The 269,516-nt window shown below is 41.7% G+C and overlaps 1 protein-coding gene and 1 long non-coding RNA gene across 2 annotated transcripts; both read right to left on the reverse strand.

Annotated features, from left to right (window-relative positions):
- Nucleotides 1–35,392: 35,392 nt before the first annotated feature.
- LOC119562641 lies at nt 35,393–39,361 on the reverse strand. The gene is made up of 2 exons (XR_005221919.1): nt 39,316–39,361; nt 35,393–35,707 (listed from the first exon to the last, which is right to left on the reverse strand). It is a non-coding gene; the product is annotated as an uncharacterized LOC119562641 (long non-coding RNA).
- Nucleotides 39,362–55,916: 16,555 nt separating this feature from the next.
- Nucleotides 55,917–242,764, reverse strand: LOC119562640 (dnaJ homolog subfamily C member 16-like). Its single transcript, XM_037875867.1, has 5 exons — nt 242,516–242,764; nt 242,236–242,461; nt 168,596–168,978; nt 58,935–59,149; nt 55,917–56,146 (listed from the first exon to the last, which is right to left on the reverse strand). The coding sequence occupies exons 1-5, from the start codon at nt 242,657–242,659 to the stop codon at nt 56,131–56,133; spliced, it is 984 nt and encodes a 327-aa protein (XP_037731795.1). The 5' UTR covers nt 242,660–242,764; the 3' UTR covers nt 55,917–56,130.
- Between the last annotated feature and the right edge of the window lie 26,752 nt (nt 242,765–269,516).

Raw genomic sequence — 269,516 nt, forward strand, 5'->3', positions numbered from 1 at the left:
CTTCCCAGCTTCTTACGAACTCTTGACTTTACAAAAGAAGGTCCGAATTTGGCAGTGTATCCTGTGTGGAAGCAGCTTTGTTTAAATTTCCGGCGATACACCTCTTGTCCTTCCGCGAATGAGACGTTTCGATAACGAAGGTTATAGCGCTTCTCGTTTTCGGCGTGCTGTTCCAGCATACGCTTACATGCTTTTTACGAACAATCTGAAATGAGTCCTGGCGATTGAATTTCAGTGGACTATCATCAAGTAAATTTAATTTCCTTAAAAGTGGGTACGTACGTATGAATGTTATCATATGCTGTCCAAAAACCATGTAATATGGAGAAGTTCCCAAGCTAGCATGAACGGAGGACCTCAATGAACAACATATCCTGTTTAGGTATTCGTCCCAGTCCTTCTGGTCTGGCCACAAATATGCTCGCATTGCAGCAATCACGGAGCGATTAACGCGTTCGGAAGCATTAGCTTGCGGAAAATGTACCGCCGTTAATGTATGTGTAACGCCATACTGCTGCATTAATTTTCGAAAAGCGTGAGACCGAAATTGTGAACCGTTGTCTGACACCACGGTTTCCGAAGCTCCATATGCCATGATCAGTTTCCCTTCAAAGTATTTTATGACCCCACTGGTATCAATCTTCCTAACTGGTTAAAGGAATACATATTTGGAAAATTGGTGTAGAACGATAAAAATTCCAACGTTTCCGCTTCTTGATCTAGAGTATGGTCCAAGGAAGCCTACGAACAATCTTTGGAAAAACCGTTGACTTTCCGGCGCTTTTCCTAATGGCGGTCGCTGTACATAATTCGACGCTTTTGTCGTTTTGCACACTTCGCAAGCATTAATGTATGCCTTTACATCTGGCACCAGGCCAGGCCAAAAATAATAACGCCTCCCTCTTCCGATGGTCTTATGTATGCCACCGTGGCAAGACATAGAACCATTGTGTGCTCTCTTAAGGATTTCAGGCACCAGTATCTTCGATATCCAGATTTTCCACGCGTACTCAACGTGGATTTGTTCTCCTGCCGAATGCTCAGATTTCCGATACACGTAGCCATTGTCTGCTTTGAGGTCAGAAAAGTTTGCTTGATTTTCTTTTACCTTTTTTTCCACTAGATCCACATATTCTGCTTTCTTAAACTCTTCAAAATCCATATCCTCCATGTATTACGTCTTCGTTGACGCGAGACAACGAATCGGGAACAAAGTTAAGTGAGCCTTTGCGATGCTCAATCTTGAAATAATACATTTGCAAAGCCAACTCCCATCGTGCCAATCGTAAATTTAGGTCATGATTGGACATTAACCACATCAATGGGGCGTGATCCGTTATGATTGCGAATTCCATTCCTTCAACATATGCGCTGAAACTTTTGAGAGCTACGATGGCCGCTAAACATTTTTCCTCGGTCACGGTATAGTTGCGTTGGGCCTTGTTTAGCTTCTTGGAGATGAAAGCAATCGGACGTTCATCCCTTTTTTCGGATATTTATACAAAACAGCTCCTCGAAGACTTTTATAGCTTCGTCAGTTAGACTAAACTTCGGTTTTGTCGTCATTAAATCGGTCAAAGGCGTAGCGAGTGAAGCATAATTTGGCCGAAACTTTCGATACCACCCACACAAGCCCATGAAACTTCTCAAACTTCGTAGACTGTTAGGTACCGGAAAATTTTTAATTGCTGCCACCTTTACGGGATCCGTCCGGATTCCATCGTCGCCTATGATGTGCCCTAAATATCGAACGCGTAGCATAGAGTCAAAGCTGCACGCTTTATTTGCAAGGCCAATTCTCTAAGTACTTCGAGGTGCCGTTCAAATGTGGACGAAAATACTTATAAATCGTCAAGATAAATACACACCTCATTGCAGAGACGGGCTGATACCACTTTATCCATGCCACATAAAGCTTTATGGTATTTTGTTGCCGTATTCTATTTCGACTGGGTCAGTATCTGCTGCGATCTTCTATCTGCCGTGGTAGCATGGCCTTTTATCTTTTTATAATCACCGCTAGCTTTTATCTCCTCGGCTAACATCCCACCAACACAACTAATCGAAGCTCCAGAGTCTAATAAGCCATAGACAGTACGATTTAACACTTGATCTGGTAAAAATGGTCGAGGATCCTTCTGCCCCGCCGGAAGGGAATTAATGTACTGGACCCCAATGTTGCTTATCCTTATGATCTCCCAATACCCCTTTATCCGACGGGAACTTCGAGGTTGACGTCTGTTTAATTGATTGAAAGTTGCATCCCGAGATATCTAACTTCATTAAGTCAGGTATTCTACTATGAAGTAAAGAATTATTAGCCGGTCTTTGTTCGTCTGGGTTGGGGAGTGCTGCAACCATAGCTGCATCCCCTATTCGTCGGACATCGTTGCTTGGCTCCGAACGGCATTCGAGGGTTTCTGTTTGACAAGCGACCTCGACGTGCCGTGTTTTGAGTTTTTTGAGCACTTCCTACAACTATTCTAATAACAAAATATTCTTCTTTCGGACACGCAGTTCTGATACCTGTGTCCTTCTTTGCGGCAATTCCAACATGTCAGTGCAAGCGCAGAGATATCCCCTTAATTTTCAGATTCCGTTTCATGAAGACTTTCAAATAAACTTCGCGCCTTCGACAAGTTTCTCTCAAGTCTGAAACTGTTTTAATGTATAGATTCAGGAGCTCATGCCTTATTTCAGTACGTAAATTGTTCTTAAGGACTCTAAAGAGCTTGTTTGGCGCCCACGGCTGCTCTAGCTGATCGACTAAATCAGATATATTGTCGTACAAGCAATCGAAAGTTTTATTCGGCTTTTGTTTTGTATTCCTGATTAACTCCTCAATATCCCCATCGTCTCTATTTTGTCTAAACTGCAGACGTAGAGCTGAACAGAAATGATCCCAACGGACTTCACCGTGTGCTTTATGATAACGCCAATAGAACTCGTTGGCTTTTCCTTCAAACAGAACAGATGCGTTAGTACAGAGCACGGAACAATTATTTCCTAACGTTTCCCTAGTCAGTGCTTTAACTCGGTAAATAAAATTATCAACTGGCACTCCTCCTCCGGAATATTTAATCTTCCGTCCATTCAGAGTATGGACCACTTTATCAGGGCGGCTCAATAAATCGGACGTGGAACTTTGTCACGATGCAGTTGAAACCGTAGTCATTCTGACTTCCCCTACGTTATCATCAGTTCCTCTACTCGCGTTGGCCCTATTATTATTATTTCTAATAGTCTGTTGAGAAGACTTCTCACCCTGGCTATTATTGGCCATAGGGCTTTGAGTTGCTCTCATCCTGGTTATGATATCAGATAAAAAACTTTGGATTAATTCCGCCAACCTTTCTGATAGAGTCGCTAGTAATCTGCGTTCCATTGCCAATAAGGTGATGGCATTAGCATTAATAATATTTGTATTGCTGTTGTCGCTGCTGCTGGTACTTGCATTAAGTCCTGACTTAGAAGCTTTGTTGTCCGTAACTTCTCTTTCAATATTTTCGACGAGTGGACGGTTCCTTGATTGACTGCCGCTCCGCATTATCGGTGGCCTTTTTTGGACTGTAGGCCTATAGGAACTTTTGCACACCGGACACTGTATACTTTTCTTCCAGCGACTCTCTATGCATCTCTTATGAAACTCATGTTGACACGCTGTTCTATAAACATCGACATCGCTAATTTTGCATAATTGCATATAGGACAGAGTTAATTTAAGCTGTTCTCAGCGTCCCTTTCCAGGGATCGGTCTAACCCCATTTCTAGCGAGACTATTGACCTTGTCCGAAAAAAATTACCCAACCAATAATCCGACCACAGTTAACCAACCGCAGTAAAAGATTGACAACGAGAGAAAATAAAACGATCGTAATATGCGATAGGAAAAAAAATTAAATTTAATTACTGAACTGGTTGCTTGATGTCACACGAATCGAAGGGTATTTAATATTTTGTTGAACGTTGATGCACTAAGAGCAGTACAAACAAGTGGCCCAAACGACACCAAGCACGTGCTTGTTACGCGCGGGCCCATATAGGTACAAAGGTACATAGAACAAACAAGGACAGGACAAAACATAGATCAACAAGACTAAAGCAAATGAGCTAAGATTTTAGTTTTTAATACAGGGATAGAGGTTGAGGAACAAATTAAATGATATAGGTTGTTATAATTATTACAAAGAACGCGAAAAGGCTCATGCTGACTAAAATTAGATGAACATCGTGGCAAGTTTATAGGATAGTAGTTTCGCATTAGTCTAACAGGAACATTGAAAGTAAGGCGGCTTACCAAATCTACAGAATCAATATCGCCTCTGATAAGATTATTCATAAAAATAGTACCAAGCATAGTTCTACGGCTTACTAGACTAGGCAAATTAATTAAAAGCAATCTACTCGAGTAAGAAGGCAACCTGACGTTTTGATCCCAGTTCAAACCACGTAAGGCAAAAAGAAGAAATTGTTTCTGTACGGACTCTATACGGTCAATGTGCACTTGACACTGAGGACTCCAAACGGAAGAACAGTATTCCAAATTAGGACGGACAAGGGAGGTAAATAATAATTTGGTAGTGTATGGATCATCAAATTCTTTAGACCAACGCTTTATAGACCCAAGAACACTCATAGCTTTATTTACAGTAGAGGTTATGTGGGAGTCAAATTTAAGTTTAGGATCTAGGAGAACACCTAAATCGTTTACTGAGTATATTCGGTCCAGAAACATGTTCTGAAGAGAGTAACTTATGAACGTTGGCGTACCCCTATAAAAAGTCATAACGTTGCATTTAAGATAGTTTAAATTCAAAAGGTTGTACTGACACCATTCCTGGAATCTATTAATGTCTGACTGCAAGCAGAAACCAGACTCAATATTATTATATGAAAAACAAAGCTTAACATCATCAACATACATTAGTACACGAGAGTGAGTTACTATAGAGGGAAGATCATTTATAAACAGAGTAAACAGCAAAGGGCCTAAATGACTGCCCTGAGGCACTCCAGATGTCACGTTGATCATCTTGGAAACAGCGTTTTTGAATAAAACCCTCTGAGATCTACCATTCAAATAACTTGAAATCCAAGTTAACAGATTATTCGGAAACCCGAGCTGGTCTAATTTGAATAAAAGAAGAGAGTCGCTTACAGAGTCAAAGGCTTTACTAAAATACACTTGTTACCATCCTTAGAAATAAAAAAAGATATAGAAATTTGAGAAAAAAAAATGTTCCCAGGCGCAATGACCTGGAGCCGCTAATTTACTTTATTTCCGTATCGGACAGTGGCTTTTCGGAAAACATCCCACGTGTATTCCAGATCCCGATTAAAAGTATAGTGCCCCCTGTAAAAAAATAATAATTGTCACAAACAACTTCTGGATGTGACGCTTCTCTTAAGTAACGCCAGCATTTTCCGATTAGTTTAGTTTGTGATTTTATTTACCTTTACATTTTTATACCCGTTACTCGTAGAGTAAAAGGGTATACTAGATTTGTCGGAAAGTATGGAACAGGCAGAAGGAAGCGTTTCCGACCCCATGAAGTATATATATTCTTGATCAGGATTACTAGCCGAGTCGATCTAGCCATGTCCGTCTGTCCGTCTGTCCGTATGAACGCTGAGATATCGGAAACTATAAGAGCTACAATACTGGGATTAGGCATGCAGATTCCTGAGATTCCTGCGCAGCGCAAGTTTGTTTCATCAGAGTGCCACGCCCACTTAAACGCCCACAAACCGCCCACAAACTTCAAAAAATCGTAAGTATGAACGTGGATATCTCGGACTCTATCAAAGATAGAGAATCGCGATCTCAGATTTAGATTCCGTAGCTTTGTACGCACCGCAATTTTGTTACGCGAATATGCCACGCCCACAAACCGCCCACACCTGTGGCGCCCACAATTTTCATGCTAGATACAAAATTTTAACTGAAATGTATTGGTCTCGTCAATACCTATCGATTGATCCAAAAAAATGTTGCCACGCCCACTCTAACGCCCACTCTACCGCCGGTAGGTGGCGCATTTCAATCTCGCTTTGCTGCTTGCATATCTCCATTTATCTTTGGTCCCTTTAGCTGAGTAATGGGTATCTGATAGTCGAGGTACTCGACTATAGCGTTCTATAGCGTCCGTTTTAGTAATGGAATTTCAAACCGGGACAGAAATCGACCTAAGTTCGTGTTTGTTTTCCTTTCCAGCTTGTTAAGAACCATGTCACCTCTGCTAAATTTAGGAATGTTTCATTGCTAGTTCTTGATATTCGGTCAAAACAACAAATAATACTAATAATTACACAGTTTTGATTTCCAAGAAAATTTAAAATTTACAAAAAAACTTTTGAGATTAGGAGAGCTAAATTTGAAGGAAATTGAAAAGGAAACAAGAGTCGAATTGGTTTATCCATGAGTCTTAATGAGTGAACTCACTAAGGCCCTAACGTTGGGCGCCATCTTAGATATTAATAAAACCAAGGAAGAACGCTATAGTCGAGTACCTCGACTATCAGATACCCGTTACTCAGCTAAAGGGACCAAAGGAAAATGGAGATATGCAAGCAGCAAAGCGAGATTTAAATGCGCCACCTACCGGCTTTTCCTAATGGCGGTCGCTGTACATAATTCGACGCTTTTGTCGTTTTGCACACTTCGCAAGCATTAATGTATGCCTTTACATCTGGCACCAGGCCAGGCCAAAAATAATAACGCCTCCCTCTTCCGATGGTCTTATGTATGCCACCGTGGCAAGACATAGAACCATTGTGTGCTCTCTTAAGGATTTCAGGCACCAGTATCTTCGATATCCAGATTTTCCACGCGTACTCAACGTGGATTTGTTCTCCTGCCGAATGCTCAGATTTCCGATACACGTAGCCATTGTCTGCTTTGAGGTCAGAAAAGTTTGCTTGATTTTCTTTTACCTTTTTTTTTCCACTAGATCCACATATTCTGCTTTCTTAAACTCTTAAAAATCCATATCCTCCATGTATTACGTCTTCGTTGACGCGAGACAAAGAATCGGGAACAACGTTAAGTGAGCCTTTGCGTTGCTCAATCTTGAAATGATACATTTGCAAAGCCAATTCCCATGCCAATCGTAAATTTAGGTCATGATTGGACATTAACCACATCAATGGGGCGTGATCCGTTATGATTGCGAATTCTATTACTTCAACATATGCGCTGAAACTTTTGAGAGCTACGATGGCCGTTAAACATTTTTCCTCGGTCACGGTATAGTTGCGTTGGGCCTTGTTTAGCTTCTTGGAGATGAAAGCAATCGGACGTTCATCCCTTTTTTCGGATATTTATACAAAACAGCTCCTCGAAGACTTTTATAGCTTCGTCAGTTAGACTAAACTTCGGTTTTGTCGTCATTAAATCGGTCAAAGGCGTAGCGAGTGAAGCAAAATTTGGCCAAAACTTTCGATACCACCCACACAAGCCCATGAAACTTCTCAAGCTTCGTAGACTGTTAGGTACCGGAAAATTTTTAATTGCTGCCACCTTTACGGGATCCGTCCGGATTCCATCGTCGCCTATGATGTGCCCTAAATATCGAACGCGTAGCATAGAGTCAAAGCTGCACGCTTTATTTGCAAGGCCAATTCTCTAAGTACTTCGAGGTGCCGTTCAAATGTGGACGAAAATACTTATAAATCGTCAAGATAAATACACACCTCATTGCAGAGACGGGCTGATACCACTTTATCCATGCCACATAAAGCTTTATGGTATTTTGTTGCCGTATTCTATTTCGACTGGGTCAGTATCTGCTGCGATCTTCTATCTGCCGTGGTAGCATGGCCTTTTATCTTTTTATAATCACCGCTAGCTTTTATCTCCTCGGCTAACATCCCACCAACACAACTAATCGAAGCTCCAGAGTCTAATAAGCCATAGACAGTACGATTTAACACTTTGTCTGGTAAAAATGGTCGAGGATCCTTCTGCCCCGCCGGAAGGGAATTAATGTACTGGACCCCAATGTTGCTTATCCTTATGATCTCCCAATACCCCTTTATCCGACGGGAACTTCGAGGTTGACGTCTGTTTAATTGATTGAAAGTTGCATTCCGAGATATCTAACTTCATTAAGTCAGGTATTCTACTATGAAGTAAAGAATTATTAGCCGGTCTTTGTTCGTCTGGGTTGGGGAGTGCTGCAAACATAGCTGCATCCCCTATTGGTCGGACATCGTTGCTTGGCTCCGAACGGCATTCGAGGGTTTCTGTTTGACAAGCGACCTCGACGTGCCGTGTCTTGAGTTTTTTGAGCACTTCCTACAACTATTCTAATAACAAAATATTCTTCTTTCGGACACGCAGTTCTGATACCTGTGTCCTTCTTTGCGGCAATTCCAACATGTCAGTGCAAGCGCAGAGATATCCCCTTAATTTTCAGATTCCGTTTCATGAAGACTTTCAAATAAACTTCGCGCCTTCGACAAGTTTCTCTCAAGTCTGAAACTGTTTTAATGTATAGATTCAGGAGCTCATGCCTTATTTCAGTACGTGAATTGTTCTTAAGGACTCTAAAGAGCTTGTTTGGCGCCCACGGCTGCTCTAGCTGATCGACTAAATCAGATATATTGTCGTACAAGCAATCGAAAGTTTTATTCGGCTTTTGTTTTGTATTCCTGATTAACTCCTCAATATCCCCATCGTCTCTATTTTGTCTAAACTGCAGACGTAGAGCTGAACAGAAATGATCCCAATGGACTTCACCGTGTACTTTATGATAACGCCAATAGAACTCGTTGGCTTTTCCTTCAAACAGAACAGATGCGTTATTACAGAGCACAGAACAATTATTTCCTAACGTTTCCCTAGTCAGTGCTTTAACTCGGTAAATAAAATTATCAACTGGCAGTCCTCCTCCGAAATATTTAATCTTCCGTCCATTCAGAGTATGGACCACTTTATCAGGGCGGCTCAATAAATCGGACGTGGAACTTTGTCACGATGCAGTTGAAACCGTAGTCATTCTGACATCCCCTACGTTATCATCAGTTCCTCTACTCGCGTTGGCCCTATTATTATTATCTCTAATAGTCTGTTGAGAAGACTTCTCACCCTGGCTATTATTGGCCATAGGGCTTTGAGTTGCTCTCATCCTGGTTATGATATCAGATAAAAAACTTTGGATTAATTCCACCAACCTTTCTGATAGAGTCGCTAGTAATCTGCGTTCCATTGCCAATAAGGTGATGGCATTAGCATTAATAATATTTGTATTGCTGTTGTCGCTGCTGCTGGTACTTGCATTAAGTCCTGACTTAGAAGCTTTGTTGTCCGTAACTTCTCTTTCAATATTTTCGACGAGTGGACGGTTCCTTGATTGACTGCCGCTCCACATTATCGGTGGCCTTTTGGACTGTAGGCCTATAGGAACTTTTGCACACCGGACACTGTATACTTTTCTTTCAGCGACTCTCTATGCATCTCTTATGAAACTCATGTTGACACGCTGTTCTATAAACATCGACATCGCTAATTTTGCATAATTGCATATAGGACAGAGTTAATTTAAGCTGTTCTCAGCGTCCCTTTCCAGAGATCGGTCTAACCCCATTTCTAGCGAGACTATTGACCTTGTCCGAAAAAAATTACCCAACCAATAATCCGACCACAGTTAACCAACCGCAGTAAAAGATTGACAACGAGAAAAAAAAACGATCGTAATATGCGATAGGAACAAAAATTAAATTTAATTACTGAACTGGTTGCTTGATGTCACACGAATCGAAGGGTATTTAATATTTTGTTGAACGTTGATGCACTAAGAGCAGTACAAACAAGTGGCCCAAACGACACCAAGCACGTGCTTGTTACGCGCGGGCCCATTTTTATTTCGGGCAAATACGGTTCGCGAGGAAGGTACATAGAACAAGCAAGGACAGGACAAAACATAGATCAACAAGACTAAAGCAAATGAGCTAAGATTTTAGTTTTTAATACAGGGATAGAGGTTGAGGATCAAATTAAATGATATAGGTTGTTATAATTATTACAAAGAACGCGAAAAGGCTCATGCTGACTAAAATTAGATGAACATCGTGGCAAGTTTATAGGATAGTAGTTTCGCATTAGTCTAACAGGAACATTGAAAGTAAGGCGGCTTACCAAATCTACAGAATCAATATCGCCTCTGATAAGATTATTCATAAAAATAGTACCAAGCATAGTTCTACGGCTTACTAGACTAGGCAAATTAATTAAAAGCAATCTACTCGAGTAAGAAGGCAACCTGACGTTTTGATCCCAGTTCAAACCACGTAAGGCAAAAAGAAGAAATAGTTTCTGTACGGACTCTATACGGTCAATGTGCACTTGATACTGAGGACTCCAAACGGAAGAACAGTATTCCAAGTTAGGACGGACAAGGGAGGTAAATAATAATTTGGTAGTGTATGGATCTTCAAATTCTTTAGACCAACGCTTTATAAACCCAAGAACACTCATAGCTTTATTTACAGTAGAGGTTATGTGGGAGTCAAATTTAAGTTTAGGATCTAGGAGAACACCTAAATCGTTTACTGCGTATATTCGGTCCAGGGACATGTTCTGAAGAGAGTAACTTATGAACGTTGGCGTACCCCTATAAAAAGTCATAACGTTGCATTTAAGATAGTTTAAATTCAAAAGGTTGTACTGACACCATTCCTGGAATCTATTAATGTCTGACTGCAAGCAGAAACCAGACTCAATATTATTATATGAAAAACAAAGCTTAATATCATCAGCATACATTAGTACACGAGAGTGAGTTACTATAGAGGGAAGATCATTTATAAACAGAGTAAACAGCAAAGGGCCCAAATGACTGCCCTGAGGCACTCCAGATGTCACGTTGATCATCTTGGAAACAGCGTTTTTGAATAAAACCCTCTGAGATCTACCATTCAAATAACTTGAAATCCAAGTTAACAGATTATTCGGAAACCCGAGCTGGTCTAATTTGAATAAAAGAAGAGAGTGGTTTACAGAGTCAAAGGCTTTACTAAAATACACTTTTTACCATCCTTAGAAATGAGAAAAGATATAGAAATTTGAGAAAAAAAAATTTTCCCAGGCGCAATGACCTGGAGCCGCTAATTAACTTTATTTCGGTATCGGACAGTGGCTTTTCGGAAAACATCCCACGTGTATTCCAGATCCCGATTAAAAGTATAGTGCCCCCTGTGAAAGAATAATAATTGTCACAAACAACTTCTGGATGTGACGCTTCTCTTAAGTAACGCCAGCATTTTCCGATTAGTTTAGTTTGTGATTTTATTTACCTTTACATTTTTATACCCGTTACTCGTAGAGTAAAAGGGTATACTAGATTTGTCGGAAAGTATGGAACAGGCAGAAGGAAGCGTTTCCGACCCCATGAAGTATATATATTCTTGATCAGGATTACTAGCCGAGTCGATCTAGCCATGTCCGTCTGTCCGTCTGTCCGTATGAATGCTGAGATATCGGAAACTATAAGAGCTACAATACTGGGATTAGGCATGCAGATTCCTGAGATTCCTGCGCAGCGCAAGTTTGTTTCATCAGAGTGCCACGCCGACTTAAACGCCCACAAACCGCCCACAAACTTCAAAAAATCGTAAGTATGAACGTGGATATCTCGCAAACTATCAAAGATAGAGAATCGCGATCTCAGATTTAGATTGCGTAGCTTTGTACGCAGCGCAATTTTGTTACGCGAATATGCCACGCCCACAAACCGCCCACACCTGTGGCGCCCACAATTTTCATGCTAGATACAAAATTTTAACTGAAATGTATTGGTCTCGCCAATACCTATCGATTGATCCAAAAAAATGTTGCCACGCCCACTCTAACGCCCACTCTACCGCCGGTAGGTGGCGCATTTCAATCTCGCTTTGCTGCTTGCATATCTCCATTTATCTTTGGTCCCTTTAGCTGAGTAACGGGTATCTGATAGTCGAGGTACTCGACTATAGCGTTCTATAGCGTCCGTTTTAGTAATGGAATTTCAAACCGGGACAGAAATCGACCTAAGTTCGTGTTTGTTTTCCTTTCCAGCTTGTTAAGAACCATGTCACCTCTGCTAAATTTAGGAATGTTTCATTGGGTAGTTCTTGATATTCGGTCAAAACAACAAATAATACTAATAATTACACAGTTTTGATTTCCAAGAAAATTTAAAATTTACAAAAAAACTTTTGAGATTAGGAGAGCTAAATTTGAAGGAAATTGAAAAGGAAACAAGAGTCGAATTGGTTTATCCATGAGTCTTAATGAGTGAACTCACTAAGGCCCTAACGTTGGGCGCCATCTTAGATATTAATAAAACCAAGGAAGAACGCTATAGTCGAGTACCTCGACTATCAGATACCCGTTACTCAGCTAAAGGGACCAAAGGAAAATGGAGATATGCAAGCAGCAAAGCGAGATTTAAATGCGCCACCTACCGGCTTTTCCTAATGGCGGTCGCTGTACATAATTCGACGCTTTTGTCGTTTTGCACACTTCGCAAGCATTAATGTATGCCTTTACATCTGGCACCAGGCCAGGCCAAAAATAATAACGCCTCCCTCTTCCGATGGTCTTATGTATGCCACCGTGGCAAGACATAGAACCATTGTGTGCTCTCTTAAGGATTTCAGGCACCAGTATCTTCGATATCCAGATTTTCCACGCGTACTCAACGTGGATTTGGTCTCCTGCCGAATGCTCAGATTTCCGATACACGTAGCCATTGTCTGCTTTGAGGTCAGAAAAGTTTGCTTGATTTTCTTTTACCTTTTTTTTCCACTAGATCCACATATTCTGCTTTCTTAAACTCTTCAAAATCCATATCCTCCATGTATTACGTCTTCGTTGACGCGAGACAACGAATCGGGAACAACGTTAAGTGAGCCTTTGCGATGCTCAATCTTAAAATGATACAGTTGCAAAGCCAATTCCCATCGTGCCAATCGTAAATTTAGGTCATGATTGGACATTAACCACATCAATGGGGCGTGATCCGTTATGATTGCGAATTCTATTCCTTCAACATATGCGCTGAAACTTTTGAGAGCTACGATGGCCGCTAAACATTTTTCCTCGGTCACGGTATAGTTGCGTTGGGCCTTGTTTAGCTTCTTGGTGATGAAAGCAATCGGACGTTCATCCCTTTTTTCGGATATTTATACAAAACAGCTCCTCGAAGACTTTTATAGCTTCGTCAGTTAGACTAAACTTCGGTTTTGTCGTCATTAAATCAATCAAAGGCGTAGCGAGTGAAGCAAAATTTGGCCGAAACTTTCGATACCACCCACACAAGCCCATGAAACTTCTCAAGCTTCGTAGACTGTTAGGTACCGGAAAATTTTAATTGCTGCCACCTTTTCGGGATCCGTCCGGATTCCACCGTCGCCTATGATGTGCCCTAAATATCGAACGCGTAGCATAGAGTCAAAGCTGCACGCTTTATTTGCAAGGCCAATTCTCTAAGTACTTCGAGGTGCCGTTCAAATGTGGACGAAAATACTTATAAATTGTCAAGATAAATACACACCTCATTGCAGAGACGGGCTGATACCACTTTATCCATGCCACATAAAGCTTTATGGTATTTTGTTGCCGTATTCTATTTCGACTGGGTCAGTATCTGCTGCGATCTTCTATCTGCCGTGGTAGCATGGCCTTTTATCTTTTTATAATCACCGCTAGCTTTTATCTCCTCGGCTAACATCCCACCAACACAACTAATCGAAGCTCCAGAGTCTAATAAGCCATAGACAGTACGATTTAACACTTTGTCTGGTAAAAATGTTCGAGGATCATTCTGCCCCGCCGGAAGGGAATTAATGTACTGGACCCCAATGTTGCTTATCCTTATGATCTCCCAATACCCCTTTATCCGACGGGAACTTCGAGGTTGACGTCTGTTTAATTGATTTAAAGTTGCATTCCGAGATATCTAACTTCATTAAGTCAGGTATTCTACTATGAAGTAAAGAATTATTAGCCGGTCTTTGTTCGTCTGGGTTGGGGAGTGCTGCAATCATAGCTGCATCCCCTATTGGTCGGACATCGTTGCTTGGTTCCGAACGGCATTCGAGGGTTTCTGTTTGACAAGCGACCTCGACGTGCCGTGTTTTGAGTTTTTTGAGCACTTCCTACAACTATTCTAATAACAAAATATTCTTCTTTCGGACACGCAGTTCTGATACCTGTGTCCTTCTTTGCGGCAATTCCAACATGTCAGTGCAAGCGCAGAGATATCCCCTTAATTTTCAGATTCCGTTTCATGAAGACTTTCAAATAAACTTCGCGCCTTCGACAAGTTTCTCTCAAGTCTGAAACTGTTTTAATGTATAGATTCAGGAGCTCATGCCTTATTTCAGTACGTAAATTGTTCTTAAGGACTCTAAAGAGCTTGTTTGGCGCTCACGGCTGCTCTAGCTGATCGACTAAATCAGATATATTGTCGTACAAGCAATCGAAAGTTTTATTCGGCTTTTGTTTTGTATTCCTGATTAACTCCTCAATATCCCCATCGTCTCTATTTTGTCTAAACTGCAGACGTAGAGCTGAACAGAAATGATCCCAACGGACTTCACCTTGTGCTTTATGATAACGCCAATAGAACTCGTTGGCTTTTCCTTCAAACAGAACAGATGCTTTAGTACAGAGCACGGAACAATTATTTCCTAACGTTTCCCTAGTCAGTGCTTTAACTCGGTAAATAAAATTATCAACTGGCACTCCTCCTCCGGAATATTTAATCTTCCGTCCATTCAGAGTATGGACCACTTTATCAGGGCGGCTCAATAAATCGGACGTGGAACTTTGTCACGATGCAGTTGAAACCGTAGTCATTCTGACTTCCCCTAAGTTATCATCAGTTCCTCTACTCGCGTTGGCCCTATTATTATTATCTCTAATAGTCTGTTGAGAAGACTTCTCACCCTGGCTATTATTGGCCATAGGGCTTTGAGTTGCTCTCATCCTGGTTATGATATCAGATAAAAAACTTTGGATTAATTCCGCCAACCTTTCTGATAGAGTCGCTAGTAATCTGCGTTCCATTGCCAATAAGGTGATGGCATTAGCATTAATAATATTTGTATTGCTGTTGTCGCTGCTGCTGGTACTTGCATTAAGTCCTGACTTAGAAGCTTTGTCGTCCGTAACTTCTCTTTCAATATTTTCGACGAGTGGACGGTTCCTTGATTGACTGCCGCTCCGCATTATCGGTGGCCTTTTGGACTGTAGGCCTATAGGAACTTTTGCACACCGGACACTGTATACTTTTCTTTCAGCGACTCTCTATGCATCTCTTATGAAACTCATGTTGACACGCTGTTCTATAAACATCGACATCGCTAATTTTGCATAATTGCATATAGGACAGAGTTAATTTAAGCTGTTCTCAGCGTCCCTTTCCAGAGATCGGTCTAACCCCATTTCTAGCGAGACTATTGACCTTGTCCGAAAAAAATTAGCCAACCAATAATCCGACCACAGTTAACCAACCGCAGTAAAAGATTGACAACGAGAAAAAATAAAACGATCGTAATATGCGATAGGAAAAAAAATTAAATTTAATTACTGAACTGGTTGTTTGATGTCACACGAATCGAAGGGTATTTAATATTTTGTTGAACGTTGATGCACTAAGAGCAGTACAAACAAGTGGCCCAAACGACACCAAGCACGTGCTTGTTACGCACGGGCCCATTTTTATTTCGGGCAAATACGGTTCGCGAGGAAGGTACATAGAACAAACAAGGACAGGACAAAACATAGATCAACAAGACTAAAGCAAATGAGCTAAGATTTTAGTTTTTAATACAGGGATAGAGGTTGAGGATCAAATTAAATGATATAGGTTGTTATAATTATTACAAAGAACGCGAAAAGGCTCATGCTGACTAAAATTAGATGAACATCGTGGCAAGTTTATAGGATAGTAGTTTCGGATTAGTCTAACAGGAACATTAAAAGTAAGGCGGCTTACCAAATCTACAGAATCAATATCGTCTCTGATAAGATTATTCATAAAAAAAGTACCAAGCACAGTTCTACGGCTTACTAGACTAGGCAAATTAATTAAAAGCAATCTACTCGAGTAAGAAGGCAACCTGACGTTTTGATCCCAGTTCAAACCACGTAAGGCAAAAAGAAGAAATTGTTTCTGTACGGACTCTATACGGTCAATGTGCACTTGACACTGAGGACTCCAAACGGAAGAACAGTATTCCAAATTAGGACGGACAAGGGAGGTAAATAATAATTTGGTAGTGTATGGATCATCAAATTCTTTAGACCAACGCTTTATAGACCCAAGAACACTCATAGCTTTATTTACAGTAGAGGTTATGTGGGAGTCAAATTTAAGTTTAGGATCTAGGAGAACACCTAAATCGTTTACTGAGTATATTCGGTCCAGAAACATGTTCTGAAGAGAGTAACTTATGAACGTTGGCGTACCCCTATAAAAAGTCATAACGTTGCATTTAAGATAGTTTAAATTCAAAAGGTTGTACTGACACCATTCCTGGAATCTATTAATGTCTGACTGCAAGCAGAAACCAGACTCAATATTATTATATGAAAAACAAAGCTTAACATCATCAACATACATTAGTACACGAGAGTGAGTTACTATAGAGGGAAGATCATTTATAAACAGAGTAAACAGCAAAGGGCCTAAATGACTGCCCTGAGGCACTAAGTTTTTTTAAAAAATAAATTTTAAAAATGGAGCGACAAAATTAATTCTTTCACGAATAATTTACGGATAAATAACGGCATAATATCAGTTAAAAACATTTTGGAAAAGTTCAAGTTTAAGGAGTTGTTCTGCTAACTTGATATCAACTTAGCAGAACAACTAAGTTTTTTTAAAAAATAAATTTTAAAAATGGAGCGACAAAATTAATTCTTTCACGAATAATTTACGGATAAATAACGGCAAAATACCAGTTAAAAACATTTTCGAAAAGTTCAAGTTTAAGGAGTTGTTCTGCTAACTTGATATCAACTTAGCAGAACAACTAAGTTTTTTTAAAAAATAAATTTTAAAAATGGAGCGACAAAATTAATTCTTTCACGAATAATTTACGGATAAATAACGGCAAAATACCAGTTAAAAACATTTTCGAAAAGTTCAAGTTTAAGGAGTTGTTCTGCTAACTTGATATCAACTTAGCAGAACACCTTATAATTTTTAAAAAATTAAGCGGCAAATTTATTTCTTTCACGAATAATTTACGGATAATTAACGGCAAATTGTCAATAGGAAAAAAGTTTGGATATCAAAAGTTGTTCTGCTAACTTGATGCGTATCTGTTACATACTTTCCGACGAATTTAGTATACCCTTTTACTCTACGAGTAACGGGTATACAAATATGTTCAGGTATAGGTAATGTTCGTACCCAAAGGTACTCAACATGACCACACCCAACAAATCAAGCAGTAGCCAAATTGGGAACAGTACCAGGCGCTCAGTAGCACTCACTGCAGATGAGAATTGCTGGTCAGCATATTATATCATATGTCTCACTAACTCACCATCTCACCATCTCACCGTCACAACGATACGCTGACCCGCCAATGCAGTCAGCACATTTACGGTGTCAGCCGAGCCAACTACGCAACTGCTACATAATTCCCTGACCTACTTTAGAATATAGCTTCTTTCACTAACCATTACACTAAGCTTCCGTGTTCTAAGTAGAATATAAGCAGGTATCAAATGAAGAATAAATCAGTTATCAACACACCTCATAACTCCGCGGTTCTACTTCCTACCTCTAGGAATAGGGCTCGTAATACACTATCTCAACTAGCAGCTAACCACGTTAGCTCAACCTCAGCGCAGTTCAGCATCGCCTGTGGTCCGGCATTGCAGTAACCATCGTTACCATTGCCGCGACGCGATCGTCCTGCAGGTGTCTACTTTCGGTTAGGCACAAACATTGGTGACCCCGACGTGATCCTTTAACAACAAAGGATCACACTCAAGCAACCCCCTTCCCACTAAAGGAACTTCAGCTTAATCCAGCTTCACAGGATTCGCTTCTTCTTCCAGCGTCACAGGAACTTCAGCTTAATCCAGCTTCACAGGATTCGCTTCTTCTTCTAGCGTCACAGGAACTTCAGCTTAATCCAGCTTCACAGGATACGCTTCTTCTTCCAGCGTCACAGGAACTTCAGCTTAATCCAGCTTCACAGGATACGCTTCGTCTTCCAGCGTCACAGGAACTTCAGCTTCATCCAGCTTCACAGGATACGCTTCTTCTTCCAGCGTCACAGGAACTCGGCTTAATCCAGCTTCACAGGATTCGCTTCTTCTTCCAGCGTCACAGGAACTTCAGCTTCATCCAGCTTCACAGGATACGCTTCTTCTTCCAGCGTCACAGGAACTTCAGCTTCATCCAGCTTAACAGGATACTCAGCTTCATCCAGCTTCACAGGATACTCAGCTTCATCCAGCTTCACAAGATTCTTTGTTTCCAAGACACACAATATGTCTACTTCATTCATTGAGGAAACAAGTCACACAAGAATCGATTTACACAATCGATTACTAGACACCCAAAACGAGCTGCAAGGGAAAATCCAACAGCTCATTAAGAATTATGGCAAGGATTCTGCCGACCGCCGCCACCGAGACGGATATTATTCCGGTAAGCTAACTCAGTTAAACGATCTCTGGCAGCAGTTTTGCGACCTAGATGAAGAAGTCCAGCAAGCGGCACTACCCACTGGAAGTGAGTACTCTTCACGACTAGCAGCACTTAAAGAGCTGGTCGAAAAATATCAGAATATCTTTCTGGACAACATGCCGACTGGAAGCGGGCTTCCGAAGGCCCCCAGACGAACTTCGGCCAACATCAAGATCACAACAAGAGATCAAGTCAAAGGAGATTCCCCAATTGACACGGTGATCCGACAGTTGCAGAGAAGATGCAACGAATTGGAGTCATCATTAACATTAGCCTCGAACGCCCCAACTGTCACCCCAGCCCTACAAAGGCACCTGGATCTCCATTGGGCGTTACTAAGGCAAGCCCACGACGAATTGGATAGCACACCTGGGGCCGCAGCTCTGGCAGAAGCGGAGCTAGCCCAATTCCACACATTATACGAGGAATACGAAATGAACCTGCTACGAGAAAACGACGCGCCAATGAGCCTAAACTTGGCACTTCCGCCAATTAGCATTCCGGAGTTCAACGGCGAGTATCTAGACTGGCCACGGTTCCATGATCTCTTTGTGGAATTGGTACATAACAAACCATATTCGGCCAGTCAAAAACTACATATTCTACAGAGTTCGCTTCGTGGTGAAGCGAGAAACGTCTTGACAGACACAGCCTTCTCACAGGGTGGCTATGACGACACCTGGTTGCGTTTAAAGGCCAGGTACCAGAACGGAAAAATACTAGTATTCGCCGCCATTGCAAAAATTATTGACCATAAGCCTATAGACGGCTCCTCGCGCCAACTAAGGGCCTTGCATGACACTATAAAAAATTCAATGAGTACTCTTAAAAACCTTGATATCAGCACAAAATCCTGGGATCCAATCCTGTGTTTTCTTATCAGAAGAAAACTAGACCAGCAGTCTCTAGCTGCTCTCGAAAATTCAGCGGATGCACCAACGGAAATTCCAACGTTATGGAGTGTACTGACGTTTATTGAGCGGCGCGCTTGCATGCTGGAGACGATAAGCGCTCAACCTACAGCAACACTCCGCCATCAGTCAGTTCACAACGAAGAAAGCTGTAAGATTTGTCACCTAGGACAACATAATCTTAGAGCATGTAGCCGTATCCAGCAAATGGACCCCAGAGCACGGCGCCAAGCCATTATTCAAGTAGGAGCATGCACAAATTGTTTGTCTACAGCTCATAAGGTTGAAAACTGTGGATCACCGACCACTTGTCGAGTCTGCCAGCAACGGCATCATTCACTGTTACACCAAGGACCGACTAGCAATCCAGTGGCCGGCGCAGTAACCGTTGCAGGCTACGACCACGTAGGAGGATATACTTTGCTCGCGACCGCCAAGGTCTCATTACAAGGGCCAAACGGTCAAATACAAACATGTCGCGCTGTAATAGATGGTGGATCACAGGTGAATCTTATTTCAAGGAGAATGGCAGATCTGCTATCTCTTAAACAAAGGTCACCGATTGAAATATCTGGAATCGGAGGAAAGATATCAACAGCAATTAGATCAACACTAAAGCTCTCATCCTGTACATCAGGGTTTGAAAAACTATTAGAGGTATTTATTATGCCCACAGTCATTACAGACCAACCGTCAGTACCGATTACAACCGATCTTAATATTCCCGAGGGACTGCCGTTAGCAGATCCTGACTTTCGGCAACCAGGACCCATTGACCTAACTTTAGGGGTTGAAGTATTTTCTCGTGTAATTACCGGTGAACTTCTTGAACTAGGACCTAATAAACCTTTGGCACAAGGCACAAGGCTTGGTTATGTAATCACAGGTTATCTCAATAAAGAAACCTCTTCTGATACGGAAATCAACCCCAATCTAATAGAAAACAGAGATGATTTTGCAGGACCGAACGCTGCTTATAAGCCAACGAAAGATAAAAATCCGATGAATATAGAACCGACGTCTCATCAATTCAAAACCTACAAGAAGACTGACTTTGGTTCAACATTTCTAAACTTAACCAAGAAAGATCTTAGTTTTGTTGCAGAACGTCCACATACCATAGACGTGCCAAATGATCAAATTCTACGAGGGCACAATTTCAGTCCCCACGGTAATGTAAATTTTATCGCAAAGGGGAGTGTTCAGCAGCATCAAGAAGATGTGAAGGACCTGAATCACAAACAGGAACCGCCGCAGTTGAAGATCCCCCGTGGTCAATGATTTGTTAGGTGCTTTCTATACAATTCGGCCAAGGGCTGACCAACATCACGCCTTTAATTGAGGGTACCCCTCAATGGGGGGGAGAATGTTCGTACCCAAAGGTACTCAACATGACCACACCCAACAAATCAAGCAGTAGCCAAATTGGGAACAGTACCAGGCGCTCAGTAGCACTCACTGCAGATGAGAATTGCTGGTCAGCATATTATATCATATGTCTCACTAACTCACCATCTCACCATCTCACCATCTCACCGTCACAACGATACGCTGACCCGCCAATGCAGTCAGCACATTTACGGTGTCAGCCGAGCCAACTACGCAACTGCTACATAATTCCCTGACCTACTTTAGAATATAGCTTCTTTCACTAACCATTACACTAAGCTTCCGTGTTCTAAGTAGAATATAAGCAGGTATCAAATGAAGAATAAATCAGTTATCAACACACCTCATAACTCCGCGGTTCTACTTCCTACCTCTAGGAATAGGGCTCGTAATACACTATCTCAACTAGCAGCTAGCCACGTTAGCTCAACCTCAGCGCAGTTCAGCATCGCCTGTGGTCCGGCATTGCAGTAACCATCGTTACCATTGCCGCGACGCGATCGTCCTGCAGGTGTCTACTTCGGTTAGGCACAAACAGGTAATAATTCGTATATATAATTTTGGTAAGCGTATTTAAAACCCAGGGAAATGATTATGGTATTAATTTCATTATCGGTTTTTTTCATGTATAATCAATTTTCTCCTAGAGGCTTTAGGTTAAGGTGTAATTAGTTCAGTTTAAATGACCTGAGTTAGTTTCTTCTCAAGGTATAGAATTTACGAAATCCGAGCATTAATTTAATATTGAAATTTCTAGTAAAATATGTTATTATTATTATTGTTTTTTTTTTTTTATTCTTCTTGTAATTGGTGTCTGTTAAATCTCGCCAAAGACTAAACAAAAGTTTCAACCATAGATTCGGATACCACACGAATGCGAATGTAAATTAAAACCAAACAACTAAGACAACTCACTCAGATTTCCATCGGCGAAAGATCGATCTTCCGTTCAACGTACATGCTGGAAGAAAATAGGCGTTGCATGCCGCCCCATGGGTTAAAATACTTTCACCTTTCTTGGCGAGTATAAACGATTGGAAAAAAATGTATTGCTTAGAATTTTCCCGCTCATAAACATTCGGTTATCTGTCGGCGGTCGCTCCTCCGCTTCCCTAGTTATCTGGGGCTAGCCGAACGTCCGTGGCACCAATGGGTTAAGCCCAAGGCCGGGTCGCAGCTCCGGCAATCATGATGAAAACTGGGGAATCAAACCGGCTCCTCTGACGGCTGAGCGTACGGTATTTCTCGAGTGATTCGCGCCCCTCAGGCGGCGGTCCTCTTCTGGGCACTTCTTCGGCGGGTGCTTCCCCGATGTGGCTGCTTCTCCGGCAGGGCTTGTTCTACTGCGGGGCTACTCCGCTCTTCGGCAGGGCGCTCCTCTGGCGGGTGCTCCTCCGATACGATTGCTCCTCCTGCTGGGCTGCTCCGGCATGCGCTCTTCGGCAGGGCGCTCCTCTGGCGGATGCTTTTCCAATGCGGCTGCTCCTTCGGCAGCGCCTCCAGCGTGCGCTCTTCGGGAAGGGCGCTCCTCTGGCGGATGCTCCTCCGATACGGTTGCTTCTCCGATACGGCTGCTCCTCCGGCAGGGCTACTTCGGCGTGCGCTCTTCGGGCTGGGTGCTCCTCTGGCGGATGCTTCTCCTGTGCGACTAAAGCGGCTACTCCTCCGGCGTGCGCTCTGCGGGCAGGGCTTCCTCTGCGGCAGGCCTACTCCGGCGTGCGCTCTTCAGCAAGGCGCTCCTCTGGCGGATGTTCCTCTAGCAGGGCTTCCTCTAAGGCAGCGCTACTCCGGCGTGTGCTTTTTGGACAGGGTGCTCCTATGGTGGATGCTCCTCTGCAGCTCTGCGAAATGTTTATGGCTACTATAAATTTCTAAGTGAGTGAGAGCAAGCACAAGGTTTACCCACCTGGTGGATTTGGGGCTCTTATGCCCAAACAAAATGGCCCACAGATTTAAGAAAAATTTATTCACGATCGGATCTATGGCCCTATCTCCGGGTTTTTCCTGTATTTCCCACGTGTATTACACGTGGGATGTTATCAAATTAATTTGATTAGGGAGTAAGTGCATCTGAACTCAATGACGGCTTGATTTGAAAAGACCGAATCTAAGAAAGCGTAGCGTAACTGGGGCCATCGGCGGAAATATTTCACAGCTGAGTCGAGCTTTCCAAAGATTCCCTGCGCCGGCTGACCTTCCATGAATTGCCATTCTCATTGGTATTACCCCGATAACATTGCACCAAAATGTCGGATATGCAACGAAGCTCGGCTTACAGATACTGAAGAGGAGCATACTTCTAGGATGAAATAAAACGGCCTATTCAGTCGCCACTACAAAGCCCCACTAAACAATCAGGCTAGGGTATACTATCTGTTTGTGCCTAACCGAAGTAGACACTTGCAGGACAATCGCGTCGCGGCAATGGTAACGATGCACTATGGGGAATTTGACCACTTTTTTTGGCCAAAACCCATTTTTTAAAAGTCGTTAAAAATAGGTTTTGTTTATCAGAATGCATCAGGATAACATCAATATCTAATCTTATTAACAGAAAAGTTTAACAGTGCGCACCACTGTTAAGTTATCAGCTGTTAAAGCCTGTTATTATTTTAACGAGGTGGCAGCGCTGGTAAAGCGCCTATTATTCTTAATAGTTTAAATTGTCAAAAAGTGTAAAACTAAACATAGCTCTGAGATTTTTGAAATACCATCCAATCAGAGGGACTTGTAACTAGTGTTTGTGACCTTAATATTGTATTTATTGATTGTGGTGCTCGTATATTCGTGTTCTAGTTCTAACCTCAAAAAAAAACAAAATCTTTAAGTTAATTTGTATTTTTAAATAGAGCTACAAAGTGATTCCATTTGTTTCCACCTCTGAAACCTTTTTTATATTGTAGAGTATTTAATTCTCATTGAGCTCGGTTAGTAAAAAAGTGCACTTTTGCGCACTTTCTCTAAAATTTAGCTTTAAAGACCTCTACCTAATATGGTATATTTCTCCCATTTTTGTCTGGTAAATGCCAGTTTCGATGTTATCTTAAGAGAAACAGTGTTCAACTCTATTTTTTTATTAAATAAAGTTTATTTTAAAATTATTTTACAACATCATTTCAATTACTTAACGTTGATATATAGGATTTTAGTATTTTTGTTAAGAATTATAGTGATAACAATACAAAAAATTAAAAATTCACTAAAAAAAATGGGAAATAAAAAACGCCAAAATCTTTTTTATTTAAAATGAAGAAAAAAATTTTTTTTATATGATTGACAAGAAAAAAAATTTTTTTTTTTAAAAACCACGCCTTTCTTTTTTTAATTTACTTCCTTTAAATTTTATATACTTGATTCTAAAAACAAAACTTTTAAATGTTGCTTCGTTTTTAAATTATTAATTAATGCCACAAAAAGTGGGCAAATTCCCCATAGTGCGATGGTTACAGTAATGCCGGACCACAGGCGATGCGGGAACTGCGATGAGGTTGAGCTAACGTGGTTAGCTGCTAGTTGAGATAGTGTATTACGAGCCCTATTCCTAGATGTAGGAAGTAGAACCGCGGAGTTATGAGGTGTGTTGATAACTGATTTATTGTTCACTTGAGACATTATTATATACTACTTGGAACACGGAAGTTTAGTGTAATGGTTAGTGAAAGAAGCTATATTCTAAAGTAGGTCAGGGAATTATGATTATGGTAGCAGTTGCGTAGTTGGCTCGGCTGACACCGCAAATGTGCTGACTGCATTGGCGGGTCAGCGTATCGTTGTGACGGTGAGATGGTGAGTTAGTGAGACATATAATATGCTGACCAGCAATTCTCATCTGCAGTGAGTGCTACTGAGCGCCTGGTACTGTTCCCAACTTGGCTACTGCTTGATTTGTTGGGTGTGGTCATGTTGAGTACCTTTGGGTACGAACATTCTCCCCCCATTGAGGGGTACCCTTAATTAAAGGCGTGATGTCGGTCAGCCCTTGGCCGAATTGTATAGAAAGCACCTAACAAATCATTGACCAAGGAGGATCTTTCCTTCAACTGCGGCGGTTCCTGTTTGTGATTCAGGTCCTTCACATCTTCTTGATGCTGCTTAGCACTCCCCCTTGCGATAAAATTTACATTACCGTGGGGACTGAAATTGTGCCCTCGTAGAACTGGATCATTTGGCACGTCTATGGTATGTGGACCTTCTGCAACAAACCTAAGATATTTCTTGGCTAAGTTTAGAAATGTTAAACAAAAGTCAGACTTCTTGTAGGTTTTAAATTGATGAGAAGTCGGTTCTATATTAAGTGGTTTTTCTCTTGCAGTGTAAAGTTCAGTCAGCTGCAATGAACCATTATATGTATCGGTTGATTCTCGATCGGACGAGTCAGTGTCGCTAGTTTTTAATTGGCTACATATATCTTCAGGCTCTTTTATTTTATGATCCATCAATGCTACGTTCGTTGAATGAAGCCCTTCATCATCGAGTGAAATCTCACCTTGCCGTTTGCTTTCTTCTATATCAAATTGATTATTATTCATCGGATTTTTCTCTTTCGTTTGCTCATTAGCAGCGTTCAGTCCTGCAAGATCATCTCTGTCTTCTACCAGAATAGGGTTGATTTCTGTATCAGATGAGGTTTCTTTATTGAGATAACCTGTGATTACATAACCAAGCCTTGTGCCTTGTGCCAAAGGCTTATTAGGTCCTAGTTCAAGAAGTTCACCGGTTGTTACACGAGAATAAACCTCAATCCCTAAAGTTAGGTCAATGGGTCCAGGTTGCCGAAAGTCACGGTCTGCTAACGGCAGTCCCTCGGGAATATTAAGATCGATATCAATCGGTACTGACGGTTGGTCTGTAATGACTGCGGGAATAATAAATACCTCTATTAGTGTTTCAAACCCTGATGTAACTGATGAGAGCTTTAGTGCTGATCTGATTACTGTTGATATTTTTCCTCCGATTCCAGATATTCCAATCGGTGACATTTCCTTAAGAGATAGCAAATCAGCCATCCTCCTTGAGATAAGATTCACCTGTGATCCACCATCTATTACAGCGCGACATGTTTGTAGTTGGCCGTTTGGCCCTTGTAATAAAACCTTGGCGGTCGCGAGCAGCGTATATCCTCCTAAGTGGTCGTAGCCTGAAATGGTTACTGCTCCGGCCACTAGATTGCTAGTCGGTACTTGGTGTAACAGTGAATGATGCCGTTGCTGGCAGCCTCGACAAGTGCCTGGTGATCCACAGTTTTCAATCTTATGAGCTGTAGACAAACAATTTGTGCATGCTCCTACATGTTTGTAGTTGGCCGTTTGGCCCTTGTAATAAAACCTTGGCGGTCGCGAGCAGCGTATATCCTCCTAAGTGGTCGTAGCCTGAAATGGTTACTGCTCCGGCCACTAGATTGCTAGTCGGTACTTGGTGTAACAGTGAATGATGCCGTTGCTGGCAGCCTCGACAAGTGCCTGGTGATCCACAGTTTTCAATCTTATGAGCTGTAGACAAACAATTTGTGCATGCTCCTACTTGAATAATGGCTTGGCGCCGCGTTTTGGGGTCAATTTCCTGGAAGCGGCTACATGCTCTAAAATTATGTGGTCCTAGGTGACAAATCTTACAGCTCTCTTCGTTGTGAACTGACTGATGGCTGAATGTTGCTGTAGGTTGAGCGCTTATTGTCTCCAGCATGCAAGCGCGCCGCTCAATAAACGTCAGTACACTTTTTAACGTTGGGATTTCCGTTGGCGCATCCGCTGAATTCTCTAGAGCAGCTAGAGACTGCTGGTCTAGTTTTCTTCTGATAATAAAACCTAGGAGTGGATCCCAGGATTTCGTGCTGACATCGAGGTTTTTAAGAGTACTCATTGAGTTTTTGATAGTGTCATGTAAGGCCCTTAGTTGGCGCGAGGAGCCGTATACAGGCTTATAGTCAACCATTTTTGCTATAGCGGCGAATACTATTATCTTTCCGTTCTGGTACCTGGCCTTCAATCGCAACCAGGTGTCGTCATAGCCACCCTGTGAGAAGGCTGTGTCTGTCAAGACGTTCCTCGCTTCACCACGAAGCGAGCTCTGTAGAATATGTAGTTTTTGAATGGCCGAATATGGTTTGTTATGTACCAATTCCACAAAGAGATCATGGAACCGTGGCCAGTCTAGATACTCGCCGTTGAACTCCGGAATGCTAATTGGCGGAAGTTCCAAGTTTAGGCTCATGGCGCGTCGTTTTCTCGAAGCAGGTTCATTTCGTATTCCTCGTATAATGTGTGGAATTGAGCTAGCTCTGCTACTGCCAGAGCTGCGGCCCCAGGTGTGCTGTCTAATTCGTCGTGGGCTTGCCTCAGTAACGCCCAAAGGAGATCCAAGTGCCTTTGTAGGGCTGGGGTGACGGTTGGGGCGTTCAAGGCTAATGTTAATGATGAATCCAATTCGTTGCATCTTCTCTGCAACTGTCGGATCACCGTGTCAATTGGGGAATCTCCTTTGACTTGATCTCTTGTTGTGATCTTGATGTTGGCCGAAGTTCGTCTGGGGGCCTTCGGAAGCCCGCTTCCAGTCGGCATGTTGTCCAGAAGGATATTCTGATATTTTTCGACCAGCTCCTTAAGTGCTACTAGTCGTGAAGAGTACTCACTTCCAGTGGGTAATGCCGCTTGTTGGACTTCTTCATCTAGGTCGCAAAACTGCTGCCAGAGATCGTTTAACTGAGTTAGCTTACCGGAATAATAGCCGTCGACAGAATCCTTGCCATAATTCTTAATGAGCTGTTGGATTTTCCCTTGCAGCTCGTTTTGGGTGTCTAGTAATCGATTGTGTAAATCGATTCTTGTGTGACTTGTTTCCTCTATGAATGAAGTAGACATGTTGTGTGTCTGGGAAACAAAGAATCGTGTGAAGCCGGATAAAGCTGTGTGTCCTGTGAAGCTGGATGAAGCTGAGTATCCTGTGAAGCTGAATGAAGCTGAGTATCCTGTGAAGCTGGATTAAGCTGAGTTCCTGTGACGCTGGAAGAAGAAGCGTTTCCTGTGAAGCTGGATAAAGCTTACGATCCTGTGACTCTGGATGACGACGCGTATCCTGTGAAGCTGGATTAAGCTGAGTTCCTGTGACGCTGGAAGAAGAAGCGTATCCTGTGAAGCTGGATTAAGCTGAGTTCCTGTGACGCTGGAAGAAGAAGCGTATCCTGTGAAGCTGGACTAAGCTGAGTTCCTGTGACGCTGGAAGAAAAAGCGTATCCTGTGAAGCTGGATAAAGCTGACGATCCTGTGACGCTGGATGACGGAGCGTATCCTGTGAAGCTGGATGAGCTAGGGTTTCCAGGGCGGGTGGATGTAGTGAACTTAACGGGTCTTCTCACCAGTCAGAGGTTCAGCTTTTGGTAGGAAGGAGGTTGCTGAAGTGTGATCCTTTGTTGGTAAAGGATCACGTCGGGGTCACCAATGTTTGTGCCTAACCGAAGTAGACACTTGCAGGACGATCGCGTCGCGGCAATGGTAACGATGGTTACAGTAATGCCGGACCACAGGCGATGCGGGGACTGCGATGAGGTTGAACTAACGTGGTTCCTAGAGGTAGGAAGTAGAACCGCGGAGTTATGAGGTGTGTTGATAACTGATTTATTGTTCACTTGAGACATTATTATATACTACTTGGAACACGGAAGTTTAGTGTAATGGTTAGTGAAAGAAGCTATATTCTAAAGTAGGTCAGGGAACTATGATTATGGTAGCAGTTGCGTAGTTGGCTCGGCTGACACCGCAAATGTGCTGACTGCATTGGCGGGTCAGCGTATCGTTGTGACGGTGAGATGGTGAGTTAGTGAGACATATAATATGCTGACCAGCAATTCTCATCTGCAGTGAGTGCTACTGAGCGCCTGGTACTGTTCCCAACTTGGCTACTGCTTGATTTGTTGGGTGTGGTCATGTTGAGTACCTTTGGGTACGAACACTATCTCTGGTACCCTAGTCTGATACCGACGGAAGAGGCATTACTGCCGAATATCCTTGGCATGATAGGTACAAGTCGTCCTTGTAAGTCTTGTAAGCGATACACCTCTTGTCCTTCCGCGAATCAGACTTTTCGAGACCGAAGGTTATAGCGCTTCTCGTTTTCGGCATGCTGTTCCAGCATACGTTTACATGCTTTTTTCGAACAATATCAAATGAGTCCTGGCGATTGAATTTCAGTGAACGAACATCAAGTAAATTTAATTTTCTTAAAAATGAGTACGTAGAAACGCATGTTATCATATGTTGTCAAAAAACCATGTAATATGGAGAAGTTCCCAAACTAGCATGAACGGAGGACCTCAATGCACAACATATCCTGTTTAGGTATTCGTCCCAGTCCTTCTGGTCTGGCCGCAAATATGCTCGGATTGCAGCAATCACGGAGCGATTAACGCGTTCGGAAGCATAAGCTTGCGGTGAATGCACCGCCGTTAACGTATGTGTGCCGCCATACTGCTGTATTAATTTCCGAAAAGCGTGAGACCGAAATTGTGAACCGTTGTCTGACACCACGGTTTCCGGAGCTTCATATGCCATGATCAGTTTCCCTGCCAAGTATTTTATGACCCCACTGGTATCAATCTTCCTAACTGGTTTAAGGAATACAAATTGGAACAAGGAAGAACGCTATAGTAGAGTACCTCGACTATCAGATACCCGTTACTCAGCTAAAGGGACCAAAGGAAAATGGAGATATGCAAGCAGCAAAGCGAGATTGAAATGCGCCACCTACCGACGGTAGACAGATTTAAGCGTTGTGGGCGTTAGAGTGGGCGTGGCAAAGTTTTTTTTGAAACAATCGATAGGTATTGACAAGACCAATACATTTCAGTTAAAATTTTGCATCTAACATGAAAATTGTGGGCGCCACAGGCTTGGGCGGTTTGTGGGCGTTAGAGTGGGCGTGGCATATTCGCGTAACAAACTTGCGCTGCGCTTAAGCCTCCGGAATCTAAATCTGAAATCCCATTTCTCTATCTTTGATATTTTCCAAGATATCCGCGTTCATATTTACGATTTTTTGAAGTTTGAGGGCGGTTTGTGGGCGTTCAAGTAGGCGTGGCAAACTTTTTTTGGGTCAATCGATAGGTATTGATGAGAACAATACATTTCAGTTAAAATTTTTATTCTAGCATAAAAACTGTAGGAGCCACAGTTTTGGGCGGCTTGTGGGCGTTAGAGTGGGCGTGGCACTCTGCTGAAACAAACTTGCGCTGCGTAAGAAGCTCAGGAATCAGCACGCCTAATCTCAATAGCCTAGCTCTTCCGAGATCTCAGCGTTCATCCGGACGGACAGACAGACGGACAGACGGACATGGCTAGATCGACTCGGCTAGTGATCCTGATCAAGAATATATACTCGTATACTTTATGGGGTCGGAAACGCTTCCTTCTGCCTGTTACATACTTTCCGACGAATCTAGTATACCCTTTTACTCTACTAGTAACGGGTATAAAAATGGTCTAGAACGATTAAAATTCCAACGTTCCTGCTTCTTGATCTAGGGTATGGTTCAATGAAGTATACGAACAATCTTTGACTTTCCGGCGCTTTTCCTAATTGCGGTCGCTGTACATAATTCGACGCTTTTGTCGTTTTGCACACTTCGCAAGCGTTAATGTATGCCTCTACATCTGGCAACAGGCCAGGCTAAAAATAATAACGCCTCCCTTTTTCGATGGTCTTATGTATGCCACCGTGCTCTCTTAAGGATTTCAGGCACCAGTTCCTTTTGGCCCAAACTTTCGACACCACCCACACAAGCCCATAAAACTTCTCAAGCTTCATAGACTGTAAGGTATCGTAAAATTTTTAATTGCTGCCACCTTTTCGGGATCCGTCCGGATTCCACCGTCGCCTATGATGTGCCCTAAATATCGAACGCGTAGCATACAGAAATGACTTTTACCAATATTTAGAGTCAAACCGGCACGCTTTATTTGCAAGGCCAATTCTCGAAGTACTTCGAGGTGCCGTTAAAATGTGGAGGAAACTACTAATAAATCGTGAATATAAATAAACACCTCATTGCTGAGACGGGCTGGTACCACTTTATACATTAGTCGGGACATTGTGCTTCTGGCGTTACAAAGCCCGAACGGCATGACCTTAAATTGGTAGAGAGGTCTGCCTGGGACCGTGAAAGCTGTTTTGTCGCGGAATGATTCTCTAAAGGCACCTGCCAATAAGCGTTCTTTAGATCCTCACTTGAGATATACTCAGCTCTTGGCAACCGACTTAGGATCCCTCTGATTTGAGGAAGTGGGTAAGAATCTTTCTCTGTGAAACTGTTCACCTTCCTACAGTCCAAACAAATCCTTACTTTGCCAGGTTTGGTTACCATTACGAAGGGGATGACCATAAACTTTTGGATTCTTCTATTACTCCCAATGCTAGCATTCGGTCGATTTCGGCGTACATGGACTTTTCGACCCACATCAATCGAATGCGATATCAGGTTGGTCCTACCGATCCCTTCTTGCTTGAATGACGGAAACAATTTATTACATTCGCTAGCTTGGTTCGATCGCTCTCAGAAAATTAATGCTGATCAACTTCCGGTTTAGCGTTACTTTTCGACGATTCTAATTCAGAAACGCATAAACTTTAAGGAAGCAAACCATACAGTCTCCAGAAATCTATACCCAGATATAAATCCTGCTTCAGCGAGGGTACCACATGAAGCTTTACGGTATTTTTTTTTGTTGCCGTATGCTATTTCGACTTTCAAATGGGCCAGTATCTGCTGCCATCTTCCAGCTGCCGTGGTAGCATGACCTTTTATCTTTTTATAATCACCGCTAGCTTTTATCTCCTCGGCTAACATCCCACCAACACAACTAATCGAAGCTCCAGAGTCTAATAAGCCATAGACAGTAGATCGAGGATCCTTCTGCCCCGCCGGATGTGATTAATGTACTGGACCCCAATGTTGCGTATCCTTATGATCTCCCAATACGCCTTTATCCGACGGGAACTTCGGGATTGACGTCTCTTTAAGTCTTATTGAAAGTTGCATTCCTTCAACTTCATTAAGTCAGGTATTTTACTATGAGGTAAAGACTTAATAGCAGGGTTTGTTCGTCTGGTTTGGGGAGTGCTGCAACCATAGCTGCCTCCTCTATTGGTCGGACATCGTTGCTTGGCTCCGAACGGCATTCGAGGGTTTCTGTTTGACAAGCGACCTGCGACGTGCCGGGTTTTGAGTTTTTTGAGGACTTGCTATAATTAGGTTTATAGGTACTGGTACCTCTGTCCTTCTTTGCGGTAATTCCAACATGTCAGTGCAAGCGCAGAGATATCCCCTTCATTTTCAGATTTCGTTTCACGAAGACTTTCTGGGGTTTCAGCAAACTCTGAAACGTCGCGCTTAAATGGCGTGTCTCGAATGTAACCCTGGCATCGCTTAGCATCAGCCAAAAAAACTTCGCGCCTTCGACAACTTTCTCTCAAGTCTGAAACTGTTTTAATGTACAGATTCAGGAGCTCATGCCTTATTTTAGTACGTAAATTGTTCTTAAGGACTCTACCAGCTTGTTCGGCGCCCACGGTTGCTCTAGCTGATCGACTAAAGGCGTCTGTCTCGAAGTTATCTTTTCCCTTTAGATACCGACTGTGAAGTCATATTCATCTAATTCGAGCCGCATGCGTGTGAGTTTTGAACTAGGACTGACCATTTAAAATAGGTATGTTAGCGGTCTGTGATTAGTTTTAACTGTAAAATGTTTGCCATAAATATATGGTCGAAATTGTTTAATTGCCCAATGAATTGCTGTTAGTTCCTGTTCTGTAGTGCTTTTATTGCTTTCAGCTTTTGTAAATGAAAGTGATGCATATGCCATCGGGAGTTGGAGTCCGTTATGGTTTTAAGTTAACACCGCTCTACATGCTTGTTTCAGGATATTGTTCTATAAGTTTATCTTTTAAATATTGGAATGAATTTTTGCATTCGGATGACCATTCAAATGAAACATTCTTTTTACATAATCTAGTTATGTGCCGTGAATAGTCGGCGAAGTTTTTAATGAAACGTCTATAATAATTGCAAAATGCTAGCGCTATCTGCATAATGTGGGACTGGATAGTTTCTTATGACGTTATTGCTTGTCATCCGGTAAGATTACTTTGTCTACCCATTTATGACCGAGGAAAGTCACTTCATGCATAAAAAATGAACATTTTTGTGGATATTGTTATATCCGTTACTCGTAGAGTAAAAGGGTATACTAGATTCGTCGGAAAGTATGTAACAGGCAGAAGGAAGCGTTTCCGACCCCATAAAGTATATATATTCTTGATCAGGATCACTAGCCGAGTCGATCTAGCCATGTCCGCATGTCCGTCCGTCCGGATGATCGCTGCGATCTCGGAAACTATAATAGCTAGGCTATTGGGATTTGGCATGCAGATTCCTGAGCTTCTTACGCAGCGCAAGTTTGTTTCAGCAAAGTCCCACCTCAACGCCCACAAACCAACTTGGATATTGCGTGATTTGTTGGGTGCCGGTTTTGTTAGGTAACATTGGTTCAGAAAACCATAGTAGTAAAGACTTAGAAATGCAGTAGTCTTTCGCACAGTGGCACCGTGAAGCATTATCGGAGTGTCTTCAGGAATCTTACTCATGACCAACTTGTAAGACATAGTAAGACCACGACCGCCACCATCTCCGAGTAACAAATTGCAAGGAGATATCTCAGCCGCAGAGCAAATTCATAACGCTGGCGATCAACAGTTCACTAGGCCCGCAGGCACTAAGGGAGAAAGGGGTTGAGGAAACGGACACTGAAAAGAGATTAATAGTGTGCTACGTTCTGACCTCCGTCCTTTTAACACATTTAGCAACAATGCAGCTAGGCAACAGTACAAAATCTAATTCCTAGACCAGGTCCATAGGAAATACCAAGCCAGCGGTGTAAGCAACAGGTCGAACGTTGCATTGGATCTGGTTTGAGGCCGCTCGAGATGGTCTTCACACCGAAGAATTCCTCTATCAAATTTTGTCTTAAGCGCAACCGAATCTGAACGCAGATCAGAACATTTTAAGTGATCATCTGGCCACTGAATGGTATTGGAAGTTTCATAGGGCGAGTTCCAACTTCATCCGGTCAAAGTTTTGCGAAGAGTTTCTTAAGAAATTTGAAGACATTGACACGGACATGGTTATCTGGGAATCGATTAATAGCAAGCGGCAAGGCAGCAAAAAACTGTTTTTCGCGGTTACGAGAAGAGTAACGAACAATTTTGTAAACATGTCAAAGTGCAGTAGTTTTGGGTCTAGACCATTCGTATCCCAGTTAGATAAAGAGGTGGAGGAGATGCAGACTGATGATGTCGCCTCAATACAGCGGAAGCCACGTAAATTCTGGAATTGTGAGGGTCCAGGTTTCCGATACAGGGAATGTCTTTAGAGCCAGCGGTACAACTTTTGTTATAGATGAGGTGCCATTAGTGTTTTTGGGCCAAAGTGACAAACTTGTAGTCCGGAAATACGGTTTTCAACGACCGACCAGAAAGCACTACCGAGCACTTGCTATTCTAGGACCGACTTGCTCGATACACTTAAGCGAGGAATCGGATATTTGGGGATGTGCACACCTATGGCTATGACGGTAGAACTCGAAGATCATCGAGACGAGCCAGAATTCTTTGGAAGCAAGTTAGCGGCAGCCGCAAAAGACTAATTTCACCCATATTTATCAGGTTCAGGTGCTACAGTCAATTGTATTAGCGGCGACGCTGCGACAGCATTTAACAATCACCCTCAAAAGCTTAACTGTTTAGGGTACATAGGAACACCAAATAGTTCAGAGTGTTACAGGACGAATCGTCATGAAGATCAAGTATCGTGGACAGACGAACCTAACAAGTTCTTCATCACCTTTATCTAAAACAGGACGTTTATTTAGGTATAGATTATTGCATGAAATTTGGGGTAGTCGAAAAAATCACGGATGACTAAAGATCAGTTACAGTATTAGATGTAGGTCGCAAAGAGTGTCATGACTCAACCAAGAAGCAATCAGCCTATTGGAACAATTCTATATATGATTTTGTGAAGTCGGAAACTTTCGCTGTGTCGGCAGAATGCTAATGTTTTGACATACTGACAGTCTGGATCCAAAATGTATTGACGGAAAGTGCTGTGATATATAATTCTTTGTTTTACTATTGTTAATGCGATAATAATTGTATTATGTTGGTGAATGCGCCTAAATATACTTGGGAAGAGTTATTTGTTAAATAAATAATACTTGGGAAGAAATTATCCAAAGTGACTAAGCGTACCAAGTACACTTCCCGCACAGTGGCTGAATTGAGAATCTGTCATAATATTCCAACCCTAATGAGTGATACATCAATCGATTTCTAAATGAATACATTATGTAGTGTGGTTCACGTACAATTTAAGCGACCGATTTATTTTTTGACTTTAAATGTGCTTCAGTTATAAACATTTATTTTACATAGGTACTTTTAGGCTTATTACTTTGTAGTAAAGTCTGGCCAATAATTTATGTAGTATTTTTGTGTTCTTCCATCAAACAATCTTTCAAGCCAATAGTCCAGGCTATTAAGTATATTATCCTCCAAAAGAATATTTGATTCTGTATCGGATTCTTCAGAGTATCCTCCTTCAAGGAACGTCCCGACCTCAGGATCCTCCTTTGTGTTCACAAGTATTTTTGTTATTTTAAGTATTCTCTGAAATTGAAAAGAGTTACCATAGATTAAAACTCGATCATCTTTATACGTAAATATTAACAAATATGTACTAAGGACCATAGAAATCTTGTTCAACCCAATTCCAACGTAATCTGTGCGGACTCCTTTTTTTAATTTTTTAACAATAAACTTTAGATCAATGGTCAAAAGGTACGCCTGTAACACTTAGATAACTATCGAACTATTGTACTTGTTAAAAAATATGTAACAGGTTGAAGTTAGTGTTTTAACCCTACAAAGTAGACTAAAAGAGTAAATGTCGACCTAGCCATGTCTGCCTGTCTGTTCGACCTTATAAACTGAGATTTCGGAAACTGTAAGAACTAAAACGCCCAGAAACCGAAATTGAAAAGATATACAGATATTGTAAAAGTTTGTTCAACCTGCTGCTTGTTAAATTTCTTATGCTGCCAATTTTCTGTATGAACTTATCTCCATTCCTCTCGCACTCTATTGAGTTTGCTAATTATTTATTACAGTTTGGTTTTAATTTTTTAATGAATGGATCGATTAGAATAATTTTTGGCATGTTGATTGGTATTGATAATAAAAATAACAACTCATTTAAATTCTAACAACATTTTTGAAAAAGGTGGGCTCTAAACGAGTTTTAGCGGTTTTGGCGGGTGTGGGAGTAACAGAGGGCTTGGCACCCTGCTGAATCAAACTTTCGCTGCGCAGGAAGCCCAAGAATCTACATGTCAAGTACCAAAATTCTAGCTCTTACAGTTTCCGAGATCACAGCGTTCAATGGGCGGACGGACAGACGGACATGACTATATCAAATCGGGTAGTGATGCTGATTAAGAATTTATATACTTTATGGGGTCGGAAACGCTTCCTTCTACTTGTTACATACTTTCCGACTAATCTAGTATACCCTTTTCCTGTAGGAGTAAAAAGTATAATAATAATTTTTCTTGTCTCTTTTCCACGTTTTCTCTTTACTCAGTTGAGTTTTAGTCCCTTTCCCCAATCGCCTTTGCTCCTTTGAAATATTACCCTTATGTCACCTTGACCAGTTCCCAGCTTTTTCTCGTTAGCGAATCGTCGTTATCCAAACGATTTAAATTAAATTATTATTGACGGAGACCGGTCTGAGAAAAGCCGTGAACCGCATTTAGGGTAAGAGTAAAGTTGAGCGGGGTCCATAGTCCAGTAACTTCAGCTATAGGAAAACCTCAACCAATCGAATCAAGGAAATTACTCTGCCCAATAAGCAGAATATTGTAATGGTGACGATCCAAATTTAATATTATTAATTAAAATAACAGTTCAGACATATTGGTATTGTTTGTGTCTAACCGAAGTAGACACTTCTGGGTCACGCCGCGGCACAAGGGGGTAGTAAGCACTTGAGATAGTGTAGTATTACGAGCCGTATTCCCGAAAGTAGGAAGTTATAATTGCGATGTTATAAGTTGCGTTGATAGTTTTAATAAAATAAGTTTAAATTTATAAAAATTATATGCTCATATACTATTCGGAACACGGAAGTTTAGAATAATGAAAAGTGTCACGAGTTTTATTTTATAATAGTTCAGGTTTACAGTTTGCGTAGTGTACTTGGCGGGTGAATGTACCGCCCAGTTTGCATAGTTGGCTCAGCTGACACTGCAGAATGTGTTGCCAATGTGTGTGAATGTGTGCCGTAGAGTCGAGTCATGCGTTGACACTAAATTTAATATGCTGATCAGAACTTCTCATCTGAAGTGGGTGCCACTGGGCGCCTGGTACTATTTCCAACTTGGCTATTGCGTGATTTGTTGGGTGCCGGTTTTGTTAGGTAACATTGGTTCAGAAAACCATAGTAGTAAAGACTTAGAAGCTATATTCTTAGAAATATAACTAGCCGTTAAATGCAGTAGACTTTCGAACAGTGGCACCGTGTAAGCATTATCGGAGTGTCTTCAGGAATCTTACTCATGACCAACATAGACATAGTGTGACCACGACCGCCACCATCTCCGAATAACAAATTGCAAGGAGATATCTCAGCCGCAGAGCAAATTCATAACGCTGGCGATCAACAGTTCACTAGGACCTCAGGCACTAGGAGAGAAAGGGGTTGAGGAAACGGACAATGAAAAGAGATTACTAGGGCGAGTTCCAACTTCATCCGGTCAAAGTTTTGCGAAGAGTTTCTTAAGAAATTTGAAGACATTGACACGGACATGGTTATCTGGGAATCGATTAATAGCAAGCGTCAAAGCAGGAAAGAACTGTTTTTCGCGGTTACGAGAAGAGTAACGAACAATTTTGTAAACAAGTCAAAGTGCAGTACTTTTGGGTCTAGACCATTCGTATCCCAGTTAGATAAAGAGGTGGAGGAGATGCAGACCGATGGTCGCCTCAATACAGCGGAAGCCACGTAAATTCTGGAATTGTGAGGGTCCAGGTTTCCGATACAGAGAATGTTTTTAGAGCCAGCGGCACATCTTTTGTTATAGATGCGGTGCCATGAGTGTTTTTGGGCCAAAGTGACAAGCTTGTAGTCCGGAAATACGGCTGCCCGCACCCAGCGGACACCTTGCTGCCGCATCCAAAACAGTAGGGATACATCGCGCTACCCAAACTGAGTCGGTTTTCAACGACCGACCAGAAAGCACTACCGAGCACTTGCTATTCTAGGACCGACTTGCTCGATACACGTAAGCGAGGAATCGGATATTTGGGGATGTGCACACCTATGGCTATGACGGTAGAACTCGAAGATCATCGAGACGAGCCAGAATTCTTTGGAAGCAAGTTAGCGGCAGCCGCAAAAGACTAATTTCACCAATATTTATCAGATTCAGGTGCTACAGTCACTTGTATTAGCGGCGACGCTGCGACAGCATTTAACAATCACCGTCAAAAGCTTAACTGTTTAGGGTACATAGGAACAGCAAATAATTCAGAGTGTTACAGGACGAATCGTCATGAAGATCAAGTATCGTGGACAGACGAACCTAACAAGTTCTTCATCACCTTTATCTAAAACAGGACGTTTATTTAGGTATAGATTATTGGATGAAATTTGGGGTAGTCGAAAAAATCACGCATGACTAAAGATCAGTTACAGTGTTAGATGTAGGTCGCAAAGAGTGTCATGGCTCAACCAAGAAGCAATCAGCCTATTGGAAATATTCTATATATGATTTTGTGAAGTAGGAAACTTTCGCTGCGTCGGCAGAATGCTAATGTTTTGAAATACTGACAGTCTGGATCCAAAATGTATTGACGGAAAGTGCTGTGATATATAATTCTTTGTTTTACTATTGTTAATGCGATAATAATTGTATTATGTTGGTGAATGCGCCTAAATATACTTGGGAAGAGTTATTTGTTAAATAAATAAATAATACTTGGGAAGAAATTATCCAAAGTGACTAAGCGTACCAAGTACACTTCCCGCACAGTGGCTGAATTGAGAATCTGTCATAATATTCCAACCCTAATGAGTGATACACCAATCGATTTCTAAATGAATACATTATGTAGTGTGGTTCACGTACAATTTAAGCGACCGATTTATTTTTTGACTTTAAATGTGCTTCAGTTATAAACATTTAATTTACATATGTAGGTACTTTTAGGCTTATTACTTTGTAGTAAAGTCTGGCCAATAATTTATGTAGTATTTTTGTGTTCATCCATCAAACAATCTTTCAAGCCAATAGTCCAGGCTATTAAGTATATTATCCTCCAAAAGAATATTTGATTCTGTATCGGATTCTTCAGAGTATCCTCCTTCAAGGAACGTCCCGACCTCAGGATCCTCCTTTGTGTTCACAAGTATTTTTGTTATTTTAAGTATTCTCTGAAATTGAAAAGAGTTACCATAGATTAAATCTCGATCATCTTTATACGTAAATATTAACAAATATGTACTAAGGACCATAGAAATCTTGTTCAACCCAAATCCAACGTAATCTGTGCGGACTCCTTTTTTTAATTTTTAACAATAAACTTTAGATCAATGGTCAAAAGGTAAGCCTGTAACACTTAGATAACTATCGAACTATTGTACTTGTTAAAAAATATGTAACAGGTTGAAGTTAGTGTTTTAACCCTACAAAGTAGACTAAAAGAGTAAATGTCGACCTAGCCATGTCTGCCTGTCTGTTCGACCTTATAAACTGAGATTTCGGAAACTGTAAGAACTAAAACGCCCAGAAACCGATATTGAAAAGATATACAGATATTGTAAAAGTTTGTTCAACCTTCTGCTTGTGAAATTTCTTATGCTGCCGATTTTCTGTATGAATTTATCTCCATTCCTCTCGCACTCTATTGAGTTTGCTAATTATTTATTGCAGTTTGGTTTTAATTTTTTAATGAATGGATCGATTAGAATAATTTTTGGCATGTTGATTGGTATTGATAATAAAAATAACAACTCATTTAAATTCTAACCACATTTTTGAAAAAGGTGGGCTCTAAACGAGTTTAAGCGGTTTTGGCGAATGTGGGAGTAACAGAGGGCTTGGCACCCTGCTGAATCAAACTTTCGCTGCGCAGGAAGCCCAAGAATCTACATGTCAAGTACCAAAATTCTAGCTCTTACAGTTTCCGAGATCACAGCGTTCATATGGGCGGACGGACAGACGGACATGACTATATCGAATCGGGTAGTGATGCTGATTAAGAATTTATATACTTTATGGGGTCGGAAACGCTTCCTTCTACTTGTTACATACTTTCCGACTTATATAGTATACCCTTTTACTGTAGGAGTAAAAAGTATAATAATAATTTTTCTTGTCTCTTTTCCACGTTTTCTCTTTACTCAGTTGAGTTTTAGTCCCTTTCCCCAATCGCCTTTGCTCCTTTGCAATATTACCCTTATGTCACCTTGACCAGTTCCCAGCTTTTTCTCGTTAGCGAATCGTCGTTATCCAAACGAAATTAAATTATTATTGACGGAGACAGGTCTGAGGAAAGCCGTGAACCGCATTTAGGGTAAGAGCTAAAGTTGAGCGGGCTCCATAGTCCAGTAACTTCAGCTTTGGGAAAACCACAACCAATCGAATCAAGGAAATTACTCTGCCCAATATGCAGAATGTTGTAATGGTGACGATCCAAATTTAATATTATTAATTAAAATAACAGTTCAGACATATTTGTATTGTTTGTGTTTAACCGAAGTAGACACTTCTGGATCACGCCGCGGCACAAGGGGGTAGTAAGCACTTGAGATAGTGTAGTATTACGAGCCGTATTCCCGGAAGTAGGAAGTTATAATTGCGATGTTATAAGTTGCGTTGATAGTTTTAATAAAATAAATTTAAATTTATAAAAATTATATGCTCATATACTATTCGGAGCACGGAAGTTTAGTATAATGAAAAGTGCCACGAGTTTTATTTTATAATAGTTGAGGTTTACAGTTTGCGTAGTGTACTTGGCGGGTGAATGTACTGTCGAGTTTACGTAATTGGCTCGGGTGACACTGCAGAATGTGTTGACCGCTTGGCGGGTGAATGTACCGCCCCGTTTGCATAGTTGGCTTAGCTGACACTGCAGAATGTGTTGACCGCTTGGCGGGTGCCGTAGAGTCGAGTCATGCGTTGACACTAAATTTAATATGCTGATCAGAACTTCTCATCTGAAGTGGTTGCCACTGGGCGCCTGGTACTATTTCCAACTTGGCTATTGCGTGATTTGTTGGGTGCCGGTTTTGTTAGGTAACATTGGTTCAGAAAACCATAGTAGTAAAGACTTAGAAGCTATATTCTTAGAAATATAACTAGCCGTTAAATGCAGTAGACTTTCGAACAGTGGCACCGTGTAAGCATTATCGGAGTGTCTTCAGGAATCTTACTCATGACCAACATAGACATAGTGTGACCACGACCGCCACCATCTCCGAGTAACAAATTGCAAGGAGATATCTCAGCCGCAGAGCAAATTCAGGTGCTACAGTCACTTGCATTAGCGGCGACGCTGTGACAGCACTTAACAATCACCCTCAAAAGCTTAACTGTTTAGGGTACATAGGAACAGCAAATAATTCAGAGTGTTACAGGACGAATCGTCATGAAGATCAAGTATCGTGGACAGCCGAACCTAGTAGAGTTCTTCATCACCTTTATCTAAAACAGGACGTTAAAATAGGTATAGATTATTGGATGAAATTTGGGGTAGTCGAAAAAATCACGGATGACTAAAGATCAGTTACAGTATTAGATGTAGTTCGCAAAGAGTGTCATGACTCAACCAAGAAGCAATCAGCCAATTGGAACAATTCTATATATGATTTTGTGAAGTCGGAAACTTTCGCTACGTCGGCAGAATGCTAATGTTTTGGCATACTGACTGTCTGGATCCAAAATGTTTTGACGGAAAGTGCTGTGATATATAATGCTATGTTTTACTATTGTTAATGCGATAATAATTGTATTATGTTGGTGTATGCGCCTAAATATACTTGGGAAGAATTTATCCATAGTGACTAAGCGTACCAAGTACACTTCCCGTACAGTGGCTGAATGAATACATTATGTAGTGTGGTTCACGTACAATTTAAGCGACCGATTTATTTTTTGACTTTAAATGTGCTTCAGTTATAAACATTTATTTTACATAGGTACTTTTAGGCTTATTACTTTGTAGTAAAGTCTGGACAATAATTTATGTAGTATTTTTGTGTTCTCCCATCAAACAATCTTTCAAGCCAATAGTCCAGGCTATTAAGTAAATTATCCTCCAAAAGAATATTTGATTCTGTATCAGATTCTTCAGAGTATCCTCCTTCAAGGAACGTCCCGACCTCAGGATCCTCCTTTGTGTTCACAAGTATTTTTGTTATTTTAAGTATTCTCTGAAATTGAAAAAGAGTTACCATAGATTAAAAATCGTTCATCTTTATACGTAAATATTAGAAAATATGTACTAAGGACCATAGAAATCTTGTTCAACCTAATTCCAACGTAATCTGTGCCTTGTTTTAATTTTTTAACAATAAAATTTAGATCAAAGGTCAAAAGGTAATCTTACTCATGACCAACATAGACATAGTGTGACCACGACCGCCACCATCTCCGAGTAACAAATTGCAAGGAGATATCTCAGCCGCAGAGCAAATTCATAACGCTGTCGATCAACAGTTCACTAGGACAGGGGTTGAGGAAACGGACAATGAAAAGAGATTAATAGTGTGCTACGTTCTGACCTCCGTCCTTTTAACACAGTTAGCAACAATGCAGCTAGGCAACAGTACAAAATCTAATTCCTAGACCAGGTCCTAGGAAATACCAAGCCAGCGGTGTAAGCAACAGGTCGAACGTTGCAGTGGATCTGGTTTGAAGCCGCTCGATATGGTCTTCACACCGGAGAATTCCTCTATCAAATTTTGTCTTAAGCGCAACCGAATCTGAACGCAGATCAGAACATTTTAAGTGATCATCTGGCCACTGAATGGTATTGGAAGTTTCATAGGGCGAGTTCCAACTTCATCCGGTCAAAGTTTTGCGAAGAGTTTCTTAAGAAATTTGAAGACATTGACACGGACATGGGAATCGATTAATAGCAAGCGGCAAGGCAGCAAAGAACTGTTTTTCGCGGTTACGAGAAGAGTAACGAACAATTTTGTAAACAAGTCAAAGTGCAGTAGTTTTGGGTCTAGACCATTCGTATCCCAGTTAGATAAAGAGGTGGAGGAGATGCAGACCGATGATGTCGCCTCAATACAGCGGAAGCCACGTAAATTCTGGAATTGTGAGGGTCCAGGTTTCCGATACAGGGAATGTCTTTAGAGCCAGCGGCACATCTTTTGTTTTAGATGCGGTGCCATGAGTGTTTTGGGCTAAAGTGACAAACTTGTAGTCCGGAAATACGGCTGCCCGCACCCAGCGGACACCCTGCTGCCGCATCCAAAACAGTGGGTCGCGCTACCCAAACTGAGTCGGTTTTCAACGACCGACCAGAAAGCACTACCGAGCACTTGCCATTCTAGTACCGACTTGCTCGATATACGTAAGCGAGGAATCGGATATTTGGGGATGTGCACAGCTATGGCTATGACGGTAGAACTCGAAGATCATCGACACGAGTCAGAATTCTTTGGAAGCGAGTTAGCGGCAGCTGCAAAAGACTAATTTCACCCATATTTATCAGATTCAGGTGCTACAGTCACTTGTATTAGCGGCGACGCTGCGACAGCATTTAACAATCACCCTCAAAAGCTTAACTGTTTAGGGTACATAGGAACAGCAAATAATTCAGAGTGTTACAGGACGAATCTTCATTAATATCAAGTATCGTGGACAGTCGAACCTTATAGAGTTCTTCATCACCTTTATCTAAAAAAGGACGTTAATTTAGGTATATATTATTGGATGAAATTTGGGGTAGTCGAAAAAATCACGGATGACTAAAGATCAGTTACAGTATTAGATGTAGGTCCCAAAGAGTGTCATGACTCAACCAAAAAGCAATCAGCCTATTGGAACAATTCTATTGTACGAGAAAGAATGCTTAGGGCGTCTCCTTTTGATAGATCCCATATAGATGTGCAATTCTCGTCCGGTGAAGCAGAGGCATTGGCCAGTTTCGCCAAAGAAAGAAAGGGTTTTGTTTGCCGAAATCGAGAACATGCTGGCAATGGATTGTTACGATGAGTGTAGGAGTCCATGGAGTAGTAAATGCGGTCTTGTCTAGCGAGGAGAAAAAACTCGGCTTTATACCTTCTTTAGGTGTATGGAATTCTTACCAGGCTGCCTCCAGCTACCGGTCAAGACATCAAGCACGCTTTATGGCAGATAGTAGTAGTCTCGCCCGACCTTTCTGTTCTCTCTGACGACTTTGAGTCGCATAATGCAACAGACAAAATATCGGCGCTCAGAGATTTTTCGAAGCCTGTCACGACCAAAGAACTCTGATGATTTCTAGGTCCCACCTAATGGATATGTTAGCGGAGAACTACTCATGCATATTTTGAGCTTTAACCTATTTATTGAAGAAGAGCAGCGAGAACAGTCTAACGACTTCGCCAGTCTTACGTATGTCTGATTTCTCGAAACAACTTTTTCTTCTTTGCGACACCGGTCTGCACGGCATCGTCTGTGTGTTAACACAAGCAGATGAAGAACGAACCGAGTTTCCTATCGCTTATAGGTCCGAGAAACTCTCGAAAGCCCAGGAAAACTATTCGGTAACTGAATTGGAATCGAGGGGCAAGACTTCGTAGTAGTTACCGACCATGCTCTGCTGCAGTGGCTAATGAAACAGAAAGATTTATCTGGGATGTTTTCTTTCGAGATTAAATACAGAAAAGGGATTCAGAATGTCATAGCCAACATGTTCTATAGGATAGTCGTCCTAGTAGTCAGTAAGAGCAAGATCTTGGCCCTATAATCGATTAGATTTGTTTAAGTAAGTACAAGACAGCCAGTCGAGACTACCAACTTGCGGGTGGATAAGGGGTATGTCTATAAGCGAGTAGAAGGCTCGGAAGGCAGTTATCAATAGTATTATTTATAGTGATCCCCTGACATAGGCAGGGTACGAATGGCGCAGAAGCTTAAGCATTTTTTTTGGTCGGATATGTAAGTCCACAAATGGTGCTAACTTTATATAAAGACCTCACAATGACGTCAGACAGACTATTTAAAAAGTTGTTTATGGATCTATTAGGCCGATATCCGAGGTCTATGGACGGATATATCGGGTTATTGATTATAGGTGACCACATGTCAATCTTCCGTTGTAATGAACAACTGAGCTTGATAAGCGGGTAATTGTGGGCAAACTTCCATCGCAGCGCAGGTTGCTCCTCTTACTACCATTGCTTCGGTCAGAACATGATGCTAAACGTTAAAAATTACGACCTTTTTCGTAAGCCGGACTTATCGCAAGTTGATGTGGCGTTATACTATGAATTCCTTCAAAGTTCGAAAGTTCAACTTACGAAGTCGAAGCAAATAGCTGAGAGTTGGTAAATCGGTTTTTGCTGAACATTTTGCTTGAACCAATGTGGTCAAGAAATTCAATAGCAAATTCTTTATTGCAAATATTCTATACCGCTCGCACGGCATGCATCACACAGCAGCGTCGTTAGTTTTCGTCTCTGCACTTTCTACTTAGATTGCTGAAAGCAAGGGCAGCCATGTAGGCAAAACTCTGCGTGCAGCTCGCTCAATTGATTTTTTCTCGCTTAGGCCAACAGACGTGCGCCGAAGACCCAGACAAGTTTATTTCTAACAAGTCCAAGCGTTATAACAGTGTGACGAATCCCAATGAAATTTCGTGAAGTATTGTCCAGAAGTAAGCGCTGTGAAACCATATCCTGAGGTGAATTTTGTTGTTATTTCTCAAGAACTGATCGGCTAATTTCCGATATGATTTTCGGAATCCACCCCCAATCGATCTTCCACTCGACGCAACGCCATGGGCGTGCTCATTACTTCGCTGCCAACATAGCTTGGTCGGCGGTAACATTTTGTAGTTTTTTGTATACTCTTACAGAGGGTATAATGATTTCAGTCAGAAGTTCGCAACGCAGTAAAGGAGACGTTTCCGACTCATACGTATTCTTAATTTCTATTCAATGTAAAAATATTATAACTTTGGTGTTTTATGACATATTAACTTCAACTCTTTGGATTATAACTCGTTTAATATTTCAGAATTTCGAATAAAACTAAATTTTAAAAAATCAGTCATCAAATAGCTGCCGTAGAAAGGATCCTTTAAATTTGGTTTATTTATGATAGTTCAATTTAATGGAACAATATCTTTACATTTCTGTAATTTGGTTTTAATTTTCCTAAGATCGGAAAGCTTTGTACATACAATGTAGAACGACCTGCGATGGTATATAAACTTCGGCTCATGAAGTTAGCTTCCTTTCTTGTTTTATTTAACTTTCTTACTGTTAAAATAGTAGCTCTAAGTTCGCTCAAAAAGGTGGAAAGCTACCTCTACAAGCGGGGAGTGCGTTGAGCTAAATTTGTTAAATAAATGAAAATTATTCTGTCTATACCGCAACGAAAGGATAGTTCCTTGTAGTTCCTTTTGTTTAATGGATCGTAACGTGAGCAACAGATCGCTAAAGGGGTATTAAAAAGAAACAGAAATTAGATAACGAAATGTAAAAGTTACCCACTCTGTACGGAATAGGGAGCAAGCAACATCTAAGTCTCCCTAGTCCTAGTCCAAGTCTCTTTTGGTTGTCTGCTCTTTTTTTGTAGCGTTAACTAAACAGCGAATTACAAAATCTTTAGGTACATTTTGTTTGGGTTTTTTGCGCGACGGGCATAGATGTTTATTCGTACACTTGGAAATAAGAACACCTTAAGCCTAACTTAACTTAAGCGCTCCAGAGCGGAGCGGAGACTTAGGGGAGAGATGGAGAGGGAGAGCGGACGGCAGTGCGAGCGCGCGAGATGAAGACACCTGGATAAAAACTGCCGCTCGACACTGCCTCCTGAAATTAAACGCCCTTTTTGACGTGAACATAAAAACTGTAGGAGCCACAGTTTTGGGCGGCTTGTGGGCGTTAGAGTGGGCGTGGCACTCTGCTGAAAGAAACTTGCGCTGCGTAAGAAGCTCAGGAATCAGCACGCCTAATCTCAATAGCCTAGCTCTTCCGAGATCTCAGCGTTCATCCGGACGGACAGACAGACGGACAGACGGACATGGCTAGATCGACTCGGCTAGTGATCCTGATCAAGAATATATACTCGTATACTTTATGGGGTCGGAAACGCTTCCTTCTGCCTGTTACATACTTTCCGACGAATCTAGTATACCCTTTTACTCTACTAGTAACGGGTATAAAAATGGTCTAGAACGATAAAAATTCCAACGTTCCTGCTTCTTGATCTAGGGTATGGTTCAATGAAGTCTACGAACAATCTTTGACTTTCCGGCGCTTTTCCTAATTGCGGTCGCTGTACATAATTCGACGCTTTTGTCGTTTTGCACACTTCGCAAGCGTTAATGTATGCCTCTACATCTGGCACCAGGCCAGGCTAAAAATAATAACGCCTCCCTTTTTCGATGGTCTTATGTATGCCACCGTGCTCTCTTAAGGATTTCAGGCACCAGTTCCTTTTGGCCCAAACTTTCGACACCACCCACACAAGCCCATAAAACTTCTCAAGCTTCATAGACTGTAAGGTATCGTAAAATTTTTAATTGCTGCCACCTTTTCGGGATCCGTCCGGATTCCACCGTCGCCTATGATGTGCCCTAAATATCGAACGCGTAGCATACAGAAATGACTTTTACCAATATTTAGAGTCAAACCGGCACGCTTTATTTGCAAGGCCAATTCTCGAAGTACTTCGAGGTGCCGTTAAAATGTGGAGGAAACTACTAATAAATCGTGAATATAAATAAACACCTCATTGCTGAGACGGGCTGGTACCACTTTATACATTAGTCGGGACATTGTGCTTCTGGCGTTACAAAGCCCGAACGGCATGACCTTAAATTGGTAGAGAGGTCTGCCTGGGACCGTGAAAGCTGTTTTGTCGCGGAATGATTCTCTAAAGGCACCTGCCAATAAGCGTTCTTTAGATCCTAACTTGAGATATACTCAGCTCTTGGCAACCGACTTAGGATCCCACTGATTTGAGGAAGTGGGTAAGAATCTTTCTCTGTGAAACTGTTCACCTTCCTACAGTCCAAACAAATCCTTACTTTGCCAGGTTTGGTTACCATTACGAAGGGGATGACCATAAACTTTTGGATTCTTCTATTACTCCCAATGCTAGCATTCGGTCGATTTCGGCGTACATGGCCTTTTCGACCCACATCAATCGAATGCGATATCAGGTTGGTCCTACCGATCCCTTCTTGCTTGAATGACGGAAACAATTTATTACATTCGCTAGCTTGGTTCGATCGCTCTCAGAAAATTAATGCTGATCAACTTCCGGTTTAGCGTTACTTTTCGATGATTCTAATTCAGAAACGCATAAACTTTAAGGAAGCAAACCATACAGTCTCCAGAAATCTATACCCAGATATAAATCCTGCTTCAGCGAGGGTACCACATGAAGCTTTACGGTATTTTTTTTTGTTGCCGTATGCTATTTCGACTTTCAAATGGGCCAGTATCTGCTGCCATCTTCCAGCTGCCGTGGTAGCATGACCTTTTATCTTTTTATAATCACCGCTAGCTTTTATCTCCTCGGCTAACATCCCACCAACACAACTAATCGAAGCTCCAGAGTCTAATAAGCCATAGACAGTAGATCGAGGATCCTTCTGCCCCGCCGGAAGTGATTAATGTACTGGACCCCAATGTTGCGTATCCTTATGATCTCCCAATACGCCTTTATCCGACGGGAACTTCGGGATTGACGTCTCTTTAAGTCTTATTGAAAGTTGAATTCCTTCAACTTCATTAAGTCAGGTATTTTACTATGACGTAAAGACTTAATAGCAGGGTTTGTTCGTCTGGTTTGGGGAGTGCTGCAACCATAGCTGCCTCCTCTATTGGTCGGACATCGTTGCTTGGCTCCGAACGGCATTCGAGGGTTTCTGTTTGACAAGCGACCTCCGACGTGCCGGGTTTTGAGTTTTTTGAGGACTTGCTATAATTAGGTTTATAGGTACTGGTACCTCTGTCCTTCTTTGCGGTAATTCCAACATGTCAGTGCAAGCGCAGAGATATCCCCTTCATTTTCAGATTTCGTTTCACGAAGACTTTCTGGGGTTTCAGCAAACTCTGAAACGTCGCGCTTAAATGGCGTGTCTCGAATGTACCCCTGGCATCGCTTAGCATCAGCCAAAAAAACTTCGCGCCTTCGACAAATTTCTCTCAAGTCTGAAACTGTTTTAATGTACAGATTCAGGAGCTCATGCCTTATTTTAGTACGTAAATTGTTCTTAAGGACTCTACCAGCTTGTTCGGCGCCCACGGTTGCTCTAGCTGATCGACTAAAGGCGTCTGTCTCGAAGTTATCTTTTCCCTTTAGATACCGACTGTGATGGTCGAAATGTTTAATTGCCCAATGAATTGCTGTTAGTTCCTGTTCTGTAGTGCTTTTATTGCTTTCAGCTTTTGTAAATGAAAGTGATGCATATGCCATCGGGAGTTGGAGTCCGTTATGGTTTTAAGTTAACACCGCTCTACATGCTTGTTTCAGGATATTGTTCTATAAGTTTATCTTTTAAATATTGGAATGAATTTTTGCATTCGGATGACCATTCAAATGAAACATTCTTTTTACATAATCTAGTTATGTGCCGTGAATAGTCGGCGAAGTTTTTAATGAAACGTCTATAATAATTGCAAAATGCTAGCGCTATCTGCATAATGTGGGACTGGATAGTTTCTTATGACGTTATTGCTTGTCATCCGGTAAGATTACTTTGTCTACCCATTTATGACCGAGGAAAGTCACTTCATGCATAAAAAATGAACATTTTTGTGGATATTGTTATATCCGTTACTCGTAGAGTAAAAGGGTATACTAGATTCGTCGGAAAGTATGTAACAGGCAGAAGGAAGCGTTTCCGACCCCATAAAGTATATATATTCTTGATCAGGATCACTAGCCGAGTCGATCTAGCCATGTCCGCATGTCCGTCCGTCCGGATGATCGCTGCGATCTCGGAAACTATAATAGCTAGGCTATTGGGATTTGGCATGCAGATTCCTGAGCTTCTTACGCAGCGCAAGTTTGTTTCAGCAAAGTCCCACCTCAACGCCTACAAACCAACTTGGATATTGCGTGATTTGTTGGGTGCCGGTTTTGTTAGGTAACATTGGTTCAGAAAACCATAGTAGTAAAGACTTAGAAATGCAGTAGTCTTTCGCACAGTGGCACCGTGAAGCATTATCGGAGTGTCTTCAGGAATCTTACTCATGACCAACTTGTAAGACATAGTAAGACCACGACCGCCACCATCTCCGAGTAAAAAATTGCAAGGAGATATCTCAGCCGCAGAGCAAATTCATAACGCTGGCGATCAACAGTTCACTAGGCCCGCAGGCACTAAGGGAGAAAGGGGTTGAGGAAACGGACACTGAAAAGAGATTAATAGTGTGCTACGTTCTGACCTCCGTCCTTTTAACACATTTAGCAACAATGCAGCTAGGCAACAGTACAAAATCTAATTCCTAGACCAGGTCCATAGGAAATACCAAGCCAGCGGTGTAAGCAACAGGTCGAACGTTGCATTGGATCTGGTTTGAGGCCGCTCGAGATGGTCTTCACACCGAAGAATTCCTCTATCAAATTTTGTCTTAAGCGCAACCGAATCTGAACGCAGATCAGAACATTTTAAGTGATCATCTGGCCACTGAATGGTATTGGAAGTTTCATAGGGCGAGTTCCAACTTCATCCGGTCAAAGTTTTGCGAAGAGTTTCTTAAGAAATTTGAAGACATTGACACGGACATGGGAATCGATTAATAGCAAGCGGCAAGGCAGCAAAGAACTGTTTTTCGCGGTTACGAGAAGAGTAACGAACAATTTTGTAAACAAGTCAAAGTGCAGTAGTTTTGGGTCTAGACCATTCGTATCCCAGTTAGATAAAGAGGTGGACGAGATGCAGACTGATGATGTCGCCTCAATACAGCGGAAGCCACGTAAATTCTGGAATTGTGAGGGTCCAGGTTTCCGATACAGGGAATGTCTTTAGAGCCAGCGGTACATCTTTTGTTATAGATGAGGTGCCATTAGTGTTTTTGGGCCAAAGTGACAAACTTGTAGTCCGGAAATACGGTTTTCAACGACCGACCAGAAAGCACTACCGAGCACTTGCTATTCTAGGACCGACTTGCTCGATACACTTAAGCGAGGAATCGGATATTTGGGGATGTGCACACCTATGGCTATGACGGTAGAACTCGAAGATCATCGAGACGACCCAGAATTCTTTGGAAGCAAGTTAGCGGCAGCCGCAAAAGACTAATTTCACCCATATTTATCAGGTTCAGGTGCTACAGTCAATTGTATTAGCGGCGACGCTGCGACAGCATTTAACAATCACCCTCAAAAGCTTAACTGTTTAGGGTACATAGGAACACCAAATAGTTCAGAGTGTTACAGGACGAATCGTCATGAAGATCAAGTATCGTGGACAGACGAACCTAACAAGTTCTTCATCACCTTTATCTAAAACAGGACGTTTATTTAGGTATAGATTATTGCATGAAATTTGGGGTAGTCGAAAAAATCACGGATGACTAAAGATCAGTTACAGTATTAGATGTAGGTCGCAAAGAGTGTCATGACTCAACCAAGAAGCAATCAGCCTATTGGAACAATTCTATATATGATTTTGTGAAGTCGGAAACTTTCGCTGTGTCGGCAGAATGCTAATGTTTTGACATACTGACAGTCTGGATCCAAAATGTATTGACGGAAAGTGCTGTGATATATAATTCTTTGTTTTACTATTGTTAATGCGATAATAATTGTATTATGTTGGTGAATGCGCCTAAATATACTTGGGAAGAGTTATTTGTTAAATAAATAAATAATACTTGGGAAGAAATTATCCAAAGTGACTAAGCGTACCAAGTACACTTCCCGCACAGTGGCTGAATTGAGAATCTGTCATAATATTCCAACCCTAATGAGTGATACATCAATCGATTTCTAAATGAATACATTATGTAGTGTGGTTCACGTACAATTTAAGCGACCGATTTATTTTTTGACTTTAAATGTGCTTCAGTTATAAACATTTAATTTACATAGGTACTTTTAGGCTTATTACTTTGTAGTAAAGTCTGGCCAATAATTTATGTAGTATTTTTGTGTTCTTCCATCAAACAATCTTTCAAGCCAATAGTCCAGGCTATTAAGTATATTATCCTCCAAAAGAATATTTGATTCTGTATCGGATTCTTCAGAGTATCCTCCTTCAAGGAACGTCCCGACCTCAGGATCCTCCTTTGTGTTCACAAGTATTTTTGTTATTTTAAGTATTCTCTGAAATTGAAAAGAGTTACCATAGATTAAAACTCGATCATCTTTATACGTAAATATTAACAAATATGTACTAAGGACCATAGAAATCTTGTTCAACCCAATTCCAACGTAATCTGTGCGGACTTCTTTTTTTAATTTTTTAACAATAAACTTTAGATCAATGGTCAAAAGGTACGCCTGTAACACTTAGATAACTATCGAACTATTGTACTTGTTAAAAAATATGTAACAGGTTGAAGTTAGTGTTTTAACCCTACAAAGTAGACTAAAAGAGTAAATGTCGACCTAGCCATGTCTGCCTGTCTGTTCGACCTTATAAACTGAGATTTCGGAAACTGTAAGAACTAAAACGCCCAGAAACCGAAATTGAAAAGATATACAGATATTGTAAAAGTTTGTTCAACCTGCTGCTTGTTAAATTTCTTATGCTGCCAATTTTCTGTATGAACTTATCTCCATTCCTCTCGCACTCTATTGAGTTTGCTAATTATTTATTACAGTTTGGTTTTAATTTTTTAATGAATGGATCGATTAGAATAATTTTTGGCATGTTGATTGGTATTGATAATAAAAATAACAACTCATTTAAATTCTAACAACATTTGTGTGAAGGTGTGGGAGTAACAGAGGGCTTGGCACCCTGCTGAATCAAACTTTCGCTGCGCAGGAAGCCCAAGAATCTACATGTCAAGTACCAAAATTCTAGCTCTTACAGTTTCCGAGATCACAGCGTTCATATGGGCGGACGGACAGACGGACATGACTATATCGAATCGGGTAGTGATGCTGATTAAGAATTTATATACTTTATGGGGTCGGAAACGCTTCCTTCTACTTGTTACATACTTTCCGACTAATCTAGTATACCCTTTTCCTGTAGGAGTAAAAAGTATAATAATAATTTTTCTTGTCTCTTTTCCACGTTTTTTCTTTACTCAGTTGAGTTTTAGTCCCTTTCCCCAATCGCCTTTGCTCCTTTGCAATATTACCCTTATGTCACCTTGACCAGTTCCCAGCTTTTTCTCGTTAGCGAATCGTCGTTATCCAAACGATTTAAATTAAATTATTATTGACGGAGACCGGTCTGAGAAAAGCCGTGAACCGCATTTAGGGTAAGAGCTAAAGTTGAGCGGGGTCCATAGTCCAGTAACTTCAGCTATAGGAAAACCTCAACCAATCGAATCAAGGAAATTACTCTGCCCAATAAGCAGAATATTGTAATGGTGACGATCCAAATTTAATATTATTTATTAAAATAACAGTTCAGACATATTGGTATTGTTTGTGTCTAACCGAAGTAGACACTTCTGGGTCACGCCGCGGCACAAGGGGGTAGTAAGCACTTGAGATAGTGTAGTATTACGAGCCGTATTCCCGAAAGTAGGAAGTTATAATTGCGATGTTATAAGTTGCGTTGATAGTTTTAATAAAATAAATTTAAATTTATAAAAATTATATGCTCATATACTATTCGGAACACGGAAGTTTAGAATAATGAAAAGTGTCACGAGTTTTATTTTATAATAGTTCAGGTTTACAGTTTGCGTAGTGTACTTGGCGGGTGAATGTACCGCCCAGTTTGCATAGTTGGCTCAGCTGACACTGCAGAATGTGTTGCCAATGTGTGTGAATGTGTGCCGTAGAGTCGAGTCATGCGTTGACATTAAATTTAATATGCTGATCAGAACTTCTCATCTGAAGTGGGTGCCACTGGGCGATATCAAGGAGATATCTCAGCCGCAGAGCAAATTCATAACGCTGGCGATCAACAGTTCACTAGGACCTCAGGCACTAGGGGAGAAAGGGGTTGAGGAAACGGACAATGAAAAGAGATTACTAGGGCGAGTTCCAACTTCATCCGGTCAAAGTTTTGCGAAGAGTTTCTTAAGAAATTTGAAGACATTGACACGGACATGGTTATCTGGGAATCGATTAATAGCAAGCGGCAAAGCAGCAAAGAACTGTTTTTCGCGGTTACGAGAAGAGTAACGAACAATTTTGTAAACAAGTCAAAGTGCAGTACTTTTGGGTCTAGACCATTCGTATCCCAGTTAGATAAAGAGGTGGAGGAGATGCAGACCGATGGTCGCCTCAATACAGCGGAAGCCACGTAAATTCTGGAATTGTGAGGGTCCAGGTTTCCGATACAGAGAATGTCTTTAGAGCCAGCGGCACATCTTTTGTTATAGATGCGGTGCCATGAGTGTTTTTGGGCCAAAGTGACAAGCTTGTAGTCCGGAAATACGGCTGCCCGCACCCAGCGGACACCTTGCTGCCGCATCCAAAACAGTAGGGATACATCGCGCTACCCAAACTGAGTCGGTTTTCAACGACCGACCAGAAAGCACTACCGAGCACTTGCTATTCTAGGACCGACTTGCTCGATACACGTAAGCGAGGAATCGGATATTTGGGGATGTGCACACCTATGGCTATGACGGTAGAACTCGAAGATCATCGAGACGAGCCAGAATTCTTTGGAAGCAAGTTAGCGGCAGCCGCAAAAGACTAATTTCACCAATATTTATCAGATTCAGGTGCTACAGTCACTTGTATTAGCGGCGACGCTGCGACAGCATTTAACAATCACCGTCAAAAGCTTAACTGTTTAGGGTACATAGGAACAGCAAATAATTCAGAGTGTTACAGGACGAATCGTCATGAAGATCAAGTATCGTGGACAGACGAACCTAACAAGTTCTTCATCACCTTTATCTAAAACAGGACGTTTATTTAGGTATAGATTATTGGATGAAATTTGGGGTAGTCGAAAAAATCACGCATGACTAAAGATCAGTTACAGATGTAGGTCGCAAAGAGTGTCATGGCTCAACCAAGAAGCAATCAGCCTATTGGAACAATTCTATATATGATTTTGTGAAGTAGGAAACTTTCGCTGCGTCGGCAGAATGCTAATGTTTTGAAATACTGACAGTCTGGATCCAAAATGTATTGACGGAAAGTGCTGTGATATATAATTCTTTGTTTTACTATTGTTAATGCGATAATAATTGTATTATGTTGGTGAATGCGCCTAAATATACTTGGGAAGAGTTATTTGTTAAATAAATAAATAATACTTGGGAAGAAATTATCCAAAGTGACTAAGCGTACCAAGTACACTTCCCGCACAGTGGCTGAATTGAGAATCTGTCATAATATTCCAACCCTAATGAGTGATACACCAATCGATTTCTAAATGAATACATTATGTAGTGTGGTTCACGTACAATTTAAGCGACCGATTTATTTTTTGACTTTAAATGTGCTTCAGTTATAAACATTTAATTTACATATGTAGGTACTTTTAGGCTTATTACTTTGTAGTAAAGTCTGGCCAATAATTTATGTAGTATTTTTGTGTTCTTCCATCAAACAATCTTTCAAGCCAATAGTCCAGGCTATTAAGTATATTATCCTCCAAAAGAATATTTGATTCTGTATCGGATTCTTCAGAGTATCCTCCTTCAAGGAACGTCCCGACCTCAGGATCCTCCTTTGTGTTCACAAGTATTTTTGTTATTTTAAGTATTCTCTGAAATTGAAAAGAGTTACCATAGATTAAATCTCGATCATCTTTATACGTAAATATTAACAAATATGTACTAAGGACCATAGAAATCTTGTTCAACCCAAATCCAACGTAATCTGTGCGGACTCCTTTTTTTAATTTTTAACAATAAACTTTAGATCAATGGTCAAAAGGTAAGCCTGTAACACTTAGATAACTATCGAACTATTGTACTTGTTAAAAAATATGTAACAGGTTGAAGTTAGTGTTTTAACCCTACAAAGTAGACTAAAAGACTAAATGTCGACCAAGCCATGTCTGCCTGTCTGTTCGACCTTATAAACTGAGATTTCGGAAACTGTAAGAACTAAAACGCCCAGAAACCGATATTGAAAAGATATACAGATATTGTAAAAGTTTGTTCAACCTTCTGCTTGTGAAATTTCTTATGCTGCCGATTTTCTGTATGAATTTATCTCCATTCCTCTCGCACTCTATTGAGTTTGCTAATTATTTATTACAGTTTGGTTTTAATTTTTTAATGAATGGATCGATTAGAATAATTTTTGGCATGTTGATTGGTATTGATAATAAAAATAACAACTCATTTAAATTCTAACCACATTTTTGAAAAAGGTGGGCTCTAAACGAGTTTAAGCGGTTTTGGCGAATGTGGGAGTAACAGAGGGCTTGGCACCCTGCTGAATCAAACTTTCGCTGCGCAGGAAGCCCAAGAATCTACATGTCAAGTACCAAAATTCTAGCTCTTACAGTTTCCAAGATCACAGCGTTCATATGGGCGGACGGACAGACGGACATGACTATATCGAATCGGGTAGTGATGCTGATTAAGAATTTATATACTTTATGGGGTCGGAAACGCTTCCTTCTACTTGTTACATACTTTCCGACTTATATAGTATACCCTTTTACTGTAGGAGTAAAAAGTATAATAATAATTTTTCTTGTCTCTTTTCCACGTTTTCTCTTTACTCAGTTGAGTTTTAGTCCCTTTCCCCAATCGCCTTTGCTCCTTTGCAATATTACCCTTATGTCACCTTGACCAGTTCCCAGCTTTTTCTCGTTAGCGAATCGTCGTTATCCAAACGAAATTAAATTATTATTGACGGAGACAGGTCTGAGGAAAGCCGTGAACCGCATTTAGGGTAAGAGCTAAAGTTGAGCGGGCTCCATAGTCCAGTAACTTCAGCTTTGGGAAAACCACAACCAATCGAATCAAGGAAATTACTCTGCCCAATATGCAGAATGTTGTAATGGTGACGATCCAAATTTAATATTATTAATTAAAATAACAGTTCAGACATATTTGTATTGTTTGTGTTTAACCGAAGTAGACACTTCTGGATCACGCCGCGGCACAAGGGGGTAGTAAGCACTTGAGATAGTGTAGTATTACGAGCCGTATTCCCGGAAGTAGGAAGTTATAATTGCGATGTTATAAGTTGCGTTGATAGTTTTAATAAAATAAATTTAAATTTATAAAAATTATATGCTCATATACTATTCGGAGCACGGAAGTTTAGTATAATGAAAAGTGCCACGAGTTTTATTTTATAATAGTTGAGGTTTACAGTTTGCGTAGTGTACTTGGCGGGTGAATGTACTGTCGAGTTTACGTAATTGGCTCGGGTGACACTGCAGAATGTGTTGACCGCTTGGCGGGTGAATGTACCGCCCCGTTTGCATAGTTGGCTTAGCTGACACTGCAGAATGTGTTGACCGCTTGGCGGGTGCCGTAGAGTCGAGTCATGCGTTGACACTAAATTTAATATGCTGATCAGAACTTCTCATCTGAAGTGGTTGCCACTGGGCGCCTGGTACTATTTCCAACTTGGCTATTGCGTGATTTGTTGGGTGCCGGTTTTGTTAGGTAACATTGGTTCAGAAAACCATAGTAGTAAAGACTTAGAAGCTATATTCTTAGAAATATAACTAGCCGTTAAATGCAGTAGACTTTCGAACAGTGGCACCGTGTAAGCATTATCGGAGTGTCTTCAGGAATCTTACTCATGACCAACATAGACATAGTGTGACCACGACCGCCACCATCTCCGAGTAACAAATTGCAAGGAGATATCTCAGCCGCAGAGCAAATTCAGGTGCTACAGTCACTTGCATTAGCGGCGACGCTGTGACAGCACTTAACAATCACCCTCAAAAGCTTAACTGTTTAGGGTACATAGGAACAGCAAATAATTCAGAGTGTTACAGGACGAATCGTCATGAAGATCAAGTATCGTGGACAGCCGAACCTAGTAGAGTTCTTCATCACCTTTATCTAAAACAGGACGTTAAAATAGGTATAGATTATTGGATGAAATTTGGGGTAGTCGAAAAAATCACGGATGACTAAAGATCAGTTACAGTATTAGATGTAGTTCGCAAAGAGTGTCATGACTCAACCAAGAAGCAATCAGCCAATTGGAACAATTCTATATATGATTTTGTGAAGTCGGAAACTTTCGCTACGTCGGCAGAATGCTAATGTTTTGGCATACTGACTGTCTGGATCCAAAATGTTTTGACGGAAAGTGCTGTGATATATAATGCTATGTTTTACTATTGTTAATGCGATAATAATTGCATTATGTTGGTGTATGCGCCTAAATATACTTGGGAAGAAATTATCCATAGTGACTAAGCGTACCAAGTACACTTCCCGTACAGTGGCTGAATGAATACATTATGTAGTGTGGTTCACGTACAATTTAAGCGACCGATTTATTTTTTGACTTTAAATGTGCTTCAGTTATAAACATTTATTTTACATAGGTACTTTTAGGCTTATTACTTTGTAGTAAAGTCTGGCCAATAATTTATGTAGTATTTTTGTGTTCTCCCATCAAACAATCTTTCAAGCCAATAGTCCAGGCTATTAAGTAAATTATCCTCCAAAAGAATATTTGATTCTGTATCAGATTCTTCAGAGTATCCTCCTTCAAGGAACGTCCCGACCTCAGGATCCTCCTTTGTGTTCACAAGTATTTTTGTTATTTTAAGTATTCTCTGAAATTGAAAAAGAGTTACCATAGATTAAAAATCGTTCATCTTTATACGTAAATATTAGAAAATATGTACTAAGGACCATAGAAATCTTGTTCAACCCAATTCCAACGTAATCTGTGCGGACTGCTTGTTTTAATTTTTTAACAATAAAATTTATATCAAAGGTCAAAAGGTAATCTTACTCATGACCAACATAGACATAGTGTGACCACGACCGCCACCATCTCCGAGTAACAAATTGCAAGGAGATATCTCAGCCGCAGAGCAAATTCATAACGCTGTCGATCAACAGTTCACTAGGACAGGGGTTGAGGAAACGGACAATGAAAAGAGATTAATAGTGTGCTACGTTCTGACCTCCGTCCTTTTAACACAGTTAGCAACAATGCAGCTAGGCAACAGTACAAAATCTAATTCCTAGACCAGGTCCTAGGAAATACCAAGCCAGCGGTGTAAGCAACAGGTCGAACGTTGCAGTGGATCTGGTTTGAAGCCGCTCGATATGGTCTTCACACCGGAGAATTCCTCTATCAAATTTTGTCTTAAGCGCAACCGAATCTGAACGCAGATCAGAACATTTTAAGTGATCATCTGGCCACTGAATGGTATTGGAAGTTTCATAGGGCGAGTTCCAACTTCATCCGGTCAAAGTTTTGCGAAGAGTTTCTTAAGAAATTTGAAGACATTGACACGGACATGGGAATCGATTAATAGCAAGCGGCAAGGCAGCAAAGAACTGTTTTTCGCGGTTACGAGAAGAGTAACGAACAATTTTGTAAACAAGTCAAAGTGCAGTAGTTTTGGGTCTAGACCATTCGTATCCCAGTTAGATAAAGAGGTGGACGAGATGCAGACCGATGATGTCGCCTCAATACAGCGGAAGCCACGTAAATTCTGGAATTGTGAGGGTCCAGGTTTCCCATACAGGGAATGTCTTTAGAGCCAGCGGCACATCTTTTGTTTTAGATGCGGTGCCATGAGTGTTTTGGGCCAAAGTGACAAACTTGTAGTCCGGAAATACGGCTGCCCGCACCCAGCGGACACCCTGCTGCCGCATCCAAAACAGTAGGGATACATCGCGCTACCCAAACTGAGTCGGTTTTCAACGACCGACCAGAAAGCACTACCGAGCACTTGCCATTCTAGTACCGACTTGCTCGATATACGTAAGCGAGGAATCGGATATTTGGGGATGTGCACAGCTATGGCTATGACGGTAGAACTCGAAGATCATCGCCACGAGTCAGAATTCTTTGGAAGCGAGTTAGCGGCAGCTGCAAAAGACTAATTTCACCCATATTTATCAGATTCAGGTGCTACAGTCACTTGTATTAGCGGCGACGCTGCGACAGCATTTAACAATCACCCTCAAAAGCTTAACTGTTTAGGGTACATAGGAACAGCAAATAATTCAGAGTGTTACAGGACGAATCTTCATTAATATCAAGTATCGTGGACAGTCGAACCTTATAGAGTTCTTCATCACCTTTATCTAAAAAAGGACGTTAATTTAGGTATATATTATTGGATGAAATTTGGGGTAGTCGAAAAAATCACGGATGACTAAAGATCAGTTACAGTATTAGATGTAGGTCCCAAAGAGTGTCATGACTCAACCAAAAAGCAATCAGCCTATTGGAACAATTCTATTGTACGAGAAAGAATGCTTAGGGCGTCTCCTTTTGATAGATCCCATATAGATGTGCAATTCTCGTCCGGTGAAGCAGAGGCATTGGCCAGTTTCGCCAAAGAAAGAAAGGGTTTTGTTTGCCGAAATCGAGAACATGTTGGCAATGGATTGTTACGATGAGTGTAGGAGTCCATGGAGTAGTAAATGCGGTCTTGTCTAGCGAGGAGAAAAAACTCGGCTTTATACCTTCTTTAGGTGTATGGAATTCTTACCAGGCTGCCTCCAGCTTTCGGTCTAGACATCAAGCACGCTTTATGGCAGATAGTAGTAGTCTCGCCCGACCTTTCTGTTCTCTCTGACGACTTTGAGTCGCATAATGCAACAGACAAAATATCGGCGCTCAGAGATTTTTCGAAGCCTGTCACGACCAAAGAACTCTGATGATTTCTAGGTCCCACCTAATGGATATGTTAGCGGAGAACTACTCATGCATATTTTGAGCTTTAACCTATTTATTGAAGAAGAGCAGCGAGAACAGTCTAACGACTTCGCCAGTCTTACGTATGTCTGATTTCTCGAAACAACTTTTTCTTCTTTGTGACACCGGTCTGCACGGCATCGTCTGTGTGTTAACAGTGTGAAGAACGAACCGAGTTTCCTATCGCTTATAGGTCCGAGAAACTCTCGAAAGCCCAGGAAAACTATTCGGTAACTGAATTGGAATCGAGGGGCAAGACTTCGTAGTAGTTACCGACCATGCTCTGCTGCAGTGGCTAATGAAACAGAAAGATTTATCTGGGATGTTTTCTTTCGAGATTAAATACAGAAAAGGGATTCAGAATGTCATAGCCAACATGTTCTATAGGATAGTCGTCCTAGTAGTCAGTAAGAGCAAGATCTTGGCCCTATAATCGATTAGATTTGTTTAAGTAAGTACAAGACAGCCAGTCGAGACTACCAACTTGCGGGTGGATAAGGGGTATGTCTATAAGCGAGTAGAAGGCTCGGAAGGCAGTTATCAATAGTATTATTTATAGTGATCCCCTGACATAGGCAGGGTACGAATGGCGCAGAAGCTTAAGCATTTTTTTTGGTCGGATATGTAAGTCCACAAAAGGTGCTAACTTTATACAAAGACCTCACAATGACGTCAGACAGACTATTTAAAAAGTTGTTTATGGATCTATTAGGCCGATATCCGAGGTCTATGGACGGATATATCGGGTTATTGATTATAGGTGACCACATGTCAATCTTCCGTTGTAATGAACAACTGAGCTTGATAAGCGGGTAATTGTGGGCAAACTTCCATCGCAGCGCAGGTTGCTCCTCTTACTACCATTGCTTCGGTCAGAACATGATGCTAAACGTTAAAGATTACGACCTTTTTCGTAAGCCGGACTTATCGCAAGTTGATGTGGCGTTATACTATGAATTCCTTCAAAGTTCGAAAGTTCAACTTACGAAGTCGAAGCAAATAGCTGAGAGTTGGTAAATCGGTTTTTGCTGAACATTTTGCTTGAACCAATGTGGTCAAGAAATTCAATAGCAAATTCTTTATTGCAAATATTCTATACCGCTCGCACGGTATGCATCACACAGCAGCGTCGTTAGTTTTCGTCTCTGCACTTTCTACTTAGATTGCTGAAAGCAAGGGCAGCCATGTAGGCAAAACTCTGCGTGCAGCTCGCTCAATTGATTTTTTCTCGCTTAGGCCAACAGACGTGCGCCGAAGACCCAGACAAGTTTATTTCTAACAAGTCCAAGCGTTATAACAGTGTGACGAATCCCAATGAAATTTCGTGAAGTATTGTCCAGAAGTAAGCGCTGTGAAACCATATCCTGAGGTGAATTTTGTTGTTATTTCTCAAGAACTGATCGGCTAATTTCCGATATGATTTTCGGAATCCACCCCCAATCGATCTTCCACTCGACGCAACGCCATGGGCGTGCTCATTACTTCGCTGCCAACATAGCTTGGTCGGCGGTAACATTTTGTAGTTTTTTGTATACTCTTACAGAGGGTATAATGATTTCAGTCAGAAGTTCGCAACGCAGTAAAGGAGACGTTTCCGACTCATACGTATTCTTAATTTCTATTCAATGTAAAAATATTATAACTTTGGTGTTTTATGACATATTAACTTCAACTCTTTGGATTATAACTCGTTTAATATTTCAGAATTTCGAATAAAACTAAATTTTAAAAAATCAGTCATCAAATAGCTGCCATAGAAAGGATCCTTTAAATTTGGTTTATTTATGATAGTTCAATTTAATGGAACAATATCTTTACATTTCTGTAATTTGGTTTTAATTTTCCTAAGATCGGAAAGCTTTGTACATACAATGTAGAACGACCTGCGATGGTATATAAACTTCGGCTAATGAAGTTAGCTTCCTTTCTTGTTTTATTTAACTTTCTTACTGTTAAAATAGTAGCTCTAAGTTCGCTCAAAAAGGTGGAAAGCTACCTCTACAAGCGGGGAGTGCGTTGAGCTAAATTTGTTAAATAAATGAAAATTATTCTGTCTATACCGCAACGAAAGGATAGTTCCTTGTAGTTCCTTTTGTTTAATGGATCGTAACGTGAGCAACAGATCGCTAAAGGGGTATTAAAAAGAAACAGAAATTAGATAACGAAATGTAAAAGTTACCCACTCTGTACGGAATAGGGAGCAAGCAACATCTAAGTCTCCCTAGTCCTAGTCCAAGTCTCTTTTAGTTGTCTGCTCTTTTTTTGTAGCGTTAACTTAACAGCGAATTACAAAATCTTTAGGTACATTTTGTTTGGGTTTTTTGCGCGACGGGCATAGATGTTTATTCGTACACTTGGAAATAAGAACTCCTTAAGCCTAACTTAACTTAAGCGCTCCAGAGCGGAGCGGAGACTTAGGGGAGAGATGGAGAGGGAGAGCGGACGGCAGTGCGAGCGCGCGAGATGAAGACACCTGGATAAAAACTGCCGCTCGACACTGCCTCCTGAAATTAAACGCTCTTTTTGACGTGAACATTCTCCCCCCCCCCCCCCCCCCCCCCCCTTGCGAGGACATCCGTAGCAAGAACCTCAGGATGACGGCTCAGGAATATGTTGGGAGTTAAGATCGGTCGTCTGCATGTAGAAGAGTGTGGTGGTCCTTTCCACACTTGTGGCAGTGATGACCACTGCGGCAGGAGTCCTTGGAATGATTGTGAGCCAAGCAATTGGAGCAGTACTTCTGGATATGTACTTCCTGGAGCCGATTCTGGGGGCTTAGCCGTAGAAAGTTCCGTTGAGGATGGATATTTTGGCAGACTCGGCATTGGTAGGATTTAATACCTCGAGTACGTCTGCCATCCAAGGCGGAGTATGGGACCCAATATTCGGATGGAGTATTTTTAGGAGGGACTTTTTGTACGGAAACTTGCGTTGAATAGGACGAAATGGTGTGTGGAACTGAGGCGGATACTGGCCTTGGAGGGTCGGATGGAATCGGCAGAGTAGTAGGACCGCTGTTTCGATGCAGCAATGTGTGATGCCGACCTTGGCAAGTAAGACAGTTGTGAGCGCTTGTGCAATCCCGGAATTGATGACTACTTGCAAAGCAATTGGAGCACAACTGCTTCCTTTGAATATAGGCTAGGCGATCGTTTACCGTCATTTGTAGGAAGCGTGCACATATACGCACGGGATGGTTCTTCTTCGAACACAGATCGCAGCCTTTGCGTATCGGAACTAACCTTGTGTTGAAGGAATTTATTTTTGAATATTCTGCCACTCGATTTGTGTCTTTGGACTGGACATGGATGAAATTGGCAGATCGGAAACTATCGACGGCCTAAAGAGTTCGATGGCGCTCCGTCAAATAGGAATCAAGCTCAAGCAACGTAGGAATTTCGGCTTTATTTTGGATGGGTTGCTCCCATAATGAGAGAGTGAGCTTTGGAAGTTTTGTCGAGCACATATATACCAGGATAGGATCCCAATTCTCAATATTAACACCGGAAAGTTTTAAGAAAGTTAAGCAACCTTGAAAAGTGCGTTGAAGTTCCTTTAAGGCTGCCCCCGACTCCTGTGCTATGGATTGCACATTGAAAAGTGTTTTCAGGTGACTGTTCACCTGCAATCGCTTATTTTCGAAACGCTCAGTTAGGTTTTTCCAGGCTGAGCGAAAGCCATAATTGGTGAGTGGGGATCTCGAAACTATGGAATGAGCTTCGCCACTTGTTTTTGAATTTAAGTGGAATAATTTTTCAACGGGCGTTAGACTCGGATTGTCTATGTATATTGCCGTGAAAAGGTCCCGAAAAGTCGGCCAGCGAAGAAGTTCGCCAGAGAAAACCCCTGTGTCGATAGGAGGGAGCCGGCAGCCATAAGACGTGGAATTTTGGGACTGAGCTACTGGAGCTTGAGGTATTTGGGAGGAGCCTTTTTGGATTTCTTCCATGAGCTGCGCGGCAAACATTTCATAGGTGGAGTACGTTTGGTTATACTTGGATTTTAGCATGGATTTCGAGTCTGCGGCGCCCTCGCCTGCAGCTATAATGCAGTCGGAGCATATGTCGTATGCTGCCTTTACCGTTTGCCACAAGGAATCGAAGTGATCGCGACGGATTTTACAGGCGGATAACGTTGGGGTAGGAGCACCTGGAGCGTTCACAGTCGCCTCAAAGTGGATCAGACAGTCAGCTGTGGCCATAAATAGGGTTAAAGCGGATTTGACTGATGTTGCCATGACGTAAGAATAATTTAAAATTTTTAATTCAGAAGTAAAGAATTGGAATTTAGGAACCAATCAAGATTGTAAATATATACGGTCACACTGTCGGATAGGCAAAGTCAATAAATATTTATTATATCGGATGGTCGGACTTATGTAAAGAATTACGGACTTTAATGTTGTTTTTTTGGAAGGAACATTTATTATGAGCCCTTGAACCACTGTACCACTGTGGGAATTGTAAAGACTTCGCTTATGTTTGTTTGTCGGTGCGTTTGTTTGTCACCTGCACAACTAAGTTGCAGACGATTTGCTGGAGTAAATTTGTGGATATTGTAACTTTGTTTTTAGTTTTAGAAATAATTTAACGGTATTTTTATGTCAAGAATAGATTGGAGTGGACTGTATTAGAAAAAGTAGTTAGAGTGGACTGTATTAGAAAGAGTATTTATGTAAATATACACACGCAGCTGGAACACAGTAAAAAACAAGGAAGAACGCTATAGTCGAGTACCTCGACTATTAGATACCCGTTACTCAGCTAAAGGGACCAAAGGGAAATGGAGATATGCAAGCAGCAAAGCGAGATTGAAATGCGCCACCTATCGGCGGTAGACAGATTTAAGCGTTATGGGCGTTAGAGTGGGCGTGGCAAATTTTTTTTGGGTCGATCTATAGGTATTGACGAGACCAATACAGTTCAGTTAAAATTTTGTATCTAGCATGAAAATTGTGGGCGCCACAGGCTTGGGCGGTTTGTGGGCGTTAGAGTGGGCGTGGCATATTTGCGTAACAAACTTGCGCTGCGCACAAGGCTACGAAATCTAAATCTGAGATCCCAATTCTCTATCCTTGATAGTTTCACGTTCATATTTACGATTTCTTGAAGTTTGTGGGCGGTTTGTGGGCGTAAAAGTGGGCGTGGCAAATACATTTCAGTTAAAATTTTTATTCTAGCATCAAAACTGTAGGAGCCACAGTTTTGGGCGGTTTGTGGGCGTTAGAGTGGGCGTGGCACTCTACTGAAACAAACTTGCGCTGCGTAAGAAGCTCAGAAATCTACACGCCAAATCTCAATAGCCTAGCTCTCATAGTTTCCGAGATCTCAGCGTTCATCCGGTCAGACAGACGGACAGACGGACATGGCTAGATCGACTCGGCTAGTGATCCTGATCAAGAATATATATACTTTATGGGGTCGGAAACGCTTCCTTCTGCCTGTTACATACTTTCCGACGAATCTAGTATACCCTTTTACTCTACGAGTAACGGGTATAATAAGGAGTGCAAGTCTTAAGGAAAAATTGTATAATCGGGAATTTTTTACTGTGGCTGGGCTATATTTTACACACACTTGGAATTGAAAATATATTTGAGAAATATTTAAGTTGAATAGTAGCACTGAAATATCGACTGGAATTGTTTCAAGTGTACAATTATGGGCAAAGGAAACTGGAATATTGTCGGGCAAAAATAACGGAATTGAAAAACATATATATATTGCCGTTGCGTCGGATTAATCACTTTTGGATTTAGACAATATATCAAACAGAAAGTTAGTCGAAATAGGGTTCGAAAAACTGGCTGTATGACCGGCAAAATATAGTAAGTGGAACTTATCTGGAGCGGTTCAAGCCTGCTGGGAAAAATCAAAGGAAACTCCAGAAGAGGAAAATCCAAAGATTTTAAAATCCGGCTTCGACTGGACCAAAATGTTGGGGCGGGGTGGCTTGATCGCTGAAATAGATGAAGTCCCAGGAACGGAGGGTACGCAAAAAAACACGGGTGTAGTTTGGGTTTTTGCGCGACGGGCATAGATGTTTATTCGTACACTTGGAAATAAGAACTCCTTAAGCCTAACTTAACTTAAGCGCTCCAGAGCGGAGCGGAGACTTAGGGGAGAGATGGAGAGGGAGAGCGGACGGCAGTGCGAGCGCGCGAGATGAAGACATCTGGATAAAAACTGCCGCTCGACACTGCCTCCTGAAATTAAACGCCCTTTTTGACGTGAACACTAAGAGAAAAAAAGCCAGACGTCAATAATATAATACTTATTTTTATTGGGCTGGTATCTCTATCAGCTGATAATAAGTAAATGGATTTGTTCGACTACGTCGCATAATACAGCCTAGTTTGAATTCACGCATTGAAGATATGATTAAACCTTTAAGTAGTTATACCCGCTACTCGTAGAAGGAAGCGTTTCCGACCCCATAAAGTAAATATATTTTTGATCAGGATCCCTAACCGGAAGATTAAGCCATGTCCGTCGTTTCGTCTGTCTGTTAACCTGTCTGTCTAAAGCTGGAAAGTTGGGTCTTGGCATATAGTTTCTAGAGCTTCTTGCTCAGCGCAAGCTTATTTCAGCAGTTATTTTAGTTAAAAATTGAGCCAAGGGAACGGGAAACACTCGACTATAGCGTTTCTTCATGTTTTTCGAATTATTTTTCGTGAAGTGGCCAATGCAAGTGTGAAGAGCGCGTACTCAATGAGGGAGAACATATCACAAGAGCTTGGCAATAATGCCGACATCCGTGCCATCACAGAGGACTTTAAGGTAACGGTCTTCAAAATCTAAGGTCTCGACGCGCTAGTAAGGGAGCTGGTGCTTTACGGTGCTGTCGTAAATCAGTATGGACTAGATGCGAGAAAGGTGAATGTAAGTGTTATTCGCCAAGCTACTCTGGGACACAGACGGCCGTGTTCAGCTTACCAGTTCCCCAAGGAATAATGGTTACGGCTGGTCCTTATGCTGGATCTGCCTATCGAAAGGGGTGGGAACTGCTTCAAGTGTGGAGAGCTGGGTCACAAGGCCTTAGGATGCTCCGAGGATGGTTCAGTTGCTGGTAAAAAGGTAACGAGGCATCAGGCAGGCAGCAAAAAATGTCCCTCCGGATGCAGTGGTGCTGGCCCAACATCGATCTCGTGCAATTGATTCAGCTAAATATGAATTATTGCAAGGCGGTACAGGACCTGCTCACGTAGACTGTGCGCGATCAGAGGTGGCGATACTAAATGAACCATACAAGGTCGGAAATGACCGCGGTTGGGCCGTAGCTAAAACCATTAAAGCAGCATTATGGCTTTGCGTCGGAGAAGTGCGCGAGATGACCAACATCAAGAGATTATCAACATCGTTAGGAGACCTCCTCCAAGCATCTCCCTGGAGTCCTTCAATCGGGTCATGAACGACCTTTGCAGCGACAACCGAGGATGGGCCAAGGTGGGGGTTGGAGGGGACTTCAATGCCTTGACCGAGGAATGGGGGTCGCCTTTTACGAATTTCAGGGGATATGAGGGCTCCCAGCACACCGGTGCTGGATCCATCATCGACCTTCCGTTCGTGAGCAGCTCCATTGCCAGCCGCACATTGTGGCGGATTGGCGATGTGTATACTGCCAGTGATCACGAAGACATACTTCTGACAGTTGGTGTTACACGGAGCAATAGCCTGCCGTCGGCTGGGCAAAGGAAGGCCTACCGCCAGGACAGCTTCAGGAAGGTCACATTTTGGTCAGTGCACTGGAAAGTTTGGCTGTTTCGGAGGGCTGTTCACTGCAAGCACCAGTGAAAGGCGTTCCGCAAACACCATTCTCCGGTGTACTGGTGAACCGTGGAAATTGCAAGACTGCGTAAGTCCTGCCTTCGAGCACAGAGGTTGGCACAAAGATAGAGAACATAGATGCATTCAAAGAGAGGTTCGGGGCTACAAAGAAGGCACTGAAGCTAACGACACAGAACAGCAAGAGTAAATGCTCTGCGACGAACTGGAAAACGATCGTGGGGAAGAGCGGACAAGATGGTAATGAATCGCATAGGCCGGCTCTGGAAGGCGCGTCAGAAGCCATAACAGGAACGAGGGGTGAAGGTCACTCTCGACATTTGAAACATTAAACACGGCTGACTGGAAAAGGTCGCTGGAGGCACTAAGTTCCTAAAACACTCCTGGGTACCTTAGACATAGTCCACAGCTACCTCAGCAAGAGGGAGCTGTCCGTAGACACGACGACAAGATCCAGGATACACGGCATCACAGCCGAAGTACCACAGGGATCGGTACTGGGGCCTCTGCTGTGGAACACCATGTATAACGTTGTTTTGAAGCTCCCACTACCGAACAACACCAACATAGTCGGTTTCGTCGACGACGTGGCGCTGGTTGTGGTGTCCAAGGAGGTGGCTTCAACTGAAGCGGCTGAGAAGAGGACGATCTAAATGGTGGAAGCGATGACGTGGCGCTGGTAGTGGTGTTCAAGGAGGTGGCTACAATTGAACGACTGCAATCAGGGCGACTCAAGCGGTGAAGGCGTGTCTTTCATTGGCAGGTCGAAGATTGTCGGGCCTCGAATTGGCGGGTCTGGAACTGGCCGCACTTAAAACAGAAGCTATTCTGATATCAAGCAGAACATTGGTGTATTCGGCCCAGATCGATATCGGCGGGACCAAAATTCTGTCTGAACGGGCTTGAAACTATCTGGGAACTGTGCTGGACACACGACTTTCGTACCACGAGCATCTAGAGTACACAAGCAAGATGGGGAGTGAGAACACAGGATCGCTCTGCAGGATTCTGCTGAACACTGAACACAGAAGAAGGCTCCTTGCAAATGTAGTAAGACGCAATTGCACCGGTGTAGGCGGAGTTCACGGCTGTAAATAGCTAAATGCGAGGCATCAACTTGACGTACCGCCTGTGCGCTGTAAGGATAGCATGCGCCTTCAGGAATATCTTCGGTCAAGAGACTGGTACGGAAAGCCAAGGAGACAAATAGGTAGAACCAAGGCCAAGGCCGAGGAAAGGTCCCCTGCCAAAAAGCAGAGCGTCGACAACTGTCAGGAAGCATGGGATAACTCAAGCAAAAGGCGTTGGTCCCACAAGCTTGCGTCGAGTCGTGGGTAAACCGCAAGCATGATTTAGAAATTAGGTTTCTAACTTACGCAAGTGTAAAGTGGGCACGGCTGTTTCCGAAGCTAACTTAAGCGCTTCGGCCACAATACGGAGGATGAATGCCCAGATTACGGAAGCGGGATTGTGGAGGATGCTCAGCATATCCTGTTCGGGTGTCACCGTTTCACCCACGAGCGCCAGGTGCTGAAGAGGATAGCCAACCTTGTACCCCTTATGCTAAGGGGAGATCGCTGGAAAGGGAAAGAAGAGAATCAGCCACTTGGTGGCCATTTATTGCGCTACGCTACTCCTTGCGGTGGTACCGTGCGATAAGGCCCCTTATTAACGCCCCGCTAAATAATTTTATGTTGTTAGTTCTCGTAGGACTTTTATATATACAATTATATGTATACAAAAATGTATACAAAAGGAAAACAAGCTTATGCTTGACCCCAAATAAGGTTAAATTCGAACCTGCATGTTAGCCAAAAGACATCTTAGTATATTTCTGATTACACCGCAGTAAGCCTGGAGCTGCAAAGTGGCTCCATAAGGATACTATCGCCCTACTTGGCCTTTGAAAAGGAAAACTCCCCAGATGCGCTGGTCAGAGGACTGGTAGAGGAATGAGAAAAGCTCAGGAAAGGTTTGATAATTGGTTGTGAAGCCAACGCCCATCACACCCAGTGGGGTTGCCCAAACAATAACGGCAGAGGTGAGTCTCTATTTGATTTTAATTTAAATTCGAAGTTCGAGTATTAGATAAGCGTCTCAAATGGGGCTTAAATAACCAAGAGAAAACCAAGAAAGCGACCGTTGCACTTTACTCCTGTAAAAAAGCAATTGGGCCAAGATGGGGCATGTCCCCTAAAATAGTCAACTGGACGTACACAGCGGTAGTCAAGCCAATCCTACTATACGGAGTGGCTCTGTTGTGAACCGCTCTACACAAACAATGCATACTGACTCCCCTAAACAAAGTACAGCGAATGGTGGATTTGTGTATTAGTGGAGCCCTTCGAACCACCCCGAATAAAGCGCTAAATGCGAACCTCCCTAGCCTAGACTTAGCAGGCATGGAAAGTCCCAAATCGGCAGCTATTCGACTGAGGGACACAGGGCAGTGGAAAGCCCAATTCTCCAGCATGATAAATCGATTCCGAAGAAAACGGATCAATGCAAATAAAACAGTCACACACCCTTTGAGGCCCTGATTCCAGATAGAGAGGAATGGGAGCAGGGCTGACCGGGAACGACGGACGCAATCTGCTTCTATACAGATGGCTCCAAATTAGAAGAAAACGTTGGCGGAGGTGTACACTCCGAACAATTAAATATAAGGAAATCATTCAGGCTCCCGGACCACTGTAGCGTCTTCCAAGCGGAGGTCCGCGCTATAAAGGAAGCACTTAACTGTTTAGGGAACATAAGCCTACAAAGAGGAAACCTAAATATATATAGTGACAGCCAAGCCGCTATTAAATTGATCTACTCGACAAACACCAATTCCCGAACAATATCAGACTGTCGCAGATCTCTCCACGAGATGGCTAGTCAGTTTACTATCAGCCTAATATGGGTCCCGGGTCACCGGGACATCGTAGGCAACTGCATAGTGGACGAGCTAGCCAGGCAGGGGACCATCATGCCTCTCCTTCCAGAAAAGGAGAATGTCGGCATGCCCAAGGCAAGCTAAATACAAAAAACCATTTTAACAAACTAGCGAACACTTACTGGGAAACCGCAACACAGTGTCGTATCTCTCTCCAGACATGGCCTGTCCTAAACAGTAAAAAAAATTTCGGAACTACTCAAATTCAGCCGCACAGAGTGTGGCATGCTAGGTCGAGCTCTTACAGGCCACTGGCTCGTTGGCACACATGCTTGCAGGCTCAAAGCCCCGAAAAATGAAATGACGAATGAATGTAGAAGCTGCAGGGATGAATAAGAAGAGGAAACGGTAGAACACCTTCTCTGCCCCTGCCCAGCCCTAGGCAGACTCAGACTGAAAGACTTAGGAAACCCCTTCATCAACGATCTTACTGAAATATCGGAGATTAATCTTAAAAACATAAGCGCTTTTATGAAATCTTCCGGGTGGAAGACATGCTGATCAACTTAAAACAAGTTGAAACATATAAGATATGGGACCCTAAAGAAGGAAAAACGAGATCATGCGGTCTAAGTGTGTCAGATTATAGTTCGGCAGCCGATCTAACCTAACCTAAACTAAAACAAAATGTTTGTTTGCATACATAGCAGAAAAACAGATTGTTTTGAATTTGTTTTCTTTATGAATACTTATTCCAGTACAAAAATGCAAGCCCTTAACTTATTAAAAAAAAAATCGAGCTTTCCCGAATTTTTGTGATGAATTACTTTTGTAATGAATTGTTAATTTTATTACAATTACAAAAAGTAATGCTCATAAAATCTGGTTTCATTTTTTTTTTTTAAAAGTAATGCTAAATAATGAAGTACTTTTAAAAATGTAATGCCAATGAAAAATCAATTTATAACTTTGTTAAAAGTAATGCTAATGAAATATGATTGCAATATTTTTCAAAAATATATTGATAATGCCAATGGAAAAACAATTCATTACTTTCGAATACAAAATTCATTACTTGTAGCAAGACTTATGCTAATGGAAAAATATTTATTTATTTATTTATTTATTTATTTATTTATTTATTTATTTATTTATTTATTTATTTATTTATTTATTTATTTATTTATTTATTTATTTATTTATTTATTTATTTATTTATTTATTTATTTATTTATTTATTTATTTATTTATTTATTTATTTATTTATTTATATCCTAGCGCTACAAGTGCACACTTATAATTATCGCGCTAGTCAAATTGAGTTGATATTTTACATTATTATTATTTTTAAATTATTAAAACAATTTCTCTCGCTCTCTTAATTAATATTAATGACTAACATCAAACTTTCGTAGTGTCTTAGTTACTATTATTATTGTTTTTAATATATATTTTTTTTTATTTTATTTCATTTCATTTAATTTTTATACTTATGTGTACTGGTATTTTAAAAGATCTTTAACTTTATTGTAAAATTGAGGTGCGCTCCTAATTGTTTTGTATTAGTGCGGTAGATTATTCCATAACCGGATACCATTTATGAAAAATTGCCTTCTCGAACCCAGTGTTTGTATTCGAGGGTATATGTAATTTTTGGTTCTTACAGATGTGGCTGGGGTAAGTTTATTGAAAAGATATTTTGGACCTCCACTCGTCACTATTTTGTGAAAGAATATTAAAGTTCTGATATCGATCCTGGAGGTCAAATTAAGGTCAAGTATTTTATATGTCAGTTCTGATACATGGTCAAAACATCTTAAGTTAAACACATAACGGACAATTGAATTAAAAGCTACCAGCGCCACGTCATCGCTTCCACCATTTAGATCGTCCTCTTCTCAGCCGCTTCAGTTGAAGCCACCTCCAAGCCAGTGGTGTTCAAGGAGGTGGCTACAATTGAACGACTGCAAACAGGGCGACTCAAGCGGTGAAGGCGTGTCTTTCATTGGCAGGTCGAAGATTGTCGGGCCTCGAATTGGCGGGTCTGGAACTGGCCGCACTTAAAACAGAAGCTATTCTGATATCAAGCAGAAAATTTGTGTACTCGGCCCAGATCGATATCGGCGGGACCAAAATTCTGTCTCAACGGGCTTTAAACTATCTGGGAACTGTGCTGGACACACGACTTTCGTACCACGAGCATCTAGAGTACACAAGCAAGATGGGGAGTGAGAACACAGGATCGCTCTGCAGGATCCTGCTGAACACTGAACACAGAAGAAGGCTCCTTGCAAATGTAGTAAGACGCAATTGCACCGGTGTAGGCGGAGTTCACGGCTGTAAATAGCTAAATGCGAGGCATCAACTTGACGTACCGCCTGTGCACTGTAAGGATAGCAGGCGCCTTCAGGAATATCTTCGGTCAAGAGACTGGTACGGAAAGCCAAGGAGACAAATAGGTAGGTGGTCCCACAAGCTTGCGTCGAGTCGTGGGTAAACCGCAAGCATGATTTAGAAATTAGGTTTCTAACTTACGCAAGTGTAAAGTGGGCACGGCTGTTTCTGAAGCTAACTTAAGCGCTTCGGCCACAATACGGAGGATGAATGCCCAGATTGCGGAAGCGGGATTGTGGAGGATGCTCAGCATATCCTGTTCGGGTGTCACCGTTTCACCCACGAGCGCCAGGTGCTGAAGAGGATAGCCAACCTTGTACCCCTTATGCTAAGGGGAGATCGCTGGAAAGGGAAAGAAGAGAATCAGCCACTTGGTGGCCATTTATTGCGCTAAGCTACTCCTTGCGGTGGTACCGTGCGATAAAACCCCTTATTAACGCCCCGCTAGATAATTTAATGTTGTTAGTTCTCGTAGGACTTTTATATATAAAATTATATGTATACAAAAATTTATACAAAAGGAAAACAAGCTTATGCTTGACCCCAAATAAGGTTAAATTCGAACCTGCATATTAGCTGCAAAGTGGCTCCATAAGGATACTATCGCCCTACTTGGCCTTTGAAAAGGAAAACTCCCCAGATGCGCTGGTCAGAGGACTGGTAGAGGAATGAGAAAAGCTCAGGAAAGGTTTGATAACAGGTTGTGAAGCCAACGCCCATCACACCCAGTGGGGTTGCCCAAACAATAACGACAGAGGTGAGTCTCTATTTGATTTTATTCTAAATTCGAAGTTCGAGTACTAGATAAGCGTCTCAAATGGGGCTTAAATAACCAAGAGAAAACCAAGAAAGCGACCGTTGCACTTTACTCCTGTAAAAAAAGCAATTGGGCCAAGATGGGGCATGTCCCCTAAAATAGTCAACTGGGCATACACAGCGGTAATCAAGCCAATCCTACTATACGGAGTGGCTCTGTTGTGGACCGCTCTACACAAACAATGCATACTGACTCCCCTAAACAAAGTACAGCGAATGGCGGATTTGTGTATTAGTGGAGCCCTTCGAACCACCCCGAATAAAGCGCTAAATGCGAACCTCCCTAGCCTAGACTTAGCAGGCATGGAAAGTCCCAAATCGGCAGCTATTCGACTGAGGGACACAGGGCAGTGGAAAGCCCAATTCTCCAGCATGATAAATCGATTCCGAAGAAAACGGATCAATGCAAATAAATTGGAAACAGTCACACACCCTTTGAGGCCCTGATTCCAGATAGAGAGGAATGGGAGCAGGGCTGACCGGGAACGACGGACGCAATCTGCTTCTATACAGATGGCTCCAAATTAGAAGAAAACGTTGGCGGAGGTGTACACTCCGAACAATTAAATATAAGGAAATCATTCAGGCTCCCGGACTACTGTAGCGTCTTCCAAGCGGAGGTCCGCGCTATAAAGGAAGCACTTAACTGTTTAGGGAACATAAGCCTACAAAGAGGAAACCTAAATATATATAGTGACAGCCAAGCCGCTATTAAATTGATCTACTCGACAAACACCAACTCCCAAACAATATCAGACTGTCGCAGATCTCTCCACGAGACGGCTAGTCAGTTTACTATCAGCCTAATATGGGTCCCGGGTCACCGGGACATCGTAGGCAACTGCATAGTGGACGAGCTAGCCAGGCAGGGGACCATCATGCCTCTCCTTCCAGAAAAGGAGAATGTCAGCATGCCCAAGGCAAGCTAAATACAAAAAACCATTTTAACAAACTAGCGAACACTTACTGGGAAACCGCATCACAGTGTCGTATCTCTCTCCAGACATGGCCTGTCATAAACAGTAAAAAAAATTTCGGAACTACTCAAATTCAGCCGCACAGAGTGTGGCATGCTAGGTCGAGCTCTTACAGGCCACTGGCTCGTTGGCACACATGCTGCAGGCTCAAAGCCCCGAAAAATGAAATGACGAATGAATGTAGAAGCTGCAGGGATGAATAAGAAGAGGAAACGGTAGAACACCTTCTCTGCCCCTGCCCAGCCCTATGCAGACTCAGACTGAAAGACTTAGGAAACCCCTTCATCAACGATCTTACTGAAATATCGGAGATTAATCTTAAAAACATAAGCTTTTATGAAATCTTCCGGGCGGAAGACATGCTGATCAACTTAATACAAGTTGAAACATATAAGATATGGGACCCTAAAGAAGGAAAAACGAGATCATGCGGTCTAAGTGTGTCAGATTATAGTTCGGCAGCCGATCTAACCTAACCTAAACTAAAACAAAATGTTTGTTTGCATACATAGAGAAAAACAGATTGTTTTGAATTTGTTTTCTTTATGAATACTTATTCCAGTACAAAAATGCAAGCCCTTAACTTATTAAAAAAAAAATCGAGCTTTCCCGAATTTTTGTGATGAATTACTTTTGTAATAACCTGTTAATTTTATTACAATTACAAAAAGTAATGCTCATAAAATCTGGTTTCATTTTTTTTTTTTAAGTAATGCTAAATAATGAAGTACTATTAAAAATGTAATGCCAATGAAAAATCAATTCATAACTTTGTTAAAAGTAATGCTAATGAAATATGATTGCAATATTTTTCAAAAATATATTGATAATGCCAATGGAAAAACAATTCATTACTTTCGAATACAAAATTCATTACTTGTGGCAAGACTTATGCTAATGGAAAAATATTTATTTATTTATTTATTTATTTATATCCTAGCGCTACAAGTGCACACTTATAATTATCGCGCTAGTCAAATTGAGTTGATATTTTACATTATTATTATTTTTAAATTATTAAAACAATTTCTCTCGCTCTCTTAATTAATATTAATGACTAACATCAAACTTTCGTAGTGTCTTAGTTACTATTATTATTGTTTTTAATATATATTTTTTTTTATTTTATTTCATTTCATTTAATTTTTATACTTATGTGTACTGGTATTATAAAAGATCTTTAACTTTATTGTAAAATTGAGTTGCGCTCCTAATTGTTTTGTATTGGTGAGGTAGATTATTCCATAACCGGATACCATTTATGAAAAATTGCCTTCTCGAACACAGTGTTTGTATTCGAGGGCATATGTAATTTTTGGTTCTTACAGATGTGGCTGGGGTAAGTTTATTGAAAAGATATTTTGGTCCTCCACTCGTCGCTATTTTGTGAAAGAATATTAAAGTTCTGATATCGATCCTGGAGGTCAAATTAAGGTCAAGTATTTTATATGTCAGTTCTGATACATGGTCAAAACGTCTTAAGTTAAACACATAACGGACAATTGAATTAAAAGCTACAGTTAATGTGCGCAAATCCTGCGCATCACAATTTCCTAAAATTTCTATGCCGTAAAAGAGAGTGGGCAGGAGGATAACTTTGGCGATTAATAGTTTAACTTCCTCAGTTAGGAACGATTTAGAGAATGAAAATTTTCTCAACAGAGCATATGTACGCCCTGTCGCTTTGACAATATGGTTGCTCCATGATAAAGTATTGTTAAAAGTTATCCCTAGATTAACTGCATTCACTTCATAGCTTATCACCGTATTTTTTATATATAATTTTTGGAGTGAAAGTGTTGAAAGTTGCTTTTTACCAATTACCAAGCACTTCGATTTCTTAGGATTTATACTTAAGCCATTTTCCTTTGCCCATTTTTCAATTAGCCACAACATTTTATTACTTATACGGACACAGGCATGTATTTCAGTTACGGGTCTACTAACATATTTTTGGACATCATCAGCATATAAATGTACTTCACACTTAGACAGGATACTAGGGAAATCATTGACATATGTAGAAAACAATAAAGGGCCTACCACAGATCCCTGTGGCACTCCCCTGTATAAGTTCCGGAGAGAAGAAACTTGCGTCCCAGAGACGACTGCTTGATACCTATTCGTTAAGTACGACCTAATAAGCTTCGTCGCATTAGTGGAGAAATTAAACACATTCCTAAGCTTGGTACAGAGAATGTTATGATTCACAGAATCAAAAGCCTTACTGTGGTCAAGGAGCGTCAAAAACGTTACACAGTTACTGTCCAGTTTTTGTCTTATATCCTCAACAATATTAGTGATTGCAGTAATACAACTCCTTTTCTTACGGAATCCAGATTGTTTTTAATCAAGTAGAGAATTATTAGCTAAGTATAGTTGAATCTGTGAGGACATAAGGTTTTCAAAGACTTTTGGTAGAAAAGGTAATATTGAAATAGGTCTATAGTCATTGTTTAGCTTAGGAATTGGGAAAATTTTGGCGTTTTTCCATATTGTCGGAAATGAAGACGTTGTAATAGCCGTGTTAAAAATATATGTAACATGGGGCAACATTAAGGGGAGCAAAAGCTTAACAAATTTTGGACTCATATTATCGAGACCTACAGCATCGGACTTGACATGCAGAATATTAGCTAGGACATCACTTTGGTTTATACATATAAAGCTAAAACTATTATCACAGAGGGGTTAAGTATTCAGGTACGGATTGCATGTTGCTTCAGGTACATCTATTTCCAAAAACTTTTTGTTTATTAATTCGACATCAACCTCAGACTCTGTCTGTTGCTTACATTTTCCAATACCTAACCGTTTTAGTTTGTTCCATCTGTTTTTTGAGTTAACACAGTTATTAAATTGTATGTTATAATGTCTTTCTTTGCAGATTTTATCTTTTTGTTTACTTTTACCCTAGCCTCTTTGTATTGTTTTCGAAATTCATCAGTTTTGTATCGCTTCCACCGGAGGTAAGCTACATCTCGCTGACGGGTTAGGTTTTTGATTTTACTACTGAACCATGGAGTTTGCATTGGCTTAATCACCTTGGTCCTTAGGGGCACAAACTTGTTGAACAAATATTGGACATTGTTGGTAAAAACCTCTAATTGACAATCTACATGACGAAGGTGGTAAATACGTGACCAGTCACAACACAAAAATTCCGTTTTTAATTCATTATAGTTTATATTTTTTTAATCTCTATACGTAAAAGAATTGATTTTGCTGTCAAAGGTCAAGTCGTATGTTAAAAATATTAAGTCATGTCTGGAGAAGGCTGGTACAGAAACCTGGTCATAATGTATGATTTTGCTAGGGTCATTGATAAGAAATAAGTCAAGTAAAGTATCACAGTGGCTGCTATAGTGCGTGGGGATCGTTTCGTTTACGGAAAACAAACCTAGGGACTTAAAGTTATCTACGAGATGGCTTTCTGACAATAGGTTGCTGTTAAAATCTCCTGCCAATATGATGTCAGTGTATTCCAACGAAATGTCTGAAACAACATTAAGTAATGACCCGTAGTCAATTGTCCGATTCGGTCTATAAATGCAACCTAGAAGGGTTCTTCCATGGGATTTATTGGGAAGTTCTAATAGAATGTATTCAATAGTACTGTCACTTGGCTGTTTAAGTACCACCTTACATTTCAGCTTCACATTCACGTATATAGCCACACCACCCGCATGACCAGTACGATCGGACCGATAAACATTGAAGCCTTCACAAACAATAGACGAATCACATAGATCATTTACAAGCCACGTCTCAGACACACATATCACATCGACATTAGACTGAGTGAAAAGGAATCTAAACTCATCAATCTTCTTTAGCAAACTTTGTGCATTTAAGTGAACGATTTTGAGACCATTTTTATAACTACTTATAGTTTTTATCATGGCACTAGCTATGGAACAAACTTCCTCATCCTGCATTGTTGTTATCAATGATTATTAGGGGCGCAATCTCAATATTCAATGCGTATCTTATACATTTCCTAAAATAAACTAGTTTTAAACCTATCTTAATTAAGAGGATACGATTTATACGCTTAAGAACGAAAGCTATCAGCTTCAGGTCCAGCCGAAGCATTAGTGAGAGATGTAGAAAGTGGATCGGGCGAATGATTAATGGACGAAAGTTCCTCCATACTGTTGATGCAACATACACCCTCTCTTCGAGCGTAGCGCACGTGCACAAGGCCGCGTCGTGTAAAGACAGCCGTAAGGATTTTATGTTTTTTCATGCGCATAGCCTCTTTAAAGATGAGATAATGCTCTTTTAACAATTGCTCATTAATATAAATGAACGCTTCTGAATTGAAACCCAGAAACTGCAAGCTAAGTTGTTTCTTGTACTCGCGCCTATACATTCCGACTTGACTAAGCAGCTTGATCTTTTCGCGTGGGTTTAGCATTTTAATTATTATCACTGGATCCACATGTGTTTGTTGTGATTTCCTTGCTCGGAAGATATCGCAGACTTTTGGTGGTGGAGTCAGCTGGAGATTAAAGCATAGCTTGTGATAGAGAGCTCTGAGATCTTCACCTTCGACATAGGGAACTCCATGAACCCTCAGATCACACGAGCTAGTCTCCCTGCATTGCGTTGCCAGCCTGGCCTCCAGTGCACCCACCCTCTCACCTGCTGCTTGTAGATTTTCTACCTCCCGGTTCAGCGTCTCAACCCGCTCACCCATTCGGTCCCTCATGGAGCGAAGATCGGCAACCTCGCGCTCCAACGTCAGGACACGAGCATCCATTTGCTTTACTTCCCCGGCGATTTTGTCCAAGCGATCCATAAGGCTTCTGAGCATTCGGTGTTCAGCTTCCCGAACGGCCGACTCAATTTTCTCGGTTTGTTCCTCGAAGCGAGTCTTTAGGAGCTCCAGAAGCTGAGGCGAATTTACATCCGAGATGCGTTCCCTGGCAGTTCCAGCATTGTTGCGGGTACGTTTAGTGGGAGGAGCAGAAGAACCCATGACTTTATTAAGTGTATTTATTGTTTGATTTAATTAAAGTTGGGTGTATTTGTCGATTGTGTTTGTATTGTATCTTTCGGATTTAATCGTTAAGTTTAAGTTGTAACTTAGCTTGCAACCACTCACTGCTTTACCGACAAACTGCCTTATCGACAATAGTGAATAGCTGCCTTATCGGCAATAGCGTAGCTGATGGGGCAACCTTTTTCTCTCTTGCACTCCGAAGATGCTGCCGCACCGATTGTCTCTCACTGAAGGTGCACGCACAACCGCACTTGTTGTTCAGCAAGAACTTATTTTCTGGTTTATAGAGTCAACTTTGTTTATTACCACTATGTTGTGTTGTTCGCGGATAGAGCTGGTGGTATATTAGGCGGTTATAGACTTTCTTCAATTTAATAAATGTTATTTTCCGTGGAATATCGTTTATTTTATAGAGCGTTCAATAAAGCGACTGCACACGGGAGAGTTGGAGAGTATTGATTGTTTGTATTTCTACTTAACGCGTCAACATATTGCATAAGTTTTCCCGATTTATGAACTAATTCAAAGTCATACTCTAGCAATTCTAATGCCCACCGTGCAATTCGAGGGTTTAACTCAATTCTATTTAACGTCAAAGTCAGCGAGTTACAATCTGTGACTATTCTAAATCGTCTACCTTGCACATAAGTTCTAAATCTTCTAAGAGTGTGAATTATTGCTAAAGTTTCCAGTTCAAAACAAGGAAGAACGCTATAGTCGAGTACCTCGACTATCAGATACCCGTTAATCTGCTAAGGGGACCAAAGGGAAATGGAGATATGCAAGCAGCAAAGCGAGATTGAAATGCGCCACCTACCGGCGGTAGACAGACTTAAGCTTTATGGGCGATAGAGTGGGCGTGGCAACATTTTTTTTGGATCAGTCGATAGGTATTGACGAGACCAATACATTTCAGTTAACATTTTGTATCTAGCATGAAAATTGTGGGCGCCACAGGTTTGGGTGGTTTGTGGGCGTTAGAGTGGGCGTGGCATATTCGAATAACAAACTTGCGCTGCGTACAAGGCTAAGAAATCTAGATCTGAAATCCCAATTCTCTATCTTTGATAGTTTCCGAGATATCCGCGTTCATACTTACGATTTTTTGAATTTTGTAGGCGGTTTGTGGGCGTTAAAGTGGGCGTGGCAAACTTTTTTTTATGTCAATCGATAGGTATTGATGAGAACAATACATTTCAGTTTAAATTTTTACTCTAGCATCAAAACTGTAGGAGCCACAGTTTTGAGCGGTTTGTGGGCGTTAGAGTGGGCGTGGCACTCTACTGAAACAAACTTGCGCTGCGTAAGAAGCTCAGGAATCTGCACGCCAAATCTCAATAGCCTAGCTCTTATAGTTTCCAAGATCTCAGCGTTCATCCGGACAGACAGACAGACGGACAGACGGACAGTCGGACATGGCTAGATCGACTCGGCTAGTGATCCTGATCAAGAATATATATACTTTATGTGGTCGAAAACGCTTCCTTCTGCCTGTTACATACTTTCCAACGAATCTAGTATACCCTTTTACTCTACGAGTAACGGGTTGATTTCGAAAAAAAAAATATAGGATGTAGCTTTTTATCCTTTTTTCTTTGCAGCAAAACTGGCCCAAAGCCTTGTGCACTGGCGTCTGTATGCAATTCTACCTCGTCCTTGTAATAATATAATCCTAACACTGGAGCTTCCACCAACTTTTTCTAAAGCATTTCAAAACATTGCAATTTCTATATTCAAATACAAATTCTTTATCCTTTTTTAACAATTCATATAGAGGTTTAGCGATCATCGAAAAATCTTTCATGAACCTTCTAAAATACGAGCACAAACCCAGAAAGCTTCTTACACCATGTATTTTGTCTGGATCGGGAAAATCTCGAACAGCTTCTATTCCTTTGTCATTAGCCTGTATTCCTTTGTTAGTTACCAAAAATCCTAAGTATTGTACACTTGCTTGTAGAAACTCACACTTGTCCATTCTCAATTCTAGTTTGTTTCTTGCTAATCGATCAAAAACTTCCCTAAGAACACTTAAATGTTCTTGCATTTCTTTACTCGCAATCATGATATCGTCCATGTATATAACTACCTTACCATCCCTTATCATGTCTGCAAAAATCTTATTGATAAATCGTTGAAACACCGCTGGTGCATTCTTCAGCCCCATTGGCATCCGCATAAACTCAAATTGTCCTAATGGCGTCATAAATGAGGTATATTTTATCGATTCACTATCCACAAACACATGAAAGTAGCCATGCTTTAAATCTAATTTCGAAAATATTGTTTTATTTACTAATGTATCTAATAAATCGTCAATCAAAGGTAACGGATAATAATCTTTCACCATAGTCTTGTTAAGCTTTCGGTAATCTACACATAGTCGTAAGTCGCCTGACTTCTTTTTAACTAACACTATTGGAGATGCATACTCAGATTCACTTGGCCTTATAATTCCTTCACTTAAGTATTCGTCTAATATCACATGTAATTTTTCTTTTTCTGTGTAAGCTAAACGTCTGGCCGAACAACTAAATAGCTTCGAATCCTCTAATCTTAATTTCATTTCGCATCTAACCTCTGGTTCTTTTGGCCTTTCTTTATTTACATAACAACCTTCTACCATCTTAACAAATTGACACCTAACATGATAATTCACATGATCACCAACTTTATATTCCACACTTTCATCAGTTAAATTTATATTAAATAATTCTTTTTCCACTAGATTTATTTCCGGCTCAATATAATATCTTTCCGTAACTTTTACTTTGTCTCTGATTTTACTAAACATTAGTTTAATTGTTTCCCTGCTGTCGCTAATTTCTTATCTTTAACATTACTAACAACCTCGCTAAATATTTGCTTTTCATCATTAACATTACTAACATCATCACTAACTATCTGCTTTTCATCACTAATATCATCATTAACTATCTGCTTTTCATAACTAACATCATCACTAACTATCTTCTTTTCATTACTAACATCATCACTAACTGTCTGCTTTTCATCACTTACATTACTAACATCAGAAGGTTTTTCAATATTCTCAACCGTAACCATTTTCAAGGTGTCAAGGCTTAAATTGAAATTACAAGCATCCATAAAATCTCGACCCAGGATTACATCATGACTCATAGATTCGTTTGCCAAAATAACTAAATTAAAATGTATTTTACCTAAATTTTTCATAACATAACATAATACTTTTCCATACGTTTTTAGGTAACTTTTTTTTAAACAGTAATATAAATTTAAAGCTGGTAATTTTGAAATGTCTTTCGGTACTTTGGATATTTTGATAAATGAAATCGGACTTCCTGTATCTACGAGGCATTCTGCAATTAACCTGGTTGTGATTCGTCTACAAAATTAATTTCAACATATCTTACATAATTATTTTCGGCCACGTTCTTGTTTTTATTCTTCAAGCATTTCGCAACAAAATGTCCCCTCTTACCGCACGCATTGCACGATCCTTTCTCCCGCTTCGACTTCCTGCACTCGTACGCCCAATGCCCTTTTGCATTGCAATTGAAACAGCGAGTCTTCTTGTTGTCCTTGGGATCCGTTGATGTCGTCGGCCTGCAAACGCTCTCTTAATGTGCCCAATATCCACAAAGCATTGAATATGCGCCTGATTACGTTTTGGGAATACCTTCGATGATGCAACTCAACATTTCATCAGCATCAATATTAATGCCCTGAGCAAGCACTATCTTGTCGTCGACATAACTCCCGAAAGTTTCGCTTTGTTTCCATTTGCGGCCTTCGAATTTGCGTCTTATCTCCAACTTCGATGATTTTCCGCCAAACGTTGAAATCAGCTCTGCAGTTAAGCCATCCAACGGTAGCAACACGCGGTCTGAATTTGCGTGCAGCCACTCATAAGCTTTTTTTTCCTTTAATTTTCCATAAATCTTCGCGATATTATGCATTTGAGTAGTCCATTTGCAGGCACACGACTCGCCAGCAAACTCTCTCAACACCTGTGTTGCCATACTCAACGAGACGCCGATGCTCTCGTTAATTTCCACCACCGCAACGTTGCCGTTTTTCACTTTACGTTCGCTGCTTTTTGCGTTCCTTCCTTCGTCTTCGTTTTGTTCGCCGCCTTTTTCGTTGCTCCGTTTGCCTCTAATTCTGAGAATGCTGCCAGCAACTTCGTCAATCGCTTCACCATCTTCGCCGTCTTCTTCGTCGTAATTCTCAATGCTGCCGTCTTCGCCATTACTTTTGTCGCCGTCTTCTTCGTCGTAACTCTGGATGCCGCCGTCTTTGCCGTTACTTTTGTCGCCATCTTCTTCGTCGTAACTCTGGATGCCGCCGTCTTTGCCGTTACTTTTGTCTCCGTCTTCTTCGTCGTAACTCTGGATGCTGCCGTCTTTGCCGTTACTTTTATCTCTGTCTTTGCTGTTACTTTTGTCGCCGCCTTCTTTCTGGATAGTACCGCCTCCGTCTTCGAAATTCTCGTCGCCGCTGTCTTCGCCTTTACTTTTGTCGCCGTCTTAGTCTCCTTTTTGTCTCGCCTTTTAGTCAAACTTTCCACGAATTTCCTTCGGTATATTATTTAATCGCAAGATCAATTGTCTCTTTGTTCCGGTTGTTGATAACTTCATACACTCAACTACATTTTTAATTGTTCAATCGACGCGTTGTTTAAATCCATTTTGATTTTCTTTTGTACTAACGATTTAGTTAATTGGCTCGTGATCGGCCCACTTCTGATTTTGTTGGGGTATAACATATTCCCCCGAAGTTAAACACCAACACACATATATATGTAAATTATAAGAATCTGGTTGTTAATTTATTTGTTCTTTATTTACCATACGCCCGTTAGGGCAAAGGTTTTATTTATAAGTTTAGACAGAGCTATTGCTCTGGAGTACCAATTAAGACTAACTTAAAACTCCCATCCAGCTGCAGCTCGAGGCCTTTGTCTTCCTGCAGCGCTGTCGCCAAGGTGCCGGGTCAGCATTTATGTCCCAGCCCGTGGCGATCACTCGCTCCGCGAGTGCTGCAGTCTGGCTCCGGGCAATTGCACTCGGAGCGCGCGGTCAGCTATTTCTTCGATGCGCGTGCAGGCCACCGGATATGGCCTGCAACTCTGCAGTTTCTCTCCTTGAGAACTGCCTGCGTTAACTCCTCCCTCCTTCAAGTGGTCGACGTCCCGGGGACCCGCTCGTTCCACCTCGTCCGTTCTTGGGCTTGTGCGAGTTCTGGCCCTCAGGTATTCGTAGCTGACCCAAACGGTGGAACACAGCAAGAAGGCAGCGAGTAGGGCAAAGTAGTTGCTGAGGAAGGATCCCAGTGTAAGTTCTTCTCTGAGGGTCCCGATGTGGTGGAGATTGCTCAAACTCAGCTCGTGAAGAAAATGGTGGTTTTAGTGGGCCGTGACGTTGACTATGGCCATGGCTGACACAGCAGGTTTTCTTATTGAACTTCCCAATTGATTTACGAACCAAGTTCCGTTGAGGGCTACCTTGTTGGAATAGGTTACCAGGTAGGTTCCGGATATTTTCTGGTCTCGCCCTTGGTCGTCGGTTATGGTCATGTTGGCATCGTTCACGATGAGGGTGCCGTGATCGACAATGGTAATTGGATCCAGATGACCTGGGAGCGTGGAGCAGTGCGCAATAGCCCCAGAGACTATTTGTTGGGCGCAGGTGCCATTTTGGAGCTCCCTGCAAAAGGTGGAGCCGACTGTCGTCTTGCAGAAGCCGATGTTGAGGTTTCGTTTTGGGCATTCAGCGACTAGGTTTCCACTTTCGAAGTCCAGGATCTTTTTCTGGTGCTGAACTGGATAGACTGTTATCTTCTTACATATAAATTTAAGAGTATTATTAGCAGTAATACTAGATACTTCTAATAATTCTATCAAACCAACGTAAATAGGCTGTCTGTCCCTGAATTCGCCAATATCGGAACTATCCAGAATCGCTGTACTTACGATGTTTATTTTTGCTAGGGTTAAGCCCATTAAAATGTTTTCTAGATCCGTGATTAAGATTCTATTTTTTGCTAGAATAATTTCCAAAAGGTGAGTTTCTGTATCTGTTTCGAATTTTTGGACTTGGTTCATCGCATTTGTGAGTTCATTTAGACGTTTCTGAAATTTGATATTTAATTCTGTTTGTCCTTCATCTGTTCTCATTAGTTGTTCTTGATTGAATTTTATTGGCTCCCAATCGTTAAAGTCGGGTGTGCCGGCAATAACTTTTAGTGCTGTCCCGATTAGGTTAATACTCCTAGCGGCCCTATGGTGGATTTTCAAGGTAGTTACCAACTTGCGAATATTTGTAAGGTCCGTCATTATAACTGGTGTCCTGTGGTCCTCTGTTAATGTCTTCGTCATTGCTTCCGTCTGGTCGGCGTAGTCCTCGTAAGTCGTCATGTTCGTTGAGTGCTGTAGGTATCCGTAGGACTCCCAGATGACAATTTCATTGTCCTCTATCGGGATATAGTCTGCGTTCGTGTAGTCGTTTAGTTTTACTATCGCGTCCGTCCTGACAGTCGTAAGTACAAAAACTAAGACACGTTTTCCTAACCTAGGAAGATATAAAAAGAATAGAAAAAGGGGTCAGTAATCTAGCGAAGATGGTTAGCGTAGATTGTCCTTGTGGACCACCCTCCCCTCAATTTGGACCGTGGTCCCCAGGTCCGCCTCAATGATTTTTTCCGAACACAGAGGCGAAAGCTTGTTTCCTAGGCGATTGTTTGCTTTTAGGAAGATCTTTTCGCCAGCTAGATAGTCTCTATTTGTCCTATCTTTCTTAACATAATTAAGCGTTTTTTTCTGAGCCTGCTGAATTTTTTGACTAATTCTCATTTCGAAATCTGCGGATTTTGAGTGAACAATCTGTACAGGTTTTTCATTGGTAACCGAGTGGATTGTATTGTTATATTTGTTGGTTGCCAAAAGAATTAGTTCAGTCGTATCGTTTAAGTTGCCTTCTAGTTTCAAGCATCTGGCTATTTCTGCCAGGGTGCTTTCTACCTGACCGTTTGAGGTGCTACGTAAAGGGGGGCCTTGGCAATGGTAATATTGAAATGATTCAGGAGAATCGATTTAATTTTTTCAGAGTTGAACGATCTTTCGTTATCACAATAAATTGTTTTAATTTTTGGAAAGAAATTTATTATTTGTAATAAAGGAGATTTTACATCCACTATGGCCCTCGATGCGATGGCCTGCACTGTGGCGAATTTAGAGAATTTATCGATGCATATAAGAAAAAGAGTTCCGTCTGTTGAAAAAATGTCGATGTGAAGGATTTCCCCCACAAAAGAAGGTATCGGTGTTTCCGCTACCACTTGTTTAGATGGGTGGCGCTTGTATTTTGCCATTGAACAGGTTTTGCAATTCAAGGTTGTCTCTGTTGCTAGCCGAAGCATTTTAGGGAAAGTCCCTCAAGATTTGTTTCACGTTTTCTTGTGCCGGTGAGCCCTGTTGTGTTCTGCTATGACAATTTCTCTTTGCTCGGTTATATCTGTTATGTCCTGCACGAAGCTCTTCGTATATTTGAATGAAGTGCTTGGGAACAATTCAACTAGTCGGTGTTGGATAAATGCCAAGATCGGTAGGGAACAATAGATTGCGTTTACCACCTCAGCATTGACTACATCTTGTAAGGTGTTAAGCAAATTTTCTCGGCTAGAAATTTTTATTATGTGTCTCACCTTGCTGCTAAACAGGATAAATGTGTCTACCGAGGAGCTGTTTCCTTCTTCAATTATTATCTGATTTCTGAAACAGTTTATTGGGTTGTCCGTCGTGTCTATGGTGTATGTTAGTGATTGTTCGCTGTGTATGGTTGCTACATCTGATTCTATTTCGTCTTCTAAAACGTTTATGTTTTGGCGGGACAACGCGTCCGCCACATGGTTTTCCTTGCCAGGTTTATAAACTAATTTGGCGCCGTGATCGTCGATAATCCCCTTCCAGTTTCCCTTTAGTTTCGCGTTAGGGTTTTTGTCCGAAACGGCAAAGGTAAGTGGCTGGTGATCGGTAAAGATCCGCAAACCTTTTACTCCGTACAAGAAATTTCGGAGGTTTTTCAGTGCCCAAACTATAGCGAGGAGCTCTCGCTCGTTGGTCGCATAATTTTTTTCGTTGTCTCGTAGGGCACGTGAAATCATTGTGATTGGGCGGCCATCTTGAGATAGTACCGCTCCCAGACCAAAACCTGAAGCATCTGTTGTCAAATCGAATGGTCTCTTGAAGTCCGGGTAGGAAAGCAGAACGTCTTCTGATGCCAAGATTTCTCTCAGCCTGTCAAACGTTTCTCTCTGTTAATTGGTCATATCGACGTCAACTTTTCTTGACTGATATTTGCTAGTTTTACCATTATCTCCCTTTAGGATGCTTGTTAAGGGCCTTGCGATTGCCGCGAAGTTTTTTATGAAGCACCTATAATAGCTTGCTAATCCCAGGAAGGATCTGAGTTCGTAAAGCGTTTTTGGTGGGGGAAATTGTCTTATTGCCTTGACCTTCTCAGGTGAGGTTCGTAGCCCCCCTTGAGACACTATGAACCCCAAGTATACAACGCTCTTTTTAAAGAACTTTGACTTTTCTTGGGATACTCTCATGCCTGCCTCTAAAAGTTTTGTTAAGACCCAGTCCACGTCCTTAACATGATCTTCTTTTGTCTTGGAGAATATTATGACATCATCGACATACACGTAGCATATCTTTGAAATTCCTTCTCGTAGGACATCGTCGATGGCCCTTTGGAAAATGCTTGGGGCATTCTTAAGTCCAAATGGCAATCTACAAAATTCGTACTTGCCGTTGTTTATTGAAAAAGCTGTCTTTTCTCTGTCCTTTTCTGCCAGCTCTATCTGATGAAAGCCTGACTTGAGGTCAAGTGTCGTAAAAATTTTCGACTCGCCCATATTCGACAGTATTGTCGAAATGGTAGGGATAGGGTATCTATCGTCTACGGTCTTTTGGTTTAGTTTCCTAAAGTCGATAACCAATCTCTTCTTTTTAACCCCATTTTGGTCGGTTCCTTTTTATCTACAACCCAGGTAGGGTTGTTATATGGGGATTTGGATGGCCTTATTACGCCGTCCGCAAGAAGTTGTTTAACCTCTGCATTGACGAATTCAGTTACACCCATGGGATGCGGGTATGACCTAGAGTATACCGGCTCCCCATCCGTTTTAATCGTGGCTAATGTGTTTATGTTGAAAGGTAGGGCCTCGTCCGGGTCGGCGAAAGCTTTATGATTTTTTACAATCATTTTATCGAAAGTGATTTTAATTGCCGGAGGAACGTCTTCGTCATCGATTTTTATGAAGTTAACGTTTTCCGCTTTAGTAAACTGAATTTTTTCAGTTCCTTTGCTAGTGTGTAGAACATTTCCGGTAAAATCGAGTTTCGCATTCACCTGTTTAAGTAAGTCGAGTCCGATAATGCCGTTAAAGTCTTTAAGGTCGTTAAGAATGAAAAAGGGCGTTTTTACGTTGAACACTGAAACTAGGCATTTTTTATTTATTTTAGTAAAGCCGTGGATCGACTTTACTGTAAAGGGTTTATCTGCTGCCACGATGCCTTTCAGCCCCGGGAGTGGAGTAATGTAATTTTTAGAGGTGCCTGTGTCGAGTAATAGTTTTATTTCTCTTCCTGCTACCGTACGTGTAATGTAAGGAAGCAGGGATTTTACCCTAAAAAATTTCAGGAGTCTTCCTCATCTAGCTCGTCTTCTATCTCTGTGGCGCTCGCTTGCGCGACGGAGTCATACTCTTCATCGTCGGCTTTTTTTCCGGCATGAAGTTTATTTTTTGGTGAGACCGAGTCGACCCCTTTTGCCACGCCGTGGGCTGCCTGAACCTGGAGGAGGTGTCGACCTCCATTTGTTCTGGCGCTGGTTGACCTTGACCTGTGTTACTATGTGGTCTTTGTTTAAAAGGACCACCCTTATTTTTTCCTCCCCCTTGGGTCCTGACAAAGTGAGGGTTCTTTTTTATCGTCCCCTGGCTTTGGTTTTGTTTGTAGCTTTTCCAACCTGCCTGTCGCTGTTTGTTGGGCCTATAAATTTTTTCTTCGTTATGGCGGGCAAAGGTGGCCGCGAAAGCGCTCCTATCATTACTTGACTCAGCCTCTTGAACTAATGCCAAGGCTGATGGTAAATCTTTCGGTTGTGCCGGCAATTTTCAATGACTTTTTTAAGCCGGATATGAACGCATGTAAAGCGTCATCTCTGTGCTGTTCGTTTAGAACAGCCGCTGTGGCTGCGTCGTGAGTTATGATAGTTTTGTTTGTTAGAAGCGTTAGCTTCCGTTCGATCTCGTCATAGTATTTAAGAAGGGGCATTTCACCCTTTCTTGATAAACTCAACTCTTGTTTGATTACGTGTACCGGAGTTTTATCCGCATACGTAAAATCTAACCTTGCCAGTATGGCATGAAAATTGAACACTGTGTTAAAAGAGGCTAATACAGCCGCTGCTGCGCCTCGTACCTTATTTTTAAGTATTCCTACAGCTTGGTAATGTCGGCTGCTGCCTTCGTATGGCTCAAATACCTTATATGCTGCAGTAGCAGCCTGCCTCCAAGAAACGTAATTTTCCTGTTTCCCGTCGAATTCCGGGACAGATTTTACCATGTCCAGGGGTTCGCTACATTCTTTCCCCGGTTCTATTTTTATTTCTAGGAAAGTCTGAATTTTCGGAGTTTTATCCTTAAGTGAGCATAACTCCCCCATAAGTATAGCTAATTTTTCATCAAATAACTCCTGCTGCCTTTGGAGCGCAGAAGCTATGGCAGCCTCCATGCTCGCAATCTGTTCTGCTTGCATTTTTTTTCGTTCTGATTTTCTGGATTTTTAGAGCTAAGAACACTGTCTCGGATGTGTGGTACCCTGCTGGTCGAAGGGTAACAATCTATTTCAGATTGATTCTGTTCTGATTTCTGCCTTTATACTCTAGTTTTCAAAAGTTTTTTATATTCTTCTAGAATTTCTTCGTCCGATGAGACGTTGTCGTTGTTCCTATACATGAGTCAGTAATAAAATAATTTTGGATGCTATAAAATTCAATCAAGGGTTTGTAAAAATTTCCTTTCTAGTATTTGTTATTTTTTCACAACGAAAATTAAATATCAAAATAAATGTTTTATTGTTGAGAATTCATAAAAATTTGATTGACCATTTTTCGTCCAGTATTTTTCGCAACGAAAATTAAGAATCAGAAATAAGTTTTTTATTATTAAAAAATTTTAATTTTCCCAAATATGGTTGGTGTGTTTTATTTTTTTCATAATTTAACACGAGAAAGTTTTTAATTTATTCAATTTTTAAATCTCGACAAAATTTATTCTTCGAATTTTTGTACTGGCGAACACTCTTGACAAAAAGCCTACTCACATGTTCATATATTTATTTTGTCGTCGAAAAGCCGTCGGTACTGTTGCTACCGCCGCCGCTGTCGCTGCCGCTGCCGTTGTCGCTGCCGCTGCCGTTGTCGCTGCCGCTGCCATTGTCGCTGCCGCTGCCGCTGCCGTTGTCGCTGCCGCTGCCGTTGTTGCTGCCGCTGCCGTTGTCACTGCCGCCGCCGTTGTCGCTGCCGCTTTTTAAAAGTTTATGAATTCTTTTTTAAATTTTCGTTTGGACGAATTTATTATTTTGTTTTATGCCAGTTCCTGGCTGCACTTTAACTTTATCTTCACTGCAATTTACTTGCACCCGATAATAATTATACCCGTTACTCGTAGAGTAAAAGGGTATACTAGATACGTCGGAAAGTATGTAACAGGCAGAAGGAAGCGTTTCCGACCCCATAAAGTATATATATTCTTGATCAGGATCACTAGCCGAGTCGATCTAGCCATGTCCGTCTGTCCGTCTGTCCGTATGAACGCTGAGATCTCGGAAACTATAAGAGCTACAATACTAGGATTAGGCATGCAGATTCCTGAGATTCCTGCGCAGCGCAAGTTTGTTTCAGAATAGTGCCACGCCCACTCTAACGCCCACAAACCGCCCAAAACTGTGGCTCCTACAGTTTTGATGCTAGAACAAAAATTTTAACTGAAATGTATTCTTCTAATCAATACCTACCGATTGACCTATGAACGCGGATATCTCGGAAAATATTAAAGATAGAGAAACGGGATTTCAGATTTAGATTCGGTAGGCTTGAGCGCAGAGCAAGTTTGTTACGCGAATATGCCACGCCCACTCTAACGCCCACAACGCTTAAATCTGTCTACCGCCGGTAGGTGGCACATTTTCTGCTTGCATATCTCCATTTTCCTTTGGTCCCTTTAGCTGAGTAACGGGTATCTGATAGTCGAGGTACTCGACTATAGCGTTCTTCCTTGTTTTTATTTGAATTTCCGTTTGGCGTGCAGGCCACCGGATATGGCCTGCAACTCTGCAGTTTCTCTCCGTGAGAACTGCCTGCGTTTACTTGTACTTCTAGTCTTTACTTTTATTTTATAATTTCGTCTGTTCAGGATCACGGTCAACGTTCAACTGCTCTCGCTCTCAGCTCACGATCCGCATCAACCCCCGACTCATTGGGAGAGTGTGAGCGATGAGAGAGATAGAGAACAGTGAGCGGCATCATACAACAACAACAACTTATTCTTAGAACGTACAAGAATGATCTAGAAGGAATACAACAACACATACATACGTACATACTACTACGTAGCAATCCTGCTACAGGACTGACTTCATAATTAGCTTCAAAACTAAGAAATAAATTATTTTTTAATAATTTTAGACTCTTGATGAACTTACATTTAACTCCAAACTCGTTAAACACCTTAACAAAGCTGCTTCCATTATCGGTTATGGTGCAAACAATTTTTTCATTATTTTAAAAGAACTCATCGTTGAGCCGTTGCGTGATTTTAGCGACTCTATTGAATTTATGGCTTCCAGATGCCTGGACGTACACGTCAATGCAACAGAGTGGCGATTAAAATTTGCTTCAATCCAATGGCAAGTGTATCCAAAAAGGGATCTTTTCCTGGTCGAACACATGTCAGCCGTTGTGAAAACGTGTGTCAGATATTCTAACGTTTCAGCAAGATGAGTCTTGAAAAAATGTAACTTTTTATCTTAAAGCTTTAGCAATGTTTTTCGCCCCAGAACAGTTACTGAATTTCTTTTAAAAAGGGTGTGAAAAGAAGGACTATCAACTTTTGACAAATATGAAAAAGTTTGGACAACGAATTTTAACACTTTCTTATTGAACTCCGATTGTTTTAATCCACCTTTTCTGGCCCTTTTAGCCTGTTGTCTTTCGTGCAGAAACTCCTTGTATTATAGAAAATTCTTATCTTGAAGGTGGCAAATATAATTGGAGGTAACCTTAAGTCATCTTCGATATTTTTTCAGGCAGATTTGACACACAGCCGAAATATGATTGGCATCTCTGTCGCCTGAAAACTAAATTGCAAACACATTTGTCTTAATTAATTCCAGTTTTCTCGTCCTTAAAAATAAAACATTAATAAAAGGACTTCGGCAATATCACATTACTTACGGCTGCGACTATTTAAAATATTTTTTATTCAAAACCAAGGGGAATTGTGCATTATCACCACCAGCTGCTTCGCCAACACTAACTGCTGTGCTAGTTCTAATCATAACATTTTTATTTTACTTTTTTTTTTATTTTAAGTTACTTACTTTAAGTTGCGAGAAATTCAAAAGGTTAGAAAACATGGATTGGTTGCTGCAATCGTCGTTAATCCGAAATTCACTTTCACCAGCCATTTTTTATTTTGATTATGCACTGAATTGTTCAGTTCTGCTTACCTATTTTCACTCGGTAGTGTATGTGACAGGGCTTTTACATTTTGAAACATTCCACACAGTTGTAGTAAATGTGTATTTAATATATTGGTACGTAATATATTAAATTCGAGAATGGTTCTTTCAATTTATAACAAACAAGTTTAAGCTTCAGAGGTGAATATCGAATAATCGCGAATTCCTTAGAAGAGACTGCTACAACGGTTTTTGTAATTTTAAATGCTGATCCAATGTTTTATGGGGCACTTTAGTGGTGGGTAACGAAAAACCGCGAATTCTTAAGATGGCCAAGGGGATTATGTGCGGTACCAATTTAATTTAAATTGGATTGGATTAAATTGGTCATAGCTTCAGATTTTTTTGACCCCAAGCTACGTTCAATTAGTTTTCCATTTGATTATACAATTGTTCATTACCATTATTTCTACCCCTACCTGGTAGATCGATGGCGAACGCTGAATACCTCAGCTTATATCCGCTGCACCCCAGTTGCCAGCAGGGTTAGCTTTTCAGTTAGCTTTTTTGGACTTTATTTGAGGTAGCTGGCATATAAGATGTGACAAACCTTTTATGAAAGTGGTGCTTTATGCGATTCTCAATTGAAGTGCCAGTTCTGCCTTGGGTTTTCCCATGGAATGATCGAGGCTGAAAAATGTCTGTGCCTATGAGGTGCTTTTCTGACAGCAACTTAGCATAATTTCACATTGAGATTCGTAGACAGGACATCGATCAATTTGACTGCTGAGATCCGAGCAACTGAATAAGTGTAACTTCTGGTATGGTCATTCTCCTGGCAGTTGGTGCACTGCAAAGTGCCTCGCGCACCAGCCAACGCCCATAAGCAATCACTAACAAAAATGTAAATATATAAGCAAATACAAATAAAAATTGAAAGTTTGGTGGCTATTAATGGCTTAGCCAAGCTCATCCACCCAACCAAGTAGGCCTTGGAGGATTATGCAGGAGCATCACACATTTTCATTCGGCCGGAGCCGCTTCTCCCGACTAATGCAGTTTCATCTCCTCTACAGGCTCAATTCACACACGTGTTTTGGATTTTACAAACATTTAATTATGGTAGGTATTATTCATCGACATTCTCGACTTCTGATTAATAATTTATCTTTCATCAGCCTCTGACATCAAATTTTGCCGCCGTCTCCACTTTACGGTCAAAGTTGATAATTCTATCCGTAATGGAATGGTGTTATATTTGCCATTATATTTTTATTAAAAGAATTGTCATTTGTTACGATTGCCATGGGCAGATCTTTATTTAGCAATGGTCAAAATATGAATGACTTACAGCTAGCTATTTGCGGCTGCGCTGCCTGCAAACATTGGCAGCGGCCGTCATATATATATCGAAGTATATGCTCGCAATTGTATTTGTGCTGGTAGCACTGAGAGCGCGAGAGAAGTTGTACATGCATGCCCTGTATGTGTCTGCACTCAGGCCATGGAAATATGCTGACAATAGCACTTCCCATAAGTTGGGCTCTGAGGCGCATTCATATTTCGGCTGGCCACAAAAGTTTAGCGGCCGGCACTTTTGTATTTGTTTAAGTACACTGTAACACAATGTTGGTAAGGTGGGTACTCGCTACAATGATACATGCATACTACATCTCCCTCTATTTGAAAAATAACGTAATTCTATGAAGTTATTTTCTTACTATATGTAAGCTAACAACAGAGGGCTGGCAGCCCACCTAATAAATAAAAGAGGGCTGACCGGCCCGCTTCACCTTCGCCCCGCCGCGATGCCGACGCAGCGCGGCAACATGCGCCGGCCGGGCGCTGACCTACCTGCCCCCCGCACCCCGTGCCAAGTCAGCACAACGACATCCGCTGGCCTGGCTCGGGAACGCCGACCGCTCGCTGTGCAAGTGGAGCACGGTGAGAACTGCAAGGTCGGCAAAACTTCAGCCGGCCGCTGACGCTGACGCCAACGTCGACGCCGGGACCGGACTCACGGGGCTCTGGCAGTTGTCGGCGCAGAAGACTGATGGCAGAGCCAATTAGACCGGCGAATCAACATAACTTGTCAGCTTAAGTTTATTTGAATAAAGAAGAATTATAACGTATACAAAGGCCAACGCTATTGATTGGGAGGAACTATAATAACTTATGCAAGGGCCAACGCTATCGATTGGGAGGAACGAGCTACGCTTGGGACAGCACAAATACACCGGAATGTCTAGGTATTAAGTCGGTCCTTCCCGGGGACATACGAGGCCCCTCGGGAAGGACTTAACTGGCGCCCGAACAGGGACCTCTCCATTAAGCGATGAGGATCCCTAGGACAAAAAGTGGGAGGTGAAAACTGTGAGTGTCGTGTGAAAAAAAAATTATCTTTTGGAAAAATTTTTTAAAAAATGAAATAAATGTGGAAAAAAGTATATGACAAGAAAACGCGTTCCCAGTCGATTCCGAGACAAATGAACGAGAAAAAATAATTAATTAAAGTAACCGACCCGCTGCGATGATCTAATTCACGAGCGCAAAAGGTTATAGTGAAACAATGCTATTCCATGTATTTGAACCGATGTAAATTTGAATTTTCAAAGGATCCAAGGCAGTTTTATAACTTTGTCAATGCTAAGCGAAAGTCTTCAGCATTGCCATCATCTGTACGATTAAACTCTATTGAGGCATCTACGGATCCCGAAATTGCAGATTTATTTGCTGAATTCTTCCAATCTACTTATAGTTCTGTTTCTTGGTCTAATTCTAGCTACCCTAATCACTTAAACAGGGCAAATTGTATTTTTTCTCCTGTAATCACCGAAAGTTCTCTCTTAATTTAGAAACTATAACGCCAACCTATTCTCCGGGGCCAGATGGACTCCCTGGGTGTGTTCTTAAGTTTTGTACCCGAACTATTTGTAAACCCATTCTTAAACTTTTCAATTTGTCTATCTCATCATCTGTTTTTCCTACTATCTGGAAAGATTCTTTTATTATTCCACTCCACAAAAAGGGTGCGAAGGTTAATGTTCAGAACTATAGAGGAATCTCCAAATTGTCTGCAATTCCTAAAATATTTGAACGCATTATTACCTCTCAGTTGCAACATTTGTGCTCCTCTTTAATATCGCCGTGTCAACATGGTTTTGTTAAGCGAAGATCGACCACCACTAACCTGCTCGAATTGACATCTTTTGTAATAGATGGGTTTAACGAAAAATTGCAGACAGACGTTATATATACAGATTTTAGTAAAGCCTTTGACTCTGTAAACCACTCTCTTCTTTTATTCAAATTAGATCAGCTCGGGTTTCCGAATAATCTGTTAACTTGGATTTCAAGTTATTTGAATGGTAGATCTCAGAGGGTTTTATTCAAAAACGCTGTTTCCAAGATGATCAACCTGACATCTGGAGTGCCTCAGGGCAGTCATTTAGGCCCATTGCTGTTTACTCTGTTTATAAATGATCTTCCCTCTATAGTAACTCACTCTCGTGTACTAATGTATGCTGATGATTTTAAGCTTTGTTTTTCATATAATAATATTGAGTCTGGTTTCTGCTTACAGTCAGACATTAATAGATTCCAGGAATGGTGTCAGTACAACCTTTTGAATTTAAACTATCTTAAATGCAACGTTATGACTTTTTATAAGTTACTCTCTTCAGAACATGTCCCTGGACCGAATATACTCAGTAAACGATTTAGGTGTTCTCCTAGATCCTAAACTTAAATTTGACTCCCACATAACCTCTACTGTAAATAAAGCTATGAGTGTTCTTGGGTTTATAAAGCGTTGGTCTAAAGAATTTGATGATCCATACACTACCAAATTATTATTTACCTCCCTTGTCCGTCCTAATTTGGAATACTGTTCTTCCGTTTGGAGTCCTCAGTATCAAGTGCACATTGACCGTATACAGTCAGTACAGAAACAATTTCTTCTTTTTGCCTTACGTGGTTTGAACTGGGATCAAAACGTCAGGTTGCCTTCTTACTCGAGTAGATTGCTTTTAATTAATTTGCCTAGTCTAGTAAGCCGTAGAACTATGCTTGGTACTATTTTTATGAATAATCTTATCAGAGGCGATATTGATTCTGTAGATTTGGTAAGCCGCCTTACTTTCAATGTTCCTGTTAGACTAATGCGAAACTACTATCCTATAAACTTGCCACGATGTTCATCTAATTTTAGTGAGCATGAGCCTTTTCGCGTTCTTTGTAATAATTATAACAACCTATATCATTAAATTTGTTCCTCAACCTCTATCCCTGTATTAAAAACTTAGCTCATTTGCTTTAGTCTTGTTGATCTATGTTTTGTCCTGTCCTTGTTTGTTCTATGTACCTTCCTCGCGAACCGTATTTGCCCGAAATAAAAATGGGCCCGCGCGTAACAAGCACGTGCTTGGTGTCGTTTGGGCCACTTGTTTGTACTGCTCTTAGTGCATCAACGTTCAACAAATAAAAAAAAAAAAAAGAAGCGGCCAAACCGCCGCGGTGGTTTGTGTGTTGCAAATATAAAAAAAAAAAGTGGTGTGCACAGAAAGAGCCGCCTAGTGGATTGTGTGGCAACCGTACCTTAGTAGGTGGTAAAACCAAAAAGGAACAATACGGGAAGGGAATCGGAACAACAAAAAATATATACAACAAATATGTGGAAAAAATCTGTACAATAAACATGTAAAAAATATATACAACAGATATAAAAAAACAAGGAAGAACGCTATAGTCGAATACCTCGACTATTAGATACCCGTTACTCAGCTAAAGGGACCAAAGGGAAATGGAGATATGCAAGCAGCAAAGCGAGATTGAAATGCGCCACCTATCGGCGGTAGACAGATTTAAGCGTTATGGGCGTTAGAGTGGGCGTGGCAAATTTTCGTAACAAACTTGCGCTGCGCACAAAGCTACGGAATCTAAATCTGTGATCCCAATTGATCTATCCTTGATAGTTTCCGAGATATCCACGTTCATACTTACGATTTTTTGAAGTTTGTGGGCGGTTTGTGGGCGTACAAGTGGGCGTGGCAATTTTTTTTTTGAGTCAATCGATAGGTATTGATGAGATCAATACATTTCATTTAAAATTTTTATTCTAGCATCAAAACTGTAGGAGCCACAGTTTTGGGCGGTTTGTGGGCGTTAGAGTGGGCGTGGCACTCTACTGAAACAAACTTGCGCTGCGTAAGAAGCTCAGGAATCTGCACGCCAAATCTCAATAGCCTAGCTCTCATAGTTTCCGAGATCTCAGCGTTCATCCGGACAGACAGACGGACAGACGGACAGACGGACATGGCTAGATCGACTCGGCTAGTGATCCTGATCAAGAATATATATACTTTATGGGGTCGGAAACGCTTCCTTCTGCCTGTTACATACTTTCCGACGAATCTAGTATACCCTTTTACTCTACGAGTAACGGGTATAAATATATACAACAAATATGTAAAAAAAAATATACAACAAATATACAAAAATATATACCACAAAAATAAGACATTTATACAATATACACAACCAGGAAACAAGATTAAAAAACTCGAACACACGCAAAAATTCACTTCCCGCTTAAAAAAAAAAAAAAAAAAAATTGTACCCATACTAAAATAATTTTTTTTCTAGAATCTGCACTTTGTAAGTGACCGACTCAACACACGAAGAACATAACTGGAACACAAATATAATTACACGAATCACGGGTAAGTGAGGCTTTTTCAGCGAATTTATTAAATAAAAATATATCCAATCAAAATCTTAACCACCACCACGTTGTCATTTAAAAACCCCAAAACTTTGAATCGATTTTTTTAATATGGAGGAAATGAAGGCAGCTCTTACCAAATTTGAGGCAACCTTGGCCTTGTTGCTTCGCCAGATGGTCGACGTTAGAGAGGATGTGAAAAAGGTTAGTGATAAGGTAGCGAGCCTAGAGGAGGCTCGAGAAAAGGTTAACGAAGTTGCTCCTCAATCAAAGCCCTTGACCCCCGCTCGTACGGAGTACGAGCTAAAAGTGATAGCTAGATTGCCAGATTGTGTAAAAGAATTGCAGTTGTTTAAGGGCGAAGCTGGTGGCTACGACCCTTGGATGGGTAGAGCGGAGGCCATTCTGAAGGATTACGAGATAATCAAGGAAAGGCCTCTCTATCGCTCTATAGTCGTTAGCATTAGGCAAAAGATTAGGGGTAGTGCCGAGACGACCCTTTTGTCATACAACGTGGCAGAAGACGACTGGCCCGAGACGAAACACGTCCTGATGCTCCACTATGCCGATAAGCGGGATCTGCGCACGCTGGAATACCAGATGGGGCAAATGACTCAGGGGACGAAGACCATAGACGCGTTTTACTCGGGAATAAATGCTCATTTTGCCCTGATAATACGCTGTCTTAAAAATGGTAATCAAAACCCGGAGATTCTTAGCGCGCTCGTCGAAACCTATAGGGACAGAGCCTTGGATGTTTTTATCAGAGGTCTGAGCGGTGACCTCTCGAAGCTATTAGTTATTCGCGGCCCAAAGAATTTGCCAGAGGCCTACGCAATCTGCTTAGAATTACAGAATCTGACCTCAATGAATCATGTCACATACCCTAGCAAGTTTTCATCCCCTCAGCCTTACCGCCAAAAGTACTCTTGGCCCCAACCTAACTACTCGTCTTATAATAAATAATACCAGTACCAGGACGCAGGCAGGAATTCTCAGCCCCCGCACAGATATTGCAATCCCCGAGCAATCAAAATGGAGCCCCACCAGTCCGGCCACTCCTATCGCTCGAACCAGGGTAACGATAACCCGAGCATTAAGCGCAGCCCCAGCGCCTCATCTAACCTTAACCCTTTCCGGAAATCCCAAAGACTGTATCAACTAAATGCTGCCCCATCCTCGGGTGAGGCCGCTTTTGCCAGCATGAAGAAAAATCCGTCAGTGAGGCTTACTACGGTGAAGCCTTACCAGACGATCAGGCTGGCCACCAACCTCAATATAGCGGGGCGGTAAATTTTATGTCCGACGCCTCTCTAGCGTTCCATACATAGAGTATGGCGTAAAAGATGGGGTTAAGCTGCAGTTTCTGATAGACACTGGCGCAAATAAGAACTTCATTAGCCCCCAGATAGCCGAGGGATGCAAGCCCTTGACGAAACCCTTCCCGGTGCAATCCGCTGGAGGGGAGATAAAAATAACGCATCAACTAACCGGACCATTCTTCAGACCCATAGGTAATGACTCGCCAGTCACCTTCTTTGTTCTTCCAGGTTTAACTGCCTTCCATGGCATTATTGGGGACGACACCCTAAAGTCCCTTAAAGCAGTCATTGATAGGAAAAATGATTCTTTAACGATATCGCCAGGAATAAAAATTCCGCTACTTGCCATGCCTTCCTTAGGTGGCCACTCCCTAATCGACAGTGAACACCCAGTAGAAGCGAAGGAATGCCTCGAATCCCTAATTTCCGAATTCTCCACGATTTTTGATTCACTCTCGCCAGGCGAGGCCGTGGACACAAGTGTTCGAGCCGAAATACGAACAAGTTCCCAGTTACCCATATATTCAAAAAGTTACCCTTACCCCGCGAACATGAGAGGAGAAGTGGAAAACCAGGTCGACGAGCTCCTGCGCGAGGGAATAATTAGGCCCTCCAAAAACCCCTACAATAGCCCTATATGGGTAGTCCCATAAAAACCAAAGCCAAACGGGGAAAAACAATACCGAATGGTGATAGATTTCAAACGCCTCAGGCCGTTTTCCAAAGAATGATCGACGACGTATTACGAGAGCACATCGGTAAGATTTGCTACGTATACATCGACGGTATTATTGTATTTAGTAAAGGTTCCACTGGCGCAACCTGAATTTGGAAAAGACACAGTTTTTGCGCACCCAGGTTGAATTTCTGGGTTATGTGGTAACGGCGGATGGGATCCGCGCAGACGAAAAGAAGGTCAGAGCCATAAAAGAAAGGCCTCCACCCACGAATTTTAAGGAACTTAAGAGTTTCCTAGGAATGACCTCTTATTATAGGAAATTTATCTGCGACTACGCTAAAGTCGCGAAACCTCTGACGAACCTCACGAGGGGAGAACATGCCCAGGTCAAAGCATCTCAATCCAAGAGTATTTCAATTTCACTTGAAGTAGAAGGCGGGAAAGCCTTCGATGACTTGAAAACCATCCTCGCCTCTTCAGAATTTTTGGCATTCCCAGACTTTAGTAAGCCTTTCCATTTGACGACCGATGCTTCCAATTATGCCATTGGAGCCGTTCTCTCTCAAATCGACAATGGGAAAGACCGCCCAATCGCCTACATTTCGCGGTCTCTGAATAAAACAGAGGAGAGCTACGCAGTAAACGAGAAGGAAATGCTAGCGATTGTGTGGGCCCTTGATAATTTAAGATCCTACCTCTATGGCGCCGCGTCAATTAAGGTTTATACCGACCACCAACCCCTAACCTTTTCATTAGGCAATCGAAACTATAATGCTAAGCTGAATCGCTGGAAAGCGCGCATAGAAGAAAACAACTGCGAGCTTATTTACAAGCCGGGCAAATCCAATGTGGTTGCTGACGCTCTTTCCCGCATCACCTCGAACGTAAATTACCTCAATGCCGACACAGCCTCAACTTCAACAACGGACTCCGTTGCTACCGTCCACAGTGCGCTTCAAGACGCATCGGACTTAATTTCACACGTGGAAGCCCCTATTAACGTGTTTAGGAACCAACTTGTCTTTGACCCAGATAGGTTAGAATATTCTTGCGAAACCCCACATACGGGATACGTACGTCACTTGATCCCCATTGATAGCACACAAGACTTGCTACCCTGTTTAATGAAATACTTGAAACCATTAATTATCAATGGCATAAAAATTCCTGAGAGCTACTTACAATCTCTGCAAGAGCGCTGCCGAGAGAACCTCCTGGGGTACAAACTTCGCATTACGCAAAGACTGGTAACCGATGTAGCGGGTGAAGAAGAGACGATTGGAATAATAAATACAGAACATACTAGAGCCCACAGAAATCCGAAAGAGATGAAGTTACAGATCTTGGAAAAATTTTATTTCCCCAGAATGGCCAGCCGCATTAGGTCGTTGGTCTCTTCCTGCCGGGCCTGTAAAATGTTTAAATATGACAGACACCCGGCCAAGCCGGAACTGCAATTAACCCCTATCCCTAATTACCCATGCGAAATCCTGCACATTGACCTTTTTACGATCGAGAGTCTCAAATTCCTGAGTTGTATCGATAAATTTTCAAAATTTGCCAAGCCTTTCCCGATTGAATCAAAGTCGGCAGTCCATCTCCGCGAGAAGCTGACCGAAGTCCTGCATTATTTCACAGCACCAGAAACAATAGTCTCAGACAACGAAAGGGGTCTACTCTGCCCCACAGTGCTCAATTATTTACAATCCCTCGGAACAACCGTTTATTACACACCTTCTCAGAAGAGTGAAGTAAACGGCCAGGTTGAGAGATTCCACTCAACCTTTCTCGAGATATACCGGTGTCTGAAAAACGACAACCGTAACCTGATGGTAACCGAGTTGGTTTTCATTGCCGTGGACAGATATAACAACTCTATCCATTCGGTGACGAACCGCAAACCAGTCGATATCATCCTCAATAGAACTTCCAGGATAAATTATCAGGGACTCAACAATTTCAAAGAGCAGACGCAGGAAGACATAAGGGGGTTACTCCTACATAAGCAAAAAATGTCAACCGATAGGCTTAATAAACACAGAAATAGGCCGACACAATACAACCAGGGAGACATTGTTTATGTCTCCAACAGGCAAATCAAGAGCAAGGATAAAAATCGATTCAAACCAGAGGAGGTGGAAGTTGATGGTAGGGTCACGGTCAAGACTAAATCAGGGAAAGTCTTCCATAAATCCCATATAAAAAGTTAAAGACCGCTTCGCTGAAAATGTTTCACAGACCCTTCATAAGAACAAATATAGGAAAAAAATACAAAAAACGCCAGCCAAACAAAAATATATTAAAGGCAAAAAAACCCTATACTTAGATTGAAAACAAAAAAACATAGTACTAAAAATTATTAATTAAGTAATAACAATTAACAAAAATATAAATACTACGTTAAGATTAAATACTAAAAAACAAAATTGGGTAACGTCTCTCCCCCAAGTATGGCGATTATTCAAGTCGCGACTGCTCTTCACATCTCCAAATACGATACGCCGGTCGTCCCACTTCAACAAGGTGTGGTATGGCGTGTTAATGGAGTGTTCAAACTCGCCTATGTAATTTACCTAAAAGAAATACAGAATATAATTGACAAGACCACCGAAGAAGCATCAGTGGTCACCGACACCAGAGTCGCTTCGCTGATATGCCACTACCTGGAAGAAGCTACCAATGGCATTACAAGAATGACGTCAGAACACCGCGCGCCTCGGTCCATAGATTGGCTGGGGTCGGCATGGAAATGGGTTGCCGGGTCACCCGACGCATCAGATTGGAATACCATCCTCCAGTCTCAAAGCAACGTGATCGAAAACAGTAACCAACAGATACGAATTAATACAAGGCTGTTTGACGCTACGCACGACTCGCTACAGAAGCTCGACGTTATGATGGCAAGGGTGAACTCCATTGATGGAGAGGTCCATTTGGCCACGATTTTAATGCACAAGGCAATGATACTGCTGATGCAAGTCGAAAAAATCGCACGAGCCTGTCAACTGGCAAAGGCGTCCATGGTAAACACGAATCTCTTGGACCAAAAAGAGGTGGAAACCCTTCTAGCAGAATCCCGCAGCCTGCCATATCAAAATGTGGTGGAAGCGGTGGAGTTCGCAGAACCATCGATCCTAACCAACGGAACCTGCCTTTTATACGTGCTGGCGTTACCCAAGGTCGTGGACACCAGGTACAAACTGATGCTACTTTATCCCACGATTACGGAGGGTAAACAAGTGGTGCTGGAATACAGCAGGATGGCGATGGACCCCCAGGCAACCTATGCAGTATTGGGAAACTGCCTCTCCATCGGTAATACGACTGTTTGCCAGGAAAAAAACTTAAGGAAGCTAGACGAGGCCAGCTATATCCCCAGGCTCCTAAAAGGAGGACACGCTCTCTAAGATCACCTGAGAAACGACCAAGAGATAGTGGAGTTGGTTGACGACGGCACTCTGTTCCTGACGAACTTCAACGGAACGGTCGTAGCGGACTCAGGGAAACGCCTTCTACTGGGATCGTTTATAATTCAGTACGACAACGAGACCGTCCACATCGGGAATATGTCTTACACCAGCTACTCGACAACGCATGTGATGGCCATGCCGGCCGTACTAAGCAGAGTAACCGCCACTAGATACCAGCTCTCGCTAAAATATGTTCATGATTTTAGCCTGCAGAACTTAAGAAAGCTGTCGGCAGTATCTAACAATTTTCTATTCTCAATCCTAACAGAAGCAGTGATGACCCTCGTTGTCGCCTTGTTGTTATACATCTTATGAAGAAAAGTAACCTCCACCAAGGGCATCCCAACGCATCGAGGCATCGTCGAACTGGAGGAGCACACCACCGGTGCGGCCCCCGTGAAGAGTTGCTGATCTGCGGGACGCAGATTTTCGGAGGGGGAAGAGTTAACAGCAGAGGGCTGGCAGCCCACCTAATAAATAGAAGAGGGCTGACCGGCCGGCTTCACCTTCCCCCCGCCGCGATGCCGACGCAGCGCGGCAACATGCGCCGGCCGGGCGCTGACCTACCTGCCCCCCGCACCCCGTGCCAAGTCAGCACAACGACATCCGCTGGCCTGGCTCGGGAACGCTGACCGCTCGCCGTGCAAGTGGAGCACGGTGAGAACTGCAAGGTCGGCAAAACTTCAGCCGGCCGCTGACGCTGACGCCGACGTCGACGCCGGGACCGGACTTACGGGGCTCTGGCAGGTGTCGGCGCAGAAGCTGATGGCAGAGCCAATTGGACCGGCGAATCAACATAACTTGTCAGCTTAAGTTTATTTGAATAAAGAAGAATTATAACGTATACAAAGGCCAACGCTATTGATTGGGAGGAACTATAACGTATGCAAGGGCCAACGCTATCGATTGGGAGGAACGAGCTACGCTTGGGACAGCACAAATACACCGGAATGTCTAGGTATTAAGTCGGTCCTTCCCGGGGACATACGAGGCCCCTCGGGAAGGACTTAACTTGTATATAAAATATAAATGAACATCTTGTTTTATAATAATATATATATATTTTTTTTAATGTGTTGTTTATTTAATTTATTACTTTTTTTTCGAATCAAAGTAATATTTATTTTAGTATTTTTTTTTTTTAATTTTGTATTATATTTCCATTATAACTATGGTTCTTAATTTATGTATGGCCATACGTGATATATTTATAAGATAATTAAAGTGATTATGAAATACAATTTTTTAACCTATCCTTATGTACTGTTTGTTTTTTATTTTTGTTATTTGAAATTACTATGTTATCGATTTCTTCTATACTTTCAACCTTATAAGGTCCAGAATATTTAAAGTGTAGCTTATGCCCTGTTTCATTTTTCAATAAAACCTGGTCTCCTATTTTTATATCAAAATCTAAGGTATTTTTGTCATATCTAATTTTTTGTTTCTTTTTGTGAGATTCTAACATTAATCTAGCTCTCTTAAATGCTTGTTCTAGTCTAAACATAGATTCTTTCGCGTAGTCATCTACATTATATAGAGGTTTTATTTTATCTATGCTATTAAAATGTTGAGGTAAATTTGAAGTTTTACTAAAAACTAACACATATGGACAATAGTCATGTGCCTTAGAGGGTGTCGTGTTAAAACAAAATACGAAGTACTGGAGCCATACATCCCAATCTGTTTTATCAACTGAGATGTATGAGCGGATGAACTCATTAAATGTTCTGTGGCTTCGCTCCACGGTTCCTACAGTTTGGTGATGGTGTGCGGTAGAAGTTATGTTTTTTATATTTAAATTTTTACATAAATCTTCAATTATCGAATTTGTATATTCTGTTCCCAGGTCCGCTATGAACGTCTTCATTGGACCGTACTTCAGAATAAAATCTTCAAATATAGCTTTTGCTACTGTTTTTGCACTTTTGTTTTGGATTGGTATTGCCATAAGGTATTTAGTTAAATCGCAGATTAGGGTTACTGCATATTCATTTTCTTGTTCAGATTTAGGTAGTGGACCGATCGTATCCACAATTACCCTGTGAAAAGCCATTTGTGGCGTTTCAGTTATAGTCAATTGTGTTTTTGTATGTTTGGTTGTTTTGGATTTTTGGCATTTTGGGCATTTTCTTATATAATTTGTTATAAATCGGGTCATATTTTTCTAATAATAATGCCTTTTTATCTTTGCTAATGTTCTAGCTATGCCTGTATGACCTCCTTGTATTGGATCGTCATGGAATGTAAACAGTAATGCTTCTTTCTCTTTATCATTATTTGATAATAGGGTCACCGGCTTGAGTAGCGCTACTCTTAGAGATTGTAATATTTTATTGCCCATTATCTTAAAAGATTCTATTGATATAGTGTCAAAGATCTTTTCGCTCGGTGCCACTTTGAGTTTGCTGATATTAAGTATACCGGCTTCTTTTTCAAGCCTTTGAAAGAACTGACCTGTTTGCTCAGGAAGCAGGAGTAAATATGCAACTTCGCGAACCCACTGGTTTATTTAAAAAAATCTGCTTAGCCGTCATCTATGTAAATTATGCGTTTATTTCAAGAGCTTTTTCTATTCCACCATGTTACCAACTCCCTCGTTTCAGATCTTCCCTCTTACATTGGTATCTAGTGTTAGTATTTTATGGTAATCTAGTATTATTTTTAATCTAGTATTTTGTTGTAGATCGTTGCTTGCCGACTTGTAGGGGGTAATTTATTAGCGATTATCAGCTGTGCTACGCCCCTGCTCGCAGCTTTCGATAGTCGGCATCGCAACGACCATAGAAAACAAAACAAACAGTGAGATGACCAAACATCGTCCGCGTTGAAGCGCTGTAGGCCTTCAATTAATGGAAAGAGGTGCCAGATGATGTACTGTATACGCCTTGCTTGGTTTTTACTAGAGCAACGCGCACCTTGCCATCCGATCCGTGCGTTACTTCGGTGGCTCTGCCGAGCAGCCACTTCTGGGGCGGTAAATTGTCCTCTTTGATGACGACGATGGTTCCTGGTAGAAGGTTGGTCGATTCCTTTGTCCACTTAACTCTTTGCTGCAGCCCCGCTATGTAGTCACGGGACCAGTCTCGCCAAAACCGTCGCTTGATGGCTGATATAAGCTGCCACGTTGTAGATGAGTTAGGTCGTCGTCCGGATGAGGAGGTGCCGATCCTGGGGGTAGAGCAGCGAGCGTGGTGCCTACCAGAAAGTGGGCTGGAGTAATAGTCTCTCCGTCGTTAGGGTTGCTGCTGTCAGCTACTAGCGGACGCGAGTTAAGCACTGCTTCCACTTCAACCAGGATCGTCTGGACTTCGTTCTCCTTCAGCAAGGCGTTTCCGACGGCCCTCAAAAAGAGGTGTTTGGCGGACTTCCCATAGGCCCCCGAAATGAGGCGACCGGGGCGGAATGAAGACGAACTCAACCTGGTGATGGACGCCGTATGTTCCCAGTGTGCTGCGGACATCGGAGGCCATCTCCTGAAGCAGCCGTGAGGAACCAACAAAATTGGTTCGATCGAGCGGGCCGCGCCGCCCAACAAATCTGCTGAGACAGAGGATAAATGAGTTAGAAGTGAGATCCTTCAATAGTTCTAGGTGAACCGTTTCCGTTGAAAAACATATGAATACTGCGACATACATTTTTAAAGCTGCCTTGCCACGCACTCCTAGCGACACTCGGATTGGACCGAAGAGATCGACTCCGCTTATTCTAAAGGGTCGACTGATTCTGACACGGTCAAGAGGCAGGTTTCCCATTATTTGCGACATTAACCGTGGCTTATACCGGAAACAGTGCGTGCATGGGCGCACAACAGCACTGCACTCGCGTCGTGCATTGATCAACCAAATTGTCTGCCGAAGCAGGCCGACTAGGGCTCGTGGTCCTGCATGGCATTTAGCATAGTACAGGTGCTCGATGTACAATTTGACAAAACGATTCCCTTTAGGCATTAATATTGGGAATTTGGCACTGGGTTCTAGATCCGCGTGCGCTAGTCGACCGCCCACCCGCACCAATGTTAAAGTACGGCTTCCGAAAGTTTCGTTGATGATAAATGGGCTAAGTTTTTGGTAAGAACTGGGTAATGGCAAATTTTTCTTTAATTTATTGAATTCGTCTGCAAACGATTCACGCTGAACAGCCTGCGCGATATAAGAGAACGAAAAACTAAGCTCGGTGGCTGATAGGACGTGGTCGTTCCACAATTTTCAGGCCCTGCCGTAAACAAAACGAAAGATAAATGTTGTAATTCTCACAACCTTCACATAGGAAGAAGAATTTTCAACTACTTGTAGCAGCGGATGATTTGAGACGACAGCAACCGTATGGGCGATTACTGGCGGTTTCATTTCGAGTTGGCTTTCGAGGGGCGTGTCAGCCAAGTGCTGATTAGCTGGCGGCCAATGAGTCGAGTCCATGGACAAAAACGAAGGGCCTTCAAACCATAGCGTCGTATCGAGATCTTTGACCGTAGTCCCTCGAGAGGGTAGGTCCGCTGGATTGAAGTTAGTCGGGACGTGTCGCCAGACTGCAGTTGGAGCCAGTTCGTGAATAGCCGAAACCCTATTTGGGACGAATGTTTTAAGTTTTGACAGATGAGTGCGCAACCAAGAGAGAACAACTTCAGAATCCGACCACATAGTAACCTGCTCGACGCGGTAAAGATTAAGCGTTTGCACATCACTCCATAACTTCGCTAAGAGGTGAGCCGCACAGAGTTCTAGTCGTGGAATACTAAGTCTATTGATCGGTGCTACCCTGGATTTGGCTGTTAGCAACATAACTTTTATTCCCTCTGAGCGTCCGCAAATCCGTGGATTTGATAAGTGCCGCCAAACTGAGTTCTGACATGCCGAGGGATGTTTAACGTTTCTAAATCTGTAAAGCAAGATGACACCGTCTTCCAACGATGCAGTACGTCGGCGGGTATTTCGTCGTCCCATCCAATTTGTAGCGACCAGAGTTTTTGAATTAATATCTTTGCAAGGGTAACGATAGGGCAAATGAGTCCTAACGGATCGAACAGCCGCGCTGCAAATGAAAGCATGGATCGCTTTGTGGGTGGGTCTTCAAGCTGTAGATTCTGGCCGTTGAATTTGAACGTATCCTGTTTTGGACTCCAAGTGAGACCCAAAGTTTTCGTATCGGCGTCTTCTCCAATAAGGACTTCTGACTCGGTGACCTGTCGTTCGTTGGGGGTACAATTCGACGCCCACTTAGCCAAGACGAACCCTGCGGAATCTAAAATCTCTGTGATTTCCCCTCGCAATTTCCTTAACTCCCGGATGGAATCGGCCCCTGTTAACAAGTCATCGACGCAAAAATCATTTGCTAGAGCCTGTGAAGCTAAGGGAAGAGAATCGGAGTAGATCTCGCTAAGCTGCTTCAAACACCGTCTTGCAAGGAAAGGAGCACTTGCCGTACCATACGTAACGGTGTTAAGCCGATAAATTTGTAGAGGGTCTTGCGGGGTCTCACGCCATACAATTAACTGGGACTTTCTATGGGCCTCATCTAATACCACTTGTCTGTACATTTTAGTAATGCCTGCCGACATAGCAAATTTATGGAACCGGAATTTAAGCAGCGTGGCATACAGGCAAGGCTGAATTGTTGGCCCTACCAAGAGAATTTCATTCAATGAAATTTGGGAAGTGGTTTTGCATGACGCGTCGAATACGACTCTTAATTTAGTCGAAGAGCTTTCAGGTCGGAGAACGCGCTGATTCGGTATCAAATAATGAGGCTCGTTGGGTATCCAATTATCTGTAGCCTCCATGTGACCGAGAGCTAAGTATTCCTTCATAAACTGGATATACAACGAATGATTTGTTGGGTTCCCTTTCATACGCCGTTCTAAGGACAGAAACCGTCGTAATAAAATTAACCTGTGACCCTGAGTCTAGCAAAATCCTAGCCCACAGCTTGGCTCCTGACTGACTTTGAACCTCGACAAGGGCCGATGCAAGTAAGACGTGATCTACCTTTTGGGGCATAGGCTGACTAACCGAGGCACTTAGTGACTGTTGGGCTACCTGATTGTCAACAGGCGATGACAATTGATTGCCCGACGGTACTTGGGAGGTTGAGGTATACCGATGCAGAAGTGTGTGATGAGCCTTCGTACAAATTCGACAACGAGATGACTGGCATGTTGCGACACTATGTCCTCTGCGTAGACAATTGATGCAAAGTGGTGCATTCTTTGCGAACTTGAACCGAGCTTCTACCGAGATATTAGCGTAAGATGTACAACTCTGAATGAAATGGTTGTCTGACTTGCAGAAGCAACATTTAGACTTAAGTTCTTCGACAGGTCGGGAAACTGCTAATGCCGCATTGCTATATCTGGGCTTGCTCCCTAGCTGTCCCTGTTTGGGAGCTTTTCTGTCTGTCGTGGATTCCTCAGCCGCTAAGTGTTGGTATCGTTTATTAAGCACCTCTGAGCAATCTCTCCATAACGGAATAGAATCGTAACTAAGTTGCTCTTCCCATCGCGACCGCGTTTTGGGATCTACTCTAGACATGACGATGTGAGTTATCATTGCGTTGCACTATAGGCTGGCTGACCACTTTTTGTGGCCAAAAATCCATTTTTCGAAAGTCGTTAATATTAAAATCTAATGACGTCAAAGTGTTGGGAAAACTTCAAACTTCAATGTTACGTAACAGAAATTTTAACAGAGTCACGATCTGTTAAAGTATCGGCTGTTAAAACAGCTGTCGGGTGTCACGGGCGCACGAAATCTACTTTGTGAAAAAAAGAGTCGGTTTAAGATTATAAAAATAAGGCACCAAACAAAGATTTTACCAAACAAGTTATAATGGCATCGAAAGATAGCGGTTTGTACTTTATGTTTATGGTCGTCACAAGTTGGATTTGTTTGTGTTGTCCCTGTAATTGAGTGTTTTTTATAGTCGCTTTACGTGTATAAATTTACAATAAAAACTAACTTTAAATAGAGATATAAAGTGAGTTTCACCTAGTTTCACCTTAATATTTACACTGTGTTGTCGGTAGTTCAGTTCTTGTTCATATGAATGCTATCCTAAAGTGCACTTTTGCGCACTTTCGTCGCAATTTACCTTTTTAGGTCACAACCTCAGATTGGCCAATACAAAATTGTTTGGGATTTGGAGTTCTGGAGAGACAAAGCAGGCAATATTTGACAGATTTAGACCTTCGATATCTGGTTCAGATGCTTATGAGGATGTTTTAAAAAAACAAAGCGAAGCTTTTTGTCATAGATTGTCCCGTAAATGGACATCTTGCAAAATAAATTTGAGTCATTTCAAAAGAAAGTACTTAACTTGGCTTACATCCCACATTAAGGCTTTCATAAATGGCAGGTCAAAATTGCTTTATTTGTTGCCGGGAGTAAGGGCTCAGAGAAGAGCAGCTTCAAATTTTATCAAACCCACGGCTGGGAATATTAAATTATTAATAAATTCACCTAGTGGGGCTGCGCGTAAGGGCGGTAACATGTAAAAAAATAAATATATGTTCATTATATCAATATAAATCCAAATCAAAAATATACACCTTTATATTAAGTTTTGTTTTTAGGGTAAGTATTTTCTTATCTATTTTTATATTATTTTTTATGATATAACAAGAAATTTCTCCAAAAAGGGGCGTTGCCACGCCTTTTTTCTGTTAATTTGCTAATTATAAGCCCAAATATAAGAACCGAACTCAAATATTTGGTTTTGCTTGAAGTTATTAATTTTGGCCACAAAAAGTGTTCAGCCAGCCTATAGTGCGTTGGCGAGAGTTTTCTCGTTGCCGAGCGAGAGAAGAGATTCATATATAGCAGTTACAGTGTCGATAAGGGATCGCAACGCCGAGGCGGATGGCGCTTGCATTGTTGGGATTTTAAACAATCGAGAGATACTTTTAAAGTATATTAGGCACGGATTATCATAAACCCTGACCAAGGCCGCATGGGCCTTTGCGTAATTTGCTTCTGTGATCTGGTAAGCCTCTACTGTTCCTAAGGCTTCCTTCTCTAAACAGGATAACAGATGATTAAACTTTTCAACATTTGATAGAGATTCGTCATCGTGAACTAAGCTGTTAAATAAACCTATACAATTTTTGAACTCGGCATAGTTGCCGTCGAATTTTGGGAGTTTCATTTGTGGTAGTATTCTGCTGTGACTTGCTGAAGAATTTAAACTACTATTATTTGCGAAGGTAGAATGATTTCTTTCTCCTTCGGGCCGGTTACAATTTAACATTAATAATGCCTTTGCGGATACACATAATTCTTCTAACTTCTCTCTACATGCTAATTCATTATTAATTGCCTCTAATTGTTGTTGCAACTCGAACGCCTTTTCGATGTATCCATTTAAAATACCTAAACGACATTCCATTTCGCACGCATTAGGGGGAGTTACTTGACCACGAACTGTGGCCTCAATTCTAATTATATGATTCTTATTCCGCTCAAGCTGTTCCAACAATTCGTTTGTGTCGTCCTCCGCTGAGGGAGTTCTGCCAAAACGTTTCCGACTTCCACCCATTGTGACTAGCAACTTCCAGTTTTTAGATTATTTCTAAGAAGCAAATGCCAATGCAATGCTGCTGGTAGCGATAGAATGTCTGCACTGTCCCACCGTACTAAAATTCTCAGCCATACTATGCGCGATTGGAGCAAGGAAGGCGAAAAGACCGACACAACCAAAGAGCGCGCGAAGATTGGGGCAAGGGAGATTAAGCAAGACCGCATGTGTGTGTGTGTATGTTGAGTATGGGCCTTTGTGTGTGTATGTGACTGAAAGCCAAGTGAATTATGATAAGTGTTTGTGCAAGTGATGGAAATAAAGTTTGCATATATTTACGTAGGCCACTTTACCATATAAAATGAGGATCGCTGTACAGGCGCTCCTGCTGGCGAGATTGCGATTGGGATGTACTTCTCGGTGTTTCCGACGAGGTTAGGTTGAAGCCCGCTGATGCTCTCCTGTGACGAAATGGAGGTTAGGGACGAAGCCGATGTGCGCTCCCTCTACGATGATGTATGTGGGGCTCACCACTCTCCGGGTGCTCCAGCGACGAAAGACGACGTTCTATTGCACCTCTCTATGGGTGCCGACGAGATTGTGGCGAGGAGATGGACGCAGCCGATGTGCGCTCCCTCTACGCCGAGATGTAAGTGGGTACTGCGCTCCGGCTGTGCGGGCGCTCCAACGACGAAAGATGAAATTAAAGTTGCACGGGCGCGTAAATGCGTCTCCAAATCTTGGACCATGCACCCAATGTGCGATGCCGATGCATTTGTTGCGCAACGCAAATTGGCCGCGTGCACTTGTTATATAACTCTTGGTGATTTGCCAACTTATAAAAATACGCAAATCCGAAGTTTAGAAGACGGCCAAGAACCAGTGTGTCCACCCGGGGGCGCCAATGTTTGCTCAGGAAGCAGGAGTAAATATGCAACTTCGCGAACCCACTGGTTTATTTAAAAAAAACTGCTTAGCCGCCATCTATGTAAATTATGCGTTTATTTCAAGAGCTCTTTCTATTCCACCATGTTACCAACTCCTTCGTTTCAGATCTTCCCTCTTACATTGGTATCTAGAGTTAGTATTTTATTGTAATCTAGTATTATTTTTAATCTAGTATTTTGTTGAATGATCGTTGCTTGCCGACTTGTAGGGGGTAATTTATTAGCGATTATCAGCTGTGCTACGCCCCTGCTCGCAGCTTTCGATAGTCGGCATCGCAACGACCATAGAAAACAAAACAAACAGTGAGATGACCAAAAGTCGAGAATTCCATTGGTGTACATATCGCTAACATCAATTCTTTCTATAACTTTTTTTCCATGCTTTAGTAAACATAGTGAATCTGTTATTCGCAAGGTCACTACTTTTCGTACCTCGTCATTTACAATGACTTCGTATACGTTGGGCTGGGAAGCTTTATTTAGAGTTTGCCTAGGCAAGTCTATTTTTTCTTTTTCTTTTCCCGCGCAGGAATTTTTCTGTTTACTTTGGTTTCTGGTAGTGACTGTCAGAATTTTATTATTCGTTTCAATATTCTTTAAATCCGTTATGGTTATTCTCGAAAGCGCGTCGGCTATATGATTGTCTTTTCCCTTAAGATATTCCACAGTAAAATCATATTCTTCTAAGTCTAATCTCATTCTAATTCTTGTTCAGTTGTATTTTTGTTGCTTTCTCCTTTAGTAAATGATCTTGATGCATAGGCTACTGGTAGCTGTGTGTTATTGTAATCTTGAGTAAGAACAGCTCCACACGCTTGTTTGCTTGCATCTGTTGTTATACAAAATTATTTATTAAAATCTGGGTATTGTAGAAGGTAGGTTTCATCAATTGAATTTTAAGGTATTTAAATGTGCACTTTTCTGGGTGCAATTTAAGGTTGTCCTTCCTGCATAAATCAAAAACGTTTGTAAGATTTTTAATCATATGTTTTTCTGAACAACCGATGACAATTAGGTCATCCTTATACAAGAATGCCTGAGAAGGTTCGATACCTGAAAATGCAATTGTCATCATTCTTTGGAAAGAATTTGGCGCTATTTTTAAACCATAAGGTAATCGCGTAATGCGATAGGAGCCATTGCTCGTGGAAAAGGATGTTATATTTCTAGACGTTTCTTCGAGTTCTATTTGATGAAGTCCTGACATTAGATCTAAACATGAAAAGTATTTAGCTCTACCTAATTGGTCAAGAATATCTTCTATTCTTGGTAGTGGAAATTTATCTGATAAAATTTGTTTGTTAATTTGGCGGTAATCAATTACTAAACGCCATCTTTTAGTATCACAATTTGGTAATGATTTTTTCGGGACGATTAGTAATGGACTGTTGTATTCAGAAACTGAAGGTTATACTATTTTGTCTTTAATTAATTTGTCTACTTGTTTTTCAACTTCGTCTTTTTGACTGTGGGGAATTCTTTAATTCTTTACGTATACAGGTTCATCATCTTTCATTCTTATTTTTTGTTTGTAAAAATTATTAGTTGATATTGATTCGAATTCTTTTCCGAATATATCTGTGTATTTTGTGCATAATTCGTTAAGAATTTCCTTGAACTGAGGTGGAAAATTTTTGTTCAATTTCTCTAGAATTTCTTTGTTTACATTTTTATACCCGTTACTCGTAGAGTAAAAGGGTATACTAGATTCGTCGGAAAGGCAAAAGGAAGCGTTTCCGACCCCATAAAGTATATATATTCTTGATCAGGATCACTAGCCGAGTCGATCTAGCGATGTCCGTCTGTCCGTCTGTCCGTCTGTCTGTCTGTCTGTCCGTCCGGATGAACGCTGAGATCTCGGAAACTATAAGAGCTAGGCTGTTGAGATTAGGCGTGCAGATTCCTGAGCTTCTTACGCAGCGCAAGTTTGTTTCAGCAGAGTGCCACGCCTACTCTAACGCCCACAAACCGCCCAAAACTGTGGCTCCTACAGTTTTCATGCTAGAATAAAAATTTTAACTGAAATTTATTGTTCGCATCAATACCTATCGATTGACCCAAAAAAAAAGTTTGCCACGCCCACTTGAACACCCACAAACCGCCCACAAACTTCAAAAAATCGTAAATATGAACGTGGATATCTCGGAAACTATCAAAGACAGAGAATTGGGATCTCAGATGTAAATTCCGTAGCCTTGTGCGCAGCGCAAGTTTGTTACGCGAATATGCCACGCCCACTATAACGCCCACAAACCGCCCATGCCTGTGGCGCCCACAATTTTCATGCTAGATAAAAAATTTTAACTGAAATGTATTGGCCTTGTCAATACCTATCGATTGATCCAAAAAAAAATCTTTGCCACGCCCACTCTAACGCCCACAACGCTTAAATCTGTCTACCGCCGGTAGGTGTCGCATTTCAATCTCGCTTTGCTGCTTGCATATCTGCATTTTCCTTTGGTCCCTTTAGCTGAGTAACGGGTATCTGATAGTCGAGGTACTCGACTATAGCGTTCTTCCTTGTTATTATATTTAATTATGTCGTAATCATCCAATGGTTCAATTTTTAGTGTATTTAATTGAATGATTGGAGTCTTATTTGTTGAATTTCTCCATTTCCATTTTGGATTTCTTGGTTTGGTATTAATATATACCTGGTTGCTGAATTTATAGCAATTTTTCGGACAACTTCGGATCTTGCTGGTAGAATTGTCAAGTTATTTTCTAGTGTATGATTTATTGGAATATGAATCGGATTATAGAGGTTATCTGGTCTCAGTATGAGCCAATCGTTTTCTGGTTTTAAATCTATTTGACAATTGTATTTTTTCATAAAATCGATGCCTATGATTCCATCACATGGAATAGGAAAATTTGATGTTACTAAATGAAAAGTATGTGGTATAGCATAGTTGCTTGAAAGAAGTTCTATTGATACTAATCCCTTTGAGTTGGTTGTTCCTTCACCAACACCTGATATTTGGGTAATATTTGTATAATCAACATTGTTAAACGAGTCCGAAGTTTCTTTTATTAAAGATATGTTTGCACCTGTATCAACTAGTAATGTATACAATTTATTTGTGCATTCATTTTTGAGAGAAACGAAAAGATTGAAATTAAGATTGATAGTATGAACCGTATTCTTACTGGGTTTTTTATCTTAAGGGTCTTTATTGGTTTTTCGACGTGGTTTGTACCTGTCGGACATTATTATTATTCTGTCTGTTGGTGTTCGAATTTGCATTGTTGGTGTTTCCACCACGGTTGTTTCCTCTATAATAACCACGACCTCTATAATTGTTGTTGGTCTGATTATTATAGTTTCGGTTATAACCGTTATTTTGGTTATAGCCATTATTATGGTAATATCCGTTATGCTGATAATTACCTCGGTTATTGCCCCTACCGCGGTAATTATTTCTGAAGTTGTGTTGTGAGAAACTCCTTGTGTTAGTAGTTTTATTATTCCGTATCCATTTAGTGAGAACACATCTTTTGGTAGTTTTTTAAGATTCTTTATTTATTTAGTTTTTGTATCCAGGAGCAGCGTTAATGCCGCTTTCAACGTCAAGTTGTCTCTGATTTTACAATTTGCCTTAGGATCTAAGTAAGCCTAATTCTCGTAGCTGCGCTGCTTACAGTTGGGCGGCAGAGAGACGGCTATGTATATCTTATGTATATAAAGTGTATTTAATTATGCTCTCTTTGGCTGGAGCGCGAGGGTAAATGTATGTACTTAAGTTTGGCTGAGCGGCCGGCGTGTGCAACGGAATGCTGACACTTGCACTTTCTGTGAGGGCGCCGATCGACTCATGTTTCGGCCACTTAGGTTTTTGACCGAGCCTTTTGTTTATATAAACACTGCAACAAAGTGTTACAGTGTGTTTGTTTCAAGTACTCTTGGTACAGTAGATATTCGATATAAGTGCATACTACAGTTGTTACCGCGAAAGTTGTTTCCTCTTTGTGTGTACAGTATTGAATTTGCATTACCTGTCATTTCAGTACTGCATTGTATGTACTTAGTGACGGCTTCATTCATAGTTGTGAAGTTGCCTGCCTCTAAAATTGTTTTTAGGCGGCCATGCTCACAATTTTTAACCATTGTGGTAATGGCTTCTTTTGTGCTGAATTTTTCAGCGTGTTCGGCTGGTAGGCCTTCGTCAATGTACGAGGCTTCAAGGAGCTTTCGTAAGCTGTCTATTTCTGATGTAAATTTCTCGGCTGTTTTGCCTTTCTGGCTTGTTTTCGCCATTTTCGCTTTGACTACGTCGGATGTTTCGCCGACTATAGTGTCTTGCAATTTCTTTATTATTGAATTTATTGTTGTTTCATTCTGTTCTTTGTATAGTGTAGATCCTGTTATTTTGGATTTAATGACTTCTACAGCCAAATCTTCGAATGTGCTTTTAGTCAAGTTAACCAACTTCAAGGCTACTATGAATCTTTGAAGATGTATCTTTTGCACGTTAAATTCCGGGATGGCATTCGAGATATCTTTTATATATGCCCTTTAATTTCTGGTGGATCTGCCATTATGTTTTCTTTTGTGTCTGGCACGCTTACATCTGAATCTATATCTTTTTCTTCTTCTGCTTCTGTTACTGTTATAACTGCAGGAATTGTTAGATCATGTAGATCTTTTTTTCTTTTATTTCGATTCCTTCGCTCGAATCAGAATCTTCATTTTCCGTTAGGTCTATGTCTTGATCTATTGTCAAAGGTGTATTTAAAATTGTCGGTATCGATATATTTAAATTATTCCTATCTTTGACAGTTATTAGATTTGTACGTAATTTGATCAATAATTTAGATAATTTTGACCAATTCGTTTTATTTATCGCTGCCCTATTTTCATGTACTAAAGTTCTTGCAGTATTGAAAGAATCTACAAGAATCTTTGCATGTTTATTAATAGTGTCTTTATGTATTGGCCTATTTTGGCTTATACATTTGTAAGACTTGTCAAATGTGGAGAGTTAATTGCTCCCATTCCATACTAAGGACTTTTTTTTGTGTATTAGTTGTGCATAATTTTTAGCACATTTATATGTCCTAGCACTGGGTGTATGTCTACTTCCGAAAATACTTTACAGTTTCTTACTGTATACAGTACTATTGCTTTTTGCGTACCGCTGCAATGAATAAGCGGAGAAAAAGCTAGGTCGTACCTATTCATATATTCGTCTTCAAAATCTGAAATTGATAGAGGCTAGTACCCTATTCTCAAAATTTGGTTGATTGTCTAGAGTAATTCTGATGCAATCTGTGGTATTCATGTTGTTTGTTAATATATTTTATTTTTATTTTATTTCAAAATTTTAATTCTATTATTTTTGGTATGTCATTGCATACATTTACAAATTTTGGATTTTAATTTTTATTTTGAAACATATTTTTATAATAATTTTTTGTGCTCTATTAATTTAAATCTTATCCAGATCGTTGGCCTGGCTTCTATTTATAGCTCTTTTTGATACACACTTATTGTGGTACATATAGGCTTTATACAAAATGTATGCACTCATTATAAAAACAATTATTGATAATAATATGTTTGTTAAATCGGTATCAATAGTTTTTTATTCGATTTTATTAATTACGTTGGCAGTGGAGTCCACTGTTTTAGTTTCAATTAAACCCATTTTGGGTATTATTTCTGTAACGCATTCAAAATCTGTTTTAGATATTGCGTTACTTTTCATAAAAAAAATGTTCATTCATATTTATATATATTTTTTTTATTTTTATATCTTTTAATTTTTCTTATGACATGTATACTCGCAAGCTGTATTTTCGAAAGGCCCTTTACAATCTGCAGGGCACTTTGGTTATCTAGCCTCCTTCATGTCATTTTTATTTTTGTAGGCATCTAATTCCCTATACGTGTTCTCTAATTCGTTCTTAATTTCTACATTTTCATCCCAGGATACTGGGGTAGATTTTGCAGCATATATCTGCCTATTTATTTCTTTTATTTTTAAATTCAGGAAGTTCTTCTGACCTCCTCTCCTTTTTCTCTTATTATTTTTTTTTTTGGCTTAGGCATTCATGTGTTATTTAATTAATTAATTAATTTTTATACCCGTTACTCGTAGAGTAAAAGGGTATACTAGATTCGTCGGAAAGTATGTAACAGGCAGAAGGAAGCGTTTCCGACCCCATAAAGTATATATATTCTTGATCAGGATCACTAGCCGAGTCGATCTAGCCATGTCCGTCTGTCCGTCTGTCCGTCTGTCCGGATGAACGCTGAGATCTCGGAAACTATGAGAGCTAGGCTATTGAGATTTGGCGAGCAGATTCCTGAGCTTCTTACGCAGCGCAAGTTTGTTTCAGTAGAGTGCCACGCCCACTCTAACGCCCACAAACCGCCCAAAACTGTGGCTCCTACAGTTTTGATGTTAGATAGAAAATTTTAACTGAAATGTATTAGTCTTGTCCATACCTATCGATTGACCCAAAAAAATTTTTCTACGCCCACTCTAACGCCCACAAACCTCCCAAGAAAAAAAGCTATGACGTCAGAGCCAGACAGTGCGAAATGTTTTTACGCGTGTATGTGTGTGTATGTAAATAGTTGCCGGCCGAACTTAGCGGCAAAGAGGAAAGCACTGCCGGCGCTCAGAGAGAGCAAAGTGCGCGGCTAACTTATTCTATTGAACAATGAATTTGTCACGCCTACCCTAACGCACACAACGCTTAAATCTGTCTTCCGCCGGTAGGTGGCGCATTTAAATCTCGCTTTGCTGCTTGCATATCTCCATTTCCCTTTGGTCGCTTAAGCTGAGTAACGGGTATCTGATAGTCGAGGTACTCGACTATAGCGTTCTCCCTTGTTTTTTTTTCAAATTTTCTGATATATATGTATAAAATTTTACATGTATCCCTACCTAGGTAAAAAAAATTAAGACCCGCAGCTAGAAACTGCCTGGTCTGTACAATTCTTGTTAATTATAAGTTTTTGCATCGAAGAATATAAAAATAATAAAAAAAATTGAAGATGTGCGCTCCAGGGTCCGGCTTGGCGCGCCGAACGGGGCCGGTGCTGGCTGCACAGGCTTCTCCTTCTCCAGTGTAAGTTCGGCGGTGTAGGTCGTCGTTTATACTTGTTTGTTTTCCATCGTAGGTGTAGGAGGATTTGCCATTCCTCCCACACTTCTTATCCTTTTCTAGTCCTTGGCCTATGGTTTTAGGCGGCGCCGGTGCTGGTCCTCCCACAGGCGGTGACTGCTTTCATTTAGTTTTTATTTTATGTTGTTTGGCCTATGGTTTTAGGCGGCGCCGGTGCTGGTCCTCGCACAGGCGGTGATTGATTTCATTTAAATAGTGGGCGCTTGCTCTTCCTCATTTTGGTCTCCACTTTTGTTTGTACTCGTCTCATTAGATAGAATATTTCATTTCTGTCATACTAGGGACACACGTTGTTTCACGTAAAAATTTTCGCTCGCACTCTTTCACACAAATGGATGTGGCGTCAAATTTTCATAACTTTCATAACTGTTTGGTCGGCTCTCTTCTGGCTTTCCTCGCGTTTATTTCACTTCCAACTTTGTTTTGTTTTTTTTTGAGTCCAATATCGCTGTCACGGTCGCCATGTTATACTTGCCATTATATTTTCATTAAAAGAATTGTCATTTGTTACGATTGCCATGAACAGATCTTTATTTAGCAATGGTCAAAATATGAATGACTTACAGCTAGCTATTTGCGGCTGCGCTGCCTGCAAACATTGGCAGCGGCCGTCATATATATTTCGAAGTATATGCTCACAATTGTGTTTGTGCTGGTAGCACTGAGAGCGCGAGAGAAGTTGTACATGCATGCCTTGTATGTGTCTGCACTCAGGCCATGGGAATATGCTGACACTAGCACTTCCCATAAGTTGGGCTCTGAGGCGCACTCATATTTCGGCTGGCCACAAAAGTTTAGCGGCCGGCACTTTTGTATTTTTTTAAGTACACTGTAACACAATGTTGGTGTCGGTACAGTGGGTACTCGCTACAATGATACATGCATACTACAATGGCAATGTTTTGGTAGTGCTCGCAGGAAAACCTAAACTAATCCTTAGGAGCTCCTGGGAAAAAGAAGAGACAGGCCAGATGGTACGAATACATGCGCTGTATTACAATACCACAGAAAATGTATTGGACGAGGACAACTAAGACACGGATAAATTTACAAGAAAGTACGTAAAGTTTGGGAACTTCAGAGAAACAACAATATGTACTACATTTAAATACATTTAAGCCACTTCTGAGCGGACACCGGTGGGACCACTAGCTACGGCCGAGGTCCAGATGTTCCGTGTCTCCAGCCCGATGGAAGACTGCGGTGAGATATGCCTTGCCACGGACTCAGGGACCGGCAAGAGTAAAGTTAGTAGCGCCCCAAGTGCTTGTTCCAGGCAGATGCCTCGATCGGTGCCAACTCTTGGTCGCGCGCCTTCAAATGGGGATTTCGAACGCATCGGGAAGCTGAGCGGAATGGCTGTAGAAGATTCCCGACGCGACAAAAAAATACTACACCTAACACAATAAATTATATAACAATCACATTTCTAAGCTTGAGACAAACACTTATTTCAGACTTCACCTTCCGCACTTCAACTGCCTGCTTCGGCAATATGGCTGTGACTATCATCTTTGTTAACCTCGCCGTATTCCCTAGGCTCTCTCAAAACTGGGTCATTGGACATCACCGAGGCCATTTAATCCCAGAGCGAACCAGGTTTGGCGAATGGCCAAATCGCCCGCCAGATTTGGCCCAAGATTTCCAAAAGAGGGCGCCACCAAAAGCATGGTTCTATCGCTCCAACCTATTCAACACCTCTCTCATCAACAACTTCAAGTGCCACAAATTTAAATAAGTTTTTGTTCTTATTATCAATACCCACCTACATGCCAAAAATTATTCAAATATTACCATTCAATAAAAGGTTAATACCAAACAATAATAAGTTACTAGTGAATTCAATAGAGTGAGAGAGGGAGGCACTTAGAACCCGCGCACGTTTCATGTACGACTGCAAAAGTCTTGAGGGATTTCTAGGGTGGAACGTTCTTCTTTCACTGGGCGTTCGCTACAGGGTCCCCTGGCGTAAACAAGACCATTGCCCCGTTGTCTTTAAAGCTCAGCGCCTTTTTACTTTGTTCTAAGAACTGCCCAACTCTACGTTATCTCGGACGAGTGGCGGTATTCGGAGCAGCGAAGGCCACCGAGAGGGGAGGACTGCGAGACGCATCTGCGCAAAAATTCATGTAGCAGATCGGCTATTTACGAGACACCCCTAGGTTTCACGCTATGTGGCGTGTTAGTGATGTGGGTCACCTAAAAAATACAAACCACCATTAAAAGATATATTGTAAATTTTAAGAAATTCGATTATTATAGTTCCATTTCAAAAACAATTTAATTATGATAGTTATAGATATCTTTTCTTTGCATTGACTATTGTGATGATTCAAGGTTTCAATAAAATTAGTAGAAGTGTAGTTCTTTATTGCCACACTTTTTGGTACATCATTTTCTATATGACAAAAACGTACTTGCTTGGTGCTGACATTCAGGCTTAAAAAATACATTTTAAATTGTAATGTGCACGATTTGAATAACTCCTCACAAAGACTATCAAAAATATCACAGAGTTTCTAGATTCCAGTAAAGAGTACCCAGCTTAAAAAATACTTGGCACAGACAATGCAAAATGTTCAGATTTTCATAAAAATATTCCTTCATTATTTTAAATTTTCACATTCAAAATATTCATACAGATTTAAACCTGCCAGCTCAGAAATTACTCGTTTAAAAACTTTGCGTGAACCTTATATTCAATTGATTTGTATACCCTTGCAGAGGGTACTACGCGAATTCGCCGCGTAATTGGTAAGCGGCCGGCCATCTGTTGCTGCTGCTGCTTAGATTTGTGCGGAGTTATTCAACTCCTCACACTATATCATATAGCTGCCTTAGAAACGATCAGAAAATTGGTGGGAAAATAATATGAAACAAATTATAGCTTCGGTGTTTTTTAACATATAACCTTCTACGCTTGCCATAGGAACGATCGGAAAATTGGTGGGAAAATAATATGAAACAAATTAAAGCTTCGGTGTTTTTTGACATATTATCTTATACTATTGGGAATATCATTTTTGTATTTATACCCGTTACTCGAAGAGTAAAAGGGTATACTAGATTCGTCGGAAAGTATGTAACAGGCAGAAGGAAGCGTTTCCGACCCCATAAGTATATATATTCTTGATCAGGATCACTAGCCGAGTCGATCTAGCCATGTCCCTCTGTCCGTCTGTCTGTCCGGATGAACGCTGAGATCTCGGAAACTATGAGCTAGGCTATTGAGATTTGGCGTGCAGATTCCTGAGCTTCTTACGCAGCGCAAGTTTGTTTCAGTAGAGTGCCACGCCCACTCTAACGCCCACAAACCGCCCAAAACTGTGGCTCCTACAGTTTTGATGCTAGAATAAAAATTTTAAATGAAATGTATTGATCTCATCAATACCTATCGATTGACTCAAAAAAAAATTGCCACGCCCACTTGTACGCCCCCAAACCGCCCACAAACTTCAAAAAATCGTAAATATGAACGTGGATATCTCGGAAACTATCAAGGATAGAGAATTGGGATCACAGATTTATCACAGCGCAAGTTTGTTACGAAAATATGCCACGCCCTTTCTAACGCCCACAAACCGCCCAAGGCTGTGGCGCCCACAATTTTCATGCTAGATACAAAATTTTAACTAAACTGTATTGGTCTCGTCAATACCTATCGATTGACCCAAAAAAAAATTTGCCACGCCCACTCTAACGCCCATAACGCTTAAATCTGTCTACCGCCGATAGGTGGCGCATATCAATCTCGCTTTGCTGCTTGCATATCTCCATTTCCCTTTGGTGCCTTTAGCTGAGTAACGGGTATCTGATAGTCGAGGTACTCGAATATAGCGTTCTTCGTTGTTTTAAATTCGGCTTGCCGAAGTTAACTTCCTTTCTTGTTTTTATTACATTCTTTTGTGTTTATGGTTGTTCCAGGGATGGTCACTTTGTAATTTAAATGTTAATTTTAACAAAATAATTAAAATAAGTTGATTTAACCTATGTTAAATGTTAAATCCTTAAAAATTAAAAAGCGCAAAATTAAAAAAGGCGTTAAAAATGGGTGGCAGTTTTTCATGTTAAAAAAACTTCTTTGGGGCTGAACAAGGCAGTAATTTGTACAAAAGCGCTTACATTTTAGTTTATTTTTTTTATTTTTTTATTTATTTTTTTGTTTATAGCGGCTGGCGAAGATCTTCCAGCTGAACCCTCCACGAGGGTGCCGGCTGGGCAATGGTCACTTCATTACCCCGAGCAGGGTAATGCATGTCGCTTGTCCTGCCAGAGGTAGTGCATTGTCTAGCTAAGGCGACTGGTTCAATCCCTTGAATCATGGTTCGAGGTGCCTGGTGGTAGGCATAAAACGCAAGTGGGTGGTTCCCCTGAAAAACCAACCGGTATGGACGGCGAGAAGGAAAAAATCAGGGCTGGGATGTCAGCCCAAACGTCGATGGGAAGTACGATTGCTATCATCGGCGGGCACGGGGAGGAACAATCCAGGGATGACGGTAGCAGGTCATCTCAGTGGTAATGCTACTGCCACGTCTCAGGCAAAGTAAAGCCGCACGGTTGCCGTTTTTGAAGTAGACTCGGGCTCGGAGAGCGTGCTACACGAAGCCGAAGCAATCCATACCCGCTTGCCTGAGCCAGGTTCAAACTCCCCGCGTAGGGAAGTGCCAAGGCGTACAAGCGAGGTGATGAAGGCTAAGGCGCAATACAAGGCAGCCCTCAAGATCAAGAGCCGGCTCCAGGACAATGCGGCCCTCTCCCAGGAGGAGAAGGAAAAGCTATCCTGGGCAGAGCAAAGGATTGAAGAAGGAAGGCTGCACTTCGCAGGCAAGCCCGCGATGGCGTCGACGCGCGGACTTGCGAACAAGGTGAAGGAGATGCTTGCAATCAAAAGGCAACGCTCGAACGAGAGTGCCGCCAAGGACATTCCGGTGAGCAAGCGGAAACGCGGGCCCAAGGAGGCCCTGCCTCCGCCACCCAAAAGTAGAAAGGAAGCCCAACATGAAGGCCAAGGTCAGTGATGTAGTCAATCGACACCTGATCGTGACACTCATTGACAGGAACGCCGAGAATGGGAAGATGACGTCCATGCGCTTCTCGTTGAGTCTCTCTTTCCCAAATGCCAACATTCGATGGTGCAGGGTGGTTGAACGGTGTCAAAATCCTGAAGTGCAATACGATCCAACCAGGAAGTGGCTGACGCAAACGGTCTGCCAACTGGAGGCGTTGTGGAAGGGGGCCAAGTTAGAGATGGTGGACAGGGAATTAATCCTTTCCATACCGAAGGCGAAAGTACTCTTCCCCATCGCACTTCAAGGGGATCGGGCGCTAAAGCTGCTTTAACAGCAGAATCCAGACGTCCCAACGGCGAATTGGAAGATTCTGCACATGGCCAGCCCACTACCCAACGAGGGGAGCCAAAGTGTGGTTCTCCAAATCAACAAGGAGCCGGAGGATCTGCTGTACCCAAGATTCGGGAAGATGGCGTAGGGACGACAAAGGCGCACACATCCTGCAGGCAGGCGAGGTGGAGAAGGACCTAGGTCCTTGCGCTAGACGACTCGGAGGACGAAGAGGACGGTGACCTGACTGTCATAGCCAACCCGTTGAGCGGAGATGAGCCAGCCACCCATGTCACTGAGGATGCTGCAGCTCAATCTCCATAAAAGCAGACTCGCGTCGGCGGAGCTCCTGATTGCTCTGGAGAAAGGCCCTGTCGACATAGCCTTGGTTCAAGAGCCATGGATTGCCTCGGGCAATATCGTGGCCGGACTAAGGTTCTGAAATTACAATACATTCTACTCACCAACGGTAAGCAGGAACAGATGCGCCGTACTTGTACGAAGGGTATCCAAGCTACTTGACTTGACTACTGTGATGCTAGAAAGCGAGGAGCGGCGCCACCAGACGAACTGAGCAGCTTGGTGGAATTCGGCTCAAAGGATGACCAACTCCTCATTGGTGCAGATGCCAATGCACACCACAGCGTGTAGTGAAACTCAAACATCAACGGGGGGAACACACCTTCGTAGGTCCTACCTCGTCAAACGTGTCAGACATAACGCTTGTAAAGGGACAGAGTTCTTTGGTCTCTGAATGGAGAGTCCTAAAAACGCCATCCTTCTCAGACCATAGGTATATTCAGTTCAAGTATGATTTTAAAAGTACTCCAAAGGTAACTGTCTGAAGAGACCCCCGGAACACGAACTGGAAATCGTTTACAAGGACAGTTACCTCGAAACTCGGGACTAGACCGGGCTTAGTAAAATCCTTAAAAGACATAGAAACGTCCCTAGAGACCATGTCCAAGAAATTACTGGATGCGTATCACGCAAGACCAAGCCACCACGGTGGAATCGGGAACTGACACTCAAAAGAAATAACTTCCGAGGCAGACAATGAGATCATCAACGGCGAATACGAAATCCTACTTAGGGATTACAAAAAGGAGTCACGCAGGGCACAAAGAAGCTCGTGGAAAAACTTTTGCTCCAACTTCGACAATCTCCCGGAAACAGCTAGACTCCGGAGGCTGCTTTCGAAGCAACCTACCATACAGAGTCAACTTGCGAAGAGCGCCACCCGAACGATCTAATAACACCTAGTAAAATTAACTGGGCTATAGACTCCTTTGCGGTCTATAAGGCACCAGGACTAGATGGAATATTTCCAGCCATGTTACATGTGACCAAGGAAAGGATCACCCCGTAGCTATATGAAATATACTCGGCATGTCAAAGCACGGGCGGGCCGAGGACCTCTCAGATTGTCTTCCTCCCAAAAGTGGGAAAGTGCAGTCACTCAAGCCCCAAGGATTACAGGCCGATAACCCTTGCCTCTTCCTTACTCAAAACACTAGAAAAACTGCTGGATCTACACATCAGGAATGATGTCGGGAGACTCATGTCATCCAAACAGCACGCCTACAAGGATTACAGGCCGATAACCCTTACCTCTTCCTTACTCAAAACACTAGAAAAACTGCTGGATCTACACATCAGGAATGATGTAGGGAGACTCATGTCATCCAAACAGCACGCCTACACCAAAGGGAAATCTGTGGAAACGGCACTACACTCGCTAGTAGTAACCGCTGAGAGAGCCCTACACATTAAAGAATATGCGCTTTGAGTATTCATAGATGTATCCGGAGCATTCTGCAATGTCAAACGGATGCTATAATGGATCGCCTAGCAGCGACCAACACGCACCCCGCAATAAGCCTCTGGATAAGAAACCTGCTTAGCTGCGGGCGGGTACATTCAGAGTGGGGCACTGCTTCATGGTAAAGGGGGTGAGTGGGCGGAAAAGGTGGGACCCAGTGTCAATGCGGACAAGACGGACCTCATTCTCTCTATTAAGACTGCAGACTGTTAATGGGAATCCTCACAAGCCACTGTCTGGCCGCATCACACGCAACCACACTCGGAATACTCAAAAGCCGCACCTGCAGAAAATGCGATGAATCGGGGGCTATCGAAGCCCAGGAACATCTTATCTGCAATTGGCCGGCTCTCTCACGTGCAAGAAGAAGATACCTCGGTGCCCCAGTACTGGCATCACTAGGAGACGTCTCCAGCAGGAAACCAGGCGATCTTTTTGCCTTCGCAAAAACACCTCGATCCTTGTGAACATAAAATCCTCTTCGCTCATCTCAAGGTTCATACAAATCAACCAGACAACTAAGGGACATATTGGCCTACGCGTGGCCCCGTAAGGGCCGTCCCGGTTAACCTAACCTGACATACATGCCACATCTATAAATATACAACTAAATACTGGCAACAACCTACCTTAAACGCCGTATACTGCCCCCTTCGCTTCCCTATAGCTGAAGATGAGTTTATGAAATTTTTCAACTCAATAGGAGACTACTTCATAGCAGCAGGAGACAACAATGACAAGCACACACACTAGGGATCTCGTATCGTGACTACAAAAGGAAAGCAACTCTATAATGCAATTATAAAAGCGAGGAACAAGCACGATTATGTTTCTTCTGCCAGACCAACATACTGGCCGGCAGACCCAAAGAAACTAGTCGACTTAATAGACTTTCCGATTACCAAAAACATTCCTAAAAATATGAAAAGCGCCGAATGCCTTTCGGATCTTTCATCTGATCAGTCGCCTGTCCTGTTTATTCTACGCCGACTTCCAGGAACTTTGGAAAAATCGTTGAAATTGACTTCACAGAAAACCAACTGGGCTAAGTACAGAAAATATATTAGCTCACACATTGATCTAAGTCCTCATCTCAATGATGAAGCCAACGTAGACGCTTAGTTAATGCACTGGAGTCTGAAGTCGTTCCTGCAGCTCGAGTTTCAACACCTCAATCTACAAATACACACTGCAATCAAAAGAAGACATATCGAACAGCTCGTCCTCGAAAAGCGACGCTTACGTCGAGAGTGGCAATTCCACAGATCGCCATCTGCTAAGCAAAGCTTAAGACATGCCTCACGTCAATTCACTAAAGCTTTAAAGCAAGAAGAAGCATATGCCCAGCGCCGCTACATAGAACAATTGTCAAAATCTAGTACAAAACACTCACTCATTAGAAATCCAACGGGCGGCTGGGCGGGCAGCGATGCAGACAGAGCCAGCACGTTTGCTAACCACCTTTAAAACGTCTTCCAACCAAATCCAGCCACTACCGCGTTCACTTTGCCGACTTTACCATTTGAGCCTCAGCTTCAAAATGAGCCAGTTGAGTTTCGCCCAAACGAAGTCGTTAACATCATAAAAAATCAGCTGAATCCGAAAAAAATCCCCGGGCTGCGACCTCATAACCCCCAAAATAATCACTGAGCTCCCATATTGAGCCGTTTGCACTATCACCCAGCTTTTCAATGCCATCGTAAAACTTGGCCACTTTCCAGTGAGATGGAAAAATTCAATTATAATAATGATAGCAAAGTCGGGAAAAGACCACACAATCCCCACGTCCTATAGACCTATAAGCCTACTTTCATGCTTATCTAAACTCTTTGAAAAATTCGTGTTGACTCGGATAAACACAAATTTGGGTTTCGTGAAAAGCACGGAACAATTGAGCAGGTCAACCGGATAAAATCAGAAATTCGGAACGCGTTCGAAAAACGAGAGTACTGTACTGGCATATTTGTAGATGTCTCTCAAGCATTTAATAGAGTTTGGCTAGAAGGTTTAATGTACAAGATCAAGACAATGCTCCCCTACAACACCCACAAGCTTTTAGAGTCTTACCTCTACGACAGGAAATTTGCTGTGAGGTGCAACACTGCTATAAGTGACGATTTCACTATCGGAGCTGGAGTTCCTCAAGGTAGCGTGCCTGGGTTAACATTATATGTCCACTACACAGCAGACATCCCGACAAGCACCCGAGTAACAACATCTACGTTTGCTGATAATACAGCTATTCTTAGCTGCTCAAAATGCCCGATGCAAACAACTGCGCAGCTAGCTCTTCATCTGGTCGATGTCGAAAAATGGCTATAAGATTGGCAAATTAAAGTGAACGAACAAAAATGCAAGCACGTTACTTTTACCCTAAACAGTCAAAGCTGCCCGCCGATCACGTTAAACAACACTCTACACCTCGACAGAAGACACAAATGGCGCCGGCACATTTAAGCAAAATAACACACCTAAAGCTAAAAGCCAGCAGCCTTCATTTGCTTATCAACGCTCGGTCTCCCCTTAGCCTTGAATATAAAGTCCTGCTATATAACTCGGTACTAAAACCTATATGGATTTACGGCTCCCAGTTATGGGGGAACGCCAGCAATAGCAATATTGCATAGTCCAGCGGGGCACCAAGGTACGTCCGCTACGAAAACATACATTGTGTCTTAAGCATTGTACCAGTCAAAGAAGTGATCGCAGAACAGAAGGAAAGTACTTTACCAAGCTATCTATGTCTAACAAGGTTGAGCAACCAATCACGTCTCCGACGCAATGACTTACCCACCCAGCAACCGACTAAAGGGACGCGCAACCAGAATGCAGTCTTAGTATACTGTTAGTTAACTTTTAATGTTAAGATTCGTAAACTTATTGTTAGTCTCAAAATTAAGAGAAAATTCAATAAATAAAAGCAAATTTAATAAAAAAAATATAAATAAAAGTTCTGGGACGTTCGAATGGGTGTGCTGCTCGTAACTTTTAAAGATTCCGAGATTACATCGCTCATACGAACAGAAGGTCATGGCTGGCTCAAGAATATAGATACTTCATGGGGTCGGAAACGCTTCGTTCTACCTGTTAGTATACCCCTTTTTATAAATACATACATACATTATATATACATATATATATATATATCAGGGAATCAAACCGAATCTTATTTTGGTTCCGGTTCCGGTACCGGTCCCATACCGAATCGACTCATTCGGTAAACGATTCAATTTTGGTACTGATGTTTTGGTTCCGGTTCTGGTACCGGTACGTACCGGTACAGTTAAACAAATTTCAATTAATTATGGCAATGAATACATTGAAATGATTTATGTTTTATTAAGAAAATAAAAACTTTATTTGAAGGCACATTAATAATAGTTCAATGGATCCAAAATCATAGAGATGATTATACTTAAAATTATAATAAATTTACGAAAAAAGTTAATTATTAGGAAAACATGTGATTGGTTCTCAAAAGCATGATTGCGTTTAAAGTTTTTATGTCCAAACGGTTTCTGAGCGGATTCATGATAAACTTAACGCTGGAAAATGACCTCTCTACCCTCACTTGCGTAGCAGGAACACATAGGGCCACTTGAGAAATTGTAAACAACTCTGGGAACTTTTCGGAAGATTCAGACCACTATTTAATAATGTCTGTTGACTTGGAAAGGTGCCTTTGTTTTAGAAAAAATTGTATTGATTCTAAAAGGCTGCATGTAGACATACATGAAGGTAAACCTACAGATCTTGCTTCTTCCCATTTTAGGTATTTATCAACTTCGTCGGAGCTTTCTGAAAGACTTGTTTCTAAACTTTTCTCAAGAATTGATATTGAATAATTGGATATCGATAGAATTTGGAAGTAAATATTGGATAAGAGATTAATACAAGTCTGTTTTTGATTTTTGCTTAGGTTAATATTGAATCTGGGATCTAAGAATATTGAAATGCATCGTTTTCAAATTATAAAATTTCACGTTCTTCCAATTCTCTTAACAAAAATTTGGCCAACTTTGAGTTATTTTTCTGCACGAGTAGCTTACATCTAATCCAAATGTGGTAAAAGTCTCCGAAAACCAAATTTTGGCTTTGAAGTTTCGTTGTGGCAACCTCGGATGGCTCTAATAGGCTTACAATTTCGCGTATTGAATCCCAAATTTTTTGATCCAGTTATAAATCGGAATTAGCCACTGCATAGGCTGAGCAAAAATGTTATACTGCATCTTCTACCAAATACGCTAACATTTTGTAGGACGAGCTCCAACGCGTAGGACAATCAATAGGCGGTTTTCTTAGATTTTTCTCCTTCATAGTGTAAGATATGGTTGGTGTTCGCAATTTTTTGACCAAGATCCTGGCAAAACCAATTGTTTTCGATCAATTTTTGTCTTTAAGTACTGCATTGACCGCCAACTGAATAGTATGTGCTGCACAACGAATTCCTAAAATTAAGTAAGTAATAAAATGTCAAGTATATAAGCCGTTTATAAATATTTTGTAGTTTCATACTTATGCACTTATTTTTAATAACAACGTTATTCATAAAAGACAAGTCGTTGTCGACATCGGTTTCATTCTCGTATGAAGAGTCATCGTATAAGTCCTCCGGAATGTTTTTATTTCTTACAAGTTCCATAATTTTGATCATATTCCGTTCATTATCAGTGGTGCAAGAATAAATTTGCTGGGAACTGATCTCGAATCGATTTAAAACAAAAATGATGGTGTCTTTTAAATTTGCAGCAGTATGGCAGGCAAACATTTCTTCAGTTGCCAATGTGCGCAGGAGAAGATGTCTATCAGAAATAAATTGTATGTTTACTCCTAAATTGCAAAATAATTTGTTAAAGCATTAAATTTTTATAAGATTTATTTTTTAGGCACACACACCAATAAACGATCGATTCAGATGAGTCAAGCCGTCGATTTTAAGTGCGATCATTTTTCCTTTAGTTTCTTCTTTTATTTTTTCGACGAGCTTCTCTGATTTGGCTACAACATCATCACGGACGTTTTAAGGATTAATAAAGTTTTCACATTCTAATCCTTCAATTAACGGATTCAGAATCCGCCTAGATCCGATGTCGTTCATCAAAGAAAATGGTCTCCCATCAACTGTACACAGCAAAGCACATGCATTTTGTATTTCCTCCCTTGCACAGTGGGCCAGAAAGTTAATTTTTTGGCCAAAAATCTGTAATTTCCTTCCTGGGATAGTTAAAAGGATGCAGTTTTTTGCATTTATCTCTTAAAAGATTGAACTTTTCAACGAACTAAAAGAAAAATTTATTGGAATTTTATATGGTATAGATAATCCAAACCAAAATCGGAAAATTTTACATACTTTCGGTTTTTTATTTAAAAAAAAATAACTAGAAGACGCACTCAATCCGTTTTCATACACGATTAAGTATGAAAGAAAACAAATTAAAACAAGGAAGAACGCTATAGTCGAGTACCTCGACTATCAGATACCCGTTACTCAGCTAAAGGGACCAAAGGAAAATGGAGATATGCAAGCAGCAAATGCGCCACCTACCGGCGGTAGACAGATTTAAGCGTTGTGGGCGCTAGAGTGGGCGTGGCAAAGTTTTTTTTAAATCAATCGATAGGTATTGACGAGACCAATACATTTCAGTTAAAATTTTTTATCTAGCACGAAAATTGTGGGCGCCACAGGCTTGGGCGGTTTGTGGGCGTTAGAGTGGGCGTGGCATATTCGCGTAACAAACTTGCGCTGCGCTCAAGCCTACGGAATCTAAATCTGAAATCCCGTTTCTCTATCTTTGATATTTTCCGAGATATCCGCGTTCATATTTACGATTTTTTGAAGTTTGGGGGCGGTTTGTGGGGGTTCAAGTGGGCGTGGCAAACTTTTTTTAAGTCAATCGGTAGGTATTGATGAGAACAATACATTTCAGCTAAAATTTTTTTTTTGCATCAAAACTGTAGGAGCCACAGTTTTCGGCGGTTTGTGGGCGTTAGAGTGGGCGTGGCACTCTTTTGAAACAAACTTGCACTGCGCAGGAATCTCAGGAATCTGCATGCCTAATCCTAGTATTGTAGCTCTTATAGTTTCCGAGATCTCAGCGTTCATACGGACAGACGGACAGACGGACAGACGGACAGACGGACAGACGGACATGGCTAGATCGACTCGGCTAGTGATCCTGATCAAGAATATATATACTTTATGGGGTCGGAAACGCTTCCTTCTGCCTGTTACATACTTTTCGACGAATCTAGTATACCCTTTTACTCTACGAGTAACGGGTATAAAAATGTAACACCACTATAAAATATGATGTCGTTTGAGATTTATGAACCGTTAAAACGTTTATTTAATAATCGACCTAACAAAATTTTGTATTTTTTTCTTCTTGTTATCTGTTTAGATTCTTATAATCAAATTATTAGAAAAAAATTGTTTGTAAAATATTGTTTTTTAATTTGTTTAATGTTAATTTGACACTTTCTGAAGTCATCCCAAAAGTATGCTTCATTTATTTATTTATTTATTAATTTGGATCATAGTAAAGTTTAAAAAACTACTACTAACATAGGGGGTTGTGCTAGCTACGAGGCCTTCGACTACGTATTTATGTAAGCTACATTTATATTTTTATAATATATTTTAGTTCTTCTCCGGCGAAAGTACAAGAAATGCAGCATACCTTTAGGCATACACAAGTCCTTCCTTAAGCGCTCTGCCAGGCATTTCATCTCTGCGCTGTAATTTCCTGTTTAATAGTTTCCGCATGGAAACTATACAGATTTCGAAAGTGACATGGACGGTTAGCGTACCTTTCTGTACCAATCTTATGAAATTCCACATAAACGGTCAACGTGGCGCTCACAACATTTGTCAACAAAGAAAACGAAACGGATTAGATTCGCTTGCCTTTAAGCTCAGCTCGCAAGCGGTATTGAAACAGAAACTGACAGTCTGCCTATTCTAGTGATCATGATCCTTCTGTCAAATGTTGTGGGCGCCACGTTGACCGTTTATGTGGAATTTCAAGTGATTGGTAAAGAAACCGAGAGTTGAACGGACGAATAGATGGATTTTAGAGATTGTAAGCCTTTAATATTCTTCTTTTGACAATTCTAGGGAGTTTTGGTCCTCTGAGTCTGAATCGGAAAAGTCTGAGTCGCTTATGTATAAATCTTCATTTGGGTTTAACATACACAATGCTTTTTTTGGAAAGTGCTGTTCTTGCAATTTTTTAAACGTAATGAAGAAACAACAGGGTCGGAGCAGTCCATTGATCTATAAAAAGGTCTGACATCGTTGATATGCGATCGTACTTTCTGGTATGGTTTATCCGATAATTTTTGTAAAATTTGTTTTTAGCCTCAGAGGCTTCTTCGCCCAACATACCTACCGGTAAAATACTGGTTTGAATTATATCTGCTCCATGAACCAATATTTTATGTAAAGTAGCGGTCATTGGGTACCACGGATATGCATCTATATAAAGAAGAGCTGTTTGTAAAGCATATTTTTTTAAATTTTTGATCATTTATGTCATGTTTTGAGTTAATAACTATTAAAATAATGTTTAACTTATAAAGGAGCTCGGATTTAAAGCCCGTTATTTTCGAAAGAACGTCGATATCCTTGAAGGCTCTTCTGGCAGTATTTCCTGTGTTGGTGTTGCCGCACCCACCGGGCTTTGGCTGGCTTACCCTAAGGTTCAGCTTTTCCCAAAACTGATTTTGAATATAAGCCTTTCTGGAATTAAATTCCAGTTTGTCTTCCTCGGACCGAACGCGATGTCTTTTTATATTCAGCCTGTACGATATTTGTAGGCACATTTCAAAAATCCGAGTATAGGCATGCAATGGGCTTATGCCGAAGGTAAGTGCAGATTTTATTGACACAAAACGACGACCCTCAATATTGGCCTTTACATTAAAATCCTAAGGATTTCGATGACAAATGGGGCATGTTTGCATCGATTTTGTGCCTGTCAAAACGTTTAGAACTTTTCCGTCTATTAATGTAAGAGATAGCACGAACTCTACTGAAATATTGGTATTTTCAGTAATCGTTTGGAACAGTTGTAGACTAGAAATCTCCTTTTCCAAATTATTGTACTCCGATAAAATCAATTCTTTACTTTCCTTCACGAATTGTAACTTTATCGGCCTACAAAATTTGTCGGACTGAGCCGATTTGTTGTTCCAAATTATTTCGCCAGATGGTCTTACAATAATTCTAAGAAGAATTAGAGTTGTTGCGAACAAATTTTCATCCTTTCCAGGCCAATTCAAAAATGTTTGGTTATAAGCAGAATGTCCGTTGCTACCGTCAAACCCATAGGAAAATATAGCCTGCAGGTCAAGTGAATTGCTACCTAAACTTATTATTAAGTCTGAACATAAAGTTAAAAGCCGTTGGGTCGTGTGATTCACTAAAGCTTGTAGCTTAACTTCAGCTCTGTCTTCGGAAAGTATTATAAGAAGGCTTCTGGTCTTCGGCACCAGATTCCTTCGACGATATTCGAATGGCAGTATATTGTGCTTTGGAAAACAAATTATTAAAAAAAAAACCCAAGGCTTCATCGGCACTTTTTTTTAAAAGTTCCCTTTTTAATTCCGGTCTATTAGAAATATTGTTCAATGCTGAACTTAGATTCTTATCCCAAGACCTCTTTGCAGCATATGTCCCATCTTCGAGAAGCTTCTGTGAATCATTATTATGCTTGACATTTATATTTGAAATTTCTCGACGCTGCGACCTGTTAGACATTTCCGAAAATTTTAATTTCGGATGACCCCTCTCGGATGGACCACGTTTTAAGGGCATTGGAAATAAGAATAATGAACCAAGTCGAATGACGTTCGTTAAAATTGAGACTTGATTTTTTCAAATTACTCCTTTTAAGATGGTATTCGGATCTCAGTATGCATACTTTAAGTTTTATAGTTTTAATGCAATTGTCTTCAGAAATTTTAGCTTTAGATTAGGGATGTCGGAAATATATCAAAATAACGATATATCGATATTTTTCTCTTAAAAAAAAATATTATCATCGCGATATTTTTTGGGCAAAAAAAGACGATTTTGACGATATTTTTGTATGATATTTCCGATTTTTTATGTATGGTCACTCTTAAGCCAGAAAGCAAAGTGAGAAGTGTATGTGAAAATGAGTGCGTCTAAAGATTTTTATACAGAATCAAATGCTACTTCTGCGAAATTCACATTGTTCAAAGCGTGGACACTCGGTGGAACTCGTGCTTGGATATGCTAAACGCGTTCGTTGCACTAGCTGACGAAGTGGCATTCGTTATTTTGAGTAGACGAACCTCAGGCAACTCACCAGAAATGCTCTCAGTGGAGGAGCTTAATATTTGTCGCGATTTTTGCCATGCTCTCCAACCTTTTAAAGAAGCCACTGATAATGTGAGCGGCGATTCTTACGTGACCGTCAGCTTAGTGATTCCTATGATTTCTATGATTAATACAAAATTAAGAGAAGCTAATATGGTTACCGCTGAGGGCATTCTAACAAAAGATACCCTTCTACAAATATCACAAAAGCGATTGAGTGGTTTGCTGCAGAATAACATACTCATGAAAGCCACAATGCTTGATCCTCGATTTAAAAAAATGTATTTCGATATGCCTCTTCACGTAAAAAATGTCACTGATGAGATCATAAAGCAGATGGTTGAAAAAAAAGCAATCAGAAATATTGCCTTCGTCTGTAGAAGAAATGGATTGCGGAGAACAGGACATGGTCGCTTTAAGCATACAGGAATCTTTTCTAGATCTGCACAACAGGACCAGAGAGCTCCGAGACTCTGTAGTCCAGAGTTCCGAAAGAAAGGAAATGCAGCTTTTCTTTAGTATGCCATTTTGTAGTTGGGATACCAATCCTTTGGATTTCTGGATATCACAAAAATCAACTATGCCCATGCTAGCGAAGGTGGCATTAAGTTGCCTGATCACGCCTGGTAGTTCGGTTTCATCGGAACGGTTGGCTTCTGCCATAAAGTGTGTTGTTTGTGACTCCCGTAGTCGTATGACAGACCAGAATGTAACCGAACGAGTTTTTCTTAAATCATTAAAAACAGATTTGTTTGCGAATTAATTAAAAACAAGTACAAACGTATGCAATTTTATAAATTTATAATTAAAAACAAGTACAAATGTATGTAATTTTAAGAATTATAATTAAAAACAATAAGTTCAAATGTATGTAATTTCATGAATTATAATTAAAAACAATAAGTTCAAATGTATGTAATCAGTATCTTTATAAATAAAATTAAAAACAATGGGCTGTGCCAAATCCTTAAAAATGTTGTTATTTTATTTATTTATTTATCTAGTGCTAACAAATAGTATAAAACTCAGCGCTAACAATGGTTTTTTTTTTTGGTTATGGGTTTACTGTGAGATTATATACATATTTACAAGATTATACTATTTATGGGATCCTTAGATTCTAATTGTATTTACATTGATGTTTATTTATATTTTGTGCATTGTTTTTTAACTTTTTAGGAACTTAATTATGTTGCGGGAGCTTGAGTTTGAGGGATTGGCTATTATTTTCTTATTATTTTTTATAAAAGACCCAAATGTACAGCAACAGGACACCATTTTTCAAATTTTGCTGAACATTAAAAATATCAAAAAAATCGATATATCGTTATTTTTCTATGATATTTCTTAATATCATCGTGTGATATTTTTCAAACAGCAAATATCATCGATACGATTTACCAATTTTCTTTTAACTTCCATAATTTGGAAAGAGAAACTTAAAACAAAATGTTTGTGTCTAACGGATGTAGACTCTTCTGGGTCAAGCCGCGGGATCAGCACTTTTCATCTGACGCGTGTGCAAATGGGCGCCTGGTACTGTTTCCAACTTGGCTACTGCTTGATTTGTTGTGTGCTGGTCATGTTACGAGCACAAAATTAAAAAGAAAAAAAGAGAAAACGCTATAGTCGATGCCATCGACTATCAATTACACGTTACTCAGCTAAGGGCCGTGCGAGGAACGCACAGTGGTCCGGCTTGTATGGGGAGAGCGGCCAAAAATACTTGTAGTTGAGGTAGGGACTTGAAACTTTGCACACAATTTTTTTATATTTATCCTAAAATAATATGTAAAAATCAGCCAGATCAGGCAACTATATCATATAGCTGCCATATGAACAATCGGTCTGATATTCAGTTTTTATATGAAAAACTATTGTTTTTTATTTTGATGCAACAATACTTTCGAAATTTTCGCCGGGAAACTATTTCGCCTTAAAATAATAATGACAGAAATTATAAATGTAATTAACAAAAACGAACATAAAATAAATCAATTTTTTTAATTTATATGCTTACCCTTTAATATTTACATATATGTGTAGTAACAATTCGATAAATTAATGTTTAAAAAAAATCATATTTTACATAGTTTCGTCCAGTAAATCAATAGCTGATTTAAGAAGCTTGGATTTTGGTTTGCATTGAAGTTTTCTTTGGCCCGCAATAAAAGGATCAGAACTTAAAAGTAATCTGTTCAATAAATCGGTATTCGTCAGGACCCTTGACATCAAGCTGATATCCCAAATTACAAGCATGTTTAAATATGGATTCCTTTAAATTAGCCGACTTTTCTTTACTTGAACCTGCCTCTCCACACCAAATCTCAAAAGCATGCAAACGTGAAAATTGGCATTCATAAGTGGCTCCTAAGGAAATAATAAGCTTTTATTTTAAAGAAAAGAATATAAACAGAAAACATAACACAAAAATAACAACAAACGACAACACAAACCAACAAACGGCAACAAACAACAACACACAGCAGAAGCACGTGCTTTTTTTCAAATTGAGGTTAGGTTACCTTTTTGTATTTTGCAAGCCGCACGGCACCTTACGGCACTTGAACTAAACTTTCTTATATTCTTAAAATGCTTAAGAATATTATACAAAAAGATTTGTGAATGCCAAAGAGTGCCATCACAACTAAAACTCTAACCATACATAGAAAAGACTAACTAAGAACGTTCACAATTATGTACTAAATACAACAATGATTTACACAAAACACAACAAATACTAAATATACTTTTTATTGTAAAACGAAAGTTAATACCTTTCTTTAAAATATTAATCACTTCCATGGCACAAACACTTGTTTTAAATATGTTTAACAAATTTTTTGCGGAGAGCTTCCCTTGCACGTTGCTTACGCTGCAATACACAATGAATATCATGCTATCTCTTTCGATGCTATTCTTGAAGCGGACAGACAGAGCAAAACAAAAAGATGAATAAATTCAAATAGCTAGACCAATTATAAATAAGAATTGGTACATTTAAAGTCAAAATTTGGACTTTGGTTTTTTTATTTTTGGCCTACGGGCTGGACCACTGTGGGACGTTTAGATATGCAGCAAAGTGACTGATCACAATTGCACACTCCGCAACGGCGCTATCAAGCGTCGACTTCTTTATTTGCTTATAATTTTTTAAAGGATGGTCCGATTTGAACCATTTGTGGCATGAAGATATATATATATAAAAAAAAAAGCGTTTACACTTTTAGAAAATCTTTAAGCATGTGCGCGCTAGACAGATTTTAGCGTGTTCCCCTGCTGAATCAAACTTTCTAGCTTTTATAGTTTCCAAGATCTCAGCGTTAATTTGGAAGAACGCTATAGTCGAGTACCTCGACTATCAGATACCCGTTACTCAGCTTAAGGGACCAAAGGGAAATGGAGATATGCAAGCAGCAAAGCGAGATTTAAATACGCCACCTACCGGCGGTAGACAGATTTAAGCGTTATGGGCGTTAGAGTGGGCGGGGCAAATTTTTTTTGGATCAATCGGTAGGTATTGACGAGATCAATACATTACATTTAATTTTTATCTAGCATTAAAATTGTGGGCGCCACAGGCTTGGGCGGTTTGTGAGCGTTATAGTGGGCGTGGCATATTCGCGTGACAAATTTGCGCTGCGTACAAAGCTACGAAATCTAAATCTGAGATCCCGATTCTCTACCTTTGATAGTTTCCGAGATATCCATGTTCATACTTACGATTTTTTTAAGTTTGTGGGCGGTTTGTGGGCGTTAAAGTGGGCGTGGCAAACTTTCTCAATCGATAGGTATTGAAGAGAACAATACATTTCAGTTAATTTTTATTCTGGCATCAAAACTGTAGGAGCCACCGTTTTGGGCGGTTTGTGGGCGTTAGAGTGGGCGTGGCACTCTGCTGAAACAAACTTGAGCTGCGCAGGAATCTCAGGAATCTGCATGCCTAATCCCAGTATTGTACCTTTTGTAGTTTCCAAGATCTCAGCGTTCATACGGACAGACGGACATGGCTAGATCGACTCGGCTAGTGATCCTGATCAAGAATATATATACTTTATGGGATCGGAAACGCTTCCTTCTGCCTGTTACATACTTTCCGACCAATCTAGTATACCCTTTTACTCTACGAGTAACGGGTATAATTAACGACAAATACACGAAATGTTTTTGGAGGGAAAACTAAAGTCAACAACAGCCGAGTCATTAACGCAAGCTTCAACCAAAATCAAAATTCCCTGACCTACTTTAGAATATATTTATTTCACTATTCATTACACTAAACTTCCGTGTTCCAAGTATATAAGTATAAGCATGTATCAATTTAAGAATAAATCAGTTATCAACGCAACTTATAGCTCGGTTCTACGTTCTACCTCCGGGAATAGAGCTCGTAATACTACACTACCTCAACTTGCAGCATACCTACGTTAGCTCAACTTCAGCTCAGTTCCTGCATGTCAGTAACCATCGATACCATTGCCACGACGCGATCGTCCTGCCATCAAAGCGTCCCCACTTGTCCCGCGGCGTGATCCAGAAGTGTCTACTTCGGTTAGGCGCAAATATTGGTGATTATTGATCCAGCTTCAAAGGAAACTCAGCCTAATCCAGCTTCACAGGACTCACAGATTCATCCAGGCTCACAGGATACTCAGCTTCATCCAGCTTTACTGGACTCACAGCTTCATCCAGCTTCACAGGATACTCAGCTTCATCCAGCTTCACAGGATACTGAGCTTCATCCAGCTTCACAGGATACTCATCTACATCCACCTTTACAGGATACGCAGCTTGATCCAGCTTCGTAGGATCGTTAGCTTAATCCAGCTTCACAGGACTCACAGCTTCATCCAGCTTCACAGGATACTTAGCATAATCCAGCTTCACAGGGATACTCAGCTTCATCCAGTTCCACACGATCGATCAGAGAAGCTGGGACTCATAGCTCAGCCAGTTTAACTGGACACACAGCTTTATTCGGTCGAATGACGCCACCGAGACGACAATTGATCTCTGGCAGCACTTTTGTGACCTAGATGAAGAAGTCCTGCAAGCGGCATAACCCACTTGAGGTGAGTATGCCTCAAGATAAATAGGGCGTTAGCAAGCGGCCCTCAAAAAGTACCTCGGCCAATCCAGAACAAACCAAAAAACCCGTTAGTCAAGTCAGGATCGACACGGTTATTCGTCAATTAAAGAGACGATGCAACGAATTAGAATTTTCTCTAATTCTGGCGTCCAATGCGATCACCCCAGTCCTACAACGACACCTGGTGGTTCAATGGGAATTATTCAGACAGACCCGATCTCGATAAAACGCCTGGGGCAGAGGCAGCCGCCAAAGAAGAAGTTAGAAGGTAAATTCAGACCTTATATAAAGAATATAATATGACCTTGCATCGGTGACCCTAAATCTATCTCTACCGCCAATCAGTATTTCCGAGATTGATGGCAAGTATCTAGATTGGTTCACGATTTATTTGTGGAATTGGTGCATAATAAACAACACTCAGCCAACCAGAAGCTGCATGTTGTACAAGGCTCACTTCGCGGTGAAGCAAGAAACATTTCGACAACAAAGGGTTACGACAACAGCTGGCAACGACTAAAAGCCATGTACCAAAACGGCAAAATATTAATCTGTGCTGCAATAGGAGAAATCGTCGATTATATGCCCATTAGCGGGTATTCACAACAGTTTTGAGCATTACATGATACAGTGCGATAGACTTTGAGTACCCTTAAAAACCTCGATATCAGTACCAAATCCTGGGATCCAATCCTGTGTTATGTTATCAGAAGAAAACAAGAAAGAACGCTATAGTCGAGTGCTTCGACTATCAGATACCCGTTACTCAGCTAAAGGGACCAAAGAGAAATGGAGATAAGCAAGCAGCAAAGCAAGATTGAAATGCGCCACCTACCGGCGGTAGACAGATTTAAGCGTTATGGGCGTTAGGGTAGGCGTGGCAAATTTTTTTTTGGGTCAATCGATAGGTATTGACGAGACCAAGCCAGTTCAGTTAAAATGTTGTATCTAGCATGCAAATTGTGGGCGCCACAACTGTGGGCGGTTTGTGGGCGTTAGAGTGGGCGTGAAATATTTGCGTAACAAAATTGCGCTTCGTACAAAGCTACGGAATCTAAATCTGAGATCCCGATTCTCTATCTTTGATAGTTTCCGAGATATCCACGTTCATGGGCGATAAAGTAGGCGTGGCAAACTTTTTTTTGGGTCAATCGATAGGTGTTCACGTCAAAAGGGCGTTTAATTTCAGGAGGCAGTGTCGAGCGGCAGTTTTATCCAGATGTCTACATCTCGCGCGCTCGCACTGCCGTCCGCTCTCCCTCTCCATCTCTCCCCTAAGTCTCCGCTCTGCTCTGGAGAGCTTAAGTTAAGTTAGGCTTAGGGAGTTCATGTTTCAAAGTGTACTAATAAACACCTACGCTCGTCGCGAAAAAACCCCAAAAGTACTCCCGTGTTTTTTGGGTACCATTCAGTCTTGGGGCTTCAACTATTTCCATCGATCAAGCCGCACCGCCCCAACATTTTGGTCCTTCGAGCCGGATAAGATAAGTAAAGCTTTTCGTCTTATTAATTGCCGGTCTGCAGTCAGCCACTCGAAAATATAATTCGTTTGACTTTCTGTACGATTTGTCCAAAATCCTAGTCCGATTAAATCCGACAACGGCAATTAATAAATTACTTCGCCATTTTTTCTTCGATTTTCCTTTTGCTACGTGCGGCCATATTGCCAATTTTTTCCGACTCCTTTTTTAATTGCATCTGGCCGCTCATCCATACATACATACATTTGTATAAAATCGAGAAAAAATATTCCAAGCTTTGAAAAAATATTGTGCAAATATAAGCCAAGCATACAGTGAGAATTATTTAATTTCTAGTGTTCTGCCAATTCAGGCCCCCAAAACTTTTCAAGATTTTTCTCACTGTATATCCGCAGCCGCTAAAATACTTGCACATATTTTTTCGTTTTTCCAAATACAGTCCACACACAATAAATCGAAAACTTCCATAACAACACATACCCCGCCGGCAATAATTATTTAATAAATTTAAAACCGGCGAAAATTACATATATACAAATATCTACATCCATAAAAATATCTACATACATATAAATATCTACATATATACAAATATCTACATCCATACAAATATCTACATACGTATAAATATCTACATATATACACATATCTACATACAGTCACATATAATTTTTAACTCCACCATCCCGTTCCGACTAATTAAAGTTTTCCGTCGGCCATCCGGTAAAAAATAATAAAATAAAAAATTACACCAACCGACGTGAAATTTTTTTGGTCATTGTGTTTTATTTACCATCCAACTTTTTTAGTATTTTTTTCGGTATTTGGTATTTACTCCGTAAAATTTATTTTACTTAGCAGCCTCCGTCCACCAATTTTTTTGGTATATTTTTAGTATTTTCCCTGGGAATATTAAATCAAATTAAAGCAATTAAATAATCAACCGATCGCATCCTCCGGCCAACAACTTATTGGCATAATTTGGTATTTTTTCTTCATTCAGAAGTTTAAATAAAGGCGAAATAGTACAATAGTTGGTATTTTTCCCCCTCAATTTATCCAAACGCAAAAATACCAGCAAAAATATACCAAACTTGATACCAACCAAAATACATATACCAAAAGGGGTAAATATTATAGTATTACTTCTCAACGGGTGATATTCGAACTCCTTTCTCACCGTTCCTAATCCGTATCATCGGGTTTAATTCCGCCAAGTAACCAAGTCGGTACTTGCTTCCAATTTCTATTTCTCCGATCCACTACTTTTTTGTCGACACCTCGTTCCACTGTTCCAAAAGTGGGCCAGGTTTCCTATTTATCCGACATAAACAGAGGCGAGCAGATTCTGACCCAAAACAAAAAAAAAAAGGGTCATTTTCTTAAATGTCCGTTGGAAGTGATAACAACAAGTTGTCTATTCCACCTGCCGTAGTCCCAGGCATATCCGTAGATCCGCCCACACCCGAACTAACCGCCAAGACCTCGTCGCCCCGAAAAAGGGCCACCCGTGCAAACGTCAAAATGGCACTAACACCTCCCCAAATCGCTCTCAACAAATTTACTGAGGTCTCAGATCGGCTGAGTGAGTTTGAATCCAGAGCAAACACTCCTTCGCCGATCCCTCCTACTCTGTCCATGCTGAACATCCGCCGCGAAGAAATACGATGAATGCACCGGGTGCATAGCAGCAGCCGGAGACAGTGCAGCTGATAGCTTGCCAGTTCTCAAGGCTAAATACGGCTACTGCTATTCCGTTTATGAGAGATGTGGGGCTCAGATCGCGGATATGATAGCCCAGGCTCCCCAAGTTCAAGCTGTTCCTACCCAGAATTATATTTCCTCTGGATGTCGGCTGCCTCCGTGCGATACCGAGGTTTTCACCGGAGATTATCTGCGGTGGCCGACCTTTAGGGATCTGTTTACGGCCATTTATATAAATAATCCAAGGCTGACGCCAGTCGAAAAATTGTTTCACCTAAATGCCAAAACAAGCGGCGATGCACACACGATAGTGTCGAACTCCCCCCTTACTAACGACGGTTTTCGCTCAGCTTGGGCTAACCTAACTGAGCGTTTCGAAAACAAGCGGTTGTTAGTAAATAGCCAATTGAAAATACTTTTCAATGTGCAGTCCGTTAATCAGGAATCTGGGTCAGCTATCCGTGAACTTCAACGTACCATCCAGGGGTGCCTTACGGCTTTAGAAATGTCCGGAATTGAAACAGAAAATTGGGATTGCCTCCTAGTGTACATGTGCTCCTCCAAACTTCCTAAGCTCACGCTATCCTTGTGGGAACAGTCCCTGCACAACAAGGCAGAGATTCCGACGTGGCAGGAACTGAACGCCTTCCTTACGGAGCGTCACCGGACCTTAGAAGCCATAGACGACGTACGGCCGTCGGGCTCGAGTCAATCTCTGCCAAGAACATCCGCCCCCACTGCAGCGCCTCGAAGAATAAATTCTTACGAGACAAGGGTAGCACCCAAGCCAAAAGGATGTGACCTTTGTAAGAAGGAAAACCATCCTGTCCGCACATGTGCACGGTTCCTCCAGATGACGGTCGACGAGCGTTCGGCATACATAAAGAGGAAGCAGCTGTGTCTAAACTGCTTCGCACGAGGGCATCAGCTGCGTGATTGTGAGAGCACTCATAGCTGCTATACGTGCCGCGGCCGCCATCACACCTTACTACACAGAGGCAACTCCTCCCAATCGCCTTCGAATCCCGCCCCAAGACCCAGATCAAGACCAAGTATACCAGTTGCCACCGCTTCCCGGTCCACGGACTCTACAGTCCAAAATTACTTCGCGACGGGGTATAGATCCGTCTTGCTGGGCACCGCCATAATTGACATATGTCACCTGGGGTCAAATTTTAAAGCTCGCGCCTTGATAGATTCAGGATCAGAGGCAACCTTTATTTCTGAGCGGCTTTTCAAACTGATTAAGTTGCCTCACCAGGTAATCCGAGCCCAAGTATCAGGCTTAAACCAGACAGTATCCGCTGAATCCAAAAAGCTCTGTCAGTTTACCATCCGTTCTCCGACCAGGCCTGGCTTGCAAATAAACACGATGGCCTATGTTCTTCCTCAATTAGCTGGAAACCTTCCATCTTGTCCGATTCCGCAACAGTTTCTACGGGATCTTCCCGAACTGTCACTAGCGGATCCAAAGTTCTACGAGAGTGCACAGATAGATATTCTGGTCGGGGCCGACATACTGCCATCCATTCTCCTAAGCGGCACCCGGCCGAATATTTGCGGCTCTCTCCTCGGGCAAGAAACCATTTTCGGGTGGATCCTAACAGGACCCGTTCCTGCTCCAAGGGAAAATCAGATTTCCGTTTTTTCCACACGAATCTCCCATACAGTTGACACGTCCCTGGATAGGCTTCTCACCAAATTTTGGGAGGTGGAGGATCTGCCAGTAAAAGTGACAAAATCTTCCGATTTGGCTTGTGAGGAAAATTTTCTCCGAACGACTACGAGAGACGATAACGGCAGGTATGTCGTAAGTCTTCCGTTTCGTGATCCTCAGAACGTAAAATCCGCCCTCGGTCACTCCAGATCCTCCGCGTTGTCGCAGTTCCTAAGAACCGAGCAACGCCTGAAGAGGGACTGTCAGCTGAAAGCCAAATACGACTCCGTGATTCAAGAGTATCTCGACCTCAATCACATGAAAGAGGTCCGTCCTACCCATAATTCTGCCAGTTATTACCTTCCGCATCATGCCGTGCTTAAGCCGGAAAGTACAACCACTAAGTTACGTGTGGTTTTCAATGCCTCCAGCCCTTCAGAGAATGGGGTCAGCTTAAATGATATCCTTCATGCTGGCCCAGTCTTACAGTCCGATCTAACTATCCAGATCCTGAAATGGCGATATTTCCGATACGTCTACAGTGCCGATATCGAGAAAATGTATCGGCAGATATGGGTAGATCCGAAGCATTCCCCGTTCCAACGCATTTTATTCCGCAATAGCGAGGGGCACATTCGAGATTTCGAATTACAGACGGTAACTTTTGGAGTCAATTGCGCGCCATTCCTGGCCATTCGAGTCCTGCAACAGTTGGCAACTGACGTGCAGCTCAGCCATCCAAGAGCGAGTAATGTTATTTCATTCGAAATAATATGTATGTAGACGATGTCCTTTCGGGAGCTGACTCCGCCGAGGACGCTAAGTCCATTGTTCGCGAGCTACAAAGTGCTCTAGATTCCGCGGGGTTTCCATTGAGAAAATGGACCTCCAACAACAAAGAAATATTAGCTCATATCCAAAGCGATCATCTTCTGACAGCCGACTTCCTCGAGATCGACACTGAGAGCACAGCCAAAACTCTCGGCGTACGATGGAAGGCGACGTCCGATGAGTTCTTTTTCGTCCCACCAGATTTAGCAACGGAAATCTCCCACACGAAACGACAAGTCCTTTCCAAAATTGCCAAGCTATTTGATCCAGCAGGCTGGCTCGCTCCATTTGTTGTGTGTGCCAAAATCTTTATGCAAGAGATTTGGCTTCAGGATCTAGGCTGGGACGATAAACTTCCAATTGAGCTGTGCCAAAGATGGAACAGCTTTCTCCAGAGCTATTCGGTCCTAGACCAGGTCAGAATACCCAGATGGGTTTCCTTCCGTCCAGAGTTCCGCGTAGAGCATCACGGATTCTGTGACGCCTCGCAAAAGGCATACGGTGCTGCGATCTATGTGCGCGTAGAAGTGGGCCATAAAACGATGGTGCACTTGCTCACGGCCAAGACGCGTGTGGCGCCAGTCAAAACGGTGTCCCTTCCCAGGCTGGAGTTATGTGGGGCTCTCCTTTTGTCCGAGATTGCCGAAGCCATTCTTCCAAACATGCCGAGGCTGACCTCAAAATTCCATTGTTGGACCGATTCCACGATTGTGCTAGCATGGTTAGCAAAACCAGCGTGCCATTGGACTACGTTCGTTGCCAACAGGGTGACGAAGATCACCGAGTCCACTGAGGCGGCCAATTGGTCTCACGTTCAATCCGAACATAATCCAGCTGATTTGGCTAGTCGAGGAGTTCCCCTTCAAGAGCTGGTGGATAACCCGCTTTGGTGGCATGGACCCACTTGGCTGCAACGTCCACGCGATCATTGGCCCAGCCAGGGAACCGACCTGCCGGTGACTGAGATCGAAAAGCGTGCCGTTAAAGTCCATGTGGCGTCTATGCCGTCAGAAGATTTCCTAGATCGCTTTTCCAATTTAGATAGAGCTTTGCGGGTCCTCGCGTATGTCCATCGATTTGTCCAACGATGTCGAAGACAATCACCGTCTTCCGGGGTCCGTCTAGAGCCCCAGGACGTTGCCGCCGCGGAAGAACTCATGACGATTTGCACTCAGCGCAGGTATTTTTCTGAAGAATACCGCTGCTTGAGTCAGAAGCGTCCTGCACCCGCGGCGAGTTCGATTCTCTCCCTGAACCCCTTTCTAGATAAGAAAGGGGTAATCAGGGCATGCGGCCGCGTAACGGCCTCCGACAGTTTGCGGTATGATGAACGACATCCGATAATCCTGCCGTACGAATGTGCACTCTCGCGGCTTCTGGTCAAATTCACGCATCTCATTACGTTGCATGGTGGCAACCAGTTAGTGGTGCGTCTCACTCGGTCCAGATACTGGGTTCCGAGAATAAAGAACTTGGTGAAGGCAGTGGTTAACTCCTGCAAGGTCTGCGTTATCCACAAAAAGAGATTGCAAGTCCAGATGATGGGAAGTTTTCCGAAAGAGCGAGTGTCCTTTTCCCGCCCGTTCACGTACACAGGGATGGACTACGCCGGCCCGTTTGACATAAAAAATTATACCGGAAGAGCTTGTCTCATTACGAAAGGGTATGTGTTGGTTTTCGTTTGTTTTTCTACAAAGGCCATCCATCTAGAGCCTACATCCGACTTAACGACTGAAAAGTTTCTTGCCGCTTTCGCTCGTTTCGTCTCTAGAAGAGGGTGTCCTCGCCAAGTCCAATCCGACAATGGAAAGACCTTCGTCGGTGCCTCCACCGTGCTTTCCCGAGACTTCCTGCAAGCCGTTAAGGAGTCTGTGACCGATGCCTATAGTCATCAGCAGCTCACCTGGCAATTCATTCCTCCTGGGGCACCCCATATGGGAGGCCTATGGGAAGCTGGTGTCAAGAGCTTCAAGACCTTGTTTTACAAGTCCACCGCTACGCGGAAGTACACCTTTGAAGAGCTGTCCACCCTCCTAGCGAGAATCGAAGCTTGTCTGAATTCCAGACCGCTATCTCCCATGTCCGAGGATCCAACTGATCTCTTAGCGTTGACACCAGGGCACTTTCTTGTTGGTGGACCTCTTCTATCCATAGTGGAACCTGAAGTAAAGGGCGAATCCAAGTCCATTCTGAACCGGTGGCAGCACTTAAAGTCTCTCCATCAACAATTCCGCACTCGATGGAAGGATGAGTACCTTAAGGAGCTCCACAAGCGCAACAAGTGGCAAGTCCCCACAGAAAATCTGCGTGTTGGCGATCTGGTCGTCATTAAGGATGACAATTTGCCCTCAAATGAGTGGCGACTCGGAAGAATAGACTCCGTTTTTCCGGGAGCCGATGGTAATGTCCGCGTAGTCGACATTCGTACGACACGCGGCATTGTCAAACGTCCAGTGACCAAGGTGGTTCTTCTTCCAAGAGAGCCGCCCAAAACTACCTCGTAACGAGCCGCGTTTCTTATACACCCTAGTCCGTAGCCATTATCCACGTCAGTGTTAATCAGCCCTGTTTGTTTTTTTTCCTTATCCACACTCTAAACAGGAAAATGGCTCCCCGTCCACGTAGCGCTCAGGCTCTGGATAGCAGACGTACTCGAGGTACTCAGTCCTACCGATGCCGAGTCTGCCGCGGAATCCATCCTCTTCGGAAGTGTCAGAGGTTCCTAAAGCTGAGCGCAGAGAAGCGGCTGCGGGCAGTGCTTATTAACAAGTACTGCGCGAACTGTCTCGCACACGAGCACTCCACTGGGAGCTGTCGTAGCGGTGACCGGTGCAGAACTTGCAACCGGGATCATCACACGCTGCTGCACATGCATGACCTTGGTTCCCGGAAAAAGTCCGGCTCCAAGCAAAAGTCCCGCTCCAAGCAACAGCCCGCTTCTCCGCAGCGTTCGCGCCGGCAAGATCCGCCAACTCGCCAAACGCCTGCTCCTCCACCGCGCTCAGCATCCTCGACACCAGCTCCGTCGCTCGCCGCACTTCTCCAGCGGCATAGCGTTAATGTCCTCCCGACTGCTGTGGTGATCGTCGAGACCGGAGAGAAGAAGTTCGACACCGCCGCACTCATCGATCCGTGCACCCCGACAAGCTCCATTGATGCATCCCTGGCCGCCGCGTTGCGTTTGCCGACAACAAACGTGGGCGACGAGAGCATATGCACGGCGACGATTCGTTCGAAGGTCGACGAGGCCATCAAGCTGGAGGTGGTCCTCAAGATCGAGCCGAACGTGCGCATCCGCACTCCCATCCGTGCGCTCAGTGAGAGCGTCGTCCACAAATTTAAGGAGCTACCGCTCGCGGATGAGGTTTTCCACCGGCCAGCCACGATCTCATTGATCCTGGGCGCAGACGTCTACCCGAAGGTGATAAAGCCGGGCTTTCACATGATCGACGAGGGACTGCCGGTAGCCCAGAAGACGGTGTTCGGGTGGATCGTCTCCGGCGCCTGTACGCAGGTTTGAGGCGTAGGCGGCTGGCCGAAGTTCCGTCTCCGTTATTATTTTTGCAACGCTAGCGATTGCAAGGGGGGCGGAATGTTCAGGCCCACTGTCCGGCGAATCTGGACTGGCCCCGCTATCCAGCTGCACCAGCTGCACCGCTCTACCGCTCTCCCGCTCTCCCGCTCTCTCGCGCTCCCGCTCTCCTGCGCTGTTCCTAGCTCCCGCCATGAAGTCTCCGCTGCGCTTTGGAGCGCAGAGCGGAGCTTAGACTAAGTCAGTTCGATTCTGGAGTTCAATTTGAATAAACCGCGGTCGTACCAACGCCTACTTTTTTACCAGTTTAACTTTTTGTGTGCACATTTATTTCCGATTAAAGGGGCAATACGCGTACGAGTGGTTTCTCCCCTACAGCTTCCGCAGCATCAGCAACAAACGCACCAGCAGCAAGCTACAGAAGCCCAGCGAAGCAGCCCGCCGACGCCGCCAGTTTTGCCGCCGTCGCCTCCCACGCCATTCCACCAGCGCCAGCACGGTACCCCGCTACCCCCCCGGCGTACATTTTGGTCCTTCGAGCCGGAAGGAAGGAGCCAGGAACCGACCAAAATGTTGGGGCGGTGCGGCTTGATCGATGGAAATAGTTGAAGCCCCAAGACTGAATGGTACCCAAAAAACACGGGAGTACTTTTGGGGTTTTTTCGCGACGAGCGTAGGTGTTTATTAGTACACTTTGAAACATGAACTCCCTAAGCCTAACTTAACTTAAGCTCTCCAGAGCAGAGCGGAGACTTAGGGGAGAGATGGAGAGGGAGAGCGGACGGCAGTGCGAGCGCGCGAGATGTAGACATCTGGATAAAACTGCCGCTCGACACTGCCTCCTGAAATTAAACGCCCTTTTGACGTGAACATTCTCCCCCCCCTTGCGAGGACACCCGTAGCAAGAACCTCAGGATAGTAGGCTCAGGAATACGTTGGAAGTGTAGATCGGTCGTCCGTATGTAGGAGAGTGTGGTGGTCCTTTCCACACTTGTGGCAGTGATGACCACTACGGCAGGAGTCCTTGGTATGATTGTGAGCCAAGCAATTGGAGCAGTACTTCTGGATATGTACTTCCTGGAGCCGATTCTGGGGGCTTAGCCGTAGAAAGTGGTGGCACTTCCGTAGAGGATGGATCTTTAGGCAGACTCGGCATTGGTAGGATTTAATACCTCGAGTACGTCTGCCATCCAAGGATGGGTATGGAACCCAATACTCGGATGGAGTATTCTTAGGAGGGACTTTTTGTACGGAAACTTGCGCTGAATAGGACGAAATGATGTGTGGAACTGAGGCGGTTACTGGCCTTGGAGGGTCGGATGGAATCGTCGGAGTAGTAGGGCCGCTGTTTCGATGCAGCAATGTGTGATGCCGATCTTGGCAAGTGAGACAGTTGTGAGCGCTTGTGCAATCCCGGAATTGATGGCTACTTGCAAAGCAATTGGAGCACAACTGCTTCCTTTGAATATAGGCTAGGCGATCGTCTACCGTCATCTGTAGGAAGCGTGGACATATACGCACGGGGTGGTTCTTCTTGGAACACAGATCGCAGCCCTTGGGTATCGGAACTAACCTTGTGTTGAAGGAATTTATTTTTGGAAATTCTGCCACTCGATTTGTGTCTTTGGACTGGACGTGGTGGAAATTGGAAGATTGGAAGCTATCGACGGCCTCAAGAGTTCGATGGCGCTCTGTCAAATATGAATCAAGCTCAAGCCACGTAGGAATTTCGGCTTTATTTTGGATGGATTGCTCCCATAATGAGAGAGTGAGCTTTGGTAGTTTTGTCGAGCACATATAAACCAGGATAGGGTCCCAATTCTCAATATTAACACCGGAAAATTTTAAGGAAGTTAAGCAACCTTGAAAAGTGCGTTGAAGTTCCTTTAAGGCTGCTCCCGACTCCTGTGCTATGGATTGCACATTGAAAAGTGTTTTCAGGTGACTGTTCACCTGCAATCGCTTATTTTCGAAACGCTCAGTTAGGTTATTCCAGGCTGAGCGAAAGCCATCATTGGTGAGTGGGGATCTTGAAACTATGGAATGAGCTTCGCCATTTGTTTTTGAATTTAAGTGGAATAATTTTTCAACGGGCGTTAGACTCGGATTGTCTATGTATATTGCCGTGAAAAGGTCCCGGAAAGTCGGCCAGCGAAGATAGTCGCCAGAGAAAACCTCTGTGTCGATAGGAGGGAGCCGACAGCCATAAGACGTGGAATTTCGGGACGGAGTTACTGGAGCTTGAGGTATTTGGGAGGAGCCTTTTTGGATTTGTTCCATCAACTGCGCGGCAAATATTTCGTAAGTGGAGTACGTTTGGTAATACGTGGACTTTAGTATGAATTTTGTGTCTGCGGCGCTCTCGCCTGCAGATATAATGCTGTCGGAGCATATGTCGTATGCTGCCTTTACCGTTTGCCACAAGGAATTGAGGTGATCGCGACGGATGTTACAGGCGGATAACGTTGGTGTAGGAGCACCTGGAGCGTTCACAGTGACCTCAAAGTGGATCAGACAGTCAGCTGTGGCCATAAATCGGGTTAAAGCGGATTTTACTGATGTTGCCATGACGTTAAATAATTTAGAATTTTAATTCAGATGTAAGGAAACGGATTGGAATCAAATTGGAATTTAGGAACCAATTAAGATTGTAAATATATACGGTCACACTGTCGGATAGGCAATAAATATTTATTATATCGGATGGTCGGACTTATGTAAGGAATTACGGACTTTAATATTGTTTGTTTGAAAGGAACACTTTTTGTGAGCTCTTGACCCACTGTGCACTGGCGATATACGTATGTATGCACACTGTACATATGTACATATGTGGGGTGCGAATAGCGGAATAACGTTGCGGGAATTGGAAAGACTTCGCTTATGTTTGTATGTCGGTGCGTTTGTTTGTCACCTGCACAACTAAATTGCAAACGATTTGCTGGAGTAAATTTGTGGATATTGTCACTTTGTTTTTAATTTTAGAAATAGTTTAGCCGTATTTGTAGGTCGAGAAAAGTAGTTGGAGTGGACTGTATTAGAAAAAAGTAGTTCGAGTGGACTGTATTAGATTGTTTTTGTAAATATACACATGCAGCTGGAACACAGTAAAAAATAAAGAGTGCAAATCTTAAGGACAATCTTTATGATCGGGAATTTTTTACTGTGGCTGAGTTATATTTTACACACAATTGGAATTGAAAATATATTTGAGAAATATTTTTGTTGAATAGTAGCACTGAAATATCTTCTGGAATTGTTTCAAGTGTACAATTGTGGGCAAAGGAAACTGGAATAATGTCGGGCACAAGTAACGGAATCGAAATACATATATTAAATGCCGTTGCGTCGGATTAATCACTTTTGGATTTAGACAATATATCATACAGTAAGTTAGTCGAAATAGGGTTCGAAAAACTGGCGTATGACCGGCAATTATAGTAAGTGGAACTTATCTGGAGCGGTTCAAGCCTGCTGGGACAAAATCAAAGAAAACTCCAGGAGAGGAAAATCCAAAGATTTTGAAATCCGGCTTCGACTGGACCAAAATGTTGGGGCGGTGCGGCTTGATCGATGGAAATAGTTGAAGCCCCAAGACTGAATGGTACCCAAAAAACACGGGAGTACTTTTGGGGTTTTTTCGCGACGAGCGTAGGTGTTTATTAGTACACTTTGAAACATGAACTCCCTAAGCCTAACTTAACTTAAGCTCTCCAGAGCAGAGCGGAGACTTAGGGGAGAGATGGAGAGGGAGAGCGGACGGCAGTGCGAGCGCGCGAACGCCCTTTTGACGTGAACAATAGGTATTGATGAGAACGATACATTTCAGTTAAAATTTTTATTTTAGCATCAAAACTGTAGGATCCAAGGTTTTGGGCGGTTTGTGGGCGTAAAAGTGGGCGTGGCACTCTACTGAAACAAACTTGCGCTGCGTAAGAAGCTCAGGAATCTGCACGCCAAATCTCAATAGCCTAGTTCTCATAGTTTCCAAGATCTCAGCGTTCATCCGGACAGACGGACAGACGGACATGGCTAGATCGACTCGACTAGTGATCCTGATCAAGAATATATATACTTTATGGGGTCGAACACGCTTCCTTCTGCCTGTTACATACTTTCCGACGAATCTAGTATATCCTTTTACTCTACGAGTAACGGGTATAACTAGACTAGCAGGCTCTAGCTGCTCTGGAAAATTCAGCGGACGCACCAACGGAAATTCCAACGTTAAGGAGTGTACTGACGTTTATTGATCGGCGCGCTTGCATGCTGGAGTCGATAACCGTACAACCTACAACAAAGCTCCGCCATCAGTAAGTTCACAACGAAGAGAGCTGGAAGATTTGTTACCTAGGACCACATCACCTTAGAGCGTGTATCCGTTTGCAGGAAATGGACCCCAAAACGCGGCGCCAGGCTATTATTCAAGTAGGATCATGCACAAATTGTTTGTCTACAGCTCATTAGGTTGAAAACTGTGGGTCACTTGCCACTTGTCGAGTCTGCCAACGACGGCATCATTCACTGTTACACACATTCACTGTTACTGCAATCCAGTGTCCGGAGCAGTAACCATTGCAGGCTACGACAATTCTAGAGGATATGTTCTGCTCGCGACCGCCAAGGTATTATTACAAGGGCCAACCGGTCAACTACAAAAATGTCGCGCTGTAATATATTCTGAATCACAGTTGAATCTTGGATCACTGGACCAATCTTGGATCATCTTTAATCACCGATTAAAATATCTAAAATCGGAGGAAAAATATCAACATAAATTATATCAATACTAAAGTTCTCGTCATGTACATCTGAATTTGAAACACCAGTAGAGGTATTTATTATTCCCACAGTCATTACAAATCAACCGTCATTACATCTTAATGTTCCCGAGGGACTTTCGGCAACCTGGACTTATTGCCCTAAACCTAGGGGCTGGTGTATATCCTCGTTTTATGACCGGTGAACTTCTTATTCTTGGACCTAATAAACCTCTGGCGCAAAGCACAAGGCTTGTTTATGTAGTCACAGGTTTTCTCAGTAAAGAAACTTCATCTGATACGGAAATCAAGCCTATTTTGGAAGAAGACGTAGACGATCTTGCAGGACCGAACTCTACTTAAGAGCCAACGGAAGATGAAAATCCGGTAAATGATAAGTAATTTGATAAAGAAGATAGCAAACATCAGAATGAGATTTCTCTCGATGAAGAAGGTATTTATTTAATCTGAATATATATGTAGCCAAGGTCATAAGTGTAAACTAATGACCTTTTTTCGTGTCAGCCCCCACTACTCAACGTATACTTTGAGTGGTTGTGCGTTAGATAGGATAACGCATGCTGACGACCTTGGAGTCTACATGGATCTTAGACTTAAATTTTCCGATCACATTACTACTATGGTAAATAAAGCCAGGGGCGTGCTTGCATTTATCAAAAGGTGGTCGAAGGAATTCGATGATCCCTATGTCACAAAGACCTTGTTTATTTCATTAGTCCGACCAATTCTTGAGTACTGCGCTCCTGTTTGGAGTCCCCAATATGGGGTGCATATAGACCGGATTGAGTCTGTGCAAAAAAACTTCTTAATTGCCTTACGGAGACTTAACTGGGATACAAGCCTAATACTACCATCCTACTCTAGTAGACTACTTCTAATTAACTTACCATCGTTAGCTAACCGTAGAACTATGCTTGGCATTACGTTTATTAGAAATCTTATTCATGGTGATGTAGAGAGTCCCGAGTTACTGGGTCGCCTGCATTTTAATGTGTCAAATATATTCACTAGAAACTATATTCCTTTAGTATTAAATCACTGTATCTCTAATTACGCAATGCATGAACCTTTTAGAGTACTTTGCAATGATTTTAATAGACTATATCATCTAATATCTACTACTGACTCACTTCCTATCTTTAAATCAATAATACTATCCTCCCTAGTAACTAATTAGTTTTACTTCATGTATTTTGTCTATTCGTATATTGACCTGTGTTTTTAATTGTCTATTGTTACATTGTCTTTTTCTTTGTCCGCGATTATGTTTACTCGCCCAAAACGGTGATGGGCTCCGCGCGTAACAAGCTTTGCTTGGTGTCGTAGGGCCACTTGTTTGTACTGACCATAGTGCATCAACGTCCAAGATAAAAAAAAAAAAATCAAGAACTAGAGACACTGACCTGTTCGAATGAGAATCAGACCGTTCATACAATGGTTCCTTGCAGCTGACTGAATTACTTATATAGTCGTCTGATTTTGATAAAATTAAGTTCAAAACTCAGATCTAATTAAAAAAATTTATTTTCAAGCGTAGGAATTTATATGTTAAAAAACACCAAAGAAATATTTTTAAAATAATTTTTTTTTCCGATTATTTCTATGGGAGCTATAAGATATAGTTATACATAGAAGACTTTTAAGAAAGTTTCAGCCCGAAAGCTTTAAAACTGAGAGACTAGTTTGCGTAGAACGGACGGACAGACGGACATGGCTAGATCGACTCGTCTAGTGATGCTGATCAAGAATATATATACTTTATGGGGTCGAAAACATCTCCCTCACTGCGTTGCTAGCTTCTGACTGAAATCATAATACCCTTAGCAAGGGTATAAAAATGCACGGCAAATTCGTAATGTGCTCGGACTCTCCAGGAGCCATCGAAGCCATACAAAATCCACAAAACAATAACACGAACCCAGATCTAATCCGTTCGGTCCTAACAGTCCTAAAAAAACGCTACACTGTAATATTACAGGAAAAGAGATTGCTGACAAAGAATAACAATACTGTGGGCAAAAGACAACATGAATTTGTCTTTTCGATTTTGTGGTGATGTGGGCTATGAATTCCTTCCATCCTGCCGAACGGTTAATACGGAATATTAATTGAGCGTCGTTTCGTGAAGCAATCTGCTAAAAAGAAACAGAAAAATGTTGGCAACAACAACTCTTGGTTTTTGCATGACGAAAACGCACCGGCTCACTTTTCACTCGTTCTTCGTGAACATCTCGCCAAAAATTCGACACATATCGTTCTGCAACCACCGTATTCGACTGATTTGGCTCCGTAAGACTTTTGGCTATTTCCACAACTCAAGAGACGACTCCGGGGATCGCGTTTCGAGTCGATTGAGGAGGTAAAAGCTGAATCAAAGAAGGGTATACCGGAAAGGGACTATTTGGCATGTTTCGAGGATTGAACAAAGTGTTGGCACAAGTGTATTATATCGGGAGGGGAGTAATTTGAGGGAGATAAAATTGATTTAGAAGAACAAATAAAGATTTTTAATTTTACAAGCAAATTTAGCTCACTTTTTGCTCACAGTAGTACGTCTGATTCTGTCAGACATCATCTAAAAACAAAATGCTTAAGAAAAATTGCCCTGCGTAGAAGTGCCTAGAATCTATATGGTTAATCTTCGTTTTCAAGCTTTGATTGTATCCTAGATTTTAGCCTGAGTAGTGTGAGGAGTTAAATAACTCCGCACAATTAAAGCGAGTAGTACTTGTATGGAGGTCGGGCAATTGCTGAAGACGCAGCGAATTCGCGTAGTAGCTGCACTGCGGAAGAAGACAGTTTGGAGAATTCAGTTAGAGGGAGTTTGGAGAGTACGGAGTAAGAGAGTTTGGACAGTTAGAATATAGAGATTAATTGGAGAGTAGAGAGTTTGGAAAGAAGGAGCAGATAGAGGAGATATACGAAATCGCGGACAAAGAAAAATACAAACAAAAACAAAACAAAACAATAACAATAGACAATTAAAAATACAGGTAAAAATACGAATAGACAAGATACATAAAGTAAAACTAATTAGTTAACTAAGATTTAAAGATAGGCAGTGAGTCGGTAGTAGGTATAAGGTGCAAAGTACTTTAAAGGGTTCATGCATTGCATAATTAGAGACACAATGATTTAATACTAAAGGAATATAGCATTTAGTGAATCACATTAAAATGCAGGCGACCCAATAACTCGGGACTCTCCACATCACCATGAATAAGATTTCTAATAAACGTAATACCAAGCATAGTTCAACGGTTAGCTAATGATGGTAAGTTAATAAGAAGTAGTCTACTAGAGTAGGATGGTAGTATTAGGCTTGTATCCCAGTTTAGTCTCCGTAAGGCAAATATTTAGAAGTTTTTTTGCACAGACTCAATCCGGTCTATATGTACCACATATTGGGGACTCCAAACAGGAGTGCATTACTCAAGAATTGGTCGGGCTAATGAAATAAAAAAACGACATAGGGATCATCGAATTCCTTCGACCACCTTTTGATAAATGAAAGCACGCCCCTGGCTTTATTTACCTTGGTAGTAATGTGATTAGAAAATTTAAGTTTAGGATTCTTATAGACTCCAAGGTCGTCAGCATGCTTTATCCTATCTAACACACAACCACTCAAAGTATAAGTTAAAAAGTGATAGCTGACTCGAAAAAAGGTCATTAGCTTACACCTAAAACCATTTAAATTTAATTCATTATCCATGCACCATGTTTAAAATGCAATGAGATAAGATTGTAAAGCTAAACTATGTGCGGGATCATTATATTGCAGTCACAAATTAACGTCATCTGCGTATATAAGTAGGAAGGTCATTTATAAATAATGTTAACAGGAGCGGACCAAGATGACTTCCTTGTGGTACACCGGACGTAACTCGGATTAGGAATGAAAAAGAGTTTTTAGAAATTACCCTTTGAGTCCTGCCATTCAAATAACTTGAGATCCACCTAAGAATATCACCTGGAAACCCTAAATGGTCCAATTTCCGTACTAGAATCGGGTGATTTACAGAATCAAACGCCTTAGTGAAATCAGTGAAAACCACATCAGTCTGACGATTTTTTCTAAAACCACTTATCATAAATGAAGTAAACTCCAAAAGGTTGGTTGTCGTTGACCTACGTTTCAGAAATCCGTGTTGACAAGAGGAAATAAGGGACCTACAACTGTGTTGCAAATGGGGCGTAATAATGTTCTCAAAGAGCTTCGGTATAACTGAATGCTTTGAAATACCTCTGTAATTACATGCGTTCAATTTACTCCCCTTTTTATGAAGCGGGATAACAAACGACTCCTTCCATCTGAGTGGGAAATCTGACGTTGCTAAAGACAATATATAAAATTTGTACAATGGTCTACACAAAGTCTCAGCGCAATACCTAAGCACACATCCAGGGACTCCGTCAGGACGGACCTAGAGAGTAGACTGGTTTGACCCTTTGCAAGTCTAAAAGAAGTGAGCTTTCATTTCTAACAGCAAAAAAAATAAAGTTTTATTTAGGCATGTCATATGGGTAAGACTTATCTGGTTTGAAAAAACTGTGCAAAAAGATCGGTTATGGCCTGATCAGTGTTTGCGGCCGAATTTTCAAATTTAAGTGATGATGGGTAACTTAAAGATCTACGCTATGTGCTAACAAAATTATAAAACTGTATTGGATCCAGTGTAAACTGGGTCTTGCAACGAGCTAAATAGTTTTTATAACACTGGGCGTTAAGCACGGTAAAATCAGACCGAGCACTTAAGTATCGGGAAAAGGCAACGTGTGAACCGGAAGCTCTAAACTTTTTGTAGAGTCTAGACTTTACATTTTTAAGTCGTGCCAACTCTTTGTTAAACCACAGAGGTTCGTTTGAAATTTTAGGATAATACCTAGGAACGTATATAAAATATATTAACAGCTTCAGTTATAATATTACATAAGTACAGATTAGACCAATCCGAGCAAGCTATAAAGCTATTAATGGGTGAAAAGTTTGCTCTACGAAAGCAGAAAATGCGTTTAGCTGACTTTTCAGATAGTTTATGCACTTTTGTACCCGTGTCAATAGTCAGCTCTAGCGTTGGGTGATATGGGTCTTCTGGTTAAGTAATTGCAGAGGTTCTAGCTATGCAAACACAATCTGGACTGGAAACAAAGCACAGATCCAGTAATCGTCATAAAAAATTAAGAACATGATTTATTTGATGCAATGAAATATCAAGCAAACCGTCAAGAAAATCATGCTGCGTTGAAGGTAACAATATATTTGATGTTTCGACGGTGGACCATGTCTATATATTAAAGACACCTAAAACTTTTAACTGATCCGTATCTGATAGTTTACTTGAAATAAACTGTATATAGAAATACGCGGAAAGGGAAAATTTTATACACAGAAATTCAATGTCATTTATATCGTCGGACTTTATTACTTCAGACGTCAATTCTGAGTCAAGTGCAATTAAAACTCCACTTCCTGTTCGGGACGGGCGATCAAGCCTGTTAGTTGTGTACTTACTTGGAAAGACTTCGGAACTAAGAATTTCCGGTTTTAACCAGGTTTTTGTAAACACAATAACATGGGAAGACAAGGATAATCTATCAGTATACAATTTGGTCAGCTTACTTTTTATACCTCTTGTACTCTGATAGGAAAGCTGGAGGAAAGAATCTAGTCTTAGATGTAGATGTGGATGGCTCTTTAAAGGGATTTCCAACTTCCCTTGAACGAATTTTTTTTTTTTTGTTTTCGTACTCTTTACCAAAAATGCCTACATGCCAAAAATTGGCTGAGCACATAGTTGCAAAGTGAGCACAGGGAACACCGATCTTAAATGATGATACTTACCTATCATATGGAAAATTAAATCGTTCAACCTTTAGATCATCAATCTGAACTTTGTTACGGATATAGACCGTAATGTCCAGGGATGAAAGGTCAGGCTTCAGCCGAGAAACAAAAATTTGTTTCCGCTGCGGTACACAGGTGACTGTTTTAGGTACCACGCATTTAACAGGTTTTTGTACTACAGCATTTATGGCTGCTCTACAATTTTCAGTCGGTACTCCGGACGTTAAGTCAACATGCGGCGTTGGAATCATTGTTATTGGGTGGGCAAGAAAGTCATGTCGTTTTTTTTAGTAATCGTTTTTAATCTAATTTATTTACGACTAATCGAGCACCAGGGTCACACTTTTTAGTATCGTTTTAAAGCTTATTGTCTTAGGTACTATCGACGAAAATTTGGTAATTATTCGATAACATTTGTGGAAGCTATAGCAAATTAAACATGGAGGACCAAAGTGAGCATTTTCGGCATATTTTGCTTTTTTACTTCCGAAAAGGAAAAAAAGCGGTCGAAGCTCGCGAAAAATTGTGCGAAGTGTATGGTAAAGATGCCATGAGTGATCGCCAATGTCAGCGCTGGTTTGCCAAATTCAGGCTTGGAGATTTTGGAGTTAAAGACGCCCCACGTTCTGGTCGACCATCGGCCGTTTTTGACGAACAAATTCAGGCTTTGCTGGATGAAAACCGGCGCTATTCAACGCGGGAGATGTCAGAGAAGCTCAGTGTGTCGCATACAACGGTTGAAAACCATTTGAAGAAACTTGGCTACGTAAGCAAGCTCGATGTTTGGGTTCCGCATAACTTAAAGGAAATTCACCTAACTAAGCGTATCAACATCTGCTATTCTCTGCTGCAACGGATTAAAAACGATCCTTTTTTGAAGCGGATTATTACTGGCGACGAAAAGTGGGTTGTTTACAATAATGTCCAACGAAAAAGATCATGGAGCAAGAAAGATGAGCCAGCCCAAGCCACATCAAAGGCCGATATCCATCAGAGGAAAGTTATGCTGTCTGTTTGGTGGAATTGGAAGGGTGTAGTGCACTTTGAGCTGCTGGGACGGAATGAAACCATCAATTCAGATGTGTACTGTCGCCAGCTATCCAATTTGGCGGAAAAAATTAAAGAAAAGGAGCCGGCACTAGCTAATCGCAAGGGTATAGTCTTTCACCATGACAACGCTAGGCCCCACACATCTTTGGTCACTCGGCAAAAATTAACGGAGCTGAATTGGGAAGTGCTACCACATCCACCTTATAGTCCGGACTTAGCACCTTCAGATTACCATTTGTTTCGCTCTCTTCAAAACTCTTTGAATGGTAAAAACTTTGATTCAGATGAGGCTGTCGAAAACCACTTGTCTCGATTCTTTGCTGGAAAAGACCAAAAGTTCTTCGAGCGCGGAATTATGCAGCTGCCCGAGAGATGGTCATTAGTGGTCGAACAAAACGGCCAATACATAATTGATTAATTATAAGTCCTGATATAAATAAATCATCTTTGAAAATATTGAAAAAAAACGACATGACTTTCTTGCCAACCCAATATTTTATTTACAATAGATTTTTCGGGCGTCTCATGCGGCAAAATCTCGCGTCCTTTGCATTCGGAAACCGAATCTTTTTTAGCTTTCGACCTCAGTACCATTTGTGCGGCAGCTGAGATAGACTGCTGTGCTTAGGAGAATTGGGCTCAGATAGCTTCGACTCAAGCGACACAAGCAGATCCGTATTTCTACGGGTGTTCCGGATTAATTCCGTAACAGTGCTTTTTGTAAGCCGCCTTATAGAGATTACCAGGGTTTCATAAGCAATGCATTCATCACAATAGTAGCGCAAGTCACTTCTCATGTCGATTGCATCGCGTACCGGGCCCGAATAGCCAAGGAATTTTCCATGAAAAATATTCTCTCACGAATGGCACGGAATGCTCTGTTATCCAGCAGAAATCAACGACTTGCATTTCTTTAAATTACAGACAGCCATTATTACGATATTCCGAACCACAGTGCAAAGAATATAAAGCTATGCAAGTAAAAAAGAGAGTTAGAGAGCGGGAGAGATTGAGCGGGAGTTAGTAACTGGGGGAGCGTAAGTTTTTGATGTTCCAACAACAAAATTATATGTGGGAGAGCGGGTAACTACCGTTTAAGCTCTTACCGCTCCAAACAGCGTTTGGTAAAAAAGGAGAAGGCAATTAGAAAAAAACAATAACAACAAACACTGCACAGATATAAGACGTGCAAACTAATTTTGTTAATTTAAACACAAAACAATCACAATGCACTCGCGATGCGAACGGATGTTGTTAAACCCCGATGGTTTATGGACAAAACGAACGGTGACGCTTCTGTAAGCCCCATCTGTCCAACTCTTAATCATCTGTCACGAGTGGCGCAGAACTATCCGGAGCAGCGGAGGCCACCGAGAGCGGAGGACTGCGAGAAGCATCAGGGCAAAAAGTACCAGCACAAGAAAAATAAACTTTTTAACCCAGAGCCGTAACAAACGACTCATAACCCGAATTCTGAATTGTTGTTAGTTAACCATTAAATTTGGTGGGACGAACATACAAGTCTACAGAGCTAGCCGCACGTATCTCGTAGCGAGCAAATCTAGAAAAAACAGTTCGCTACAGTACCCTTGGACATAGACAAACGGACAGACGGGTATGGATCGAGAATTATCTTATCTTCAATAGCAGCTAGAGTATATCAAACAAAAACACCTCTTAACGAGGTGTCTGATATCAACAATTGTGACGAAAAATAATATTACATTCGATTAAGTAAATAAGCTATATTAAATTTATGATTTCGGCCCGCAACAGTAAATTTATTTACGTACTCGTAAATTTTCTGTTGTAGCGTGATTCCAAAGAATGGGATCTGTTTAATGAGCTGTTTATGGAACTCATTCATACAAGAGAGGACCTAACCACTGCTCCTAAATTTAATTATCTCAAATCAGCATTAAAAGAAGACGCCAAGAACGTGGTTTCCCATTTACTGCTAGGCACTGGGGATAACTATGAAGTTGCCTGGTAGCTGCTAACCAAGCGCTTTGAGAACAGAAGAAAAATTTTCTGTATTTCAATTTAAGTTTGGAAACCAATAAGCAAATTAAAACATTTATTGACACAATTAATGAGTCAATTTATATCACTAAATTAAAGGCACAATTATCCGAAGATGTGGATGCAGTTTTTTCCCACATAATTCTTCGGAAATTTAACAAGGATTCTCTAAATTTATATGAGAGCCATGTAAAAAAGACAAAATAAATTCAGCCACTTTCTGATGTCATGGAGTTCTTAGAGCAAAGACTCAGCTCCTTTGAGAAAAGAGTATCATATACTTTAAGCATTTTAAATCTGCTTTTTTTTTATTGTCCGCTAAACTAGCGGATTTTTCCAAAAGTCGTTAAACAAACGTTTTCTATTTCAAGCTACTTTATACACTCATAGGGTTTTCACAACCCTAAAACTAAGATGGGATGCATACAAACCCACAAACAAAGGGACAAACACTTTCATTTTGGGAAGAAGAAGAAAATCTTGTTTTTTGAATTACTTTTGAACGGCATATCGGATTTCAACAAATGAGGTGTCATTCAACGCGTGTTCTCAGTTAGAATTAAACTACCTAAACAGCTGGGGGCTTTTATCCTCACCGTATCCAGCAGCTCCAATTTTCTAAATTTTTACTTTTACACTTTCACCACATTTTCTCTCAAACAAATCTATATTTCGAAAGTCTCGGTATGCAATCTTAGTTTTTGCTATACTTTTCGATTGGTGTATCACTCGTTACGATCGGACCATAATGGCAGATTTTCAATTCTGCGGCTATAAATGTATAGTAGTTGCCTTCGCACGCTCTCTTGCGCGCTTCGCCACTACATGTACTGCCGTCCACAGTGATTATTTAGTCGACTTATTCTTATAAAATTAAAAACAAGAAAGAACGCTATAGTCGAGTGTCTCGACTATCATATATCCGTTAATCAGCTTTTGAATGGAAAATTGATAAAAGTTAAGAAAAAATGTTAAGATGACCGCCTTGAAATTGGAATACGCTTCAAAGACTCGCAAAAAATTCACACTAGGAACACGGGTTTCCCCATACAAGAATCGTAGACTAATGGAAAACAGTACAATTTTCGGTCCCTTTGCTGCCTTCTAGTGCTATTCAACACTGGGTAAACTATCTTCCGTCTCTTTCTTTTTCGCTTATGAGAATGCACAGCAGGTCACAATAGAGAGAGGGGTAATGCAAAGAGCGAGAAGCAATTCAGCAATTCAGAAGTTGATCCTGATCAAGGGTCGGAAATGCTTCCTTCTACCTGTTACCTGTTAAAAGGGTAGTATACTCTTTTAGTCTACGAGTACCGGGTATAACAAGAATAGAAATTTACTTTTCAGAATATGTTTACGTTTTCTGTAGTATTAATAATAAAAGAGAATACTAACAATAAAAGGAACAATGTTTATGAGCAAAAGTTAATAATTCAAATTATTCTTTGACGCTGAAACCTACCTTTGTTCCCTGAACAGACTCTGGGTGTTTAGCGTGATACATGCAAAAGTATTTCCGATGACCATTTAATGCCAGGACAGTACCAACACAGTTCCGTGGATTGACTTGCAACTTTCGATTTGTACACAATGATAAACGAAGAATTTCTGCAAACCATGGTAGCCCTTTTTCAATTAGCATATGTCCAAAAAATAATGTTTTCGATTTTCTGTATGGCCAAACCGCCTTATGAAAGTATGGAATTAGTTTATTCCGACTTTGGAAATCAGTTATAAGTAGTAAGGTACGACATCCGGGTTTTAGTAGGCGAACCATTCCGTTATATTTTTCAGCTCTTAGTTCGTACAACTTCAGTTCCGGGATCAGATTATTATGGCGCTGGTCTGAAATGTGATACAATCATATTATAAATCACTGAATTCTTTATAAATTTTGAATACAATAATTCTTAGTTTTTGGAACTCTTAGGTCTTTAGACTTTTACGCATAAGGTGGCACACTGCCCAATTTTTGTAATGCACTTTTTTTTAATTACCCTACTGGTTAATTTAACCATGGGTGAAAGTGAATTGAGTTTCACACAACATATAAATAAAACTTATTGTTTGCATATCGAAAAAAAATATTTTGAGCTATTCGAATTATTTTCTTACTATGGATACTATGACAACCCTAGCCCATTTTTGCCAAATTCAAGCGGATTTCAGACGGCGGATTTAAAAAAATTGTATGGGTTAGAATTTACCGGGTTTATCATCAAATAAGCAAATAATTTAAATTCTGATCATGCAATTTTGAACACTAAAAATCAACGAATCAGATATAAATATAATTTAATTTAAATCCGCCAGCCAAATGCTTGGCAGAAGGATTTTGTAAGAATTTTTCAGAAGTTAACACAGTAACAAGAAAGGGAAATTTGAATCTTTGCAGATCTTTCGAAAGTGAGTCTTGTAACAGGTCTGGGAAATTCGAATCCGTGTGAGTCTTTCGGAAGTGAGCCTTTATAATGTTTTTTTTTTTATTTCTTGCTAAACTAGCGGGTCCTTCAAAAGTATTAACCAAAAATTTCCTATTTCGAGCTTCTTAGTACACCAATAGAATCCCCAAGACCCTAAAACCAAAAAGGGAATCACACAAACCCACAAGCAAAGGAACAAACATTTTCATTTTTGAAAGTCCCTCAAAATCTTGTTTTTTAAATAACTTTTGAACGAAGCATCGGCCTTTAACAAATGTGGTAATACTAATTTTATACATTCTTAAAACGTTTTTTGGACATTCTTCTTGACAGGTACAGGTATACGTATGTAGATAGACATTTAGTATCAGAAAAATACCCAATTCTTCAATACACAAGTTGCGTAATACTACCAAAGGTAGGGGTACACTTTTAAGCAGGATGTGTAATGCCTTGTTTAACTCTTTACCCTGTTGGTATCTATCAGGTAATACATCACACTACTTATATTTTAATGTAGGCGTAATACCTGGATTAGTCTAAGACTGACCTTCCCATTGGACCAATGTATGATAGTCAAGCGAAACTATCGCAAAGTGTTTGTAAACGGACTTAGAAATGATAGAAATCCGCGAGCTTTTATTAAAGTCTTGCTAAATGTTCGCGAACGGACTCAGGAAAGAGCGTTATATAGATAGACATTTAGTATCAGAAAAATACCCAATTCTTCAATACACAAGTTGCGTAATACTACCAAAGGTAGGGGTACACTTTTAAGCAGGATGTGTAATGCCTTGTTTAACTCTTTACCCTGTTGGTATCTATCAGGTAATACATCACACTACTTATATTTTAATGTAGGCGTAATACCTGGATTAGTCTAAGACTGACCTTCCCATTGGACCAATGTATGATAGTCAAGCGAAACTATCGCAAAGTGTTTGTAAACGGACTTAGAAATGATAGAAATCCGCGAGCTTTTATTAAAGTCTTGCTAAATGTTCGCGAACGGACTCAGGAAAGAGCGTTTAGTGAACAAGCGAGCGACATATTTTTCTCCCTTATGACCAGTTTTCATTCACTTTCGAGCCCGTTTGCGATAATTACTTATCTTACTATTAAGACTGAATCGTTGGTTTCTTTTGTGCGTGCATTCTTTTATGATTGGGAACTGGCAGAATGCAGTCGTTCAAAAAGCCAAAATTGGTTAAAACGTGATTTAAAATCCAAAATTAAAAATTAAATCCACTATGTGGGTCCATATTTCGTTTTTCAGTCTTGATTGAATTTGGCAGTACATTTTCGGTGGAATTAACTGAATCGTTTTTTGTGAGTAGAGGAATGCAACATAATTTCAGAATGTCATGTAAACGCAAAAGAAGGAATTCAACCACTGTACTGATAATAATAACAATGTTGAAGAACATGCAGCAGAGTTTTGTTTTTCAGAAAAATGTTGTGATGATGTTTCTGATTGTTCTAATGTTTTAGTTGAGAATAACGAACCAAAAAGATTCAATACTCGTCTAGGTCAGTGGATGTTCGATAATAATATCAGTAAAGGACCTGCCAATGATTTGCTTCAGTTGTTGTCCGAAAAAGTTCCTGGGTTGTCACGAGATTTTCGTACATTAAAATGCAAAATAACGTATGCCTGTGTCCTTCGTTGCGTATTTTCATTAAGAGTAAAACTGAGCGTAAAACTCGGACGCATACCTCCACCAGCCTCAACAGCTCCAATATTTTAAAGTTTCACTTTTACATTCACCGCTCTTTCTCCCAAACCAATTAAAATATAACTCCTACAAACCGCCCAAATCTGTGGCTTTTACAGTTGTTATGCTAGAAAACAAATTAATGATACTCTCGTCAATACCTATCACAACAAGCCGCATAAAAAGTCTGTATAAACTCTGATACCTCAGAAGCTGGAAAGTTGGAATTAAGCAATCGGAACATAAGTTATTAAGTAATCACCCTACGCCCGTATCTAGCAAGAATATCATCAATGACTTCACAGCCTGTAGTTAAAAGTTGCTAAAATGTAAGATGAACAAATTTAAAATTATTTAAAATTCGCCTCTACTCGAAGGTACAGTTAGTTGGCTAAGTAACGGGTATCTGGTAAAACTACCCTTCAGTTCTGCAGTAGGGACGCGGTGACATGGCTCAAGGCAAAAAGCTTTTTTCTTTTTTTTTGTGCCTAAAACGCTGTACCGCTGTTGACGTCAGCAGAGCAGTCGGCGCAGCGTAGAAGACTGCCCACGAAAACGATCGTGCAACAAAGAGAGGCAGATATTCGGATATTTCCCTCTTTTTCTTGTCTTATAATCTGCCTGCACTCCGCGCTCGCAAAGACAAATTTCGGCCGGTCCGTTATTTTTTTTTTTGAGTCTCTCCGTTATGTTCGGCTAGCGACTAATATTTCGGCGGAAAATTTTTCGTGGAGCAGCGACATGTGAATGCTTTAATATTTTAGGAGCATCATTGTATATAGAAAATAAAAAACTTTATTGATTTATAAAAGTATATTATTTGATTATAGTAAAATTAAGTAAATTGAATTTACTTATTATACATTTTTATTACAATATAATTTTTTTAGTTTAGTTATAGAAATTTAGTTCGTTAAAATTAATTTAAATATTTAAAACATTTTAGAATTAACATTTTTTTAAAAATTCACATTGTGTTTTTACTCAAGAAGTAAAAATTATGTAGTCGGATATTTTTCGCTTTAGAAAGGGTATAGGTGCAGTGGCACGCGCCAACAACGAAGAGAAAACAAAAGAAATCAAGTAAAGGGCTGAGAAGACTTTGTGCATTCTATTTGAGTGATTGAAAGGGAAGCATCCATTTTAATTGAGTGCAGCAGAGTTACTTTAATCGTTTAGTTAATATAATAAAGTCAGGTAAGTGCTACGTTAAGTTTAAGATGTTGTGCATTGATCTTAGTATTCAATGGGTTCCGTTAGCCGAAAGTGGATGACGAAATGTTTTGTGCCAATAAAAATCCTGCAAAGGGTTAAACACAGCTATAAAAGGTAAATATACAAATAAGCAAATAAAACGCATTTTTTGAACAAATGTTTTTTCAGGAGCGTTGGCCAAGGATTCAGAGGACCCGGACAAAGGTTTTAGAACGGCGATGACTAACGTTAAAAATAAGCTTACGAAACAAAAAAACAGAAACAATAATTGTCCAATTTTTGAAAATGTAAATAATACCATCTAATTAAAATAATTAAAATTAAATTAAATATGTATGTATTTTAAATTCTATATTTTCATAATTGAAAACTCATAGGAAAAATTATGATTTTCGCAAGTGATTTCACTTGGGACGTGTCACTTTCCAGTGATTTCTCATGGAAAAATTCTGGTTTTCACAGGTGATTCACTTGGGACGTGTCATCGGCACGTGACAGGCCATACGAAAAATGAGTATAAGGAACAAGTGAAATCCCGTAGGACTTCGAAAAATTTTCATTTGAATTTTCACTTGTGAAAATGCGGACATCCCATACAATTTTCTTTATGGAGCGTCACTTGTACTTGACTTGTGCAAGAGGACATATGTCCCACGTAATTCCCAAGGTGAGTCACAAGTGAAACTTTTTTTTTGGAACTGAAGGGTAGGGAGTTGACTAAAGCTTTCTCTTTTGTTGTCCTGATAAATGAGTAAAGACAATTTTAAATTGCATGGATATCTTGGGTGTAACAGAAATCTCCAACGGCTTTTGGGACGGATGGTATGAACCAAAATCAATCAAAAATAAACAACTTTTAAACAACTCCTCAATCTAATTCGATATATTTAACGGTATTTTTCAAGTTGATACATAGGTTGCTATATAAATATCTGGTTTATAAATTAAAATTCGAATATTTATTATCAAAAATGATTTTTTGGTTTCTTAAAGTATTCTCCAGCAAGATATATACACTTTTGCATGAGCTCAAACCAATTGTCAAAGCACTATTTTCACTCCGATTGAGACACATCCAAAACATGTTTTTTGAACGCTTCAACAGCATCTCCAGGCGACGAAAATAGTTAACAACTCATTTTTCTCTTGATGTGCGGAAATAAAAAGATCTCATTGAGTGCCAAATCAGGGCTGTACGGCGGGTGATCCATCGATTCGACAAGCATTTGGTTTAAAGTGATTCTTCTACGAAGAACATTCTTTGGATTTGGCTCGTCTTTAAGGACCCACACACTCTATTGCTGTTTTGTCTCGGGATAATATTCATAGAATCATGATTCGTCACCTGTGACGATATTTTAGACTTTTTGTGAAACACCGCGACTGTATTTTTCCAAAAATTTCTATGCACCAATCCACAGCAACCCTTTTTGGAGCGATTGTCGAATTGTGCGGAATTCAACGAGAACAAACGTTTTTTACGTTTAAGTACAATATCGAATGTATGCTGGTGGAAAAAATGCCCAAGGATAACACTATCCCACGATATGTCACATGAAGATCTTCCATTATCAGTTCACCCACGGCATCAATGTTCTCTGGAACGACTGTTTTTAAACGACCTTCGTCTTCAAGCGACCGTCGTCCACGATTGAATTCATAAAACCAGTTTATCACAATGCATTATTTGGGTGCTTCATCGCTATACAAAGATTTAATTAAGTCGATGCACTCTTGTCGTGATAGTCCACGTCGAATGTTGTGAAAAATGATTGCACGAAAATGTTCGCAAGTTTATTACATTTTTCAGCCGAGGTAGCTTTTTGATGAATCGTTAATCGATATCAAACGTTGTATTGAGCTTTCATTAATGAAGGTACAATTTTTTTTTGGGAAAAGGCCAATTGATCCTTATATAGCTACAAGTGACCCAGGCCAGAAACATCAATAGCAGCCCGCTTTATAATTTCAGTGCATATTGTAAAAACTTTCAAGTTGCGCCGAAGTATGTATAAAATTATTTCAGCACTTTATCAATTTTTTGCGTTTATAAATAAAGCTCTTTCCACCTAAAGCAAACATAAACATCTGGCCAGCCCAATATGCGATTAAGCCCTTTATTTAATGACGCAATCTAATTAAGAATTGCATCACGCATATTTTTAACTCTTGAGAATCTCGAAAGGAAGCTAACTTAGGCAAGCCGAAGTTTATATACCTTTGCAGGTCGTTCCTATGGGAGCAATGTACATATAAACAGAGCTTTTCGATTCTTAGAAAACTAAAATATAATCACAGAAATATTAGGACAATGTCACATTTCTATTTACCAGCGTATACGTTCTGTCGAATTATAACGGTTTTTGTATTAACTAATTTTGCGATCCTTCCTGTGGTAGATATGATACAGCAGTTCGATTTTTATCAATTTTGAAACTTTGAAGCAATGAAAAATGCTATTTAGCGGAGTAGACGAGAATATGATCTTTTCCCATTATTTTTACGGCCGTTCAGTTTTAAAAACTTAACTACTAATAGAATGATATTCTCAAGAGTAGAAGATAATATATCAAACAAGAAAGGAAGTTAACTTCGGCAAGCCGAAGTTTGTATACCCTTGCAGCTGTAATTATTAAATTTAAAAATACAAAAAATGATATTCCCAACAGTATAAGATAATATGTCAAAAAACACCGAACCACCAATTTTCCGATCGTTCCTATGGCAGCTATATGATACAGTCGTCAGATTTTGATAAAATTAAATTCGAAATTCAGAACTAATTAAAAAATGTTATTTCCAAGCGTAGGAGCTTAGATGTGAAAAAACACCGAAGCTATAATTTGTTTCATATTATTTTCCCACCAATTTTCCGATCGTTCCTATGGCAGCTATATGATATAGTCGTCCGATTTTGATAAAATTAAATTCGAAAAATGGCATTTCCAAGCGTAGGAGATTATATGTTAAAAAACACCGAAGCTATAATTTGTTTCAAATTATTTTCCCACCAATTTTCCGATCGTTCCTATGGCAGCTATATGATATAGTCGTCCGACTTCGAAAAAATTTAATTCTTTGGGAGCTATAAGATATAGTTGTCCGACCCGGCTGGTTCCGACTTATATACTACCTGCAAAAGATATACGACTTTTGGGAAAGTTTCAGCCCGATAGCTGTAAATCTGAGAGACTAGATTGCGTAGAAACGGACGGGCAGACGGACAGACGGACATGGCTAGATCGACTCGTCTAGTCATGCTGATCAAGAATATATAAACTTTATGGGGTCGGAAACGTCTCCAACACTTCTGACTGAAATCAATATACGCTCTGCATTGGTATAAAAACACCGAAGCTATATTTAAAACAAGGAAGATCGCTACAGTCGAGTACCTCGACTATCAGATACCCGTTACTCGGATAAAGGGACCAAAGGGAAATGGAGATATGCAAGCAACAAAGCGAGATTGAAATGCGCCACCTACCCGTGATCTCAATATATGGTTATGTGGGCGGGCGGTAGACAGATTTAAGCGTTATGGGCGTTAGAGTGGGCGTGGCAAATTTTTTTTTCGATCAATCGATAGGTATTGACGAGACCAATACATTTCAGTAAAAAATGTTTATCTATGCACCAATCCACAGCAACCCTTTTTGGAGCGATTGTCGAATTGTGCGGGATTCAACGGAAACAAACGTTTTTTACGTTTAAGTACGATATCGAATGTATGCTGGTGGAAAAAATGCAAATGAAAATATGAACGCAGAAACTATCAAAAATAGAGAATTGGGATCTCAGATTTAGATTCCGTAGCCTTGTACGCAGCGCAAGTTTGTTACGCGAATATGCCACGCCCACTCTAACGCCCACAAGCCGACCAAACCTGTGGCGCCCACAATTTTCATGCTAGATAAACATTTTTTACTGAAATGTATTGAGACCAATACCTATCGATTAATCCAAAAAAAATTTGCCACACCCACTCTAACGCCCATAACTTTTAAATCTGTCTACCGCCGGTAGGTGGCGCATTTCAATCTCGCTTTGCTGCTTGCATATCTCAATTTCCCTTTGGTTCCTTTAGCTGAGTAACGGGTATCTGATAGTCGAGGTACTCGACCATAGCGTTCTTCCCTGTTTTATCTATTAGTTTTCCGTTCACATGGAAGCTATGTATATGATACAGTTTACGATTCGGCCCATTCCGGCTAAAAATCAAAAATCTCTTTGTGCGTAATTTTGGTGGAATGTACGTAAGGATCAGTACGAGATATACATACATACATACTTATGCAATGGAAAGACTTTTGGTAAGCTAACTCACTAAGAGACAGGTTTGCGTACAAATGGACGGACGGATGGGCAGATATGTTTAGATCGAATCGACTTTTTATGCTCATAGTGGAATATTTTACTGCAACAGCCTCAACTATCAGACACCCTTTAATCAGCTAACAAAAAAGCGCCACCTTACGATCATTCCTTTTGGCTGTTTACGAGATTTCACTAACACGCCAAATAACATGAAACCTAGGTGGCGATAGTGAACGAGAAGTAACTGACCGAAACCCCGAGTGCCAAAGAATCAGGCTACCAGTCAGGAAGGGCGAGCAGTCGTCGGGTTGTGGTATTCAAGAGGCGTGGTCCTGGACAAGCCACGCGGTTTTGCAATCGGTTTTGCGAAGTCCCGGAAACCTCGAGAGCCTGAGATCCCGATACATCCAGTCTCACAGCAAGTCCGTCCAGGAGCAGACCACAGGACATCGACAGCAGCAAACGTCGCCAGCAGCCACGCGAACTGAGCAAAACCCTACTGAGACCGTCCGGGACAGAGCAGGGGACAAGTGATCGTTGTTTCGAAATGCGTTACCCGCGTTCAACGCACCTGTTCACCACGGCCGATTTATCTGCGAGTCCAAGGCGAGACAAGCGGCATCGAGTTCCGGTTGCAAGACTCCTTTTTCTAGACTACTTTGAAGCATAAAACACTGTAAGCGCAGCAAGCATGTAAAGGTTAACAAGAATAAAGTTAATAAAATAGGTATGCCCGGCATACTGCCCAGGCCCTTGTTATTTACCATATTGTGAATTCACCTGCGTGCTCCCTACGCCCAGGAAAGAACAAAGTTATCTTTTTTTTATTAAGACATCAAACGTATTCCAAAAACTAAGCAAGTACGAAATTTAACGATTCCATAATATAGGCTGCCGGACAATGATTACCAACAAAACACTGCAAAGATAACGGACGGTTCTATTGCCCAACGGGCATATATTAAGGAGATAAGCGCAGCCTTACCAGGCTTGTGTTTTGCGTGAGTTATAAACAAGTGCCAAGGGTAATACTTAGCTCGCTGAGCGGGGATCCAAAAAATAAGCGCAGTTTAAGCAGGAGAAGACTTCAAAGCGTAAGGGAAGGCAACTTTATAAGGCAATCATAAACTTGAGCAATAAACTCGAGCAGCCGTACGTACTGGCCAGCTGACCCCAGGACATTTCCGAACTTAATTGACTTTGCTGTGACAAAGAGCATCCCAAGAAATCTAATACGCACGAAATCTCTATCGGATTTATCATCGGACCACTCGCCGGTCTTAATATCTTTTCTTCAAAGCCCAGAAATAATCAAGCACCCCTACAGGCTGACGTCGCATAGAACTAACTGGCTAGCAAAAAAAGGAAATAGAGGCAAAAGCTGTTTCCTTCCAACTTCCTCTGTTGTGTTCCGATTGAAAGGAGACGACAGATCGGGTTGAGATTTAATGTCCAACTGACTTTATTCGGCTCTGTATAGCTGTGGTATTTTTGGTATGTTCGAGTGTACATAATAACAGAGAATATCGATAAAGTAAACGGCACATGGCCAAGATTTCGTGATTATGATACATATCACATCTCTCCCCTAAATTTACATTTCGTTAGTAGTTTTACGCTTTCTGAAATCTGGGGGTTGGAAACGGCTGACTTCTTGGCGCGAACGAGTCATGCTGCGGATGGAGATACCAGATCGACGGGGCTGTGTCGGTTGAGGCTCATCTAGCTGGATTGGTGCTGGTACTTCATTGGAAGCTTGGGTGGATTGGAGAGGCTGTGATGGGCTAGATGGCTGCTGTTCTTCATGTCTTGGGCTTGGCGGAGTTGTGGGTGGATTAGAAGTTTCGGGCATCCACCAAAACGGAGTGTTGTCATCTTTGGAACTTCTACTGAGGTCATCGTGATCAGATCTCGGCTTAATCTGATTTAATATTAATTAATAACACCTGTGGATGTTCGAAGAATAAATACCATACGGCCTATGGACCGATCGATGACAGCTTTTATCCACTTTTCTCCCCTGGCGTAATTTTTGGCAAATACTTTTTGGTTCGGCGAATACTTTTTTGGTTCGATATGCTGGCTTTCAGTTTTTTTTTCAAAAAGTTGATCGTACGCACCATGTAGAATTTCTGCAGGACTTTTACCTTCTGAGTTCGGGGTGAAACGATACGAACTAAGGTATTTCGTAACGGCTGTTTTTACTTGATAACCGTCCTTTATGTTTTTGACGACAGAAGTTTTAAAAGTTTGGACGAAGCCCTCAGCAAGTCCATTTGATGATGGGTGAAAAGGAGCTGTTGTTAGGTGGTTAATTCCATGTTGAAGGCAAAATTCCTTATAGGTTTCTGCAGTGAGTTGCGGTCCATTATCACTGACAATTTTTTTGGGCTAACCCTCAATTGCAAATATAGCTGTGAGCGCTGATATAGTATTTGCAGTTGTAGTCGACGACATTTGGGTTATGAAGGGGAACTGAGAATAAGCATCGACGCATATTAACCACATTGAGTCAAATATAGGACCCGCAAAGTCTATGTGTATCCTTTCCCAGGCACTTGTAGCTTTTGGCCAGCTTTGAAACTCTTTTACCGGGGCTGCGTTGCCTACCTTGTAATCGCTGCAACGCTTAGTTAGTTGTGCTATGTCGTCGTCGATACCTAGCCACCAAACATGCTGACGTGCTAGTTGTTTCATGCGAACTATTTCCAAGTAACCGTCGTGAAGAATTATAAGAATTTTACTTCGAAGCTTATAAGGAATAATAATTCTGTTGACATCAGAACGGAGACATAGCAGCTTGTTGTTGATCATCAAGGCAAATCTGCGGCTAAAGTAAGGTTGTATTTCGGGATCATCCTGTTGTTCTGGCCAACCAGTTGATACGAAGTTGTATACTCTCCGCAAAATGTTATCGCTTTCAGACTTTCGTTGATGATATCGGCATTTATTGGACAGGACATATCGACGATGTTATAGCATTCCTCTTCCTTATCGAAAAGGATATCTGATTTCCATGAGCTGTGGTTGAGCGATATTTAATATCAAAATTGTAAGCCATCAATATTATAGCCAAACGCTGGAGTCTGTTTGAAGCCATTGTTGACAAATGCTTCCTAGGATTAAAGATTGTGTCCAACGGCTTGTGATCAGTAATGAGAATACATATTCTGCCATATAAATACTGATACAACTTCTTTACCCCAAATATGATTGAAAGGGCTTCCTTCTCAATTTGGCTGTATCGAACTTGGTGAACATCAAGGGTTTTCGATGCGAAGGCTATTGAATTTTCCTTGCCATCTGGATGTAACACATGGCCTGAAAAGTCCCGGGCCTAACACATAGACGGCGCTAGTCTTATTGCAATCACCTTTTTTACAGTTAGTACTAACCTTCAAAAGACAACTTGTAAAATTTCATGATATTCTATTCATTAGTTTGTGAGTTATTGTGCTAAGAGTGACGCTACTTTTGTTATTTTTAAAACAATGGATCAAAAACAATTTCGTGTTTTAATTTTACGCAGCTCCTTGATGGAAAAATACCGTTCAGGAGAAGGAATGGCTTGAAAAGTGTTATGGAGACTCCGCTCCATCAGAAAGAAGGCACAACAATCGGCTGGAAAGGTTATGTCCTCGGTATTTTGGGATGTGCGTGGTGTAATATTCATCGACTATCTTGAGAAAGGACATACCATTAACAGTGAATATTACATAGCGTTATTGGAGCGTTTGAAGGCCGAAATTCCAAAAAAACGACCGCATATGGCGAAAAAAAATTGTTTTTCATCAAGACAACGCACCGTGTCACAAGTTAATCAAAACAATGACAAAACTACATGAATTGAACTTCGAATTGCTCCCACATCCACTGTATTTGCCAGATATGGCTCCCAGCGATTACTGGCTGTTCGCAGACCTGAAAATAATGCTCGCCGGTGAGAAATTTCCCACGAATGAAGAGGTTATCGCTGAAACTGAGGCCTATTTTGAGGCAAAAGATAAATCGTTCTACAAAATTGGTATTGAAATGTTAGAGCGGCGCTGGAATGATTGCGTTGCTCTTGATGGAGATTACTTTGATGAATAAAGCTAATTTTGAACCAAAAAAACCTTGCCCGGGACTTTTCAGCCCATGTGTTATGTGTGACAATACAACAACAATGCCGAAAGAGGATGCATCTGTGGCTAAAACAAGCGGAAGATTCTCGTTGAAATGTGCTAGCTCAGTAGCGTCGAGGATATGCTTCTTCAAAGCTGAGAGAGCTTGCTGTTGCTCTGGTCCAAACTTGAAGGGATTTAGGGGTGAAGCTAACTGGGAGTAATTTGGAATAATATTGCAGTAATAGTTCACTTTTCCCATGAACGCATCTAGCTGTTGTAGATTAGATGGCGGCTTTAGTTCCTTAACGGCTTCTAGTCCTGAAGAATCCGGAAGGATGCCCTTAACACTGACACTTCTCCCAAGGCACTCAATTTCATCCCTAAGAAAGAAACATTTCTCTTTCTTATATTTTATGCCATTCGCATAATAATGCATAAAATTTGTTCAAGTCTGGCTAGGTGTTGATCTATTGTAGGAGACGAAATAATTGTGTCGTCGAGATAATTTCCAAACCTCCTATTTCACTTAGAAGTTGTTCAAGGTGACGCTGCAATATAGCTGGTGCGGTAGCTATTCCATACGGCAAACGTTGGTACTGAAAGAGACCCAATGGCGTGTTGACAACCATAATTTCTTTCGCTGCATCGTCTAACTCCATTTGTAAGTAAGCGTCTTTGAGGTCAATTTTGGAGAAATGCATGCCGTGACGATGTTGTGTAACAAAGACTCACGTGTCGACAATGGATATTGCTCGACGTCCAATTGGGAGTTGACGCCTTGCTTTAAATTGCCGCAGATTCGTAGTGCTTAACCTGGCTTCGGTGCTAGTACTTTTGGCGATGCCCAGTTGCTACATTTTATCGGTATCCAAATACCTGCTTCTATGAGACGCTGCGCTTCCTCCTTGAACTTATCCAATTGGGCAAGCGGAATTTGCCTGCTTTTGTAGAACTTTGGTACGGAATTCGGTTTAAGGTAAATGCTTGCCTTAAAGTTTTTATCGTACCAATAGCCGGCTCAAATACCTACTTATACCTCTGGCAAAGATCTGTCCTTTGAGTCCCCTGCATTTCAGTGACGTTTGCGATTTGCTGAATTTTAAAATTGAATGCTTTAAACAAATCCAAGCCGAACAGATTATTGAAGCTCTCCACATTAGCCACAATGATCACCACATTTGCCAATTTGTTGCCACACTTTGCTACAGTATGTAGCTCACCCAGTACAGGAATTTGTTGTTGGCCAAATGCGTCCAAGATTCGATCGCACTTCTGCAGTCTCGGGCTGTTTAGCTTTTTGTATGTGTTGACATTCAATATTCAATTGTTTGAATTGACTCTGCGTTTTTGTTTCGGGTTTTTTGTTGATCGGTGTCTTTTTTGTCTTTGATAAGCAAACGTCAGCTATGTGCCCCTTTCTGGCACATTTGTGGCAAATAGCCTCCCGAAATTTTAAATTTTCGCGAGAATGAGAGTGACCGCAGCCAGAGCACGATTTTAAAGCAGTCTTGCCGCCTTTACCATCAGAAAAATTGCGTTTTTGATGATTTGCCTTTTGTGTGTATTCTGCGTTTATATCAATAGCTCTCTTCTCACTCTCTTTGATTACTGCCACTGTCTTTGTTGTTGCCTCGTAAGTTTCGGCAATTGAGAGCTGCAACTTCTGCAAAGCGGCTGTGCAAATTGCGTCGAATGGAGTGTGCACAAAAATCATTTCATTAACGTAATTAAAAGGAACACCCATTGGATTGGCAAACAAGTTGACACTCTCTAGCAATGCCACTTAGATCGGCGGCCCATTCCTTATGTGACGTTTAAAGAATTCGTACCGCGCAGCAACAATATGACGCTTCTGATTGAAATGTTCTGTTAGTTTTTCCATTATTTATTCATATATCTGCTGGTCCCAGTTTTCGCTACGAAACAGATTTTTTACAAGCTCAAATATGTGAGTGCCTGCCCACGATAGAAAATACGCTTTTTCCTATCTACTGCTTGCACCGAGTAAGCGGAGAAGTGCTATGTTAATTGTATGAGGTACGTTTCCCAATTTTGATTTTCTTTGTTAAAGTTTGGAATCGGCGGGCACACGGATAATTCTCCCGATCTGGCTAGGTTCAGAATGGAAAGAATGTGAAAGAATGGATTCCATCCATTTTTGTTGTTGTTGCATCAACATCTGCGCAAATTCTTGCTGTTGAGCCAATAATGCTTCAAAATTGACTTGGCTGTCAGCCATTGTATGTCTTTTGCGTTCGATCACTATTGATTTACTCTACCGACACGAATTACACAAAATGAAAATTTTTATCTTTTTTCACTTGTCGCCACAAAAATGTTGTGTTCCGATTGAAAGGAGACGACAGATGGGGTTGAGACTTAATGTCCAATTGACTTTATTCGGCTCTGTATAGCTGTGGTATTTTTGGAATGTAAACAGAGAATATCGATAGAGTAAACGGCAAATGGCCAAGATTTCGTGATGATCATACATATCACCCTCCATATATATTTGATACATACTAAAAGAGGACTTCCAGGCTATACGGAAAGACTGTCACATTGTGCAGCAACTCGCACACTCATTGTGGCGCAAGTGGCTAAACGAATATCTTTTAGATCGGCGAACAAAATGGAATTTGCCCGTGACACCACTTGAAGTGGGAGATGTTGTCATCGTGTGCGACGGTACCGTTCATCGATCGCAATGGAAAATGGTAAGAATTACAGCCACTATACAAGGAAGTGACAGTCAAGTACGCTCGGCCACTGTGCGCACCAGGTCAGGAAATTTCCGCTGCCCAGCTGACTAAACTAGAAGTCGGTTAATCTAAAAAGGACTAGATTCACGGTGGTGGGGATGTTGTACAGAATAATCTTATTGGTTCATAACCTGTTAATATTTTTTTACCTCTGTCCAAATTTTTATATTAAGAATCGGTCGCACATGTAAGCTTTAATTCTTCAGGGAACGAAATGGAAAAACGAAGCGTAGATTATGAAGTAGATAAAGTTAAAATTGTTATTTAAAACAGGAAATAGAACCCAGATAACCAAACACGGAGAAACTATTCAAGCTCCTTGTTTGGGTTGCGGTTCAAGCGCTTATGTCCGCGATCGGAATCAACAATATTAATTTCGCGAAGGTTTACAGAAATGGGCCCTGACTTAGACTTTCAAAAACCATTACTTGGTCAAAAGGAGTCGGATATTGGAAAGGGATAACTTGATGGGTTTGTGGAATGATAATGTTGTGATCTGCTTTTAAAATATTTAATTTCTATATCATTGATTTTGAATTCTGAATCTGCATTAGTTTGACCTTTTTTTATGTCATTGGTTTTTTATATCCGTTACTCGTAGAGTAAAAGGGTATACCACGTTCGTCAGAAAGTATGTAACAGGTAGAAGGAAGCGATTCCGACCCCATATATTCTTGATCAGGATCACTAGCCGAGTCAACTAGCCATGTCCGTCTGTCCGTATGAACGTAAACTAAACAAGGAAGAACGCTATAGTACCTCGACTATCAGATACCCGTTACTCAGTTAAAGGGACCAAAGGTCATGCAAGCAGCAAAGTGAGATTGAAATGCGCCACCTACCGGCGGTAGACAGATTTAAGCGTTGTGGGCGTTAGAGTGGGATTGATCGATAGGTATTAACGAGACCAATACATTTCAGTTAAAATTTTTTATCTAGCATGAAAATTGTGGCCGCCACAGGCTTGGGCGGTTTGTGGGCGTTAGAGTGGGCGTGGCATATTCGCGTAACAAACTTGCGCTGCGCTCAAGCCTACGGAATCTAAATCTGAAATCCCATTTCTCTATCTTTGATCTTTTCCGAGATATCCGCGTTCATACTTACGATTTTTTGAAGTTTGTGGGCGGTTTGTGGGCGTTGAAGTGGGCGTGGCAATCGATAGGTATTGACGAGAGCAATACATTTCACTTAAAATTTGTATTCTAGCATCAAAACTATAGGAGCAACAGTTCTGGGCGGTTTGTGGGCGTTAGAGTGGGCGTGGCACTCTCCTGAAACAAACGTGCGCTGCGTAAGAACGTAGCTCTTATAGTTTCCGAGATCTCAGCGTTCATCCGGACAGACGGACATGGCTAGATCGACTCGGCTTGTGATCCTGATCAAGAATATATATACTTTATGGGGTCGGAAAGGCTTCCTTCTGCCTGTTACATACTTTCTAGTATACCCTTTTACTCTACGAGTAACGGGTATAAAAATACTTTCTCAATTATATTTTTTTTAAGACTTTTTTGTGCAGGGATAATATTCCATGAATTTTTTCTTTTACACCCCCACGTTATGTATTTTAGGTATCCAACATGACTCTGGGACTATGGTACGGTTAGCAATAGGTGGTTTGCTTAATGGGATTTAAGTTATCAGTGACAAATTTATAAGTGAAAGTAACAGACATTTTGGACAAAGGATACAATTACTCATTTAGGTGTGGGTACACAGATTTGTTATGGTGATAGAAAAGGGGTAATCGCAATGTTTTTATATTAATTATAGGTAATTTCAAATCGTTTTTTGGCATTTATATTTTTGTTTAAAATGTTGTTGCTAATAACTCTGGTTAAGGGATGTAAGGCTAGCTATCGAAGTTAAGTATAAATTTATTATAGGACCCTAGTCACAATCAATACCTACATACAATGAAAGAATAAGAAAAAAGGAAAAGTTTTATTTTAAAAATATACTTGTTTAAGTGGATGATATTATTATATGTTCTTAATATCTGTTAACATGAATCGCAAATGTTAGTCAAAACTGCTTCTAAGCAGCTCTTAGCCAGTTCGTGAACAACTATTGGGGTTCTTTTGATTTCCTAATTAGTTTTGCAATCACAGGATACAGCTTTCCCCATCATAATCGGACATGTTCCTATAAGATATAAATAAATAAATGCATACTTGTATGACAACAGTTCACTACTATCGAAATAGAAGTTCCTTTTAATCTGGTAATTATTTGATTGCGATAATTGAATAATTTTCTGAAATAAATAATTTTGAAAATATGAATTATGTATTATTCTTGGTGTTAGGGCGGGGTGGCTTGACCGCTTAAATTAAAACAACGGAGTCCCAAGAACGAAGGTACGAAACACACGGGAGTACGTTGGGGTTTTTATTGTCACTTTGAAAATTGAACTAGTAAAGCCTTACAAAACTAAGCGCTCCAGAGCGGAGCGGAGCTTAAGGGAGAGATGGAGACTGCCCCCAAAAATTAAACGCCCTTTTGGCTTGAACACTTGGGATATAAACACAAAACTAAAGGATAAAACAAAAGGATTCGAAATTCTAAAAAAATACAAAAAATGATATTCCCAATACTATAAGATATGTCAAATAACACCGAAGCTATAATTTGTTTCATATTATTTTTCCACCAATTTTCCAATCGTTCCTATGGCAGCTATATGAAATAGTCGTCCGATTTTGATAAAACTGAATTCGAAATTCCAAGCGTAGGAGGTTATATGTTAAAAAACACCCAAGCTGTAATTTGTTTCATATTACTTTCCCACCAACTTTCCGATCGTTCCTATGGCAGCTATATGATATAGTCGCACGTTTCCGAAATCAATTCTGGATTACAAAACGTAGTGTTCACTATAATTCGTAGTTTTGAAATCATGTCACCTCGATTCATGAACATACAAGGTGAGTTCCAAAGTGAACAGGACTTTTAAAAAAAAAGACAGAACAAATAGTTTTTTCGGCAAAATCAATTTATTTTATTCAAAATAGTCTCCTTCTGTTTTAATACAGCGTTTTGCACGGTCCAAAAGCATGTCGAACGAGTGTTTTAGCTCGTTGCCCGGTATGGCCGCCAGTATGCCGGTGCAAGCCTTTTAAATGGCCTCTAGGTCTGCATAACGCTTTCCTTTCATCGGCAAATGCATTTTTCCGAAAAGGTAGAAGTCGTACGGTGCCATATCAGGTGAAAAGGGGGAGTGGCTGATGGTTAAAATGTGATTTTTGGTCAAATAGTCGGACACAAGCGTCGATCGATGAGACGGCGCATTATCGTGCAACAAACGCCAACTTCCATCTTCGCGATATTCGGGCCGAACACTTCGAATACGGCGCAAAAACGCTTCAAAACTCCAAGGTAGAATACCGCATTAACGTTTTGGCCGGGTGGAACAACTTCTTTGTGGACAATACCCTAACAAGTCAGCATTGTCTTCACTTTTGAATTCTCCAGGCGCGATTTCTTGGGTTTCGGCTCGTCCGTCATTTATGTCCTCACGACCACTTTGAAAACGTTGAAACCACTCGTGCACTCTGCTACGGGATAGGCAATCATCGCCATAAACTTGTTTCATCAATTGAAACGTTTCGGTAAAAGTTTTACCAATTTTAAAACCAAATTTAATGTTGGCTCTTTGTTCGAAGCTCATTTTCGCACCGATGACAAAAACATACTGACACTTAAAACGCAATAACCTCACTTCCAATAGATGAAATGTCATGAAATTTTTACTGGAAGTCGATAAACGATAGCAGATTCTAACGCACCAGTTGACATATAGATGGCGCCACTAGAGGGCGCTATATTAAAAAAGTCCTGTTTACATTGGAACTCACCTTGAAGTTTTTGTGTTTAGAAGGTATTAAAAGTGCTGACCAATTATCTGCCCTTTAAATTGTACAATAAATTGGTCAGTTTCGTCATGTAAAAAATCGATTTAACAACGGATTGTCGTGATCGATGGCGCATATTCTCCGTTAAGGTTCAGCCTTCAAGAAAACAACATAAAACTAATTTCGGTTTTTAGGCGTGTATTTTTAAAGAAGCCATTTATGCCAGCGTTTTTGCATTTTTTCCAACTTTTTCAACTTTGACGAATTGTAGCTTCTAAACTAATGAATGGAACTCAATGATGTGTATAAGAAAGTTAAAGAGCATTCTATTACCTGTAAAATGACTCTTTGATGCCCGAATTCGGTTTATCACAACTCGAGTTAGAAAAAAAAAAAAAGCATAAAACGTTTTTTACACTTAAAAAAAATTGGTACCATAGAAAAAATTTTAAGCGCCCTTTTCTTAATCAGGGAGATGTATCTTACCGGAAAAGAAAGGTTTCCTAAAAGGCGTATTTCATCAATTTTTTTTGTAAACTGGTGTTATCAGACGTAACGCTGTGTGCATGAATATGAAAATTCTTAAAAAAATCACATATTTTCTTAAAATTGTATGTAGTTAAATTTTTACCTGTAGATTTGATCTGGTGATATTCCATAATTATCTAAGACTTCTAGAATTTTGTTCTTCATGTATATTCCAGTGTGAGATCCCCCGAGCTCAATCATGCCTAAAGTCTTTACAATAATCTCGGTTTTAGCCAGGCTTGCGTGGACCATTTGCAAATGTATTCCCAGAATGGCTTTATCCATTCTGGTGGCAACATCGATTTTCAAGGACAATAGCTTTCCCTTCACAAGAGCCCTGATGTTTTCTTTGACAAACTGCTCTTTGACTGACACAAAATTCATAATATTTCGAGACGTTACAGGGTTCATGCCATGTGCATAGTATATTGGATCTATAATTTTTTTGAACCCTTCACTGCCTAGAAATATAAATGGTTTTTCGTCCGTGGTTACTATTTTAATCAAAGAAGAAACAATTGCTTCTTCGCTCGTTTGATACGATATTCTTCGTTTTTATTCACATTGGGTTAATTGTGAATGTCCAGAATTGTTCCACTCATTGAAAATGTCCATATGTTTCGTTGTTAAATGCCGTCTAAGGTTTGTTGAATGATTGCCGGACAATTTAATACCACAAACAAATTGACTTGTTCTCTTCCAAATTAAATTTAAAAAATTGGTTCACTTTTTTATTCAATTCTCTTCCCATTTTACAGAACAAAATAATTGCACAACTTAACACACTCAGTTCACGATTGCAATTAATATATTTCGGCTGCAAAACCGACGATTAACGATTTGCTTGCCTATGATTGTGAGTGTATACCAATACATACGCAAAAGACCGTTTGCCTCACCTGAACAGGACAAAACGGTCCTGGAACAACTAGAACAAAACAGAATAGAAAAAAAAGGGTTTCGCTTTGAGCGCGAGCGAGCTCATTCAAGAACCCATAAATCGGTTGCTCTCTGAGTCTTTTCGTAAAGAGTCAGGAAAAGACACTTATTTCCAGACAACGAGAAACGGTCGACAGTTATTTGCGAGCTCTGATTAATATTAAACTTAATATAGTATAAGATATATATATATAAGTAAAATATAATTAAGTAAATCATTTGTTATACTACAAAATGTCTAGCTGTCTTTGAAAACCCCAGTCACTTAACCAAAACTTTATTTCCTTTTCGCCTTCCAACTCTTTCAACTAAGTATGGGGGGGGGGGGGGGGGGGGAATCGTGTTTTTTGAGTTCTTCTTTATAGAATCTGCCCTGAATTGGGCTACCATCAAAATCTTTAAATAAGTATGTTTTATGTTTAAGTATGTATTCTACACCTATCTAATTTTAAAGATTTCAGTTGTATAGTTTGGTGTATACCCTTTCTCAAAGAAGTTTTTATATTTACTAATACCGCCTTACGGAATTTACTTGCAACAAATATTTTCAGGTGATTATATGATGGTCCGTTTTTCATTGAAAGAACTAACATTAATTGGACTAATTTTTATTGTTCTGTGCACTTTATTATTATCTATCCACTTATATTTTCCATTGAAACTAAGCTCACGCCACATTAATTCTTTAAGAGTTCTATTGAAACGTTCAACTATAGATGATTTTAAAGTCCTGAAGGTTGACTAATGATTTGATCTATAACCTTTCATTAATACCTTAAATTTCGAATTCAAGAATTCAGTGCCATCCTCAGTTTGCAGGTTTTTTGGTGTTCCATGCCCCGATTTAAATGTTCTCCATAGCTTCAGAAAACATCAATTGCATTTTTTGATTTTAATGCTTCACCCCAAGCAAATTTCGAAAATGTGTCTTTAACAGTCAACTAGTATCGGTACCCCTCATTAGATTTTGAAAGGCTTTGTACCCCTTGTAATCACTCGTCTTCGTTGAACATTTTTTCGAGAAGGTCCGTGCAACTCATTTACGATTTTTCGCTTAATCATATTCATCTAATAGGCTTAAAGGCGACACCTTCTAACTCAATTGTGTTTTTTTTGGTAATGATATCGGTTTTGTTACATATTTAAATAAATAGTCCTCAACGCTTTTAATCTTTTCCAGAATTTTGGCAAAAATTTGGTCAGTGCTGTCTGCCCTCATATTATACAATTCAATTTTATTTTATAAGCTTGAAATTTTCGTGAGTCGACGATATTTGCTTTGAGTTATAATTTGTTTTTTTTTTTAGCGAAGTGGAGTAGACGTTGTAGGACTCAAATCATTGTCTATCAACTTCTTAATAATTTTGCTATATTTGTACGTTCGTGTACCCTTGATTCGCTTATTAGAATTAAAGACTACTCTATGTATACTCGTTTCTAAAATAATTTTCTATACATTTTCAAATATTGATCATCATAGTCTTCAGGTTTACTAAGAGAAATTATAGAGTATAGACCAGGAGTCACATCATAACTCATTCCACTAGAAAAAGTTTATTTATTATCTTTAACTTTTAGTTCTTTATCCCCCGATGTTAATGTATTGCTTGCAGTTTTTTTAGGTCCATAACTTTTGTCCAACACATATCCACTGGTAAAATTACTGATCTTTTCTCTTTTTCCTCTCCTTATACATCTTCCTCTATATTCGTCTGTAAAAAGAATTCATTATAGGAATCACTATCATCGGAAGACCTTCGTGGAGCTATATTTCGATTAGACTGCAGATCTTTGTCATTAGTTGCAAAGTAGAAATCGTCCAGCTCTCTCTCATCATCGTCGTATTTTTATACCCGTTACTCGTAGAGTAAAAGGGTATACTAGATTCGTCGGAAAGTATGTAACAGGCAGAAGGAAGCGTTTCCGACCCCATAAATTATATATATTCTTGATCAGGATCACTAGCCGAGTCGATCTAGCCATGTCCGTCTGTCCGTCTGTCTGTCCGTCCGGATGAAAGCTGAGATCTCGGAAACTATAAAAGCTAGGCTATTGCAGACTCCTGAGCTTCTTACGCAGCGCAAGTTTGTTTCAGCAGAGTGCCACGCCTGCTCTATTTCAGATTTAGATTCCGTAGCCTTGAGCGCAGCGCAAGTATGTTGAGCGAATATGCCACGCCCACTCTAACGCCTACAAACCTCCCAAGCCTGTGGCGCCCACAATTTTCATGCTAGATAAAAAATTTTAACTGAAATGTATTGGTCTCGTCAATACCCATCGATTGATCCAAAAGCTTTGCTACGCCCACTCTAACGCCCACAACGCTTAAATCTGTCTTGCGCCGGTAGGTGGCGCATTTCAATCTCACTTTGCTGCTTGCATATCTCCATTTTCCTTTGGTCCCTTTAGCTGAGTAACGGGTATCTGATATTCGAGGTACTCGACTATAGCGTTCTTTCTTGTTTAATTTGCTTTAATTCACGATTTACTTTTATACTATCTTTTACATTATAAATCTTTTGTTTTTTATTTTTCTTAACAAGTTCATGTAAGGGTTAGTAATGGGATTAAAAGTTTCCTCCAATTGTAAACTCGTATGATTTTTTATGAGATTATCGAATTTTCGCTTCAATGCCAATCTAGCTTTGGTTAACTGAGACAAAATGTTCATCGTAGTATATTTTACAAACCTTATAGGTGGAAAATTTAAAATTTGCAAAATTCATGTAGTCACTCCTCAGTTACTAAACAAATACTGAGTTACTAGTTGCCATAATCTGTAATATTTTTATACCATTTCCGAATAAAAAAAATTCGATATATTTTCTACATTATATTTAAAAAAGTGTATTTATTGTTATTTTATTAAAATTGCAATCTATTCAATGATTATTGACATATTTCTAAGTATAAATTGTCATTACTTTTACGAATATTAAATTTTTTAGCAACCACTTCATTGATGATATCATCCTAAAGAGAGGTGCACCTTTCCGGCATGTATAGGATGGGCTCCTGATTCCGCCATGAGGATCGGGAATATTACATTTTCAGGCATCCTTGTCTTCAATAGCAGTGTCTTTTTATTGAATTTATTGAACTCTTTAATTACAATGTTCATCTGGTTTTCCTGATTCATGATGGTGGGTGAGGTTTTTGTGGTAGTAGTAAGCGTAACATTGTCGTCGCAGTCGCCGCTGTCATTAGCAACATGGTTCTGCCACGCCGGTTGTATCCCAGCTGTGGAACGCGCGATGCGTCAATTCGTTAGCAACAACAAGCGGGTGTCGGGGACAGGGAAACAGGGCTACACTCGGAAAAATTGGGATGAGCTTATGTTTTTTATTACACAAATCAAACAGGTGTGCCACAGGAATCGCTTAGCGGTGAATTCGGGTGGAATTATAGATGAGAACTTTGCCCAAATCCGGAAAATCAAACTTAGGGCGGGCCTCACACCTCTATTAAATTTATAAAAATTGCACAGAACTTTACTATGCTAAACATTTTCTGTTAAATTCTAATAATAATCAACAACTAACTTACCATTAGGTATATATCGTAAGAGAGCTTAAGCCCTACACCTTCTATAACTCTATAAAAAACCCTGCGTTAACTTATAGTTTGAACTATAAGAAGCAATAGATAATATTAATAATAATAATAACAAATGTCTTTGCTATTTAAAAACTAGTTAAAGTGTACCTTAATAAAATTATTTATTGTCTATAAATACACTTAATAAAAGTTAAGAAATAGGTGTACTTACAAATATTCTTTGACACTGTGATTTTGATTATATTATGTGACATTCAGCTTTCATAAATGCTCTTGAAAATCCAACCAACATAAAATAATTATTTTTTTAAAAGTAATTTATATGTTAAAAATCTTGAACATCGAATTTAAGACTTTTGCTGTACTTGCATAAACTCATTTTAGCCCTATACAAATGCCTATTACACAACTCGGTGAAAATTGGCCCTAAAAGTACAAGACTTGCAGCGTCAATTAAAGCAAAGACAATTTTAAATTATTTCTTATTATTATAATAAACTTCAGTGAAATATTTTTTCCAGTGCACTCACTGAGCGGCAGAGCCACCGAGCTACGTCATGTTTATATGATTATGCCCGGAAGCACTAATTACCTTATTTACACTTTTATAACTTGGCAGCGGTGCGCATGCGCGGACGGCGGATCATCGGAGATGGGCTAATTATGACCACGATGTAATCCTTTATGATGATGATAATCCGGAACCATGTATTCCAAGACCATCTAGTGAGGATTAAACTATTGTTGTTGAGGGTGGTATAGATAACTATGTTAAAACTATACCGTTTAACTTAGATGGAGATTATGATGAATACATTAAATAAATTCCTTAAAGTAATGATGACAATAATGTGTATAGATAAGAGAGTGGTATATTTAACTATAATCAAACTATTCCACTAAATATAGAAGAAAGTAAGCAAATTGAATGTAATTCCAAGAAAATATTGTAATTTTTCTGTTAAATAAAAATTTTATAATGTTCTGAATTGTAATATTTGGTTAATACATTTTCTTAAATTTTAACATTAACCTCTAACCTCTGTTAAATAACAATTTTATTAGGTTCTGAATTGTAATATTTGGTTAATACATTTTCTTAAATTTTAGCATTAACCTCTAAGTAAAAGCGATGTTTGTTCTGTTAAATAAAAATGTCATTTGTTTTATTTACAATTATAGGTTACATTTATTCGAATAAAAACGTATTTGACTAAAAAAACGATCTCATTTGTTTTTATGTATATTCTGTTAGGAACAATATTTAATTTTGAAGTAAGCTATTATTTTGAAGGTTTTGGTTTATTTCTTTTATTTTAAACCGTGTGCTTTATTTATTCGATTATGAAGTCAGTCTAGCAATACTCAATGTTGTACTGTTAACTAGGTACCAGACCCATGCAAAATAATGATTAGCAACACACTTTCGCTGCCAAAGGCTGTCTATAAAAATCTAAGTTATTTATAAGTATAAGAGTAGCGTATAGGGTTACTTATAGACGAACTTAGACTTTAACGAATTGCTCAACCGTATAACAATATACCACAAATCATATGGAATCAGGAATAACAAAAAGTATTTTGTGTCTCTCTTAAATCTAACGTGCTCCCCCATGCGCATGTCCTGCGGGCTCCACTCGTTCCAGCACCACTTGGTCTAGCACCTCCTGCACCCCTTTTCTTTGATCCCGATTCCACACTAGCGTCTCCGTTGTCGGAACCTCTCTGCTCCGCATCCAGATTTTTCAACTGCTGCTGCCACATATCCTCATAGATGCCATCTTCCCGCAGGACGAGCTCTTCGTGCCTGCCCCGTTCGGCAATACTTTCCTGCTGCAGCAACAGGATAACGGTGAACAGCCGATGGGTCACAATAATGGTTGTGCGATTGGAGCAAGCTCTGGCCAAAGCAGCTTGAATGTTTCACTCAGTGTGCGTGTACAGAGCTAGGGTCGCTTCATCCTGCAGCACAAAGATGGGTGCTTTGAGTAGCGTCCTGGCGATGGCCACTCGTTGCTTTTCGCCGCCACTGAGCCCGCTCGCCCACCTTCGTCTCGTAGCTGTCAGGGAAGATGAGGATTCTTTCGTGAATGTCGGCGGCGCGAGCCGAATATAATAACCTCTCAGCAATCAATAGGACAAATACCAAATAATATCGAAGCCGTTTTGTTTACCTTACAACAAAGTATGATAGACTTCATGAAAACAACAATGCAAAATCTTTTGCAAAATGGAAACGTTCTATTAAAGATGCTCGCATACCAACAATCTAAATAAACGATGTTTTGCCTTCGAATATCCATGTGGAATGCCAATGGCGTGCCACGGCTCAAACTTGAAATAGCACAATTCCTCATTGAAAACTACACAGAAGTTATGCTGCTGGCAAAAACGCACCTTACAAGTAAATACAACTTCCAAATAAGAAGATACACTTCGTACTGCACAGATCATCCGGATGGTAAGGCCCATGGCGAAACCGGAATCTTAGTCAGGAAACGCATCAAACACCACTTTCACCAGAGTTTTTCAACAAATTATTTGCAATAATATTACAATCAGGCAACAGATAGTATTACTATTACCGCTCTCTACTGCCCACCGCGCTATACAATAACGGAAGGGCAATTCTTGGACTTCTACAATTCACTCGGAGATCGCTTATAGCACGAGGAGACTACAATGCGAAACACACGCACTGGGGCTCACGACTCATGCCCCACAAAGGAAGGCAACCATATAAAGCAATCATAAACTTAAGCAACAAACTCGACTATGTCTCCCCTGAAAGTCCTACACACTAGCCAGTGACCCCAGAAAAGTTCAGGACTTAATTGACTTCGCTGTGATAAAGAACATCCCAAGAAATCGGACCACTCGCCGGGCTTAATAACTCTTCTTTAAAGCCCAGAAATAATCAAGCACCCCTACAGGCTGACGTCGCATAGAACTAACAGGCTAAAGTACAAGAAGTACGTAACTCCACAGCTCAACACCAAGAATGACATCGAATCCCTGGAATCCATACTGTGCGTAGCAACCAACACCAAACTAATCTGCAAATCGAACAACTTGTTCGGGAAAAAAGACGTCTACGACGCGCAATGCATTTCAGCATTCGAAGCAACTTTTTAACGAAGCCACGTGCAGACTTACTAAAACTCTAAAGCAAGAAGAAGAACTTGCCCAGCGCCGGTACATTTAGAATTTATCGCCGAACAGTACAAAACATCCCATGTGGAGAGTTCATCCAAATTTAAACTCCCCGATGGGAGCAGTCACTTCGATTAGAAACCCCTTGAGTACTTGGGCCCGCAGCGACGAAGTCAGAGCCGAAACCTTTGCTCAACACTTCCGAAATGTATTTCAGCCAAACGCCGCCACAAACTCTTTTGATCTACCGTCGCAACGTTGCAACGCTTGCAATTTCGGGCCGATGACAAACCTACAAATGACATGGTCGCCGATAGCTGCTGCCGCTGGGGACAACAACAACAACTGAACTAGAGCCGAACTGCAATGGCTGCAGAACTACGACGTCGACGGCGACGGAACTGAGCGATTGGATCACGAGTAGATTTCGTAACGTCGATTTTACCTTAAATAAGTTTGTTGACCGACGTCTTAAATAAAAATATATATTTTAACTTCTCTTACGTGGGTGAAATCTGAGAAAATTGACGAAAATTCGCATTAAAGCTTCTGGCGCTTTTCCTAACGGGGGTCTGTGAACATGATTCAAAAGTTTACTTGATTTACATGACTCACGAGGTAAGGCCCAAAATAAAAACTTCTGAGCGCACGATAGTCTTGTGTATCCCGCCATTGCACTAAGTTTCCACATTATTTGGCATTTTATATTACAAGTAAGCCAAAAGAGATTTTTAACTGCGGTTTTTTGTATTATGTTACTATAGACCTAAGGAAACTTTAAACACCATCACCACAAAAACCGGACACAAATTTATTACTATAATTTTTGAATTTGAATTTGTGCGTGAAATTCTGAAACCTAAACTTTTCGCACGTACCTTACGCCCACAAAAATTATGATATAATAGAATATTGTGGAATATTGCTAGGAAAAATTAATTATTGTAATTTTTATTCCCCATTTTCGTTTTCTTGTTCAATGTTGTCCAGAAAAAAAACTAGAGTGTTCAAATTCACCTTCTTCAATATTTTCGGGACAAAGAATATGGTACCTTGCATGGCAGTAGCACTTTCAATTCACTTTCTAAATACTTCTTTTCTTCTAAAATCACTTCTTTAGTTTCTTTCTTTCTTTCTTTTAGTGGGCGACATAACCTTATATACTGTGGGCCGCGATTGTTCCACAACAACTTTCGGGATGCGTCAATCAGGCTTAGAAGCATTATAGTAAAGGCAAAGACATGTATCTCCATCACACGATCTATTATTTGCTTCAAAGTACTCGTAATTTGTTTGCTTTTTCCTTTTAAATTTTTATTATCCACATTGTTGTTTAAATTGCGTTCGAAAAAACAATTGTACTGCTTTCTCTTGCTCAAGCCGGCCCTTCTCGCTATTTCATACAGCAAACATATCGATGTTGAAAAAAGTTAGGTTAATTGAGAAAAATTAAATTTGCACCAATAGTGCGGGAAAGTTCAGAATAAGACTTACAATTATTTATTTAGAATTCAATTAAATTCAAAATAATGCAACTCTTTTCCAAAATCCTTTAAAAAGTAAAAAATACTTTCACAAGGCGCAGCTTTAGATGCGTTTAAAAAATTCACAAATGTTAGTACTTTCAACATATAGACATAGCTGGGGAAATCGATATTCAAGGGCTATTTATACCCGTTACTCGTAGTGTAAAAGGGTATACTAGATTCGTCGGAAAGTATGTAACAGGCAGAAGGAAGCGTTTCCGACCCCATAAAGTATATATATTCCTGATCAGGATCACTAGCCGAGTCGATCTAGCCATGTCCGTCTGTCCGTCTGTCTGTCTGTCCGGATGAACGCTGAGATCTTGGAAACTATAAGAGCTAGGCTATTGAGATTTGGCGTGCAGATTCCTGAGCTTCTTACGCAGCGCAAGTTTGTTTCAGTAGAGTGCCACGCCCACAAACCGCCCAAAACTGTTGCTCCTACAGTTTTGATGCTAGAATAAAAATTTTAACTGAAATGAATTGTTCTCATCAATACCTATCGATTGACCCAAAAAAAGTTTGCCACGCCCACCTTAACGCCCACTAACTTCAAAAAATCGTTAGTATGAACGCGGATATCTCGGAAAATATCAAAGATAGAGAAATGGGATTTCAGATTTAGATTTCGTAGGCTTGAGGGCAGCGCAAGTTTGTTACGCGAATATGCAACATCCACTCTAACGCCCACAAACCGCCCAAGCCTGTGGCGCCCACAATTTTCATGCGAGATAAAAAATGTATGTACTGAATGTACTGAAATGTATTGGTCTTGTCAATACCTATCGATTGATCCAAAAAAATTGCCACGCCGACTCTAACGCCCACAAAGCTTAAATTTGTCTACCGCCGGTAGGTGGCGCGTTTCAATCTCGCTTTGCTGCTTGCATATCTCCATTTTCCTTTGGTCCCTTTAGCTGAGTAACGGGTATCTGATAGTCGAGGTACTCGACTATAGCGTTCTTCCTTGTTTATTTATATATTAATTATTGTACACTGTTGCCAAAAGTTTAAAACTTAAGGTACAGGGAGGAATCGGCCATAGTTGCTATGACTTTCAGCCGGACTAAATTATTATTACAGGTTTACTTAATAACTACAATTTTACGTAAGAATGGGAAGAGAAAGAGATTTGCAATTTAAATGAGTTGAAGCAGGTTGGCAGATTTGAGAAATTTAAGAATTTGCTGAAGATTTTCAAATGAAGGGTTTATTAAAAGATCCGATAGTATTATATTTGAGTTACTTTGTCTATGTGTTTGAAGTGCGGTGCAGTAATTAAGGATATGAGGGATTGATATGCCGAACCGGCATTGGCTGTTTATTGGCTGGGAGAATCGGTACTCGTGTGTCAGTTTTGTGTGTCCTAGTCGAAGCCTGATGATCTTGGTAATTTCTTTTTTTGGCAAGCTGCAGAGTTGTGCGTTTTTGGCGTATTTTTTGATGCTTATCATCTCTGGGTTAATGGCTTGGTACCAGGGGGATGCTTTTGTAGGCTTGTATTTTTATACCCGTTACTCGTAGAGTAAAAGGGTATACTAGATTCGTCGGAAAGTATGTAACAGGCAGAAGGAAGCGTTTCCGACCCCATAAAGTATATATATTCTTGATCAGGATAACTAGCCGAGTCGATCTAGCCATGTCCGTCTGTCCGTCTGTCCGTCTGTCCGTATGAACGCTGAGATCTCGGAAACTATATGAGCTACAATACTGGGATTAGGCATGCAGATTCCTAAGGTTCCTGCGCAGCGCAAGTTTGTTTCAAAAGAGTGCCACGCCCACTCTAACGCCCACAAACCGCCCAAAACTGTGGCTCCTACAGTTTTGATGCTAGAACAAAAATTTTAACTGAAATGTGTTGTTCTCATCAATACCTACCGATTGACCTAAAACGCCCACTTTAACGCCCAAAAACCGCCCACAAACTTCAAAAAATCGTAAATATGAACACGGATATCTCGGAAAATATCAAAGATAGAGAAACGGGATTTCAGATTTAGATTCCGTAGGCTTGAGCGCAGCGCAAGTTTGTTACGCGAATATGCCACGCCCACTCTAACGCCCACAAACCGCCCAAATCTGTGGCGCCCACAATTTTCATGCTAGATAAAAAATTTTAACTGAAATGTATTGTTCTTCTCAATACCTACAGCTGCGAAAAAAAAATAGCACCACCTACTCGAGCAATGTTTGGATAGCCACCCTACCTATATTTTTAGCTCTGTCAAAACATGCAATACCTTTTTGGAATCGAATTGCAACATAGAATCAGAAAATAATGTAGATTTTTTTTTTAGTTTTTAAATTATTTAAGAAACTTTATAAAAACTCGAAAACTTAACGAAAAAAATAATAGCACCACTTTTCAAAAATGGGTTTTAAATTATAGGAACTACCAATATTCATGAGATAACAATATGGAACTATTAAATCGATGTTTATATTCTTCATTTAATACTTTGTGGTGTATCCTTTATTGGAAATAACAGCTGCGCAGCGTTTTGGGATGGAGTCAACTAGGTCCTGGCATCGCTTTATGGAAATTTGAGTCCAGGACTCCTTAATTACTCCCCAAAGGGATCCCATGGATGTTGGTTTTGATGCAGCGACTGCCTTCTTGACGTCCGACCACTGATTCTCTATTGGATTAAGGTCTGGAGACTGCGGAGGCCACTCCATAGCGTTTACAGAGTTGTCCCCAAACCATTTCTTTGCCTTCTTGCTGCTATGTTTTTGGTGATTACCTTGTTGGAAGACCCACACGAGCGGCATTTCATACTCTGCGAAAGGTAGCATAATGGTATCCATGATATCCACGTATGCTGATCCATGATGGCCTTGATCCACTGTATCGGGCCTACTCCGTAATAGGAAAAGCAGGCCCATACCATCACACTACGCCCTATATGCTTTATGGTCTTTGTGGTCTACTGGGGCTTAAATTCCGAGTTCTTTGGACGTCTGACATACGATCTGGATCCTTTTCCACCAAACATAATCACCTTGCTCTAACCTGACCATAAAATATTCCTCCACTGTTTTGGTGACCAATTTGCATGATCCTTAGCAAACTTCATTCGCCTAGAAATATGTCTGGCATTTAAAAGTGGTACCTTTCTCGGGCTGTAGGCTTTTAGGTTATATTCCCTGAGATATGTACGCACAGTTTTCACCGTCTCATTTATTTTAAGCTCATTTTTAAGCTCAGTAGCAGGTTTAAAAGGATCCTTCTTGTTCTGACGAATCAATCGATTGACGTGAAGGGGGGTCATAGATTGTTTTTGTCCTCGTGTTTCACGTTTTTCTTTAAAGTTTAGAGCGTTCTTAATCATTTTATTTAAATATCCGACCAATCGACCAACTTCTCTGTAAGATTTTCCATCCTTTATTAACTTTTGGATGATATCACGCTTTTTCTCACGGCATTGCCTTCCACGCCCCATTTCAATGGTATTATCAAAATTTTTACGTTCAAAATATTTAAGTTATAGATAAATCTAATTGACCCGTGCTTTGTTTAAAGGCTATTCGGCAAAATATGGGGTTTTTGTTAATAAATGTGGAAGTGGTGCTATTTTATTTTTCTCCATTTTTTGGGCTTTTTTAATAAAACACTTAAAAATAAATTTATAGGAAGGATTTAAAAACAGGGTAACATACTTTTTGGTTAGAAAGAATACTAAAGAGTACAAAAAAATGTTGTGTTGAAAAAAACAAACACTGAAAACAATTTTATGTTACCCAGAAGAAAATGTATTGAAGTGGTGCTATTATTTTTTTCGCCACTGTATCGATTGATCTAAAAAAACTTTGCCACGCCCACTCTAGCGCCCACAACGCTTAAATCTGTCTACAGCCGGTAGGTGGCGCATTTGCTGCTTGCATATCTCCATTTTCATTTTGGTCCCTTTAGCTGAGTAACGGGTATCTGATAGTCGAGGTACTCGACTATAGCGTTCTTCCTTGTTTTTGTTATCGAATCTTCATCTTTCCACTGATTAATGTGTTAACCAAGTGTAAAATAAGTAAAAACACATTACAGTTTGCCATCCGCATCTAATGTAATTTACTATTTGCCAAACGTCCATTTTTACCTATTTTTATACCCTTGCAGAGGGTATATTGATTTCAGTCAGAAGTTTGCAACGCAGTGAAGGAGACGTTTCCGACCCCATAAATTATATATATTCTTGATCAGCATGACTAGACGAGTCGATCTAGCCATGTCCGTCTGTCCGTCTTTCCGTCCGTTTCTACGAAAACTAGTCTCTCAGTTTTAAAGCTATCGGGCTGAAACTTTCCCAAAAGTCTTAATTCTTTTGCGGGTAGTATATAAGTCGTAACCAACCGGATCGGACAACTATATCTTATAGCTCCCATAGGAATAATCGGAAAAAATTTTTTTTTAAAATTATATCTTTGGTGTTTTTTAGCTTATAACCTCCTAGGCTTGGAAATAACATTTTTTAATTAGTTTTGAATTTCGAATTAAATTTTATCGAAATCGGACGACTTTATCATATAGCTGCCATAGGAACGATCGTAAAATTGGTGGAAAAATAATATGAAACAAATTATAGCTTCCGTGTTTTTCAACATATAACCTCCCACGCTTAGAAATAACATTTTTTAATTAGTTTTGAATTTCGAATTAAATTTTAAATGTTCGCAAACGGACTCAGGAAGGAGCGTTCAGTGAACAAGCGAGCGACATATTTTTCTCACTTATGACCAGTTTTCATTCACTTTCGAGCCCGTTTGCGATAATTACTTATCTTACTATTATTACTTTTTTAATTTTGTATAATTTCTTTCCTTGTTGCACTGGTAGCCTGACTGATGCGCATTTCGTAGGCAGACTGAGTCGTTGGTTTCTTTTGTGCGTGCATTCTTTTATGATTGGGAACTGGCAGAATGCAGTCGTTCAAAAAGCCAAAAATTGGTTTAAAAAAATGGGTCCAAATATAGGGCATATTTCGTTTTTCAGTCTTGTTTGAATTTGGCAGTACATTTTCGGTGGAATTAACTGAATCGTTTTTTGTAAGTAGAGGAATGCAACATAATTTCAGAATGTCATATAAACGCAAAAGAAGGAATTATACCACTGTACTGATAATAATAACAATGTTAAAGAACATGCAGCAGAGCTATGTTTTTCAGAAAAATGTTGTGATGATGTTCTTGATTGTTCTAATGTTTTAGTTGAGAATAACGATCCAAAAATATTCAATACTCGTCTAGGTCAGTGGATGTCCGAAAATAATATCAGTAAAGGACCTGCTAATGATTTGTTCTTGTCCGAAAAAGTTCCTGGGTTGTCACGAGATGTTCGTACATTAAAATGCATAATAACGTATGCCTAAATATTTAGGCATTCCGTCCTTCAAAAGTTCTCTTAAGCAACCTGGCCTGTTTAAATAAAAATCAATGACACAAAAACAGTTTATATAGCTGTGATATATGTTAGCAATTTTAAATCCAAGGGATCCCAATATTTATTTAGCAGAATTCGTGAGCTATTAAAATTATTTAATGATGGCATAATATAAAAAGTATTCAAATTCTTATTAGCATTAGATCTACAGTTTGCGATGCACTAGCACGTGCATCATCATTCTGTTTTTTATGCTTGCAACAAGTGCACTCAAAAGAGTACAAGTTTTCAAAGGCGAGTTGTTTTTGAAATTTCAGAGAACACCCTTCGAACAGACTACATTTTTCGAAATCACTTACAGCCATAGCATTATAACCTACAGGATAAATTATCTTTGAAAATTTTGGCAATTGGTTTGTTCAATCAGCTTCCCTATTATTATATGCATGCATCTTGCCTTGGCATTATGAAAACACTACTAGTGGCTTTAGTAAAAGTTAAAGATCACCGATTTTCTTTGATTCGGCCTACAATCAGCCTAATAAGTTCTAAATTAATTTTGTTTGGAAGATATATTCCTATGGAATTCAATAGATAGCCGAGATCTCTTGATGATCTTTATTCAAGGCAACAGAATTCAGAACACTTATGCTGTATACTGAGACTACTGTGTTGAAAAACTCTCTAGACACAACCCGTTACCATCTTCTTCTTCACAAAGAATATTGGATCACCAAAAAGTCACTTGCATCCACTTTACTTAATGATTTCGTAAACTTCCTTGTTTTATATCAAACAAAAACACCTCTTAACGAGGTAAAAAGTAGTGGCGATCGCGCCTTCTGATATCAACAATTTTGACGAAAAAATATATTACATTCGATAAAATAAATAAACTATATTAAATTTATGATTTCGGCCCGCAACAGTAAATATTTATTTACTTACACGTAAATTTTCTGTTGTAGCGTGCCGATACATAAATTTAATATAGTTTATTTATTTTATATTTTATATTTTAATAATCGGAAAAAAAAATTTTTTAAAATTATATCTTTGGTGTTTTTTAGCTTATAACCTCCTAGGCTTGGAAATAACATTTTTTAATTAGTTTTGAATTTCGAATTAAATTTTATCGAAATCGGACGACTTTATCATATAGCTGCCATAGGAACGATCGTAAAATTTGTGGAAAAATAATATGAAACAAATTATAGCTTCGGTGTTTTTCAACATATAAACTCCCACGCTTAGAAATAACATTTTTTAATTAGTTCGAATTATATTTTATCAAAATATATATCAAGCGGAACTATCGGAAAGTGTTCGTAAACGGACTTAGAAATGATAGAAATCCGCGAGCTTTTATTAAAGTCTCGCTAAATGTTCGCAAACGGACTCAGTAAAGAGCGTTTAGTGAACAAGCGAGCGACATATTTTTCTCCCTTATGACCAGTTTTTTTCATTCACTTTCGAGCCCGTTTGCGATTATTACTTATCTTACTATTATTACTTTTTTAATTTTGTATAATTTCTTTCCTTGTTGCACTGGTAGCCTGACTGATGCGCATTTCGTAGGCAGACTGAATCGTTGGTTTCTTTTGTGCGTCGATTCTTTTATGATTGGAAACTGGCAGAATGCAGTCGTTCAAAAAACCAAAAATTGGTTTAAAAAAATGGGTCCAAATATAGGGCATATTTCGTTTTTCAGTCTTGTTTGAATTTGGCAGTACATTTTCGGTGGAATTAACTGAATCGTTTTTTGTAAGTAGAGGAATGCAACATAATTTCTGAATGTCATATAAACGCAAAAGAAGGAATTATACCACTGTACTGATAATAATAACAATGTTAAAGAACATGCAGCAGAGCTATGTTTTTCAGAAAAATGTTGTGATGATGTTCTTGATTGTTCTAATGTTTTAGTTGAGAATAACGATCCAAAAATATTCAATACTCGTCTAGGTCAGTGGATGTCCGAAAATAATATCAGTAAAGGACCTGCTAATGATTTGTTCTTGTCCGAAAAAGTTCCTGGGTTGTCACGAGATGTTCGTACATTAAAATGCATAATAACGTATGCCTAAATATTTATAAAGATGGACTTCCGTCCTTCAAAAGTTCTCTTAAGCAACCTGGCCTGTTTAAATAAAAATCAATGACACAAAAACAGTTTATATAGCTGTGATATATGTTAGCAATTTTAAATCCAAGGGATCCCAATATTTATTTAGCAGAATTCGTGAGCTATTAAAATTATTTAATGATGGCATAATATAAAAAGTATTCAAATTCTTATTAGCATTAGATCTACAGTTTGCGATGCACTAGCACGTGCATCATCATTCTGTTTTTTATGCTTGCAACAAGTGCACTCAAAAGAGTACAAGTTTTCAAAGGCGAGTTGTTTTTGAAATTTCAGAGAACACCCTTCGAACAGACTACATTTTTCGAAATCACTTACAGCCATAGCATTATAACCTACAGGATAAATTATCTTTGAAAATTTTGGCAATTGGTTTGTTCAATCAGCTTCCCTATTATTATATGCATGCATCTTGCCTTGGCATTATGAAAACACTACTAGTGGCTTTAGTAAAAGTTAAAGATCACCGATTTTCTTTGATTCGGCCTACAATCAGCCTAATAAGTTCTAAATTAATTTTGTTTGGAAGATATATTCCTATGGAATTCAATAGATAGCCGAGATCTCTTGATGATCTTTATTCAAGGCAACAGAATTCAGAACACTTATGCTGTATACTGAGACTACTGTGTTGAAAAACTCTCTAGACACAACCCGTTACCATCTTCTTCTTCACAAAGAATATTGGATCACCAAAAAGTCACTTGCATCCACTTTACTTAATGATTTCGTAAACTTCCTTGTTTTATATCAAACAAAAACACCTCTTAACGAGGTAAAAAGTAGTGGCGATCGCGCCTTCTGATATCAACAATTTTGACGAAAAAATATATTACATTCGATAAAATAAATAAACTATATTAAATTTTTGATTTCGGCCCGCAACAGTAAATATTTATTTACTTACACGTAAATTTTCTGTTGTAGCGTGCCGATACATAAATTTAATATAGTTTATTTATTTTATCGAATGTAATATCATTTTTCGTCAAAATTGTTGATATCAGAAATTCTGGTTAAAGGCGCGATCGCCGCTACTTTTTACCTCGTTAAGAGGTGTTTTTGTTTGATATCAGAAGTTTTTTTTGCACAAGAGTTTAAGTACCCCATTACCATGACTAGGAGTCGTCCCCATGAATATTAAACTTTTTAATAACAAGTTTTATCGCTTCAATTACCTATTTTAATAGCACAAGTTTGGAATCTCAAGGGCTGTATAGTTTCAGATTCCAAGAGAAACCTGTCGTTTTATACTTGTATATTTCCCGCCGAACTAGCGGGTTTTTCCAAAGTGGTAGAACAAATAGATCACGTTTCCTATTTCAATTAGCTTAATGCAAGTAAAGGACCCTAAAACCATAACAGATTTTCCGTTTAAAAAAATCTAGTAAGAATATGTTTCATCAAATTGGTTTTTTTTCTTGTTTATTCCAATAAGTATGAAATATTTCGTATACGGAGCTGAAACGAGTAGCTCTTTTTATCGCTTAATATCTTCCGAACGGTAAGTTTTAGGGCAAAAAATGTTATAGATCAAAAGTTGAGGAATCTCAAGGGCTATATGATTTGAAATTTAAAAAGAAATCGTTCGTCTCAATTTTGAGAAAATAGTCAAAAAGACCACTTTTTAAAATAAATAACTTTTTGTCATAACTTTAAATCTTTTATATTCAAACAACTTTACTATATGAAGGGTATTTAGCAAATTAAATTATTTTTTCAGAGATATATAGCACGTTTCTGTAGCATTAGTTGTTTAGATACTATAAGCATTTTAAATCTGCATCTTTTTTTGGATTTTCCGCTAAACTAGCGAGTTTTTCCAAAAGTCGTAGAACAAACGTTTTCTAATTCAAGCTACTTTATACACTCATAGGGTTTCCAAAACCCTAAAAATAAGATGGGATGCATACAAACCCACAAACAAAGGGACAATCATTTTCATTTTGGGAAGAAGAAGAAAATCTTGTTTTTTGAATTACTTTTGAACGGGACATCGTATTTCAACAAATGAGGTGTCATTCGACGCGTAGTCTCAGTAAAAATAAAACTAGCTAAACAGCCGGGGGCTTTTATCCCCACCGTATCCAGCAGATCCAATTTTCTAAATTTTTACTTTTACACTTTCACCGTTTTTTCTCCCAAACAAATCTATAATCTTCTTAGTTCTTGCGATACCTTTCGATTGGTTTATCACTCGATACGATCGGACCATATTAGCAGATTTTCAATTCTGCGGCTATATATACATAGTAGTTGTCTTCGCACGCTCTCTTGCGCGCTTCGCCACTACGTGTACTGCCGTCCACAGTGATGTTGTCAATGCTTACATTTAATTTTCATCCCCTTACTTATTTAAGCACACTTGCCTTCGGCTCTTTAAAGACAATTATATGTCGCAATAGTCGCAATATTTTTAGGACAATTAAAACTATGGTTAAGAATTCCATATTCAATTAAATAGAGCAATTGTATAATCGTATCATAGATGCTAGAAAACTAAATGGAGCAACCAAGAAGGATGCCTACCCGTTACAAAGCATCATGGGAATTTTTGCTCGACTTCCGAAGGCAAACATTATTTCAAAGCTCGACCTAAAAGATGCCTATTGGCAGATCAGATTGTCTGAAGAAGCAAAGCCGCTAACAGCATTTACAGTCCCAGGTAGAGCTCTCTTCCAATTCACTGTCATGCCTTTCGAGTTATGTAAATCGCCGTCAACTATGTGTCTACTGATGGATACATTAATTCCACCTGACTTACGATACTGTGTATTTGGCTATTTGGATGACCTGTGTATTGTATCGGAAGACTTTCCATCTCATTTAGCCGTACTAGTGCGTATAGCTAACCAATTCAAGAAAGCTAATCTCACTCTTAACATTGCAAAGAGTCACTTTTGTGTAACGAAGGCCAACTACTTGGGTTATGTAATTGGAAGTGGAGGAATAATAACTGACCCTAGTAAAGTCTCTTGCATAGTAAATTGGCCGACCCCGAAAAACCTTAAACAAGTTCGTGGTTTTCTTGGTGTTTGTGGGTGGTATCGCCGATTTATTAAAAATTATTCAGACGTTACGTTCCCAATTACCGAGGTGTTGTCCTCCAAGAAAACATTTAAGTGGACCGAGGCCGCCCAAACAGCTATGAACACTTTAAAGAATCTTCTAACCTCAGCTCCGGTTCTACAGAATCCCGACTTCGATAGAAAATTCTATTTACATTGCGACGCAAGTGATTTTGGTATTGGCGCGGTGCTCGTGCAATTATCCAAAGATGGAGAAGAGATGCCAATTGCTTTTATGTCCCGGAAATTGTCGAAGTCCCAAAGGAATTAGAGCGTGACTGAACGCGAATGTCTGGCGGTTTTATTAGCCATATAGAAATTTCGCTGCTATTTAGAAATGCAACCGTTCGAAGTAGTTACTGATCATAGCAGTTTACAGTGGCTAATGAGACAACAAGAGGTAACAGGGAGACTGGCTCGTTGGGTTTTCCGCTTACAGACATTTTCATTCAAAGTTACCCATAGAAAGGGAAAGGATCACATTGTACCCAATGCTCTGTCCAGAATTAGCGCAGATGAGATTGCAAGTTATGAATTGATTGCCCCAGAAATTGATTTAGAGTCCACAACGTTTCTCGATCCCGAATATTTACAAATGAAGGCGAGAATAATAGAAAATTCCGAACAATTCCCAGATTTGCAGGTTGTGGATCGTTTTGTTTATATTCGCACAGAACACGTTTCCGGAAACGAGGAACTAGATTCCGCTAAATGAAAATTATGGGTACCAGAACCGCTACGTGCTTCTGCAATTCGTCAAACACATGATAGCATTGTAAATGCGCATGGTGGTATGCAAAAGACTATAGAAAGACTGCGAAGGAATTTTTATTGGCCAGGACTATCTAAAGAGGTGCGAGATTTCATACGTAATTGTGAGATCTGCAAAGAAACGAAAGTATCGGCTATACGATCGTATATCAGCAAGGACCAAACCGAATGGGATTTACATTTACCCAGTATCTCTTCTGCTTTAAGGTCAGCCTTACATCAGTCAATAGGGTGCTCCCCTTATAAAGCCTTATTCGGGATGAATATGATTAATCACGGGGATGACTATAAACTATTAAAAGAAATGTCGATATTGGAAGAGTCACCTAGGTTAGATCGCGAGGATCACCTGCAGTTAATAAGACAAGAAATAAAAAAATCCAGTCGCAAGGCGTATGAAAAAAACGTAAAGCAGTATAACTTGCGGTCAAAACCCGTATCATACCGAGTAGGACAAGAGGTCTTTAAAAGAAGTTTTCATTTAAGTCAATTCAGCAATAATTTCAATAAAAAGTTGGCTCCACAGTTCTTCAAGTGTAGAGTCAAACAAAAGCGAGGGAATTCTTTCTATTTACTGGAAACTCTACAGGGCAAAGAACTCGGAACATATCATGCTAAAGACATTCGTAGCTAATTCCAGCTAATCATTCCTCGCCAGGTTCGTCAGATTATCTGGTGGATGTAATGTACCAACCTTAAGATCTTTAAACGAAATTTTTGAAAAGTAACTGATAATAAAGCTAGCACTCGTTACTTATCCGAGTTAATTACCGGAGTATGTAACCCCATGTAATCACAAGAAAAGTTGCCTAAATAAAGACGGAAAGTGATCCAAAGCGAAACGTCAAAATTTAGATTTTTTTCGGATGTTTAAGCTCCCAGCTTTTGAATTCCGATCTACTCAGTCTTTCTGTTTCGAGAACTCTAAGAGAAAGGTTGACTTCAAAACTTAGTCAGACTTAAATTTCTGGCCACACCACGTGCAGTCGAAATTCACATAAATCTTTGTCATCAGTAATGATTAAGGCTAAAACACAATAAAGTAACCAACTAGTCAATCTCCTAAGTCAGAAAACAGAAAGAAACAACACATAAATTAAAGGAAGACAAACTGAACGTAAGTATAAGTAAAAGGAGATAGCCAACGTGAAATTAACATCTAGTTCTCAATCAGAAGATCAGGCTATAAACCTTTAGCCAGCAGCAGGTTGTCCGTGGGGTTCGGAACCAAGCTGTTCACAATCCAGGCTAGGATAGTCGGCGGTAAAATCATTCGTCAACAGGGAATAGGATCCCTTCAGTTGGGAAGGCGGAGGTTCGGCAAACTGCGGCCACAAAAGTCCACAAAGATTCATCGACGACTTCCCAACGGCACCTGCAGACACATCCACCCCAATTGCGACCGCCACGTGCCAACCCCCCCAACAGGGCAGCTGCTCCTAGATTAGAGAGAGAGAGTTAGCCAGTATCACTTGGAAATAGCCCCAAAACAAAATATTAAAATCTACCTAAAAATTATGTAAATCAAAGTGCAATTGATCATGTTACTCTATTTGAAATACTTACGCACCCAAGTCGGTACAAGCGTTGCATAACTCTCTTCTTTCACCTCTAAATGTCTGCACGAGAATCAGCCCTAAGTCCTGGGTATCGACGGCGGTTGCGAAGAAATAATTAAAACCTGTCTCTCCAAGGAATTTCAACTAGTTTACCCCTGGAACCATGGAGCGCTTCATTGGAATTTTCAGAGGGTAAGTGATCGCATGCTACTCTAGTTTTGATTGTTTCGGGCAAGCCGCCGATTGAAAGAATTTTACCCCAAAAGCGAACGGGTGAGCTAAAACCCTCCAAAACGAATAACCGGCTGCCGTCCCAAAATACAAAAACCTTCGGTGATGATCTGGTTTGCCTAAACATACATAAGTTCGGCCGAGATAAGCTTTCCCGGCAGTTTTGTTTTGATTGTGTTATTCGTCTTGGAGAATTTTGGCTGCCCTCAAATATGAATTAAAGGGAACTCATTGCGTATAATTACGGTTTGCCTTGCATAAGTAAGTCAAAGAAGAAAAAAAAATAAGAAAAGAAAATCAAATATGTAAACAGACAAGCCCGGTGAAGAAAACGAAAGAAATGAATTAATAGATTTGACCCTACAAAGAAACCAATCAATTGCACTTAAAACTAAGAAAACCTATGCCTAGAATAAAAATTTAAAAGACTAGTTATGTTAGATAATATAACTTGAATGGAAATCATGAAGTTAAGTAAATGAAATCTTAATTAATGTATGTCAATTATACCCCTACCACATTTGTTTTGTAAAACTTAATTATATATATAAACCATGATGAAAGGCTAAGTCCCCTTTTAATTTTTCCGAGGACATGGGGCTCTAAAATAAAATAATAATTAACTAAACATTTTGGGGTTCTCATTTAACACCTTAACAGAAAGAACCAAGGTTGGGAGGGTATAGAAGGGTAGGACGAACAACATCTCAGTCCCATCCGCCTTTATCTATTCAACTTATGTGCTGCTTACCGATTTAATTTATCCGCCATTGATTGTTCAGTTCCATTATTAATTTGAGGTTTTAGTGCGGACTTTCGATTAGTTAGTTTCTGGAGGGATCTTTAAATATTTCGACGTAACCGCGATCTACAACAGCCGCAACAACCCACCCAATTCCTCCCGCTGAAGCTAGGGTATTAAAAAGTCCCAATCGCGTGTTAGTTTTGGATTCATGGGCCAGTAGGTTATCTCCAGAAGGTGAAACAGAAAAGACTTTTCCTACAAGGCGTGGGTTACAACACAAATATCACTGAAGCCAGCAACAATCCTTAAAAATTAAAAAATGGTGTTACTAACATTGATTATTTCTTATAACTGCAAGGGTATACAAACTTCGGCTTGCCGAAGTTACCTTCCTTTCTTGTTAATTCTAAAAATAATGCTTTTTTACAACATTTTTACAGTTGGTCTAAAAAAATCAAATCATTTTAGTAGTAGATATTTTTAATAATGCCTCCGCTGCCTTTCATTTAATTTCATGTATTTATTTTTATCCTAAGACTACAAGTAAATACTTATATTTATTGCGTTAGTCACATCGGGATGAGTAAAGAATTTTTAAATAAAATAAATAATTTAAATGTACCACTTAAAAATTAACAAAGTTGTTTTTACAATTTGAGTATAAGTTTAAGTTTGCAACTATCTTTAAGCATGCATAAATTCTTTGATTTTAGAGATAAACTGAGACGCGATTCTGATGGTTTCAAGAGCATGAGGTAGAATGTTCCATAGGCGAATAGCATTAATAAAGAATTGCCCTTTTGTGTTCTTTGCGATTGAGCTGGAAGAAGTTTCTGAAACAAATAAAGTGGGAACCAAAATTGTTTTGGCCACTAGCATACGTAGCTGAGTTGGCAAGAACGACTGAGAAGTAGAAAGCTGTCTCAGAAGCCCATATTTTTGCCCCACTGCTTTGGAAATATGATTGCTCCATGCTAACATGTTATTAAAGGTGATACCCAGGTTGCCTGCAGATTCTTCTTATTTAATTGAACTGTTGGCAAGTATTTGCTTACACTTGCTTTTTTTTGGTTTAGACATAGTCCGTTTTCAATGGCCCAGTTACTAATTTTGAAAAGCAGGGTATTACACACACTAATACAATCATTGACTTGACATAGAGGCTTACTAACATAGAACTGCACATCGTCAGCGTATAAATGTACATCACCAGGGGACAGAACATTAGGTAAGTCATTAACACAGATGGAAAACAATAAGGGCCCTAACACAGAACCTTGGGGAACACCTCTAGTCACCGAAATAAGGCGGGAAGTACACGACCCAGGTACTACTGCGTGTTGTTTACCTCTTAGATACGACCTCAAGAGCATGACTGCAGAGTCCGAAAAATTTAAGAGGTTCTGTAGCTTGGTGCATAGAATAATATGGTTGACGGTGTCGAAGGCCTTGCTGTGATCAAGTAGAGTCAAAATCGTTATAAAATTTTTATGTTAGGGCATAGATACTTGGGGAGCACCTCTAGTCACCGAAACAAAGCGAGAAGTTTTAGGCCGATCCCATCCAGGCCTTCAGCGTTTGACTTAAGCTTAAGTAAACAATCAAGAACATAACATTGTCTAACACACATAAAACTAAATCTATTATCACAGTCTGGTAAGGCATTCAGGTACTTGTTTCACGTAGCTTCTGGTACATCGAATTGCAAAAACTTCCTTTTCAGATCGTTGACGTCCACTTGGTGTTGGGACAGCTGCTTGCTTTTACTAATAGATCTATTTTGAAATTTGGACCCACAAAATTCACACTTTGCAGATCTAATGATCTGCCGAGTGTATTGCATTCTAAAACAAGGGAGAACGCTATAGACGACTACCTCGACTATCAGATACCCGTTACTCAGCTAAAGGGACCAAAGGGAAATGGAGATATGCAAGCAGCAAAGCGAGATTGAAATGCGCCACCTACCGGCGGTTGACAGATTTAAGCGTTATGGGCGTTAGAGTGGGCGTGCCAATAAATTTCTGTTGAAATTTTTGATCTAGCATGAAAATTGTGGGCGCCACAGGTTTGGGCGGTTTGTGGGCGTTAGAGTGGGCGTGGCATATTCGCGTAACAAACTTGCGCTGCGTACAAGGCTACGGGATCTAAGTCTGAGATCCCAATTCTCTATCTTTGATAGTTTCCGAGATATCCACGTTCATATTTACGATTTTTTGAAGTTTGTGGGCAGTTTGTGGGCGTTAAAGTGGGCGTGGCAAACTTTTTTTTGGGTCAATCGATACATATTGATGAGAACAATACATTTCAGTCACCATTTTTATTCTAGCATCAAAACTGTAGGATCCACAGTTTTGGGCGGTTTGTGGGCGTTAGAGTGGGCGTGGCACTCTGCTGAAACAAACTTGCGCTGCGCAGGAATCTTAGGAACCTGCGTTCCTATTCCCAGTATTGTAGCTCTTATAGTTTCCGAGATCTCAGCGTTCATACGGACAGACGGACAAATTTTATATAAGTGTTATAAATTTAAGGGCAGCAGAAAGAAATGACTGGGTAAAAAAAAGACACATTTGTTTAAAGTGTATGAAGCATTCAAGCAATAAAAAGTGCACTAATGAAATTCTTTGCTTGAATTGCGAAAAACCGAACCACTCGCATCTTCACATTAATAATAATAAAAAAAAAGTGAATACGTGTAGGACGACGGAACAAGCCTTATTGGCCACAGCATTGATTCATGTGAAATCGGCTAGTGGAGGGTTTGAAAAACTCAGAGCGCTGATTGACAGTGGATCTCAGAGTACAATAATATCAGAGGAAGCTTCATAAATACTTAAGTTACAAAAATAAAGAATTATACTGAGATGAGTGGAGTTTCCGCGATAAAAAAATGCATATCAAAGCATAAAATAAAATTAAACATTAAACATTTAAAAGAAAGGAAAAATGAATTAGTAGTGGAGGCAATTGTCCTTCCAAAATGTATGAAAGCGTTGCCAATGCACAAAGGAGTAATAAATATGGACGGGCTTCTTGGTCAAAACACAGACTTTGGTTGGATAGTGTCTGGATGCACCAAACCAAAAGGAAGTAACACGATAGTTGCGACCACGATAGAGTGCGAAGACTTGGAAAGATTTTGGAAATTGGAGGAAGAAAGTAAGGAGGATTTAGAGTCCGAAATATGTGAAGAAAATTTCACGAAAAAAACACACATAGACTCTTCAGGACGATATGTTGTGAAGATGCCATGGCAAGATTTTTAAATTTGGAGAAAAAACTAATAACAAATCAAAACCTCAAAGAACAGTACTGCAAGTTTATGACAAAATACATGTCTTTAGGGCTTATGGTTGAGGCCAACTCAGAGGGTAAATATTATTTACCACATCAAGCCGTAACTAGAGATGCGAGCTTAACCACAAAATTAAGGGTTGTTTTTGATGCGTCGGCAAAAACAACTAATAATAAATGTCTAAATGATATTGTGTGGATAAGACCTAGAGTTCAAAAAGATATTTTCGACATCATTTTAAAATGGCGCAGATGGCAGTATGTAGTTTCAGCGGATATTGAAAAAATGTACCGTCAAATAAATATAGCTGAAAGCAATCAAGAATTTTTGGATGTCTTGAGGAGAGATTCTCCAAAAAATAAAATCAAAGACTATAAATTAACTACGGTTACCTATGGTACTGCGTCGGCTCCGTATTTAGCTAAAAGAGTGCTACCGGATATAGGAAATAAGTGTAAAGATCCACTAATCAGTGGAATTATAAAAAATGATTTCTATATGGATGATTTAATGACAGGATCAGACAGCATTAAGGAATCCATAGAAATCGTTTAACAGGTCTCATTGGAGCTAGAAACAGTAGGGATGAATTTGAGGAAATGGATTTCGAATCATCAAGAAATTATTGTAAATGTCGAAAATGCTGGAGAAAACAAAACATTAGGCATTGAAGAGAATGAGTCCGTAAATAAATAAATATATCGAATAAAAAAAAATACAGTTCACTAATTTTATGTTTGCATTCTTAACGAAAATAATTTACAAATTAATATCCTGTACACCTCACCTTGCCGGTCCTTGGCAGAATGTTCAAGAAGAACACTAATTGTCATAAATGTAAGATTTTACGAGCTCTGTTTATGTAATGATCTGTAACTTAAAACCTACAAGGGTGCAGTGCCGAACAATTGTAATCTTAAGTATAAGCCACTTGAGCCTGACCATAATTATAGTTCTCACACTGTACAAAGGGTCGCCTTGTGGGAGACCGTTGATAAGGCTCCCGCTCAGGCAAACAAATGTGTCTCTGTGTAGACCATAGATAAGTATATCATAAGAATTTCATGTTAGTTACGTAACCGAAAACTTCGAAAATTAAAATCAGTTTTTATTAAGAACTCAAACGTGAAGATTGTTTTCCTTATTACAGGAATCCCTTTCAAGGGACATTAACAAAAAAAGGTCAAGAAGAGTATCACAGGTAGTGGTAAAATGTGTCGGAGTATGTAAATTAACTGAAAACAAACCAATAGATTCAAAACTATTAAGCAGATGATTTTCCCTTAAAATAGTGCTATTTAGGTCGCCAGTAATAATAACATCTGTATAGTGAACAGATATTTCACGCAGAACATTTATCAAAAGAGTATAGTCAATATCACGATTCGGACGGTAAATGCATCCAATCAGTGCTTTCGAAGAAAGATCGATTTGCTGCTTACACTTAACGGTAGAATTCAATTTTTTGTTCACATAAATAGCGACACTACCAGCAACTAAAACGATCTGCACGATAAACAACATAATCATCATACGCAGCAGACAAATCACTAAAATCGGGAAAGAACCTAGTTTCAGACACGCAAATAACATCAACATTAGACTGTACAAACAAGTACCTAAAATCATAAATTTTCTTCATAAGACTCTGTGCATTAATATGGACGACCTTAATACCCTTTTAGTGCTTAACTAAGATTCTATGTATAAGTATATGTATCCTATGTATTTCAGTCTGGTCAAACATGTTGAGGACCAACTGGGAAGCGGGCTTTAGTGGAAATAAGGAATTCTAGAGACAAAGAGATAGGTGCAAACTTTTGACAATTAACAATAATTAAAAATAAAAACATAAAAACTACAGATAAATTTATAAATAAATATAAAGATACAATTTTAGGGCCGAAAGCTCTCGCTGTTAAGAGCACCAGCCCTATCATGCGATCCAGATGAAGCAGCAGAAGTTGTAGCCGATGTAGATAATGAAGAGACTGGAAGGTCGGTTTGTGTTTTTACGCCCGGATCACGAGAGGGCGCTGAAAGCTCATCCATGCGCTCGATGCGGTATAACATATTGTCACCGCAGCGGACATGCACGAGGCCTCTGCGAGTAAAGACGGCTGACAAAATTTAATTCTTTTGTTCTCTTAAAAGCTACTCATTAATATAGAGAGCGGCTTGTGAGTCGAGCCCTATCAGCTGTAATCTAAGTTGTTGTTTAGCCGTACGCCGGTTAGCTCCGATGCAACGTAATAGCGTGATTTTTTCGTGGTTGTTTTCCATTTTTATAATGACCACCGGGTCCACTGAAGATCTTTATGTATTTCTGTCCCAGAAAATTTCGGCGGCGGAGTGAGCTGCAGCGAAAAGCAGATTTTCCCCCTCTCAAAATGGGATTCCGTGCATGCGTAATTCGCAGGCCTGAGTTGCCATTTGCTGAGATGAAAGTTTGGCTTCTAACTCGCTCACACTCTCCTTCAAAGTATTCAGTTCGCAGACCTTACGTTCCAGATTTTTGACACGCTCGTTCACCTTATCTCTGTCGGACACGGCCACCTCAGCCTCCACGCTCGCGACCCGCTCTACCACCAGCTTTATATCAGCTGCGATTCCATCTAAACGAGTCAAAAGGTCACCAGGCCACTGAGTTTTAGCATCTCTAGCAGCTGAGATGACGGCGCATCGGACACACGCTTGTTGGTGATCCAAAGCTCCAGACGCTTGGTAGATCCCCAGTCACAGACATGGTTACTGCGTACGTGTAAGGCAAGGGATTATGTAGAGGTGCTGTGGTAGTTGAACGAAGGCGGTGAATCGAGGTTCGATTCGAAAACAAATGTAGTTCGAAGTTTGTGATTATTAATTGTTTTAAATCGATTAAGACTTTGCAAGGTCAGTGGCGATGCAGATTCACAATGTTCACAGTGAGAACAGGAGATTGTTCCAATTTTACACCGGAGATTAGATTTTTCGGCCTAAAACACTAGGTATAAACTTGATTTTCGTGTATTTGTATTTTTCTCATCTATACCTATAAAAAAAAAAATTTTTTGTGCGAATTGGACAGTTTCCAGGAGAATTTAAAGGAGAAAGTATTTTTTAAAAAAATTCTTCATCGAACTCACGAGTTAAATTAAATACATTCGATTCAGATTTCAGAACTTATGATGTCTGGTGAGAATGCCTTTGAGAAATGGATCTTGGCGCTTTATAATCTCCAACGAGGTCGCACGGCAGTGCTCTTGGCGTGGAACAGAGGCTATGAAATGTATTAGTGCTTGTATTACAAAATCGTTTTCAGCGGGATTTAAGGAGATACTTGTATTTGCTGTGAAAAATTCAGAATTCGAGATGGTAACGCAAAAGTTCTTCCAATACGGACAGGACCGGATTTCCAAAAACCAGAAGCATACGAAACATTAAATGAAGTTTAAGTAGCTCTTAAAAAATATCATTCAGTTTTGTAGTTTCATATCTAACCCCTTTAATTGTTTTTCTTTAAGTACCTCAATGAATATCATTAGTTTTTAATTTCTTTTAATTCAATTTTTTTTTAATATGAAGTACCTGAAAAATATCATTAATTTTGTTTTTTTCCTACTTTTTATATTTAATACAATATATAATAATATATAACAAAATATATAATATATAAAATAAAAACCAAAAGCCATTTTTCGTCCGTATGAACGCTGAGATCTCGGCAACTATAAAAACTAGAAAGATGGGGCTTAGCTAGCATATTCTTGAGGTTCTGGGACGGGGCATGCTTATTTCAAAAGGGTGCCCACAACGCCTATATGTCCACGCTAAAACCTGTCTATTGCCTAATTTTTTGAAGATTTTGTAAAAGTGTAAATACCATTTTTTTTATTATCAATATCTATCATCTTGTCAATAATTGTCAAAAAAGCTAATGGAAAATAAAGAAATCGATGCTAGGTGGCGCGGTTGCAGGGTGTGCAATTGTGAGCAGTGCTTGGATATCTGCATCTCCCTCGCGCTCCCCTTAGGTGAGTATCGGGTATCTGATAGTCGAGGCCATCGATTACAGCGATTTCTCCTGTTTTTTATTAAAAATATGGCGGTAAACCCCAAATTCTTTGAACTGTGTAGGACATCAACTATCCATACGGTTGTCGAAGAAGATGTTATAAAAGAACTGAAACAGAGCAAAGCAAATATATTACATACTCTTGATGTGACAATTTCGAGTACTACGGAGAAATGGTTGAAAGACAGCCGTAACTCTGGGAAATTTTCACCAAAATACCCGGGACTGTCTCAATGACGATACCAACCTGGATATACCGGCAGAAGGCGAGCCCACCGCATCAACTGGTCCTGCAAGAGGATGACCAATCAAAAGTTTGGAGGATTTTCAGGACCGCACAAGGAAGAGAAAATGGTAAGATGCAACCGATTATTTAATAAAAATGTTTCAAAAGCGCTGTCCTTAAAATATAATAAGGACAATGAAAAATTGAGAGCGAAGATAACAAAATCGGTAGCAATCGGTAGAGCAATCATCAAAGCAAAGTTACCTAAACTGCACATCCAACAACAGCGCCACCTAGTGTCGATTTCTTTATTTGCTTGATAATCAAAACAAAATCCCATTTACAATTTTACACCATCTTTAAAAGTGAGGGGCTAAATTACATTGGGCATGTCACACAGCTAAAACAAACTTGCGCTGCGCAAGAACCTCAAGAATCTGCATGCTAAATAAAAAAAATTGTAGCCGTTATAGTTTCCGAGATCTCAGCGTTTCTATGTCTAGCACATTTTTTAATATTTTAAAAACATTTTAATCCGATTATCTTCTTTTATCAATAACCCATCTATATGCCAAAAATTATTGAAATCTGACCATTCGTTAAAAAATAACCAAACAATAAGTTTTAATTAGCAAACTCCATAGAGTGCGAGAGAGATGGAGGTTTCACATTATGTGGCGTGTTAGTGAAATCTCGTAAACAGCCGCTAGGAATGAACGATTTTTTTTTGTTGCCTGAGTATCGGGTATCTGGCCTGTTTGGAACCCCTCGAAGCGCAACAGAACCGGTTGAATTACGGGTTCGTCAAGGTGCAACTTCGCATCTACGATACAGACAAACTAGAGGTAGACAACCTGGCGGCCTGTGCGTCGTATGAAGCCCCGAGCGAGGCCACCCATACAGGCTACGTGTCAACCGACTCAGAGCTAACAGAAAGCCTGAAACAGCTGTGCACTCAGGACACGACCCGACCAGGGCGCACTGTTCACTGTTCCTGGGTGGGGACGCTAATTCACACCACACCCAATGGGGAAGTACAAACACAAATGAAAGGGGTGAGTTACTCACGACTATCTCCTTCAATCAAATCTATTCATCTGCAACAAAGGTAATGACCCAACTTTCATCACTAGAAATAGGAGTGAAGTCTTAGACATTACACTAATATCTGATCCCCTACTTAAGGGGAATAAGGGAATAAGTGGAATAAGCGTGGAAGGTGGGGATCGAACACTCATTCACAGACCACCGATACATAGAATTTACAATAACTCTAGACAGTCCTCCCGCCGAGAACATTACTAATCTAAGATTAACCAACTGGGGATACTACAAAAATCTCCTCAAAAGAAACTTACACGCTCCACCGACGCACGTACTCAATGGTCAAGAAATAGAAAACCTAGTTAATACTTTCACTGACATCTGCGCCGAGGCCAAGAATTTTTTGCAAAATCTCCAGCAACCACTGGCTACCTAAAAACCAATGCTGACAGCTCGACGAAAAACAGTCAGGAAACCCTTGAACTCCTGTTAGACACCCATTTCCCTAAAAACACCCAAGCAGTGGAGGACCTCTACATAGAGGAGAACCTTGACGCCCAGAGCTTAGATAACATCTCAAACCCTGACCGCATCAAGTGGGCTATTTACTCTTTTAGGCCCTTTAAATCCCCCGCCCCGGTCGGGATTTTCCCGGCCCAACTACAAAGGACACTAGATATATCCCTACCCTGGCTTGCAGCCATCTTCCTCGACTGCCTTGTACTAAACCACATTCCAACAAGGTGGCTGGACGTTAAAGTAATTTTTATACCGAAAGCCGGCAAACCCTTCCACACCAACCCATAGGACTTCCGCCCGATATTCTTCTTGTTAAAGATCCTGAAAAGGCTAATGGTTATCCATGTCAGGCTAACCAACCCAATCCTGCTCTCCGACGCACAACATGCGTACCGTGAAAGCAGATTAACAGATACCGCCCCCCACTCTCTAGTATCTAGTATAGAGAGGGGCTTCCGCAATAAGGAATACTCTCTGGCAGCGTTGGAGACAGTCCTATCCACCCTCTCAAGGTGGACAGCGGATTGTGGACTGGGAGTTAATCCAGAAAAGACCGAACTAGTTCTATTCACAAGGAAGTATAACATAACCAATCTAACTCTCCCAAAACTACACCAAACGCGCCTAGCCCTCAGCAACCAAGCAAAGTACTTAGATGTCATCCCTGACAAAAAGCTCCACTGGACAGACAACATCCTAGATCGCACACGCAAAGCGGCCATAGCACTCTTCGCTTGTAAAAAAGCCATAGGGAGGAAGTGGAAGTTCTCCCCCAAGATAGTTCACTGGCTATACACTGCAATAATCAGGCCCATTAGGATCCTTCACAAGATACAAAGAAGCGCAGAACTCTGCATCAGTGGGGCGCTCCGCTCCACCGCCACTGAAGCACTAAGCACAATTCTCGACCTCCAACCCCTGGAAGCCATGTTCCACCTGGACACATCAGAACATCACGACATAGACATTTTCATCTTTTCGGATAGGCAAGCAGCCCTCAGGGCCCTCGACTCCTACACAACAAACTCAAAAACTATCTCTGAATGCCACTCATCTGAGAATCAACCTCATCTGGGTGCCTGGACACCGTAATATTGAGGGCAACTGCATAGCAGACGAGCTAGCAAGACAAGGGACAACCGCCGACGTCCTACGCGATAAGGACACGGTGGGTATTCCCATGGCTACCAGCAAGCTCCATCTCAGGTAGAGACTACACACACTCTACAACAACCTTTGGAACTCAATCTCAACATGCCACAATTCTAGACTCACGTGGCCAAATTACAACTCTAAAAGAACAAAAAATCTCCTTCAATGTAGTAGGGAAGACATCTCCACTCTCCTAAATGCCATCACGGGCCACTGTCTTATAGGGACTCATGCGCACAGGCTGGGACTCAGTAACCACGACTTCTGCCGCAGCTGCAAACAAATAGACGAAGAGGAGAGCATCGAACACCTCCTATGTTTCTGCCCAGTGCATAACCTAAAGCGCTTTCAAACCCTAGGTAGCTACACACTTCCGAACCTTGCGGCCATTCAGGGCGTAAGCATCTAAAAACTCTTATGTTTCCGAAGAAGAATAAAATACTTCGCGAAAACAAATAACCCTTGAGCTAGGGAAAAAGATCTGCTCGGAGATCACGTGGAATCACAAGGGGCCCAGTGTGGCCTAGGTGTGGGGATTAGTATCTCCAACCACTCCTACCTAACCTAACCTAACCATCGGGTATCTGATAGCCGAGGCAGTCGACTATAGCGTTTTCTCTTGTTTTATAGTTAAAAAGACAAAAAAACAAAAACTACATAACATTGTCAACCTTTTACAAAATAAATTACGAACGTAAGTTTGTGCGTTTAGAAACGTTAAAGTTTAACGTTAAAAAAACTTTAGACATCCTTAACGAAAGGATGAATTCTTCCGTTACAAAATCGGCAGTGATGAGTGTGGTATTGGTAAGGGATTTATTACCAGAAATAAAAGTGCCCAGAGGTACCACTTCTCAGAATTATTTAAAGAAATAATTTATAATAGAGATGATCTAAGCACTTCTCTAATGTTTAATTGTTATGCAAGAAGTGTAGTCGCTCACTTGCTAATAGGCTATGCCGAAAATTAAATTGCAGCTTGGTAACTATCAGCCAAACTATGAAAATAAGAGACAAATTTTCTCTGAATTGATTGATCGATTTGCCCTTTTTAGACAACGATGAAAAAAATCATTTGATGAAGCAAATTGCAATGAAGATGTTAACGTGATTTTCGCCCAAATCGTCGTTTCAAATTTAAAAAAGATGCGTTACAATTATATGTCACAAAGAAAACTAAAGAAATTTAATTACTGAATTATTATTGAATTAATTATTGAATTGGATTTTTTAGATCTCCGTTTTTGTTCTCTTGCCTCATCACAAGGCGAAGAAAAGAAACCTTTTAGAAAAGTGGCCAATACCAATGTTAAGGAAGAGCGTCTAGTTTATAAAATGGTTGGCCCCTTTGTGATAAATTGTTATACTTTAAAAGGAGTGAGTCTAGTGGAAAGAGGGGAATTTATCGAAAAACAGTGCTTGTGCAAGAAATGCTTTGAGCACTCCTCTTTCAACAAGTGTTATTCTGAATTTTGATGTTCAGTTTGAAAGAAAACACATTTCTTTATGCTCAATGTCCCAATGTGTTACAAAAGACAAGCGTCTCTAGCGACAACCTTAATTAAGGTAAAATAAAATAAAGGTGGGTATGAAAACCTATAGCCTTAATTGTTAGTGTTGCAATGCACCATTATTTCAAAAGAAGCTCCTCAAATATTAAATTTAACAATTAAAAAGATTTGTAATGGCCGTAATTTTTATAAAATTTGAAAGTAATGATTTACTGCGATACGTTTGTGACATTTTTGTCACCTGTGCCGTAAGTTTTAGCTTTACAAGTTTGTGAGTCGAACTTTCTCGATGCCAACTTCATTTCATTCCATAAAAAAGCTCTAAGCCCCTATATAAACCCTTTCGAATGGCCATTCGCTCTCTTTTGGGGATCGACACCAACCCAAAGTAACAGGTGGTTCAAAAAACAAATATATTTTAAAATAAGGTTGAATACATTGTCTGTAAGTGCAAACACCCCTTTGGATCGCAACAAACCTTTCCAAAAACCTTCACGGCGCCCGCGGAACCTCTTTCCAGCTCACAAGCGCAAAAAGTTGCCCAAAAAGCCAAACATGCGGTAGAACAAAAGTTCTTAGCCGGGTTGCAACGACGACTGTCTATATTAGCCCTCTTGGGTACACCTCACATTTCATGCAACACTCCCTTACCTCCCTTCAGTTCCAAAAAAAAAGTTTCACTTGTGAATCACCTTGTGAATCCCGTGGGACATGTCCTCTTGCACAAGTGAAGAACAAGTGACACTCCATATAGACAATTGTATGAGATGATTTTCACTTGTTCCTTATACTCATTTGTCGTATGGCCTGTCACGAGTCGATGACACGACCCTCGTGAAATCACATGTGAAATTCAGAATATTTCCAATGAGTTTTCACTTAGGAACTCACTTGCAAGTGACACGTCCCAAGTGAAATCACTTGTGAAATTCAGAATTTTCACATATAGAATTTAAAATACATAATTACATTTAAATTTATTTTAATTAGATCGTATTATTCAGATTTTCAATTAAGGGACAATTATTGTTAGTATTTCAGATTTTTTGTTTTGTTAGTTTGTTTTTCACGTTCGTCATCGCCTTTCTCAAACATGTGTCCGGGTTCTCGGAGTCCTTGGTCAACGCTCCTGGAAAAATGTATGGGCATATGATTAAAAAATGCGTTTTACTTGTTTATTTGTATATTTACCTTTTAGAGCTGTGTATAAGCCCTTTACGGGATTTTTTTTGGCGCAAAACATTTTATCATCTACTTTCGGCTAACGGAACCCATTGAATACCTTCAAAATTTACGTACTTTAAACTAAGATCAATGCACAACATCTTAAACTTAATGTAGCACTTACCTGACTTTATTATATTAACCTAAAAACGATTAATGTAACTCTTCTGCGCAAAATTAAAATGGATGCTTCCTTTTCAAATCGCTCGAACGGAATGCACCAAATTTTCTTCTCACTTTTTTACTTGATTTCTTTTGTTTTCTCTTCGCTATTGGCGCGTGCCACTGCACCTATACCCTTTCTAAAGCGAAAAATATTCGACTATTTAATTTTTACTTCTGGAGTAAACAAGGAAGGAAGTTAACTTCGGCAAGCCGAAGTTTGTATGCTCTTGCAGATGGTGTTAGTAACACCATGTTATATTTTTAAGGATTGTTGCTAGCTTCAGTGATATTTGTGTAAAATTAAATTCGTAATGCTGAAAAGTTAAAATATTCTATACCCCAGAGTAAAAGAAAATACGGTCAAAATCAACAAAGCACAATTTTTAAAAAATAATTATTTCATTAATTCTCTGACCTTTTCTTTGACAGTGTGAGGAGTTGAATAACTCCCCACAAATCTTAACAGCAGCAGCAACGGATGGCATGCCGCTTACCAAATACGCGGCGAATACGCGTAGTAACGGCACTGCGGGAAGAGAGAGTTTGGAGAATTCGCTTCAAGAGAGTTTGGAGAATTCACTTCGGTAGAGTTTTGGAGAATTCACTTCAAGAGAGAGAGCTTGGAGAATTCGGCTCAAGAGAGTTTGGAGAGTACGAGAAAAGAGAGCTTGGAGAGAAAGAGCGAAGGGTTAACGGTAGATCGCAGCGCTTAGCACCCTACTGTGGGGCCGTGCGCAGAGGGCGAAAGGTCGAACCGCGGACTTTGGACCCAGAAGTGGTGCCGTGCGCAGATGCCAAGATTTAACGGTACCAGGAGCCCTATATAAGTGGGGCCAGCGCTGGAAGCAGGGTCAGTCGATCACGAGGAGTCAAACCGTCAAGATCAATCAGATACCAAAGTGAACAGTCAGTCAACCAAATAAGCGAGGTCCCGGAGCGGCGTGTCCGAATCCCAAGTATAACAAGCCAGAAGGGAGAGCGATCGATCGGTACGGTCTCGAGTGGAGTTGGCCAGGAGAGCCCTACGGTTCCGACCCGTGTAGTCCTGATCGGCGTACGCCCGAACCCCGAGTACCAAATGCCACGCTACGTCCAGCCGCGTAACCAGCACCGCCAGGAGCAAATCGCCTTATAGCGTCAGCCGCAAGCCAGCCACATCACGACAGTCACGCAACACAGAGCGAGCCACGCGGAAACGTCCTGGACAATGAGCAGAAGGGTGAGGCTAGGGTGGAACGTTCGTTTACACTAGGCGTGGAAGCGAAGTAAAGCGCGAGGCAGCTGCCTGGCGTTCCGCCTTGAGTGTCCGCGCGGACTGACCAGAAACCCCAGTGGGACCATCCGGAACAGAGCAAGGAGTGATCCTGGAGAGCGCAGCTTCTGTTCACCCTAGTCTGAGAACGGTGACGCTTCCCTAAGCCCGTACGCCTGATCCCCCTCGCGAGTCCGAGTCGTCACGAGCAGTCACCGAGTCGACGCGTCAGGGACGAGCAGCGAGCGAGCATCTGCAGGAAGCCGCAAGGATCTTCAGGGAGCTACAGGACTGGAGCACCGAGGCAACAAGTAGAGAGGTCGTCGAGACAACCAGGACCGTCGGAAGTACCGAAGGCCACAAGTGACGAGTCAAGGCCAACCAAGCTACCAAGACATTTGCAATAATATACCCGCAATAAACCCACTACGAACCCGTGAATTCTGTGCTTTCTCACTGAGCTACTGGGCGGTCACGTTTATATAAATTTGGTGGGACGAACACACAATCTACTGAGCTAGCCGCAAGAATCTCGTAGCGAGCAGACCACAAAAATCAGTTCGTTACATCTGGCGCCCCACGTGATCGTCCCTGCAGTGAAAGCAAACTAAACAGAATGGGAAAGAAGTTGATCTACCGGCTTAAAAAGGAGGACTTCGCCAATGTCGCACAGAGGCTTAATGTCACCCTGGACGGTAGGTTAGAAGACATGAGAAAGGCATTATCCGAGTATTACTCAGAAACGGATAATGACCCACAACTCGTCGACATCTGTTATCACGTTAACGAACGCCGAAGGGGACAACTTAGTGGCAAGCCTGAGCGTTGACAACTTACAAAAAGAGGCAAACAGGAGGGAGTCAAGCCAAGACAGGAAAATGACAGCGCTGATCTCGAGACCCAGTCAGTCAGACTATGCAAGGATCGCTAAACAGGTCTGCGAATGGTCGTTCAGGTTCGACGGGGCAGAAAAACCGAGTCGTTCAAGGACTACATGATCGACATGCAGACGATGGTGAGGCCACTTAATTATTCCGCGAAAGATACCCTAAGCATCATCAAGGAAAACTGCACCCCAGGTCTAAGGATCTTTCTAAGGGCGTACAAAGTTTCGGACCTGGACACGCTGATGATATTAGCAGATGAGTACGAAGAACTCGAAAAGGAGCGGGAAGCTTTCGCGCAAGTAAACAAATTCTCGAAGACCAAGTCGGCATCACCAACGAAGGTAACATGCAGAAGATGCGAAGAGACAGGAACCCAGGAGACACGGGGAAATGACCAATGGTCGCCACCTAACCGAGTCACATGGCAACGGGCAAAAGGAGCACCACGCGGATGCCAATGGACACCACCACAACAGCAACAGATTCAGCCAGCAAACACTGTTTGGAGACCACCAAGTACAACACAAAGGCCTCGTGAAACGACACTCATCACAGACCCCCAGGAGGCCTGCCGAAAGTGCGGCGGTCATGGACACTGGGCGCGGGGATGTCGGCACCAACGCCTGTTGTTCTGCTAGGTGAGCGGGAGAGTAGGCGTCAGGCGAATGCTGCCAGCAGAGGGGAAATGCCCAGCGATCTCAGCCGCAGAGAGGCGAGCGGGGGTCGCAAGATGCTACCTCTCCAAACTAACGGGATAGCTGATCGAGGTGGAGCAGCAGCTGTCCGCAGCGGTGACGATTGGTGGGGGCACATACAAGGCCACAATCGACACCGGGGCAACAGCAAGCTTTATAAGCAAAGAACTGGCGGACAACCTGGCTGCCCTCGGGAAGATTACGAGGATACGACGGCAAGTTAGGTTGGCAGACGGAAGATGTGGCGGAATCGATGAGCAGCTGGAGGCATGAGCATGCTGATACTACCAGGGGTAGTGGATTCATTGGTGTTGGGATGGAACTTTCTAACACAAGTCGGTACCGAGATTAAGTGCGCTGGACACGAAGTGATAATACCGGCCAGGAATCGACATAAGGGATGGCTCGAGGAAAGCTATCGGTGGCAGTCGTACAATGGGCAAGCGAAGATGACGACACGACGGAATTCCTGGAGGCAGAGCTATCGAGAACGGGAACATCGAACATGGCAGAGCATCAGATCACGATGAAAGACGATAAATCAATAAAGCAGCGATACTACCCCAAGAAGCCGAAAGTTCAAGGGGAGATCAATGCGAAGGTGGACGAGCTTCTCCAAATGGGATACATAGAACACTCAACAAGCCCATACATCTCTCCCATCGTGATGGTTAAAAAAAGACGGGCAAATGGAGACTGTACGTCGACTTTAGGCAAATCAACGCCAAGTCTATAAAGGATGCCTACCCGATGACCCGAATAAATTATATTCTCGACCAACTGAGGGAAGCACGGTACATCATCAGCTTGGACCTAAGGGATGGGTACTGGCAAATCCCACTGAAAGCAGACAGCAGGCAGTACACGGCGTTTACAGTGCCGGGGAAAGGCTTATTCCAGTGGAGAGTAATGCCATTCGGACTTCATTCGGCGTCTGCGACCTTTCAACGGGTGCTGGACCGGGTGATCGGTCCCGAAATGTCGCCGCACGCATTTGCTTACCAGGATGACATTATAGTGATCGGGCGCTCGCTGGAAGAACACAAGGCTAACCTGAAGGAAGTGTTCCGACGGCTAAAGGAGGGAAATCTGAGGTTAATCCCGGAGAAGTGCCAGTTTCTCAAGAAAGAGCTGTTGTATCATGGTCATCAAGTGACTATCGAAGGAATAGGCACGGATTCGGAAAAGGTAGCAGCCATCGCCGAACTAGAACCACCATCGACAGTAAGAGAGCTCCGACAGTACTTGGGCGTAGCATCATGTTACCGCCGGTTTGTACCTGACTTCGCAAAAATAGTCAAACCGCTCAACGATCTGTTACGCAAGGGCAATAAGTGGGTGTGGACACAGGAACATCAGACGCCGTTCGAAGAGGTGAAGGCAAGACTCGTCGTAGACCCCGTACTGGCGTGCCCGGATTTCGACAAACCATTCACCTTGCAAACTGACGCGAGCGACTACGGCATCGGCATCTTGACCCAGGAAACTGAACGAGGCGAAAGGGTAATCTCTTACTCAAGCCGAACGCTCAACGGCACTGAGAAGAATTAATCAACGACCGAGAAGGAGTGCTTGGCAATCGTCTGGGCGATCCAAAAGCTCAAGCCGTATCTGAAAGCCCACCACTTTAAAGTAGTAACCGACCACATGGCGCTGAAGTGGCTCAACAGCATAGAATGCCCTTCAGGGAGGATCGTCATATGGGCCCTGGAGTTGCAGCAGTACGACTTCGAAATAGCGTACAGGGAAGGACAACTCAACGGGGTGGCAGACGCTTTGTCAAGGCAGCCACTACCGGAAACGCTTCGAGGGATCAAGGAGACGTCGGCGGCGGAAGCTTCTGCAGCATGCAGCTGGATTCTGGAAATGCGCGAAAAGATAAGGACCCAGCCGCAAAAGTATCCGGACTACGTGATGGAGGGTAACACCCTGTACAGGAATATACCTCATAGAGCGGGCAGCGGGGATGTCGCAACATGAAAGATGTGCGTCTCGAAAGCTCTACGGGAAACGGTGCTGAAGGAGAACCACGACTCACCGGCGGCTGGCCATGAAGGAAGCCGAAAGACAATAGCACGTCTGGCAGCCCGGTATTACTGGCGAGGAATGCACAGAGACGCCCGAGCCCACGTGCGAGGATGCGAGACATGCATGAGATTCAAGCTGAATCAGATGCAAATGGCTGGGAAAATGCTGACGCAGGTGCCAGAGGAACCATGGGCTACGGTTCCGCTGCGAAGCGCGACGGCCGAATCCCTAAAGAAAGCTTTTAGAGAACCCATAATGGCGAGGTATGGGGTCCCGAAAATAGTCATAACGGACAACGGAGTAGAGTTTGCCAGCCAAATTTCCAAGAGTTTCCTGGCCGAAATGGGAGCCAAGCAACAGTTCACAGCTCCATACACCCCACAGGAGAACCCGACTGAGAGAGCAAATAAGACGGTGAAGACAATGATAGCGCAGTTCGCTGGGCAGAACCAAAGAAAATGGCCGGAAATCATAATGGCAGTAAACACGAGCGTTTCAGAGTCCACAGGTTACACACCGTCGTTCATTACCCAAGACAGAGAACCAAGACTACCTATACGACAGAGAGACCGTAGGGACCGGCCGACCGACTGAGACCCCGGAGGAGAAGGCCAACAAGCTCAGAGAAATCTTCCAGATTGTAAGGCGGAATCTGGAGAAAGCATCCCAGAATCAGGCTAGACATTATAACCTAAGGAGGAAGCAATGGACGCCAAAGGTGGGTGACGTCGTGTGGGCCAAGGAACACCACTTATCAAAAGCGGCCGAGGGGTTCGCAGCAAAATTGGCCCCAAGATACGACGGACCTTACCAAGTCATAGGTTTTGCGTCACCAGTAATCTGCAAAATACGACACATAAACACAAAGAAAGAGCGGACCATCCACGTAAGCGAGCTGAAACAGCAACAAACGGAAAACACAAGCGAGCGGCTACAGCAAGCAGACACAACCGACGCAAAACAACATTAAAAGTCCAAGGATACCTCCAAGGATGCCCAAAGGATACTACGAAAGGAGTCCAAGGATACCTCCAAGGATGACCAAAGGATACTACGAAAGGATCCCAAGGATACCTCCAAGGATGTCCAAAGGATACTACGAAAGGAGTCCAAGGATACCTCCAAGGATGCCCAAAGAATACTGCGAAAGGAGTCCAAGGATACCTCCAAGGACGCCCAAAGGATACTACGAAAGGAGTCCAAGGACACCTCCAAGGATGCCCAAAGGATACTACGAAAGGAGTCAAAGGATACGTCCAACGGTTCCCAAAAGATACTACGGAAAGAGTCCAGGGATACCTGCAAGGATTCCCAAAGGATACTACGAACAAATTCCAAGGATACCTCCAAGGATTCGAAAGGGATACTACAAACCGACTCCAGGGATACTACAGGGCAACTACAAAGGCGCAATGAAACACATAAAGGACATCAGGAGAACGTCAAGAACACAAAGGGAGCAAACCAGAGCGTCCAAGGGCTCGATTGGGACTGATTGGAGGAAAGAAAAACACGCATCAACAGTCTGCCAGGGAAGGGGGAAGACGGCACAGATCAGAGAGCTGTACCGTAGATCCGTAGATCCGTAGGAAGAAGGGGAGGCCGAAGGAAATAAAAACTTGATTATCGCCCACTGCCGGTCGATGTGCCCCGCGGAAATTGCGATCCACAAGGTAAGCGACGTCTCTGCCACAGCCTCTGCCAGCGCCAGCAGCGCCTCGACCACGCCCCGCCTACCCACGATGACCCCGAGGAGGTGGAACGGCTGGAGCATTGGGCAACACGATGTTCAGCAATCGGTTCAACCTGCAGACGGTGTCAAAATTGGTAGAACCGCAGCCGGAATCGCCACTGGAACAGCAGCTGGAAAACGATCGGAGCAAGGTGTGGGGTATGTCGGTGTCCCCTGAGATGTTCACTCTGCTATTGGAAAACGAGGCCATCAATACGATCATGTACTCCCTAATGGCCGGCTGTGAGGATGTGCGCCAGCTGTGCTGGCCAGTTGTGCCTTGTGGAGGAGGAGAACGCCAAGACAGCGTTGAATCTGAAGCCTGGGGCGCAGTCGGCGATGGCGTCAATAGCGCCTTCCAGCGACTCATGCGCGATGATCAGGCTGACGAGTGAAGGCCGGAAGGAAAGAAAAAGATGAGAGGAAACAAATTTTAAAGAAATTCGGAAACTTACCATGAATGTTGCAAAATCACCATGAGCCAGGGAAGGGGGCGCCTCGATAGGCGATCGATTGGCACTAGATGAAAGTGCGATCGATGGGTACACGTCAAATGGTAATATCGGCCAAAGGTGGAAATATCGCAACGAGCAGGTGGCAACGCCTCACTGTCGGTATCGATAGTCGATGAAACATCGATCACGCACGGTTAGTGTGACCAGACGGAGGAACCGTGGAAAGGAGTAGGACGCAACAATGAGCAGCGTGCTGGGTATCGATAGCACATGAGTATCGATGTCGGCGCGGGAGATTTCAAGTTGGTACGAGGAGGATGACCAGCGCTGTAGAAACTCAACGGAGTTAAGAGCGTCGTGGGAGCATCGAGGGAGCAACGAGGGAGCGCCGCGGGAATCACAAGGACTCGAAGGCTAGGATAAACAAGAAAACGCCGGAGAGTAGGAACAAGTTTAAAATGTTTCCCGAAGTAAGGGGGGAATGTGAGGAGTTGAATAACTCCCCACAAATAGAAACAGCAGCAGATGGCCGGCCGCTTGCCAGATACGCGGCGAATTCGCGTAATAACGGCGCGGCGAGGAGAGCGAGAGAGTTTGGAGACCAACGAAGGAGAGCGAGAGAGTTTGGAGACCAATGAAGGAGAGCGAGAGAGTTTGGAGACCAAGGATGGAGATCGAGAGAGAGTGGAGACTTCGCGGGCAAGGCAAGTGTGCCGTGTGCAAAAGCGGGTAACTGGACTCCACCGGACTTTGGACTCTCCCGTGAACTTTGGACCGGGAGAGGAAGTGCCACATCTCGGCAGTAAAGCGGCACACAGGCATGCCACAAGCATCACGGGAATCAGCGGGATGGCAGCAGTGGGCGAAGCATCGATTGGAAGCGGTACGGAAACGACAAGTGGGTCATCCAGGAGGCACGGACTTTGGACCCAGAGTGGAGAGATCCAGCGGGCCGTGCGCAAAAGGGAAATAACGGTTCCCGGAGGCCCTATATAAGGCCGCAGAGCGCTGGCAGCTGGATCAGTCGATCACAAGGAGTCAACCGTCAAGATCACTCAGATACCAAAGTGAACAATCAAACAACCAGATAATCTACAAGGGAGCAGCAGCAAGTCGAGTCGCCAGAGAAGCAGCGCCGTGGACGACGCCGAGGAGGCGGAACTGCTGGCGTTGGAAGAGGCTGTGGCAGAGACGTTGCTTACCTTGTGGGTCGCAATTTCCGCGGGGCACATCGTTTTCCTTGGAGACCACTGGAACGCCACCACCTGATGGCTCCGCGTCTTCCTTGGGCATTTCGATCTGGACCTGGACCTGGGTCTGGGCTAACTGGTTATCGGCTTCTTTTGGCAGGACGCGAGCGGCAGTGGGCGATAATCAAGTTTTTATTTCCTCCCCTTTCTACCCAGATCTACGGTACAGCTCTTTGATCTGTGTCGTCTTCCCCCTTCCTTCGGCAGACTGTTGATGCGTGTTTTTATTTTCCCTCCGCTCAGTCCCAATCGAGCCTTTGGACGCTCTGGTTTGCTCCCTTTGTGTTCTTGTCGTTCTACTGATGTCCTTTACGTGATTTCTTAAACCTTTGTAGTTTCCCTGTAGTATCCTTGGAGATTTCTTGGATTTATCTTATCGTGTCCTTGTAGCATTTCGTAGTATCCTTGGCGAGGCCCTGGAGCTATCCTTGGAGTCACTTCGTAGTATCCCTTGCGAATTCATGGAGTTATGCTTGGAGTGTGTTCGTAGTATCCTTTGAGAATCCTTGGAGTTATCCATGGAGTGTTTCGTAGTATCCTTTGAGAATCCTTGGAGTTATCGTTGGACTCTTTTCGTAGTATCCTTTGAGAATCCTTGGAGGTATCCTTGGACTCTTTTCGGAGTATCCTTTGAGAATCCTTGGAAATATCCTTGGACTCTTTTCGTAGTGTCCTTTGAGAATCCTTGGAGTTATCCTTGGTCTCTTTTCGTAGCTTCCTTTCAGAATCCTTGGAGTTTTAATGTTGTTTTGCGTCTGTTGTGTCCGCTTGTTGTAGCCGCTTGCTTCTGTTTCCGTTTGTTGCTGTTTCAGCTCGCTTACGCGGATGGTCCGCTCTTTCTTTGTGTTTATGTGTCGTATTTTGCAAATTACTGGTGACGCGAAACCCATGACTTGGTAAGGTCCGTCGTATCTTGGGGCCAATTTTGCTGCGAACCCCTCGGCCGCTTTTGATAAATGGTGTTCCTTGGCCCACACGACGTCACCCACCGTTGGCGTCCATTGCCTCCTCCTTAGGTTATAATGTCTAGCCTGATTCTGGGATGCTTTCTCCAGATTCCGCCTTACAATCTCGAAGATTTCTCTGAGCTTGTTGGCCTTCTCCTCCGGGGTCTCAGTCGGTCGTCCGGTCCCTACGGTCTCTCTGTCGTATAGGTAGTCTTGGTTCTCTGTCTTGGGTAATGAACGACGGTGTGTAACCTGTGGACTCTGAAACGCTCGTGTTTACTGCCATTATGATTTCCGGCCATTTTCTTTGGTTCTGCCCAGCGAACTGCGCTATCATTGTCTTCACCGTCTTATTTGCTCTCTCAGTCGGGTTCTCCTGTGGGGTGTATGGAGCTGTGAGCTGTTGCTTGGCTCCCATTTCGGCCAGGAAACTCTTGGAAATTTGGCTGGCAAACTCTACTCCGTTGTCCGTTATGACTATTTTCGGGACCCCATACCTCGCCATTATGGGTTCTCTAAAAGCTTTCTTTAGGGATTCGACCGTCGCGCTTCGCAGCGGAACCAACTCAGACCACGTGGAGAACCGGTCTATCAATACCAGCAGCATTTGGTTGCAGGCAGGGGTCCGACGAAGTCCGCACATACCGTAGCCCATGGTTCCTCTGGCACCTGCGTCAGCATTTTCCCAGCCATTTGCATCTGATTCAGCTTGAATCTCATGCATGTCTCGCATCCTCGCACGTGGGCTCGGGCGTCTCTGTGCATTCCTCGCCAGTAATACCGGGCTGCCAGACGTGCTATTGTCTTTCGGCTTCCTTCATGGCCAGCCGCCGGTGAGTCGTGGTTCTCCTTCAGCACCGTTTCCCGTAGAGCTTTCGAGACGCACATCTTTCATGTTGCGACATCCCCGCTGCCCGCTCTATGAGGTATATTCCTGTACAGGGTGTTACCCTCCATCACGTAGTCCGGATACTTTTGCGGCTGGGTCCTTATCTTTTCGCGCATTTCCAGAATCCAGCTGCATGCTGCAGAAGCTTCCGCCGCCGACGTCTCCTTGATCCCTCGAAGCGTTTCCGGTAGTGGCTGCCTTGACAAAGCGTCTGCCACCACGTTGAGTTGTCCTTCCCTGTACGCTATTTCGAAGTCGTACTGCTGCAACTCCAGGGCCCATATGGCGATCCTCCCTGAAGGGCATTCTATGCTGTTGAGCCACTTCAGCGCCATGTGGTCGGTTACTACTTTAAAGTGGTGGGCTTTCAGATACGGCTTGAGCTTTTGGATCGCCCAGACGATTGCCAAGCACTCCTTCTCGGTCGTTGATTACGCCAGCACTCCTTCTCGGTCGTTGATAACGCCAGCAGCGCCTCGACAACGCCCCGTCCGCCCAGGACGACGCCGAGGAGGCGGAACTGCTGGAGCAGTGGGCAATACGATGTTCAGCAGTCGGTTCATCCTGCAGATGGTGTTGAAATTGGTAGAACTGCAGCCGGAATCGCCCCTGGAAGAGCAGCTGGAGGACGATCTGTGCAAGGCATGTCGGTGTCCCCCGAGGTGGTCACTCTGCTGTTGGAAAACGAGGCCATCGACACGATCATTTTCTACCTAATGGCCGGCTGTGAGGATGTGCGCCGGCTGTGCTGGCCAGTTGTGCCCTGGTGGAGGAGGAGAACGCCAAGACAACATTGAATCTGAAGACTGGGGCGCAGTCGACGATGGCGTCAACAGCGCCTTCCTGCGACTCATGCGCAATGAGGAAAGAGGAAAAGAGGATGAGAGAAAAAAATTGTAAAGAAATTCGGAACCTTACCATGAAAGTTGCAAAATCACCATGAGCCAGGGAAGGGGCGCCTCAATAGGCGATCGATTGGCACTGGACGATAGTGCGATCGATGGGCACAAACTGGAAATATCGGCAAAGGGTGGAAATATCGCAACGAGCAGGTGGCAACGCCTCACTGTCGGTATCGATAGTCGATGAAACATCGATCACGCACGGTTAGTGTGACCAGACGGAGGAACCGTGGAAAGGAGTAGGACGCAACAATGAGCAGCGTGCTGGGTATCGATAGCACATGAGTATCGATGTCGGCGCGGGAGATTTCAAGTTGCTACGAGGAGGATGACCAGCGCTGTAGAAACTCAATGGAGTTAAGAGCGTCGAGGAAGCATTGAAGGAGCAACGAGGGAGCGCCGCAGGAATCGGAAGAAGCATCACAAGGACTCGAAGGCTAGGATATGCAAGGAAACGCCGCAGAGTAGGACCGAGTTTTTTAATGTTTTCCGAAGTAAGGGGGAATGTGAGGAGTTGAATAAAAAAACAAGGAAGAACGCTATAGTCGAGTACCTCGACTATCAGATACCCGTTACTCAGCTTACGATTTTTTGAAGTTTGTGGGTGGTTTGTGGGCGTTAAAGTGGGCGTGGCAAACTTCTTTTTGGGTCAATCGATAGGTATTGATGAGAACAATACATTTCAGTTAAACTTTTTATTCTAGCATCAAAACTGTAGGAGCCACAGTTTTGGGCGGTTTGTGGGCGTTAGAGTGGGCGTGGCACTCTACTGAAACAAACTTGCGCTGCGCATCTCAGGAATCTTAATGCCTAATTCCAGTATTGTAGCACTTATAGTTTCTGAGATCTCAGCGTTCATACGGACAGACGGACAGCCGGACATGGCTAGATCGACTCAGCTAGTGATCCTGATCAAGAATATATATACTTTATGGGGTCGGGAACGCTTCCTTTTGCCTGTTACATACTTTCCGACGAATCTAGTATCCCCTTTTACTCTACGAGTAACGGGTATATAAACCGCAGACCTTTGGACCCAGAAGTGGTGCCGTGCGCAGATGCTAAGAATTAACGGTACCAGGAGCCCTATATAAGTGGGGCCAGCGCTGGAAGCAGGATCAGTCGATCACGAGGAGTCAAACCGTCAAGATCAATCAGATACCAAGTGAACAGTCAGTCAACCAAATAATCTACAAGGGAGCAAAAGCAAGTCGAGTCGTCGGAAAAGCAGCGCCTTGGGAGCCTACGAGGAGCAAGAATCCTACGTCGAGACGTTCGGGATTGGGATACCAGGAATCTCCGAATTGAGACGCAGGTAGCTGAGGTCCAGAGACCATCACACGGCTAGGCCAAGGCGGTCGGTTTAACCCTATCAACTAAGTCCTGGCGTTACGCCTGGAGAATAACGAGTATAACAAGCCAGAAGAGAGAGCGGTCGACGGTACGGTCTCGAGTGGAGTTGTCCAGGAGAGCCCTACGGTTTCGACTCGCGAGATCCCGGAGCGGCGTGTCCGAATCGCAAGTATAACAAGCCAGAGCATCACACGGCTAGGTCAAGGCTGTCGGTTTAACCCTATCAACTAAGTCCTGGCGTTACGCCTGGAGAATAACGAGTATAACAAGCCAGAAGAGAGAGCGATCGATCGGTACGGTCTCGAGTGGAGTTGGCCAGGAGAGCCCTCCGGTCCGACCCGTGTAGTCCCGGATCGGCGTACGCCCGAACCCCGAGTACCAAAAGCCACGCTACGTCCAGCCGCGCAACCAGCACCGCCAGGAGCAGAGCGCAAGATAGTGTCAGCCGCAAGCCAGCCATCACATCACGACAGCCACGCGACACAGAGCGAGCCACGCGGAAACGTCCCGGACAATAAGCAGAAGGGTGAGGCTAGGATGAAACGTTCGTTTACACTAGGCGTGGAAGCGAAGTAAAGCGCGAGGCAGCTTCCTGGCGTTCCGCCTTGACTGTCCGCGCGGGCTGAGCAGAAACCCCAGTGGGACCATCCGGGACAGAGCAAGGGACAGGCGGCGGTGTGTCGAAAGGAGTGCTCCTAGAGAGCGTAGCTTCTGTTCACCCTAGACTGAGAACGGTGACGCTTCACTAAGCCCGTACGGCTGTTCCCCCTCGCGAGTCCGAGTCGTCACGAGCAGTCACCGAGTCGACGCGGTGCTACAGGACTGGAACACCGAGTCAACAAGGCGAGAGGTCGTCGAGACAACCAGGACCGTCGGAAGTACCGAATGCCACAAGTGACGAGTCAAGGCCAACCAAGCTACCAAGACATTTGCAATAATATACCCCCAATAAAACCATAACGAACCCGAGAATTCTGTGCTTTCCCACTGAGCTACTGAGCGGTCACGTTTATATAACTTTGGTGGGACGAACACACAATCTACTGAGCTAGACGCACGAATCTCGTAGCGAGCAGACCACAAAAATCAGTTCGTTACAACAGCTACATGTTAGGATCGTCCGATTTTTATTAAATTTAATTCGAAATTCTTAAAAAACATAAAATGTTATCCCCAATAGTATAAGATAATATGTCAAAAAACACCGAAGCTAGGATTTGTTTCATATTATTTTCCCACCAATTTTCCGATCGTTCCTATGGCAGCTATATGATATAGTCGTCTGATTTTGATTAAATTAAATTCGAAACTAAGATCTTATTAAAAAATGAATGATCTAATTTTTGAAAAATTTTTTCCCGATTATTCCTATGGGAGCTATAAGATATAGTTGTCCGATCCGGCTGGTTCCGACTTATATACTACCTGCGAAAGATATAAGACTTTTGGGAAAGTTTCAGCCCGATAGCTTTAAAACTGAGAGACTAGTTTGCGTAGAAACGGACGGACAGACGGACATGGCTAGATCGACTCGTCTAGTGATGCAATATACAGGGGTGGTCAAAAGTATTTTCACAAAACAAAAGTTAAATATACTCATAATTTGAACTTCCATCTTGTTAACTTTGGCATCAATGGAAAGGTAATTTAAATGTCGTTTGAATAATACAATACATTTCTTAACCTATTCAGTACTTATTGAATAGGACGAATTTGTGTGAAAATCTACTTTTTGAACTTTTTTCCTCGACTTGAAAACTTAAATTTTCTGATGCAAAAAGTTTCTTCAAAAAAAATAATAGTAACTGCAAAAAGAAATTTTCAAAAATCATTTTGCTTTTATTTTTTTTTGATTTTTTGAAGGTGACAATGTCGGAAAATATTTGTATGAAAAAAAGAAAAATATGGGTCAAATTCATGTTTCTAAACATTTTCAAAAATCATAAAAAATATAAGCAAAATGATTTTTGAAAAATTCTTTTTGAAGTTACTATTATTTTTGTTTGAAGAAACTTTTTAAAAAGTATTAAATTAAAACATTGAATTACACACCACGACATAATCTCATCATCAGCAGCGGATGGCCTTTCAGCGCGGGTGGAATTGATGTAAGTTACACCAGTGCTTGGCATTATTAAATTACATTGGGACTAGAATTTTGATCTGGAGTGTATTGATTTAAATTAAGTTTATTATGGCTTTTATATGTATTCCAGCGTAGAAAGATCGATCTCCCGGGCAGGTGGCTGTTAAAAGGCGAAGTGGCGATCGCCATACGGCTTAGGGACACTATTTTATGGCTATTTATATTTATTTTCTAACTCTGGACAACTTTAAAAATTCTTGTTATCATTTTCTTATTTACCCTGAACTCTACTTATGTATATATATATTTTTTGTTCCCATGGGAGCAGTAGAATATAGTTGTCCAATCCAATTACTTTACTTCCTGCATTAGAAGTAAGACTTTTGGGAAGGTTTCATCCCGACAGACGAACAGATCGAAATAGATCGACTCGTCTATGCTGATCAAGAATATATATATTCTTTATGGGGTCGAAAAAGGCTCCTTCACTGCGTTGCAAACTTCTGACTGAAATCATAATACTCTGCAAGGGTATACAAAAACTGATAAAACATAACAAAATATGATTTCCTGAATTATTTCGTGCGTTATATATTTGCCACTTAGAGGCAAGCATCAGGATGGAGGTGTAATACAAGTTTATTGCAGCTGCAAATAAATTCTGGTGGCATTGTATAACACACCTAATATTCAATATGAGCTATAAATATTTTGTGGTGGACTTTTAAGATTACATCAGATGGTAAACAAGGTAGAACGCTATAGCCGACTGCCCCAGCTAAAGGGAGCGCGAGGGAGATGGAGATATGCAAACTTTTTTTGAGGTGTATCGATAAGTATTGACGAAACCAATAGATTTCTGTTCAAATTTATACTCCCACTGTTTTTTTTGGCCAATCGATAGGTATTGACGAATCGAATGAGTTTCAAGTATATCAAAGCTACTTTGAATTGCATGCCTAGCTTTTATAGTTTTTGAAATCACAGCGTTCATACGGACGGACAGACAGACGGACATGGCTAGATCGACTCGGGTAGCGTTCCTGATCAAGAGTATATCACTGTGTATGGCAGTAGTGACGAATCACACTGGGATTGTGCGCGAAGAGACTTTTATACATAACCGCAAAGTTAAAAACCCGCTACGATAGTTCGCTTCGTCGAAACAAATAATACACCGATCGAAAAGTATTGTGAACTTCATCGTCTTCGGTACTAAAATATGTAAATGATCGATTGATTCAAGAGAAATTGCGGAGAAAGTAGAAAAGGTTTCATTTAGAAGATTTAAGCTAGGGAAACCGGAATTGCAAAATGTAACTATCTTTAATTTGTTCATATTCTTCACTTTTTTCTTCCACTTTTAAATTTAGACTAAAAATTACGATTGTCGGTTTTCTTGTTATGGTCCTAAGATAATTTGTGTCGTATTAAAACGATTGAGTTAAGTTTTGAGGGAAAAAAATAAGAAATGGATTAAATTCAAAGGCTCACAGTTCCTAAACGCCTTATGGTAAAGACATGTTTTACATGTTGTAAGGAAAAATGTAACATCTAAACACTTTACTTTGACATATTTCTTTCTTTTAAAATCCCTGCAAAATTAGGGCCTAATTCAATTTTTGAGCACAGATTTTTCGCGATGTTTTCAAAAACTGGTCGACTTCGAAAACACCCTCAAAGCTTGTAAGCATTTGGGATTCCTCAACTTTTGTCTTATTACACATTATCAAGAAAATTCGCATTTAAAAATTAGAACCTTTTTATGTTGATTATTACAGTTTTACTTCGTTAAGAGCTGTTTTTATTTCATATACTTTATAGGGTCGAAAACTCATCCTATTACATGCTACATACTTTTCGACGAATACCAGACCAGCAGCCGTCTATTGGCCTACGCCAATCTGGGATCAGAGCATTTTGTTGGTTTAAGTTTTGATGAATAGATAAAGGAATGTATAAAAGGATAATAAACTCACACATTTTGCTGTGTCGAAATTTCACCATCTGTATATGAATAAGGTCAGTATTGAATAACATATTAAAAATAACACAGACAGACTGACCAACAGAGAGATACTGTCTACCTGGCGTAAAATCAAATTTTTTGTGTGCTTCCATTTTTAGTACATGCAAAAAAACCTTAGTGAATTTATTAAAAACAAGAAAGGAAGTTAACTTCGGCAAGCCGAGCAGATATAATTATTAAATTTAAAAATACAAAAAATGATATTCCCAATAGTATAAACAAAAAACACAGAACCACCAATTTTCCGATCGTTCCTATGGCAGCTATATGATAAAGTCGTCCGACTTTGATAAAATTAAATTCGAAATTCAGAACTAATTAAAAATGTTATTTCCAAGCGTAGGAGCTTAGATGTCAAAAAACACCGAAGCTATAATTTGTTTAATATAATTTTCTCACCAATTTTCCGATCGTTCCTATGGCAGCCATATGATATAGTCGTTCGATTTTGATAAAATTAAATTCGAAACTCAGAACTAATTAAAAAATGTTATTTCCAAGCGTAGGAGGTTATATGATAAAAAACACCGAAGCTATAATTTGTTTCATATTATTTTCCCACCAATTTTCCGATCGTTCCTATGGCAGATATATGATATAGTCGTCCGATTTTGATAAAATTAAATTCGATATTCTGAACTAATTAAAAAATGTTATTTCCAAGCGTAGAAGGTTATATGTTAAAAAACACCGAAGCTATAATTTGTTTCATATTATTTTCCCACCAATTTTATGATCGTTCCTATGGCAGCTATATGATATAGTCGTCCGATTTTTATAAAATTTAATTCGAACTTCAAATCTTGTTAAAAAATGTTATTTCCAAGCTTAGGAGGTTATATGATAAAAAAACACTAGATATTATTCCTATGGGAGCTATAAGATATAGTTGTCCGATCCGGCTGGTTCCAACTTATATACTACCTGCAAAAGATATAAGACTTTTGGGAAAGTTTCAGCCCGATAGCTTTAAAACTGAGAGACAAGTTTGCGTAGAAACGGACGGACAGACGGACATGGCTAGATCTACTCGTCTAGTACTGCTAATCAAGAATATATATACTTTATGGGGTCGGAAACGTCTCCATCACTGCGTTGAAAACTTCTGACTGAAATCAATATACCCTCTGCAAGGGTATAACAATTATTTTTTTTTTTGACTTATTCACAATTACATGTTTTTTAGGTGGAACTTTATTTTAATTCAGGGCTCGCTTTGGGGCTCTGGTGCTTACAATACGAGTCGGGTGTTTAAGTTATTCGTTTGGTGCGGAGTTTGTGAAACTGATCTGGGTGGGAATAATTTTGAGGCGTAGTTGAAAGAAAAAGCTGACCACGGATTTTTCTCGGAGTCAGTCAGAGTTATATGGATATTATATAAGTGCGCCTAAATTATGTGTCATATTTTAGTACATACCTTGATTATTAATAAGATGACCTTGCGCCTTCAGATTTTCCTCTTCGGCCCTTACAAAGTACATTAATATATAGCCAACACCAAACATAAATGCTATTGTTCCCAAAAGGGAAAAAGCTGCAAGAAGGTGCTCGTCCTCAATATTATCTGATAGATAATCAACTAAATATAACAACCGGGAGATCCATTTGGATAAAATTCCTTGTGAATGCTCATTAAAGAGATTCTGAAATAAAATAAAAAAATTAAATTTGCCTCCAAAAATATTTAAAATAAGTACCTGCACAAAAGCTTCATAACTAAAAGTTTCTGAAGATTTTAAGAGCCTTTTTACCGTATAAGAAATTTCGGTTTTTGTTGAATTGATGAAACTCTCTGTTAAAAGATTTTCGTTCTGCTTAGCAACACTGACCCATTCGTACATTAAATGCTTATCATCCTTTCGCCAAATAATAACAATTTGTAGAAAGCTCTCCTTAAAGGATCCTTTTGAGATTGCATTAATGAATTCTGATTGAGTTTCCTGAAAAACAAAGTATCTTCTTTAAGTATTGACAAAACTATAGTGTTACGATCGTTAAAGTAGTGCAATGGACAACGGGATAAAATGGTGAAAGTCAAAATTAAAAAAATTGCCTATTGCCTATTTTTTAAATTCTCCTATGTATGATATTTTTTAGATAAACGTTATATTGATATATGCTTAAACAAAACGGAAGAACGCGTGCCTTGACTATTACATACCTCTTACTCAACTAATGGAAGCGCAAGGGTGAGGGAGATATGCAAACAGCAAAGCAACTTTTTCCGACATTGGAGGGCGTCACCTAGCGGTCATACTACCATATTTGGTGAAACCTTCTTCATGAATCCAATTGATTGAAAACACCAGTCGACATAATACTTAATTTTTTTGTCGACCTGTGTAACCAAAACGAAGTCCAATCTACACTATTAAAAATTTTTTTAAAATGTTGGCGTCAGACAGACTTAAGAGCTATGGGCGTTAAAGTAATCGTTTCAAAATTTTATTTAAGATCAATCGAATTAGAAAATTTAATTATTTTTAGCAAAAATGTTTATTCTAGGATTTTAATAACAGATTTTGGCGGTTTGAAGTCTTTACTGTGCGTAGTCACTTGCGCTGCGGGAGAATCTCTTGCTTTTGTGGTTTTAAAGATCTTAATGTTGACACGGATGGTTTTAAGTTTTACATTTCAGTTAAAATTTTTAATCTAGCATAAAAATTGTGGGCGCCACAGGCTTGGGCGGTTTGTGGGCGTTAGAGTGGGCGTGGCATATTCGCATAACAAACTTGCGCTACGTACAAGGCTACGGAATCTAAATCTGAAATCCCAATACTCTATCTTTTATAGTTTCCGAGATATCCGCGTTCATATTTACGATTTTTTGAAGTTTGTGGGCGGTTTGTGGGCGTTAAAGTGGGCGTGGCAAACTTTTTTTTGGGTCAATCGATAGGTATTGATAAGAACAATTCATTTCAGTTTAAATTTTTACTCTAGCATCAAAACTGTAGAAGCCACAGTTTTGGGCGGTTTGTGGGCGTTAGAGTGGGCGTGGCACTCTACTGACACAAACTTGCGCTGCGTAAGAAGCTCAGGAATCTGCTCGCCAAATCTCAATAGCCTAGCTCTCATAGTTTCCAAGATCTCAGCGTTCATCCGGACAGACGGACAGACGGACATGGCTAGATCGACTCGGCTAGTGATCCTGATCAAGAATATATATACTTTATGGGGTCGGGAACGCTTCCTTCTGCCTGTTACATACTTTCCGACGAATCTAGTATACCCTTTTACTCTACGAGTAACGGGTATAAAAAATTAACACCACTATAAAATATAATGTCGTTTGTGATTTATGAACCGTTAAAAATTGCTACTTTCGGAGGCTCCCACTTAAACGTTTATTTAATAATCGACCTAACAAAATTTTCTATTTTTTTCTTCTTGTTATCTGTTTAGATTCTTATAATCAAATTATTAGAAAAAAATTGTTTGTAAAATATTGCTTTTAATTTGTTTAATGTTAATTTGACATTTTCTGAAGTCATCACAAAAGTATGCTTCATTTATTTATTTATTTATTAATTTGAGATTCTAGTAAAGTTTAAAAAACTAATACTAACATAGGGGGTAGTGCTAGCTACGAGGCCTTCGACTACGTATTCATGTAAGCTACATTTATATTTTTATAATATATTTTAGTTCTTCCCCGACGAAAGTACAAGAAATGCAGCATACCTTTAGGCCATGGTGTGTTCGCTTCGAGTTTCGAGCACCAAATGACAGAAATTGTGAACATTTTTTAGAGAAGAGCCAACAAAGTTGATATTTCTCTTTTCGATATATCGATATAACATTCGATTGTGGGGTTTCAGAAATAAAAGAAGCGGGAATGAATGAAAAAAGTAGATTTTAGATGTTAGGCAGACTTTAATCAAATTTTGGCGCGCAAAACGTACATTAAAACCTGACGAAAAAAAATACGGCATACTTTTAGACATTCTTAGTAAAGCTCATCAAAATGGTTCGACTTCAAGTTAAGCCATCAATTAAAACTAAAATTACTGAAAACTAAGGCACAACCGCATCGAGTCGGCGATGAGCGATTTTAGTAAATTAATTAAAGAATTTATTTTTGATGTAATGACTTCATTCGGGGATGGCACTCAAAAGCACTCGAAAAGCAAAGTACTCATTTGCTAAAAAAAGCAGTAAAATCAACGAAAAAGTTTCTTTTAGGAAACAAGTAAGTCATAAGAGCTATTTAATATTTTTTACTTGTTGAAAATAATAACTTCTAAAAGTTTTGTGAAGAAGTCGAACAGCTACATTAGCATCTTTGACTTCTAGATTTTTTTTCATTTCCATCAATATTTGATACATTTTTAACTTTAAAAGTACGGTAAAAAAAAAACTACTTGCCCGAATTCTTTGAAACTTTGGCATAAATTAGGTTAATGTATTATAAAAAGGACTCCATACTCGGTCTTGTCATTTTCTTAAAAAAAAAAACGTATTTTTGGCCAAAAATCGGATCGGCTGGCCCAATGTGCGATGGCTGCTATTTAAGTTTCTGGCCTAGGCCACTTTTAGCCAAATTAGGGCCAATTGGCTTTTCCAAAAAAAAGCATGGACTTTTATTGATTAACCAACAATCAAAATCTTTTGGAATTTACTCGTGAACATTTTCGTTCAAAAATTTCTCCCATCTTTCGACGTGGATTATCGCAAAAAGTGCCCATCGATGAAGTTAAATCTTTGTATGGTGATGATGTACCATCCTATAGCACTGTTAGAACTGGTTAAATGAATACAATTGTGGCCGACGCTCGCTTGAAGACGAAGATCGTCCAAAAACAGTTCTTGTGCCAGAGAACATTGATAGGATATGCAAGATCGTCATGTGACGTACCGTGAGAGAAAGGCATCCTTGGGCATTTCTTTCACCAGCGTAAATTCTATATTGCATTCACACCTGGCCGTAAAAATTGTTTGTTCTCGTTGGATCTCGCACAATTTGACAATCGCTCAAAACAAAGCTGGCGTAAATTGGTGCAAAGAAATTTTGGAAATATACCATCGAGGTGTTTCACAGGTGACGAATCATGGAAACCGAAACAAAGCAGCAACCGAGAAATACAACGAAAATAGTCGCCGCTTGAGCAACGTAAGACCAAAGATAATATACACTGCAAGATGATTAACAGCCATACAACGGAATGTACGTCTAAATTTTTGGTGTGGATTTCCGATGTGGATTTTCGATCTTGCTTGTGTGCGTTGTCCGTGTAAAGCTCTTTGGTTGTGTTGGTGTATCATTTTGGGTGGTCTGCTGCAATAAGGGCTCAATCTCGCATTTGACTAACGCGAGGTGTCAATGGCCAGGGGTCTAGTTGCTCAACCACGGGAATAGCAGGTTGGAGTTCAACTCCGACTGGGAACAATTTTTTTTTTATGCAATCGATCTTTTATTTAAACAATTAAATTAAATTAAACCTCAAGCCGATATTTTGTAGGTTATATTGCTAAGGAATCAAACAACTGCAAAAGATGTGAAGCGATTATTTTAAAACAGGGAGAAATGTTAAGTTCGCCTTCCGAAATTTTTGTTGCAGAAAAAAATTTCTGTAACGATTCGGACTTTGGAAAGTTAAGTGCTCCTTCAGATATATTTTTTAATGTATGTTAAATACATATCAACGTTTATTTTTAACAATAAAAAACAAGAACCCATTAAACAGTTTATAATGAGTAAATGTGTACCGTGTACTGGAGAAAGCGATTTTTCATGGTGGTTTGATGAAAATCATGAGTGCTATTCACATAAATTGCTTATGTTAGATAAATTGATTAGAGTTTTGCTGTACAAACATTGTAAGTGGCAAGACTCCCCAGACAGACTGACAGACTGACAGACTGACAGACTGACAGACTGACAGACTGACAGACTGACAGACTGACAGACTGACAGACTGACAGACTGACAGACTGACAGACTGACAGACTGACAGACTGACAGACTGACAGACTGACAGACTGACAGACTGACAGACTGACAGACTGACAGACTGACAGACTGACAGACTGACAGACTGACAGACTGACAGACTGACAGACTGACAGACTGACAGACTGACAGACTGACAGACTGACAGACTGACAGACTGACAGACTGACAGACTGACAGACTGACAGACTGACAGACTGACAGACTGACAGACTGACAGACTGACAGACTGACAGACTGACAGACTGACAGACTGACAGACTGACAGACTGACAGACTGACAGACTGACAGACTGACAGACTGACAGACTGACAGACTGACAGACTGACAGACTGACAGACTGACAGACTGACAGACTGACAGACTGACAGACTGACAGACTGACAGACTGACAGACTGACAGACTGACAGACTGACAGACTGACAGACTGACAGACTGACAGACTGACAGACTGACAGACTGACAGACTGACAGACTGACAGACTGACAGACTGACAGACTGACAGACTGACAGACTGACAGACTGACAGACTGACAGACTGACAGACTGACAGACTGACAGACTGACAGACTGACAGACTGACAGACTGACAGACTGACAGACTGACAGACTGACAGACTGACAGACTGACAGACTGACAGACTGACAGACTGACAGACTGACAGACTGACAGACTGACAGACTGACAGACTGACAGACTGACAGACTGACAGACTGACAGACTGACAGACTGACAGACTGACAGACTGACAGACTGACAGACTGACAGACTGACAGACTGACAGACTGACAGACTGACAGACTGACAGACTGACAGACTGACAGACTGACAGACTGACAGACTGACAGACTGACAGACTGACAGACTGACAGACTGACAGACTGACAGACTGACAGACTGACAGACTGACAGACTGACAGACTGACAGACTGACAGACTGACAGACTGACAGACTGACAGACTGACAGACTGACAGACTGACAGACTGACAGATTGACAGACTGACAGACTGACAGACTGACAGACTGACAGACTGACAGACTGACAGACTGACAGACTGACAGACTGACAGACTGACAGACTGACAGACTGACAGACTGACAGACTGACAGACTGACAGACTGACAGACTGACAGACTGACAGACTGACAGACTGACAGACTGACAGACTGACAGACTGACAGACTGACAGACTGACAGACTGACAGACTGACAGACTGACAGACTGACAGACTGACAGACTGACAGACTGACAGACTGACAGACTGACAGACTGACAGACTGACAGACTGACAGACTGACAGACTGACAGACTGACAGACTGACAGACTGACAGACTGACAGACTGACAGACTGACAGACTGACAGACTGACAGACTGACAGACTGACAGACTGACAGACTGACAGACTGACAGACTGACAGACTGACAGACTGACAGACTGACAGACTGACAGACTGACAGACTGACAGACTGACAGACTGACAGACTGACAGACTGACAGACTGACAGACTGACAGACTGACAGACTGACAGACTGACAGACTGACAGACTGACAGACTGACAGACTGACAGACTGACAGACTGACAGACTGACAGACTGACAGACTGACAGACTGACAGACTGACAGACTGACAGACTGACAGACTGACAGACTGACAGACTGACAGACTGACAGACTGACAGACTGACAGACTGACAGACTGACAGACTGACAGACTGACAGACTGACAGACTGACAGACTGACAGACTGACAGACTGACAGACTGACAGACTGACAGACTGACAGACTGACAGACTGACAGACTGACAGACTGACAGACTGACAGACTGACAGACTGACAGACTGACAGACTGACAGACTGACAGACTGACAGACTGACAGACTGACAGACTGACAGACTGACAGACTGACAGACTGACAGACTGACAGACTGACAGACTGACAGACTGACAGACTGACAGACTGACAGACTGACAGACTGACAGACTGACAGACTGACAGACTGACAGACTGACAGACTGACAGACTGACAGACTGACAGACTGACAGACTGACAGACTGACAGACTGACAGACTGACAGACTGACAGACTGACAGACTGACAGACTGACAGACTGACAGACTGACAGACTGACAGACTGACAGACTGACAGACTGACAGACTGACAGACTGACAGACTGACAGACTGACAGACTGACAGACTGACAGACTGACAGACTGACAGACTGACAGACTGACAGACTGACAGACTGACAGACTGACAGACTGACAGACTGACAGACTGACAGACTGACAGACTGACAGACTGACAGACTGACAGACTGACAGACTGACAGACTGACAGACTGACAGACTGACAGACTGACAGACTGACAGACTGACAGACTGACAGACTGACAGACTGACAGACTGACAGACTGACAGACTGACAGACTGACAGACTGACAGACTGACAGACTGACAGACTGACAGACTGACAGACTGACAGACTGACAGACTGACAGACTGACAGACTGACAGACTGACAGACTGACAGACTGACAGACTGACAGACTGACAGACTGACAGACTGACAGACTGACAGACTGACAGACTGACAGACTGACAGACTGACAGACTGACAGACTGACAGACTGACAGACTGACAGACTGACAGACTGACAGACTGACAGACTGACAGACTGACAGACTGACAGACTGACAGACTGACAGACTGACAGACTGACAGACTGACAGACTGACAGACTGACAGACTGACAGACTGACAGACTGACAGACTGACAGACTGACAGACTGACAGACTGACAGACTGACAGACTGACAGACTGACAGACTGACAGACTGACAGACTGACAGACTGACAGACTGACAGACTGACAGACTGACAGACTGACAGACTGACAGACTGACAGACTGACAGACTGACAGACTGACAGACTGACAGACTGACAGACTGACAGACTGACAGACTGACAGACTGACAGACTGACAGACTGACAGACTGACAGACTGACAGACTGACAGACTGACAGACTGACAGACTGACAGACTGACAGACTGACAGACTGACAGACTGACAGACTGACAGACTGACAGACTGACAGACTGACAGACTGACAGACTGACAGACTGACAGACTGACAGACTGACAGACTGACAGACTGACAGACTGACAGACTGACAGACTGACAGACTGACAGACTGACAGACTGACAGACTGACAGACTGACAGACTGACAGACTGACAGACTGACAGACTGACAGACTGACAGACTGACAGACTGACAGACTGACAGACTGACAGACTGACAGACTGACAGACTGACAGACTGACAGACTGACAGACTGACAGACTGACAGACTGACAGACTGACAGACTGACAGACTGACAGACTGACAGACTGACAGACTGACAGACTGACAGACTGACAGACTGACAGACTGACAGACTGACAGACTGACAGACTGACAGACTGACAGACTGACAGACTGACAGACTGACAGACTGACAGACTGACAGACTGACAGACTGACAGACTGACAGACTGACAGACTGACAGACTGACAGACTGACAGACTGACAGACTGACAGACTGACAGACTGACAGACTGACAGACTGACAGACTGACAGACTGACAGACTGACAGACTGACAGACTGACAGACTGACAGACTGACAGACTGACAGACTGACAGACTGACAGACTGACAGACTGACAGACTGACAGACTGACAGACTGACAGACTGACAGACTGACAGACTGACAGACTGACAGACTGACAGACTGACAGACTGACAGACTGACAGACTGACAGACTGACAGACTGACAGACTGACAGACTGACAGACTGACAGACTGACAGACTGACAGACTGACAGACTGACAGACTGACAGACTGACAGACTGACAGACTGACAGACTGACAGACTGACAGACTGACAGACTGACAGACTGACAGACTGACAGACTGACAGACTGACAGACTGACAGACTGACAGACTGACAGACTGACAGACTGACAGACTGACAGACTGACAGACTGACAGACTGACAGACTGACAGACTGACAGACTGACAGACTGACAGACTGACAGACTGACAGACTGACAGACTGACAGACTGACAGACTGACAGACTGACAGACTGACAGACTGACAGACTGACAGACTGACAGACTGACAGACTGACAGACTGACAGACTGACAGACTGACAGACTGACAGACTGACAGACTGACAGACTGACAGACTGACAGACTGACAGACTGACAGAACAGACTGACAGACTGACAGACTGACAGACTGACAGACTGACAGACTGACAGACTGACAGACTGACAGACTGACAGACTGACAGACTGACAGACTGACAGACTGACAGACTGACAGACTGACAGACTGACAGACTGACAGACTGACAGACTGACAGACTGACAGACTGACAGACTGACAGACTGACAGACTGACAGACTGACAGACTGACAGACTGACAGACTGACAGACTGACAGACTGACAGACTGACAGACTGACAGACTGACAGACTGACAGACTGACAGACTGACAGACTGACAGACTGACAGACTGACAGACTGACAGACTGACAGACTGACAGACTGACAGACTGACAGACTGACAGACTGACAGACTGACAGACTGACAGACTGACAGACTGACAGACTGACAGACTGACAGACTGACAGACTGACAGACTGACAGACTGACAGACTGACAGACTGACAGACTGACAGACTGACAGACTGACAGACTGACAGACTGACAGACTGACAGACTGACAGACTGACAGACTGACAGACTGACAGACTGACAGACTGACAGACTGACAGACTGACAGACTGACAGACTGACAGACTGACAGACTGACAGACTGACAGACTGACAGACTGACAGACTGACAGACTGACAGACTGACAGACTGACAGACTGACAGACTGACAGACTGACAGACTGACAGACTGACAGACTGACAGACTGACAGACTGACAGACTGACAGACTGACAGACTGACAGACTGACAGACTGACAGACTGACAGACTGACAGACTGACAGACTGACAGACTGACAGACTGACAGACTGACAGACTGACAGACTGACAGACTGACAGACTGACAGACTGACAGACTGACAGACTGACAGACTGACAGACTGACAGACTGACAGACTGACAGACTGACAGACTGACAGACTGACAGACTGACAGACTGACAGACTGACAGACTGACAGACTGACAGACTGACAGACTGACAGACTGACAGACTGACAGACTGACAGACTGACAGACTGACAGACTGACAGACTGACAGACTGACAGACTGACAGACTGACAGACTGACAGACTGACAGACTGACAGACTGACAGACTGACAGACTGACAGACTGACAGACTGACAGACTGACAGACTGACAGACTGACAGACTGACAGACTGACAGACTGACAGACTGACAGACTGACAGACTGACAGACTGACAGACTGACAGACTGACAGACTGACAGACTGACAGACTGACAGACTGACAGACTGACAGACTGACAGACTGACAGACTGACAGACTGACAGACTGACAGACTGACAGACTGACAGACTGACAGACTGACAGACTGACAGACTGACAGACTGACAGACTGACAGACTGACAGACTGACAGACTGACAGACTGACAGACTGACAGACTGACAGACTGACAGACTGACAGACTGACAGACTGACAGACTGACAGACTGACAGACTGACAGACTGACAGACTGACAGACTGACAGACTGACAGACTGACAGACTGACAGACTGACAGACTGACAGACTGACAGACTGACAGACTGACAGACTGACAGACTGACAGACTGACAGACTGACAGACTGACAGACTGACAGACTGACAGACTGACAGACTGACAGACTGACAGACTGACAGACTGACAGACTGACAGACTGACAGACTGACAGACTGACAGACTGACAGACTGACAGACTGACAGACTGACAGACTGACAGACTGACAGACTGACAGACTGACAGACTGACAGACTGACAGACTGACAGACTGACAGACTGACAGACTGACAGACTGACAGACTGACAGACTGACAGACTGACAGACTGACAGACTGACAGACTGACAGACTGACAGACTGACAGACTGACAGACTGACAGACTGACAGACTGACAGACTGACAGACTGACAGACTGACAGACTGACAGACTGACAGACTGACAGACTGACAGACTGACAGACTGACAGACTGACAGACTGACAGACTGACAGACTGACAGACTGACAGACTGACAGACTGACAGACTGACAGACTGACAGACTGACAGACTGACAGACTGACAGACTGACAGACTGACAGACTGACAGACTGACAGACTGACAGACTGACAGACTGACAGACTGACAGACTGACAGACTGACAGACTGACAGACTGACAGACTGACAGACTGACAGACTGACAGACTGACAGACTGACAGACTGACAGACTGACAGACTGACAGACTGACAGACTGACAGACTGACAGACTGACAGACTGACAGACTGACAGACTGACAGACTGACAGACTGACAGACTGACAGACTGACAGACTGACAGACTGACAGACTGACAGACTGACAGACTGACAGACTGACAGACTGACAGACTGACAGACTGACAGACTGACAGACTGACAGACTGACAGACTGACAGACTGACAGACTGACAGACTGACAGACTGACAGACTGACAGACTGACAGACTGACAGACTGACAGACTGACAGACTGACAGACTGACAGACTGACAGACTGACAGACTGACAGACTGACAGACTGACAGACTGACAGACTGACAGACTGACAGACTGACAGACTGACAGACTGACAGACTGACAGACTGACAGACTGACAGACTGACAGACTGACAGACTGACAGACTGACAGACTGACAGACTGACAGACTGACAGACTGACAGACTGACAGACTGACAGACTGACAGACTGACAGACTGACAGACTGACAGACTGACAGACTGACAGACTGACAGACTGACAGACTGACAGACTGACAGACTGACAGACTGACAGACTGACAGACTGACAGACTGACAGACTGACAGACTGACAGACTGACAGACTGACAGACTGACAGACTGACAGACTGACAGACTGACAGACTGACAGACTGACAGACTGACAGACTGACAGACTGACAGACTGACAGACTGACAGACTGACAGACTGACAGACTGACAGACTGACAGACTGACAGACTGACAGACTGACAGACTGACAGACTGACAGACTGACAGACTGACAGACTGACAGACTGACAGACTGACAGACTGACAGACTGACAGACTGACAGACTGACAGACTGACAGACTGACAGACTGACAGACTGACAGACTGACAGACTGACAGACTGACAGACTGACAGACTGACAGACTGACAGACTGACAGACTGACAGACTGACAGACTGACAGACTGACAGACTGACAGACTGACAGACTGACAGACTGACAGACTGACAGACTGACAGACTGACAGACTGACAGACTGACAGACTGACAGACTGACAGACTGACAGACTGACAGACTGACAGACTGACAGACTGACAGACTGACAGACTGACAGACTGACAGACTGACAGACTGACAGACTGACAGACTGACAGACTGACAGACTGACAGACTGACAGACTGACAGACTGACAGACTGACAGACTGACAGACTGACAGACTGACAGACTGACAGACTGACAGACTGACAGACTGACAGACTGACAGACTGACAGACTGACAGACTGACAGACTGACAGACTGACAGACTGACAGACTGACAGACTGACAGACTGACAGACTGACAGACTGACAGACTGACAGACTGACAGACTGACAGACTGACAGACTGACAGACTGACAGACTGACAGACTGACAGACTGACAGACTGACAGACTGACAGACTGACAGACTGACAGACTGACAGACTGACAGACTGACAGACTGACAGACTGACAGACTGACAGACTGACAGACTGACAGACTGACAGACTGACAGACTGACAGACTGACAGACTGACAGACTGACAGACTGACAGACTGACAGACTGACAGACTGACAGACTGACAGACTGACAGACTGACAGACTGACAGACTGACAGACTGACAGACTGACAGACTGACAGACTGACAGACTGACAGACTGACAGACTGACAGACTGACAGACTGACAGACTGACAGACTGACAGACTGACAGACTGACAGACTGACAGACTGACAGACTGACAGACTGACAGACTGACAGACTGACAGACTGACAGACTGACAGACTGACAGACTGACAGACTGACAGACTGACAGACTGACAGACTGACAGACTGACAGACTGACAGACTGACAGACTGACAGACTGACAGACTGACAGACTGACAGACTGACAGACTGACAGACTGACAGACTGACAGACTGACAGACTGACAGACTGACAGACTGACAGACTGACAGACTGACAGACTGACAGACTGACAGACTGACAGACTGACAGACTGACAGACTGACAGACTGACAGACTGACAGACTGACAGACTGACAGACTGACAGACTGACAGACTGACAGACTGACAGACTGACAGACTGACAGACTGACAGACTGACAGACTGACAGACTGACAGACTGACAGACTGACAGACTGACAGACTGACAGACTGACAGACTGACAGACTGACAGACTGACAGACTGACAGACTGACAGACTGACAGACTGACAGACTGACAGACTGACAGACTGACAGACTGACAGACTGACAGACTGACAGACTGACAGACTGACAGACTGACAGACTGACAGACTGACAGACTGACAGACTGACAGACTGACAGACTGACAGACTGACAGACTGACAGACTGACAGACTGACAGACTGACAGACTGACAGACTGACAGACTGACAGACTGACAGACTGACAGACTGACAGACTGACAGACTGACAGACTGACAGACTGACAGACTGACAGACTGACAGACTGACAGACTGACAGACTGACAGACTGACAGACTGACAGACTGACAGACTGACAGACTGACAGACTGACAGACTGACAGACTGACAGACTGACAGACTGACAGACTGACAGACTGACAGACTGACAGACTGACAGACTGACAGACTGACAGACTGACAGACTGACAGACTGACAGACTGACAGACTGACAGACTGACAGACTGACAGACTGACAGACTGACAGACTGACAGACTGACAGACTGACAGACTGACAGACTGACAGACTGACAGACTGACAGACTGACAGACTGACAGACTGACAGACTGACAGACTGACAGACTGACAGACTGACAGACTGACAGACTGACAGACTGACAGACTGACAGACTGACAGACTGACAGACTGACAGACTGACAGACTGACAGACTGACAGACTGACAGACTGACAGACTGACAGACTGACAGACTGACAGACTGACAGACTGACAGACTGACAGACTGACAGACTGACAGACTGACAGACTGACAGACTGACAGACTGACAGACTGACAGACTGACAGACTGACAGACTGACAGACTGACAGACTGACAGACTGACAGACTGACAGACTGACAGACTGACAGACTGACAGACTGACAGACTGACAGACTGACAGACTGACAGACTGACAGACTGACAGACTGACAGACTGACAGACTGACAGACTGACAGACTGACAGACTGACAGACTGACAGACTGACAGACTGACAGACTGACAGACTGACAGACTGACAGACTGACAGACTGACAGACTGACAGACTGACAGACTGACAGACTGACAGACTGACAGACTGACAGACTGACAGACTGACAGACTGACAGACTGACAGACTGACAGACTGACAGACTGACAGACTGACAGACTGACAGACTGACAGACTGACAGACTGACAGACTGACAGACTGACAGACTGACAGACTGACAGACTGACAGACTGACAGACTGACAGACTGACAGACTGACAGACTGACAGACTGACAGACTGACAGACTGACAGACTGACAGACTGACAGACTGACAGACTGACAGACTGACAGACTGACAGACTGACAGACTGACAGACTGACAGACTGACAGACTGACAGACTGACAGACTGACAGACTGACAGACTGACAGACTGACAGACTGACAGACTGACAGACTGACAGACTGACAGACTGACAGACTGACAGACTGACAGACTGACAGACTGACAGACTGACAGACTGACAGACTGACAGACTGACAGACTGACAGACTGACAGACTGACAGACTGACAGACTGACAGACTGACAGACTGACAGACTGACAGACTGACAGACTGACAGACTGACAGACTGACAGACTGACAGACTGACAGACTGACAGACTGACAGACTGACAGACTGACAGACTGACAGACTGACAGACTGACAGACTGACAGACTGACAGACTGACAGACTGACAGACTGACAGACTGACAGACTGACAGACTGACAGACTGACAGACTGACAGACTGACAGACTGACAGACTGACAGACTGACAGACTGACAGACTGACAGACTGACAGACTGACAGACTGACAGACTGACAGACTGACAGACTGACAGACTGACAGACTGACAGACTGACAGACTGACAGACTGACAGACTGACAGACTGACAGACTGACAGACTGACAGACTGACAGACTGACAGACTGACAGACTGACAGACTGACAGACTGACAGACTGACAGACTGACAGACTGACAGACTGACAGACTGACAGACTGACAGACTGACAGACTGACAGACTGACAGACTGACAGACTGACAGACTGACAGACTGACAGACTGACAGACTGACAGACTGACAGACTGACAGACTGACAGACTGACAGACTGACAGACTGACAGACTGACAGACTGACAGACTGACAGACTGACAGACTGACAGACTGACAGACTGACAGACTGACAGACTGACAGACTGACAGACTGACAGACTGACAGACTGACAGACTGACAGACTGACAGACTGACAGACTGACAGACTGACAGACTGACAGACTGACAGACTGACAGACTGACAGACTGACAGACTGACAGACTGACAGACTGACAGACTGACAGACTGACAGACTGACAGACTGACAGACTGACAGACTGACAGACTGACAGACTGACAGACTGACAGACTGACAGACTGACAGACTGACAGACTGACAGACTGACAGACTGACAGACTGACAGACTGACAGACTGACAGACTGACAGACTGACAGACTGACAGACTGACAGACTGACAGACTGACAGACTGACAGACTGACAGACTGACAGACTGACAGACTGACAGACTGACAGACTGACAGACTGACAGACTGACAGACTGACAGACTGACAGACTGACAGACTGACAGACTGACAGACTGACAGACTGACAGACTGACAGACTGACAGACTGACAGACTGACAGACTGACAGACTGACAGACTGACAGACTGACAGACTGACAGACTGACAGACTGACAGACTGACAGACTGACAGACTGACAGACTGACAGACTGACAGACTGACAGACTGACAGACTGACAGACTGACAGACTGACAGACTGACAGACTGACAGACTGACAGACTGACAGACTGACAGACTGACAGACTGACAGACTGACAGACTGACAGACTGACAGACTGACAGACTGACAGACTGACAGACTGACAGACTGACAGACTGACAGACTGACAGACTGACAGACTGACAGACTGACAGACTGACAGACTGACAGACTGACAGACTGACAGACTGACAGACTGACAGACTGACAGACTGACAGACTGACAGACTGACAGACTGACAGACTGACAGACTGACAGACTGACAGACTGACAGACTGACAGACTGACAGACTGACAGACTGACAGACTGACAGACTGACAGACTGACAGACTGACAGACTGACAGACTGACAGACTGACAGACTGACAGACTGACAGACTGACAGACTGACAGACTGACAGACTGACAGACTGACAGACTGACAGACTGACAGACTGACAGACTGACAGACTGACAGACTGACAGACTGACAGACTGACAGACTGACAGACTGACAGACTGACAGACTGACAGACTGACAGACTGACAGACTGACAGACTGACAGACTGACAGACTGACAGACTGACAGACTGACAGACTGACAGACTGACAGACTGACAGACTGACAGACTGACAGACTGACAGACTGACAGACTGACAGACTGACAGACTGACAGACTGACAGACTGACAGACTGACAGACTGACAGACTGACAGACTGACAGACTGACAGACTGACAGACTGACAGACTGACAGACTGACAGACTGACAGACTGACAGACTGACAGACTGACAGACTGACAGACTGACGACTGACAGACTGACAGACTGACAGACTGACAGACTGACAGACTGACAGACTGACAGACTGACAGACTGACAGACTGACAGACTGACAGACTGACAGACTGACAGACTGACAGACTGACAGACTGACAGACTGACAGACTGACAGACTGACAGACTGACAGACTGACAGACTGACAGACTGACAGACTGACAGACTGACAGACTGACAGACTGACAGACTGACAGACTGACAGACTGACAGACTGACAGACTGACAGACTGACAGACTGACAGACTGACAGACTGACAGACTGACAGACTGACAGACTGACAGACTGACAGACTGACAGACTGACAGACTGACAGACTGACAGACTGACAGACTGACAGACTGACAGACTGACAGACTGACAGACTGACAGACTGACAGACTGACAGACTGACAGACTGACAGACTGACAGACTGACAGACTGACAGACTGACAGACTGACAGACTGACAGACTGACAGACTGACAGACTGACAGACTGACAGACTGACAGACTGACAGACTGACAGACTGACAGACTGACAGACTGACAGACTGACAGACTGACAGACTGACAGACTGACAGACTGACAGACTGACAGACTGACAGACTGACAGACTGACAGACTGACAGACTGACAGACTGACAGACTGACAGACTGACAGACTGACAGACTGACAGACTGACAGACTGACAGACTGACAGACTGACAGACTGACAGACTGACAGACTGACAGACTGACAGACTGACAGACTGACAGACTGACAGACTGACAGACTGACAGACTGACAGACTGACAGACTGACAGACTGACAGACTGACAGACTGACAGACTGACAGACTGACAGACTGACAGACTGACAGACTGACAGACTGACAGACTGACAGACTGACAGACTGACAGACTGACAGACTGACAGACTGACAGACTGACAGACTGACAGACTGACAGACTGACAGACTGACAGACTGACAGACTGACAGACTGACAGACTGACAGACTGACAGACTGACAGACTGACAGACTGACAGACTGACAGACTGACAGACTGACAGACTGACAGACTGACAGACTGACAGACTGACAGACTGACAGACTGACAGACTGACAGACTGACAGACTGACAGACTGACAGACTGACAGACTGACAGACTGACAGACTGACAGACTGACAGACTGACAGACTGACAGACTGACAGACTGACAGACTGACAGACTGACAGACTGACAGACTGACAGACTGACAGACTGACAGACTGACAGACTGACAGACTGACAGACTGACAGACTGACAGACTGACAGACTGACAGACTGACAGACTGACAGACTGACAGACTGACAGACTGACAGACTGACAGACTGACAGACTGACAGACTGACAGACTGACAGACTGACAGACTGACAGACTGACAGACTGACAGACTGACAGACTGACAGACTGACAGACTGACAGACTGACAGACTGACAGACTGACAGACTGACAGACTGACAGACTGACAGACTGACAGACTGACAGACTGACAGACTGACAGACTGACAGACTGACAGACTGACAGACTGACAGACTGACAGACTGACAGACTGACAGACTGACAGACTGACAGACTGACAGACTGACAGACTGACAGACTGACAGACTGACAGACTGACAGACTGACAGACTGACAGACTGACAGACTGACAGACTGACAGACTGACAGACTGACAGACTGACAGACTGACAGACTGACAGACTGACAGACTGACAGACTGACAGACTGACAGACTGACAGACTGACAGACTGACAGACTGACAGACTGACAGACTGACAGACTGACAGACTGACAGACTGACAGACTGACAGACTGACAGACTGACAGACTGACAGACTGACAGACTGACAGACTGACAGACTGACAGACTGACAGACTGACAGACTGACAGACTGACAGACTGACAGACTGACAGACTGACAGACTGACAGACTGACAGACTGACAGACTGACAGACTGACAGACTGACAGACTGACAGACTGACAGACTGACAGACTGACAGACTGACAGACTGACAGACTGACAGACTGACAGACTGACAGACTGACAGACTGACAGACTGACAGACTGACAGACTGACAGACTGACAGACTGACAGACTGACAGACTGACAGACTGACAGACTGACAGACTGACAGACTGACAGACTGACAGACTGACAGACTGACAGACTGACAGACTGACAGACTGACAGACTGACAGACTGACAGACTGACAGACTGACAGACTGACAGACTGACAGACTGACAGACTGACAGACTGACAGACTGACAGACTGACAGACTGACAGACTGACAGACTGACAGACTGACAGACTGACAGACTGACAGACTGACAGACTGACAGACTGACAGACTGACAGACTGACAGACTGACAGACTGACAGACTGACAGACTGACAGACTGACAGACTGACAGACTGACAGACTGACAGACTGACAGACTGACAGACTGACAGACTGACAGACTGACAGACTGACAGACTGACAGACTGACAGACTGACAGACTGACAGACTGACAGACTGACAGACTGACAGACTGACAGACTGACAGACTGACAGACTGACAGACTGACAGACTGACAGACTGACAGACTGACAGACTGACAGACTGACAGACTGACAGACTGACAGACTGACAGACTGACAGACTGACAGACTGACAGACTGACAGACTGACAGACTGACAGACTGACAGACTGACAGACTGACAGACTGACAGACTGACAGACTGACAGACTGACAGACTGACAGACTGACAGACTGACAGACTGACAGACTGACAGACTGACAGACTGACAGACTGACAGACTGACAGACTGACAGACTGACAGACTGACAGACTGACAGACTGACAGACTGACAGACTGACAGACTGACAGACTGACAGACTGACAGACTGACAGACTGACAGACTGACAGACTGACAGACTGACAGACTGACAGACTGACAGACTGACAGACTGACAGACTGACAGACTGACAGACTGACAGACTGACAGACTGACAGACTGACAGACTGACAGACTGACAGACTGACAGACTGACAGACTGACAGACTGACAGACTGACAGACTGACAGACTGACAGACTGACAGACTGACAGACTGACAGACTGACAGACTGACAGACTGACAGACTGACAGACTGACAGACTGACAGACTGACAGACTGACAGACTGACAGACTGACAGACTGACAGACTGACAGACTGACAGACTGACAGACTGACAGACTGACAGACTGACAGACTGACAGACTGACAGACTGACAGACTGACAGACTGACAGACTGACAGACTGACAGACTGACAGACTGACAGACTGACAGACTGACAGACTGACAGACTGACAGACTGACAGACTGACAGACTGACAGACTGACAGACTGACAGACTGACAGACTGACAGACTGACAGACTGACAGACTGACAGACTGACAGACTGACAGACTGACAGACTGACAGACTGACAGACTGACAGACTGACAGACTGACAGACTGACAGACTGACAGACTGACAGACTGACAGACTGACAGACTGACAGACTGACAGACTGACAGACTGACAGACTGACAGACTGACAGACTGACAGACTGACAGACTGACAGACTGACAGACTGACAGACTGACAGACTGACAGACTGACAGACTGACAGACTGACAGACTGACAGACTGACAGACTGACAGACTGACAGACTGACAGACTGACAGACTGACAGACTGACAGACTGACAGACTGACAGACTGACAGACTGACAGACTGACAGACTGACAGACTGACAGACTGACAGACTGACAGACTGACAGACTGACAGACTGACAGACTGACAGACTGACAGACTGACAGACTGACAGACTGACAGACTGACAGACTGACAGACTGACAGACTGACAGACTGACAGACTGACAGACTGACAGACTGACAGACTGACAGACTGACAGACTGACAGACTGACAGACTGACAGACTGACAGACTGACAGACTGACAGACTGACAGACTGACAGACTGACAGACTGACAGACTGACAGACTGACAGACTGACAGACTGACAGACTGACAGACTGACAGACTGACAGACTGACAGACTGACAGACTGACAGACTGACAGACTGACAGACTGACAGACTGACAGACTGACAGACTGACAGACTGACAGACTGACAGACTGACAGACTGACAGACTGACAGACTGACAGACTGACAGACTGACAGACTGACAGACTGACAGACTGACAGACTGACAGACTGACAGACTGACAGACTGACAGACTGACAGACTGACAGACTGACAGACTGACAGACTGACAGAGACTGACAGACTGACAGACTGACAGACTGACAGACTGACAGACTGACAGACTGACAGACTGACAGACTGACAGACTGACAGACTGACAGACTGACAGACTGACAGACTGACAGACTGACAGACTGACAGACTGACAGACTGACAGACTGACAGACTGACAGACTGACAGACTGACAGACTGACAGACTGACAGACTGACAGACTGACAGACTGACAGACTGACAGACTGACAGACTGACAGACTGACAGACTGACAGACTGACAGACTGACAGACTGACAGACTGACAGACTGACAGACTGACAGACTGACAGACTGACAGACTGACAGACTGACAGACTGACAGACTGACAGACTGACAGACTGACAGACTGACAGACTGACAGACTGACAGACTGACAGACTGACAGACTGACAGACTGACAGACTGACAGACTGACAGACTGACAGACTGACAGACTGACAGACTGACAGACTGACAGACTGACAGACTGACAGACTGACAGACTGACAGACTGACAGACTGACAGACTGACAGACTGACAGACTGACAGACTGACAGACTGACAGACTGACAGACTGACAGACTGACAGACTGACAGACTGACAGACTGACAGACTGACAGACTGACAGACTGACAGACTGACAGACTGACAGACTGACAGACTGACAGACTGACAGACTGACAGACTGACAGACTGACAGACTGACAGACTGACAGACTGACAGACTGACAGACTGACAGACTGACAGACTGACAGACTGACAGACTGACAGACTGACAGACTGACAGACTGACAGACTGACAGACTGACAGACTGACAGACTGACAGACTGACAGACTGACAGACTGACAGACTGACAGACTGACAGACTGACAGACTGACAGACTGACAGACTGACAGACTGACAGACTGACAGACTGACAGACTGACAGACTGACAGACTGACAGACTGACAGACTGACAGACTGACAGACTGACAGACTGACAGACTGACAGACTGACAGACTGACAGACTGACAGACTGACAGACTGACAGACTGACAGACTGACAGACTGACAGACTGACAGACTGACAGACTGACAGACTGACAGACTGACAGACTGACAGACTGACAGACTGACAGACTGACAGACTGACAGACTGACAGACTGACAGACTGACAGACTGACAGACTGACAGACTGACAGACTGACAGACTGACAGACTGACAGACTGACAGACTGACAGACTGACAGACTGACAGACTGACAGACTGACAGACTGACAGACTGACAGACTGACAGACTGACAGACTGACAGACTGACAGACTGACAGACTGACAGACTGACAGACTGACAGACTGACAGACTGACAGACTGACAGACTGACAGACTGACAGACTGACAGACTGACAGACTGACAGACTGACAGACTGACAGACTGACAGACTGACAGACTGACAGACTGACAGACTGACAGACTGACAGACTGACAGACTGACAGACTGACAGACTGACAGACTGACAGACTGACAGACTGACAGACTGACAGACTGACAGACTGACAGACTGACAGACTGACAGACTGACAGACTGACAGACTGACAGACTGACAGACTGACAGACTGACAGACTGACAGACTGACAGACTGACAGACTGACAGACTGACAGACTGACAGACTGACAGACTGACAGACTGACAGACTGACAGACTGACAGACTGACAGACTGACAGACTGACAGACTGACAGACTGACAGACTGACAGACTGACAGACTGACAGACTGACAGACTGACAGACTGACAGACTGACAGACTGACAGACTGACAGACTGACAGACTGACAGACTGACAGACTGACAGACTGACAGACTGACAGACTGACAGACTGACAGACTGACAGACTGACAGACTGACAGACTGACAGACTGACAGACTGACAGACTGACAGACTGACAGACTGACAGACTGACAGACTGACAGACTGACAGACTGACAGACTGACAGACTGACAGACTGACAGACTGACAGACTGACAGACTGACAGACTGACAGACTGACAGACTGACAGACTGACAGACTGACAGACTGACAGACTGACAGACTGACAGACTGACAGACTGACAGACTGACAGACTGACAGACTGACAGACTGACAGACTGACAGACTGACAGACTGACAGACTGACAGACTGACAGACTGACAGACTGACAGACTGACAGACTGACAGACTGACAGACTGACAGACTGACAGACTGACAGACTGACAGACTGACAGACTGACAGACTGACAGACTGACAGACTGACAGACTGACAGACTGACAGACTGACAGACTGACAGACTGACAGACTGACAGACTGACAGACTGACAGACTGACAGACTGACAGACTGACAGACTGACAGACTGACAGACTGACAGACTGACAGACTGACAGACTGACAGACTGACAGACTGACAGACTGACAGACTGACAGACTGACAGACTGACAGACTGACAGACTGACAGACTGACAGACTGACAGACTGACAGACTGACAGACTGACAGACTGACAGACTGACAGACTGACAGACTGACAGACTGACAGACTGACAGACTGACAGACTGACAGACTGACAGACTGACAGACTGACAGACTGACAGACTGACAGACTGACAGACTGACAGACTGACAGACTGACAGACTGACAGACTGACAGACTGACAGACTGACAGACTGACAGACTGACAGACTGACAGACTGACAGACTGACAGACTGACAGACTGACAGACTGACAGACTGACAGACTGACAGACTGACAGACTGACAGACTGACAGACTGACAGACTGACAGACTGACAGACTGACAGACTGACAGACTGACAGACTGACAGACTGACAGACTGACAGACTGACAGACTGACAGACTGACAGACTGACAGACTGACAGACTGACAGACTGACAGACTGACAGACTGACAGACTGACAGACTGACAGACTGACAGACTGACAGACTGACAGACTGACAGACTGACAGACTGACAGACTGACAGACTGACAGACTGACAGACTGACAGACTGACAGACTGACAGACTGACAGACTGACAGACTGACAGACTGACAGACTGACAGACTGACAGACTGACAGACTGACAGACTGACAGACTGACAGACTGACAGACTGACAGACTGACAGACTGACAGACTGACAGACTGACAGACTGACAGACTGACAGACTGACAGACTGACAGACTGACAGACTGACAGACTGACAGACTGACAGACTGACAGACTGACAGACTGACAGACTGACAGACTGACAGACTGACAGACTGACAGACTGACAGACTGACAGACTGACAGACTGACAGACTGACAGACTGACAGACTGACAGACTGACAGACTGACAGACTGACAGACTGACAGACTGACAGACTGACAGACTGACAGACTGACAGACTGACAGACTGACAGACTGACAGACTGACAGACTGACAGACTGACAGACTGACAGACTGACAGACTGACAGACTGACAGACTGACAGACTGACAGACTGACAGACTGACAGACTGACAGACTGACAGACTGACAGACTGACAGACTGACAGACTGACAGACTGACAGACTGACAGACTGACAGACTGACAGACTGACAGACTGACAGACTGACAGACTGACAGACTGACAGACTGACAGACTGACAGACTGACAGACTGACAGACTGACAGACTGACAGACTGACAGACTGACAGACTGACAGACTGACAGACTGACAGACTGACAGACTGACAGACTGACAGACTGACAGACTGACAGACTGACAGACTGACAGACTGACAGACTGACAGACTGACAGACTGACAGACTGACAGACTGACAGACTGACAGACTGACAGACTGACAGACTGACAGACTGACAGACTGACAGACTGACAGACTGACAGACTGACAGACTGACAGACTGACAGACTGACAGACTGACAGACTGACAGACTGACAGACTGACAGACTGACAGACTGACAGACTGACAGACTGACAGACTGACAGACTGACAGACTGACAGACTGACAGACTGACAGACTGACAGACTGACAGACTGACAGACTGACAGACTGACAGACTGACAGACTGACAGACTGACAGACTGACAGACTGACAGACTGACAGACTGACAGACTGACAGACTGACAGACTGACAGACTGACAGACTGACAGACTGACAGACTGACAGACTGACAGACTGACAGACTGACAGACTGACAGACTGACAGACTGACAGACTGACAGACTGACAGACTGACAGACTGACAGACTGACAGACTGACAGACTGACAGACTGACAGACTGACAGACTGACAGACTGACAGACTGACAGACTGACAGACTGACAGACTGACAGACTGACAGACTGACAGACTGACAGACTGACAGACTGACAGACTGACAGACTGACAGACTGACAGACTGACAGACTGACAGACTGACAGACTGACAGACTGACAGACTGACAGACTGACAGACTGACAGACTGACAGACTGACAGACTGACAGACTGACAGACTGACAGACTGACAGACTGACAGACTGACAGACTGACAGACTGACAGACTGACAGACTGACAGACTGACAGACTGACAGACTGACAGACTGACAGACTGACAGACTGACAGACTGACAGACTGACAGACTGACAGACTGACAGACTGACAGACTGACAGACTGACAGACTGACAGACTGACAGACTGACAGACTGACAGACTGACAGACTGACAGACTGACAGACTGACAGACTGACAGACTGACAGACTGACAGACTGACAGACTGACAGACTGACAGACTGACAGACTGACAGACTGACAGACTGACAGACTGACAGACTGACAGACTGACAGACTGACAGACTGACAGACTGACAGACTGACAGACTGACAGACTGACAGACTGACAGACTGACAGACTGACAGACTGACAGACTGACAGACTGACAGACTGACAGACTGACAGACTGACAGACTGACAGACTGACAGACTGACAGACTGACAGACTGACAGACTGACAGACTGACAGACTGACAGACTGACAGACTGACAGACTGACAGACTGACAGACTGACAGACTGACAGACTGACAGACTGACAGACTGACAGACTGACAGACTGACAGACTGACAGACTGACAGACTGACAGACTGACAGACTGACAGACTGACAGACTGACAGACTGACAGACTGACAGACTGACAGACTGACAGACTGACAGACTGACAGACTGACAGACTGACAGACTGACAGACTGACAGACTGACAGACTGACAGACTGACAGACTGACAGACTGACAGACTGACAGACTGACAGACTGACAGACTGACAGACTGACAGACTGACAGACTGACAGACTGACAGACTGACAGACTGACAGACTGACAGACTGACAGACTGACAGACTGACAGACTGACAGACTGACAGACTGACAGACTGACAGACTGACAGACTGACAGACTGACAGACTGACAGACTGACAGACTGACAGACTGACAGACTGACAGACTGACAGACTGACAGACTGACAGACTGACAGACTGACAGACTGACAGACTGACAGACTGACAGACTGACAGACTGACAGACGACAGACTGACAGACTGACAGACTGACAGACTGACAGACTGACAGACTGACAGACTGACAGACTGACAGACTGACAGACTGACAGACTGACAGGACTGACAGACTGACAGACTGACAGACTGACAGACTGACAGACTGACAGACTGACAGACTGACAGACTGACAGACTGACAGACTGACAGACTGACAGACTGACAGACTGACAGACTGACAGACTGACAGACTGACAGACTGACAGACTGACAGACTGACAGACTGACAGACTGACAGACTGACAGACTGACAGACTGACAGACTGACAGACTGACAGACTGACAGACTGACAGACTGACAGACTGACAGACTGAATGAC

This window comes from Drosophila subpulchrella, unplaced genomic scaffold, assembly GCF_014743375.2.
Source record: "Drosophila subpulchrella strain 33 F10 #4 breed RU33 unplaced genomic scaffold, RU_Dsub_v1.1 Primary Assembly Seq79, whole genome shotgun sequence".
Taxonomy (NCBI): domain Eukaryota; kingdom Metazoa; phylum Arthropoda; class Insecta; order Diptera; family Drosophilidae; genus Drosophila; species Drosophila subpulchrella.

What these genes read in the sequence shown, in the direction of transcription:
- LOC119562640 (XM_037875867.1), bottom strand. Translation starts at nt 242,659, where the DNA reads ATGTACGAATGGGTCAGTGTTGCTAAGCAGAACGAAAATCTTTTAACA. An exon ending in TCATCTTATTAATAATCAAG is followed by an intron (nt 168,979 to 242,235) that starts GTATGTACTAAA and finishes ATCACATTTCAG; the next exon opens with ACCAGCGCCATAATAATCTG. An exon ending in AGTCTGTTCAGGGAACAAAG is followed by an intron (nt 59,150 to 168,595) that starts GTAGGTTTCAGC and finishes TTTCAATTTCAG; the next exon opens with AGAATACTTAAAATAACAAA.